The sequence below is a fragment of the Rhinolophus sinicus genome, linkage group LG09 (assembly GCF_036562045.2).
Source record: "Rhinolophus sinicus isolate RSC01 linkage group LG09, ASM3656204v1, whole genome shotgun sequence".
Lineage (NCBI taxonomy): Eukaryota > Metazoa > Chordata > Mammalia > Chiroptera > Rhinolophidae > Rhinolophus > Rhinolophus sinicus.
The window spans coordinates 13540456-13828813 of record NC_133758.1 but is presented as its reverse complement, the minus strand read 5'-3'; the positions used below and the strand labels follow the sequence as shown (position 1 = coordinate 13828813).

The window sequence follows — 288358 nt, the reverse complement described above, 5'->3', positions numbered from 1 at the left end:
CTGAAGAAACACAGTTTGAAAAAGGATTTTGCCCCATCAAGTAATGTGTTTTTTTGCATAAAACTTAAAATCCTCTCCAAAAGAAACACCTCGGTCAAAAACTTGTAGTAAATACCCAGAAATGACATAACTCTGAAGCAATTCAGGTCTCACCAATCACATTAAATCATGACAGTTTCTGATCTTCTCTCATTGTCCTCTGTTCCTTCTGCCTTGCTTGGTATGAAAATTAATTACAGATAGGACCCCAAAACTCAGAATGCAATTTAAAACTTAAAGCAACAAATCCATTCACTGAATCAGATCATTTGGAATTAGATTTAAACAAAAGAAAATTCATGTTTTAAAAAGAGAATGCGGAAAGCTTTTTGGAATACGAAGTCAGTCATTACAAATGTATCCCATCAGACATAGTTTTTTAAAGCTGTAAGCCCCATACCTACTTGGATTCGGATTTAGGATCGCTAAAAAAGAGCCCTCGGGAAATTAACCCAATAATGATTAACGCCATTTTGATAAAAGGGGATCCGTATCAAATCAGACTTGAAGCATGGAAAGGACCTTGGAGAGCATCTACGGGGGAGGAAGCTCAAAGGCACACAGCTAGACAACAGTAGGAGTGCAGGGCTCTGCCTCCAGATCTAGAGCTTGTTTCCACCACACCCTTGACCTTGAGATTAAAGGTGGTGGACTAGACACAGCGTCTCCTAAATTAGTAATTTCTAACTTCCCCTGACCAACATCCAACCTTCCCCAAAAGAGAACAAGGGGTAAAAATAAGGTGAAACTTGGCTCATTACTTTGAGATGAGATCTGAATAATTCTTTGCTGTTTTTTTCCCCCTTTTTATACAAAAAATGTACAATCATCATCATCATTCCACTAAAATATAAGATTCATGAGAGCAGGAACCACATCTAATCTGTTCATTGTTCTATCCCCAACAACTATGTGGTAATGTATTTCTGGGTGCTTTTTGTTTGTTTTCTGTTTTTTGCTGTCTACTATTCACTCTTATTTGAAGTGACTCCCTAAAGTGGGCAGTACAAATAGAATGCAGTACCCCTCCTTCTCACCCTCTGGCAGCTAGGATCCTGGTATATGGCATAGGAAAGGCCACCCCCACTGGCTCTTGCAGAGGCAACATGAAAACCCAGGGGTAGCCTAGAAGTTACTCTTGGCAGCAGCAAGGGAGGCAACAGTGCCCACAGAAGCCTCCTAACCAGGCTCTTCCACGCTGTGACCCTGACTCTGCTTCTGGTCCTATTCTCCCTCCGTTGCTGCTTGCTTTCCAAGCTTGAATTTCTTGCATTCCCATCGCTTCTGTGAGCTACCTGATTTCCTCCATGGAAGTTCTTTTCTACTCAAGTTAAAGGCAATTCCTCTTACTTTTGACCCACAACTCTTAATAGGCACCTAGGAAGTATTCCATAAACAGTCCTTAAATGAAAAAGTAAATGAATGAAGCAACTGGCCATCATCATAATTTTCTGTACAACACTTTACAGTTTCCAAGAACTCTCCCATATTCTGATTATTGCACCTGGTTGCTGCCTCATTTATGTTCCAATATTTAAGTTACAATATTTAACATAAGAGCTGGGGAATAATGTTAAAATAAGAGCATAAAAGGAAGTAAAAACAAAAATTTCCAAAGGAAATTGAATATGCAAATAGCTTCAAAAAAGAAGTCTATAAATGAGAATTAAAACTTCAGATATGAACTGAGATTCCAGTTACACTGTGGGTTCACTATCTAGGGCACTGAGGGAACAGCATCTGTAAAGGCAAAAACTATGTCCCTTCAAAACAGAACTTTTGTTTTAATCATATGACTGTATCTCACCTTTGGTTTGTAAATTTTTTTTTAATGTTTCCACTCATCCCACCTTTACTGTAAGTGAAATCAACCATAACTCACTCCCCACCCCCACCCGGCAAAATCTCCTGCTTAGAGTATTACTGGAAAAGGGGAAGAACAAATTAATACTAATTTACATCCCAATCAAATATCATAGTTTCATAGCAGACATATAGAGAATATCATGTAAGGGATTTTCAGAAATCTTTCACAAGCCCTGATGGAACACTTTAAGGACTTTCCACATTTATTACAAGCCATGTTCGAAACATGGTGTTTCAAAGCGTGATGTTTCAGAACTACCCTAAGAAATTCCACTCTTGTTACCAATTTACGTGGATAAGGTAAAGAACTTCACATAGTGCTTTGCATTTATGTGAACACAAAGCCCCAACGCCACGTTTCCCCAATCTGATGATAGTTGGAAAGCCATTGCAAAAATCTATTAAACCATCTCAGTGCGCAGGACAGGAAAGGCCATTTTGTGTGCAGTGACCTATACGCAGCTCCACAGACTACGAAGCAAGCGATGAGTTACCAAGGTCCCTTTTGACTCCGTAGCTGATCCCTGGAGCCAGTGCTCAACTCTTTCCAGGATAAAGTCTGAAGCACACATTTCACCAACAAAGGAAGATAGTAAATGCTTAAAAGTAGTTTTGGGAAGAGAGAAAGAAAAATGAAACACTGGGGATGAGGAGCTTGAAACCTTTAATCTTTTTGTTCTACGTAGCCTACAAATTTCCTGTATCACTTGTGACTCCTATCAAACGTAGTATAAAAATAATTTCAAATTATAATGGAAAGCCACATGGATTTAATCCAACCAAAGAAAAGGACATTAAATGTATATAGCAAAGGACTACCGACACCCTGACTTCCACTGCTTTTCTGATATAGATGCAAAAATACAGCTTTCTGCACTGACCATATCAAATCCTTCTACATTCTTGTGCCAAGATGACCACAACAGCTAGCTTCTCTAGCATGTATCCTCCATGCAATGGCGTCAGCTCCTCGTCCTCAGGGCGCACAGACAGTCCCCCTCAGGACAAACACGCCTAACTCAGTTCCGGGGCAAAGAGGGGGGAAGTGGAAGCCACTGCCCTGGGGGCTCCTGGCTCCTGCCTCGAGGTCACCAGGAAGTGTCACTGCGGAGGCGGGAACTCACCGTTCGTCACAGAACACGGCTAGTCCTGCCCACGAGGAGGGTGACACGTGCGGGATGTCGGTGTCCCGGGGCCCGGTCATCCGTCGCGCAGCTGAGGGCGCTGGATAGCGTGGCCCTACGAGCCTTTGACCTTCGCCCCCGGGAGGGCTGGGAGCGGTGCGCGGCCGTTGTAAACCCAGCGCCCCGGTGCGCGGGGCCGGAAGCGCCCGCTGTCCGCCATTCAGTCTCGGGATAGCGGGTGCCAGGCCTGGGGCTCCCCCAGGGGCCGTCCCGCTGAAAGTCCCGGAAGGCCCCTCTCTCCCCACCCCTGCCCTTTGTCTTCAGTTCCCTTCATCCCTCCCCAGGAGGCGACCGCAGGCCCGAAACCGGAACCAGGCCCTTCGGCCACACGCGAGCCCTCCCGGCGCCGCGGGGCCTAGTGAGAAGACAGGAGCCTGAGTCTTGGTGGCCCGACCGCGCCGCGTGCTCGGCCGGGGCCGGGCCCAGGCGAGGGTCGAGGGCAGCCGAGGTCCGGGGCCGACTTCCCTCTCTCCTTCCGCGCCCCGCGGCCTCCCCGCCCCCTGCTCGTTCCCAGAATCAATAGTGGCCACTGATTTTTCACGACAGTTGCAGCTGTCTAATTCTTCAGTGAATAATTAAATCAGGAGCAGGCAGGCCTGCCTGAGCAGGGCCCGCGTTGGCGTCGGAGACACGGGGCTCCCCCTTCCAGATCCCATCCACCCGGGGGCCCCGCTGGCGCGAGAAGGGCGGACGGGCGCAGGCCTCGCGGTGCCGGGGCTGGGGCCGCGGCGCGAGCCCGGGCGCCACTGGGGGGTGTGCGGGAAGCGGGACCCAGGTGGAGGGAACGAGCGGGGGCTGCCCGGGGGGAAGGCGGCTGAGGGGGCCCAGCGGGGCGCTCCGCCGCTGCGCGGCTCCCAGGTCAGCACTTTCCCTCCATTTTGGTGCTGATTGCAGATCCACCCCGCTGCCCCTCAGCGCCTCGCGTGGGGCTGCGGTTTCGGTTTCGTGCGGACACCCTCCTCACACTGACTTTGCGAAGGGAGAGGAAATCCACCCTCGGGAGGCGATTTGCCTTTGAGGAAGACGGAGAGGAGCCGAGAGAAGCGCCTAGAAACGGCATTGATTTAGACATCAATCCTGGCTGGCTCTCTCCGCCTCCCGAGCCGCGGGGCCGCACAGCCCCCTCCCCGGGAAGCGGCTCGGCGCGAGCCCCGGGGCCGCCGGACTCCCCGGGGCAGGGAGGGCCGGACCAGGGCGGCACGAGGGCGCGGCCCGGCCCGGGAGCGGCTCGCAGCCTCCCGCGCGGCCACCTCGCGCCCGCGGCCTCGACGCCGGCGGGTCGGCGCACGCACCGCTTCGTCCGGGCCAACAGGTCTCCCTCCCAGGGCAGGGCGGCCGCCCGCTCGGCTCTCCCAGCCCCGGCGTAGGGCGCCCTTCTTTAGAAGCAGCCAAACCACCTGTGTCCGGCCAGGCCTGGCTCCGGAGCTGGTTCGACTGGCCCTCGGGGACCATGTCCTACTCACAAACCACGGCCCGCGTGGTTAGCAAACGGTCGCCTCTGAACCCTGCAGTCGGCCGGAGTGGCTTTTTCTTACACATTTGGAAGCAAAAAATAAAATAAAATAAAAAATCCTAAAATGTGGCATCGAAGCGATTTTCCAGAGATAAAATGCTCCCAAAATAATCTGAATATGTTCTATTACTTTTGATCGTGTTACCTTGAAAGCTCAGCTCAGATTCCCTTGGTTATTTAATATGTTTGAGAACCGATACGAGGAATCTAAAATACATCATGTGATTTTAAAAAAAAAAAAACGAAATGGTCTGATTCGCATAAATATTTAAACCCCTCGATTGGTTTTCTTGGTTTCAAATAGAAATATTATCTTTTGAAATCGGAAGTAATATTTCTCTCGTTTAAAATCTGACCAACTCTTTAAAAATACATGCTTTTTAGAAATTCCATGGTAGCTAGACAATTGAAATTCTACAAAAAGATTTTTAAACTCTCCTATTTTCCTAGAGAGGGGAAGTCATGGGTATTTGTATTAACGCCTAAACAACATTGAATCCTCAATCAAAAATGGTTGTGTCCAGAGCAAATAAATGATCATATTAAGAAGGTGATAAATAAAAAAGCGACGCCGTGCTTACTGTCTCAGAGCAACTTGAAAACAGCTCCACTTTCAGAGTTAAATTTGTCCTTTTTACTGCAACTTTTGCCTTCCCTTTGAAAGAACAACAAAAAAGATTTCACGCACAACTTGACCTGAACAAAAGGACCTCACGCCAGTTTTTCTTTTGTGGGGTGACAACTGGAGGAGAGGAAAACTTTATTTTAAGCATGCTTGCATTGTACTTTTGGAAATCCACTGTGAAATGAAAGTGCGACCACAGACCCCCACCTCTTAAAACAGAATGTACAGGGCTTTGGGGGAGAGAAGTTCTAGAACAGGAACTGAAAGCCAAGGAGAGAAAATTCACCATCGTTCTCGGGCTAACAAGTTGCTTTCTTAAAGTGCCACGTGATTTTAGAGAAAAAGCTGTTAGGAGAGCTGTGCTGCCGGCTCCCTGACCCCACCCAAAAGAAGCCCTGGAACGTTCGCAGGTTCGAATCTTCAAATTCCCCCTTCATTTTTTGAATTTCACTTTCCCGGAACGAGTCAAATTATGTCTCCCACCTGATTCCGCAGTGACAGCAGACTCGAAAATAGAACCGGAAGAGGGGGGCGCAGAGAAGATTCTGTGGTGGGCCCCAAATGAGCGGCTGCAGTCCCGACACCCAGCCTCCGCGACAGTTACCTCCCGTCGGGATCATAGGCCTGGGCACCCACTCCCGCCCAAACTCCTCCCGCACGGGGGCCGGGGATCCCAGAGAGGACAGGGGGGGGAGAAGGACAGAGGGCTGTGTGTGTGTGTGTGTGTGTGTGTGTGTGTGTGTCCCTGAGGACACAAAACTCTAACAGTCGCGTATCTATAGGAGTGGAAGTGGGTGCTCCAGGTCGGCCTTCCGTAGTCCCCGGCTTTCTTTAAAACTAGGCGGGTGGGCCCGCCGGCAGGTTGGCTCCGCGGTGCTCAGTGTTCCGGCCGCCGCTGCTGTCCAGACTCGCCGTCCCAGGAGCAGGTGCCAACGCTCTTTGGGATGGAGACTCCTCCTTCCCCCCAACCCGCCCCCCCAAAACGGACTACTGAGGCTGTGATAGGTTTTGCCCCAGCGCAGCCACCCCGCTGGGGTCGCCCCGCAGCCCTACTTCCCACTTTCGAATCCAAGAACTGGGCTTGGGGCACCGAGAGTGCGCTCCCCCAGCCGGCAAGGTTTCCGTACCTTCATTTTTCTTTCCTTAAGAGGCCAGCTGAGGGTGGGAAGAACACTAATAAACTCCAACTCTCCCTCCTCCCACCCCGACCCCGGCGCAAAGTGTCCTTTGTCAACCAAAAAGTTAAGGGCAGCCAGTCCCCTGCCAGCTCTGCCAACTAACCTGTCATTTTCGATTTTAACAACATCCACACGTTGGACGAAAAGGACCTTTTTGGCCTCAGCACCTGGAAAAGTTTTTTAACTTTCCTAGATTCAACTGGAATCTTAAAAGTGTCATTGAATTTCTGAGCTGAGAGGCCGAAAGGAGTTCGTGGGACCTGGCTTCGGTTTTAGTTTTCTTCTTCCTGTGCTCGACCAGCCCGAGCTTTCAGGCCGAGGAAAATTGAAGCTAATGGAGATATCAAACAGAGACAATTCCAGGGGCTCCTTTTCCGCCACAAGCACCCACCGTTCATCTACAAGTGTAATCACAGAGACTTACGGTGTCATCACCACCAAGAGCTCGGAGACAAGGGAAAGAAAATTCTGCACGGTTAAAAGGAACCCTCTATTATTACTTGTGTGCAGCAACATAAGAATTCCCCCCCCCTTCAAATTCCCCCACAATATTAAAACAGCATTTGTTGTCCAATTCATACAAACGCTTGAGGCCTTTCTGGAAAACCATTACCATTCAATGGCTAGAAAATTGCTCTCCTTCCTTGAAAAAAAAAAAAAAAAAAAAAAAGGCAGCCACAGCAGCAGCTACAACAGACAACAAAAACTTTCTCCTGCATAATCCTCGCTCATGGAATGACAAAGAAATGATATTGACTTACCCCTGAACGGATGATGTGTTTGATAAGGGGGGCACTTTTTTGAAGATTTCTGTTCGGGAGCTGCACAGACAGCTGCAATTCATGGGCGACGCTGATTGCCAGAAACGCTATAGATTGGCATGGGGTCTGCAGCTCACGGATCCTGATCAATACCCCTACACTCACACGCCAGATGGTTTGGGGAAGGACAAAAATAAAATAGTCCAAATCAACCCACCATTATGTCTTTTTGTATTGCTCTGATAAACCTAGTTGTAGCACAAATGTGTTCGGCCCAACACAAAACGTTCTTCAGGTTTTGAACCTTTGGGTGGAAATAAGCAACCCTCCTCTTCCTGGGATTTGGGCTGTGGTTATTGTTGTTTGGTTAAAAAAAAAAAAAAAAAAAGCTATTGGGCCCCTTATCCCAACAGGCTGGGTTTACTTGTGGTCTGTTTATTTTTTGCGTGTGAATAATTTATAGGGTCTCTGTTTTAATTGAATGTCCGCATCTCTCTCCCGCTCAGAGCCTAAAAAACAACTTAATGTGAAAACACATCTGAAAAGCTCTGACACTAAAAATTTTCCAATCTTTTCCTGCAATTCCTAACTCAAGTTCAGATTTTTTTCCTTTACAGTACAATAGCTTACATTTATCGTCTAAGCTGCATTTTATTTACAAGCTTCTTTTGACTCACTTAAGTGTCTGATCTTAAAGAAAATCAGACCTGTGGATGTGGCATGCTAAGAAATGGATATCTTGCTCCTGATATAATGGCTGGTGTAACTGTTTGTCCACATTCTAATAGCCATGAACTAGCACTCCTGAATACCACATTTCTAAACAGTCTACTTATGAATCAAATGCTGAGGGGAGGGGAGAACAGGAGTGAAACTTCAAATTAAAAGAAAAAATTCTGAGTCGCAGAGCTTGTGAAGGTTAGATTATGTGTGCTAAACAAGGGGCAGTTAGAAAGCAACTCTTCCTTTTTATTTTCTTAAAGAACTAGAGACATAAACATCAAAGAGATTTCAAAACACATGTGAAAATCATATTAGTAATGACATTCTTAAAATTATCTTCAACTAGAAAATATTTTTTTCTCTTTAGAAAGAAAGCGAAAGCACATGCAAACCTAATTCAGTAAAAATTGGGATGCTGACAAAACAAGCATATTAATTTTCCTTTTAAGAGGGTTTTGGGTTGAAATATATAACCTCAAACCACCATCAGAAAAAGTGTGAAAAATCTGCTTTAATCTAGCCCAATAAAATTATACACAAAGAAGCCAATACTATTTCATGATTTCCCTGAGATCGCCAATATTGATCGAGGGAAAAGGGGAGGGAGGGTGGGAGAGAGGGGGGAGGGAGGGAGGGAGCTAGGCAGCGAGAATATGCAACTCACCTTTCAACTCCCCAGCACGTGACTGCTCCCAGGCACACCGAAATGCAATTCCCAGAAGCAGATTTATATCAGTAGCCTGGTAAATAAGTTTATCATTTTGAAGAATTATTTAAATGGCAATTTATGTATTTAGGTTTCTGTATAGAGGCAATGCCTGTCCATGTCCCAGCCTTGGGTCACTGGCCATTCCTCAAGCCTGAAGCCAGGGCAGAATGGGCTGCCTTCAGCACTGGGGCACACCAGACAAACTCCCTCCTTAGCTCTGCCTTCTGCTGCCCTATTTCAGTCTCTGAGTACTCCTGGACCAACAGAAGGTTGCACTCTTGTTAACTTTTGTTCAATTTGGTGTTTATTTCAAACATTAACTGTTTCAAATTATCCCAAGTGCCTAGCCGCCATATATAAGGTGGGGAGTGGAAAGAGAGACAGTCGGAGAGGGTGAAGGGGAGAAGAAAAGCAGAGAAACAGAAAACTGAATTATTTTGACTGTCTAGTGTTGTAACATTAAAATGTGAGCATCCAGAAAAGTATGTCTAGCAATGCAGGGGATCGTCCACTTTCTTACCCAGGCTTTGATATCACAGAGAAGCAGCTATTTGAAAGAATAATCAGCAAGGAATTCTTCAGAGCTCCATAGTTGACCTATGAATAACCTCACTGTACATACACTTCATGTGACAGGATGGTGTGGGAGGGGGTGATTTTTTGGGTGGGAGGGGGCTCTGTAGCTAGAAGAGAGCTGGGCAGCCATTAAAAGGTCAGAGACTAAGAACTATTTTCCAAACCTTTCTCCAGCACCATGAAGGCACATACAGTATTACAGGCTGTGTCCTTGTTTTCTTATCAAGTTTTCTCTAACAGCTGGAAGTGGTTGGAGGGGCTGTCTTAAGGAGACCCCCCGCTCTTCTTCTGACAGCTGATCAAAAGAAAATAGGTCACGCTTCTCAAACTTATGTCCACCCTGTCCTTAATTACTGTCTCTTTAAACAAAGGCAACATCTGCGCAACCTCAGCTCGCTTGAATCTTCGGAGGCAAACAGAGCGCAACCTGCTTTGAAAGAATCTGTTACTTTGAAGGCTTTCAACGTCGGGTGACTATCTATCTTGAGCCACCTCTCCTGGCCGTAGAAATGCCCACTTCACTGTACCCTGCTCCACTCCCAGTCCCTGACCCGGGCTTACTAAACAACGGAAATTCTAGGTAAAAGGTGTACTTTTCACAGTTGCGGTTTGTGAGCGTTCTAGAACTCGCCAGGGCTTTGGTCTTTTCAGAAATAAGGTTAGTGTATACAGATATTGGCCAAGGCTTCCTGGCATCTACTCAGAGCCGTAACCGGGGCTTTCCTCTCCTGGGAGTCGAGAGAAGCGCGGTGTGTGTGTGTGTGTGTGTGTGTGTGTGTGTGTGTGTGTGTGTAAAGATACGCGGGTGTCGTCCCAGACGGTTTACATACTCCTTGCCCCAGTTTGCTCCCTATAAGTAACGGCAACAATCCTGCCGCACCTCTCCCACCGCCCCCCCCCCCAATACCACCACCGCCACTTCTTTCCAAATCTCTAATGTGGCAAGCATTTGGTCACCTTGAAACCGCAGCTTCTAGAGTTCTAGGTTTGTTTTGCAATCTAGTAGGGTCCTTCTGAAGCCTCATAACTGGGAGATTTATGGGCTCGCCGGGTAATTAAATGATGTTATTGTGTTAACTTTGCAAGCATTACCGCGGCCCGCGCCTCCCGTGGGCTTGCGTCCGCTGGCCGCAGCTCGCAAGCGGCGAGGGCGCTGGAGTTCCTCTCGCCCGGTAGGTTACGCACGCCACCGTCTCCGAAATTTACCCTGTATTAGAATACATTAGCGCCTGCATTTTAAAAGGCTAAGCACTGGCTCCCAGCTAGGGACGCTTAGGAAGTGGCTTACTAGGAGACGTGTGTTTTTTACACCAGCTCAAAGCGGAGTCTCTTCCTCCCGGCTTCCTAGCCTGGAGAAAAGCTTTGGGGTGAGGCGAAGTGAACTGAAGCAATGCCATTTTCCTCAGAACGCAGCTTCTCAAAAGGGACACAGCGCATCTTTAACATAATTTCTGTCCCTCACTCACAGTCTCGTCTCTCTCACCCACTACCCCTTCTTCCCCTCCCTCCCTCCCTCTCCTTGACGTTTGATTCCAGTGCCAGAGGAAAAAAAAGACACAGAGCCGTCAGCCAAACATGAAACGGGCAGCCCCGCCCCCTCCTAAGCCATTGGCAGTTCCGTGAAGGAGGCCCGCCTCCCGGGCCTGCCGCGTCCTCGGAGTGGCTGTTTGCGGCGCTCATCGGGCGCTGCCCCGCCCCGGGTCCGGGAGGGTAGGTTGGCTGCCCCGGCCAGCGGCAGAGCCCTTCTGGACAGCTCCCGCTCACCCAAACAGAAGACGTCGGCGCCGGAGCGGGCTGGGACATGGCGAGGCAGCGCGCCGGCCCGAGCGGCGGGGCTCGGTGATTCCCTCCCTCCCTCCCCTCCCACTCTCCTCTCCCGCACGCACGCCCCGTTCGCCCCCACCCCGCCCCCACCCCGGGCGCGCCCGCCCGCCCGCAGCCCGGGGCGCACACCCGCACGCACGCTCCCCCTCCACACACTCACGCACTCCCGCGCCCTCCCAGATCCCGCGTCCGAGCTCCGCCACGCGCGCCTTGCCAGCCCGCCGGCCGCCCCCGCCGCCCCCGCCACCCCCGTGCCCCGATGGACTGAATGAAGGCTGCCTACACCGCCTATCGATGCCTCACCAAAGAACTAGAAGGCTGCGCCATGAACCCGGAGCTGACAATGGAAAGTCTGGGCACTTTGCACGGGCCGGCCGGCGGCGGCAGCGGCGGGGGCGGCGGCGGGGGCGGTGGGGGCGGCGGCGCGGGCCCGGGCCATGAGCAGGAGCTGCTGGCCAGCCCCAGCCCCCACCACGCGGGCCGCAGTGCTGCTGGCTCGCTGCGGGGCCCGCCGCCGCCACCGCCAGCAGCGCACCAGGAGCTGGGCACGGCGGCAGCGGCAGCAGCGGCGGCGTCGCGCTCGGCCATGGTCACTAGCATGGCCTCGATCCTGGACGGCGGCGACTACCGGCCGGAGCTCTCCATCCCGCTCCATCACGCTATGAGCATGTCCTGCGACTCGTCCCCGCCTGGCATGGGCATGAGCAACACCTACACTACGCTGACGCCTCTCCAGCCGCTGCCGCCCATCTCCACCGTATCGGACAAGTTCCACCATCCGCATCCGCACCACCACCCGCACCACCACCACCACCACCACCACCAGCGCCTGTCGGGCAACGTCAGCGGCAGCTTCACCCTCATGCGCGACGAGCGCGGGCTCCCGGCCATGAACAACCTCTACAGCCCCTACAAGGAGATGCCTGGCATGAGCCAGAGCCTGTCCCCGCTGGCTGCCACGCCGCTGGGCAACGGGCTGGGCGGCCTCCACAACGCGCAGCAGAGCCTGCCCAACTACGGGCCGCCGGGCCACGACAAAATGCTCAGCCCGAACTTCGACGCGCACCACACTGCCATGCTGACCCGCGGTGAGCAGCACCTGTCCCGCGGCCTGGGCACCCCGCCCGCGGCCATGATGTCGCACCTCAACGGCCTGCACCACCCGGGCCACGCTCAGTCCCACGGGCCGGTGCTGGCGCCCAGCCGCGAGCGGCCACCCTCATCCTCGTCGGGCTCGCAGGTGGCCACATCCGGCCAGCTGGAGGAGATCAACACCAAAGAGGTGGCCCAGCGCATCACCGCGGAGCTGAAGCGCTATAGCATCCCGCAGGCGATCTTCGCGCAGAGGGTGCTGTGCCGGTCTCAGGGGACTCTCTCCGACCTGCTCCGGAATCCAAAACCGTGGAGTAAACTCAAATCTGGCAGGGAGACCTTCCGCAGGATGTGGAAGTGGTTGCAGGAGCCGGAGTTCCAGCGCATGTCCGCCTTACGCCTGGCAGGTAAGCCCAGGGGGTTGCCTGGAGCCAGGCAGGTGGGGAGAGGTTTCCCGCATGCTTGTGGCCCCAGGTCAGCGCGCCTAGCACTTCTTTCGGTTCCCTCCTGCTTTCCCCTGCACACTTCCCATTTCCTCGCGACTGTATTTCTCCTTGCATTTCATTTCTCTCCTCCTCCTCGCCCTTTTCCTTACTTCTCTCTCTCCTTGTCTACCCGCTTTCATTGACCTACATACACCCTTCTCCAACACACACACATATGTCATGCGCCCACCCCTCAATGTGCCAAGTTTGCCCTCTCTTTCCCAAGCGGGATAGGGGTGCCCGGTGTCCGCTAGGAGCCCTCTTTTTCCAGAACTCACAGAGACCAGGAATTGCGCTTATTCAAAATCCTGTGCGCTTGAACTCTTGCTTAGACAATACATTTCAGTTTTCCAGGCTGCCTAGTCTCTCTATGTGGAGGCAGTTGAGGAGCTTTCCTCTTCTTAAGGGGGTGGGGGGAATCTCTGTTCTCCGTCTACCCACCATATCAGGCAAACTTCTTTGGTCACTGGCAAGAGTCACAGCCCTGCCCGCGCCGGGAACGGTGGCCAGATGATAGCAGCGCTTCCAAGCCCTTCTCCGGCCTTGGCGTTGGCGGGGGGTACTTTCTGACCATAAGAGCCGGGTTAGGCCGGCTCCCGTGTCACTGCCCACCGCGAGGGGAGGGTGTAAGGACGAAGGTTGGGACTGCCACATTTACCTCTGGGAGAATGGGGGGAAAGAAACTAAGAATGCAGAGTACCGTTCCTCACTCGCCAGCCACCCTTGCTCCTCTCCGAGCGTTTGCTGATATTTGCCGAGGACTGGCTGGGCTCAGAGAGAAGCTAGGAGCTCGCGGGAAGAAACGCTGAGAAATTAAGATGCAGGTTTGTTAATGCATCTTGGCCGCGGGCTACAGGCTCCGCCTTTGCATTAAGCGGACGTTGATTGTGCGCGTAGCGCGGCAGCGGGGAGGGCTGGCAGCCTGCGGGAGGGGACGAGTGGACGCGCCGCGCCGGGTACATTGTTCTGGAGCCGGCTTGGCTCTTTGTGCCTCCTCTAGCGGCCAAGCCGCGAGGTACAGCCCTCTATTGTTCTAGAAGTACAGACACCTCCTGTGTGGGCGGCGGGAGCGATAGAGAAAAACGCAGCAGTGGCTGTGACTGGTACGTAGCTGCGCGCTTTTGTGCGCACAGACCCAGCGTGGTGCGCGTGGTAATTGCGCTGCCCCGAGGACCGAGCCGCTGGCCCAGAGAGGCAAAGTGTTCAGGTACTCCACTGGGGAGGACACACAGTACCCTACTGCATACGGGGTTGGGCAGCTTCTCTAGGACTGGAGCCATCTCTCGGGATCCGCGGGACATCTGGGAGACAAGTCGTGGTGGCAGTGATTTACTTAGGCACGGGTAGTGGGACGCGCGCGATTCGGAGGCGGCTGCACACAACGCGCTTCCGGAGCGGGGAGCTCAGGCTTCCTCTCACGCGCCCCGGGGCTTTCCTCGTACCGCTGAGCCAGGCTTATGGTGTGCACTCAGCCGACGCCGGACAGGTCTGGGATGTGTGACAAGCCGCGTGTTCACCTAGGCTCCAAGAGGGCGCGTTTCCGCTCTGACCACCTCAGCCTTTGCCCTCTATTGCAGTGTTGATCTGAGAAGGTAAAGAAAACTAGCTTTCCCCCAAAGAGCTTCTCAACATCGGTGGACTCCAAGTACTTTTGCTTGGATTTAGAAATCTACTTTATGTTTCTCCTTTAGCTTACTCTTAATCCTCGCCTACATTTTTCTCTGATTTACTGTTGGTTCCTAGAAAAGATTAAACCGTGAATAGAGAGAGCAGCGGTGAGCAATAGCTGGAGGCGTACTGGCAGTTCTGAACAGTGTGGTACCCCTTTGTCTTAGCTCCCTCCACCCCACTTCCCTCTCCGCCAGCGCTAGCGTAGCGTGTGCTGGCTTCCTGGGCACAGGCGGCCAGAAGGCACTTGGCAGCTGGTCTTTGGGGGGTACAGTTAAAAGCAGGATGACAGCTATTCTACTCCAGCCCATCTCAGAGCGCTGCCGCCCCCTCACGCCTGTCGCGCAAAGGACAGAGATTTAAAAAAAAAAGAAAACTGCCTTGCTGTCTGTGTAACTGAAAGTGGTGTTAGTGTGTCTCAGCTTTTACAACGGCCCCAAGCATCGCTCGGGTGAGGGATTGTATGGCATCCCCGGGGGTCCCCAGTCCCACCCTCCACCCCGGGAGGGTCCTGGACAGACTCCTCCCTGAGGGTCGGGCCTGGGGGAGTGGGTGGGTGGGGGGACTTTCGGAGGAAGAGCTCTGAAACCACCTCCTCAGAAGACTGAAAGCCTCCTTTAGCGCATGGGAAATTCCTGCTGAGGACCTCGCTTTGCTCAAGCATTCAAACGTGTGTCTGTTTTATTACCCCAAGTTGAAAAGGGACAAGAGCTTTAGCCTTTTTATCTGGCCATTTTATCAGCAACTACAAGTGTGTGGAGTGGTTATTATTACATAGAAGGCTTTTCAGTGTGGGGTCAGTAGATCAGTCTCTTCAGACACTGCCGCGGAAGCTGGGACTGGTAAGTAGGTATTATGTGCTCAGGAGCACTAGGGAACAGGAGCAAGTGGAGAAGAAAAGCGGAGGCCTTCTCTGCCAGGAGTATCGATCGGAATCCCCGCCGGGACGCCGCCGAGGGCCCACACCGTTTGGCTCCCGGGGTTAAACAAGCCCAGTGGCTCCACAGGGCAGCTGCACACCTCGGGTCAGACGGTACACACACACCTCGCCCAGATCAGGCCTCTTTCTATCCTGTCTATCTATCTGTCTCTCTTCAGTTTCTTTTTCTTTCTCATTTTGGACTCCTCTGGGTCTTGCCAGAGGCCCAAACAGACAGGGGTTTGAATGACCTGAGAATTAAGATGTCTGATTTGGGCCAGTGCCGGCACACGTCACCCTTAAGTGAAGTACACCCCTTCGCAACAGAACCAGGTCCTTCTTCCCCCACCTTGCCCTCCTCCTCGGTGTATCCACAGCCTAAGGGAGAAGGCGTTGGAGAAACCCGGATTGCCCAGCACTGGAATTCAGAAAAATGGACTCCAAGTACACGGTTTCGTTCGGAAAGGGTGGTGAGGGCAGCAAGTGGCTGCAACCGCGCCCATTCGGGCGTCTTCAGCCGTTTCCAAAGGCGCGCTCCCGCGGGGCAGTTTTTAGTAACTGGGCAAGGGGCTGCGAGGACAAACTCCCGCGGGTTCGAGAACCAACACTCTCGGGCTTCGAGCCCAAGAAGCCTCTGAACCAAACTGAACCAAACACAAACACTAACAAAAAAGGGAGAGAACCCAGGCAAGAACTTGGATTGGCGCCCCTCAGAGGAAAATCAAAGCCTCAGTGACGGGCGTGTTCTCCTCCACCGCCCAGAAGACAGAGCCGAGCCCCCGACGACATGCCCTGTAACCCGGGCTCCTGGGGTCGTCTGCTCCGCGGAACTTGCCTTCAGTCCCTGCGGCGGACAGACGCAAGGCCTTCTTCAGGCACCAACTCCCAGCGGTCAATCTGAAGCCAACTGAGTGCAGGCAGCGGAGGGCCCTTAACCAACCCGCCAAGATGACACCAGGGCCACCTGACACCCGCAACGGTGGAGCAGGGCAGGGCAGTGCTTAGCGGCTCCTGCCGGGGGCTCCACTGTGTGCGTGTCTCCTTAGGGCGCGGCGACGTATTAAGCTACGCAGGCCGACCCGCACCTCCTAAACCAAGGGCGGGGGCACCTCCTTCGCAGAGCACCCCCACTTCACCGTCCCTCCCGCTAGTCCGCCTCCCAGCCCAGCTCAGCCCGGCTACCCCGGAAGTTTAGTTCCGAATCCGAGCCTGAGAGGCCGCACGCGACCCACGTTGATACGGAACACACGGTATTTTCGGCTGCTGGCTGGTCAGATTAATAATTGAAAAGCTCGCTTCTGTCCTTGCTTGGTCAAGCCCCTGGTGCCTCGAGAACACCTTCCTCATGCTCATTAGGGTGGACGCGAGGCCGGACGCGAGCGAAGGTAGTGAAGCCCCGCGCTAGAAGTAGCCCCGGTCTCATCGCGCCCTCGACACAAGAGGCTGCGCATTTATTTTTGTTGCAGCCTTTCCACTGTGTGGTTATGTCACTTTCTCAGACAAATGTGTATATGGAGGGAGATCGATGCTGATAATGTTTAGAAGATTAAAAGAGCATTAATGCTGGCAACAATAACGTAAACCTGTGGACCCAGATTTCATTGATCTGGAACCTGATCCGGCGCGTTTCCAGTAAGCCCGACGGTGCGCTCTTCCCAGCAGAGCGCTCGCCAGCGCCCCGGCTCCCTCGCGCTCCGCGGAGCCGCTCCCCAGCCGCGGGCGGGTCCTCGCATCTGGCCGCAGCTCCTCCCCCGCGCGGGCCCCAGCCCTCCCCCTTCCTCACCGAGGCTTTCTCTCACCGTTGAGGGGTTGCCTGCCATCTTCCCGAGCCCCCCAGCGCACACACACCGTTTTCTGCGCTCCTGGCCGCGGGCTCTGCGGGTGAGAAGACGTTGCGCGGGCCGGGTACCCGCATCCTCCCAGCTTTCTTGTCCTTGAGGAACCGTCGCCCCCGGGCCCTCACGGCCCACAGCTGGTCCAGCAGAGTCCGGGGCAACTTCTTTCCTCCCTCGAAACCAGGAAATTGAGTCGTCCTCTCGATATGCGGGGACGACCAAGCCCAACTTTGGAAATGACGTCTCTAAAGCTGCCTGCTAACCGCGCAGTTTCTTGAGGGCTTCCTGAGCCTTGGATCCCCTCCTATCCCTCCATGTTCTCATTAAAAGAGAAGTATCATCCGCATTAAATGTTCCCATTCGCAAACTTTCGGCAAAGTTGCATTAGTTGGGCAATTAAATGCGGCCCCAATGACAAAATCCTGGGCTTCCTCCCTGAGAATTGCCTGCTGTGTTCCGGGATAATTGGGCCAACCAGGGAAAAAGCTTGTTTCCTACCCCGGCTGGAAGTAAGAAACCAGACTGGGGAACCCACCACCACCACCTCCCCTCCCACCAGCTGAAGAGAACCCCCCCCTCCGAAAACGGCGTGTCAGACCTAGCAGGGTAGGGAGGTTTTCCCTGAGTCACCTGCACTGACTGGAAAAGAAAGAACTTTTAAGCATTTCCTGTCTGTCCGTGGGAAAGACCTCCAACATCCTGCCAATCGCTCCCCTTGACAAATGGTGGCTTATTCTTCCAGAAGGAACACTAAGGTGAATGTGACCAGAAAGAAAGAGCTGGGACGGTAGTGAAGGTGAGATAAGAGCTGCATTGTTCTGTTTTTCCTGTCTTTAATTATAACTCCTCCAATTGGAGAAGTTAAGCTTTTCCTTCCAGAGAAGTTCTCAATCTGGAAGGAAAGGAATATTTTCCTTGCTTCTCCAAGAACGACATGAGAAAAAGGAAGAAGGAAAGAGTGGGTGTGTGTGTGGGGGGGGATTTTGTATCGTTCTGCTTTGAGGTGTAAAGGGTTATCTGGTTTTGTTTTTTTTCTGTCCTCCCTAGATTGGGGTCATCTTCCCACCTTAAAGAAGGGAGCTTCGATATAGCTCCTTGGTTCCTAGTTGGAACTGCCCTTACCCCACTCCTGAAAACTGCAGTGAACTAGGTCAGGTGACCAGTGGTTACATGTAGGAACTAAGGAGGGTGAGGGCTGCGGGTGGTTTCCTTCTGGTTAGGAAGACAACTGGCGCCTCTCCACATGCCCCACACGAAGTGCCTCAGCGTTCTGGGGGGGGAGGGGTGAGTGGACTTTTGGAGGGTAGGGTCTTTGATTCCCCTTTATCTCCGTCTTAGAATCCCAAAACGGTGGGATTCCTGGTGAATGGTGAGGGTAGACCAGAAGGGAAAGTGATTCCCCCAGATTCTCTGTTGTCTCCAAGAGGAAAGTTGCCCCACTGCCCTCTTGAGTCAGGCCTTCCCAGAGACAACAGGACGCTGGGTGGCTTCACCTTCCAGAGCTCCAGGCCTGAACCCGGAGAGAGCAAGTCTCCTTCCCCTGCTGTCTTCAACCCAAAACTTCATTTTTTGGGCCACCACTTGGTTTTCTAGCAGTTAGAACCTTTTTCTAAAAGAAGGTCAGAGGAAGGGTGTTGAAGAATCCCCAAGAAGAAAGTGGTAGGCCCCACCATGCTGTGGCTGGTGACTGGCGTTGGCAGACAGTGTCTTTAGGAAAAGTGGTATCACTAGTGGGATCCCTGGAGAAATGGAAGCCTCAAAGGAGAAGCAGAGAGATTTCGTTTCTGGGCTCCTGCCAAAGGAAGGGAAATGAGGAGAGAATAAATAGAAATATTTGCCTGGATAAAGGGCCCTGGGGAAAAGGGTGACTATTGAGGCCTCCTGATTACACTTCATCAGAGACCCTCTGGATCATGTTCTCCCCGACCTCTCAGAGACCCTTGTATTTCCTGACCTGGGGAAAGTCGCTTCATCCAGGGGGATGCTTCTCTTGGTGGGGAGAGACCATTATGAGGAAGCCCAATGGCGGCATTTAAACTATCAGATGCAGAGCCTGCTCAAGATGGGCTAGGGACTCATCAGCACCCCTTACCACCCAGTCTGTCCCCCTAACCCACTTCAGTGCCTTTGGGAAAGGCTTTTTCATTTCCATGTCTCACTCAAGACAAACAGTCTGAAAAATATGCATAGGTTTCTGTAGGGCCAGGGAGGGAGGGAAGTCGATTGGGTAACTCAGCCCATCTGATGCCTGGCAAGGTGCAGACAGGCAAGGCAAAGAGGCAGGCTGCAGCTGTGCAGACAAAGGTAGTCTCACTTGAGCAGGATTCTTAGAAGCTGTGGACATTTGTTGTGAAAAACTGTCCCACACAAATTGTCCCAGAGGGAAGGGAGGCTCTGCATTCCACCTTGGCGCCTCTCTCGCCATTTGAAGATCCATTACTCTTCTGTAGAAAGCAGACTTTGTTTGGGTTGGAAGCACACCTCCAACGTAATTTAATCAGCATTGGACTTTGGCTCGTGTAATCAAATATACATATACTTTCTCCTGCAGGAAGAAAAATAATTTCTCTGTAACTGGTATTGACTTGAAGTCATGTAATCTCTGGAAAGCATCACATTTTTAAAGGGAAAGGTAAAATTAAGGGGGGGAAATCCATAGTTTTAGTGGTTTGCTTTATCATTGCTAAGAGAGCCAGTTACCGCCTAAGAAAGGGCATTCTAGATCGCAAATACTCGTGCCGCTCCAATTGAAGATATTTCACTTCAGCTTCCTCTGTGTCGTCAGCCTCCCAAATCTATTTTGGCAGGAAACAAGGTTGGCTAGCTCACCAGATCCCAGGAATTTGGACTTTATATTTACACTGGGTGGAGACGTCCTTGGAGGAACCTGTTTCTTCCATTTTTCTACCCTCTTTGGAGAGGCTACAGGCGCAGCATCAGAATCCCCATGGGCAGCAAGCCCCTTCATTAAGGGTGATTGGTAGCCATTGCCAGCTCACTCGGCACTCCATCCCCAGGGCTTTCAGGATGGAGCTCTGCCCTAAGGTATCCTCTTGGAGAAAGCTTGGACTCCCCACTCCCAGGGCGAGGCTCTGGGCTTTACCCAAGTTGAGTCTGTTAGGGAATCTGTTGTAAACACAGATCCATTGATTTGCATTTGTCAGAGAGTAAAGTTAAACCAGTGAAAAGAGAAGCCCTTACCCTTTTATGCAGGGCCAGGGAAACCTTTCATATTGATCCTATTGATCCAACCTTTCCCTTTAAGGAAACCACATAGTTAAAGACCCTCGTTCAATAGATTTACCCTTCGCGCTTGTGATATTCCTTTAAGTGTTCTCATCTAGGATAGCTGGGCATTAAGCCCACACTCCAAACCAAACAAAAATGAAAAGGGGGTAGGAGGGGAGGGGTCAGGAGGCACAATTGTGGGAAGTGAAATTGAATCAAACTGAAATGTGTAATGACTAGATTGGGGATGTTTTTCTCATTCTTCTAAGGTGACATGCAGGGATAAGAACAAAATGGATGCATTTAGTCTCTCTCTCTCTCTCTCTCTCTCTCTCTCTCTCTCTCTCTCCCCCCCCCCATTCTCTTCCTCTCTCTCTTTTTTCCACCAAAGAAAATCTCTTTATATGCTAGAGTAGCAACATCTCAGGAATATCATTTTCTACTGCAAAATTATTTCAATCAAGCCACTAGCTTGGTTCATTTAAGCTGATTCACTTCAAAGCAGTAATACTTCCATAAACATTATTTTGATTCATTTGTTGCAAATAAGGAACAGAATTGTCCTCTCAAAATCCAATATTTTGGCCTCTGTGTATGAACATGGACACTGAGGTCACTTCAGAAAAGATGGGGTTTGGAGTTGTGTGTTCTGATGGAAGTAGGTAGAAACTAGACCAAGTGTAAGTTACAACTTTGCTCACAGAGCAGCGTAGATGGAATAGGAATTGCTAAATATTGCTCAGTAACTCTCATGTGTGCAGATATGAAAATGAAAGTCCCCTTTGTTTCCAAAACCGTTGGCATGATCAATTTCGTTTCTTCCTTGATCCTTTTTGTTCTGTAAATAATACCCATTTGTGATTTTTTTTTTCAGCATGGTACATGTGCTATTTCTAATTGGCTATCTCTTGGGTTGTGTTGAGACTTTCATGTTTGTTTTATGTGATTGAAAAATATTAATGATTCCTTAGGTGAGCTAATGTATTTATCTGCTGAGTGAGTTCAAAGGGCAGAGTTCAGCTATGGTTCAGGTTAATTGAACAGGAAGCAGTGAGTTCTCCAGGCTGTGTTGAACAGGGGACCAGTCCCTTCAAATATCACACTCAGCAAACACACAATTTCACTGTCCTCATCCCGGAGTCTGATGTAAGAGGCTCAGATCAACTTGGATTGCCTGTTTAAAAATCCAAAGCAAAGCACAGCAACTGCAACAAAACCCTCGAGTTCCCCTCGGGGAAGAAGAGTTTTCTCATTGGCTAATTGCTTTATTGGTAGCGCTGACCTACAGAGCAGCTGCAGGGGCTTGGATGACGGCTTAGGCCTCAGAATAATGCGCTCCATTAGAACAGGGCAAGGCATTTTTGTTTACTCAATTGGAGCTCCCTGCAAAGTGCCATTAACCCCTGTCCAACCGCGTGTGTGCTGCAAAAGCCAAAGGTCATGCCAGTCAGGCTGTAGGCACAGCTAGCTCTGCCCTGGTGGGAGGGAGGGGGCCTCCTGCTGGCATTGCCTTCCCCAAACTTGACCCAACTCCCTTGACCAAAGCAAGCAGTTGCACAACTTGTTTACATTTCCCAGTTGCTGAATCATGTTATTGATGATTAAACAGTTTTGATCTGAGCACCATCAATCACACCAGAAAAAAATCTTCCCATTAACCCTCTCTTTTCTATTTATGTTCTTTCCATCCCTGTGCATTACGGTAAATAGAATTGTGCAAACGGTGCTTTTTAGCAGGAATATAGTCGGGATAAGTGCTTGGATCAAGAGCAAGACAGACCTCCAAACATGGCTGAGGGGTTATTTAGCAGAAAGAAGGTTTGAGGTGGAGCCAGCAGTTAAGGTTTCCACCAAGAGCACCTTGAGCTAGAGCGCCACCTGCCGGGAGTCGCCTCACTGCAATGAATCCTGCACTTCCCACAAGGCCCAGGCCCCTTCCTTCACTTTGTTCCTAGTATCTGGGTCCCCGTTCCTCATCCTCTTGACCACTATATTTTCCAAGAAACTTCTTTAGGGACTTTTCCTGGTCTTTTGGGACTCTAACCTCTTGCCTCTTCTCATTCATTACCAAGGAGAAATCAGCCGTTCTGCTGTGGTGGGTCAGGTGATTCGCCCACCCTACACATTGAGGTAATAGTCTCCTGCTTAGATGGAAAGAGCTTGGGGGAGGAAGGGCAGAGAAAGCAAAAATATCGGTGGGAGAGAAGGAGAATGGTTATGCGTATAAGAGAAATGGTTCAGTTGATTGTGCCAGTGAGGGCTGTGCCAACCGTAAGGTGCTCTGCAAAGGTAAAAATATTGTACAAAAGTGAGAGGGTGGAAGAGAATTAGTATCGGCAGGGAGGATATCAAGAAAGAGATATGCCAAAACAGCGAGCCAGAGGTGGGCTCTCTGAAGTCCCCAGGGAAGATAAAACGTGAACCAGCCATTTTGCAATTGCAAAGAAGGGAGCCAGTGAGCTAGACTTGGAGCCAAACTGTGGAGCTGGCTGTAGCTCTGTGGGCGACAACGGTTTCCAAATTCGCCTCACCTCGATCTGGCCCGCAGCCCCTGCAGCGGAGCGCCTGTGGGTGGGTTGCTGCCTCAGCGAGGACTTCAGCACCACGAACAGCGCCCCGAGAGCCATGCGCCTGGGCTGCAGTCTGAGCGAGTTTCCACCTCAACCAGAGAAGGCATTTAGGCGGTCTGCCCGGGTTAAAGCCGAACAGCATCCTGATCTTTATCTCCAGCTCTCTAGATCTCAGCGCTTCCCAGACGGAACTGGGCCTCAGTTTTCCCATGTGGCTTCGGTTCTCCATGTGAGGTCAGCAATAACAAAGGGAGAGGAGGCAATGGCGGTGAGAGGACAAAAGATGCTAAACGCCCCCGGTTTCCTTCCGAAGAGGAAGAACGTTACCTCTGTTGGGAGGCGGAGGGACTGAACTGTTTTTCTCCATGTTACTGCCTTCTGCAGGCACCAATTGCAGTTCTAAACACGTTTCAGATTTAGCATTTCCTCTCAAGGTTTAGAGTCTGGTTGCCCTTCACACAGGTACACACATGGATGCTTCCCCCCACACACACACACACCTCTGTGCTCCTGGTTTTTGAAAACATGGCTTCCATTATACTAATAAAATATTCTCACTTTACATCAGCAGAATGTTGATATCAACAGAATGTTGCAGGCAGAGCCAACTATGGAACATCACTACCTCAAATAAATCTAAAACCTGGGTTTGATTGCTTGGGAGTCATCCTTGTTGGGGTTCCCTTTAAGAAGGACCTCTCCACTGCTTCTTTGGGCCAAGGGCTACGTCATTTCCCCCAGGCCACACAATGGAGTCCTCTGGCCCTGGCCAAGGTGAGAACTGACATTAGGCGCTGGCCCCTGACTCTGGCCATTTTCAATCAGATGCTCTGCTTTATTTGTGTTTTCATTCCAGAGAAAAGACGCAGGTGGGTTCTTTTGATCTATGATTGGACACAACACACATCTCTTTGGGTTTCTAGTAAAATGGTCCTTGACTTCCCAAAGCTAATTAAAATGTAAAACTTTTGCTTTATTTCAAGGAACTTTAGTTCAAGCCAAATTTGTTGCTAAAGTGGTTCTCAGGGAGGTAGAACATTGAAACAGACAAGTGTGTCCCCTTTAAAAGAAAATCAGGGGTATGATAAATGAGATTTTTCTTCCCTGTGACAATCAATCTTTAAATTACAAGTTGCTGTTGGATGAAAAGGAGGAAAATCCACCCCAAAACAAAACAAATATGACAGAGCATTGATTCTCAATGTGAAAAATAATTTTCTGTCTAAATACCTAAAATTTGGCTCTAACAATGAACAGGAACATATGTGAATCAGATCTAAGAACTGGTTTCAAATCTATTTGAGAAACACTGATTAAAGCAGTTTCCTCAGGCTGTATGATCTTGAATTTACAGACATGCATATCATAATAGTTTTGGGGTTATATTATCAAAATCTTTTCCAATAAAACATGGATTTGACAGCCAGCAAAGTCCTTTTTTACTGTCTATTTTATATGCATCACTACATTTATTAAAATAAGGCAGTTCACTCTGCAAGGGCTTGTACTAAAGACATATCCTTTCTAGTGAACTCAATGTGGTTTTTAAGAGATATTCTGACAAGACTGCCATGTAAGTAGGACCTTTCCTATAGTCTTCTTTGACTCAAAATACTGAAAAATGTGTGGAGTAAAAGAATTTTTTGCTTTTCTGAAACAGTGTGATACATACATTTCCAAATCTAAAAGATTTTTTAAAAATCTTAGATTCAGTTGCCTATGCAGTATATCTAATGAACTCGGTGAACTGAGTTCACTTCGCTTTATATTTAAGGCACAAGAGAGAATTCTCTGTTCACTCTCAATATCTAACCTTTCTCATCATTTTAAAAAAAAAGTCTTCTGAAAAGGAAAAGACAGTCTTCCTGGAGAAGGCCGATTCCTAGACCTGACTCTGGGCTCCTGCCTCCCCTATCTTTTCAGGACCCCAACATTTCCTGTGCTTTTATAACATCTTCATTAGCTTCTTCCCATCAGCATTTTTTGTGCTCCAGTCTGTCTTATCTTTTTAAAAAATGCTCCCCCAACAGCTGTTGTAGCTTTATCTCTTCCCTCCCTTCACTGCTAGAAAGAGGAGTTGTAACTCATTGAATGTTTCTTACCTCTTCCTTCAGCCTCAGCCCTTTGCAGTCTGGTTCCAAGCACTCCTTTTTACTAGACCTGCTCTTATCAATATAACTAATGAGGTCTTTGTAGCCAAATCCAGTGGACACGTCTCAGTTCTGAATTTGGCCTGTCTGCAGCATTTGACACACTGCCGACCACCCTTTCCTCTCCCTGCCTTCCCCTGTGTTCTGAAATACTATAGGCTCTTATTTTTCTTTTTAGCATTCTGGTCACTCTTTCTCAGTCTCCTTTCTGGGCTCCTCTTGCTCTGTCCATCTATTCAGTGTACTCATCCTGGAAGATCTCATCCATTTGGTTATCATCTCTTTATGCTGAGGACTTCTAGGTCTGTCTCTAGCCCTGGTGTCGCTCCCGAGCTCCAGGTCCCTATTTCCTTCTGTATCTGGACATCTTTATCTGAAAGTCTTCAAACTCTGTTTATCTAAAAGGGAACTCAGTTTTTTGCCCCTGCAGCAACCCCTCATCACCACCACCAAATAGGAATCTCTTCTCATCACCTTGTACATGGCCTCTCAAACCAGACCAGGAAATCAACGCGTACCCTTTCTTTTGCCTTTTCCTCGTCATCAATGACACTAGCCATGGGGATTATTACTCTTAAATACCTGTCTACATCCCTCCATCTCCTCTGTGCTGCCCTAGTTGGGTCCATCACCAACATCAACAGCCTCCTGACGCGTCTCCCATTCTCCGTTCTTGCCTCCTCCCATCCAGTTTCCAACCTTGCCAGAGTGACTTTTTTGGAACCCAAATCTGACCACATGACACCTTGTTTAAAACTCTTTGTTAGCTCCCTGTGACCACTGGTGGGAGGTCCAGATACCTGAGCAGAGTGTACCAGCTCCTGTGGACTGACTCCTGCTCACCTCCAGCCTCCTCTCCCATCACTGCACCCATTCACTCTGTGCTCCTTCCATCTCCTCAAACACATCAGGCCATTCCTTTGGTCAAGAATACTTTTTCCCTACTCAATTGCCTTGAGCTTAATTTCAGATCTTGGCTTAGATGTCCTTGCCTCTAGGAAGTCTTCTCTGGTCTCCTAAGTCAGGATCCCCAGGGACTAGCCCGCCCCCCCGCATTGCACACAGAATATAGGTATCGCCTGCTAACTTGTCAGTGACCCCCCCCCATTAGACTGTAAGTTCCATGAGAGCAGAGGGTGCATACAACAGGCAGCCAACAAATATCTGTGAATAACTTAATATGACACTGTTTCTGCCCATTGTACCCACCCCCAAGTTAGTAGATGGCATTTGAAAACAAATCATCAGTTACTAGCTTTTTCACCTTTGACTTTACTAGATATTAAAGGTTTGAGTAGATAAGTCCTCATTTACCTTCACAATATCCGTAAGGTCATTTGATGGACTCTTGCCTATCTTTATAAATCTCCTAATTTCAGTCACTGAGGGGAATGGGCTGTGTATGTGTACTTATACCTGGCATTCTTTTCTAGCTTCTCCTTTTGAAAAGGGGTATTTTCTGTAAATATTTTGATCATTGATAGATATATTTGCTTACATAACCCAAAATAGATTCTTGTGTTAAGCAGAAATGAGACATACACTTAATATGCAGAAAACAGTCCTCACCATGGCTTGGTTAATAATGGAAGTTTGTCTGCTTCCACCCAAGCCAAAAATGTTATTCATTTCCGAACAATTGAGCCTGCAAACACGTTAGCAAATTAGAGGGACTGGTTTCCCCTTTTAAGTCCTTTTAATTATCAGTAAACTAAATTTGCATTTAAATGGCTGTTACTTGATATATTGCAAATTCTTAGATTGTTATTGACTTAACTTTACCTCTAAAGCAAAAAGCCAGTGTCAACATCTTAAATTTATACGTTCACCCTGTTCCTTTCTCATTCCCTTATCTTTTGGAAAATGAGTACATAAATATAGTTGCTTGAGATCCTTGAGACCCAGTAGTTGAGAAATTTTCAGGGATGTTAGACACAGTTTTGCATACACAGTCCTGAACTAAGTAGTAAGAAAAACAGGAAAAAGTTAACTAGCTTTTTCACCTTTGATTTGCTTGATATTAAAGATTTGAGTAGATAAGTCCTCATTTACCTTCACAATATCCGTATAGGATTGAGAGAAAACAGATTGTATTATTATTTCAATTTTAGTAAGAAACTGAAACTAAAGTAATTTGCTCTATGTCTTATGTGGAAATTATATCTTTTTTACAGTTCTGTTTTGACATTCACATTACATGAGTAACAAACTGGGAAGACCAAGCATATGTGAACAAAATGCAGTGTTAAAACAGTTTAGACTTTTTTTTCCTGATGCCTTTAATTGAATGCATTGCTGGCTGCATGATAATTGGGCATGTTCAGTAAGCAGTTGATTGAAGGGGTTGTCATTTGTGTGCCTTGCATAGCCACACTAAGTTTCCTTTGACAAGGAGGCAGAGACAGGCAGTACTGCTGAGCTCACCCCTCCCTGACCAGTTCTCCTCCAGGAGCCTCAGATTTGGGCTTCCATAGGCAGATTCTGGAAAGTCAATTAAAAGGCAAGGTGGGAGCAGGTAAATGATTGGACTGGAGGAGAAAGGGAGGAAAATCCACAGAAACGTGGGCTTTTCTACCAGAAGCCACACCAGCTCAGGAGCCCGTGTTCTGCCTCCTTAGAGCTCTGGAAGTCCCTGGGATGTGAACATCCCTACCTGAGATGGGTGAGGAGCCTCAAGCTAACGAGAGGAAGTCTAGGGCAAGTCCTGGCAACAGTGTCTATACGACACTGGGAAGGGATTGGAGGCATCCAGCACTCCTTGCTCCCCTCTTCTCTCAGAGCTCATCTTGCAGAGGTAGCCGCAGGGTAGCTCAGTGAAATGAATGGCCTTTGGCTTTGGAGTGAGACAGGCTTGGCAATTAATTCTAACTGCCACTTACTAGCTCTAACTTAAGCTCTCTGAGTCTCAGTTTCCTCCTTTATAAAATAGGAATAATATGTCCACATTGGAGAGCCGATATAAGTAGTAGAGATGATTTGTATAAAGTAGTTGTCGGGTAACAGGCTGACCTGTCTTCATGACTTCCCCACAGAATTCCTTACCTGGAGTGGTGACCCGAGGGACAAGATGGCTTTGGGTGTTGGGGAGGGAGAGAGAAAGGAAATAAAGTCCAGATTTTATTGAACTTCTATTATGTGCTTTGTATCAGTTAGCCATTGCCACAACAGTGCTGAGTAACAAACCACCCCAAAACTCATGGCATTCAACAGTAAGCATTTTTTTTTTCTGACCTATCTGCAAGATTCAGCTGATCTAGGCTGGTTCCAGCTGGGATTGCCCGTGCATCCGTGGTTCGGCTGGCTCAGTCATGTGTGTGGGTGGCTCTACTCCACATGTTTCCCATCCTCTCCTGGGACCATTTGGGGGATCCGGGCATGCCTTTCTCATAGCAATGGCCAAGGGGAAAGCACAAGCAATAACGTACTCTGTAACATTCCATTGGTGAAAGCAAGTCACATGGCTGAGGCCAGAGACAGGGCAGGAGGGCACCACAAGGTCACATGGCCAGGAGCATGGGTCCAGGAAAGAGTAGATTGGAGCTTTTTTTTTTGCATTCTACCTCATCCCATATATTTTGGCTCACTTTTATTGTTGCAGGAAGCCATTTCTATGGTAAGGATAGGATGGGAAAACAAATTTGGCAACAAATATAAAATCAATGTGGAAGTATTTCAAAATACTTTAGTATTTTATGCTATATACAAGTAACACACCTATGCCCAATTTGACAGGAACCATGTTGCTTTGTACTATGACTATTTGGGGACATGCCTAACCTCTTCTAGATCATGGCAGGCAGCGACCCCGAGCTTTGCCCTCCTTCACCTTTTTTCTTTTTTTTTTTTATAAATTTTTATTTTATTGGAGAATATTGGGGAACAGTATGTTTCTCCAGAGCCCATCGGCAATTGAACTGGCAACCTTGTTGTTGAGAGCTCACACTCTAATCAACTGAACCATCAGGACGCCCCCTCCAGAAGCTCAGTGGCAGCTCGTTGTCTTCAATCTAGTTGTGGAGGGCACAGCTCACTGGCGCCCATGTGGGAATCAAACCAGCAACCCTGTTGTTTAGAGCTCACGTTCTAACCTACTGAGCCATCTGGCCGCCCTCACCTTCTTTTTAGCACTAGCACAGTGCCTCACCCATACCTGGCACTCAGTAACTACGGAACGCCTTTGATCACCAGTCACATTACTCTAGTGTCCTACTAGGAGGTTGCCTCCAGCCCCACCAGATGACTATACCGGTATATAGTTCTACATGTATATTAAAATAGTGCTTCATTTTAAACTTTTCTATTTTTTTCCCCTGAAATAATCATCAAACATCAGAGGAACAAAAGTCCAAGTTTGTTGCCTACAAAAGTTAAGCTACCCAAAAATTAAAAAAAAAAAAAAAAAAAGAAAAAGGAAAAAATTTTTTTAATTTAAAGAAAAAAGCAAAACACAAAACTTAAGCTACCCCATTCAGATCTCGGTTATTCTGTGCTGATAAAATCCAAACAGTGTGCACAATTGGCTTAGGGTTTGCCTATGAATATAGAAGCAATTGGAAGGTGATATCAAAAAGATCAAAAGATTTACTCATGACTCTAACAGTGGCTAAGGTTTGTTGTTATTTTTATCCTTAGGTTCCACATGTTGGGCATATTTTTAAAATTCATAAGCAGCGTTACAAATATTTGACAATTTTGTCTTGATTCTTAATGCAGGTGTTTAGAGATGCCTCCATTAGTGTATATGCCCTCAGACAATGTGTTTATTTGCATCGTCCTTCTTCTCTGCCTGTCCCCTAATGGTCTGGTACACAGAGGGCTACTTGAGCTGATTTATATGGATCTCAGTTGCTCTCATTTGTGCATACTTAATTCAAAGACGTGATCGCATTGATTTCCTCACCTCACTTTTCAAGACATTGTACTAACATAGATATCTCAGCTGCTCTAACTACATTGTCTGAAAAGGAAAACATTTTAAACCTTTGGAAGCAATTTTGACGGACATTTCATTGTGTTCTATATTACTTACCTAATTAAATTTCCTTCACATCGAGGTCTGTTTAAAATTAAATTGAGAAATATTTTTGAGTTCCACTGAGCAGATAACTTTGTTTAGCTGGATTTGTTCTGCGTACATGTGAAATGGCATCCTATGAATCAATATGCAGTGCTTACACTTCCCCTGGATGTGAAGAAATGACACCCTTAGTAGGCAGATGTAGTCTCCAGTTAGTCATAACAAGCTGTCGCTGGTTACTGAACTTGCTTAGCCTTCCAAGAAGTCCTCCCGTTTTTGTGCCCATGGTTTGGCAGGCTGATTTACTCAGATGCTGAGCACTGTGAACAAAATTCATAATTCTTTCATGGATTAACTGGAGTCCTGGGACTCCTATTTACCAGCTCACAGTCTAGTTCAAGGCAGCTAACTTCCTTTGGGGCACACAAAAGTCTTATTTGCATAGCCAACGGGGTAGAATTCCAGACTGGGTTTGAAAGCAAATAGGGTGAATTGTCTGAGGATTCATCCTGGTGAAGAGGTGGGATTCCCAAAGTCTCTTATCTTTGGAAACAAACCATAGGAGGAGAAAGGCCTTATCTTTCAGTTCCACCCACCCTTGTTACTAAAGACGAGCAAAACAGACCCTCTCAGTTTTATCCCCATTCCACTCCATTCTACTGGGAACTGACAGTGATAGAGCTATAATTGGAGAGTTGGCATTCCATAAATACTGCTTTAATATTTTAGAAAATAGTCCTACAGAACTGCTCTTTGTTGCATTGTTAATTAGCCTATAAACATTTCAGAATTCGTTAGAATCTTCAAGGTTTATCTTTGTCTCTTAGTCCATTCGGACTGCTATAAGAAAATACTACAGAGTGAGTGGCTCATAAACAACAGAAATTTATTGCTCACAGTTCTAGCGGCTGGAGGTCCAAGATCAGGGTCCCAGCATGGTCGAATAAGGGCCCTCTTCTGTGTTGCAGACTTTTCATTATATCCTCACATGGTGGAAGAGGGCAGGGAGCACTCTGGGGCCTCTTTTATAAGGTACTAATTCTGTTCATAAAGTTTCTGTCTTTGTAACTTAAGCACCTCCCAAAGGCCTCACCTACCAGTACCATCACCTTTGGGGGTTAGGATGTCAGCATATGAATTTTGGGGTCATAAACATTTAGCCCATAGTAATCTCTGTGCCTCAGACAATAGGTTTATCATAAGGTGTACCTTAAATGAGCTAATGTATATACGAGGTGTGATCACAAAATACAGTGAATGTTTAAATTTTTTAAAAAATTATTATCGTAAAAGGCACATTGCCATGAATCCCCCTCAAAACACTCCCCCTAGTTTCTCACACACTTGTGCAATTGTTCTTGCCACTTTCTAAGGCAGTTCTGGAAGTCCTCTTTTGTGAATGTCTTTAGTTACGCTGTCGTGGCTGCCTTGATGTCCTGAATCGATTCAAAATGTTTTTCTTTCATGGTCACTTTGACGTTGGGGAAGAGCCAGAAGTTGCACGGTGCCAGATCCGGTGAATAAGGTGGATGAGGACACACCGTAATGTTTTTATTTGACAGAAATTGTCGTACCAGAAGCAATGTGTGACATGGAGTGTTGTCATGATGGAGGATGAAACCATTTGCCCATTTCATGTTAATGTGTTGTCCATGACCCATGATTTATGCACACTTTGAAACATGCAGTCTCACAACCATAGCTCACACCCGACTGACTGCACCAAACAAGTTGAAACTTGTCACACACTGTTACTACATTTCCACACGCTGCTTCCCACATTGAAGATCCCTGCCTTTCCGTTGGATGGCACTCGGCAGCAGCATTCACCATAGTTTTTGATCACATCTCACTGATGCTTAAAATAAACAACTGGCACGTCATGAATGCTTGCTAATTTAGCTGTTGTTGTTGTTGTTATCTTTTGTAACATCTCCATATAGAAGCAGGAGATTTGGTCTAAATCACTAACTCTCCCATAGTTTTTATGTTAAAAGTATTGCTTGGCATTGTCCTTGAGAGAATGAGCTCTGGTGTTAGATCCAAAATGTGTCCCAGCTACGCCACTTACTAGCTAGCTAAGTGACCTCAGGCAAGTGATCAACTTCAGTGAGCCTCAGTTACCCTGTCTGTAGAATGGGGGGATTAGGTTGACATCCAACATCATCTCGTTGGTGTGCACATTAAATGAGATACCACAAGTGCTTAGCACTGCACCTGGCACATTTACCTCTCTTTTCCTCCACACTACAGGTGATACCCTATTGTGCTTAGATGCATGTATTTTTCAGCTTCAGCATAATTTACACATCACTGGTGGAATTTGTGATGAGAGAGATTGCCAGACTTCACATTGGTCCCGGGATGTAATCCTTGCAAACTGGTGAAACACACAGCAGTACTATTTACTTCCACCACCACCCTTAGTCCCCTACCCCATGTCCTTTTAAGACTCTCTTAACAATTATGGGCATGTTGCTAAGCTCATGCTTAGAACAGGGAGGGAGGGAGGGAGGGAGGGAGGGAGGGAGGGAGGGAGGGAGGGAGGGAGGGAGGAAAGGAGAAAGGGAGGGGAAGGCAGGGGAAGCAGGGGAGGAGGCCACCGACTCAGCCCTGTTGCTTTTTCTGAAGTAGGAACTTATTTGCTAATACAAGATTTTGAAGCCATGGGCCTCTGAATTCTCAACAGGCAAGTCTATTGAAACAGTCTCTAGAATCCTTTCCTGACCCCAAATTACTCCCAAGGATTAATTGTCCTAGTGGTTTCATGGCCACATTATTTCATATTCATTAATGTTTTCATGAAAAATTATAACACTAATTAGCGCGGTTTCCAGTTAATTCCCTTGGTGATTCATTACTCTCTCCCCTCTTGGTGTTCTACGTGTGGTCATCGTGGAGAAAGCATCCAAGGGGTAATTGCAGCTCTGTTCCCTGAGTGATCGCCTAATGCCATTAATTCTGAGCTACAGGTGCATCTCAGGTGGCTCTGTGGGGTCTGGTTACAGTTGCACCCTGTCCTGGCCCTTTGGATGCAGGGAAAGGCATGCCTGGCCGGCCGTGAAGACTGGTCCTCTGAAGAGGGTCCAGGGCAGCAGAGGGGAGGGAGCATTTTAAAGAGAAAGAAGTGGGGGCGGAGCTTCTTGGTGGCAGGTTAGCATCACTTGAACCTCTTCTGGAACCTGAGGTGAGGACATGATTGGGTCTAGAGAAACCTGCCCTGAGAACTTGTACCTGGAAGAGAACAAGGCAAGCAAATTCTCTTCAGTTTTGGCAAATGTGTGGCCAGGTGCTGCCCAGACTCTGGAAGCCTGGTTCTCTCTCAGAGCTCTAATGCCAGTTCTTTACGTTAAAAATTTATTTGACCTCACACCCATTGAGATGACAGCTATCAAAAAACAGAAAATAGCAAGTGTTGGATGAGGAGAAACTGGAAACCTCGTGCACTTTTGGTGGGAATGTAAAATGGTGCAGCCTCTGTGAGAAGAATATGGCAGTTCCTCAAAAAAATTAAAAATACAATTACCATATGATCCAATAATACCACTACTGAGTATCCCAAATAATTGAAAGCAGGATCTCGAAGAGGTATTTGTACATCCATGTCCATAGCAGTATTATTCTTAATAGTCAAAAGGTGGAAGCAAACTAAGTGTCAATCGATAGATGAATAAACAAAATGTGGTATATAAATAAAATGGGATATCATTCAGCCTTTGAGGAGGGGAATTCTGACGTGCTACAATATGAATGAACCTTGAGGATGTTATGCTAAGTGAAATAAGCCAGATACATACACACACACACACACACACACACACACACGTATGGTGTGATTTTACTTATATGAGATAACTAGAGTGGTCAAATTCAGAAAGTAGACTGGTGGTTGACGGGCTGGGGAGAGGGGGAATAGAGGGTTGTTGTTTAATGTGTATAGAGTTACCTGTTTTACAAGATGAAAAAGTTCTGGAGATTGTTTACACAACAATGTGAATATATTTGACACTGCTGAACTGTACACTTAAAAATGGTTAAGATGGTAAATTTTTTTATGTGTATTTTACCACAATTTTTAAAAAAAGATTATTTGTCATTAATATTGTAATGCTTGCTTCATTAAAAATATTGGAAAATAGAAAAAATATTTATATCCTCAGTAAGGAAATAAAAGTCAAAGTTTTGCTCCTTCCATTTTTTTGAATTATTCCTAGATACGTGTTTTACTGTGATTTTTTTTTCTGTTGCGTTTACTAATAGGTTATTTTTGGTGTGGAGGAAAGCTATAGATGTTTTAAATGTATTATTGTAAAGTAAAATGCTAATGGGGAGTGCATTAAACATAAATGCATTGCTTAATTAATTCTTGTAAAGCAAATTAAATGCTACCAGCACCCAGAAGTCTTCCATATGCCCCTCATCAAAACCCCTCCCTCAACCAAAGAGATAAACAATAACCTGCTCTTACCATGTTTCCCCAAAAATAAGACCCAGCCGGACAATCAGCTCTACTGCGTCTTTTGGAGCAAAAATTAATATAAGACCGGGTCTAATATAAGATAAGACCAGGTATAATATAGTATAATATAACATAATATATATAATATAATACTGGGTCTTATATTAATTTTTGCTCCAAAAGATGCGTTAGAGCTGATTGTCTGGCTGCATCTTATCTTCATGGAAACGCGGTACGATAATCACCTCTTGGCTTTGTTTCATTGTCCTTACCTCTCAAGTACATATTAATACTCCTGACCACTGGTTTAGTTTGGTCGATTTTTTTAACTGCATACACTCACTCAGTGTGTATGTCTTTGTGTCTGGCTTTTTGTTTTCAACATTCACATGTTGTTGCATGTAGTAGTAGTTCCCTCTTTTTCGTAGCTGTACAGTATTTCGTTAAATTTATATGACACTGTTTACTGGTGCCCCTGTTGATAGGCATTTGGGTTGTTTCCAGTTTTGTTACAACGAAAGCTGCTCTGAACATTATTGCACATACGTTCTAATGTACATAAAGCATCTATTTCTTTAGGGTTTTCTTAGATTGGGTTCCCCCAGAAGCAAAACTTCAAATAAACCAAAAAGTGTATTTGAAAGGTGATCCCAGAAAGCGCTGGTCGGGGAGTGGAGAAATAAGACAGAGAAGGGAAGCAACCCAGTAGTTATTGCTTCATCAAGCACATTTCTGCTGTGGGCGAACTGGGGCTTAATACTACCAAGTAAATAACTCTGTGTGTCCATAGAAAATGTGTCAGAGTTCTTCCACTTGGAAAACAAGGGTGTGGGGGTATTTATCTGACAGCTGTCATCATTCACTGATTGGGGGAAGCTCCTGGGAGGGGGCACGAATTCCCCAGCCCTTCTGGCCTGCCCTGCACATGGACAGAGCAGGGTCTGGCAGCCAGAGAAAGCCCTTAGGCAAAGAGATGAAGGTTCTGGCGGTTGGAAACGGGGCTGGCATGCAGTCCAGTGGTGAAGGCAAAGGCATGTGCCAGCACATGGCAGCGATCTGCACCAAGGCATTCTGTTCTACCTGGGACAGAATTTCTGGGTCATAGGGCATGCATGTATTCAGCCGTATCGGGTACGGCCGAACAGTTTTCTAACCTGCTGTACCAGTTTACACTCCCACCGGCAGCCTAGAGGACTTCTCATTTCTTTGCCAGCACTTGGTATCGAGACTTACACATTTGCACCATTTTGGTGGGTGTGTAATGTTGTCTTAGATCCATAATTCCTGTATTACTAATAATTTTGAGCATCTCTTTATATAATTATTGGAAATTTGGATTTCTTCTGTGACGTGCCTGTGCAAATCTGCTTGTTTTCATATTAAGATGTCTGGCTTTTCCTTATTGACTTCCAAGAGATTTTATGTATTCTGGATTCGTGCCCTTTGCCAGTCATATGTGTTGTAAATATCCATGGCTCTCCTTTGACTCTTCTTTTGTTTTTTCTTTCCTCTCTTATTCATGTCTTTTGATATCTAGAAGTGCTTAGTTTCCATGTGATCTAGGATCTCAATCTCTCGCCTTTGGGTTAGTACTTTTTCAGTCTTGTTTAAGAAATCTTTCCCAAGATGGTGAAGGTAGTACCCGATATGATTTTCTAAAAGCTTTGTTTTGCCATTCACACTGAAGTCTGTGAGCCACGCAGAACTCGTTTTTGGGGTGTGACATGAAGTAGGGTCAAGAATTGAGCCCCACCCCAAAGCCTCGCCCGGTATCCCAGCTCCATCATTGGAAATAACGCCCTCTCCTCTTGGTCTGCAGTGCCAATCTTCGCTAAATCAAGTGTCCACGTGTGCATAGATCTGTTTGTGGGCGTCCTGTTCTGTTCCACTGGTTTCGTTGTATAATCTTACCCCAGTGCTGCACCATTGTAGTCTTAAAGGTCTCGGTGGTTGATAACAAGTCCTTCCATCTTGTTCTTCTTCACCAAGAATAGCTTGACTATTCTTTGATTTTTTGCATTCTCATATAGATTTTAGAATCACCTTGTCAAATCCCAAAAGCTGAAAGGAAAGAAAGAAGAAAGGGAGGGACAGAGAGAAATCTGCTGGGATTTTGATTAGGGATTTGATTAGATCTATAGATCAATACAGAGAGAAATAAACTCCGTAATGTTGAATCTTCCAATCTTTTGATTTAGGTATTCATTAATTCCTCTAACAAAGCTTACAGTTTTCTTTGTCTATGTCTTGAATACGTGTTGTTAGATTTATTTCTACGTACTTGATTTTTTGATCTGATTATAAATAGCATCTTTTTTATTTTCTGTTTGTTGTGTTCTATAGAAACATGATTGATTTTTGTCTACTGAGTGTAGGAACCTTGCTAAATTCTTATATTAATTCTAATAGTTTATCTGTGTGTTATCTTGGATTTCTATGTATACAAAATCAATATTGATTTTTGTATGTTCATCTTGTAACTGACCACCTTACTGAACTTTCATTTTAGTTCTAACAATTTGAGTATTGAGCCTCTTGGGTTTCCTAGGTAAAAAATCATATTAGCTTATAATTATGAGGGTTGTGCCTGCCTGGTGAAGCAGTATAGGGTAGTTGTTAGGTACAAGGAGTCTGGAAACAGACTACCTGAGTTGGAATCCCAGCTTCCTTCCTTATTATGTAACCTTAAGTAATTTTCTTAATTGACTGTAAACCACTTCATAGGTTGATTGTAAAAATTAAATGAGTTAATACACTTAAAACAGTTCCTATCAAATAATGAGCATTTGTTTTTTCTTATTTTATTTCACTGACGCCTTTTCCAGCATGATATTGAATAGTAGTGGTCCTTTCAAGCCTCACCTGGAACTGAACACTTTGAAATATTTCCTTCTATGTGTTGGTAGACACCATTGTTTTGTTTTGTTTTTCATCTCTTTGACTGGACTTGTGAGTCTGGTGTTAAACTCTGCAAGAGGGAGCTACTTTTCCAGAAGAATTTCTTTTTGTCAAACAATGTTGTTCACATAATGAAGAAACATGAATAATGGAATTCTTTGTATTTAAACATCACTGAGCTTCTGTTTCAGAAGGAGGCACTGACCCTTGTACTTTCCTGCAGATTCACTGGTGTGGCCTTTCCAAGGAGGCACTGCTAGTGCCGTGACACGCCTTTGGATGTTTGGGATGCGTTTAGCCACCTAGGGCTGTGGGCCAATCCTTTTTTCAGACAATATCACATTCTAGAGCTTTTAATTTTAATTGTATTACAGGTGAACTGGAGCGTGTCTTCAGTTATTTTTCTTTTCATAGAGAGTATATAGATATACTTTTTGAATCATTATATAACTGAGAATGCCTTCCTACAGGAAAGACCATCTGAACTGCATAAATTCTAGCATGACAACTGCAGTGTTATGTTTTGCGCTTAATTTCCTCCAATGTTATTTAGTTCTCATTTTCCTGCAAGTTTTTTCATCTTTCTCTTATCTTACTGTGTTTTTTGTTTGTTTGTTTGTTTGTTTGTTTTATTACTTATTACTATTACTTATAGAATTCTATTTTCTTCTTGGGGAGTTTTTTGCTGTTGTTTTGTTTTACTTTTGACAAGTTTATTTAATCTAGTGTGATATAAAAGGCACAACTATAATTCTTCATTTTCTGTTCCTGTTTCATAGACGTCATCTCTTTTTGCGTCATGTAGAGATACCAAATGATTCTCTAAAGTGTTCTTTAAGTTTTTGTAAGATAGTTTCAGATGCATTTCCTCTGGTGTCAGATGATGGTCTTTCTTGTTTTCCTTTATTTTTCATGTTTCCTTTTGTCCTGTTTATCCATTCTCAAATGAGAAAGACTAACTTAAGTCTGATGTGTTCCATAGAAAGGTTGTGTTTTCCTCATGACCTTCATTCTGGATGTTAGTGCACCCATCCTCTCAGCCCTGCACTAAATTGCCAATTGATACACCTAACCCAGCTCCTAACGTCTCACCAGCTTTCTTGTAACTTGGCCCTGCTGGACCTACATGGACTCACCTCGTGTGTCCACTCCCAGGTTGCCGACAGGCTGCTTAAATGGAGCATGTGCACCGATCCCCAATATGCCGCACCCCAAAGCCGCCTCTTGTCCCTACGCTCACCCCGCGCACTCTTGAGAAACTCCGTCTCCCAGGGTGTGACTTTCCACTGCTGGTGTCCCTCTTCCACACACCCCCCCTCTGCCTTTTTGTCCAGTTGTTTTCTGGGAGTTCCGGTAGGTGGAGAAGAAGAGTGGACAGCACTCTGGCTATTTCCAAAGGCATCACCTATCAAGTTAAGAGATGGCTGCTTAATTTGAATTTCTGAACAGCTTGGAGGACTCAGGTGATTTTTTTTTTCAATCCAGATGTTATTTTTCAATCCAGTTCCGTTGGCCTTGTGTTTAGGTGGAAATTCCTCAAAAGGGCAGCCGTACAGGTTGACTGTAGTCCTAGTTTTCAGTTTGGTGAGCTTTGTCTTTTATTCTAGGTCTTTGAGATGATTTCAGTGGAAAGTTAGAAGCTGCACTAGGTTCTCTTAGCCATTTTAAGCCAGCTGTTTCTATCCAGAGTTAAGTATTTGTTTTATCATCTCACGACTTCCTCAATAGCTTGCAGGAAGGCAGCTGTATAACAACTAAAGGTCTGTCTTTGCCACCCCTTCTCCATAGGCAGAACAGATGACCAGGAACTGTGATTTCAAAGGCCGAAAGCCCCAAAAGATTTATTCTAATAGCCAAGTGGGAAATAAAAGCCCCACTGGATTAGAAGTGAGGGAATCTGGGTTCTCAGGGCTGTGTCACTGACTAGCTGCACTCAGTGTTGGGCAAATTGTATTACTTATGGGAGCCTCAGTCTCCTTCTATCTAAAATAAAGGATTGGACCAAATGGTCTCTAAAGTCCTGCCATTCTAGGACTCAGTTTTACCAGCTGGCCTGAAACATCTGCTCTTAGACACCTGCCCTTGGGGCTCCCCTTTTGCTCTTAGAGTTTCTGCTGAAAGGGAGGCAGAGGTAGAAGCCCCATCTGCTCAAGGACAGAACCTGCCAGGGAGGGAGAGTTGGTGGAGGGCCGGGCAATGAGATACCGAGGTCTGGCACTGTCCTCTGGCAGATGTGCCCTCTGGGGCCACCCTTGGCCTTTTCCAGTCCCTTTTTCTGCATAAACAAATTGGAAGACCTGCAAGGACCCTCCCCCCCATTTCCTAAGTAACCTCCAGTGACTTTCTATTGAAGGTAAAAATAGGACAAGACATAAAACTTGTTTTCTTCAGAGAACGTCTTCGGGGCACCGCAACTAAGAATGGTAGCTGGGTGTCTTTCATTTGGTATTAATGGACATCGGGGAGTTGCTGTAACACTTGCCATGACCAAACTGCTTAACCCTTCCAACACCCAAGGGAAGGCAGGGGCAGGGGAAGAGCAAAGGTTTATCATTTATCATTCGTGTTTTCCAAATGAGAGGAAGAGGGTCCTGCAGGGAACCCCAGATGGGCAGAAGTTTGCCCCATGTCAGAAGTGAGGCCCGAGGCGTGACTCAGGCATTCGAGGGAGTTGAGGGGGGTGTTATAAACCAAGCCGTCTGGGCTTCTGCACCTCTGCACTTCGCACATGAACCCCTTCCAGAGTCTCCAGAATGAAGGGTCTGTGCATCTGCTCTCATGTGCGTGGCCCCTGCTCTCTCGTTCCTTCTACCTCCTTTCCCTCTCTCCTTTCTCCCTCCTGCCCCACAGCCCCCACCCAGAAGCATTGGCTCTAATCAGCCGTACAGCAGCTCTCTCACTGGCACGTAGGTTGTTCCACCTGAGTGCCTTCCAGGGGGCTGTCCAGGATACTTTGCCAAATGGCTTAGCGGTTTGTCTCGCCAGGGCTTTGCCTGCACTCACAGTTAGAAGGGAGTGAAAGGAGAAGTGAAACCCCAACAACCAAGAATGGCTCCAAGTCCATTTGCACGGTGCCTCTTCTCTGTCTCTGTTCTTGGCCTCCCAAATGGACGTTGATCTGGAAGTCTCTGGCTCCACTGCCTGAGTGGATTGGCATCTGTTCTGTGAGGACAGCCAGCTCCCAACTTGGAGACAAAGCCATTAAGTTTCCTATCTGACTCAGCCATTTGGAGAAACAAGAGTGAAGTTAGAGTTTAGTTCTCAGGGGCCAAGTTCACGGCACTGGCTCCGTGGTTGTCTGGATCGAGGTGGCCTTCAGTAATAAAGTCAGGAATCACAGAGAAGCAGGGAAAACTGCAAAGCATCTAACAGACCTCTTTATAGTTCCCAAATTTTAGAGAGCACAAGATAATCAAATAACAATTAGAAAAGATTCTGTCCCTTGCAGCCCCTCCCCCTTCACCAAGAATTCCGCCTCCCAGGGGGGTGAGCAGTATCCCTGGCACCCGCTGGCCCTCAGTGGCCAATGGACATGCTTAGAGCCTGCGCGCGAGTCTCGTGTCAGAACCCTCCTCTCCATGTCCCCTGTCACAGTGTGCCAGCACCCAGCCCTTTGCTAGCCTGAGAAGCCTGCATTGCTAAGATTTACCGGCATTGATGGCTTCCTGAAAATTATATACTATCAGAATATGTAACTCTTCCATTCTTGCCTCCCTATTTGAATGCAAGGGATTCTGCTTTTCTTTTAAAAGCTCTTGAATGTGCCAATTTGTTCCAGAGGAAGGGGGTGCCCTCCTGGACCCCATCACTCCTCCCGTGGGCTTGTTATTCTGTCAGTACCAAGAGCCACCTCTGCAGAGCAGGGAAGTAAAGGGGATGCATTTCTCTTCTTACCTGGAAACCCCATAGGTTTCTTAGAACAAGGCTGGAGGTACTCATAGGAACCTACTTTTGTAATCGCTTTTCCAACACAATTCCAGCCGCTGTGTGTATGCCCTCTTTCTGGAGAGGGTCACTCTCTCCCTTCACACAAGCCCTTGGAAGAGGGCAGCTTCAGGCCCTCTGGCTGAACGATGGGAATGATTCTCCTAAGGTACAGTTTCCAAACCCATATACTCGGAGGTCGAGTGTCAGGGCTGACAAACACACACCCCACTGACCTCCTTCCCCACCCCCCACCCTGTACCCTGGCAAGATCACACTGAACTATTCAGGGAAAGTATTTACTGAATGCAAGGAGAATAGAACACGTGTGCATTATTTATTAGGGGCTAACAATACCCATCATCTGTAGAATGTATTTAGACATAAATTAGTGATGTTGGGAAACACCGGTGGTCCAAAGCCTATGAGGATCTCTGACAAGTATGTAAAAATGCATTACCGTCTTACCTCTCTGTGAGGCAGGGAATCAGCTAGGAGACAACTTCACAACAAAAACAAAAATCTTTAACCTTTTGCCTGCCATTAGAACTCTGGGAAATTCAGGTACCATTGAGGAAGTATTGGAAAATCATTTCAAATGATGAATTCTTAACCTCATCTTTTTCCTTCTCTCTCAGTGAAAGAAGAACAGATATTTGCATTTACTGAGCACCTACTGTGTGCCAAGCATTACAGCTAGCCTCTTGATGTCCACAGTGGTGGACATTAGTATCCCCATTTTATAGAAGAGGAAACTGAGGCTCAAGGTCATACAGCTGATAAGTAGCCAACATGAAATTGGAAACCAGGCCTCGATGTCAAGCTGAGGCTTCTTACCCTGCGTTGACTCATCCCCTGAGTAGAAAGCAAAGGCTGGCTTCTATATCAGTTATCTATTGCTGCAATAATGCCTCAGAACACAGAACCACAAAACCGGTGGCATAAAACCACGAACATTTATTTTTGCTCAGGAGTCTGTGGTTCAGCGAGGTGACTGCCAATCCAGGTCACGGCTCAGGTGGTCTCAGCTGGGCTCACTCCTGCACCTGCAGTGGTGGCCAGGCAGAGTTCCAGAGTGTGAAAGCACACGGCTTCTTGAGTTCTGGACTCGGACCTCGAGAACTGCCACACTGTCACTTGTGCCACATTGGGTTGGCCAAAGAGACTCACCAGGCCAGACCCAGATCCACCGGAGAGACGAACAAACTCCACCTTGTGCTGGGAGGAGCTGCGGAGTCACGTTGCAGGGGTATAGACATTGGGAGGGGGAGAATTGGGGCGTTTTGCAATTAGTCTGCCTGGGTTCCCTCTGGGGGACTGCTTTGCCCCCTTGGGGGCACCTGCTTCCTGAAAGCCTGTTCCCTCTGCTCCCTTCTCGCCAAGCCTCTGCTTATTCACCCTGACCGGCAGAAGCAAAGGAGCGCTAACCTGGGCTACACAGGAAATGATGTGTGACGTGTGGGGGAAGGGCAGAGTGGGAGGCTGGGGGAAGGGAAGGGGAGGGAACGGAGTGTCTGGCAGAGATGGAAAGGGCTGCTGGATTCCTGGAGGACTGGGATGGGCCAGAACGCTCATGAGAAAGAAACAAGTTGAGAGGAAACAGGAGAGGCAGGAGCTTAAAAATCAAATCTAAAAGATGAGAGGTGAGAGGACAAGCCAAAGAATGACCCTGGAGACCAACTCAGACCACGCTTGCCCTGCTGCTGATGCGCTGGGTGCCTGCTCACACCACCTTTCAGCCGCACATAATCTACTCTGCCCACTAGGACCCCTGCCACGTGTTCCCTGAGGTTCACAGCGCAATTCCCCTGACCCAGAAGCTTGTCCTTTGGGAGGGAAGAGAAACTCCCAATTCCATGCTCCACTAGGTAGGTGGAAAAGTATCTCTGAAAGTGGCACCTGCCCAATATGGGGCTTCAGAGGCAGAACGGATTGCGTATAGTAACAGTTTGCAGGTAACTGCCTATGATTCCCATAATTCTTCTGACCACTGGAGGACAGATGAGAGAGGGTGTCACCGAGAAAAACATGTTTGCGTTGGTTTGGGAAAATAAGTCAAGAAGGAGAGAACTACGGAAGGCATATCTGTCACAAAGGTGGAAAGGACCTGGGAGATAATTTCCGGTCCAGTCACCACTGGGCAAAGGAAGGCACAGGGAGGCACAGAGAGGCACAGCAATCATACCCAGGTCACACAGCAAGTGGCTAACAGAGCTGGGCTTTGAACGGAGGTCGGATGGGAACTGCCCTGCCCTCGTCCATTGTAGTCTTCTTCATTAGTTATCTCAAGAAAAACAAAACGACATCTTCTGCTTCAAACCTTAGGATTATAATTCACTTCCATGAGACATTTTTCTTTTCTGTCAGTTGAGGCTGATGTGTGGGAGCCTGAAGGACCCTTCCAATACTAATAATTCTATAGCATATCATTGGGCTGAACTCCCCCAAAACGAATGGGAATGTTCCAGCCCAATCCTGACAAGGTTGTTCCACAGGGACCTGAATTCATGGGGCAAAATCCCAGTGCTGTGGGGAATTTCAGCTCTAGAGCATGGAGGACCAAGGAGTCTGACCCAGGGTTGGGTCCCTCTTACTTCACGGGTTCCCCAGGACCGAGGAGGGCTGGGAAGGGGTTTCCAGGCCTATGTCCCAGCTCCAATGCTAGTCATGTCACCCTAAACAAGTCACTGAACATTCACCCTGTAAAGGGGGAATCTCCATCTCTGCCCCACCGGCTTCTCAAAGATGTAGTAGCAAGTTCTGATGGGGATCTAGACCTTGACGTCAGCTCCCCACGTGAAAACCGACAGCCCCAGAGCCCTAAGGTTCTATGACTCAGTAATGACGATCCAGTTATGGGAGGTAAAAGATACACAGGTGCCTTGAAAAGCTGAAGCCACAACACAGCACCCATGGGACCAGGTGTCAAGATGAGGTGTGGTTTCAGCATGACCCCCAGCCTGTATCTGCCTCACTAGATACTGTCCCCCTTTCCCTGCATACACATACACAGCACTGAGGTCACTCCATCTGTATCGAGGCACAGCCCGCCCCCCAGGGAAGACCAAAGGGGAAAACAAGGCAGGCAGCAGACAGGTGGTGGCCCCATGCCTGCCCCCCCACTTTGCTTCTCCCTGCCACTCTGCCCTCCTTTCCCCTCCCCACCATCTGGCTTCCAACCCTTAGCATGCAAATACCAAAAAACCTTTGTCACAGGAAGGAAACTGAGTGGTTCCTGAAAGCCAGCCTTTTGTCAGGGAGGCTACATGGTCACTGACCTTTGTGGTGGGCACCAGGGCCTCTCCCCACCCATGAGTGAAAGGAAAGCAAAGGATGATGCATCACTTTGTGTGGCTTCCTTAATATTTTGCTCCATTTTCTGAAGCTGTCCTTCATCTTGTCTCCCCTGCCTTTGAATCAATCCCTTCTGAGGTGAATCACCCGGCTTTATAACCTTGCCACGTACCTGACCACAGGCCCTCATGCTGCCTGCATGTGGGTTACTTGACAGCTGTGGCCAGTTGCTCTGGGTACCTGAGGACACCTGGGTTTCCGGGGGTGCCCAGGAGCAACCTGACTGTGCAGGGAACTGGGGTTGGAGGCAGGGAGAAAGGGTCAGCTGTGGAGAGAAGTTGTTCTCTCTGTCCTGGTGCGGAAAGATCAGCTACAGGGAGTGGCACGTCCTTTCTTTGTCCTGTTTCTGACCCTCTGAGGGAGAAAAACATGGTGGCTGCCAGGGTGAGTTGGCATCTCAAGATTTCAGGGAGGGCTTGTGCCTTGACAGCTTCCCTTGAATTCTTTTACCCTGGTAACCCAGCGGTTTGAAAAACTTGCTTGCCAAGGTAGTGACTGACCCCTTGCTATTAATCACAGATGCCTGTGTCTGTGTGTACCTGCCAGTCTCAGGTGCTGGTCCACAGGAGACGCCAACGTCCCCAATCCGAGTTGAGGTTGCTCTTGCCTTAAAAAGGAGGGAAAAGGCACTGTAGCCTGGGCACGTAGCCTCATCGTATCTCTCCCAGTCTTTAAAATACAAATGACCCCCCCATCCCCATGGGTCACACAGGGACATTTGTCTGGGAGAGGAGCGGAGGTCTGGAGTAGCCGAGGGCTTCTTGCATCTGCATCCTTACCTCACCATCACACAATACACACGACAACCCATACAGGGTGCCCTCCTGTTTTTCTCCTCCAAGAGGGAGGAGACAAAGCAGAGCCAAGTGACCTCACACTTTCCAGTGGCAGAATCTACCTGAAAGAGCTGGAACCTGGCAGAGACTCCACTGATAAACACCCGTCGTCTGCTGGGTTTCTAACACACACTCCTGGGTTGTAGGGAACTACTGGGCATTTTCCTAGCAACTTAGACCTGGGTATTTGTAGAGTGTGATCTTTAAATACCCAAACCATTTACACTCTGATTATGCATGTGGGGGTGGACAGCTGGCCTCACACCTTGGATCTGAGAAACTCTGAGGTTCACAACCTCATCTGAGCTTCCAGACGTCATTTGATCAGTCTCACACTTTCAAAGCAGGTGTTCTCCCTCTTGCTTTGAATGTGCTTGAACTCCTGACCAAGTGCTGTTGTAAGATTTGTGGGGTGAATGCTGTTAGTGTTGTTATTTCTGTAATGGTCGAGTGCACACCTGACTTTTTGAACCGTGTGAAGAAATAAGCGCCTTATAGCACACAGGAAAAAGAAAAAAGAAAGCAAAGAGCCATGGGGTGGCACCGCCAGCGGTAAGGGCAGGGCAGTTTCAGGACCTACTGCATCATTGCTTGGGGCTCTTGGACTTGCGTATTTGCAGACCATAGGCTACAGCTTGGCATTTGCTGGTATGGAACCTGGTGGCTGTGGGCGGCTGTCGGGAAGGTAGACACAGGATCTGCTAATGTGTTCTTTCTCTGCAGTTTGCTGAACGTTAAGCCTTTCACAGTTTTCTCTTAAATCTGTATACGTGTGTATACGTATGTGTATCTGCGTCTATGCCTATATAATCTCCATACACTCCACTGTCATCTCCAAGTGGAGTCTGACAGGCCAGGGTGGACCTGCTCCAACACTGTCTACACACCTTAGTAAAAGCATAAGTGACGCACTTCCTGGAAAATAATCAGCACTGGTGTGAAAACGAAGGGCTGTACGGTCAACCCGGACATTAAGCCGAAGGAGCACGAACTGACAGAGGACCTTAGCTAATGCCTACAGGCGAGACCTGCCCAGATTCTGTTGTCAGGAGACTACTATACACCACTGTCTATTCAGAATCCTCCCGGTGAGGCCTTGGTACCAGGTGTCCCACGAGGTTAGGGCAGGGATAATAGTCTGGGGACCTGGAGTGGCATGCTGTCAAGCGTACTGGCTCCCGTGTCTCAAAGGGCTTGGGGAGGTTTGTGAAAGCACAGGTTCTGGGACCCTGTCCCACACGGTGAAAATCAGGGTCCCTCGCAGTGGCGCTCCAGACTGCCCTGCACACAGATCCCCTCAAATGTGCCCAGCACGTGGGCGCCATTTCTGTGGAGAAAGATGGAGAGACCAAAGGACTGGATTCTTGCCCGTTGGAAAGTGAGTTCAAGTCGATCCCTTGTCCCTCTGAGGCTCCATTTATTTTGTTTTAAAATGAAAATCCTGCCTGCTTTTCTACCTCAGGATGCTCTAATGAGAGGGAGGAGGGAAGGGAGCATTCCCCGGACATTACCTCATTTAGGCCTCCGCAGAGGTGAGCAGCATTATTTCCTTTATTCGGTGAGGAAGACAGCCACTGAGAGGTTAAGTAATTTGTGGAGGTTCCACGGTGAAGGAGCTGGATTTGAATTCTGGCGAGTCTGGGCTCCAGAGCTTTCCGTTTGACGAAAAGCTCAGCTCCCCTGAGATTTCAGAACTCAGGTAGATGCTTGAAGCATGTGGACCAGCTGCATCACCTGGGAGCGTGTGAGAAATGCAGGTTCTCAGGCCCCGGCCCAGGCTGACTGCATCAGACTCTGCATTTGAACCGTCTCACCAGGGGACCCCTGTGCACCTTAAAGATGAGAAGCACTGTTGTGAAAGACTTGAGATAGGATGAGAGAGAATACGTCTGAGAGGAAGGTTATGGTTTATATGCATCAGCCAACAAAACCTACGGTCCTTGCATGGATGAACAAAGAAGGAATCATCAGTGGGGAACACCTGTGAGAGAAGGGTACCTGTCGGCTGTTTCAGCCCTTCCTGAGTTCCCACTGCAGGGGGAACATGTCTTATCTGAGAAGTCCACACCTCCCAGGAGAACAGGTTTTAAGGGGGGAAAAATTGTGTGTGTGTGTGTGTGTTTAAAATTCAAAGGTAGTAGGATTCCTTTTATTTTTCAAAATGAAAGAAGGAAAAGTCAGGAAGAGTTTAGCAAAGTGTTGTCCCTTTTCATTTATCTCAGGAGGAATTCCTTTATGGCAGACAGCACCCACCTGAGAGGATGGCCAGTTAGGTGTGTGTGTGGCACACGGGGTGGGGGTGGGGTAGTTCAGAGTTCAGTTTCCAGAGTATCTTTTCTATGACCGTTGGTCCCCATGTTAAAACCCTAAAACCCATCAGAGTGAAGGCTGTTCCCCTGATCCTCAAACTGGAGGAGAGAGCGGACTGACTGCCACACAATACTCCCTTAGAAAACAACGAGCAGGAAACAACCCTGACCCAGGGCTCAGAAGCGACACTTGCAAACCAGTACTTTGAGAAGTACAGAAAAGCATCCAGGCATCTCAAACTGCTAGCCTTGGGGGAACGACAGTCCAGTACGAAGACATTCTTAATTTGGGGCCAAAATGTCCAGTAGGATCTGCTTTGGGGGGAGAGTACTCGATGCCGGGCCTCAGCTCCCTGCCTTTCCCGGATTAGCTCTGCTGGGGCTGCATGACACCCCCGGGTGAGCTGGGATTTCTTTCCAGTAATTCTTAACACGTGTTCTCAGGCTGAAATTTGTGATTTGTATGTGCTGTGTTATTTAACCCTCACAAGTCACTTTGCTGAGACCAAATCTGTCTGCGAAGTGTCCATTCCTGAAACCGTCAAGACAACACTTGTCGTCAGCGTTTCAGGCATTCATTTATGTTCCTTCCCCTGAAAGAGCGAGGCGGGAGTAGTACACAGACCTGATCCCTGCCTTCTAGAACTTGTCCGGTAAGGCAGCGGTAGTGACACATAAATTAATGTCCTGGCTGCATACGCCATTCCAGATGTGGAGCCACATCTGCTAAATCAGACTCTGCATGTACTAATTGCTGTATCTTGGACCCTAAGGTCCTGTCATTATAACTTTGGGTTGTTCCACCACGCTCAGCCCTGGTCTTCTTGTTCTGGCTTCACTTCAGACTGGCCAAATTAGAATTGGCTAAACCAATATTATAACAGTCTTTCCCTGCCTGGTTTGTTTGGGTTTTTTTGTTTCGTTTTTGTTTTTGTTTTTTGGGTTTTTTTGCCTTAATTTTCCAAAAGTCTGGAAGAAGGGGATTTGGGTCAGGATGATACCATCATTCTGTCACTTCTAATTTCATTCTGTTAACAATTTTTGAGTCACATGGGTAGAAGCTTTGATTTTGAAAAATTACACACTTTTAAGTTTGACTCCAGAAAGTAATTTCAGCTCAGCTGTAAACAATTCTAGATGGTGACTATGAAAGAGGAACTGCCTAACTAGGCTTCCCCTGGGGACCTGGAGTCATCACTCCCTTCACAGCACCTGATTTCAGAGATAAAGAATTTTCAGCGTGCTGGGGTGTGGGGAGTGGGGTGAAAGAGAAAGCAATTGATTCCAAACCAGACTGTCAAACAGCCACGCTATTTTCTCCTTCCTCCCTTCCCGCACTAACTGATGCCTTCCATCACCTGGAGATGAACTGGGAAGGCTGGTTATTGACAGCTGGGCAATTTGCACAATAAAGTTTAACGGTTTACATCCCCTTGTATGACTTTGTCGATGTTTTCAATGGATCACCTTCTCAGGTGCAAATACTGACTCTCTCCTCCTCTTTCCCTTCCAGCGTGCAAGCGCAAAGAGCAAGAACCAAACAAAGACAGGAACAATTCCCAGAAGAAATCCCGCCTGGTGTTCACCGACCTCCAACGCCGAACACTCTTTGCCATTTTCAAGGAGAACAAACGCCCATCTAAAGAGATGCAGATCACCATTTCCCAGCAGCTGGGCCTGGAGCTCACGACCGTCAGCAACTTCTTCATGAACGCCCGACGCCGCAGCCTGGAGAAGTGGCAGGACGACCTGAGCACAGCGGGCTCTTCATCCACCTCCAGCACTTGTACCAAAGCATGATGGGAGGACTCTCAGCTGGGCACAAGTCACCTCCAATGAGGACAACCGATACCAAAAGAAAACACAAAGGAAAAAGACACCGGATTCTTAGCCGGGGCCCTTCACTGGTGATTTGAAAGCACAATTCTCTTGAAAAGAAACTTCTATTCTAGCTGTAATCATAGGCCAGGTGTTCTTGTTTTGTTTTGTTTTGTTTTTAATGGCTATGGAGTCCAAGTGCAAGCTGAAAATGAATCGCTCTGAACCGGACATTGTCCTCTGAGCACGCTAAGCATCCCATAAACTCAAATGGGGCCTTCCTGGAGCAAGTTCATTTCAGGGTGGCGTCAGCCAAGCTCAGGATTGCTTAAAACGCCAACAGTCCCAATTCAAATCCTGTCAACCTCTTGCAGTCAGAGTCCCCACGGATAACAGTGGGCATTTGGCCTGAGTTTGGGCTCCGAAAAGACTACAATGAGATGAGAATCCAGCAACCAGAATGACCTCATTTGCGTTCCAAATGCTTAGCCACATCACACCACAGCACACCAAAGTTCACAGTGACAACATAAAAAAATAAAATCAGATTGATAATTACTGAGCACAAGTTTTAAATATGGAAGTTTAAAAATAAAAAAAAAATCCAAGGACCTGTTTTTTCAACTCAGGCATCTTTTCATTGAATGGTTTAAAACGCTTTAAGTTGATCCAGTTTACAGTTTTCTTTTCCTTACCTCCTGGAAATCTCACTTGGTCTTGGATCCATCACAACAACAAATCAGTTCACTTGAGCTCAAAGTATCAAGCACAACGAAGATAAGCAGAGAAGGAAGGAAGGTTCTGGATTCACTGCATCTGGATATTCAAGATGCCGATTGTGAAGTCATTAGGGAATCGTTGGGAGTATGGCTTCAAGCACATTTTGCAGTTTGCTACAAATTCTGTTTGTACATAATGCAGACGCACACTCAGGAGGCCAATTTAACTGTTACGGTACATGGAGCAAATGCCGCATTTTAAAAGATCTAGATTTTTTTAGATCATTGATGTATCCTTCTTGGTTGTTAGTCACCTGGTTCCTCCTATTGTGCATTCTGACCACCAGGTCATTCATTCTCACTCTTTCAAATTTGGGTTGTTCTCTCGTCCATCCCATTGGTAGGGACATTTTCAGTGTTTTCTAGCAAGAAAAAAGTAATTCAAACCGCCGTACATGTTATCACGACTGTCATCTAGTCCTAAATCTCTTCCATTGTTGAGTCATCCTAGCAAAACAGCTGAATAAAACTGGAGAAAACACAGCACACCAAAGAAGCAGAATACTGCAAACCAAAGACATTTATTACTTGCCATTTTCTAGCCTAAAAATACTGTGATTACTTTTAGAAATCAGAGAACCTCTGCAACTCCGAATGGCATTCAGCTCTTGCATTTGGCCCACCAACAGGCTGAGCGGACTGGCTACGCCAAGGACGTTAGCCACGCCACCCAGGGAGTGGCTTTGCCATGCCAGCTCTGGTTCCTGGCTGTCACCTTCCCACAGCAAGCGGGAGAGCGCCCACAGAACTCGGGGAGATTGCGACGGTCACTATGTGCATATTTACCAGTGAATGGCCCCAGGTGGGCATCATGGGGGTGTTCAAAGCAAGGCAAACGCTGCAATGATTCTTGACAGACCTTTGAGACTGACTTTTTTATGAATTACTTAATCGAAACCAAAGAAACTTTTTCTGCACCTACTTCTGCAACAAACAGAACTGTCCCATTAAGATGAATAAATAGGTAAACACGTAAATCAGTGAAAATCACCAACAACAAGAAGGAAGCACGCCAGAAAAAAACAAAAACAAAACCAAAAAAAAGAAAAAAACAAACATCGAGACACACTGTGTTCTAATAGACCTCTTGGGACATTTTTTGGAAGCAGATTTTAAAGAAAGGGTTGAGACAAGAATTGAAATAAAGAAAAGCCTCCGTGGGTGCTGCTTCATTTGACAACTCACACGGTAATCTTAAAGTTGAAGATTGTCTTTAATTTGTGCCTATGCAGTTTTTCAAAAGAACACGGAACAGAGCAACAGAAACCTCAACAGCTACAATACCAAAGATGAGGATTTCTCACACCTTTTGTTTCAGTTCATTATCTCCTCTTGCCTGGCTAAAATACTAATAGCACCATTGATCTGTGTAAAGGTAATCAATTTTGTTTCTGAGCAACAGAAGGAAAGGGTCATTTATTTGATTTGATTGTTTCCCTTTAATTTTGTTTTATGGCTTTCTACCCCCACATGGAATCTCTCAAAAGATCCCATGGACTCCAAGTTTAAGATGTTGGGATACTGAACGATTCTCTTCTCTCTGCGCCGGAGTGTGGGAATAATGTTATCACTTGAATGTTCTTTGCTTATCCCTTAGACTTGGTTCCTTCTATGTTCAGTCTCATCATCAAGGGAGGGAAGGGGAGTGAGGGTCAGGGTTAGGGGTCTCGGTGACACATCCTTGCCCGAGCCACAAAACCAAAGAGTTTATAGAGGAATTGACAGCCTCGCCTTCATAGGATCGCTACATCCTAACAGGGCTTCTTTTGGGGGTGGGGAGGCGACATGTGAAAATAATTGCCAGTTTCTACTTTTCTATTAGCTTTTTAAAAATCAGCTGCAAAGTTGCATTTCTAAAGAAAGATATATATATATATATATATGATAATATGAACACATATATAGATTCAACTTGACATTGGTGATAACCCAGAATTACTGCTGTCCAAATACATGCCTTGTTTTTTTATCACGAGCTTCGTTTATTAAGTATTCAGTTCAGGATTTTGCTCATTTCTCATGCCATCCCAAAGTTCATTTGCCCCTGTGGATGATTTGGAGTATTCAGATTTCTATGAAAATTCCTGGAAAAGGTTAAAAGTCAAGTTCAAGTATTTCAACATTTAAGCTGTTGATAAATGGATCCATGGTGCAAATGAGTTTTATTTGTCTTTGAGTCATCTGTAATCTATGCCTCAACCATGATCAGTGTGGTGAGTTGAGGTCCATCCACCAGACCTGGCCAGTGGGGTGCTCATCTTCTAGAACTGTTGGAAAGGCTCAGTGGTCCCTTCCACCAGTTCTGGAGATGAGGCCAGCCCAGAAATCTTCTCCAGGAGCTTCCCTGTCCTATCAGGGTGTTTCAGATCCTCCTCAGTGAGTAGATCCACCAAAGAGACTTCTCACGGGGCAAGTCCAAGTCCTGTTACAATGGGTTGATCAGGTTTCCTCAGGGTGGTAATTACCAGTGCACAAAGACAAGCCTGTGTGCAACACAACTGGCCCTGGGTTGAGGCAGTGGTGTTAGTTGGGGGAAGATGGGGTCCTTGGTCCTAAAGAGAAAACACAAAGCAGGGTTTGGGGAGGATCCCAGAGTCCTGTCCGAAGAACCCCATTGTCCTTTGTCCCGCCTCCTTGCTCCCACCATATGGGTCTCCCTTTGCAGAGCCAGTAGCCAAGGAACTATGAAAGAATGTGACTCTCCATGGCTTTTGTAATTCATCCTACCTGGGGATGTTCAATGACTTCCCTGTGTCTCTTTCTCATATTCCATGTCTCCTTTGTCAAATGACCCAAAAAAAAAAAAAAAAAAAAAGCATATTTCAGCAAGGGAATGCTCCGTATGGGTTGATAAAGATGAATTTCAACTTGTGTATTTCCAAATGAATCCCTGTGATTTGTGACTTGTGGAAATGGTTGTTCTTATCAAGAGCAGGCTGAGGAACCAAGGCTGATTGGTTTGATTAGTGATGCTTTGGCATGCTGATCTCAGCATTTGGGTCTCTGGCATCCTCTGAAGATGTCTAAACCAAGAAGAGCCTGCCTTTGTGGCCTGAGATTTCAACACCGGTCAAACCAAGTGTAGTCACATATACCCTCGGTCTCCTGGTGACCTGAGGAAGATGTCCTAATGTAAAAAAGGCAAGAGCTTCTTTCTAGGGACTTTTGACAAATGTCTCATTCCAGATAATGTCATACCAGAGAGAAATGCTTGCTTTTAAAAAATTATATACATACATAAATACATGTGTGTATCTCTATAATTTATGTATCAAAATGTAAAGCCCTACAGAATGTCGATTTATCAAAAATCTGAAAGAAAAAAAACCCTGCAAATTGAAAGGTGATGGAACTTGACCCATGAGTTTCCTCACGCATTTTTAAAACTTAATTTAATAATTTCAGAGAAAATAACCGTTTGGTCTTGGTGTAGGGTCCATTTCTTCAATCCAAGAAAAACTCCAGGCTGCCTCAGCCATCGGCAACGTAAGGGTTAGTGTGAAGGCACAGTTCTGAACCCAAATTCACATTCTTGAAGCAACAGAAATCCAAAGCCTATTGAGTGGAAAAATACTTTTCTTTTTCCTTTAGGTAAATAAGTTTGCTTTACGTTTGTTTTTAATGTGATTTTGGTACTGGGGATATAATTCTTTCATTCCAGGAATTATTTTTTTTTAAAGAGTCAATATATTTCTTTTTTAAAGGAAAACAGCAACAACAATAAAAACTCAGCCCCCATATTAGAGGCTTTTCCAAAATGTAAAGTAGTGTGTCGGGTGTACCACTTGAAGATACAGGCAAGAATGAGTAGTGAAGGACCCAGCCTGATGTTCTTTCTGGAGAGATTAAAGCATTGCCTCTGCAGCATCTCTTTTCCTGCAGGCTCTTGGCCATTGTGGGTTTAGGAAATTCCAGTTAATTTTCAATTCTAGCTAAAATAAAATAAAAATTAGGAAGGTAAATCTGAGACACACACACACACACACACACACACACACATATGTATGCATTTTTGTAAGCCAAATATAAATACCTTTTATATGATCAACCATTTTACCTTATCTATGCTCAGTGTCCATCTATTAGTGCCAATAAAAAAGTTGAACAGATTTATAAAAAAGTTACCACCCCCTGGATACAGGGGGGACCCTCCCTCACTTTTGAAAATGCTGGTAGAATTATAAAAGTGTCTGTACAGTTACTGTTAACCATAGTGTGATGACAATATTACCTTTGAACTCTAATTTTCAGGAAGTTGCATAGTAGGAGTTTTTAAAAATGTAAAAAGAATAGGCTGGGTTATAATGGTGTTGACGCTATGAAAAAGGACAGAAAAAGAGATGATGCCTGTGGTCCAGGTTAATCCCAAGGCCCCGACACGAGTACTGTGAAAATAATTGTCGCGATTCCTAAAAGATCAGAGCTGATTTTTTGTTGTTGTTGCTGCTGCTGCTGTGTGACTCAGACTTGCGAGCCTCACCAGGAAGAGTGAGTGAGAAATGGTAGATGGAGAAGCTGGTGCCTATAACTTTCTGATATTTACCTGCACGACTGGATAGATGAATAGTTTTGTACCTTTCAGACCAAGCCACCTCTAAAACAGCAGGAGGTTCTAGTTATCAAATAAGACTACAAAATCCTTGCTAAAGGCAGAAGGGGCACCTGAATTTGTTGTATAAATCTCATAAGTTAATGACATTGGCTTTAAATATGGATGTCCCAGCGCCTACTTTCTATTCATGATTTGTTTCTTTCCAAGGGCAGGGGGCAGGGAGGGTTTATTTGTTTTAAAAAGTCTCAGCAGGCGTTATAAAATACAAAAAATAATTATTAAAATAATGTAGGGCTTCACATAGGTAGATACAAAGCTTATCATTGAGGCTGATGGACTATTGTTGCACGCATCTCACAGGGACCGGAAATGCTCATTGTTCTCAGATACCAAAATGACGCTGACAGTCTGAGGCAAGTTAAAACTAGAGCCCAAGCTTTCCTTACAGGGTTTTGATTTTGGTTGACTGGAATTAACCAGCTGATCGCTTTTTAGTAGAGAAAATGTGTAGAGGACAAAAACGCATTGCTACAGGTTTGTTCATCCACGGAAGTCTCCCCCTCGGCTCCATCTTTAGCAGCAGGCATTTCAGATCGCATAAACCGAGGTAGATAAGTTTGCCTAAAGCTTATACAGTCTGTCAGCTTGGATGTATACAGATTTAGATACAACGTGTATTCTCATAGATGTCCTTATAACAACACACATTACCCACGCGTGTCTAGCCTGTGCACAGACAGATGAGCACAGACATCTCCATACATATATACTGTCATCTGTTACAATAAATAAATTTTAAATGATCATTTCACATGTATGTGGTACTTCTGCAATGTACAATGTTTTCATTATTTATTGTAACATTGAAAACTAAAGTGCAGGAAAACAAAAATAGTATCCCAGCATCTTCTTTGTGTGCACTTAGAATTACTTTCATTTGGGCACATCCAAGATAAATTCAACTTTCAAGAAACCTTGGATATTATTTAATCATCTGTGTACAAATGATACATATGCTTGATGACTTCGGTTGAATAGCTTTATTCTGGATCTCTCATAACTGAAGCTAAACCCAAAGACCTGAAAAGGGACAAAAAAAAAAAAAGAAAAAAACAAAGAAAAAGAAGGAAAAAAATAGCAAACAAAGTGCAAACTAATAGGGAAAAAATGGGCTCTGGATTCCAGGGTTGAGACAATGGAGACATGGTATTGTGGGGCCTACCTAGCTAGAGAGAGGAAGGGGTGATTTTGTTTTCATGCTTGTCACTTAAATGGTCTTTCTGAACAGAGAAAGTGTTAGAGGTTATTATTTCCTGCTCTACCTTAATTTAGACTATTGAGAGAGGTTGTACATTTTATCCATCAAAAAATGAAGACAGTAAAAAAAAAACTTTTTTTTTCTTGTCTCTTTGGGTTATGACCCAACAAGCTAAGTACCATGAAAGTAATTAATTTATTTAGTTTCTAGCACAGAAATGTATAGGATTTTGATAATTATTTAATCATCCTTCCTTAGTTCGATTTTACTCCTTGTGCTTATTTATCAAAATCTAGACCAATGGTGCATCAGAGATGCAAAATCACTTTTAGAATTCTCTTGAAAATTAGTTTGCTTTATAAAGCAGTGAAATTCTGTTACAGACAGGGAAGAAATACAAGTTACAGAAAAAAAAATTGAGGTATGTTTCCTTCTTGAATTAACTTTGAAAGTAGTTTAAATAACAATTATTAAATTATTTAAGTTCGCACCCCCACCTGGTACCTGGCGAACTTCACCTTTTAATTATTGGGGCCCACAGAGCCTTCATAATGTAACTTATTTATTTAACTTATTCCGCACCTGCGAAAGGTGCACTGTATAGTTTATATTTTTTATTTAAAACAACAGAGAGCACTGCAGTTTGTTTGCTGTCAGAACAACAGAGCAATGTTTGTGGACGAGCAATGACTATTCAACTTGAACCTGTGCATTCAGAAATTATAAGCCGAGACCCTGCTTCACCAGCCTGGATTTCGGGGCTTCTATACAGAAACTGGAAAAATACATTTAAAAAAAAAGCATAACAGCAAAAAGAGAGAAACCCTTACACTAGCTGCTTCCAAGAATGAACTCTGTGTGTGTAAAACAACAAAACAAAAAAGGAAGAAAAAAAAGCAGAAAAAAAAGAAAAAAAAAAAGGAAAAACTTTCTATTTCTAGTGAGAACCAAAGAAGGCTACCTCACTGACTTTTTCCATTTGTAATTTTAATCGTGTTGATGACACCAAAGATACCAAAGATTTCTTTCTCTGTGCGGTCTGCATCTTGCTTATGCTCTTTTATAATTTTAACTATTCTCTCTGACATATGGTATGTACAGCCACAGCTCAGATACCCCAAAGAAAGAATGATCTATGCGACGGCGGCTGCTAATTTGGAAAGGGATATTTTCTGTGTTTCTCTCATTTATGCGCTGTCCCCACATGTTCAGGATGCAAGTTCATATGCTGCTGTAATTGGATTCCTTACGTTCCAATTCCCAATGGGTGAAGAAGACTGGTTGGAAGTGGCCTTCTGTTCTAGCCATGACCTTGTCCCCGCTTTGGAGATATCACAGTAAATAGTTCCAATTACCGGACCATAGAAAATCTGATCACTGAAAATCTAATCACAGAGCTGGAAGGGCCCTTAGAAATCATTGAGTCCATCCCGCAGAGGTGTGGAGGAGTGAAACAGTTGTCTGAGATGAATAGCTACATAGAGGCAAAGCCCAGACAGGCCTGCTGTCTCCTGTTCCAATGCTATACCCATTGCTCAGCACTCCCTCTGCATGAGAGGGGCCGTGGGTTGGCAAAGAGGAAGGTGGCACCCCTTTAGCAATGATTAGGGCCTGGGGCTTATCACTTAACATTTTCAGTCGGTAAAAATAGTCACAGGCATTTCAGTGACAAGTTAGAACCTCAACAGAAAGCCACATATGGCCAGTTACTTGTAAAGGTGGCCAGCCTTGAGGTACATGAAGGCTCACAGAGAGGATTTTGCCCTGGAAGTACACATTGGTGCAGTGTGGTCACTGTTGACACTTGCCATTACAAAGTGTAGTTGTGTGTGTGTGTGTGAGTGTGAGTGACTGTTTGTGTGTGTGTGTGTGTGTGTGTGTGTGTGTGTACACACACACTTTCCATTCAGTGAGAAGAGAAAGTTCTTTCTTGGTCTGTTGAGTTTAATTATTATGGATATTTTTAGGTCGGTATTTATCAGAGAAAGGGAATTTGATCACTGCACATGTGACATTTAAGCTGTTCAGCTTTTTCCTTTTCCTCTTGACTTGTAGGTGTTTATATTTTGTTTCTAGGCCTAGTCTGTATTTATGAAAGAAGATTAAACCTTACATCATTGGGTGCCAAAGGATTGTTCACTGTAAACAAAAGATGACCCCCAAATTTTGGAGGAATAGATAAGCCAGTTTAAGAAATGATTACTGAAAGTTGCTTCTCTCTTCCCTTCTTAGTCATGAAATTAGTTGGTCTTCTTTTGATTTCATTAAATGATTAAATCACTATTAAGATCCATTCATCAGAGTGATTTGTGTGTTAGCTAATGAATCATCCTCAGCTTTTAACCAAATGGGTTTTAGACACATGCAAAGATCCAACCTCTAGTCTGTATAGCTCTTCAGTCAAGTGCTAGTATTTTGCTTTTCACATGATGTAGTTATCTTGGAGCTTTTAAAGAGACCATATTCAAACAAAGGAGCTAGGAAAGGAGAAGACCAGTCAACGCATCTGCTCCATGCCTCAACAGAGTGTAGCTGGCAGAGGAATTTAGAAGAGAGACTGAGAGACTTTAGGGAACACTCACTTATCCCCTTTCTGCAGTGTCCAAGCACTGTACTGACATATGTGAAAGTTCTCTCCTGTCCAAACAAGCTCAAAGCTCCGTCTTCCCCCTACACATGGCGAGCTTGTAAGGCCTTCCTTCCAAACAGCAAGTTGTGTTAGTTTTCTTCCCCATTCCTACTGGAAATAGAATTCTCAGACTACCTGGGAGACACCAAAGATCTGATCACTGAGAGCAGAGTGCTCTCCTATAAGCAAATACCACCTTCCCCCGCCTTCCTACCACCAGGCCCCTACAAGAGGGAACCTAAAAAGAGCAATGGCAGCCTGAACACAGAAAACATCCCCAATTGGCAGACGCCTCCTCAGCAATCCCCCCTCAGCCTCATGCTTCACTTGCAAAGTGTGACATAACCACGGGACGAGTGCCTTGCTTGAACCAAAGCAACGATTTAGCCAGTCTGGACCTCTCTGTGCTTTTTTTAATCCTTCCTGTGAATACCTCAGCTTCAACTGGGCCTCCATACAGTAAATTGGTGGGCTTATTGTACTGTGGTGCTTTGCAATGCAACCCTGCAAAGAACAAGATTTGTACTAATACCAAAGGTTCTTTCTCTGTGTCTCTTCTTCTGCTCCCCCGTCCTTCTCCCTTTTCTAGTTCTTCACGGTTCCAAAGCTTTAATATGAACCTGGGCATGTTGGCAATGCAGACCGCGCAATTCCTTACCGAATTTTCTCAGATATACCTCATAGATAATAGTGTTTAGAGTAATGTTATTATAGCGTATGTAATAAATTATTCACTGTTTCTTTTGGTAACTGTGATTTAAAAAAAGAAAAAAGAAAAAAATAGCTTTATACGTTTTAGGTTGTGCTTTTGTAATAGACGAAAAGGTGCGCTTAAAAAAATGTATGTTCTTTTTTTCCCCTTTGGATCTTTATTTATTCTGGATTGGGGAAAGTTGCAGAATGAGCCCAAAGTTTACAGTTTCATATTTTGCTGAAGAAACAATCTGTGTTCATTTGCTCTGTTGAAAAAAATTATTTTCTACATTTGTGCTACTTGGTCTGAACAATTAATTGTTCTGTGTTAACAGTGTAGTATTATAATTAGCAACTGCCAATCAGTGCTATAATTTTATGCATGAGGCTAAAAAATTAGCAGTGTGATGCATTGTGGTCTTAATAGCAACGTTTCATTTTGAACTAGATCTTCCCCTTTGGTTCAATGGACTTTATTTATGCATGGGCGCCAATTGTTTGTTAGCAGTTGTGAACAGTTGTGTATACATTAAACTGTGAAAATGTACACAGTTCAGCCTCAGACAGTGGTAATATTGGTTTTATTGGGAGATGTCTCACCTCGAAAATACCTTTCCATCTGTTGGGATTTCAAAATGAGTCAGAGTGAATCGAGTTCAAATTTTATGAAAAAGGTCATTAGCCAACTTGCAGTCCACAATTGGGAGCCTCATAACCCAATTGTCTCACTCTATGTGAGAGGGGTTTGGAAACAAGCATTGAAAAACAACTCAACTCTGCATTTTTAATTTCCACTAAAAGGAGTCCTTTTGGCTTTATGTTCATGCCCTCGGACCTAACTGTCCCTGTAGATGGACATGTGAATTCATCCAGCTCTAGCTTTCCCTGGGTCTCTGCTTGGGAATGGCCACTTGGACTGTGCTTGGTTCTTCTAGTATTTTGTTGTCAGGTGATTCCCAGTAGAAACTCAAATGGCATCAATAATTTATTCTCTGGCTTTTTTGTCCATTCTCCTGGAAAGCTGCACCAACTATTCCAGTGATTTGGGCAAAAAGAGATGGCCATTCCCCAAAATATCACCTGTGCAGCCCTAGAATCAGAGATGACGCTAACTTACTCTCTCCTGCCCAACAATGTCAGATCTATACTAAAAGGGATAAAAGAACTATTAAAACCTAGTTTAGGAAAACCATCTTCATTTTAAGTCCCAGGTAGCTAAGGCCTCCGAATCTCAAAAAGTATTTTTCAGTTGCATTGGATTGGGCAAACGTTCTTATATTTTGGTTCTGAGACCCATTCTCAAGTTTCATACCTGTTTTCCAAAGCAATATGCTTGACATAAAGCCAAATCAACTGCCAAGCACACTTCGCAGTGTAGGACCCAGTGATGGGAACGCAGCAGTTTGCTGTGCAAAATATCAGAAACCACCGACAATAGAGCGTTCATATTACCTGTCGATGAGAATATATTGGGAGTACGCTTTCCTTAATACAAAGAAACATTTTTATTTGGCCTTATAAAGTAGATTGTGATAATGAAAGCTTTGTAATATATAGTTGTTTTTCTTAATTTTTCCCGTTATTAATCTGCCAAAGATGGGAATGGATACAAGACTTTTAAGTCGGCTTTTGTAAGACAGTTAATGATTGTAATAGTGTTTAATCTTCCAGAAAGGTTTATGTGTTCTCCGCAATAAACCAAATCGATATTTGTTTCAGTCAAGTTCTCCTCTCACTCACAAACCCACTTACTATTCCCCCTGATGCAGATACTGTAGTATCTACAAGGTTCAAATGCATTTTCCATCCAAAGGAATGTCTGAGATGTGAGCGTGCCCAGCCCTTTTTATTACAAGTAATGCCTGGGTCTGGTTCACTAGGATTTGCCAAGAAGACTTGTCTTATGAAACTCAAGGTATATTTTGTTATGCCATTTTATGTCTTTTTTTTTTTTTTAACTTTGTGGAAAGTGATATGTTGAATCAAGTGTAAGCTGAGTTCTCCAGACAACTGAAGTAGCTACATCGTGAATGTTATTTTGTTATTAAAGGGTTTTTACTCAATGCTTTGTGCCAGTGGATGTCCTTTTCTCGGAGACACAGAACTATGGAATTACCTCAGCTTGGCCTGGGTTTCCCTCTTGCTCTCATGGGGGAATGTGGACCTGGCCGGGGAAATGCAAGATCATGAACTAGAAGGTAGATTTTGGCACTAGAACAGATCTCCTCAACATCAGCTTTAAAGAGAGCTGGGCTCAAACTTTCTCACCTCACTCTCTCTTGACCCCAACATTTTTCTGAGATCCCTTGGCCTTGAGCACATGCCAGCATGATGGCAGGCCCCAATTCTTACAGGAAAGGCAAGAGGAGAAAAGAGCAATCCTGAATCTTCTGTAGCGCACCAGGCACTCACCTCTCCCCCAGCTGGTTTCCACCAGCCAGGGCTGTGGGTGGTGCATCTGGGTGGCTTTACTTGCGCCATCACTCCATCTTGACTACAAAGGGTCCAGGTCTCTACAATGCAGTGGGCTCCTCCAAATCAAAACCCCCCTTTACCCCTCTTCCTCTGCATCCCACTCAGCAATTCCATCTATAAATTTTACAGATGATTATTTGGAAAACAGAAAGGTATGGATGGTTTCTCTGTCATTTTGTTTCTCATTTATATTTTGCCTGCTCCCAGTTCTTTGATCTGGGAAAATACAAGAAAAGGCGACCCCACTGCCTCTCTGTGCCTTGTCCCTCTCCCAGGTGGGCATGCACATTGCCCATGCCATAGATCTTGCTTAGGGGACAGGCTGAACCACAGCAATTGAGCCAAGAAAATGGCCCATCAATGCATACTTTATCTCTGCTTGAAAGTCCTATCCAAAAAGCTGTAGAATTTAGGGTTTTCCCCCATTTTCCTTGCTTTGTTTCAATTTGGCATTTAGCTTAAGCGTCCGTTAACTGTCTAGGAAAGTATTTTTCAGATTATGACAGGGAACCTGCTACCTGGTAAGAAAGGTTAAATACTCAAAGACTATTAGACAGGTAACTATACCAGTAGCAGATACTTCCTTGAAGCTAGAATATTATTTCCTTTGTTTACTAAGTTGTTTTGTGTTACACAAGTCGAAATGGTACCAGCAAACGTCTTAACCATGACAGGTTGTAAGACACCTGGCAAATTGGAATTCCTGAAACAGGAAGACAACTTTCACACAAAATGATAGCATCAAAGTTTGGGAAGCAGGGACTGAGATGATACAGGCATAAAATCTTGGTGCTGGTTTCTCTTCCAATCCACATCTCCCATCACTAAGTCATTAGAAGTTCAGTCTCTTCTCCCCCAGTCTAGGATGCCAAAGAATTTCATGGGCAAAGACAATTAGGGATTGACCAAGCTTTCAGTTGGTTCTTTTCTTCATCCTTTGCTTTTCTCCAAGAAGGTGTTTTTCTGGACTGCAGAGAAAGAGCCTGGCCAATTTTTTTTCATCCTTCCTGGGTAAATTTCTACCCAGATTTACATTTTATTAGTACAGGTACTATAGCTTAATTCTTGGTCAATGAATTCTTCCTAGAGAAACTATCCTCCCACCAAAGTGAATGACAACACATTTCAGTATCTTTGTTTTTCATTGGTTTTTGTTCTCAGGATTGAGTCAGTCCTGGCTATTTTCTCACTTCCGGCCCTGACTTCAGATGTGTTGATTTGGGGTATTAAGAACACCTTTTAATTTCACATGCTGGCCTGTGGGGCTTGAATCCTTTCTTTCAATCTGTTGGTTACTTGACGGTTTTAAAGTTTACTAAAATGAGGGAAGGGAGGAAGAGGGACAGAGAGAAGAAGTTGCTCCAGCTCTATTTAAAGTTTTTAAAATGGAAAGAATACTCTTTAAGCCATGGTAAAATGGCTATAGAGTGGTCAACTCTCCCTGTAAGAACCTATGCTCTGCCACTTGGCTTCTAAGTCAGCTCTTCCAGAAACCCAGCCCCTGCGTAGAAATCCAGCTGCCTTGCGTAGGTCTCTATCCATATTCCAAGGTGACAAGAGAGCAAAGACTTACGTGCATACTTCTTGTTCTATTTCCTTGCTTTTTCAGATATTATCTCCAAGACAAATCATAGGGGAAAACTTTAAACTTTTATTTTTAGTCAATCCTTTTGACATCACCTCTCATATTTAAAATCAGGAAAACACACCCCTAAATGTATACTCTCTTCTGTTGTAAAAAAGAAAACCTACATACTAATTAATCCATACTCTTTTTTTCTTTTCACCCTGAGCTATATTTCCAAAGCATATTATAATCCAGATTTTGCCCCATCTCAGACATGTTGTCAGAATTTGTGGAAATATTTTCCAGGGATGGTCAACAGGGTATATGTACAGTGGCTGCCCTGAAATCCTGGTGGGGATAAGGCTCATACACCATTAGCAAGGGGCTGCTCACCCCTTGATAGGCTCCCAGTCCTTTGGAAGATTTCTTTGAATGTTAATTGCATTTTCAATTTTGCTCATTTCCCACCCTGATGTTTTGTCTGCAACGTTGCTTACACTGGATTCTTTCTATTTTTATTCCTATCATTAAATGGTAGTGCTGTAAATTCTGCAATTAATGTCAAATAAACTGCTTTCATTCATTGACCATGGCTCAGTGGGCTTCTTTCTCTCTTCACAGAAAGGCTTAAGCAGAGGGTAAGGGGGTGGGGGGTGGGAGATGAGGGTAAGGGGGATCAAATATATGGTGATGGAAGGAGAACTGACTCTGGGTGGTGAACACACAATGGGATTTATAGATGATGTATTACAGAATTGTACACCTGAAATCTATGTAATTTTACTAACAATTGTCACCCCAATAAATTAAAAAAAGAGAAAGGCTTAAGCATCCTTCCCCCCTATTGCACCCCACTATGGTTCCCAAAAGAACAGTAAAGTGATTCTGCTTAGTAAGACTGCAACTTCTTACCTCTGACAGGATGCAAGGCACATTTTATAATCAACAAATCTGTCACTCATGCTATCAATCACAAAAGGTTAAGGATACCCCTATAAAGATTGCCTTGTTCTGAACCCATTCAAACTTTAGAGATAACCTACCCTAAACTATCCTTGTACTGATTCCATATGAGGTCATACGTGGTAAGTTAAAATGAGGATTACGTTATTGTTACCATATAGAACAATCAAGAAAAACAAACAAGTTTGGCGCCAGGAGACCACATATGAAATCGAGGCTCTGCCACCAATGAGTTATGTGGGTTAAAGCAAGTCATTTCACATTCCGGGCTTCAGTTTCTCCAACAAGGTGAGGTTGGGACACGTTACATCCAACGTCTCTTTCATCTTTTGTCAAAAGATTTTGAAGATATTTATATTTTTGGTATAGGTCACATCTTAGCTTATTATTTTCTATAAGTTAATGTATTAAAGAGTTCTTTTAAACTTAAATACCATTCATTTTAAACTTAAATATCCCCATGCTTCACAGGAGCTCCATTAGACAAACTTTTGTCTAAGTGGAAGACCCACCTATTGCCAAGTGGAAACCCAAGTGGCATGCTCTTACTTAGGCCCCTGGACAGAGAGGAGCATCTTAGAAAACAATTGCATAAAATGATCATACCAAGTCTAAACCAGATGATTACCAAAACCTCTTCCACCTCTGCTACCTTCTGCCTCAATGATCCATCATTGTTATTCAGAAAGTGAAACAGGGCCGGCCTGGTGGCTCAGGCGGTTAGAGCTCCATGCTCCTAACTCCGAAGGCTGCCGGTTCGATTCCCATGTGGGCCAGTGGTCTCTCAACCACAAGGTTGCTTGTTCAACTAGTCCAGTCCCGCAAGGGATGGTGGGCTCCGCCCCCTGCAACTAACATTGAACACAGCATCTTGAGCTGAGCTGCCTCCCGGATGGCTCAGTTGGTTGGAACACGGGCTCTCAAGAGACCACAAAGTTGCCAGTTCAATTCCTCGAGTCCCGCAAGGGATGGATGGTGGGCAGCACCCCCTGCAACCAGAAAATGGCAACTGGACCTGGAGCTGAGCTGCACCTTCCACAACTAAGACTGAAAGGACAACACCTTGAAGCTGAACGGCACCCTCCACAACTAAGATTGAAAGGACAACAACTTGACTTGGAAAAATAAAAATAAAAGGCCTGGAAGTGCACACTGTTCCCCAATAAAATCCTGTTCCCTTTCCCCAATAAAATCTTCAAAAAAAAAAAAAAAAAAAGAAAGAGTGAAAACAGTGGCTAGAGCTGGCAAATTTCAAGGCTAAGAGATCTCTGGTCTCAGTTTAGCCCCCATCAGGACAGCAGAAACAAGAGGAATTTCATAGTCTAGGTGGGCCCCTTTGAATGAGCCTTTGAATTGGGCTCCCTGGAGGAAAATACTTTCTTGTTTGGGAAACTTGTTGACATGAGGCCATTTGTATAGCCTTTGGTTAAAGCCGTTTGATGGTATGGAGTATCCTTTAGTCAAAATACCCAAAATTATTAGGCTCAGCCTTTGCAAATCCCTTCTTTTATTTTAATCTGCTCCCTGGATGCTCCCATCCTTAAATTGGGCTACTGCAAGAGGGGGAAGCACTTGCAAAAGGAAACTAAAAAGCAGGAATAAAATCCCTGTATCCTCATCAGACACGAGGAAACACTGGTCAGTCTGTTCACTGAGCACAATTATTTCTGGAAGCAATAACGGTGGTAGCCAATATTGGAGACGCACACTATAGTGTCACCTTCATAATCCTCTCCTTATACTGCACAACCACCCTGTGCAGTAAGCTGGGGCAGGGATCACTGTGCCCTTCTCCCCAGGGAGACAATGGTATGTAACAATCTGAGGACTAAGTAGCAGAACCAGCATTCAGACCCAGACGTTAGACTCGATCCCCTGTACCTGGGCGATCAGTGTGCCCCACGGGAACCCAAGGTTAGCATGGCACACTTCCTCTGGTTGGAGAGAGAAAACATATACCACGAAATCACTCCTGCTGTGGAGTCATCTCTGCTAGATTCAAAATAAGTGACACAAACAAAAAATGCCAAGAGTTCAGAAGAAATGGAGATCATGCCAAACTGGTCTGGTCAAAAAAGGCTTCTCTGATCTCATTTAGATTTCCAAGCCCTACACCTTATTAACAAGCCCAACTGAGCACAGCTCAATGCATGGGCAAGTAATCTAAGTTTGAGGAGTAGATGACACCCCTCTCCAGCATAACTAACTTCAAATGTACAGGCTGTCCTTCAGATTAGTAACATTTAGGTGTCTGAATCATGATTCCATTTATACTCCCAGCTCTGATTTGGGAGAGAAACCAGGGCTTTGAGTCAGAAGACGTGAGGTCATGCCCTTGGTCCACCTCTTACTAATATGTGCAAGACACTTATATTCTCTGAACTTCAGTTTTCTTATAAATTGGGGAAGAAATATAACAATGTGTTACCGTCCTGCCTACCGTAGTTCATGAAGTTTGTATCAAGCAATGTGCTATATATGGACACGAGCTATTAAAGAGAGCTACCATTTTATAAGAAGTCTGAGAATGGTGATCACCAGAGGGAAAGGGGAGTAGCTCAAGGGAAGACAAAGAGGGTAAATGGGGTTAAGTATGCAGTAATGGAAGGAGACTAGACTTTGGGTAGGCAGCACCCACTCACGTATACAGGTGTTGTATTATGAAGTCGTACACCTGAAAGTTATACAATGTTATCAATGTTACCGCAATACTTTTAATAAAATATTTTTAAAAGAAGTCTGAGGCACAGAGAGGTTCGCTAACTTGCCCTGGGTAAGGCAGTAGCAGAGCCAGAATTTGAACCCAGAACCATCAGCTTCAAAGCCCACCTGAAAGTACATGAAAGTGCCGATTAAACATGGATTTCCCCAAGTGAAAGGAGAGATCCATGTCATGGTACCTGTGAATACCAAGTCATACAGTATTACTCAACAATTAGCCTAGATGTGTAACTAGTGGTAAAATAATCTTGCTCATTCTGCCCTGAAAGGACTATTCAAAAAAATTGTCATGAACTGACTAAGCCACTTTGGCCGTGCACAAGTTTAGGTTTTTCTGATAGCTGATAATAGCTACCCAATGGCTTTGCCGTGGGCAAAATTACCTACTTCCCCCAAACTCTCTGCCAGATTTTAAAGAAAGTAAGTCCAAAATCAAATACTGCCACATACAGACTTTTAACAAATTCTATTCAGCAACTCAGGCACCACCTCTGCATACTGCCTGCTGTGTAAGCTCCATGCAGTATGCAGCCAGCTCTGTGTCCTACTGGAAGCTCTGACCGCCCTCCAGAGAGACCCAGAGACATTCCAGAGGCAGGCTTTTGTCAGCCCTTGAGGAGCATCAGACAACGGGCAACCTCCTAAATCAAGACAGAATACAGGATCTTTTCGGGCTCAGACCTCCCTCCTGTGCACTCCCCAAAGGTGTTGACTAAAGATCGCACTGGATTCTTACACCCTGTGGTGCAGGGGAGGACGGGAGGGGTACTCCAACCCCTCAACTTAAATACATTTAATCTAACCCATCAGCAGAGTCCATTTGTCACATTTCTCATAATTGATAGGCTACTATTTTCACCATTAAAACTCCACTTCCAGCATTCAGTATGTTAATTAATCAGCAGAGCATGGTGATGACGGAGATGATAGCTGACGCCCAGACTTGAATGGTGGCTGCCCTGGAGACCCTTCAGAAAAGATGTTCACTGACCACCCAGGGCACACACTCCTGATTAGGACAACTTCCCGCCCCCCCAGATTGAAGCTTGAACAAACTGACACACCTATTACACGAAACTGTCTGTGCCTAAGGCCTGTTCAAATAAGTCAGTCATGACAACAAAAGTTCATGTTTTATCTACATCCTGTTAGGAAAGATTGGAGAGCATATGTGCATTGTAATATAAATAACAACACTTCACATTTGCATTTTTAAAAGTACTTTTCTACTCATTCTTTTTTTTCATCTCATTTTTCCCCCGCGACCTACACTGCAGGTATCACGCATTGACTAATTAAACGCTATGAGTTTAAATCATTTTTTCATACTCATCTCATAATAACAGCTTACACGGATGACTATTTACAGTGTGCCAGACATTGGGCTGAATACTTGAACACGGTTTATCTCATCTTGTTCTCCCAACTACCTTATGAGGCAAGTACGACAATTATCTCCACATTACAGATAAAGGAACTGTTTAGGGAGATCAAGTAACTGGCTGCAGGTCCCACACTGGGCAGCCTGACTCCAGGGCTAAGCCCTTATTTGTGCAGTGTTTCCTTCCTGTTAATGGCAGAGCTTAGACTAGTTCTCCCAGCGTGGGGCGGCTACTCCTGTGTTCTTACAACGGGAGGTCCTGATTGCTGAGCAGCAGAGACGGGCAGAAGTGAAGGTTAAACAGTTCCAATGCCCTCCCAACAGCTCCACAAAACGTGTTCACAGCTGTGATGTGGAGAACTTGCTCGCATTTCCAGAGAACTCCATGCAGGCCATGTGCATGGGGCTTCCCAAACCACACAGAAGCATACAGAAGTGCAGGTAAGACTTCCCTGTTGGCTGTGTGTACTCAAAGTGCCCACAAAAATGAATTTTTAAAGGATACTAAGTTGCAAAATTGAAACCGCAAAGGAAGTACCTGGTGTTGGTGTGAACCAGTGGCTAGCAACACATTTCCTGACAGAATTATTCTTGAGTAACCTCCTTGGAGCTTTAAATGGCCCTCAATGTCATCATTATCATTCCCTTCACCATGCTCGCTGGATGTTCAGGAGACTCATAAATAACCCTCCCACCTCCTGGCTGGGCCACGGGTCCAACAGCGGGAAAGGCGGTGGGGCGCGCTGGTCCTGGTGCTTCTGCTCAGCGGGGTTCGAGCGGCCCGCCTGAACCCACAGGGCAGCACAGAAGGCAAGAAGTCCTGGGAACTCGTCCTCAAGGCCTGAGCAAGGACAGTTCATGGCTCACTGTACAAAGGCGCACCTGGTCTCCCCTCAGGGAGGTAGCCGCGTTTTCCAGACCAAATCTAGCCCCGGAGACCTCAGGGTTAAGCCACACATAGAGATTTCTTTCTGGGACAGAAGACTGCGGCCCTTCCCGAGTGGTGCACAGTGGAAGAAGACCTTACGCACGCAGGCAATGGGCCGTAGCCTTGATGGCCTGTCATAGGAACCAGCTGACTGCCCTGACAGTGGTGGCCGAAACCCCACCATGTACAATGTACTCTTTTGGGTTCAATATTGCCCTCTTTGGGTATTCATTTTTGTTTATTTACTTTTCCCTTAAGGCCCATCTCTGTATATTTGTTTGTTTATTTACTTATATTTTCATTCATTTCCTTTTATCCTTGACTTCTATACCAGTGATTCTCAGCCAGGGGTGATTTTCCCTCAGGAGGCACCTGGCAATGTCCGGAGATATTGCTGAGTCTCACAATGAGGGGGGGGCGGCACGGGAGGGGCGACTGGCATCAAGTGGGCAGAGGCTAGGGATGCTGCTAGACATGGTAAAAGGCACAAGCTAGCCCTGCACAGCATAGACTCGGCCAGCCCCAAACGTCAGCAGTACCAAGAATGAGACACTGTGCTCTGTCCCCATTCCCTCCCCTCAGAGCAAAATATAACATTTTGTTTGTATGTGTCCATATAGAATGTCTATTGTTGGGTGCATGTTATTTTCAGTTGATGTAATTATTCTATTCAGTTTGTGCAAAAGTAACTGCTTAAAAGTTAAAAATAATTGCAAAAACCGCATTTACTTTTGTGCCAACCTAATATTAACGATCTCATTCTGTTTCTTATAGTTTTCACTCATCACCCCACTTTTAAGGTCCATTTATATTGTGTGTATACTCTGACATATTGCTTCTAAGTGCTGCAGATAAATCCATGGAGCATATCACTACCTTTTACCCGTGTACCACCCCAGAGAGGGACCCCGGATTGCCTCCAGCTCCCTGCCACAATAAGCAGTCCTGCAGTGGACACCCTTGTGCACGGCCCCATATGGCTCCGTGTGACAAAGTCTGTGGGGAACTACCAGGAATGTCATCGTTGGCTGTCAGGTACGCGGACAGTTCATTTGACCAAGGATGGACGAACAGCTCTCTAGAAAGGCTGCCCCAGCCCACACTCACACCAGCAGCGAGTGAGGCTTCCTGGAGCCTTCATTTAAAAGGTATTCTCTTTGAAAATGTGCTTAATTTGTGCTAAAGTTAGTAAATAAAATCACCATTACATGGAGAATGAGGTCACTTCGGCAGCCCGTCTCCCTTCTAGGAAGTAACTTAACTGGCCCGGTGGCCTCGGATGGAAAGGCTTCAAGTAGGGGAAGCAAACAGGAGGGGGCAGTGAGACGACCCAGAGACAGACTCCCACCCCAAGAGACTTTCCATCGCTCATGAACTTCTACTGCCCATTTCGGTGGGTTGTTTGGTATCTTATTTTATTAAACATTTTTTCTTAACTTTTGAGATAATTTCAACTTGAAGAGTGTTTTCTTTTTCCACAAACAGCTTCAAGCATAAATCAAGAAGAGCGACCTAGAAAGACAGAAGCCCACGGGAGCCCAGACTCTTGTGAAGTGTGGGTGTGGATGCTCCCCCACAATTCCATCCATGCTTCCTTAGTCGTTCAGTGGGCCCGCGGGACACAGGGATCAATAAAGCGATAGAACCACAAATAACAGATGTCTATCAGCAATACATTAGCAAAGAGTGTTTAAAAGCAACTTTTAAAGAAGATTCAATGGCATTCCACACTGAAGTTGGTCATCGCCAATGTCCCGAAGTTAGTCCATTCCAAGAGGGCTAGCAAGTGGTAGACAATGAGCCATGACAGGCAGGCAGATGGGACTAAGCCGGCCATGCAGGGATGTCAGAGAGGCTCCCATCCAGCAGAGGGCTCCCAGGAGGGCATGATGCTCCCAATGGCAACGCTGTAGAGGGTCAAATGTCCTCAGAGGTGGGTAGGGACCAAAGCTTCTTTAGAATAAACAGCCCCTTCAGGTAAGAAAAGGATTCTGCAAGAATTCCAAGTTACTTTCTAGTGAGATTTTCCCCTCAAAACAAGGGGTAGCTGCTAGGTTATTCCTTCTCATCCACTCCCATGTGCCTTTAGGCCACTGAGCTGGGCCCGGGGATACCAATGGGCCACCCCCAGGAGTCCAGGTCCGAGGAAGAGCACCTTCTCATGATTAGACTAAGATTAGAGTATTGAGAGAAGAAGACCACAGAAGTAAAGTACCATTCTCATCACATTAAATCAAAGGTTTATACTCTCGACTCACCAGGTGATGCTGAACTTGAGCACCTGGCTGAGGTAGTGTTTGTCAGTTTTTGCCACTGTGAAGTTAGTCTTTCCCCCTCTTTCCATTCCATACGCTTTGGAAGGAAGTCACTATATGTAGCCCCTATGTAAGGAGTGGGGTCCCTTTCTCGTTACCCACTCCCTGCTCCCGGTTTCCCATCTTTCCAGCATCTCCAGTTCAGCACAATTCTAGACGAAGGGCTAAGCCCATCTGCAGTGACACAGCTGCAACCTCATTCTCTCCCCTGTCCGGCCTTTCCAAGCTTAGACTCAGGAGGAGCAGCCTTAGCTCTGGGAAAGCGACCTGTGTCTGTCTATTCACTTCCCACTACAACATGGACAACAGTCCCCGAGTTCCCAGGAAAGTTCCAACCTCAGCTGTTTGATACAGCAATACAGCGTCCCCTAAATATGCTTTCATCCTCAACGCAGGAGATAAACACACCAACAGAAATCAGTCATCAATTCCATAACACACACATGCACACGCTCTTACATACACAGTGTAGATGCAGGACAGGCCTTTAGCAAAATCCTGAAACAGATGGAACTTATCTTTGACAGCCTTTCTCTTGCAGTTTCAGGCTCTCCCCAGAGATCCCCCATGCCCTCCTGGCCTGCTCCCAATTAGCCCTCTCCATTAGATCCCTTGCCTCTCCTCCCTCCTCAGACTGGATACCATCACAAGCTAAACAGCCACTGGCCTTGCAAAACTGTATCCATTACAGGAAAGGTGGGATGGAGACACCAAAGTCTCTCCTGGGGAGGGAAGAGACCATGGAGGATGGATTGGCAAGAACAATGATTTCTAATCTGTTTACCTGTCATTTCCTGAGAACTTTGAAAGTTACCTACCTCTGTGCTTTCAACCTATAGAAAATGCAGTCATCATCTAACCGTGAAAAATTGATTCTGCCTCTAGGTGTTTCTACCTAGCCAGGGGAGGCAGAGGCAGACTTACATTTGCACTTCTATCACTTCCTCTCCAAGCCTGATTAAGGTAACCTGTGCTTCCCCATTGCCCCATTATTTTTCACAGCTTCTCACATTGCTAATCAAACTCCATTTTGAAAATACTAGTCGCTTCTCAGAAATTTGGGAAACTTTGCTTTCTCCCTGTGTGAAGTTTTAGAAAAAAACATTTATTTTCCCCTCTAGGCTTCTTTTTACTTAGCTGAAGTCATTGGAGACAGCATACACTTTGCATTTTTATCAGACTGCTTTCGAATATGCTGGCACTGTGCTTGAATTGCAATGACTGCGTTCAATGATTTGCAGTAGGAAGTATCAAAAATGCCCCCTCTCAGGGCTTCTCTGTTGGTAAGAGTCCAGACAGCACAGCATTTACTGTCTTTTTACTCTCAAGTACATCGTCTTTTTATTCCTTGTGCACATAATTAGGAGCATTCTCATTTGGGCCCAGCATCTACGTTAGCAACCAAAAGCATACAAAAAGGCAAGTCACTTTCCTTCAGAAGCTCACAATCCAGTTGGTAGTCAAGGTACAAAATATGGTTAAATAACATTAGCAAGTAATACGAATGTGTTTTAAACAAATGCTCTAAGCTGTACTCATGGGGCTCTACACCCAAATTCCAACGTTCGTGTGTGGAGGGGTGTTCCCCACACATCCAATGACAATTAAGCAATTCTCCTACACCAACTGGATGTCTTACAATTTAACTCAATTCGGAGATAACATCAGATTCCACAGGTTAAGGGTTCAGTCCTAGAAGACTGCCCCAACCCCACTTGAGACTCCACTTGTAAGACAAAGTTACCACCTATGCTTCTGATTGACCAGCTATGATTGGAGGTTCCCACGAACCCCTCCTTGGGTTCAATTAATTTGCTCGAGTGGCTCACAGAATTCAGAAAAAAACAATATTTTACTTACTGGACTCAGGAACAGCCAGATGGAAGAGGTGCATGAGGCAAAGCCTGGGGAAGGGTGCAGAGCGCCTGTGCTCTCTCCTGGTGCATCACTCTCTCCCAAACTCCGGTGTTCACCAGCCCAGAAGCTCTCAGAACCCTCTCCTTTTGGGTTTTAATGGAGGCTTCTTCACTTAGGCATAATTGAGTAAATCACTAGCCATTGGTGATTGAACTCAAACTCTAGCCCTTCTCTCCTCCCAGGGGGTGGGACTGAAAGTTCTAATCCTCTGATCACCTGGTTGGTTCTCCTGGCAACCAATCCCCATCCTTAGGTGCTTTCCAAAAATCACCTCATTAACATAACATAAGAGACACCTTGAAGCTCTCACCACTTAGGAAATTGCGAGGGATTTAGGAGCTCTGTGCCAGAAACCTGGAAGAAGACCAAATACATAAATCACAATATCACCTATACATATCTAGAGTAATCAACCTGAGTGATAAAACACTCACTCCAACCGTACTGCTGTGGTCCAAATGTGTTCCGATAGTTTGGAGGGCTCATTCCAGTGCTAGTTCAACAATCACAAAAGAAAACCGACTTCTCTGCTTCAACATGAGAGCTTGGTTTTTGTGGTTGTTTTCAATTTTATAGCTTCCGATTTGATCACCCACCACCTGTAGCAGATTTGACTAGGAGGGACTTTAAACTACAATAAAAAATAATATCTATTCTCAAAGAAGTTTTTTCAACCTATTTTGTTCTTTTAATCTATTAGCCTCCTACCATCTTGATTTCCTTTCCTATCCAGTCTACAGCACTGAACTCTAGTGAAACTCTTGCCAAGGTCTTAACTCCTTTGCCTCTGCTGGCTTCCATTCCACATACCTTCACACACCCCAGCCTGGAATTCATGTTACTCTCTGCCTCTGCTCCACACCTGGGTCCTCAGGCTCAAGACGAAAACCACAGAGCCGAGCACTGGGTGCCACCACACATATGGGCAAAAACATTTCTCCAATGTTTTAGGATAAAGTCCAAAGTCTTTAGCATGTATTTCAAGGCTTTCTTTTTTTTTTTTTTGTCTTTTCAAAATTTTTTTAATGCTTTTTGGATTTAAGTCATTATTTTAAAAGGCTTTGCCATGACAACATTAGAAAAAATTTTCTAATGTTTTCTTCAAGGACTTATAGTTTCATGATCTGCAATGTGTCCACCTCTTCCACCTACCCTCTTATCCAGCCCCCACCCTACAGCCCAGTCTTACAGAGCCTCTCACAGGTGCCTAGAGACTCTACCCAGTTTTTTGCCCTTAGCCCTTTACACACTTTCTTCCTTCTTTCTGAAATACCTTTCTTTGGCTGATGAACTCCCGCTAACCTTTTAAGACACATGTCTACATTGGGTCTCTGCTATGTACTTCCATGTTGCACTGTGCTCCTACCAGCCTGACACCTACCCCACAACTTTCTATTTTCCTCACTGCCTATGAGCTGCTTGGAAGCAAGGATTGAATCTTATTCATTTTTGTGTCACCAGCATCTTATCTTCGACACAGTGGGACATGAGATTTAGAGGCAAGTAGGAAACAATGAGAATGAGAAGCGTCAGGCCCAGGAGAAAGGGGAGCCAGAGCCACCCAACAAAGCAAGAGAAGTGAGGTCTGGGACTAGCTAAGTGTTAGCAGCACACTCTCTGGCAGAGGACTAACGGGAGCAGAGGGCAGGCGTGACCAGTGTTCTGTTGGGAAGTGAGGCCCTGAGCTTTAGGTTTGAACCAGGGAAAACTGGGTTCTGGTGGAACACACCATTTCATGCACAGGGCAAGTCCCAAAGCCAGCTAGAGTGGAAAGGTGGGGACTTTACTTCCTGTGAGAAAGACCCTGAGAAGTGTCCAGACACACTGGCCTCAGAATGACCATGATGCTGAGAGCAGTCACAGGCTACAAAACAAATGGAAGAGACAGATTAAGGCAGATTTATTTGGAGGAAGGAGCATAAGATCTGGGCAACCCAAAGAACCCTTGATTTTTCTCCCATTCCCAAGGAAATGTATAAGGATGCTGTAAGTTCCGCTGTTGAGTTTTCCAAAGTCTCTGTGAAAATTTGCTTCCTCCCTACATCCATCTCTTTGACAACTCGTACACAATGGCCTTGACAAGAGAAGTCCCTCTCTCATGAGTTCTCATCTCTCTGCATACCATCCCCCGCAAATGTTGATACAATATTTATTAAGGCTTAAATAGCACTGTTAAGTGCACACATTCATTTAGAATGATGGAGAGTGTCAACGCAAAGAACAGGAACTCAGCCGCAGAGTAGGGACCCCCAAAGGACAAGTAGATACATCATTAGCTAAAGACCCAAGCTAGCAAATGTCACCAGCAGGGAAAACAATTCTTTAATGAGGGCTTTCTTTATACCTATTGTTAACACCGATTTTTTAATACAATTTTTTTATTTTCAAAAATATTATAAAATAATATATGCATATAGTTAAAAAATTCACAGTATACACTGGCATTAAATGAAAAATGAAGCTCTTCATGTTACCTTCCCCACCCAAGTCCCACATTTCAGAGGAAACCCCTTTTAACCTTTAGTTTTTTTTCTTCCGATAAATTACTGCTATAAATTCTAAAAAATATGCTTAGATCTCAATGTCTTGATTTACCAGCAGTACATAATATCAAGTCATTTCCATTCTCTTTGACAGAGGCAGAATTTAGCTTACAACATTTCCAACTATCTCTTCTGAGTTTTGTTACAGCCTCTTCCCAGTGACATCCAGGGTCATTCCAGCTCTGAGCCTCCACCTGGCAGAAGCACGCATGCCACACTTTGCACCAAAGCCCCAAAGTGTCTGGCACATTCGAGGCTCACACTGCCTCCAAGGCCCCCCCTAGGGCCTACCAGAGAAGGGTAACGGCAGGAAGCCATAATATATTAAACCAGTATATTAAAACAAACAAGAGCATTTTGGATCAGGTTACACATCATTTTCCTCATGTCTGACAACAGAAAAAAATCAGAGGCGGTAAAAGACAACCATAGACCATTATGGTCTAATAACTTGGTGATAAAAGTGCTTGTGGGAGCAGCGTGGGAGTAGGCTGCTCCTGGAGCAGGAGTCAAAGCTCTCTCCCAAATCCACAGTGGTACGCTCAGAGGCATTGCCGCTTAAGTGCTCGGTTAAGACTTCCTCCAAAATGCAGCACACTCGCCGGAGGATCATAATTAGGCCTCAGTTGTGGGCCATAGTCACACATTGTGCATCATCCTTAAAGATGACAGAAAAAAAAAACAATTACCCGGGGCCACGTGGAGTGGATATTAGATATGTCACCATTGTCCTCCTTAAAAAAAATTTTTTTTAAATCCCACTTAATAATCTCCTGTCTAGACTCACAGTTGAGTACTGAACAATGTGGCTTTGTTTTGTCTGAAATGGAAGGACAACATTCAGGAGAGCAGGAAGGCAGGGAGTACTAGAACCCTGAGGCTGACCTTATGGGGACAGACATTGTCAAATCCATAGGAAAGGAAGAGTGTAAGTCATTTTCCATTCATGGGACGCTGTCAAATACCAGGTGTGACAAAAATTCCAGAAAAATCACAGATCAAGTTCATCAGGTGTACACCAGCCCAGAGATGATTAAACATTGGAAGCATGTAATCTTTTGAAAACCACTTTCATCTAATAGTGTGAATGATGAAATAAAACGCCACCAAAATGTTGAGCCATTTCCCCATTACTCCTCCTTCTCTCCTTCCCAATCATCTCCCCCCAAACCCATTCCCACCCCCAAGGTTCTGCTCTTGGGAAATAGCTTTCTAGGAATGACAAACAAATCTGCCAATTTCTCACCCTCTCCACGCCTGTATAAGTCCCTAGCTTGTTGTTGCCTTCCCTCCCAAGTACCTATTCTCCATCCAAAGAACTCCATTTGGTTGGCTCCCCAGGAGAACAGACCTAAACTTGATTTCAGGTCATCCTTGTTTGTATTCTGAACCTGCCTACTGCTGTCATTTCTTCATCTTCTTTTCTAAACTGTTCACACACCAAAAAAAAAAAAAAAAAAAAAAAGTGATGTGTATTTATTGGTCTTTTGTTTTTCTAACTCCCATCATCAGGAGCACTCATGATTCCCATCAGCTCTTCTGTGACCCCATGTGGCACATTAGCCATATATTGCCTCAAGTCACTTGGCTTTTGCATGGGTTACAGACATTTTTCCTTGAACACAAAACAGTCTGTTCCATTTCAGTGTTTCTCTCACCAAGACCTAGTGCAATGCTCATGGCAGAACCTCGATAAATGCTTAGTCGGATTTCCAGTCAAGATGACAGAGTAGGTAAACACTGTGCTTGCATCCTCTCACAACCACATCAAAATTACAACAAAACCACAGAACAACCATCATTGAGAATTGCTGAAGTCTAGTTGAGCTGAAGTCCTACAATTAAGAACATAGAGAAGAAGACTGGTAGGAAAGGCAGAGATGAAGAAGGGGCAGATCCCACGTGTGGCAGTTAAAATTCAGGAGGAAAAACTCAGCTGTGGAGGTCCCCCCTGAGGAGTAATGGGTCCCAGCCCCATACAAGTCTTCCCAGCCCAGGGTTCCAGTGCTGGGGAGAGAAGTCCCCATGATTCCAGGCTGTGAAAACCAGTGGAGATTGTGGCTGAGTATAATGGAGCGTTACTTGAGTGCCAGGCACTCCTCTTAAAGAGACTGAACACAGACTTACTCCCTGATGAACTTGCTCGCTCTGAGCTCCAGTGCTGGGGCAGTAGCTCAAAAGTCGCCAGGGATATATGGGGAGGAAACTGAATTGTCTGGCTATAGAACGAAGGCTGGAGGGGCGACATTTTCCCAGACAGAAGTTCTGACAGAAGCCATAGTTTCTTTGTTGAAACCTCTCCCCTCCCAATGTGCAGACACAGGCAGCCACCATATCTCCACCAACGTGGCTAATACCATTCATTCCACCCTGGTGATTCCCTGAGATCCTGCCTCACCCAACATTCGGGCCCACCCAGGCCTCTTCTAGTGGTTTTTCCATACAAATGGCCTGTCTTGGCTTATGCTGTGGACTTTCCTAAAATCTCTCAAAGATTCACAATCCCCAAACAAGGAGCATCTTGCCTCCCTATGCCCTGTACCTCTTGCTGAGCAACCCCAAGCCTGGCATTAGCAGCAGCTGGCTTTGGTTCACAGCTTAGCCTCTCCTAGGCAGCTCCAAACCCACTGTGGGTGACAATCATCTGCAGATTTATTTGTGGCTCATTCCAGGAGGCCCCAGGGACTAATGGCTGGCTTCTGACCGAGCTGGAGCACCACCTGGCTGCCTCAGCAGATGACACACCCAAAGAGCAGATGGAGCAGGCATAGGAGCCCTGCTAAATTGAATCCTGCTCTGTAGGGTCAGGCCCTAGACAACAGCTCCTCCACTATAGTCAGGGCCAGTCCTCACAACCAACCAGCCTGAGGGTCAGTCCCTCCCATTGACATGCAAACAGCAACCAAGGCTCAACTACAACATAAGGGTGCATACTACTTCCACAAGGAACACATTTGGAGCACCTGGCTCAAGTGACCATGGAGACTGCGCCACTGGGCCCAATAGGACACCTACTACATAAGGTCACTCTACTAAAACCGGCAGACATAGCAGCTCTAACAGATAGAAACAAACACAGGGAGGCAGCCAAAATGGGGAGACAAAAAATATGTCCAAAGTGAAAGAACAGAACAAAGGTCCAGAAAAAGAACTAAACAAAATGGAGACAAGCAATCTACCAGACACAGAATTCAAAACACTGGTTATAAGGATGCTCAATGATCTCAGGGAGAACTTCAACAAAGAGATAAGAAACACACAAATGGAGAGAGAAAAAATATAAAAGAACCAGTCAGAAATGAAGAATACAGTAACTGAAATAAAGACTACATGAGAGGGAATCAACAGTAGATTAGATGAAGCAGAGAATTGAATCAGAGATTTAGAACACAAGGTAGCAGAAAACACCCAATCACAACAGCAGAGAAAAAAGAATCCAAAAAAATGAGGATAGTTTAAGGGGCTTCTGGGACAATATCAAGCATACCAACATTCACATCATAGGGGTACCAGAGAAGAAGAGAGAGGGGAAGGAATGAAAACCTATTTGAAGAAATAGTGATGGAAAACTCCTCTAACCTGGCAAAGGAAATAGATATACAAGCCAGGAAGTGCAAAAAGTCCCAAACAAGATGAATTAAAGAGGCCCACACCAAGAAACATCATAATTAAAATGCCAAAGGTTAAAGACAATGAAAGAATCTTAAAAGCAGCAAGAGAAAAGCAGTTAGTTACCTACAAGGGACCTCCTGTAAGATTGTCAGCTGATTTCTCAACAGAAACTTTGTAGGCCAGAAGGGACTGGCATGAAATATTCAAAGTGATGAAAAGGACCTACAACCAAGATTACTCTACCCAGCAAAGCTATCATTTAAAATCAAAGGACAGATAAAGAGCATCCCAGACAAAGAGCTAAAAGAGTTCATTACCACCAAACCAGTATTACAAGAAATGTTAAAGGGACTTCTTTAAAAAGAAGAAGGAAAAAAAGATAAACAATACAAGTAATAAAATGGCAATAATTACATATCTATCAACAATTGTTTTAAATGTAAATGGATTAAATGCTTCAATCAAAAGACATAGGGTAGGGCGGCTGGTTAGCTCAGTAGGTTAGAGTGCAGTGCTCTTAACACCAAGGTTCCTGGTTCAATCCCCACATGGGCCACTGTGAGTTGCACCTTCCACAACTAGATTGAAACAACTACTTGACGTGCAGCTGATGGGTCCTAGAAAAACACACTTAAATTTAAAAAAAAAAAAGTTTAAAAAAAAGACATAGGGTGGCTGAATGGATAAGAAAAGAAGACCATTACATATGCTGCCTAAAAGAGACCCACTTCAGATGAAAATACACACACAGACTGAAAGTAAAGGGATGGAAAAAGACATTTCATGAAAATGGAAATTAAAGATAGAGTAACAATACTTATACCAGACAGAGTAGACTTTACAACAAAGGCTATAACAAGAGACAAAGAACCCAATAATTCCACTTCTGGGGATTTATCTGGAGGAACCCAAAGTACTACTTCAAAGGGACACGTGCATCCATATGCCCATTGAAGCAGCATTTACAATAGCCAAGATATGAAGTTAAACTGGGTGTCCATCAATGGATGAATGGATAAAGAAGACGTGGTACTTATATACCCTGTTTCCCCCAAAATAAGACCTAGCCGGACAATCAGCTCTAATGTGTCTTTTGGAGCAAAAATTAATATAAGACCTGGTATTATATTATATTATATTATATTATATTATATTACTTATTATTATATAAGACCCGGTCTCATATTATAGTAAAATAAGACCGGGTCTTATATTAATTTTTGCTCCAAAGATGCATTAGAGCTGATTGTCCGGCTAGGTCTTATTTTCAGGAAAACGCGGTACAATGCAATATTACTCCACCATAAAAAAAAGAATGAAATCTTGCCATCGGCAACAACATGAATGGACCTAGAAGGTATGCTAAGTGGAGTAAGTCAGACAGAGAAAGACAAATGCCATGTGATTTCACTTATATGTGGAATCTAAAGAAGGAAGTAAACAAACAAAACAGAAACAAAGTCACAGATACAGAGAACATTTTGAGGGTTGACAGATGGGAGGGGCGTTAGGAGCATGGGCAAAAAAGGGGAAGGAATTAAGAAGTACAAATGATAGTTACAAAATAGTCATAAGGATGTAAAGTATAGCATAAGGAATGTAGTCAATAATATTGTAATAACTATGTGTGGTGTCACATGGGGACTAGGTTTATTGGGGTGATCACCTCGTAAGTTATATAAATGTCAAATTATTATGTTGTACACCTGAAACTAATATAATATTGTATACCAACAGTGATTGAAAAATTTAAAAATTATTTTAAAAATCAATCAATCAATCAACCCTTGGTCAGTTGACTAAACTGTTGAGTCTAGCCAGCTCTCACTTGAAGATGTGGGGGTCAAGGAAACGAAAGAGAATTGAAATTTCTAGACAATGCCAAATGTAATTTCTGTTTAATTTTTTTCTTGTACTGCAACCTCTCACCCCCGCACCCCCTACTCCCTCCCCCCCACACACACAAAACCATTCCCTCCCCATTTTTATAAGACTTTGGTTAAAAAAAAAAAAGTTTGTCTTTTCTTCTACCTTTGGCAAGATAGGAATACAAACAGAGACACCGTTATGAAAGAGGAAAATATAAAGAGTCTTATAACCCTCCTGGTGTCTGAACCCCAGGTAATCAGTAGTTGACTGCACGTCATCATGTCCATTTACTTTAGGAAAATTGTAAGCACTTTGGTGTATATGTCCTCAATCTCTTTCTTAAGTTTTATTCATCACCAGAGCATTCGTAGAATGTTTCAGAATTTGAGAAACTACTTCCCATAGATTTATCTCATTCAATTTTCACGACAACTCTGGGTACTGAGTAAAAAATTATTATTTCCACTTTACAGATTCTAAAATCTGCACTTTAATAAGAGCCCCATGGCTAATAAAAGAGATATTACAAGTCAGTGAGAAAGAAATGAATTATTCAAATATGATTTTAGAAAAATTGGCATTCTTTGTGGTGGGAAACATTAAATTCCCATTTCATATCATAAAATAAAATAAATTCCAGACATGTTAAAATTATAATACCCCAAAATTATAAGAAAATGTAGGTGAATATTTATTTACCTGATCCCCACAATGAAAGAACTCTCCAAGCATAAAAATTACAGGCAGTCACAAAGTAAAAGACCAACAGATTATATCACACAAAGTTTTTCAATGTCTAGATATAAAAAAACAATAAACTGGAAAAATATTAGCCACATGCATGACAGGCAAAAGGTTAATAGTCTTACTATATAGGGCATCCATAGAAATCAATAAGAAAAAGAAATAGTAAAATGGTAAAGTTATGAACAGACAATTTACAAAAGAGAAAACATGAATGCCTGCCCAATGCACACAAGAAAAACTATTCAGCTACAAAATGTAATCAAAGAAATTAAAAACATCACCAGATACAGCTTCTTGCTTATCAAATTAGTAATAAATGGAAAGATTGATAGTACCAGATGCTACAGAGGTGAAGTGAGAGAAAAATATAAATCATATGACCTTTCTGGAAGGCAGTCTGGCAATGAGTATCAAGAAACTTGAAAATAGTCATATTCTCTGACCTGGTTATCACTTTTAAAGGACTCTATCCTAAAAATATAATCAGAAATGTGGTCTGAGATATATGTAAAAGATATTCCTTAGAGAGTAATTTATACCAGTAAAATACTGGAAACAATGTCCCCCAGTAGGAGAGTGGTTTAAGTTATGGCACATCTATAGAATGGAATATTATAAAGACATTAACATTTGAATAATTTTGGTGGCAAGGTAAAATATTTATGATATAGTGTTAAGTGAAAAATGCTGGCTGCAAAATGGTATTCAGTATAAGATCCCAAATATATAAATACAGCCTAGAAAAAAAAAAGACTGGAAAGCAACGTCAACAGTGCTTACCGGTGAGTTGAAAAGAGATCAAGTACTTTAAAAAATATATTTCTAATTTTCTACAATGAAAGGGTTTTATTTCATAGCCAGAAAAGCATAATTGAGAAAAGCCTCTGTGTTTTTAATGAAAAAGTTTCAAAAAGGTAAACAACGTAATAGAACTCAACCTCCAGTTACTTGATTCCATAGCCACTGTTCTTTCCACCATATCACACTTTTTCATTTCACAAGAGGAAGAAAGACTCCATACAACCACAAAGCCCAGAGTACTTTAAAATCACTTCTGAGTTGATGAATATACATGGTGGCAATTACATGGTTAGTAGTAATTAGTCTTAAGTAGTGCTTCTGTGTTCTGTTTTTCCCATTTAACATTATTTAATATTTAAATTCCCAATATTTAAATATTAAATGTTATTTAATATTTAAATTCTCAGCACAGTCCCCATGCATATTACTTTAATGATGTGGCAGTAATTGATTTCTGTGTGTTCACCAAACCTTGTTGCCCTTTCAACCTGGGCCTGTATTGAGACTTCATTTCCCAGCCAGCCTCCCTTGCAGTCAGGTGTGACCCAATGACTGAGTTCTGGCCACTAGAATGTGGGTCGATGTAATGTTGCCTCCAGACCTCCTGTTCAGGTTCCTGAAATCCCTCCTGGTGTCCTCTGTTATCCCTGTTTCTGTATCTACCTATCAGACACGGAGAGGAAATGGTAGAGCCACAAATGGCAGGAGCCTGGGTCTCTCTGTGACTCTACGGAGTAGAGAAACTCCTTTCCCCGACTCACCCACATTAGATTGTGATGTGGGCAAGAAATAAACATTTTTTTGTGATAATCCACCCAGGCTTGGTGTTGTTTGTTAAAGCCGTTATCCTACCCTGACTCCGAAGACTTAGCTACTATTCCCTCATCTTAACAGATCACACTCTGCTTAACCACTTTCCTGTTTTGAGCATTTTCATTGTTGCTAAAGAATGCCACAATTATCTTTGAACAAATTATTGTTTTTTCACTTGCTCCTTCAGGTTTATATATATTCCCCAGAGGGGATTGCCAGGGGCATTACCAATGTATTACCAGGGGATTAGCTATTTCATAGCTCTTGTTACACTGGTGCCAGACTGTTCTCTGCAAATACTGGAGCAAATGAGTGTAGCATCAGCAATGCATCATTTTTCCCCACATCCCAGCAACACTGCGTTTTATTACTTTTACGTATGTTTGTTAATTTCTTGGTACCAATTAGAAAGTTTTTAAAGAGATTTTACTGAGGTCATTTACATTTGCAATACTTAGTGGGGGTTCCTTTACTGTACAGTATGTGGCAGAGAATATTTTGCTCTACCAACTTCACCCTACTCCTCACCCCTTGGCCTGCCCTCTGATACAGGCAGCCACAAAAGTGATGACATTGCAAACTGCAGTAAAAGGAATCAAGCTTTCACTTCTACATTACAAAATAGGCTTTTGGAAACTCACAGCAGAGACTATAGTTTTAAAGGGGGGGAAAAAGCTTTATGTGTTTCAAAGCCTGACTTCTGAGTGTAAGAAGCCTCAGGCCTGAAGGACTCAGGGCACAGGGTTGAGGCATAAATAATAGATTTGGGAGAATACATGATCAGTCAGAGCCAGACAGCTCTGCCCCAGGCTAGATAAAGTTTCTCTGGGCTGCGGGAATGGAGAAGTAGAGAAGGAACAGAGGGCTTAAATGGCAGGTTGCGAAGGCAGAGGTGTGTGACAGAAGCCCTGAGGGGCAGATTGAAGCTAAGTCCCCTGCGTTCTACACAAGCCCAGGAAGGAGAATAGAGAGCGCTGTGTGGATTCGCCCATTCATTCCAGAAGTGTTGGTGCACAAGCACTGTGGATACAAAATGACCGAGTCCTCGCTCTGGGGAAGCCGACATCCCGATTGGGGGAGACAGAAAACAGACAAATATATATTAGATACATGTGGGGGCATCTACATATATAATGTCAGTGGTGATAAGTACTCTGAAGACAAATAAAACAGGACAGAGTAAGGGATGGTGGTGTTGTTTTAAATAAGGTGTCTGGGAAGCCTCTCTGAACACATGCCATTTAAACAGTGACCTGGGAAGGGAACCATGAGCATATTTGGGCTTAGAGCATTCGGGGAAGTGAGAACAGCAAGTGCAAAAGCCCTGACACAGGAGTGTTTCTTGGCATAGACAGAGCTACAAGGAGGCCAGTGTGGCTAAGGAAAGAGAGAGAGAGAGAGAGAGAGAGAGAGAGAGAGAGAGAGAATGGTGGGAGAGATGAAGTCAGAGACTTAGGCTGGAGGCAGCCCCCAGTGGAGCAGACAGGACGGAGGCAGCCTGACTTAATCCAGGGCCTCTCTCCTCCTTCCCCATGCTAGTGTCTAAGGTCCAGGCTATAAAGGACCAAGCAATGAGGGTAGGGTGTCACAAGGGGGAGTATCTGGGCTACAGTCACATGAGAAGTAACTGATGGTCCCCAAAATCGCCATAGCATCTTCCTGGCTTCCCCCTGCCAGGCCACTTTGCCCACTGTCCTCTCCCTACCTCTGAGTGCCTCAAAAGCACCCAGGAGACAGCTAGCCTCCCGTGGGCCTTGTGAGGGGTGCTTGCAGGACGCTAAGCAATGTCCAAAGGAGAAGCTGGTCTTTGGACCCGGGTACCCGCTTCTCCACTGCTCTGCACCCTCGTAAGCTGCTTACACACAGGCTGCCTAAGGCCTGGCCTCCCACGAATATGCATCGGGCTTTTACATCCCCACTTCTTCCTTAAGTTCAGGAGTTCAGACGAAAGCAATGTGATTACTGAAAATACCATGTGCATCAAAACATGAAGTAAACGTCCATGGAAATTAGTTACTAATTAACGTAAATAAGTCTCTAATTAGTTGAATGTGGAAGAGAAGTTTTTTGGGTTTTTCTTTTTTAGGTGTTTTTTTTTTTTAAGAAGTTTCTTACCTATTTTTCCATGTGGGCAGGTGAACACACACACACACACCCATCCACACATACACACCTGCGTGCTCTAGAGGAACAGGGATCAGGAACCTGGCACCAGCTATTGACAGATTGCCGGTCTGTTTCTAAATGAACTGCCGGCCTGGGTCTCCTTTTCTTCTCAAAGGCCATTTGACACAACCCCATTCATCTACACAGACTGTCACAGTCTCTCTTCTGGACTTCTCCTGTGACCTTCATTTTATTCTCTGCTCGTGCCTGAGTGTGGTGACTGAACAGGATTGATTAAAGTTTTAGCCCTGTCTTGTTTGAATTCAAGAGCAAAATGGAGCATTTAAATGAACTCGTAGCAGGACGGACTCTCAGGATTCTGAAATCTGGTTAACATTAGTCCCTCAGCAACCCCACCCCCCATTATCACCACTCTGTCTCCAGGTTGGCTTCTGGGTGATGTTCATGGTTGGTTAAAAATGACATCATCGCAGAGAGTGAGAGTAGATTAATGTTCATTTCCATCCATCCATCACTGGAGTTCCTGGGTTCATTAAGTGTGCTCCAGTCATGATTTCCCTCTGTTTCCCATAATTCATTGAGCATCTAATGAATCAGGATTGAGTTCATCACTTTCCCCCAGTTTTGACTAGAAGGGACAAGAGTTTTTCACTTCCAGGTGTCTTTTATCCTGGAGAGAGAATGTGAGGAGAAGGGGAGAGAAAGTCCTGGCATGGTGACATAAATGTCCGCGCACACTCATTCATCATTTCTATTTACAGGTACTATTCTATGAAGGGCTCCCACAAGATCAGGGATGCTGAACTTACACCTTTTCTTCTGCCCTGGGTCTTCAGTCTGATTGCTACTTTTTAGTCAGTCATCTGGTCCCTCCGTTCTGTTATTCCCCTGTAATTGCCTGTGGTTCTTCTTTTGACAGAGGGAGGAGCATGGGAGAAATGGCCCAGGCATCCATCACCCAGCGCTAAATCAGGCATAGAAACGTCACCACCAGGCCCCCACTAAATTCTCAAGGGTCTGCGCATCCGTCCATCCATCCATCCATTTATTCAATTCAGCAAATATGTGTCACTTGTCTTCTATGCGACAGGCACTATGCCAGGTGCTGGGGTATTTTTAAATGCACCAGAGATTTTGGTTTTATTCAGGTATGTTGAGGGCGACAGATTGGGAGATGATTGCCACTGAAAAGACAGTTTGCTATACCCTATCTGCAGGTCCTAAAATGTCCATCTTGATGTGACAGAATAGTACACAGCAAAAAAAAACACCAAAAAAACAAGGTATAAATAAACGCAGCAACATGAATGAATCTCAGAGAGATACAGATGAGTGCAAGAAACCAGATGCAAAAGAGCCCCGTTTATATGAAGTTCAAGAACATCTAAGAGTTACAGAGATCAGAATAGTGGTTATCTCTGAGTAGGTAGGCATTGACTTAGAAGTACAAGGGAAACTTCTGGGGTGTTAAAAATGCTACATAACGTGCTCTGCGTGGTTGTTATATAAGTGATTCAAATGAAAAAAAAAAAGTAGAAAGAAAGAAAGAAAGAAAGAAAGAAAGAAAGAAAGAAAGAAAGAAAGAAAGAGAAGATAGTTTGTTGTCGTTCCCAAGAGGAAGGGCACACACCACACAGGTGGAGCCGCACATGGAGAGACCATGATCATTCAGAGACAAAGGGAGTGAGGGGAAAGCCTGGACAAAAGGCTTTATTGTGGTTTTCATTGGAAGGAATGGGAGAGGCAGGGGAAGCAGCTGAGGAAGCTTGGAGTGGATGGGTGGAAACCCCAGCAGGCCCTGGGCTAGAGGGATGGTCCCCAGCTGTCCAGAACATGGGCCGATCTGGGGCAGGAGGATACTGGCCTGGAATGCCAAGCCTGATGAAAGAAGGTGGATGGGTTGTGTGGATGTTGGGTTGGTTTGCATATCAAAGGCAGGGCTTGCAGACAAGTTGTGTGTGATCCCTAGGAATGAGCTAACCCTGAGAGGGGCAGTCTCTCCCTGGGTCTGCAAGGTCCCAAGATGTCAAAGCATCATAAAATATAGAAAATTTAAAATATGATTAATATGTAGGGTCTTGAAAAATGACAGTCTCTGCTCTTAAATAGCTCACAGACCTTGAAACAAACAACTGCAGTAGAGTTTGATACTCTAATGGCACAAGAAGTTGTACCAATCACCTTTGGAGATGTCTGCCCAGCTCACAATCTCACACTCTTGGGAAATACACCCCAAATCTAAAGGAGTAACAGTAAGGCAGGTTTGTAGTTCATGACTTCACCTCCCCCTTCCTTCCTCAGCCATGGCTAATCGGACCTAACTGGACACATGGTCCCAAACCCAGCCAATCAAATGTCCTCTCCCACTAATTTGGAATTGGGATTCAGAGACTGCAGACCTGTGTGGGTGGAATTATAACGGGTAAACCCAGGAGCCAGGAGACAGTCTTACTTCACCATATAGACCAGACCCTTATCCCTGGCTACACAGTAGAGCCACCTGGGGAGATTGTGAGAAATACTTATGCCGATGTAGCACTTGGAATCACTTACATCAGAATCTCTCAGGGTGGGGCCCAGGTACCAGAGCCCCTGTTCCCAGCCTGACTCACCCTAACACCCACCAAAACTGAACTCCTGTGCCCTAAGCCCTCTGAGAGCACCACTGTGTGGAAGTGACATGGGCCTGTGCTGTCATTCGTGTGGCTATTCCACACATCATGCGCTCGTGGGACACTGCAATAGGGGGTATTTTGAATCACTGTTCTCCCGCTGAGCTTCTGATAAAACTAATGTCCATCAAAGGAAGAGGTGTGGTGCACCCAAGAAGTCAATACACCAATTAACCAAGAAATGGTTTTCAAAAAGGGGGGATGAATGAGAGGAAAGACGAAGTTTCGGCTCCACAGGAGTCTTGAGTCGAGCTGCAGAAGGGGTCCAGATGTCAACGTAGATATACACACATAAAAATCCATATATACATGTGCGGTCTGTTTGACTGACAGGAGGAAACCAAGCATAATACACGCTGCACAAATGCTGCTCTGTGTGATCAGAAAGGGAAGATCACTGTGGGCCGGACCAGGAAGCCTTCCTGAAGCGGGGGTATTTAACCTAGTCTTTTGAGGGAAGGTGGGATTCAAACAGGTGGAAAAGGCAGGCAGCCCACCGCAGGCCCATGGACCAGGGTACCCAGCAGTGTGGGGGCTTGAAGGAGCATCGTCCCCACCCCACTGTCAAAACTGCCCCCCCAGGTGTTCTCAGGCCTCCCCCCAACCCGCTCCCAGCATCTCTCCTCAATCTACATTGCCCTCAGATCATTACTTTCCTACAGCTTTGGGATGTGTCCCCTTCCCCAACAAGGTGACTTGCTTTTCCATCAAGCAAACCAGAGAAACTCAGGAGCTTAAACTGTCCCTGGTTCAAATCTTAGAAAGCACAAGGACCCAGGTGGGGCCACCTGACCTCTCTGACAACAGGTATGGGGAGACGAAATGGCTGATCAGCGAAGACAGGAGACCTGGTCTCACCACCAGGCAGATGCCACCTTTCAAAGACACCGACGCATCAAGCACTTGAACTTACCAGTCAGTTCCCAGTTGAACTGTGCCCCACCTTCAAAATAGCTACTCTCACAGGTAGAGACACACAAGAGTTTTGCTCCAGCTGTTCAGCTCTTCCTAGGAACTAATCCCTCAATGCCCTGGAGAAAGTATAAAACCTAGTGATTCCCATGGAAATGTCCTTCCTCCATCCTATCTCCACATTTGCAAATCCCTCCCCAGCTTGAGAAGAACCAGCCATCCTAGTGAGAGCTGTCTTCCCTCTGAGGCTCTTTCCCTGTCTTCTGACTGCCTTCACCAAGTCCCCCCATTTTCCCTCTCCCCATCTCTAGCTGGACCCCTTACATGTTAGCTGCAGTCCACTCTCAAGTTTTTAGCCTAAAATTCTCAAATATCTGCCTGGCCCTCTAAGGCCTTCAAACCCAGAGCCTCCAGTTGGAGTTTCAGGTCAGGGGTGTCCCCTTTCCTTGCCCTTGGGGGGGAGCTCAGATTTCTACATGTCCATTTCTTTAAAAACATTTCTCCCCTCCTCTCAGTTTGGGCCTGAGAATAACATCCGGGGACAGATGTCTCTGGGTGCCCCTTGTCATGGGACTGGGTTTCCGCCTCTGTGCACTCCAGGGTGGACCCTGACCTCTGGACAAGGGCGACCCCTCCCCCTCTTCCTGATCCTGTTTATGGGCTTTTATTCATGATGGCAGCTTATTTGCAGCCATAGGCTTTCAGCCACGCTCAGCTCTGCTCCTTTCTGCTGCTGTGGAACATTTTCCATGCCACTGGGGAGTGTAAATGCTCCTCACATGCATTTTTGAAAGACCTTGGAAGCCTCTGCATAAATCAGTATAAGTTCATTTATGGTTTTAGAATATTCTGGATAATTTATTTGGTGTCAAACATCCTGAGCCTGAACTGAGCCTTCACTTTTCAACCTGAGCCCTTGCAGGGCTCCACTGCATTTCCCTTGCATGTTTGTTTTGGTTTGCCCTGAAATGCTAGCCAGCCACAAGGAGACCTTTATCATTATTCCAAATAGATTTTTCCCCTTTCTAATGACATAATCTTTGGAGGTTTGACACTGAGCCAGTGCTTCTTCCCCTTTTAAAAAACCAACAGCTAATCGAGAGCTCTTCCTTCCAAGCCATGCAAGCTGCTGCTCTCAGATTTCATCTCACTCTGCTGTCCTTCCTGAGCGTTGGAACACCGCATGCCAGCATACAGACCTCCTCCCCATAACTTCCTGCTTCTTGCATGCCTGCCAGGGCAGGCAGCATATGGAAAAATGAACCTGATTAGGGTGACACAGTAAAAAAATAACATCTTTCAATTTTATATCTCACATGTGAGTTAATTCATGTGGTTCTCGACTTTTTCTGTCTGACTTATTTAGTTTAGCATGATACTCTCAAGATCCATCCATGTTGTCGCAAATGGCAGCATTTCATCTTTTCATATTGCCGAGTCATATTCCATTGTATGTATATATGTACCTCTTCTTTATCCAATCATCTATCGAAGGACACTTTGGTTGTTTCCATGTCTTGGCCACCATGAATAATGCTGTAATGAATATCAGGGTACATATATCTTTACGGATAAATGTTTTTAGATTTTTGGGGTCGATACCCAGAAGAGAGATTGCTGGGTCATATGGTAATTCTATTTCTTAATTTTTTGAGGAACCTCCATACTGTTTTCTGTAGTGGCTGTGCCAATTTACATTCTTACCAGCAGTGTATGAGGGTTCCTTTTTCTTCACCTCCTCACCAACACTTATTACTTGTCTTGTTGATAATAGCCATTCTAACAGGTCTGAGGTGGTATCTCATTGTGGTTTTGATTTGCATTTCCCTAATAGCTAGTGAAGTTGAGCATTTTGTCATGTATCTGTTGGCTGTTTGTACGTCTTCCTGGGAGAAGTGTCTGTTCAGGTCCTCTGCCCATTTGTTAACTGGATAGTTTGTTTTAAACAAACAAAAACTCACAGACACAACAGTATTGTGATTACCAGAGGGTGAGGGGGTTGCGGGAGGTAGATACGGTGACGGAAGGAGAACTGACTCTGGGTGGTGAACACACAGTACAATACAACATGCAGATGATGTGTTATAGAACTGCGCCCTTGAAACCTATATAAATTTATTAACCAACGTCACCCCAATAAACTTAATTAAAAATTAAAAAATAATAATAACGTCTTCCACCTAACGGTCTGCAGATGTGGCATGCTTGGCATTCTCAGGGCCGTCCTACCAGAAACGGCTAGAGAAAGACACAGCTGACATTTTCAGCAATTTGCATAAAGTCAATCCCCTGAGGCTTTTTTATATCCTTCTTGGCTATGGATTGAGATTCAGATGCGTGGTGTTCCCTGCATTTTGCTCTCTCAGTATTTCCTCTACCCTGAATCACATGACCAGGCCCTAAACTCCTGTCCGCAGAGGACAATCAGAATGACACCTTTAGTGTTTGTGCCTGATTTTATGGCCTCATGATCTTGTGCCCTTTGGCGTTCAAAGGTCACATCAGGCAGCAGGCAGGGAGGTTTTTGATGTCACCTCTGAACCCTAGAAAACAAAAGGACAGAGGCCCACAGAGACAATCCATCTAAAAGTGGTCATATAAAGAATGCAACTCAATCAGCTCAGAGCATGCAAATCACCGAACATTTTTATGGAGCGCCCTGCTAAATCCAAACTTATAGCCAGAAGAAGGGACACAAACCCCATGATCCCACATACATAAATCAGAGCTTGAGAACAGCAAAGCAATGAGTTTACAACCGGCTCAGAATGGGAGGATTTGCAAGATGTGATTTATACATTGGTTTCCTCCCTCCTCCCGCCCCACCCACCCACAAGCACACATGCTCGCACACACGCTGGGTACCACACCACCCTTTGCAAATCAAGCATTTTCCTTTCCGAAGGTTTGCCCAGAGGCCAAGCCTGCCATGGACAGATGTGAGGACCATCAAAGGCCACTTGCTTTCTCTGTGGCCACTAGAACCATCCTCAGAGACAGGCTGAAAGTCAGAGGAGCAGGCAGCTGCAAGAAAGACGAGAACTTGTGAAATAGGTGAAAAGGTTGGCCCCACAAAGCAGGTCACATTCTGCAGAACAGATGTCACCTCTCAGACTGCACAGATTGTCCCTCAACAGGCGCTTAATACCTGGCACACACGCCTCCACGCAAAGGTCAGCCTAATTTCTGCATTGATGAGAAATACTATTCAAATAGTCAGGGAGCTGAGCAGGAGATGCTCCTGTTTTTCATGACCACTGAAGTTTTATTTCTTTAAAGAAAAATACCTAAGTGTGTGTATCTAGCTTACCTAGATAAGATGCTGACACTGGGAAAGAGGTCTTGAGAACTTTGCCAAATAAGTCTGTATGAGCGAAAGCTCTGTTCAGAGACCAGACCATGGGGAGAGAACAAAAGTAGATATGCCTTACCCTTTTAAACAACGATTCGGCTTGCAAATAAAATATGTGTCCTCTTCTACAGGGAAACTGAAAAATTGTGTAGGAGTATCCAGACCCTTATCACAGACCTTCTGTTTGGAAGAATTTCTCTCTGCTCTGTCTCCTCCAGGTGACTGTTTCCTTTTAACTTTGCATCAAATTATAATTTCACTGGCAGGAGTGAAAATATTGGTTCATATATCCGAACAGCAGCACAAATATGTTTAATAAAAATGTGCCCTGAACAGTGGGACCCCCCCAAAGCAATCTCAGATGAAATAAGAATCCCAGAAAGAAAGAATCCTGGTCTTAGAGTTGGAAAACCAACGCTGTGCGATGCTGGACAGCTCACCTGACCTTTCTGACCTTCCATTTCTTCATCTGTAAATTCAAATCGCACTTGTGTTTTCTGACGGCCTGGTCTGCATAGGCTCTGCCCAGGTGCAGGGACAATCTCTGACCTGTCCTGCTGCCTCTGTTCCTGGACAATCTTACCTAGACACAGGAGAAAGGATTCAATAGCTGGTTCTCTATCTCTATTCTTTAACTCAGGGATTCCACAACCTGTATCCTTCTCAGGAGGAGTGAAATACAACCCACTGAAACCATTTTCCAAATGATCCCTGAGCAGCAAACATTACTTTTAAATGTGCTACAAAATTCTTCATGTTACTTTGGAAGCCCAGTCTAAGAAATATATATGGTCTATAGTACAGCTGGTCAAAAACGGGAGCTGCAGGAGCCTTAGAGTGTTTCTGGACTGCTTCTGCCCTACTGAAAGCACAAGGCCGCCATGATTAGAAAGGTTAGGAGTCACTCGGTCGGATCAGTGCCTCTTTATACATCCCAGAGATGCTCAGAGAGGTGGCTACTTGGGACCAGACAGGACTGAGGCCCAGGTTTCTCCATTCCTGGACCATAATAATGGCTACAGAGGGAGCGTTTTCTCTGGTCCAGCACATCTGCATTTTACAGGTCATCTCGGTTCATCTTCGCAATAAACTGCTGGTAGATGCTACTCTCATGTTAGAGACGCGGAGCCAGAGTCCTGAGAGGTGCGACTACTTGCTCAGGTCTCACAGCTGGTACGTGGGGAGCCAGGATTGGGTTCCAGGTTCTGTTGAATTCCAGGCCTGTGCTTGTAACCACCCACCTCAGCCCTGAGATCCCATTTCTATGCGCTGACCACACAAGTCTGCCTCATAAACAGGGGATGTGAGCCTACCAGACCCTGGGGAGTATGGGGGTGGTTTCTAGGAAAGGCAAGAAGGGGGTGAGTGAATGGTGTCTCCCCGAAAATATGTCCACATCCTTCCTAACCCCCAAAACCTGGGGATGTGACCCATTTTGGAAAAACGGTCTTTGCAGATATAACTAAGAATCTCTAGGTGAGATCATACTGGATTATCTGGGTGGGTCCTAAATCCAACGATAAGTGTCCTTATAAGAGACAGAAGAGGAGACACAGAAATGGCCGTGTGACGATGGAGGCAAAGATGGGCGTGATGCTGCCACAAGCCAAGGAACACCTGGAAGAAGCAAGAAAGGACTGTCCCTTAGAGCCTTCGGAGGGAGCACGGCCAACACCTTGATTTCTGGCCTGCAGAAGTAAGAGAACAAATGTCTCTTTTTTAAAGCCACACAGTGTGCGGTACTTTGTTACAACAGCCCTAGGAAACTAAAACAGGGTGGAAAAAGGGTTTTCTTTCAGAAGAGTAGTGTTCCTTTTTAGGGGTGTGGGTGCAGAGGGCGCCTACCCCTCTACCTGCTCCATCATAGCTCTCCTCATCGGGTCTGGGTGGCTGCTGTGAAGCTGAAATCTCCACCTTCTGGAAAGGGAAAGAGCTGAATGAAAAGCCACCTGGTAAGTTGGCACCAACCCCCAGCCTAGACCCCAATCTGCCATCCTCATACTCTTTACCATCATAAAGCTTCCAATAATGGGGTGTTTTTGTTATTATTCCATCTGCCTTTTCCCTAATGGAACCTGTTTCTTTCTCTTTGTAAGACTTGACCATTGAACCCAAAACATTCTAGCTTGAGTCAAAAAAAATCTAGATTTACAAATTAGCCAAGGTGAGAGCATGTTCGAGAAAGGTTCTTTACTTCAGTGACCCTTTCCTTTAGAACCCTATCCCTCCTAAATATTTGTGAAATGCAATTAGATTGACAAAACTCTGTTTCCATGGAAATTTTTAGGAACACAATTCTTATGTAAAGCATCGTCCATGGTTCCCATTTCCTGTTTGTTCACGATGATCTCTGGACCCCTCCAACCCTCTGGTTGTGAGATAAAGGGCAGAGGAGCTGGCCTCTCCTACAAGACCTTGACTCTGTGACAGAACACACAGCTGACGCAACTAAATGCGCCCCCTTGCCTCACCACTGGTGGATTGAATCACCCTTCCCTGTGCCTATTCTCTTCATCTGTAAATCGAAGGACCACCTACTCCACATGAAGGCAGGTTACAAAAGGAACAACAAAATTGACTTCTTACGCTGTGTGCTGTGGACACAGGTGTTCATTGAATTGTCGTTTTGGACACTGTATGCCGGCATTTCCCACCCTTTTTTAGGTAGAACCCAGGTCAGATCCTGCTTTGCTCATGCTGCTCCAAGGAGCCCAGCAGAGCACCACTCTGGGTGGCCAGATGTGAACTGCCCAGGAGGTCAGGCCACCTCAGGCCACCCCAGACCAGGCCGAGGGCTGAGGGACCAACAAGCAACCAGAACACCGAGAAACCTGCCCTAGCATACGTGTCAGGAGGCTCTGCCTTACATATTTTCTTTTTGTATCTATTCAATATTTAATACATCCAATTAAAAAAGAATAATGGAATCCCAATCCTCAGAAGTAAATTTTGGAAATATTTGAAGATACCTTCAAAGCAGAGAAAAGGAGAGTAGAGTTTTTTTAAAGATAGAAGCTTATGGTAAGATTTCCGATAAATTGAAATCACCATAATGAAAGTTCTCTGGGACTATCTGCTTTGACCTGTGAATCATGCTGAGAAATAACCATCTCTCCTTGGACACTGGGGAATCCGTGTGGACATGCAGTTTCGAGAATACATATATAAAAGCCCAACTTTCCTCCACTTCCAGAATGAAGACTCCTTTTCTCCAGCCTCCAACTGTCCCAACCTGCAGGGGCACACGTGCACACACAATGAACCAAGAAAGGAAGGAAAAGAGATCAGTAATGAGAGAACCCACTAATGGATTGGCTTAAGTATAGAACAACATCCCATCACTGTTCTAGAAAATAATCAATCAAGCACTTAATTTTAAACATAAAAGTAAGCTGCCAGGAGACTGTTAATAGATAAGCAAATAAATTAACAGTTGTAGGTGGGATTTGAAACCGGGTCAGATTTCCCTCTCCACCAAGCTCTGAGCCCCATGCATAGAAAGGGTCTCCCCAGCGTGGCACTTGATCTCACACTGTTTCAAAGTGGGAAATCTCCTCTTAGCCAATATCCCCTCTCAGTGGGCTCGTCACTTCAGGGACTTGTCCTTTGTGCGTCTTCCATGAATTTTGTAACACCGCTACTTTAAAATATTGACGGGCAACTTGGCTTTGGCCCAGGGCCGCAGTGGGTTAATGTGGACATGAAAACCTTTAGGAGCGCAGAAGCAGGAAAAAACACATTCCCTGCTGACCTTTTTAAAGGGACAATTGTGCAAATGCAGTGGTCACCTGAGCTGAAGGCCTGCCCCACTTTGATGGACAGCTCTGCCCTCGGGGAGCTGGCTCAGAGTCCTGTGGGGACACACTCAGGTACCTGAAGACTAGTAAAGGATGAGTGAACTCCACACATAATCCCCCAAGTTGTTTTAACCTGAAACTCAACTTTCTCCCAACATTCAAACTCTTTGCAAAGTTATTGATGAATAAGGATTGATGGCTTTATAGTTTTTCTCTTTCCCTCTACCCGTGACCCACTCAGGGCAAGTGACCAAAAGTAAACAGCAACAATGAACATAAAAGGCTGGACTAGAGAATTGATCCCTGACTCCTGGAGGCTCTGTGAGTGCTCTGAACTTCTAACATCCATTCTGCCATCATACTGTCTTCATAATACCCTCCTGAAAAAACAACAGTAAAATTCCACTTCCTAAAATAAAGAGAACAATACAGCACTGGTCTGCAAATCAGGTGAATAACACAAATTAATTATCGCTACCATCTATTGTACCTTTAACACACACGCACGTGCACACATACGTACTGCACTGTCCTAAATGCATTATGCATGTGATCTCATTTAATCCTCGTTTTAAAATCTGCAAAAATATCCTTTGATCCAGAAAATCCACTTCCAAAAATTTTTCCTATAGAAATATTCGAGGATACATCCAAAGATTTCATCTACAAGAATGTCTGCCAAATACAAGCAAAAAATGAAAATAAGTTCCAAAAATTGAGAGGGGTAAACAAATTACAATATATGCATAAAATATAATATTGTGTAGCCATTTAAAACTAAGTTGTAAAAGAATATATGACAAATAAAATATGTCCATGAGCTATTTATTCAGCAAGCAATACAGAGTATAGAAAAACAGGAACAACATGAATATTTTTATAAATGCCAAGTATGTTATACATTTGCATGTAAAATATGTGAGATGAGATTCATCAAAGTGTCCTAAGACTATGGGTAATTTATTTTATCCCTTCTTTTAAATCTGTCTTACTTTCTAATTTTTTATAATTTGTAATAGGAAAAATATTTTTTTTTTTAATTTGACCTAGGCATTATGTCCAAATAGCCCTAGATGCTAATTAACTTAATAATAGCCCATTTCACATACAAAGCCCTTACCGACTGCAACGTGGGGTTACACACTCAGCTGAGCCCCACAGGGACCTTTTCAGGTAGACAGAACCGGTGTTTTAGAATCCTGGAGATCTTCAAATATACAAAAACTATCAGAGAGAATAGTACAAAGAACGAGGAGCCTCCCCCTGTCTCTTGGGCAGGCAGCACACAGACCTGTCTGCAGAGGGGCTGCCCCCAGCTGCTGGCCCCAGGGCGTCTGCTCTGAGTTCTCTCTGTCCACTGGGGATTGCCGCTCCAACCGCTACATCTGAGGCTCTGAAGGCAATATACCTCGCTCTTCCTTTGGCTTCCCCCCCACCCCACCCCCCATGAGTGCTTAGGGTCTACAGGATTCTGCTCTACTCAGGACAGGGACTGGGGTGAGGGAATATTACAGAATATACGGTAAACAAAGTCTCCGACAGAGTCTGGAGTCAGCAGTGTGATGGAGCTGGCTCATGCTGGCTCAGGAAAGGCAATTATTGGCTTCTTTTCCCAACTCTGCCATCAGTGACACCACAAAGGTTAGCTTGGAATTGGCTGTGGAGGAAATATTTAGCTCTTGGAAATCAGCAAACACTATAAACCAGGGCCTTTTCCCCCACGCCAGAGAGCAGGTTGTTAAACAGTTACCCGCATACCACCATATAGTCTCAGAAACAGAAATCCATATATTGAAATGAGGGTCAGCCTATCCAGACCCTTCATTTACACCAGACTATGCCTGCATCAACTAAGGCAGGATGTGAACGTTGTTTGGAAATAACATATTATTCAGAAAACTCTTTCAATAGTTACAAACCTTGACAATTTGCCTACTCTTCATCCTTCTTGTGGCCACTTAAATTTGTCTCCTCTTGCTGTGTCCTCTTCACGTCAAAGAAAGACCATCTAGTGCACTTCCTTCTAAACTTAACAGGCCCAAACGGGAACAAGAAGCGTGCCCTGCTCCCTCAGGGTCCCTGGGCGAGGCGACTTGTTGCCTCTGCTCTGGCTCCCAGCCCTTGAGCCACCTCCACTGAGGCTTCTTGAACAATTTCTGCTCTTTCTTCACTCGGGGACAACTCAGCTGGGAGTGAAACTTGATCAGGAGATAATTTGGCCCAGATGGAGCTAATGCAGACAGAAATAACAAGCAGAAGCAGTCAGCAGCCCATATCCTTAGTCTGGGGGGATCCATTTAAACTTTTTTTGAGAGGTGACTGTACCCAAGCGGCTACTTACCTTCAGAATGCTACCTCATGTTGCACAGCTGCAATCAAACGTGTGAAGAGAGACATTCAGCTCTCAGGAAGGTAATGCCAGGCTAACCTTTCCTATTGGATAGCACAGGCTCAGCTGGGTACTTGGCCTTGAGGGTACACACAAGGGCTCAGCATAAAATCCTGAAGATAGCCCTCGCTCCTGAGGATCAAAGGATTGTAGTAAAGGATAACATGAGGCTGGAAACGAGTGAGAGCATCGCAGAAGCGCAGATGCAGGAGAGTGGAGTGGAGGTGGAAAGAGGTCTGAGGGACACAGAAAGGGGAACAGGCTGGATGGAGTTCGTCTCCATCTGGTCAAGTTCTGAGGCAGAGGAAGAGGTTGGCATGCACTGCTTGACACAGTCGTTTTTCTTTTTTTTTTCTTTTCTGTCAAGGACCTGACAGGAGAAAGACACAAATCAAAGAAATTGCTTGTCTGCAGAGCCCAGCCCTGCGCAAAGATCGCTTTGCTTCAGGAAAACCAGGAAGCGTGAAAACAGAGGTAGGCAGGCTATGAGGACCAGCCTGTGGTGAGAGGGTCGCTCAGGTGTCAGGAAGGACTTGGGCGCCATTCCGAAACCGGCTCCGGACACGGAGCTCGACTTCATTCCCTCCGGCTGTCACAGATGTCATAAGGTTTGGCCCACTGGAGAAACGGCCGGGAAGAAACCATCCTTGTAACAGAGAGGAGGCACTCAGAGGACCACTGCTAAGCTTAAGAATAGTGAATCATGTCCGCTGAACAAGTGCCAACTGCTGTGTGTGGCCCTCATTTGAGACAATTCTCCAGGGCCCAGTGAGATGAGAAGTGGAACAAAGCCCCACTCTTTAGCCCTTTGCTGTTGGAAAGTTCTCCTCCATCCATCCCTCTGGCTGGAATTGATTGGGAGAGTCACACCTTCACTTTTCAGGGATTCTGTTAGTACAACAGGCCTGTGGGATTTTGTTGGAGACAACTGGAATCTTCTAAAAAGATTAAAATACCTAGTCACCATGGGGTAGCTTCCACTCTAACTAGACAATGATAGATAGAAAGAGCTGCCTCTCTGTAGATAATGAATCTGGAGAACAATACAAGTATGCATTCCACATATATCATTTCTATCCTCCCAGAAAAGTTCCCTTTTCGGCAGTGTGCTGGTTAAATGGTCGCCAACCAGCACTCTGAAATAACAACCTATGCATATATATCTGTGAATGTATGTTTATTATAAATTTTACCAGTATAAAAGATGTAGGAAACACAATTCACAAATAATAATAAAATACACAGAATTCTTTACTATAAATTCCACATAGCTGATTGGTTCTCAAAGAATCCTTTTGTTGATTTTTCCCAAGCTCTGGTATCTGTAGCCAACCTACGGTTGCAACATGGTACTTCTGACATGATGTTGGTGTTTTTGCTTACATTAATGAGTAATGCAAACAGAAGGGGACATTTTCATATGTGGAAGCTTCACTTGGATAAATCAGATAATAGTTTTCATATGTGGAAGAGTATTTCCTCGAGACACAACTTTTAATCTGCATTATTAACAATTTTTCCATCCCTCTCATAAGTCTAAATAATCAACAAAACAATTAATCAAGTCCTAATTTGTAGCATTGCTGATTTCCACAGCGTAGAACGTCCTACTGCAGCCCATTTCAGCCTACCATCGTGATGTCACTGAACGAACCTGGAAAGAGACACAGTGGCCTATTATATCGAATTGCCACCAGATAGGTCCAATAGACAGAAATAACCTCTAGGACAAAGATAATAAAATATAGTAAAATAATTGGGAAGTGGCCAAGTTTGAGTACTTGTTACCTTTGTTTTTAATGCAATTTAATTGTAAATTATAGAATTTTTAAGGATTGCTGTGTTTAGCAACCTGAAAATTTAACAGTTGGCTCTTGAGAACCCGCACACCCCTGCTTGCACACCTGTGTAGCCTGCTCCATCCCCTACATATAAACTTTTTTAAATAAGGAAAAAGTGAAAATACAAAATACTTCATGAATTCTCAGGGTGAAAACCTATTATTTCTTAACATGTCAGGAAAGTAAAGCTTTAACCCAGAGAGGAGACTGGCAGGAGAAAAATTGGCCTATGTGTTCCCATTTCAGGAGCAGGCTGCTGCTAAGAGTGCGTAGAATGTCAGTGACAGCCATCAAGCAACCGGAAACAGGACCCAATTGCTGCCCAGGGGCTTCTAACAAAGGCCCAAACCAGGCTTTTTTCCAAAACTGTTTTTAATTCCAACATCCCTCTTAATGGCTTACTATAGGCTAATTTAGCCAGTAGTTGTTATACTAAAAATAGAAGCTAATGATTTCAGCTAAAAACAACTAAGCCGGTACTATCAAAGTATACTTATTAGAAGAAACTGATTATAACAGGGCACATTTGTTTTCCACTTCCTTTTCCCTGAAGAAAGGCTTAGTAAGATTCCCACATCGAAAGCAAAAGCATTTCTTCCTGTCCTGGCATCCTAGACTATTAGGAATGTGTTCTCTAGAGGGTACCCACTTCCCAGAGCTCGGCTGAGATTCAGCTCACGCAGGCAGGGGTGATCCCACAAAGGGGACTGGCCGCTATTGTTCACCACATCAGTGCCATTTGACAAATAATGACAGCATCACCTGATTTCTCTTGAGCACCCACGGGTACCCACCACACAGCTCGCTGCCATAGACCTTAGAGCTCGGCATGCTTTATACTTTCCAAAGTAAGTGCATTTTGAAAAAAAGCATGACGTTTAAGGCAAAGATCAGATCAGAGCCATACCACACAACGGTCCAGCTGAAAGAAATCTAGCAAAGAAAAAAGAAAAAAATCAAGTTTTTGGGTGCCACTGTTTGAATTAACCAGGAATGCTAGAACGTAAGCACATGAAACTTCAATATACTGATGACATGATTAAATATTTTAACTGGCAACAATTCAAGCAGAATTCAGGTTTCTTGAGCCATCTGACATTCAGATTTAATCCATTTGATGTATGGTCCCTGAAACCTTAAGATACTTGTTTCTATAAAATGAATGCTGAGTGTCACAAAAAGCCACCTGGACTGGAGAAGTTAATGAAGAGGCTTCTTACGAAGGAATCCCAATTATTAGGCAATGAGAACAAAACTCCTAGGAATGATATTTACAAAGCCATTCTGGGGCATGACCTTGATTAAATGCTTTTAATTTTACAACTTTTAGAAATAATGAAAGCAACGATTAGCTTTTTGTCCTCTGAGGACTGCCCGTGCTGCTATGATTTTAATGTAGGGTACTAGTTTTAGTGGTAACTAGTTTAGTGGTAACTCAGAATTTTCTTTCCTAGCATATGACATCTCATTGGATTTCCCATTTCCACTTACTGTTGGGAAGCCTGTTCCTAATGCCATCTTCAGGACTCTGACAGAGGTGAAGGGCTTATGTTGAGGTACTCAAGATGCGGTCAGAGGCTCCTGGCTTATGCACCTGTGCGTGCGTAGGTGTCCGTTCTTTCTTAGGACCGCCAGCTCTAAATTCTGCCCTCCAGCTATAGCTACACAAGCTGGCCCCTTACCCCAACCCCGCCGGCCCCAAAGTGGAGGCGCAAACACAGCAGAGCTCCGAGGACTGCACACCCGCGTCGCTACCTGCACTCGGTGAGTGCGCGTTTCCTGTTGCCCCCACTCAGTGGTGCCGGCTCACCTTCGTGGTGTAACATGTTTTGGATAAACACAATGGCATCAGTTTGAGCAAACGCTCTCTTGGATGCCTAAATTAGGGTTTCATGAATGAAATACCCATTTATGTAAATGGATTAGCTGAGGGGAAAGAAATGTAGCTACTTTATTCGGCGACTCATCCCACCAAATCAGTGTACTTTCCCCCAAGAAAAAGAAGAAAACCTATTCTAAGAGAGCCGCTGAACACATAAATGATGTAAATTTAGGACTGTTGTTATAATATAATGTACCTTCTGGCAGGCTGAGTTTGGGCAACTTGGAGCAGAAAACCCACATAACCATTGTCTAAATAATTTCAGCCATAAGGGGAAAATTAACGGAATCCTAGCAAACTGTTATGTTCTGCGCATGGATTACTTGACCAAGGATATATATACTCCGAGGAAAAGGCATGGATTTTTACTTTTCAGTCAGCACCAACACACTTCTGATATACTGTTCAAGGGCTTTTAACAAGTTTAATTTCTCCTAATATGAAGCAAATTTTCTTTGAGTGCAAACATTTCTTTTTATTTTAGAAAGGCAAGTAGTTCCAGAATGCATTGTCAAGAATTCCTTGTACAGGCACCTGGGCCTTAGGTAACCCTGGCAAGCTAAACGGCCTCTTCATCGCAGCTCCTGCAAGTTTTCGGTAGAAGTTGATTCATCAATTAAAGCAAGGTCTGCAAATAAGTGCAGCTTGAAGAAACTGCTAGCAATGTATCACTAATGACCAGGGCAAACATTTGTATTTCAAAGTTGACAAACAGGATAACAATTCTCAAAGACTATTAGCCCTAGAAAGAGCAATTGCTGATTTTGTCCTACCAAATGCTACCCTTGCTTATGACGAAAGTCATAACCATCTATGGTTAATAAGTCAAAGGTTAACACTTCTTAGAACAACAAATGCCATGGGCAGTGATCCCAATATACCCCATTTGCCTCTCATTACAAAGGCCAGTCTGGTCCCAACTCAGAATCAAGGATATCCAGACAGCTCAGTCATACTGTTAATTTGGATGTATCCTTAGCAAATGAGGGGCTTCAGATACCCTAGCAAGAGCTCCTAAATTGGAGTTTTCTGCAACGTGTCCATAATAATATATATTCGACTCTAAAGCAGTGGAAGTAAGGCAGGCCCTCAGGAAATTTCCTGAAGGAGGGAGAATGGCCACAAGCAGAACCTGACTTCCAGCGTCATGGCACTAACCCAGAGTATTCACTTCATGTGGGACAGTCACTCGAAGTCTGCCTTGAACCGAATCTTCAAAAAGCTGATGGAAACAAATGAGGAAAATTCTAAAGAACTACCTATGCCTTGTACCTTTCTCTGGAAACACCATCTAATAGGAAAACCAATTTGAAAAAATATATATAGATACTACTCAGATTTCAGAGTCATTACCAGTGTGGGCAAACTATTAACTAAAGTGGATGGCATGTTTCTTTTCTCGTATTACAAAGTAAATTCTTATTTAATAATTTTGATTATTAACTAATTTGGATTAGTTTTAACAGAGAACATAAATCAAACTGGCTAAAACGTGACCGATGTCATAATATGTATTAATATAGTAAGTCCTGAATATAGAAGATCTATGATTCTTCTAATACTTCCACTTTATAAACTGGCTTTTAAAAAAACATCAAAGAAATGCTCTTTTGAAGAACAAAGTTTTAGGGCAACGAGGAAAGACAAAGTAATCATTACAAATTCATTATGGATCCATCAGTGATTTTTTTAATCCATTTAAATCCAAGTATAGAAAATCAAACTCCGATCCTACATTATTTCTACATTTTTTAGAACAAGTTTTCACTCACAAATTCAAGGTTACAACGGCCTTAAAAATATCCACAGGAAAAGACTGACATGAAATACAATATGATGAATAGTTGTTGCATTAGGGTGGTTATTTTTCTTTTCTCTATTTTTCAAATTTCCTATAGTGTGTTATATAATTTCTGAAATAAAACATTGTAAGTTAAGAAAGAATTCAAGGTTATAAAACATGGTTGACTTTACAAAATAATTCTTCAAACAAACAGGAGGAAAGGAGACGTTCAACCAAGATAAAGAAGATGCCTGATGGAAAGGTTGACGGGGTCCTGGGAGATGCAGCTGATCATTAGCGTTTCCCAGCAGCGCTGTCCTTGGAGACAGGAAGCAGCAGGAGCCCCCTTTCCTGGGGCACACAGATTCCCACCAAGGCGTGGATGACAGGCGCTGCATTTCTACACATTTATTAGCCTTGTGCCTGGGGAATCGCAGAGCACTTTTGGAATCTGCCCTTGATTTGCTTTTATGGTGAGGAACAGTGAGGTTCACACTCAAGTACTGAAACAACCAGTAACAGTAACAGCACTGGCAAAGCAGCCATTGCAGGCTACCACGCGGTCTCCCAGCATTCTGTAACCCACAGGCTTAGGAAAGATTAGGTACACCTCTTTTTCAAATTATATTTCATTTACTCAATTATGTTCTCAAAAAAAAACACTCTATGCACAAGACTGTAAACAGATGCCCTTCACACTGACAGCCCCCAGAGGGGACTCATAATACCCTTGCAGGTGGTTTTTTGGGGCAATAAAACTAAAATCTGTATTTAAAATATGTGTGCGTTTTGAAAGATAAATTTTTAAAACTCATTCTTCAAAGAGCCTAGTGGCCATTCCCAACTAGTAACTTTACCCACAGAGAGGGAATATAAATGCTCACTGTGTCTGTATATAAAAATAGAAAACCCTCAATACGCATTTCAGAGTCTGTTCCTCAAGGAATCACATGATATGCCAGAGGCTGTACGTGTACTCATGTAACTCCCTTCTTTGATCTCCAAGTACATCCTCCTCCACGGCCTCAGTGTCTGGAGGTCGGGCATTTGCCTAATCCCGCGGGGTCCTCTGGCAGGTGTCACAGCTGCTGGTTGGTGAAGAAGGATTTGGTCTCCCTGCAGACGGGATTGACACAGAGCGGACAGCTCAGAGTCAACTGCTTGGAGCACAGCTCGTTTGACTGGATGTGTGAGCGTACCAAGTCAGCCAGGGCCTGGAAGGCGGACAAGAAGCAAAGATCCATCAGAAGCAAAAAGTCCGCTGTCTCCCCATGCATTTCCCCCTCCCATCTGCCCAGATAGTCATTATGGCTTGGGGTTTCTTTTAATCTGAATTATGAATCCTTTGAACCAAATTCTTTAATATTCTCCTTTCCCAAGAAGCTCCGCTTAGAGAAAACTTAAAATAGAGATTTGAGAAAATGAAATCCTCTTACCCCACCTGCTAACCCTTATCTCTGAAAGGTGGGTTTGAAATTAGACATAGTTATAGGTGGGTAGAAATCAGAAAATTGGGGCTATCGAGAGGAAAAAAGGAGTGAGATAAGAGTATAAGGAATTCGATTTTATTTTTGTAATTAATTGGAACTCAAAATGTTCTAATATGTGAGAAAACCAATATTCTGTAAGAGTTTCTCAGAGGATTACTCTCCGATATGTTCTACTAAAATGGTTGTAATACTATAGATACCTTCGAGAACAATGGATTTCCATTAAGAGACTCTGCTCTTCTGATGTTTTCAACTCCACACTGAATCAAATGAGAAACGGGAGGAAAAACACGTACACATTTTATTTTCCTTTTTTTAAAAAAAAAAAAAAAGAAACTGACTGCTACCAAAAAAAAGCAAATAAACAAACACATACAGACATACACATATACAACTCAAAGTCTTACTTCAAAAGAGTTCCTGGACTGCTCGGAAATGAAAAGTAGTCGCAGGGCCAAGCACACATGCTGCTTTTCACCTCTGTTATCATAAAATTGCTCTTCAATTTCTATTCTTTCCCGCACCCCATTGCCTTCCCAGGTGCTTTGTTTCCAAACCATTTTTGAAGTTGTATTTGATAGGATCCCCAAGTAATTTAAATCTGCTTACCCTTCTTTTTTTATTGTACCTCTATAACGCATACCTGTATAGACTCTACCTAAGCACAATGTTGCTTTAATTAAGTAAATTTTTATATCTGTTTTGATTCCAAGTGCTAAAAGAGGTAATTAATTTAATGTACATGTAACCTAGATTGGATACAATTCAGTTTGGGATTTTAAATATACTCTTACAGTTAGAAATCTAAAATAAAAATCTGAGGATTGTTTCACTACCATTCCTGCTCCCCTCTCCAAAAATATTCAGTTAATTACCCCCCAAGTAAGTGAGAAATATCTCATTATTATTTACTCAGGTAGTTAGGATCTTCTCTTTCCCTTTCTAAAATGCTGATGCTTTTCAGTTGTTTTATATTTTATGTTAGCATTAACATCAGGAGACTGGCATGGGGAAAACGCTGAGATTCAGCCAACATATAGTTCTCAACTTAAAAAGAGACTGTAGGGGCGGCAGGATGGCTCAGATGGTTAGAGCGCAGCTTCTCAACAACAAGGTTGCCCGTTCAATTCCCACATGGGATGGTGGGCTGTGCCCCCTGCAACTAAAGACTGAAAACGGCAACTGGACTTGGAGCTGAGCTGTGCCCTCCACAACTAGATTGAAGGACAACAACTTGGAGTTGAAGGGCCCTGGAGAAGCACACTGTTCCCCAATAAAAGACAAAAAAGAAAGACTGTATTCTCAAACTTCCTGGAGAATTCAGTAGCAGCATAGTAACCAGTGTTGGCAAACTGTGTTCTCAAACACTGCTGATGGGAGAGTTAAAGGATACATTTCTGGAGGGCAATCCAGTAAAATACACACATCAACATTTCAATTCCTAGGAATTTATGCTAACAAAACAGTGGGAAAAATAAAAAAGAAAACGATGTTTATTACAGAGCAGTTTATGACAACAAAAAGTTAGAAACATCTTTAATGTATACTAATCAAGAATTTGTTAAAAATAATTACATAGATCTAATTATATTTATTGATTTGTGTCCATAATATATTTTTAAGAAAAAATATAAAATACCATTTTTGTTAAACGTGTGGAAGAATACCATTTTAATTAAAATACACACACATTTAGAGGAGAAGGGGCCTTATTTTTATAAACTAGTAACATATTATGTCTGAGGGGTAAGATTCTGAGTGACTTCTACTCTCTATGTTATACTTCTCTCAACTGTCCGAACTCTTTATTATTTTTATTATCAAAAAAGCAATAAATTATTTCTATTTGAGGAAAACATTCAAAACACTTTTAAAAGAAAGTCAGTTATTTTAAACGCTGCATATTCTACCATCAAAATAATGAAATAAATTGTAGCTAGGTGGTTTTCTTTATTCTCTATATGGATGAATTTATTACTCACGAATAATCCATTTGATTACTTAGGAATGACCTCAGTTTAGTAATATGAATGAATGTGAATTATCGTTCAATACAAACAAAAACTTGTTTTCTATATGCACTGTATTTGCACTGAAGTCTTTTTAGCAAGCTCACAATTAGTCAAGGTCAAAGTGAGATAACAGAAGGCATTTTTAAATGAAATCCATAGATAACCCTGCAAACCCATTGTAGCCAATTACAACTTTCCCTTAAATTCTTTATCAGAACTATAGACAAGTAATGGAGGCCCCCTCTAACTTCCTCAGTGCTTGCATGATGACCAGCAAGTATACACGAGAATCTGTGGGGTTGGGTACTGGCTCAAGTTCTCCCCTGGCCCACTCTCCACCCTGCCCTGCACCTGCCACCCAGTCCCAGGGACAATGAAGTATCCTTTGAGGCCAGGCCTCCATCAATCACACATGGGATGAGCAGGACCAGGAGTTCTGGCAGAAGATGACAGGGGAAGGGCTTCTTGGGTCCCACAAGGGCTTCCAAAATTCCCATAGAAATAATGCTATAAATTGAACTCAAGTTTCAGGCTGGTTCTCGGAAGCTATGAGATGGGCGAACAATTGTTTTTCTCTACTCTGAATGACAACTCACATCCATCTTACATTATTTGTTATTTCAATAATCAGATTGATCACAACACAGTAGCAAACAGCTAATTGAGTGCATAAAAGGGTAGCCAAGAAAATTATCACACATACTGCTTCAGTATTCATTCCATGCTCTTCTCTTAAATGACCATGAAACCCAATGAGAAGCAGGGTAATAGCCCCAAGTAAAGGGCACTGTTAAGGAATGACAGAAAATTTTTTCTTCCAAATTGGTGAGACGTACAATTATTTTTTCTTAAGGAAATACAGTTATTACTTTCAGGTTGTACAGGAAGTCAAACTGAAAAACCATGCTGCCACTCACAGTGGGCCACCTGGTTTCAGAAAGGCACAGAGGTATTTCCCCTGACAAGAAATTGACTGGGTATGTTCAGATTATTACTCTGATTAAGTATTCAGAACGAGGGGGATGCAGTACATGCAAACATATACACCAAACAATATTTCTGAATGATATAATTAGACCACTACAGAGAACAAATCACAGTGGGATTAGGAAGCCAGACGGTGGCACTTACCTCGTTAGCCAGAACCTGAGAGTACTCGATGTCCAGTTCATAGAGGGTTTCAATGTGATCGCTGGTAAACGCTATCGGCACCAGAAGGATGTTCTTCCAGCCCCTCTCACAAAGCCCTTTGATAGTCTCGTCTGTTTGAGGCCCCAGCCAGGGCATCGGACCAACCTGCGAGCAAGGAGGATGAATGCAGACAGGGACCACTCCTCCCGTGTGTCCACGGCACGCCACAGCCCACTGCCACCTCCCTTCACAGCGAGGGCCTTATAGGTGTGAATGGCTTACACCTGCTTTCATGGGTTTTGGTATTTCCACACTAAAGCTTGAATCCTTCTAGAAGTTGGCAGAATGCAAAAAATTTCTGTCATTACAACTGAAAACAGTATGCTAAGTCCATGGAACTCAGCTAGTCACTTGATTTCCCCTTCCATCTTGCTTGCAGAGTTCTGACAGTGGTGAGTAATCAGGTTACACAACATTCTGTCTATATGAAAGAGCCAAATGTCATCGTTTTATACCTAGTCCTAAAACACACGTCCACAAAAGAGCTGACTGCTGGCAAACGTGTGGAAGCCACCTACCTTGGACTGCCAGACAAGTCGGTAGGGATTGGAGTAACCCAGCTTCTCCATGACTCTCTGGACAGTGGCGCCCACCTCCTGAGGATAGGGGTCCCCTCTGTTGACCACCTGCAGCAGAGACACACAGGTGTACAGACGCCAACACTGTGGAGGGTTCTGAGAACCTCCAACAGCACAGGGAGATGGCGTGAGCCCTGCAGACTCCTCCCCTTCTGTCTTCTGCACCAATGGCAACGACAGGAACTCAATCCCCGAAGTTCCTTGAATCCATTTCTTCATTGGCTGAAGGAGGACACTACACTTGATCATCTCTGAAGCCCTACGAATACGTCAGATTCTGTGTTCCATATTATTCACGGGATACTGACAATGTACACGCCAGTAAGTAGATGCTAATGTGGAAGGAATAAGGGAAATACAAAGTCGTCATCAGAACAGCACAGAAACAACTGCCACAGGCAAGCTCCACGGATGGGTGCTAAAATCAGTGGGCAAAAGCCGGAGAAAGAACAAGACATTTGCATAGTCTGGAAGAATCCCCCCGGAGATATTTTCAATTACAAAGAGAAAAAGAGTAACTATACAATGGACAAATCCAGCAGACATCACCTTCGACAAATGACCACAGATCAACGCCAGCAGTAAGTCATACGGCCATCATGTACCTCGGCCATGATGCACTGAGAAGGACGGATCCCCTGGGGGGCTCTTCCCTGTGACACAGAACCTCAGTCTAATCGTGAGAACACACCAGCTACCTCCACACGGAGGAGCACACGAAGAAATAACTGACATTCTACAAAATCACTCTTCAAAAATACCCACGTCATGAAAACAAAGACAGTGTGAGGTTCTTGGCTCTGACCCCTCGACTGTGGTTATGTGCAACGTCCACATTGGGCAAAGCTATGCAGAGGAGATGGGGCGACTCTCTGTTCTTGCAAATTTTCGGTGAAGTCTAAAATTATTTCACATACGTTTTTAAAAAGTCGTGAAGAGGACGGAAAGTCACTAGAGGCAAGTGCAGCGGAAAAGAAGAGCTTGCTCGGTCAGTTTTCTTCCTCAGCAGTCCCACACTGTCCTGTCCCCAACCCCTTTCTTATTCTCATGACTTCTTGGCATTCCTCAGTCCCACACAGAGCCCTTGGGCAGCGGAAAAAAAAAAGAAAAATCACAAACAAACCTGGAAGCAGCATGCTCAGTCCTGGAGGGAAAAAAGGGAAGCGAGGCCGAGGGTGAGAGAAGAGAAGGCAGCACCTGGAAACGTTCATGGATAAAAATGTGTTTCCTCCTTTCCCAGTTCAAGAGCTTCCCTTCTGGCACTTCAGACATGGCCTCATCACACATAGGACAGTTATAAATAGGATGAGGGAGGAGAAGGAAGATGGCCATGTGAAGAGGATTTGCATAACACAAGAAAAGAGAATGTGAACCTGTTCAAAGAAAACAGGCAGGCTTCCAGAAGCCAGAAATCTATCTCCAGAGCCACATACTGCTGAAATGGCAACGGCTTAGTTGAGATGGAGGAGTGGAAAAGCTGCAAAGGGCTCAACCCTGGTGACCACCAGGTGGCAGTAAAGACCAATTAGAAGAGTGCCCCAGACACAAGTTGACTCCATTAATCCTGGAGTTAAAACCTTAACAACACCTTATGAAAATGTAATTCCCCACCTCTCCAGCTTTGAAAGCAGTGTCTGTAGGACACGATGCTACTTCTGAGATCACAAAGCTGGCTGCTCATTCCAGACACTTCTATATATCACAGCACACAAGCTTGATCATTCTCATTTCTAAAATTATAATAGCTATGGCACGATGCAGTATTTTGATGAACAGCCAGTGTAATATGATAAACTAAAGAGCAATCAATCACAACTTGATACACTCTATTGTCACTTGCCAAAGTGTGGTCCTTAGTCTGAGGGAGTTAAAAATGGCCATCGCTTCCTGGAATTCAAACTGCCCCATCAAGTCTGGAGGACACAATAGTGGGATTGAACGTGCTTGGTCTGAAGGAGGTCCTATGATTCCAGTTCATGGAAATCCATATTCTTTTAACTGTCCCACTTATTTAAAATTTTTAGATATGAATATATCTTCAAGTTATAATCTTTATATTATAAATTATAAATATTATAATTTGAATGAGTTATTAGGTTTCAAGAAGTAAGTCGAGTTACATGAGCACCACGTTAAGTCAGATTTCAGAATTCATCCTTGCACTGGGCTTCGGACGTTCTGGAAGCTGGGTCCAGGTGGCACATTTAGAAATGTCTTACCACAAGGTCATCTGACAAAGTGTTCTTACTTACGGACATTGGCAGTGAGTGAGCAGAAAAAAGGATGACCACCTCGCTTCTCTTCTCCAGTGGAAAATGGTCCAGTTCTTTCAGAATGTGGTCTGCAAAGCACTGCGGGAATAACCACAAAGGGGGATCGGGAGAACATGGGAAGCAAGAAATGGAAGGAAAAGAGAGTATTTTTTACATGAGAGCTACACCAAATATCTCAGAGTAACCCTCAACAATCGGAACCCTCTTTTTTTTTAAAAAAAACTGCAAACAGTACAGTCTCTCCTGCTTTGGTTCCTCATCAAAATGGCTCATAACAGTTTCAGGGGCCGAGGGAATTTGATGGGAAACTTCTGACGCTTGCTAATGGCTCACTGAAAATGAACGCGCTGGAGCTGCTTCCCCTCGGGAGGAACAGGGCACACTTCCAGATGGAAAGAAAACACAGATGGGAAGGAGAAGTTGTTTTAAGACCTCCGATTTGCTCGGTTAGCAGGAAAACAGCTTACAGGGTCTTTCTAAATCTCCTTAGTTTGGCTTTCAGGCATATTGCATTAAAATACATTAGACAGAAATAGTAGAGGAATAAAAAAATATCTATTTTTATGACCATTTCCTTCTGAGCCCAGTATCCTCACTGAGTCAATCTTCATAAAACAGATGAGAGGTTGTACAACCCTCATTAAATTCACAGAGGGGGGAAAGATGCGGCCGACTTGGGGGCCCATTCAGTCCCATCTGTGGAACTTGGGCTAGAACGCAGGCTCCACCTCCTCCCCCAAATCTCTGTCCACCAGACCAGTTAATTCCCTTCGTCTAGTTGGCACTTTCTGATTCACATCAATAGGTGCTGAAATACCAGCTCTGAAGAGGCTTGCTTTCATCTTACACTTTAATCATTCTTTGTCATTTCACTTATAAAGCAAATGCTACAGAGGACATTAACGGGTCAATGGACACAATTCTAATATGAACATAGATTAGATAAATTAATCAATGTTAAATGTACTGAAGTTGAATATTGTACCATGGTTATGGAAGAAAATATCACTGCTATTTAGGTGTAAAGGGTGATATCTGTCATATATACATGAAACTTATTCAGGAGAGTTACGTATATGTAACACATATACATACACACAGAGATAAATAATAATACGTGAATCTAGGCAAAGAACAGAGATCAGAGTTCTGTATACTATTCTTCGTCTTGTAACTTTTCTGCATATTGGAAATGATTTCCAAATAAAAAGGTTTTTAAAACATTATACAGGACAATTTACCAGAACCATGTAAATTTGTACTTGTTGGTATTTGGATATATCAGTAGTTAATAGTATAGGATGAGCAAATTATTCCCCAGTAAAGATTGAGATGGTATTAATCTTTCCAGAGCCTTCAAAATGGGGTAAACAAATGCCTAAGAAGGCAAAACAGGTGCCGAGAGAGTTAGTTCCCTTTTCAAAATGCATAATTTACTTACAGAGTAAACGTGATAGGATTAGACACCAACAAAAACAGTATTTTCTGGTGGTCTTTGCAGTGTTTGGAAACTAAGGATGCTCAGAGAGGATTATTTTTGCACAAAAGCCTAGATAAGGAGGCCCCTGCAAAGTTTACCTAACAGCCTGGAACATCCATTTACTCCAATTATTCCAACAGCGAGACAACAGTCGTACAATGACTATTTTTAATAATTGCTACCTACAATAAGTAGAAATGTAAGATTTAAAATATTCACAGTTTTAGTTTTTAACTCTATTTTTAGTTTTAGTTTAGTTTGGGTCTTTTTCTATTTCTGCTAGATATCCAATCACCTCATGTAATCTACATAATATTAAGAATAAAATCTATACATTTTTGTTTCCGAAACATTTTAGTATTTTTCTTTTTCACGTCTTGCAAAACTACAAGTACAAACACAATTTGCTATGGCTGACAACAGAGGCTAAGCCATCGCCAAAAGTGAGGAGCGGTGGGCAAGCAGAGGTGCTACTCATAGCATCTAAAATCCATCTGTAGAATTTTCTACGCGCAATCCCCGAGCAGAATGAAAGAGGCAGGCGGCTCTCAGAGCCTTCAATCACACCATCTAGGAGGGCAGATAAATGCCTCTACAATTCCCTTTCATTTTATGAACGAGACTTCGTCAGTTAAGAGACCTTTCTATCTTTCAGCTTCCCCCCTTTTCAAAGGGCTGAATTTTAATGCAAATCTAATTACTCACTGGATCGCGGCCGGCAGATGCTGTGCAGATCCTCGGTTCCCTGCAACCACATGTCAGGGCTGACCTGAAACACCCCTCGTTTCCAACCAGCGGCCTCCAAGAGCAAAACAGGGCACGCCGGGGCTTCCGGCGGTCCTGACGGGACCCAGCAGCACAGCAAACGAGGGTGGGGGGGACACTGAGGCCCAAACTACACCCATCCCTAAGGGAGGACGCCGGCTTTTCACTTGAAACGGGTTTCAACCTAAGGGTTAACCCTTGACATCACCTAAGCGCCTAAGAACCTAGTCAGCGCTGGGGAGAGCGGCCTGCTTTTAACGTCTAGCACCATCTAGTGGTTGCAGATTTTAAGTGATCCCAAGCTTTTAAAAAAAGGAGTTAAGGTATTTTAAAGAAAAGGGTGTTAAGGTATTTTGCCAGAGAATGTCCAACGAATGAAACATAAACTGGATGAAATCTAAATCACTTAATATTTCTCCTACCTAAACTAACTCTAACTTTCACCGACAGAACAAAATTATATTTACATGATTTAGAGTAATTACCATTAGCACTCTCATATTCAAAGGGCAAAAAAAAGAAAAACACCAATTCAAAGCTATTGGCTTTAGAACTGTAGTTTTAACTCATTCTCCTAAAAGCAAGCATCTGTTAATATAAATACTATAAATATAAATTACATAGGAGAAATTTCAAATTTCTAATATATGAAATTTTCTCAATTGAAATGTTAAACTGATTTTCATGTCTCAGAACATGTAGCTATGTTACCTTTACATTTTTTAAGCCTTTTGGCATTTTAAAGGATTTAGAAAATAAAGGATTTATTTGTCAGTCATTCTGTCTATGAATGTAACTTAGCAGACACATCCTGCATAATCTTTAACCTTCTGGTCATTGGGAAACACAAAACTCAAATTATAATTCTGCTACAGTTGTGACTAACAGTATTAATCTGAAGAAAGAAAAGGGTCTAACCTTTAATCTTTAAATTTATTTTCTCTTGTCATAGTAAATCAAGACTATAAAACTTTTTGTAAATCCCCAGCACACAATTTAAGCAAGAGAACTGGGCGGCTCAGAGGCACGGCTGGAAACCAGGTAAGGCCAGAAGCTGGGGTGACAGTGGTGCTGGTAGTCGCTGGCTTACCTGAATGAGGAGGGGGTGTGTGGGCCACCTGTCAATGGTACTCCACTTCATCACAGGCTTCTTTCCCACCTCATTGTAATATCTGTAAATGGCATTTAAGCTGCTGCCTGAAATATGCAGAGGGCCACTTAGTAGATGCATGTTGATTATGGTGAAAATAGAAAACAGACTAGTAAAGGCAGTAATTATAAGTTCAAAACAGACAACTGCTTCTATACCGAATCGGTCTGATTACAATCATTTCAATACTCCAAAATGCATACAGCTTTACCCTGCAAATAAAGACCACTAAAAAGCAATCAATTTCAACAGCCTTTCAAAGACTACTGAGGTCATTTCTGGTGAGAAACATGATGGTGGTGGATTTATGAAACATAAGCAGTTGTTATTTGCAGGGACCAAGTCTTACAATTGAAAGCATGTTAAAAAAAATTTTCCATTATGCAGGTACGCAACCCCATTACAGAAAATATAGGGGTGGGAAAGAAAGGAAAAAGAAACCAGTTATTATTCCAGCATGCTAATACAGTCATTGTTTTGTTCTAGCATAGTTCTTTCCAATTATTTTTCTTTATAGCTGCTTTGTTTTACAAAGTTGTAATTTTAGTATATATGCAATTTTGTTTCCTCAGTGTTTGGGGCATTTTTACTTAGTATTATGAGGTGAATGTTTCCCACCTTACAATAAAAGCTTTATAGCCATCCTTTCAAATGGCTTGTTGGTAAAATGCGTAGCTTATTGAGGTTTCTATGAGCACTCTATTTTTATCTGCTTCTACAAAATTATCATCATTCCCTAGAATAAGTTAGATGGGTATCAAAACCTTATATATAGGTAACCTAACAAAACTTGTACTTCTCAGCAAGAGATGAAAAGTCAAAGCCTAAAGGAAGGTAAATGGTACCAACTCAATGCAACTTTACCGTGACCCAGAGGAGCTGCCACTGGGGTGAAGCCTTAATTCTAAAAAACTAATCCTAACACAGGGCCTCTTCCTCAATCTTATCATAGGGCAAAAGTTCCAAAACGTCTCCGTGCTTCCCACCACCAATCCCCTGGTTTCTATGAGAACTATTCATCAGATAGGTTTCCAAATTAAAATCTAATCTGGACAGAGCATATTTAAATCAAAGGTAGGACTCTTAGGCTAAGACTCAACTTTCAAAAAAATATATGAGTTCCACTTTGTGAGTAGAATACAATGAATCAGATGAATCCAAATTGAGTCCATTCCAGGTTCAAAAACAATCTCTCCAGAAATCGCAAAGTAGTCACCACCATATTCACGTCACAAACCACATTTTGCAGGTCAGTATCATTTTCAGATGTACAAAAGGATTTCTGGAAGCCACATTAGTTCCCCTGGGTCACTCAGAAACATTCCATGAACTATCACAAGTAGTAATTAAGAGGAAAATATAACTAAAAAATTTACTTGTGATTGATATACTACTGGCTCTGCCACAACAATGCAATAGATAAATGACATTCTAGTGTCCTCAAACAATGAGTGTGCCTCCCCAACATTTTCACATTTCTGAAGTGAAGGTGTGCCTATACTGGAGAAAAACTGCACAGACGTTGACGTTTTAAACACACTGATAGAGCCAGCTGTGAAATGAAACCAGTAGTCAGTCCTTTGTCATATCAATAACCACCTTGTTAACTTGTCTGATTTTGAGAGCAGCCTTTTATAGGTTGAGGTAAGTTTTCAAAGCAAGACAAAAGTATAGCTTAGAAATTTGTGAAATCGGATTCCTGCTCCAATAAGGTATTATTAGGCATTTTGAAGTTGTACAGGTACATTTCCAAAAGAAATCACAATTCAAACTTTTGAGGGTATCTGAGAACATAGGCATTTTCAGAGGTGCTCTGACAAATATTTAAAGCGCACAACAGGCTTTGAATATGTCTTCCAGTAGCCTTTTGATTATTTTTATAGTTACAGAAATAATATGCATTAATAGCCAAAAGCAATTTAGGAGTAAAAATGTGCTGGCCCCAATCCTTGAAATGGAATACAAACGAATGCATCTGTGCGTGACAGCAGAAGCACTACCTACAATTAATGAGACAGCGACTGGCAAATGCAGATTATTTTCCTGCTCCAGTCAGATATATAGGAAATAACACGCAGTATTATTTTTTTGCAAAGGGAACCTAAAACTGGACTTTGGTTTAACCAGTAACCAACCGATAACTGAAGTCTAACAACAAAAACATATACCAATATTTCCAACGTTATACAGGCACCTCTGTTTTTGAAACAGCGATCACCTTTGCTACATGAATAAGAATATTTGGGTAGCCATAAAAATAAGGTTTATTACACAGACGTAGAAAGTGGCTTAAGGTTCACTGTTGATCATCATACAACTGCATCAAAGTACTGAGCACTAGCAGCTACTGCCTTCCACTCACCATCTGTAACTCTCAGCTGACTAGCCAATAACTCAAAGTGCAGGTGAACCATGAGATTTCAAATGGACTGACCTGAACTCTCGTGTTTAAAGCAGACAGACTGTATTTGCCATTCAAATCACAAATGATTTATCCTTTCCTTCCGCACTCAGGTTCCCTGGTTATGTTTGCCAGGGGCACGTCCACCCTCCCATCGTCAAAGAGAAGCCCTTACCTGTGGTGGAACAGCTGTACTGCGGGTACTGTGTGAAAGCAATAGCCCTTTCAAGCCCATCTCTCTCCATCTCTTCAATTGCTTCTTCTGTTAAAGGATGGACATACCGGAATCCAATATAGTATTTGTGAGGGGCTATTAGAAAGCATGTGTGGAAAGGAGAAAGTATTAATCTTTATATAGATTCCTCAGAGCTGCCCAACATGACGCAATGTCCAGAACAAAGAACAGTTAACCTCATTTCCTACGGTGCTGATAATGTGGGGAAGTTTAGAATATTCCTTGGCTCTGATCCAGCCTTTGGCTAGCACATGGACTTTTAATCACTATTTTCTGGACCGACTGGCCCTCTCACACACACACATCTTTATTTAGCACAATGGTGTTTTAAAACTCAAGCATCTGTGCCTAATTCTCTGCTCTTTCCTGAGATGAGAGACTCCAGAGGAGGGAAGAACTAGCACTAATTCTCTCACGCACCAGACACCGTGGTAAATGCTCCATTTTCTTCCCCCTCGTTTCAACCCTACTTTTCAGATGGGGAAACAGAGACTCTCAAAGGTTAATGAACCTGTTCGAAATCAGACCTAGCAGATAGCTGAGCTGAAATTAAAATGTGGGTCTCCCCACCCCACAGCCCATGCTCCTTCCAGGCCCCCCGCTGCTTCCACCACTGCGTTCTTTCCTTCTGACCCCTCAGACCCCAGGCCACCTAGTTTATGGGAAAGCTCTGGGATACTCGATACAAGTTCATTGATAACAAATGATTGAAATGATTCTCCTCATTTAATATATGAAATGAAAAAACTGACAACGATGCTTAAATTGGAGGCACCGAGTGGGATGTAGAATACTTGTCTTTGGCTCCCGTTTGGCCCACACCAGCTGCGTATCCCTGTGACCCTTCCCCTTTGTTTGTCAATTCCCTCTTCTATCTCCCCGTTTGTCCTCCTGCATCATTTTTTCTCCTGTATGTTAAAAGCATCCACAACCACACCATTTTTTAGGCGTGTATAAAATCATAAAACTGAGTTTCCTAAAGTCTCCCAGTCTAATTTCCTTATCTTGTCATAGGATTACCCCCCAGTTTATACTCAGGGAGGGAGGATACTGTGAGGACACCACATAAACAGGAGGTAACAGGAAGCCCACGATGATGTTTCTGTCCGACCATTAGGGGCTGCCACTGCGAATGTGACACTAAACTGCCACATAAAAGATATGTAGGTCAAAGCGAAGGGAAAGATGAATGCACTTATTGTTTGTATATATAACACATTCCTCAATAATTTGACCCAGGAAACCATGAATCGACGGAGCATGTTACCAAGGACAGAAGCAGAATTATTGAAAGGAGAAAGAAGCACATGTGGGCCTGGGAAGGTTGGTCTGATTCGATATTCTCTGGTTGGGGACTGCAAAAAAGGGGAAGGAAAGGGTATAAACGGAATCATTTTCAGCTGTCTATCCCTTCAGAGTCACCAGTCTTATGTTCTCTTGCATAAAATACGGTGAACTGCAGTTCAAACACACCAGAGGGCGTGACCCTGTAAGCAAACTCCAAATCACTGACTGTTCAACGATGATGTGGTTCATCCTAAAACTGCCAACTCCCGTGGTGTCATCAAGTCCATTTTTTAAAAAAAACTTTAATTTAAGTGTTTTTCCAGGACCCATCAGCTCCAAGTCAAGTAGTTGTTTCAATCTAGTTGTGGAGGGCACAGTGGCCCATATGGGGATCGAACCAGCAACCTTGTTGTTAAGAGCATCGGGCTCTAACCAACTGAGCTAACCAGCCGCCAATCAAGTCCACATTTAAGGAGTGAGCTCTTGGCGACCTAAGGTGCGGATGAAGTGGAATTTGTTTTCTAATCTATTCTGAGACAATACTATGATCGGCTTAGCACAGTAAGATCCCCCAATGCTGCAGGTCAACTAGCTCCTCACATGTTCTTTTCACCTTTGAAAAGTTGCAGCCTAAATGCCTGGGGTCTGGGAGTTCCTCGATATTGCAGACTAAGAGAGGTGGAGAGGCTGCCCTCACAGATAAAGGCAGGGTGGCAACTGCATTGCCAAGTCAGAGAGTAAAATACTCCGGACAGAACAGACAAGCCTTGCTAAACTGATTAAAGGTGGCCTGCAAAGACACATTTAGAAAAAATGACAATGTGCTCTCTGGCTGGGGAATAACAAGTGTTCGCGAAGGTTCTGTGCGTGTCAGACAGCTGGCTGTGTGCAGGGAGGGGGAAGAGCCTCCTGGACAGTAACCAGCGCCACACCTGCCAGGGTGCGCCCAAAACGCAGGACTCGTGGCCTGGCCTCATCTACCCTTGGAGCAGCTGCCCAGTGAACACTGCTTGGCGAGGACGAGGAAATGGAAAAAAAGGAACAGAGAAATTGGATTTTGAAACAGTGAAACTTCATTAATTTCCAGCTCATGAATTTAGCATGGACAATAGTTCAAATGTGTGATTTGTACATGACTCTTTGAGAGAAAGGTGTGAAAGATAGAGCACAATGCTTTGTAATTTGTATCACATCATGAATGCTATGCCAAAGATGAATGATAATACAAGCTCACAGTTATGGAAGTTTTGTCATGTACCAGGCACCACGCTGACAATGCCTTTTGGGATTATTGTGTTTAATATTCACAATTATCCTACGAGTTGGGTTCTGCTAATGTCCCCATTTTCAAGATGAGGCTTAGTGGGTAAGTAATCTGCCTGAAATCATGCAACAGCAGTGGGGAAGCCAGTCCGACTGTAACAACCCTTGCTCCTCCCCGCTGTGCAGCCAAGAAAGAACAACGGAATTATTTTACTGAGTAGCGTTTACTTAGAGCTTCCTTAAAAGCAGTCACAGTTTCCATACCTAAACTGTAACTTCTAAAATGTATTTCAGATTTAGAATTTTCATGAAATGATTGTACTTCTCATCGATTTCCTTCCCTAAATTCCTGCAATGTGGTCTAATGTGATGAAACCAATTCCCTCATATAACTCACCCTGTTAGTTAATAGTCAATTCTATGCAAAAACAGTGTGAGTCTCAAAATTTCTATACGGGCCACCAAGCAACAACTACTTCCCTAAAAAATGAGAGCGAGAAACACTTTCATCTGTTTGTAATCATCACACTGTTTTGCCTAAAGAGAATTTTTCCAAATAGAAATGCACAAATAGACATAGTTCAAAAGCAAACTTTATGATTTTGTAGGAAAGAAAGTATAAGAAGGAAAGAGGAATGAAAAAGGGATGAAGAGAGGGAGAAACAAAGAAACTGGAAAGCAGGAAGAAAAAGCGGCCTGAAGTGAGGGAGCGAGGAAACTGTCTGCTGTTCCCTCCCACGGACACGTGTCTTCACTGCTGAGCTCCAGGTCCACTCAGCGAAGCATGAGTAAGACAAGAGCTTCTTTCCAGGCGGTGGGCGAGCCCCTGAGGGAGGCAGACAGGCACGCCTGGCGGTCTTCAATGCAAAGTTCCCCCAACGAAGTTTCCAGACCTTGAGACTATTTCATCCCACACTCTGTGACCATCCAGCCCTCATGCACGTTTTAGAGAGTATGACTCCAATGTCGTCGAAAGATTTTCTCTCTACTCCTTAAGCAGGCTAGCCTGCAGCAGCAAGGTTCCACTAGACTGGAAGCTTCTTATAAGCAGAAACCATGTTTTTCAACATTGAATAGCAGCATGGAACAGTGCAGCACATCAATGGGCCACTGAGGAATGAATGAGCGGGTGGTCTTGGGTCTTATTAAATACCTCTCCCATATCCCCCCACCCAGGCCTGATGAAAGGATTAGGTGTCATCTATCATGCCGGAGAAAGCAATAATTGTGCTTCCCTGCCTCACAGGGTACCAACTGTGGGCCACAGAAGATGAACATATGCCAAAGGGTCAGCAGTACCAAAGCCCTCCCAGCCCCAGGCCCTGGACAAGCTTCGAAGATCCAGAAAAACCCACAGTAGCACCCAAGAGAATTCACTCCCTGCCTCAGTGAAAACTACCAGGAAACTCGTCTCCATGGAGGTAAGGGTGTAACTTACTACTTTCTCCCTCATCACAATACCTGATAGGTGAGCAGAGCTCATAAATGTCTGGGGGCTGGTTGGATGGAAGAAGAATGGATGGATGTGGGAATTAGTGGCTGGAAGAGGGGATGAGTGATCAAACGGATGAGTGAATGGAACAGGAAAGGAAGAAAGATGATTTCCTGTCACACAAGTAATGATTTAGTGATTGGACAGGCAAGCCACTGAGCTGATTTGTGCTTCACCCTAAACTTATTCCCTAAGTTAAAATGAAGAATAACATGATTTCTTCTTTTTTTAAAAAAAATGTAAGTCTCCATGAGATAGAAGGCTTAATAACTGACTTTTTTAAGTGACTCTTACAACAATTTTGACTATGGAAATAAGACGTGAATATTATTATCCTTTGGTCCCTACCAACGCAGGGAATAATTAATCCCAGAATCTAGATGCTTGTAACTTCCTCTCTTTGTACTAAATGGCCACATAGTAAAATGATCAGACGTCTGACAGTAAGTGAAACACTGAGTTAAATCCAGGTCATTCCACGGGAGTCTTTCCAGGCCCACCTGGGAGGCTGAGGCCGTCGCTGGCTTGTCTGGTCTGGACAACCCAGCAGCCTCGCCATGGAGAGAGGAGAAGGTGAGAAGGACGCCCTCCATCTGTATTCCTGTTTCAAGCCTGATAACTCTTCTGGGCCCTGTATGATCGTGGGTACTATACTAACACGTCAACAGAAAAAAAAACGGCATCTTCGATCTCCTTTTTCCACTGAAGACTGCACAGCAATTGCAGGTCTGATTCATGCTGAACCTTTTAACGCAACAAAACTGTTAATGACTAGAGTTTGTTCTCTACCAGGTAGGTGTGAGTAGAGGGCAGCTAAGTTTCCCTCACCCAACACGTTAAGATACATTGTGGCATGTGTGGCTGAACTGTATAAGAAATGCCCATGAGCCACAAGCCAAGGCAGGAAGCAAGCCTAATATTCAAAAGTACAACTGAGCCATTTTCCAAGTGAGATGATCTGCTGGGGGCTGAGGCCTTTGTCCCTATTTGTGTGCGATGGGAAGCTGGCTCCTGAGAGCACTTGGAGTTGACGCTCAGTGACATCTTCTCAGAGAAGAGTGAAATGCCGGTGGCCGTGCCTTGCAGGCTGCTCTCGTTAGAGTCCCCACTATGTCACACTCTGGTCCTGACCAGGAAGCCCTAAAATGTATCTGCCATTAATATATTTCATGTGTCCTAAGATGCACATTTTTCGTTTTCACATTTCTCATATTGGTCTGCACCTACAACAGACCCTGTCTTAAAATTCACTGACAGGGTGTGTGTGTGTGTGTGTGTGTGTGTGTGTGTGTGTGTGTGTCTTAGTATTACATAAAAACAATGGTGTGTCCTGTACTCAGTGGTATCTTGCACGTGATTAAATAGGGCACGACAGTTTATTCACATAGTCAGTTGCATTCTGCACATCTTCATTAGAGATTTTGAGAGGACAGTCACCAGATGTGCGCGAGCTTCTTTTTAGTGCCACGTCTGACGAGGCACTTGCATGCCTCACAATGGTGGCATTGCCAAGAGCTGAAAAGCAGTTGCTGAACATTGCTTAAGAGTGCCATGGCTGCAGCCACAACCAGCTAATTCCGCTCTAAATGTTGATCTAATTAGCTATCCACACAGAAAGGCAAGGCAAGAGCAGCAGCCGCAATTCATTCCCCGCCCAAATTTCTTTCCAGAGCAACTTCTACTCATGGTACATGGTCTCTTCCTTCTAACGTAGCTCAACACACACCTCTAACTTCCTTTGGAAACTAATGTTCCAAATCCTTAGCTTTTTCCGTTTGCAACACAAGGAAGTAAAACAAAAGGTTCTGAGTTAAGTGACCGTGCACCACGTAGGAGCCCGCACAAACCAAGAGCTGTCGGGACACAGAACTACATTTGGCATCCGAGAGCGTTCTGAATTTCCTACCTACTTTGGAAGGCACACCTAGTGAGCTGTCAGGTAAGAGACACCGTACCTGTGTGCGGGGACAACTCGTCCAGCAGCTTCACCATGCCTTCTCCTTGCCTGGAAGTCCACATCTTGATGGGGGATCCGCCTCCAATCCTGCGGTACTGCTCCTGGATTTTGGGGGTTCGGCGTTTGGCGATGATTGGTGCCAGCTGACTAAATCATTGAACATGAGGTAAATGAATTTTATTCCACCCTCACAACCTCAGAAACATTTTCTACTCAATATAAAAAGAAGATGAGCAAAATTTTCAGAAGAGCCTACCAAGATCAAGCCTGTTGGGAAGCTTGAGGTCACTGATGGCGACCAGCTCTTCTGGCCAAAATGAGAGAAAGAAAACTAGACGCTCCACAGCCTGTTCCAGCAGCACACCCTGGAGAATTGGCAAACAAACACCCGGGCAGAGACCCTGGATGTGTGCTAGCTGCCATCCTAACACCTCCTTCTCCTGCATCTAGCAGGAACTGGGACATGTAAGACATTAGGAAGCATATATTCCTCTCAATTTAAGAAAATGCCTATTGATCCTATAGATATACTTGCATATGTGAGCAAAGGTGTATGACAAGAATATTCATTGTAACTGTGTAAACAGCCTAAATGTCCATCAGCGAGGCGCTGGTTAAATAAATTAAGGTCCAACCATACAATGCAACTCTTTACAATCATGAAATAAAATGAGCCAAATCTATGTAATCTGTTATGGAACAATCGCCAAGATACACTGTGAAGTTTAAAAAAAAAAAACAGTAGCAAAGTGCCTAATAATGTACATAAGTACATTCACATTTGTGTAAAAAGTGGGGATATACATATGTATTCATATAGCGGCGTAGACTGTATGCATAGACTGTTTCTGGATGTAACAGTGCTTGCTCGTGACTCTCCGGGGAGGGTAGCTGAGAGGCTGGAGTCTGAGGTAAAAGGGACACTTGCTTTTTACTATAAACACTCTTATACCATTTGTATTTTTATCATATACATGTATGAATTTTTCGTTACAAAAACAGCATTTTTTTTTTAAAAAGAGAGAAGGAAGGAGCGAAAGAAGGATGCAAAGAAGAGGACAGCAACAACCCATATCCACGGTACAGATGAATAGTAGCCACTGTTTCCCTGAGGGTTCATCAGCTGTTAAGCGCCAAGAACAACTATATCTCTGAAGATCTTTAAAGGTACTTCAGCTGTGTCTGTGTTGAGACAACTGTAATTTCCAGAGCTCTGGGGAGGAAAGGGCTCAAGGAAAACGCTCACTGACTAGCTTTCCCTCTCCCCTGAAATTCTTCCAATACCAAATCTTCTTATATCTAACAGAAAATCATCATGCTCCTCTAGTCACTACCAAATATGCACTGAACCATTCATGTTTTTGAAACTATAGAATTGAGAAACATGTGAGGCAAAAAGCATTGCACACGTTATGAATAAGTACAGGTGTTCATAGTCTCTTACTTTTGAATAGGAAGCGTCATGAGGTCTCGGTCCAGGAAGAGCCTCAGGAGGAAGTCGTGAACGTCTCCAAGAGTTTCAGGGCCGCCCATGTTTAGCATTAATATTCCAGTTTTCGGCTTCCTACATGACATAAAACGCAATGGTTGATTTGGAACACTTTTTATTTTCTAGGGTGGAATCGGTTTGGCTAGCAAACCCTCATCTAATCTGTCCGATGCAAAGGTGAAAACCCACAGACCTGCTCACCGACTTCCCATGGCTGTCCATCTGGGACGGCACGAGGCCTCCAGTTCTGCGCAGACCCAGCTCAGGCTGTGACCTCCACCCACGGCACTGGTCTTCACGTGGCTCAAAACGTTTCTCTATTAAACTGTTAAACTGTCAGCCCCGAACAAAGACCCAAGGTATAAACCTAAAGTTGTCAGGGCTGAAGCAGCTCTTCATGTGACTGCCTTATGAATACACAGGTTACTTGATCTCTCCAAACGTTAGTTTCCTCATCTGTAAAATAGAGAGGCTGTCTCCTGCCTCAAAAGGTTATTTGGAGAATTAATGGATAACGAACTTAGTCACCTGCACACAGGAAGTTCTATTATACAGAGAAGCCTTGGGTTTCCCTCTCATTTTAAAGCTTCAGAGCACAGTACCAGCCCATAGCTCACTCTGATCCCTTCTCTTTAGACGATTATTAAATTAAATTATTACTGACAAATTGTTTCTTGATACTCTTCCTTCTCCAGCTTCTGCCTTTACTCCTTCTTCTCCTGCTATGAAACACTACGTTTCTCATTTTACTCTCAACTCTGCATCCTTCCTCTAAATCCAATGCTTAGGTAATTCCTGTAAGAAATTGCTCTAACTTACTCAAATTAGTCTCATGCTAAAGAACCAAGTGCCCAATGAGCAAAAAGAAGCTAAAAGGAAAACAAAACTCCATGACAAAAGTTGTAAGTCAAGCAGCTTCTGAGAAATTGAAAAAAAGACTATGTAAAAATGTACAACTCATAAAACGCAGAGCGCTCTGGAGCCTACAAAGAGCAAAGAGAGCCAGGCCAGCACTGTTCTCTATTCCTAAACCTGCCTGGGGGCAACGTGGAGCCAGAGCAGAACCAAGTGCATCCCACAGGCCTCGGGGAGCTGCCAGAAGGCCAAGACCAGAGACCCTAAATGAAGAGGTTAGAGCCTGAGATGGGACCATGAGCTGGAGGTCTGTGTGTTCCCGTGAGTGGGTAGCCATGGGATGGCAGTGAAAGAGTCTGCAGGTGGAGAAACTAAAGAAAACACAGAAATGTTTCTTCCATTCTTTTTTTTTTTTTCATTTTTAAAAAATTTAGATATAATTCATACTATAAATTTGCCATCTTAAACTGTATAATTCAGTGGTTTTTAATACATTCACAGGGTTATGAGGCCATCACAAGTATCTAATCCCTGAACATTTTCATCCCCCCAAAAAGAAAGCTCGCACCCATGAGAGCCACTCCCCATTCTCCTACCCCCTCCCCCTTGGCAACCACTAATCTACTTTCTCAGTCTATGGATTTGCCCATTTAGGACATTTCATAGAAAGAGAATCATATAGTATGTGGACTTTTGTGTCTGGCTTCTTTCCCTCAGCATAAAATTTTCAAGATTCATCCATGTTACAGCACGAATCAATCAGTACTTCCTTCTTTTTTGTGGCTAAATAATAGTCCACTGTATGGATATACTCTCCAGTCACTCTTGATAAAGCAGCTGAGAAATAACCAGTCTGTTTACCCAAAACACCATTGTTAAGAATGCACTTTCTAAATCTCCTGCATCAAGACCACCTCTAGCTACCGCAGTGACTAAACCAATCCTGCTGAGATAGGTCTCGTTGGGAGACTGCTCTTAATGTGTCCTTAAGCTAATGATATTATGGTGACATTTTAATTGCAGTTTTCACAATTGTTAATAACGTTTGGCAATGTTAGACAGCAGAGTGTGTCAAATTTATACAGGTGGAAACTGTTTTCTTGACCATACATACTGTAGGTGAATGAGGTAGAAATCTGAATTCTCAGCCTCAATTTTCAAAATCAGAATCAATTCCTGGGGCAAGGGAAATACTGCATTACGATGAAGTCTAAACTTTCTCACTTAGGCCCCACTGTAGAGACTAACTAAGTTTACTTCTCACATCACTGTCTCAGCACCACTGACATTTTGGCTGGAGAATCCCTGGATGTGGATGGCTGCCTGGTCTAGCAGCATCCCTGGCTTCTACTTACTGGATGGCAATGGCACTCACCCGGCCCCAGCTGTGACAACCAAAAATATCTCCGGACATTGTCATGTATGTCCTAAGGGGGTAAAATGCCCCCACCCTCTGTTGAGACTACTGTAATAGAGGAAAGGGGTTTAATCTCCTTTTTATGAAACTGTACAACTACAATAAAGATGTCATTTTTCTATAACTTTTCCACCCCCACTGACCAGAAGTCCTATCAATGAATTAACAAACGTGTTTAGCTTTCTTTTCTTGATAGCTGAAAATTCCAGATTCATTATATTGTGAAACTGTAATAGTCCCTTAATCTTTCTACTTAGACACCAGTGTTCTCCCGGGAACCTGTCTTTGACTCTCAAAAATCTGTGACTCACAATAAATTAAGTGCATTTTTCCATGGACTGTTGCCAGTTAATAGATGAGTGGTTAGGAAACCCCAGGCTAAGAGACTTACCTAAGCCACAGAGGGTATCAAAGTGCAAACGGGATTTAGAACTGTTTTTCATCTACACCTGAGCTAAAAACAAGAGTGGTTTTAACTGGGACATTACCCTGCCCTGCAAATCCATGCTTTGCAAACCATGTTGATTTGATCTTATACATGAAAGAGATGCACACGATTTGAAAATACCTAAATATCCATGCACTTAATTCAGAACTGTGTTGTACATGACAAATGGTGCATTAGAAAGCCTTAGTCTGACACCCTTCTTCTCCAGAATGTGAAGTACAAAGCTTTAGTCAAGATTCTCTGTCTCTTCACTTCTCCAGACAGAGCACATCTGAGACCAAGGACTGAATGGCCAAGTTCCCTTTGTGTAAATGTAAAAGTGTATATAGCAAAACATATTTAAAACTTCTCACTTGAAAAGGTTTCAACATTTTGTCATTTTTATATCATGGGATTCTCAAAATATGAGGTTTTTCCTTTGAACTATTAATGGTACATAACAGAAACTTAGCTCATCAGTTAATAAATAGAATCCTATTCTATTGTACTGGGGGTGCCAACAAAATGTATATATATGACTTGTACCGTGTTTCTCCGAAAATAAGACCTAGCCAGACCATTAGCTCTAATGCGTCTTTTGGAGCAAAAATTAATATAAGACCTGGTATTAAATTATATATATTTTATTATATTATATTATAGTGTATTGTGTATTATATTATATATTATATTAAAATAAGACCGGGTCTCATATGAATTTTTGCTCCAAAAGATGATTAGAACTGATGGTCCAGCTAGGTCTTATTTTCGGGGAAATACAGTATTCATCTTTTGTTATTGGTATCTATTGAGTATTACAATTTTAATACAGTTTTTCTCCTTTCTTAAAATGTGTGTACATATTTTTGGCACCCTCTGTAGATAGTAAGTATCAGGATTCAAAAAACAAACAAATCCAGCTTTTCATTAAACCTAAAAGATGTAATTGGCCTGAGGATCTATGATGTCTCTAGAACAGGGTTTGGCAAACTACAATCCATGGACCAAATCTGTACCTTGCCCCCCACTGTTTGTTTTGTAAATAAAGCTTTATTGCCACACAGCTTATTTGTTTACATGTTATCTATGGCTGCTCTCATACTATAACAACAAAGTTGATTACCAGCAAGAGACCAAATGGCTCATGAAGCCTAAAAAATTAACTGTCTAGCCCTTTATAGACAAGTTTGCTAAGCCCTGTTCTAACACAGTGTTAGTCTAATATTGTCTAGACTAGTCTGGTCCAGGCACTAAGCAACACAATGACTTCAGAATGTCTGACATCAGAGTGATTCACAAAGACTCGCATCACTTCATCATTTCTAATTCTAAAAACTATAAATAATCTATGGGCCCCATAAGGTGGGACCAGATTAATAAATTATGATTTAAAAAAATAGTCTTAAATTATTAAAATAATGTTTATAATGAATATTTATATTTAAATGGTGGCATTATTAAATAAAAAGAGGAAGTTATAAAAATATATACAGTATTGTCGTATTTTGGTCAATATATACTGAATGAATATTAATAGATATAAATATAGAGACAAAATACTGGATGGTGAGATTATCAGTGACTTTTTTTTCCTAATCTTTTTTTTGGGGGCTTGTCTGTATTTTCTAAAATGAACCCATTTCTTTTGTGTAAATATGATATAAAGTTATTTGAGAATTTCTATTTTTTCAGATTTTTATTAAATTTCAATAATTTAATAGTAAGGCTATTTATATTACTGACTTTCGCCACGAGGATAATATAATAACGAAATAATTTTTTTCCAGGGTTCCACATCGAATCAGTTCTTCAGGTTACACTAAGTATGCTATACACTTAAAGCACTTTCTACTATGGCTGAGGTGAGACAAGAGGGGCTCCGGGGGGGCGAGGGGAATGGTGCCCTGCTCAGTCCGCCACACCTGAGACAGCGTCCGTGTGCTATCTTCCTCACCAGACTCAATGTTTTCGGAGGCCAGAGTTGAAAGGAGATGCTTTGGGGCCCCATCCCTAATGCCCTATTCCCTACAAACCTCACTTTAATTAGTGTTCAATCAATGGACCCCTGGTCACACCATGAAACATCACAAACACAAACTAAGACTACTTTATTTTCCTAGCTGTGCAGCTTTCATAGAACATCTGGTCTACTGGAAAGATCCAGGGGTTCAACAGTTCCTAGCTACTTTCTTTCTTTCCCTCTGCTTAGTGTTAAAGTGCGCTATTTCTATGTAGGTTCTCATGTAAACAATTGGCCTTCCGAGTCTTCTGTCGCCTCTGCACTGGAGGAAGACTTGGGAACAGCTGTGGCTTCTGTGACAACAGAGGACAGCCAGCAACATTGCCAGGCCTGCTGCCGTCCACCCGCAAACAGCCGAGGTGAGGTATGAAACACGTACTTCATTTCTTTAATAAACCACATGTCATTTACAATTATGTTCACTGTGTGAACAGATGAAAAACAATGATAGCGTCTACCGCAGAAAATCTTGGTAGGTTAGTTATTCTCGATCCTGTACAGGACATACATTTCAAAGGCATAATTATGTTAAGTTCATAAATACATTTCCAGCATACATAGAATTTGTTATGTGACATATTCCAGAACTAAATTCCTACATGATTTGCACACTGTTTATGCTCAACTCTGTGTCCTTTAACAAAAGCTCTGTGGGATTTTTATATTTGTCAACTGTTTTGCAATAAAGCTGGAAAGAAAATAAATAAATAAATAAATAAATAAATAAATAAATAAATAAATGATTTTAAAATCTGTAAAAATTAAAAAAAAAAAAAAAAATTGAAAGCCCTAAAGGGAAGGTGGGGGATGTAATCTGTTTAACAGTTTAAGAGCTTCTGAAAGGAAGCCAAGAAAATAACATACCGCTTCTTACACACTGAGTTTCCCCGCACCTTTCCATAAATAAGGCAAAGCCCTTATTAGTACCTAAAATTAGACGCATACCTCTTCCCTGGTTGGACTTGAGGTTTTGGGTTTCTGGCGCGTTGGGCCGTTTCTGTGACGGCGGCGGCTGCTGTGGCTGCTTCTGATTGGCACCTCCATGGCTGACCGGCCCTTGAGCTGCCAGGCACCACTGTGACAAAATGAAAGTGCTAGCATGAAATCTAGCTGGAAAGTCATTTATTTTGAAGAGGTCCTCAGAGCACAACTCCTGGATTTAAATTTTAAAGAGATGCTATAGCAGAGGTGATTTTCCCAGCATGTCTGTTTCCCAGCATTCAGGCGGGGGAAGGCACTTCAGGCCTCTCCCAGGGGACAGGGTGGCGCCCCCTAGGATGGCTTATCACGCCCTACACAGAGCCCATTTAGAAACAAGCACCTCTTCTCCCTGCCTTGGCTGCAGATTTGGATAGGATCCCTCACGAGAATCACTGCACCTTAGGAAAGTTACTGATGGCAGCACGCTGTTCATATGAAAGGTGAGGAGCCTGCAGAAAGGGTAAGAGCCACTGGCTTAAGGAGTGGACACGGGCCAGTTTCCCACCAGTTGCACAGATCTCGTATCTGCCTACGTGCCTTCCCCAATAAAGCACCAGGACTGAGGACCCCAGTATTGCTTTTAGACCCTGACAAGCAGCACCTCTGCTTTAGAGGGCCAACTCTGGCATACCTCCTGCTGCACCCCACCCCACGGGTGTGCACTCTGCACAGTCAAGGATTCATGGACTCCCAGAGGCCACACCCCACATTCCTGACCAGGGTCCGAGCACCTAGGGGCCCAGGATTCCCTGCCCCCCGAAACCCCACGCCCACTTCCTGGGTCTGCACAGGCCTCTTTCCTGGGTCCATCCTTCTGAGGGCTGATCACGCCATCAGTGCAAGCAATTCTTGACCTGAAAGGTAGCCAACAGGTGGTTGTTTGGAGCTTGAACACACAGACTGGAGCATCCACATGTGTATGCACAAGACTTCACAATGCAGGACAGAGCGGCAGTGGGAAGAGAAGCAGGGAAGCCTGCGGGCCAGAGGCAAGTCTCCCAAAGCTCCACATTTCTGCAGGAACTCTGAAGAGTTCAAGAGTTCACCCTCCCAGGTTGTGATGAAGGTCTATTTGTCAGTGTAGAACAGAATATATGTCACAGTTTGTCAGCTTGCTATCCCACATATGATATATGGTTCTTCATTTGTACTCTTGCCCTGGGCCCCACAAGAGTCCGTGGTGGGCCTGGAGAACCCACCTGAACTGAGCAGCCCATGGGTCATACGCACACTGTCCACGGGACTCCCTTCCCTAATCTCAAACCAGTAGGTTTGCAACCTGCTGAAGATCAGTCTCCTTCTTCCCTCCTCCTACCTATGAGTCATAGGTGTCCTCAGAGGTGTCCTGGTGAGGGACTCGGGCTGGGTACTCGCAGTTCTGACTCTGAATCCAGCTCTGTCCCCTATTAGCAATGTGTCTGGGGTTGGGTTACAGTATTTCTGAGCCTTAGTTTCCCCAGCTGTAAAATGATGACACCTTACTATCCTTGTGAGGATTACAGCAGATAAACCCAGTGAAGCATTCTGTACAGACTCTGCCACCTATGATTAGTGCTGGCACTAGTTTCATTTGTAAGTGTCTAGAGCGCAGGGACTATACCTGCTCTGATTTTTTATCATCTAGCATGTCTATAAAATATAGGAGAATGGTGTCTCCAGGCCACTTAGATTTCCAGCTGTCCAGATTGTGCCCATTCCCTACAGAGCCAATTACACGAGCTTTGCTGGATAATCCTTACTAACTCAAAGTGGAAGTGCAAAGACTGACATAAAGAAGTTCGATTCTGCTCACGTGAAGTCTCAAACCAGCCCACGTCTCCTTGTTTTAGACATGTTCGATGCTGAACTGCATGAGGAGATTGAACCAGGTTCTCCATCACGCCACAATGCCGGCAACTCCTTATGTGAATGAGATTCAATCAGACTCCCAGGGGCATGAAAACAGAATTTTGGCATCCCACAGTATGACTGCTGGTGATAAAATAAGATTCCTCCTGTGAACCTTAAAAAGGAGTTGGGGGAGAGGGGTGAGATGAGAGCCTCCAGCTAGTACATGAGTATTTCCCAGTACGATTTGGGAGCTGGTAGCTTTCTGAGCTGCTGAACTATTGTCATGCCCTCTGCTTACAGAATTCGCTTCCCTGTGGTTGAACAAATTCTCAGTGGAGGGTGCTGCTGCTAACCATGGATCCCGTCTGCTCAGAACTTAGAGTTAGTATATCTACCTCTCAAGGACTTCTCTAAAATGCACCTCTCCCTAATGATCTGAGGTTCTAGAGAAACAAAGAGTGTCTCCTGTCAAAAGATTAGTGTTCGTCTAGCTAAAGGAGTTTAAAGTCATCATTCAAAGGACCAAGTAAGACTCGTGAATGTACTCAGCTCACAGCTGAAGAGAAATCCAAAGGCATAGGCAGCATAGAACACAGTATGTGCTCTGGAGCCAGAGACATCAGAGCAGAAATCCCTCACAGGACCAACAAGCTGAGTGGCAGTGTTTGGGCAACTCGCCGAGCTACTCCAAGCTTCACTTTTCTCATCTGTAAAACAGTGCTGAGGCCAAACTTGCAGGGCTGTTGTGAAGAATAGAAAAATAAAACAAAACAAAACAAAAACTACGTCCAGCCCCAAGAACAGTGCCTGGCACATTGCATGTGGTTAAGCAAGAGGTAAGACTACTATCATCTCACTTAACGTCATCAATAGGTTCTGTGATTTCAGGCAAACTAATGAATAATGAAACCAGTTTTACCACAGGCTAATTGATATAAACTAGAGTTAACTTCCTACAGCATCTCATCAACGTTATAATGAAATGACTTTAAACAAAACAATGTTATTTGAGGACCTGCTGTACTCAACAGGAAGGCCTTGCCCACTTACGAACTAAGATTAGGTAATTCTACTCTTGACATGGACAACTGGTCTACCTTTGGAAGACTTACAAACAGTAAAAGCTGTAAAACTGAGGGTTATGCAGGAGAAGATGATATAAGAGAACACAACTTTGTAACTCCTGGACAAACTCAACAGGTGAATCACTCAAAGCAGACTTGTGAAAGAACAGAACAAAGATCCATAAAAAGAACTACACAAAATGGAGACAAGCAATCTACCAGACGCAGAGTTCAAAACACTGCTTATAAAGATATTCAGTGATCTTAATGAGACCTTCAACAGATAGGAAACATAAAAATGGAGATAGAAAACATAAAAAAGAACCAGTCAGAAATGAAGAATACAGTAACTGAAATAAAGAATATATTAGAGGGAATCAACAGTAGATTAGATGAAACAGAGGATCGAATCAGCTTTGGAAGCTAAGGTAGCAGAAAACACCCAATCAGACAGCAAAAAGAAAGAAGAATCCAAAAAAATGAGGATAGTTTAAGGGGCCTCTGGGACAATATCACGCGTACCAACGTTCGTATCATAGGCGTACTAGAAGGAGAAGAGAGACAGCAAGGAATTGAAAACCTATTTGGAGAAATAATGATAGAAAATTTCCCTAACCTGGCGAAGGAAATAGATATACAAGCCAGGAAGCACAGAGAGTCCCAAACAAGATGAATCCAAAGAGACATGCACCAAGATGCATCATAATTAAAATGCCAAAGGTTAAAGACAAAGAAAAACTCTTGAAAGCAGCAAGAGAAAAGCAGTTAGTTACCTACACAGGAGGTCCTATAAGATTGTCAGCTGATTTCTTAACAGAAACTTTCCAGGCTAGAAGGGATTAGCATGCAATATTCAAAGTGATAAAAAGCAAAGACCTACAACCAAGATTACTCTATCCAGCAAAGCTATCATTTAGAATCGAAGGACAGATAAATAGCTTCCCAGACAAGAAAAAGTTGAAGTTCATCACCACCAAACAAAATAAGACTTTGAAACAAAGTCTATAACAAGAGACAAAGGACCCAGTAATCCTATTTCTGGGTATTTATCCAAAAAAAACCAAAACAATACTTCGAAAAGGTGCATCCGTATGTTCACTGCAGCATTATTTATAATAGCCAAGATATGGAGGCAGCCTGGGTGCCCATCAATGGATGAATGGATAAAGAAGTGGTACATATATACAAAGGAATATTACTCTGCTATAGAAAAGGATGAAATCTTGTCATTTGCAACCACATGAATGGACCTAGAGAATACTATGCTAAGTGAAATAAGTCAGACTGAGAAAGACAAATACCATATGATGTCACTTATATGTGGAATCTAAAAAACAAAATAAACAAACAAAACAGAAACAAACTCATAAATACAGAGAACATTTTGAGTGTTACCAAATGGGAGGGGGCAGGGGGTGCTAAGTGAAAAAGAGGAAGGAATTAAGTACAATTGGTAGTTACAAAGTAGTCACAGGGATGTAAAATATAACATAAGGAATATAGTCAATATTATCGTAATCACTGCTTATAGTGTCAGATGGGGACTAGATTTATCAGGGTGATTACTTCATAAGTTATATAAATGTCTAATCACTGTGTTGTACAGTTGAACTAATATTGTATGTCAACTGAAAATACAAAATTTTTTAAAAGATAAACCTGTCACTTAAGAAGTTTATGGGTATCAACTGGTTCTCCAAAACCAAATTATTTAATATTTTGGATGCTTGGGGTGGGGCAGGAGAGGGTAGAAAGTATGGTACACAAGTACTTAAATATGTAACAGAGCCCTTTTCTATCACATAGGAAGTGAGGATTATTTCAAAAGGTACTTATAAAAATATGTACCATTTTTCAGGGCAGCCGGATGGCTCAGTTGGTTAGAGCACGAGCTCTCAACAACAAGGTTGTCGGTTCAATTCCCGCATGGGATGGTGGGCTGTGCCCCTGTAACTAACGCTTGAAAACAGCAACAGGACTTGGAGCTGAGCTGCACCCTCCACAACTAGATTGAAGGACAATGACTTGGAGCTGATGGGCCCTGGAGAAACACACTGTTCCTCAATATTCCCCAATAAAAAAATTAATATATATATATAATATCATTTTAAAAATTAAGAGAAATAAGGTTCTACATTGTGACTATTAATAAACACTTGGGGAGGGAAGCCTTCAAAAAAATAACTGTTGGGGCCGGCCCGGTGGCTCAGGTGGTTGGAGCTCCATGCTCCTAACTTCAAAGGCTGCCGGTTCAATTCCCACATGGGCCAGTGGGCTCTCAACCACAAGGTTGCCAGTTCAATTCCTCGAGTCCCGCAAGGGATGGTGGGCAGCGCCCCCTGCAACTAAGATTGAACACGGCACCTTGAGCTGAGCTGCCTCCCGGATGGCTCAGTTGGTTGGAGCGCATCCTCTCAACCAAAAGGTTGCCAGTTTGATTCCTCGACTCCCGCAAGGATGGTGGGCTGTGTCCCCTGCAACTAGCAATGGCAACTGGACCTGGAGCTGAGCTGCGCCCTCCACAACTAAGACTGAAAGGACAACTTGAAGCTGAACGGCACTCTCCATAACTAAGATTGAAAGGAAAACAACTTGGCTTGGAAAAAAAGTCCTGGAAGTACACACTGTTCCCCAATAAAGTCCTGATCCCCTACCCCAATAAAATAAAATAAAATAGTTATTTTTCTGGTATGGAGCCAAAATGTTCTAATTTGATGTACACATTGATACTCTATGATTCTAAAAAACTTTTCCTAATTATGAAAGACATACATGCTTAATGTGGAAAACTTGGAAAGAAAAAGTCACAAAGAAAAATAATTCATTATTCTACCAACTTTCTAATAAATATATATTTTTATATAAAATATATATTTTATCATATATGTATATAATATGGTATATAGTCCACCACAAGGAAGCTTATTAATTCTGTAATATGCCAAAAACATAAGAGGTTAAAACTTTCTTTTCCAGTCTTTCAGAATTTGTTTTTAGAAATATGAGGTTGGTGCAAAAGTAACCATGGTTTTTGCAATTATTTTTAAACTGTTAAACCGCAATGACTTTTGCACCAACCTAATACTATTCAATTTTTCCTAACCCAGATAATGTTAATTCCTTCATATCAAACAAGATGATTAAAATATTATAATCATAACTACATCTTAAAATCATAGTTCATAATACAACTGGATGTCAAATCAACTTTATGGTTTCTGAATCCTTCCACTTAGTTACTTATAACCTGGACAACAAATCATTTAAAGTTTCTCATATTGTTCCATGACCTCAAATCTAGATCCTGTCATACTTTATTTGTCACAGGAAGGGTCAATGAAACCAAAGATTAATTTGATGCTTCTTTCAGCCCCATTACTGCTTCCTTTTCTTAAGAGATAACGTCTTTTGTCTTCCAGAGCCCTGATCCTCATTGTACACTGCGTCCTTATTATTTTCCTAACAAAGGTACCTGCAATAAGACATGGAGGTTCAGAGTGGATTCTCTCTACTCCCTCTCAGTAGGTGCCAGACTGATGAATTAGGGAACTTCTTAGAAAAATAAGTCAGCTCTGTGTCCAGTCACCATTCAGATGCACTAGTTAAGCATCTTGGTATGTGGCAATCTTTTACATAATAGTAACTGAACATTTTGAGAGTCTCGATTATCTACTGCATGCCAGAGACGCTGTGCTACAGACTTGGCCTGTCTCTAGCTAATCTTTATGCCAAGCCTATGAGGTACTACCTGACTCCTTTTACAATTACTGAAGCTCAAGCCAGGATGAGTGCCTTGCTCAGGGGGTCACAGGAATGCTGCAGAGCTACGTGGTGTCCCAACCAGGAGTGTCTAGTCCAGAGTCCCATCAGCTCATCCTGTAGACACAACCTATATTCAGGGTTTGTATCAAAAATGTGTGCGGTTGTCAATGGGTCTTATTTGTTCTCCAAATATCTCTAGAAAACACTAGCCCAGGCTGCCTCATGATGGGTCCTGCTGCCAAGGACAACTGAGCACTGGATGATGCGAGGGGCTAGGGCAGAGCAGCAATGGGCCCACTGTGACCTCCATCACCAGGGAGGGAAGCCAGGTTGTGGTGATGATGATGATGATGATGATGAGTAGAATGAAGAAATAAAGTGGAGTCACTGTGGTTAAGCTGCCATATTATTAAAAGAAAGTAGGCTGAGGAATAGGAAACAATTCTATTCTTGCCTTGACTAGCCTGGGAACTTAAATTTCTGAAGTTCCAGTCCTGCGTCAATACCTGGATGCACTTCAGTCCGTTTTGTATCAATGCCTGGCACACATCAAAGCTTCAGTTAAGCATCTGAATGTCCCCAAGAAGAAAACGTTCCATTACTCACCGGACAGCTGGAAGATTACAACCTGGGGCCAATCCGCAGGCTAAGAATGCAGGGCTAACTTTTTTCCCAATGTGAGCTTTTTACCATAAAACTCTCAAACTGTTCTTTCTCCTTCGGAACACTCTGGGTATTGCCGAGTTGTTGCCCCTTTGCAAACCCTTAAGGCCCCTCACTAAATCTTTGTCCTTTATTTCTGGCCAAAGTCTCCTGACACTTTTGAGCTCTGGTGGACTGATGCCTTCATTACAGTCCTCCCTGTGGCAGGCTCTTAACACTGCGTCTCTCCCGTAATCCTCACGACAGTCCTTGCCTGTCATTATTCTGATTTTACAAATAAGCACTAAAGCTCTGAGAAATTCAGCCATTGCGTTCAGCCACCCAGGTGACTGGTAGAACTCCAGATCCCCTCCCCGCGGCATCCCAGGGCCCTCAGGTGACCCACGTAACCCTCTCGACCCTCCCAGGGGAGGGTCCCTTTCCAGTCCTTCCTCCGCCCCTCTACCCACCCCGCGCGGCTTCCTGCGCAGTCGGCCGCTGCTCCCGGAAGCCCCCAGGCTGGGGATGGGGAGACCGGCGGGAGGTGCCTGCTGTCCCCGCCGTCGCTGGGACCTCGGTGTCGGCGGCTGCCGCGACAACCCCACTTACTTCGATCGCGAAGCAGGGCGCCCGCAGCTCGCAGGGCCGCAGCCATGTTTGTGCCGAGTGCAAGCTTTCTCGGGACAGCCGCGGCCCGGGACCTGGATTCCTCCCGCGACGACGCGCTCAGGGGCCGGCCCCACCAGCGCCCAGCCGCAGCGCGCCCCCGCCGGCACCCCCCGAGCCCTTATCTCCCTCGCGGTCTCCCTCTGCGCCCCCGTGGCGCGCCCACTCATTCGCTGCGGAGCCCGGGCAGGGCCGCGGGGGCGGGGCCAGGCGAAGACACGCCCCTCGCAGGGAGCCGGCCCAGGCCCAGTGCGGCCCCAAGTGTAAGAAAGGGCGCCGGGCTCAGCTAGCGGCTCCCTCCGCGCCACCACCACTGAAGCCATGCTAGACCCCGGGTCACCGTGGACGGATTCCCTGATTGCAGTGTGCCAACCTGACCAAGTCAGAAATAACAGCCACAGCTCAGCAAAGAACTTTCTGTACATTTCCATCACTGTTACTTAGCTATAAGGATGCTTCAGTTCTCCAGTTTGCATACCTAATTACAACACAACTCTGCCAACTCTGTTTTGTTTTGCTTTGTTTTCAGAATGGCAGAAGACACTCATGACATTCAGTTTCTCCGTAGTATCTCTATGAAGCAGAGTTTGACAGATGGGATAGAAAACAAACATTGCACTAACAGGACAGCTTTAGGAAAAGTGAAGGCCAGTCTGGTGAATGCATTTCTTAAAGGGATGGTATAGTGAGGTTTGTTAGAATCAGGTCTGCGCACCTTCACCTGGTGAGCGCCTGGCCCCAGTCCGGGACGGAGCAGGCCCCTCCCGCCTTTCTAGTCAGTCCTACATTCCCGCATTTGCATCCGCCAACCCTGCCCCGATGTTCAGTGTGTCATGGAGAACAAGACCACCCCTTGGAACACAAAGGTCTCAGGCATCATTCGTTCATTGAATAATTACTGAGCACCTACTGTGTGCACCGGGAAAACAGGAGTGAACGGAGTAGACAAGGGCCTTACACGGGAGTTAAGGGAGAGTTAGAAAACAATCATGTACTAATTTGGGTGATGATGACCATTAGAAAGAAGAATGAAGCAACATAGCGAGATGGTGGGGAGGCTAACATAATTTGAAATAGATGGGTCAGAGAACTCCTCACTGACATCTGGGCAACGGCCTTAAGACAGTCAAGGGGGCAAGCCATGTGGAACATTCCTGCAAGATGAAGTCTAGACTGGATTGAAGCTAAACTATGTGCTCTTGATTGCATTAGTTTATTGTTAATGTTAGTTCTCCTTAGGGTTATAAGCCCAATGTAAAATGTCAAATTAAACGGGTTGCCTTTCATATCACCGATATGATCTTCAAATTCAAGCAGATGTTCCCTGAGAAACGGACAGTGACACTTGCTCCAAGTATCAAACTGCTTTCCTACACATTTTGCTAACTTTCTACTCTCCTTACGAAAATGGTATCAGTTTCATTTGCCCTTTAAAGAAGTGATCTTCATAGATTATATATTTCTCTACCTAAAGCCTAAATCTATTTCTTTTCAATAAATTATACCAAAAGATTCTACATTTTGAAATACTGTGCTGGGAAAAGCGTAGACCAGGCCAGAGAACTAGAAAAGGTCAAGGGTGTCAGATGTCTCAGCCGCCTCTGGGAGGTCTGGATAAGTCACCCCCCCAGCTGGGTGCTGTGCCCCTCCTGCTAGGTGGAGATAACAGGGCTCTTCTGGCCCTTCCCAGGCTAATGGGGATGATTAGTGACGAGGCATAAAGGTGCCACATCTCACATCATCAACAGATGGGAGGGGTTAAATTTGTATCTGACCAGAAAGGAGAAAGGAGCTAGAAAAACATGCTTTATTAAAGTTATCAACATATTTTTTTAATGAATTAACACCATTTCGTACATTTTACTCATAGCCTGTGTTTTGATTTTTACTGACTTTTAAAAAACTCAGTCAGCATTCCTCATGTTAAAACCTCCTGGTGCACATATAAGGCGGGTTATAAATGGAAACAGAACCTCATTATTTTTCCCCAACAGAGTATCATAACAATTGTTATTTCTAATCCATGGCTTAGTTCTTACAAACATCAAATATAACAGCTTTCCAATGCGTGAATTTTTATGTTCCTATGAAATGAAAGCAGATAAAATGTGCTTTATATCGGTCCTTTTCAAAACTGATTAGAAAACAGCCCATAACCCAGAAATTGTGAATTCTAAATCTGGGTTTACTAAGAAAACCAGAAAGGCCCTTGAAAGGCCAAAGAAATTTATAAAACAATATGGGATTTATATACATACATACATACATTTTTATTTCTATAAATGTATTTTGATTTATATATTTATATTATATGAATGCATTTTTCTAGCTCACATATACGTATTTAAAATAAAATGATATCTGCTTCCTTTAACAATCAGAAGGCCAAATCCCTGGGCCAACTCAGAGAAGTGGCACCCCCCCACCTCGAAGGAGAGGGTTTGTCTGAGCCAGGGTGACTTAATTAGTGAAGAAAGCACTCTCCTGTCACAGAAAGCACTCCGAGTTCAGCCTCTGGTCCTAAATAAAATGAATTTGTCGGTTTCAGCTCAATGCTTCAGGGAAGGGAGGATTGCCTAATTCATTATTTGCCATGATTGGCACCTCTGAGCTACACAAACTAAATTTAGATTACTCAATTCTGTTTCCTTAATCAGAAAAACAACAGGGCAAGTGGGGGTGGTGGTCAATTTTCGAGAAACAGTGGCTGTGTGAGGCAAACAAATGATTACTCAGAGAAATCTGATCGATTGTCCCCACAATTGTTTTACGGCAAAGAGGCTACCAAACCCAGGCCAATCTGACGTGCATTTTGACTTCCCCTCTTAACGCCACAGAGCCGTAAGCCCACCAGTGGTGAGAGTCTACTATGAGCAAAGCAACGTGAAGGCTAAAAACGTAAAGACTGAATCAGATTCTCAACTAGCTCATTCATTTATGAAGTAAATACAGTATGTATGGAGAGCCTCCCTATGTCAGGTAGGTGGTGGGCACTGGGCACACAGCCAGTGCCATCTCTAGTGTCATGGCACTTACATTGTAGAAGGCAAGGCAGACAATAAATAAAAGATATACAGTAAAATGTCAGATATGGCTAGGGACCACGAAGAACCATAAAAGAGGCAAAGGAATGTGGAGAGGCAGAACTGCTGGTTTTGGTGCTGCCCCTGGACATGGCCTCTGCAAAGCTGGCATTTGAGTAGGAACCCGAGGGGAGTGAGGGAGGCTGTCTGCAGGGCTTTGCAAGCAGAATGGTCCAGAGCAGAAAGGCTGCAACACATTTGAGGCTTGTATTAGTTTCCTAGGACTGCTGGAACAACATACCACAAACCAGGTGGCTTAAAACAACAGAAATGTATCATCCTCCAGTTCTGAAGGCTGGAAGTCCCAAATCAAGGTGTCCGGAGGGCCGTGCTCCCTCTGAAATATGGAGGCAAGGATCCTTCCGTCTCTTCCTTGCTTCTCCTTGGCATTCCGTGGCTTGCAGCTGCATCACTCATCTCCTCCTTCATCGTCACACGGCCTTCTCCTTGTGTGTCTGTCTTCACAGGACAATCGTCCCCTCTTATAAGGACACCAGTCATGGTGGATTAAAGGCCCATCCTATTAACCTCACCTTAACTCAATTACATCTGCAAAGACCCTGTTTCCAAGAAGGTGATGTCTACAAGGACCACAGGTGAGGATTTCCACATATCTTTGGGGGCACACAATTCAACCCATAGTAAGGCTTTGGAGGAACAGCAAGGAGACCCTGTCTCAAGAGCGTGTAGGTTCAGTGGGAAGAAATGTCAGCCAATGGATGCAGGACTTTGTGGGCGATGAAAGACTGTCTTACCGGGTGATGTCCCACCAGCAGTGATCTGTGCTTACGTTTCAGAAGGCTCAGTTTGTCTGCGGTGTGGAGAACAACCTGGCGCCCCCGCTCCAGTGTGAAGACATGTGCTGCGTAACTAAATGCGTTCATTTTCTCCTAGGGGGTGTGGTTTTTTTTGTGGTTTTTTTTGAGCACATATGGGTCAAGAACATTTTTTTCTGGCGCTCCTGCTCCCTGGATGGTGGAAGGGTCTTCACAGAGCCTTTCCAGGTGCCTCTGCCAAGATCCAGGGATTTCATCAGTCTTGGACGGGGTTTGTGTTAATTTCTTGGCTCCATAGTCCTGCTCCTTGCAGGTGTGTGTGTACATTGAAACCAGGAGAGTTGATTCTTCCCAGGAAGCTTTCATTCCCTCTCCTGAGCCCTGGGCAAATAGCAAGCTTCCTGGTCCTCCGGCCTACAGGGCGTTTCCTAGATTTCTTTTCAAAGAAGGGCCAGCCGTCCGAGGTGTCCGAGATCCGGCTTCATGTAGGCCCTTACTTCCCCTTCCTGTGGAGGCGCTGGGGACATGATGTGTTCATTTTGTGAAAATGCATGGAGTCACACGTTTATGATGTATGCCCTTTTCTGTATGAATGTTATACTTTAATAAAAGGTTCTTTGAAAGGCCCCCCAGTGCCTTTATCTGGGTTCAATTCTCCCTGTAATCCCCCATCCCTAACCTAATAGTTCTGGCTTTGAGACCCTCTCTACTGCCTCCCCTCCAGTTCTGATGCCTAGAGATTTTCCTTTCGTACTCAGCAAAGGTTTGGGGGGTGGAGGGAATTATATTTATCCAGGAAATCAACCTGTTTAGGGTCGGGAAGCAAGAGGGGAGCATAAGATTCCCTGTGATGATTTTAAGCCAAGAGGATGAAGGAATGCTTTTTCATCACGGTGGTTTTAGAATTTACAAGAAGGGTAGGCTTGAATATACTGAGGCGTACGACCGAGGCAGAAGAGCACATGATACCCAGAGCAAGCAAGGCATCCACACTGGATATGGGGAGAGTTCAGAGAGGAGGCTGGGGAGAGAAGGCCGAGGGCCAAGCCTGAATATGCCGAGGACCCGGACCTTGTAGGCTAATGGGAGTCACTGATAGTCCTGACAGTGAGAGGAGGCCTGTTCCCGGCTCTGCTCAGAGGAAACTAATTAAGCAAGCAGTGTAAGCTCTAGTATGCAAGGGAGGCGAGGCAGGGTGAACAAATAGGAGACAGTGGCCACCATTCACAGAGGTGTTGAGGGGAGTGGCCATGGGAAGCAGTGTACTTAATGGCACATTGGAGATCACAGGCAAGTCGAAATCAGGCAACTCCAAGGTTTCCAGGCCTGGTGAGGCCAAAACAGAGACACACTGGTCAGCAGCACAGCTGGTTAGAGACAGAGATCAGTGTGCTTTTTTTATTGTTTGTTTCCATATTGCTTTGTTTCCACTTGGATGTTTTACGTAGCAGGAAGGACAAACAGGTACAGCTATCCGACAGGAAGTTTTGGTGGCCATCAATATAGAAATAAGGATTGAAACTAACCATTCATTCATTCACTCATTTTTTTTTATGAAACAATCTCCAGAGAATTCATCACTTTCCTTGCTAATTTGTCCTTCCTAATAGCTAATAATTGAACTTTTTTTTTTTCCCTTTTCACTGATGTCCATTCCCTTTTGATCTGTCTTCAAATAAAGAGTAAAGACCTTTGGGTACAGACAGGGACTCTTAAGACATGGATGTTATTTCACTCCTTCTCCAAAATCCCACTAGACAGAGATTTTGCTGTAGGTGGTGGTGTTTTGTTTGTTTTCAAGCACAAATCGAAAAGGATGGGAAAAAAAGTAAAGGGAACCACAGCAATGTAATTTTGGAAGCTGGAAGGGAGATGGATAAATGGTTAATGATTTAGCAGACCCAAGAAAGCTGAATTGTAAGCCAAGAACCATCCAGGTTTACATGACAGAATCCCTAATCGGTTCAGGATGGGAAGCACCAGGTATGTCTGGAAGTGGGGATGAAAGAGAAGAAGTGCTAGAATGAGATTGAGTGCAAGTCTGATAAAGATGTAGTCAGATTGCCTAGACTCCCCCCACTGCAGCGGGCAACTGCCCCCACCCACCCAGCAGCCAACGGGAGGTTTGGTTCCTGGAGAGGCGACAGAGGGCTCTGGACCGAAGATACCAGAGACTGTTGAGAGCAGAGAACCACTGCCAAGAATGGCGTTTGGGGAACTAGCCTTACTAGGGGTGCAGAGACCCAGCCCTCCTCTCCTTTTTCCCCCACAGGAGATGGAAACAGTCTGGAATCCGGCCAGTCCAAGAAAAAAGAGCTAAGGATGCTGACATGGAGGCCTCCCTCACTAAACGGCCTAGGCAGCTCGGCTGACATGAGGAGGACATCTTCTACCCACACACTCTGAGCACTTTAATCTCCTCTGGGGAATCCTCAGCAGATAAGGAATCCACCCCAAGCTAAGTCTCTAGCAGGAAAGAGAGAGACCCAAACAAACAGAAAAAAACAACATGGAGGAAACTGGGATGATGCACCAGGAATGGCTGCTGGGCATTGAACAGGGAAAGTTAATACGTAAGTCATTCGATATTGCGACAGCGTTAGCCTCTCATCTGTCTCTAAAATTTGAGCAGGTCTGCTGCACAAGTACCAAAGATCAAGGGGGTTTTTGGTGTGAGCCACACCTGTATCAGGTTTCAAGAAGGAAAGAGTTGCGGAATAAAAGCCCGGTGAGAGAGTGCCACGAGACCAGAACTCAGACCCAGGGTGTGTCTGTGAGCTGGACCCTCGGCAGGGACGTGGGGTGAGGTTGTGACGCCTGGATTACAGCAACCACCACGGGAACGAAAACCCAGTGTTTCCCCCAAAATAAGACCGGGTCTTCTATGAAATTGTGCTCCAAAAGACGCATTAGGGCTTATGTTCAGGGGATGTCATCCTGAAAAATCTGCTAGGGCTTATCTTCCAGGTAGGTCTTATATTCGGGGAAACATGGTACGTGTGTGAGGTTTGCTGCTCACTGTGCAGTTTCTCGGGCTGATGTCACCTTGACCTTGATGCCCTGATCCTCATCTAATTCCACTGCTCTCCCTCAGTATTAAAACTCTCAACTCATTTACACAATTAAAACTTAGGCTAATAGAGTCTAACCTCTTCACCTAAATTCTGATCTTATGAACTGCGTACCTGAATCCAATTAGAGCCCTTTCACGTTCTTACAAGTATTGTTGAAAGATACAGGCCAAATTCCCATCTGTCATTTCACTCACTTGCAAAACAGGATATAATCTAATGTGTGCAAAAATAACACAAAAATGATTACAAAAAGATGTAACTAGGACCCACATCTAATTTTTAAAAATCATTCTTTTTCATTGCTGTGTAATTTTAGTAATTCCTACTAAATTTAATTAATATCTAATTTCACACCATGAAAATAAAAAGATAAAAAAAGTGCAAGAGGCACAAACTAATATGAGACAGAGATGTTCAGTTTAAAAAAAAAAATTAAGCCTGAAAAGGGTTTTCATGTGCGCCCATTTATTGATTGCTGGGAATACAGCCTATTGAGTATACATGACATGCATTTTTGGGGAGAAATTAACCAAATCTGAAATGAAGCCATTCAATAACCTGCTGAGAGTTAATAAGGTAGCACAGATTAGATCTGAGGACACAGTGGGGACAACTCAGTCACTTACAGTTGTCATTAAGATTCTAGCTGTAAATTCTTTTGGAACTTGTTTATTCTTAATTATTTAGGAAAGAGTGAAGATCAGTCTGCCTCTTTAGCTTAAATTGCTAGTAAGGGTGCTCTCCAACTGAAGTACTAAAAACAAATTGTTTAAGGCAATTCCGTTTTTACAAATTCTTCCATATTAATTCGTATGCCTCAGAATTATAAGCAGCTACACAGATTTAGAAAAGATTAATAATTAATGCAAGAGACAATTCATTTAATTCCAATATCTACTGTTGAATTATACTGTTCTAGTACTAGATTTTTATAACGTATTGTCAATTTCCCCCCAAGATGTTTGTTTTAACTCATTGATACAATAAAATGATACAAATTAAAGAATTTCAGTTTACTTAAAAGGACAGAAAGATTAAGTAACTGGAATGTGTTAGACCATAATTAAAAACTGCTAAATTATATATGGTATGTATGGCGCAAAGATATAAACTGTAATTAGATAAAATGCTGAAATGTATTCGTAACTGCAGAATTACATATCACACATTTATCCCAAATTTTGTAGTGGATATTTTTTCTTAAAATGACATCAATGTCACTTATGTTCACGTGATTTGGATTGGTTTCTGTGGGAGCAGGAATAGAAAACAAAAAGAGAAAACAGAACCAGCTATACCCCAGTGGAATAAAAAACGGGAAGATCTTGGCTTTTTGTTCTTTTCAAAGAGGCAGTCTGTTGCTCTCACAAACCGTATTCTTTCCTTCCATCTTCAGGAGGAACCGGTTATGGCTTGCAGCGCTGGACAAAGCGAGGGTATAGGCATACATCTCGGATGTGATACCTATTCAGAATCCAGGTTAAGAATCGTTCCAGGCCCAACCCATATCCTCCATGAGGACAAGTGCCATATTTTCTCTGTTTAAAAATGAGAGAGAAGAATAATGTTTAGTTTACAATTTTGTCTAAAATAGTTAAAATGTTCTACTGGGAAATGAGTTAACTTATTATGGTTAAGAATTCAACCCTTAATCTATACATCTTTGTGGACCACATGTGAAGAAATAATTTGGTATGAAAAATAAACTAGGGATTAAGTGCCATCCTGGAAAGAAGAGATTTCAAATTTTTAAACCAAGTCAATGTCTCTGTTTATCAGGGGAAAATGAAACCTAGCATTAGATGTTGGTAGCACCTAATGATAAATTTTTAAAAACTCAGCAGCAATGAGCAAGCAAGGCAGCAGTTAAACAGCTTTTCAAATGACATTAACGTATTAGCAAAAAAAAAAAAAGGCAATACTCACATACCACATTATTATAACCACAAAACTGAATACAGCTCTTCAAATGCCAAAGTTCTAGCCTCTCTTAAAAATTCTCTCCTCTTAAAAATTTCAATTTATACAGAACTATTACAATGAAAATATTTTAAAGAGTATTTGAAAAACTGTTTACCTGATCTGTGTACCAGTAATAGGGCGTGGGGTCAATTCCTTCCCTTTTATAACCTGCCAGCATCTCTTCACCATCCCAGATACGCATTGAGCCTCCCACAATCTCACCAACATTAGGCATCAACACATCAACCTTTAAAAACAAGCGAATAAAATGCAGTTACTACCAGGCTATCAGACATGGCATTGCTCCAGAGTTTAAATGAAAACCACAATTAAGTTCTTATAGCTAACGGAACTCTATGATCATGCAAAATTCAAATATTGTTTAAATTCTGTAATTTAACAAGATATTTTAAACCCAATCAGAGGGCCAAAAAAAGCCACTTCTTAAAATAATGGTCATTCTAGATTTATAATGAGATATTTGCCATGAACTGTTATCTTATTCCAATGACAGTCCCTACCCCCTTTAAAATCAAAATTACTAATACGATTTGAATCACAAACTGACAGATTCAGTAAGGCGGGAATCCTCAGGACATCGCTGCATATAGAAGGACTTGATCTCTACAGGAAATCGACACAGCAAGATTGGCTCATTAATGGTGTCTGTCATCAGTCTCTCAGGAGCTTCTGGGATATCCTGAGGTTAAACAAGACTTCATTAACATTTACAGCTCGAAATGCAACAAGACAGAAGCAGCTCTTTCACCCAGTAGCTGCCCTTCATCTGCTTAATGCAACATGGAAGAGGATACACAGCCACCCATAACCCATACACATAGGTGTAAGGGACAATTTCTCTCAAAACAAATAAATATAATACAAATCCCTCCCCCAAAACAAAACAAAAAACACCCGAGCCATATCACTGTGACTAGATACTGGTCAGTTAGTTCCTTTTCTCCAGTGGCCAGTTTTATTTAGCTCTGAAGCAAACGTGGTCCACTTAGTCCCACGAGGCACGAGGAAATCAGTGAACGCTCCAGAACATCACTGATCTACACCGTGCATGTTGTTAATACCACCAATCTTTAAACTCTCCTGTTATCTATACTTCTTTCCTATGATAATAAACCTCTAGGCCTTCGCTGGTAGTCAGACACAGTCGTAAGACAAATAACCAGTGTCAAATTTTAAGTGTAATCACACCTGGAATAGTTAGCCAAGAAATGTCAGATAATGATTAATCAAGTTAATCTGTTTCTCTCTCAAAACGCCCTTCAGTAAACCACATACAAATTCCAGTGAAAACTGAAAACTCTTGTCCTAGTAAAAACTGACCGAGAGAACTGGACAAGACTCACTTATTTGTTGAATATAAGAACTGAAATGGAGCCGAACAAACACCTGGCACAGCTGTTTTCAAGCTCTAGTCCTTGGAGTCCTGAACCCTCTAAAGGGGAAGTGGGAAGTGAGTGGGACCGCGCTGGTCTCAGCTTTTACCTACTTTTCATACTAGAGTTCTGCATAAAATTTAATGGGGAAAAATCTTACTGCACATTCCAAAAAGCCTGAAGACTGTTTATCTCCTCTAGTGCCCTCATATGTCTGGGTGTAAAGGCTGACATGCATTAAGGGCTTCCTGCGCCCAGACCCTGCTAGGCATTTAACTCATTGAGCGCTCACAACTTTGCAAGGTGGATGTTACCTGCAAGGCAGAGATAAGGAACCAGAGCAGGGTCACTGGCCTTCAGTAAGACAGCAGTAAGGACAGAGGTGGGAGCTAAGCCCATCTTACTCCAAAGCTTGTGTTCTTTCCACTCAGTCAAACCACTTTGCTAAGTATTAACAGTTCTCACGTTTTCAGTATAAAATTTTGTTATGTATCATCAACTGAATTCATGAAACAAAAGAATAATTTATATATGCCTAGTATATTGTTTGTCCTTCTATACAGTCCTTAAAACAGAACAAAACTCTGTCTAGCAGTAGTTACATTTCATAGGTAAAGCAGTTAGATTTGAAAATACCACGTAAGAAATGGTTAACCACACAGGGCTTAGGATAGTGTGAACAATCCATACCCCCAGTTCATGCCAGGATGGTGGTCCCAAGCCAAACAGACACATACTCAGTTCACCTGGCGCACCAGGCCACCTTCCCCATCAAGCCTTTCTCCATTAGTTTTGCATTTTAACCAATGGCTATTTTCTTCTTTGAATCTCCTCCACACACAGGAGTTTTAATTCACTATTTTGGTGGGCGGAAACCTTTTTGAGAGAGACAGACGCTTTCTCCAAACAAACAAAACAAACACATACACACACCAAGATTTTGCATGTAATTTTAGTTCACAACTTTCTAAAGCATTCTGCCAGCCTAGAGAATTACAACAGAGCTTGTGACGACTGATCACGGAAGAAAAGGAAAGAGGCAAAGGATCAGACGTGAAGGCTAAAAACTTGCTGCTATTTACTGACTGCTACAGAAACGCTTACTCCAGCTCTATTAACTCAATGAATGCTCAGCAGACGCCTCCTACTTCACTGGTTAATTAAGCAGAAGCAGCAATCCACTTAAGCACCAGGCCACTTTTGAAACAATGATTAGAAAGGAATACATACCTCTCCAAATTCATAGAAAGTTCCATCTTCTTTCTTAATATTGTGTTCTTTTAGCCACACAATTGCATCTGAATAGTTCATCCGTTTGAAAGGCCGTTTGGGAGGCTTAAAGTTCTACAGTCAAAAGAAAAAGATAGTGTCTATAAAAAAAACCATGAACACTAAAATTTCCACTTTAACAAAAAATATTTAGCATCTTTGTAAAATATTATTTCAGATGAAAACCAATGTAGACACTCCTAAAAATGGAAAATATATGACATAACTTCCTCCTATGTAAGTTAAAATACTATATAATTATTGGCAATGAGTGGTATCAAATTTTAATCTTCAAAATATTAGTCCAGAAATAGGTGACGGTGGTCAAAAGGTACAAACTCCCAGTTATAAAATACGTAAGTCCTGGGGATGTAACGCAGTTAATAATACTGTGTTGTAAATTTGAAAATTGCTAAGAGAGTAGATCTTGAAAGGTCACAACATAAGGGGAAAAAAATTGTAACTGTGTGGTGATGGATGTTAACTATATTATTGTGGTGATCATTTCACAAATACACATATATCAATCATTATGTTGTACACCTGAAACTAACATAACATTATATATTAATTATACCTCAAAAATATATATATGCTAGACACTGAAATTGCAAAACTCAACAAGCCATCAAATCTACAAAAATTGAGGGTGAAGACTTCATTACCTTCTAAAAAACAGAATCGTAATTTTGCTTTTCCATAAAACACTATACCTACCGGGTTCAGGTCATACACGATACTTGCTGCGGGTGATTTCAAGACTCTGTCTACCACGTCACAAACCAAGTCCTCCAATCGGTTCAGGAGGTCCTCAAAGGTCAGAAAAGGGCACTCCGCTTCCACGTGAGTGTATCTGAAGAACGAGACACCAGCTCAGAGCTGCTCTTCGTTTCTACTAAGTTTCCCTCAAGCAAAAATTTTAACACGGGGAAACTGTCTAGAAAGGGAAAATGCCAACCTTGCTAACCACCTCTCAACTCTGCAAATTAGTTTTAGACCACCCACCCACCGTTCCTCCTTGAAGAGTAAATTCTTGTTTATTCCTTAGCACATAAAGGATCAAGGCAAAGTGAAAGAACAGACCACAACTAGTTATGGCCTAAGAGGCAAAACTTCTTACATGATTTCCAGTAATTTATTCAACTGCCCATCATATATCTTCTTAATATACCGTGTTTCCCCGAAAATAAGACCTAGCCAGACAATCAGCTGTAATGCGTCTTTTGGAGCAAAAATTAATATAACACCTGGTAGTATATATTGTATCATATCATATCACATCACACTACACTACACTACATTATATTATTATGTTATGTTATGTTATATTATACCCGGTTTTATATTATAGTAAAATAAGACCAGGTCTTATATTAATTTTTGCTCCAAAAGACGCATTAGAGCTGATGCTCCGGCTAGGTCTTATTTTCGGGGAAACACGGTAACATTTTTACATAGACGTCCTCTGCCTACATAAAGATTGCTTTTCTAAACATATTTTCTTAAAAAATTTTTTTGAATAAAAGACAATTCCATACTCAGCCAGGTGCCTTCGGGTCCTGGATTGTTCTGCCCGGTATGACTGTGCGATACAAAACACATCTCCCAGAGCTGGAATGCAGGTCTCCAAGTACAACTGAGAGGACTGAGTCAAAAATGCCTCTTCCCCAAAATAGTCGAGCTTGAAGAGTGTAGCACCACCTTCCACTTGTGTTTGCACTAATGTTGGAGGAGTAACCTGTTCAAATGGAAAGGAGGAATAAAGAAACGCCTATTGTGAGCACCTCCATTCCAGTTTAAAAATGGCAAAAGGTATCATATGCACGATGACGAATGCATACTTACTTCACAGTACCCCCTGTCAAAGAAGTGATCTCTAAAGCACCTGGTGACCACAGAACGTGCTTTCATGATTTTGGACATGTTTTCTCCTCGGATCATCATGTGCCTGTTGTTGAGCTGGACGTCAACGTCCGACTCTTCGTTGATCAAGTTATCAGCTCCTCCGGCAGGGGCCAACCCGATCAGTTCCCAGAAGTCACAGTTCAGCTCATGGCCTCCTGGGGCCTACATTTTTTAAAAGGGGGTGGGGAGAAAGACAGGCAGGGAGAAGGAAACAAAAATTTTACAGTGTTAAAAAAGATTTTAATTTATGTCAAAATACTGAGTTAATTAAAAAAAAAATACTGGGTTAAGCTGATATACCTAAGAACCTCATCATTAGCCTACCCTTCTAAGATAAAGACGCAATAATTCAATTTTATATTGATACTTAATATTTCTTTTAGAGTAAACACACACACATACACACAGATTTTTTTAAAAATAGAAAAGCACTAACTAGAAAATAAAATAAACTATCACCCCATAACCTGGAGTAACTACTAACTACTGCTAACATTTTGCTATCTTTCCAGCCTTGGCCCAATAATTTTAAATAACATAGTACCCACGTTGAAAAATTCCTTAGATGCAAAGGTTTTACTCAAAGCTGTTTGTCTTTGGAATACATATATAGTAAAAATTCAAATTCTCCCTAATAATTCCATTCAAAGCAATTCATTTTAGAAGCCACATATCATGAAATACATAATTATTTGGTGCCAAACACTGGACAGCAAGTAACATCACGACAACTGCTCCATTTATAATCACATTACTTACAAGGAAAATTTAGGGAACTTGAATCAGATATCATTCTTCACATAGGTTCTTTTACATGATCTGTGGGAGACTCATATTTCTAGTCTATCTGGTAGACTCTTGGGGCTCCCCCTGGTGGTTAATATGTCACATTTATTTTATTTCCCAGACAACAAATATAACCACAGTAATAGTTACTTGAATAATAATTACCAACAAGTAACTGTAACTGGTGTAGGTTATATGCCTGTTGGCTGGGGAACAAACATCTCTCTGAATATCAGTTATATGTAACTTTTTTAAAAGAGGCTTTCAAATTCTATTCAGAAAGTTTCAGATTTTAGATTACTACTCTTTCCTGAAATTTTTTGGGTAGATCATTAAGTTTTTCTACCTAGCTGAAAAAGTATTCACACACCCGCTACATTATGGTCCATGAGGATAATTCAGGAATTCTCTAAGGTTGGAAATGCCTGAGCTTGTTATATCTTATGTGCTGTACAGTGCTATTTCACTGGAAAAGGAAAAGGCATATTAAATTTAGTAAGTGTATCATATTAGTGTATTTATATGCCACATACCAAAAGTACAAACAAAGACATTGAAAAACAAACAAACAAACAAACACCTAGTCACCCAGTGAGGGATCAATCCACTCACCTGCTTGCCCTTTGGGGTCAGAGTTAGCGTTCCATACACTGCAACACTACTTTCAGTGGACAAGACTACTCCATTGTAACACTGACACTATAGAAAGATCAAGTTCAAATTTAGTTATTCACATTTTACATTAAAATATTCTAACATATAGAAAGCAAAGGAGATTATTTACAAACAAGTTATCTGGTCCAAAACTAGTAAAATAAGATGGCCATCAATTTTTATTATTAATAAAGAATAGCTATTTTTTTTTAAATTTATTGGGGTGACAATTGTTAGTAAAATTACATAGATTTCAGGTGTACAATTCTGTATTACATCATCTATAAATCCCATTGTGTGTTCATCACCCAGAGTCAGTTCTTCCATCACCATATATTCGATCCCCCTTACCCTCATCTCCCACCCCCCACCCCCCGCCCAAGAATAGCTATTTTTACAAAAGATTTATCTATATATAGATATACACACATACATAGGCATAATTGACACTAGTCTACATTTCTTAAAAGTATCCGAAAAGTTCATTTTTATCTTTCTTTAAAATTCAGACTGTTAAAATAATACAGGGTCCCTCTAAGCTATGATCAACGTTTGATAAAATCATTAGGAGAAAAGTGATGGGGAATTTTATGATGGAGGGATCAGGCTATCAACACCCGAACCCACCATTCATACAAAAATTCAAGTGGACATTATGTGTTTCACAATGATACAACTGGAAGAACACAGCTTTGCCCATGAAAACACTGTGCCACCCCACCACCTAAAGAACCTGAATCTGATCAAACCCAACTTCCAGCTTACAGGAAATACAGAGAGTGGAGGAACATGATAAATGATGTAATCAACCCAAATCAGAATGTGAGGAGTTCCACAGGACAAACAACCCGATTTTTTCTAATAAATAAATGTTTTCCACAAGTTGAAAATATGTATACAGATCCTAAAATCCCCAAAACTAACAATAAAAGGACCTACTGAAAAACATCTAATGCTTAGTCACCAATAAGAGAAAATATTTACCAAATCATCTGACAAGACACACTGAAGATACCCAGTACCGTCCCGCAACACCAGAAACATTAAATTCTTTCCTAAAACCGAGAAAGAGAAAATTAGCCAGACTGTTCTCAAGGCACTTAAAAGTACTTTCTCATAATTCAACCTCCTGTAAAGGAAAGTCCAAAGTTTAAACACGGGAAGTTCAAACCTCCCACATGGCCCCCTTCCTCTGAAGTGTCCACTGGTAAAATCACCGCTCAGAACTTGTGAAGCATTTTCTCTTCTTCATTGTACTTGCAGCTCTGATGCGACCCTCATGACCCACATGATCACGGGAAAGCAAGACAGTAGCAATACGAGGTGAGGGCTTATGTCTTATTAACCACTGACTCCCCTGCGGTGCTTAGCATGTGTACTCAGCGGGAGGGTCATAAATATTGTTGTACAGAATCACTCGTTTTCTTATTTATGTCCCATTTCTTTTCATGAAGGATTTGATAACCACTTCCAATAAAACACGTATAATAAAATAATAAAGAGCAAGAAAAAGCAAAATATCAGGACCCACGGAGAAGTAGAAATGAAAATATACTAATTATAAATGTCAACACTACTGCCATAAGTAAGTTTCAGGTTTGGCGCTTCACTTTCTGTAACACGTCCCCTACTTTTCATTAAATAATTAAATTCAATTATACAAATATTTACTGGATACCCCGATTGCTTATACTTACATAGCATTTAAATAATTTTAAAAGTTTTAATAGTGATATTAAGAATACATTTGGGATATAAATCACTATCTCCTTGAAAAAGCTAGCAGCCAAAAACCAAAATTCCTCCAAGAAAATGAAGTTGTTTTTCATCTAGGGCCAGGGATATTTAAAAATAAAACAGAGAAGAGGAAAGCTGTGCCATTTACCTTGCCTACGCAGCCTGTGGACCCAGCCAAACACCTTTACTCTTTGGCCTCTGTATCCTTCTAATGCGTGAATCTTCGCCTGTCAAGTTAAAATAAACAACATTTGACCAATCATGTCATTTATCACATAGCAACTTTTTCACTAATATTAGATGGATGGCAGTGAAGTATAAAAAGTGACAAATGGTGCAAAACTGCAGATAGTTACGCTACTGCAGGTCAGAGCCAAAAAAATTTCACCATACTGGAGTGGTTAAAAAAATAACCCAGGTCTTCTTTCTCTCTTAGTGCAAAATCGACAATGAGAAACAACTAGCATTCCAGATAATCAGTATAAAAAAATCAGTGAATAAATGAATTCACAACAGCAACAGCCGGAGTCTACACAGTCCTTTCCTTGACCTCATTCCCACCTGACCCTCTGGGAGGTGGACGTTAACAAAGGTAGCTAGCTTTTTGCTTAGAGGATGAAAGAGACAGGAGATGAGGAGAGGAAGGGCGTGGTGAGTACAGCCAAGGAAACAGCTTCCTCACTAAGGAAACAAGAAAAACAGGACAATTCACCAGCAATAAGAACTATCTGAAATCTAAGCATGCCCACTCAGTCCTGCATTCTGTTCTAGAAAAGAATATAGAAGGAATCCAATTTCATAAAATCACAAAACTTTGTATGTTAAAAAATCATGAAAATCATGGATTTCCACCTCTTCATCTTATCGTGAGGAAACGAGTAATTCAGGAGCGTACAATCACTTGACCAACACCACACAGCACAGCCAGGCTGGATCCCAGGTCTGCCAGTTTTTAATGAGGACAGAATCCATCCAACACACAATTACTAAACTTTAGAATAAAATAAACCCCAAAAGAACTACCAGCCTCAAAATTCTGAAATGTTATTTCTCTTGATCCCTTCTAACAGGAAAGGAAAGACAGGTAATGCAAAGGAACAAACCACGTGGCAGGCACCCTAGACACAGAAATAACAGACGTCCATCGCAAGTCCACAATATTTGCAACAATACATGTCACACTTACACATTTTGGCTCTGGAAGACTTGAATCATTTTTAATGGTAATCTTCTTTGCTTCTTCCAGGTTCTTTTCTCTTCTCAAATTGTCTTCTGCCTAATTTTAACGATAAAGCAATTTGTTAACATGGTTTCCAGTGTTCTAACTTTTATTTTTTTTATTTTAAAACTTTTATTTATTTTAAGTGTGTTTTTCCAGGACCCATCAGCTCCAAGTCAAGTAGTTGTTCCAATCTAGCTGTGGAGGGCGCAGCTCACAGTGGCCGGTGTGTGGGGATCGAACCGGCAACCTTATTGTCAAGAGCACCGCGCTCTAACCAATTGAGCTAACCGGCTGTCCCCAGTGTTCTAACTTTTAAAATGTTCACAGTGGCAAATTCATTGCTCACCTCTTTCTTTTCCCGAGAGTCACTCTTCATTTGTTCCCGATGCCACATCTTTTTAATGTTCTTCATCTGTGATTTAGAAATAACATCCCACCTCTAGAAAGAAAAACAGATATTTAATTTTTTAAAGATATCTATGTTCAAACGAAAGTTTATTTAGAAAATATAATTCTGTAAAGTTTTTGGTTCACCCTACCTCATTTTCTTTTTGTGAATCTACGTAAATGGTAGGAAACGGTTCTTTTCCTACTGTCATCAAAGCCTTGGGTGGGGAGGGAGGAAAAGAAAATTTCTTTAATATTCTACAGTATTTGAAATCAACATAACACCTTAATTATAAGGCAACTTCAACTATCTAGGACATAATCAAGAGCCAAAAAGAGAGCATAAAAGACGCCAACAGTCAAAAGTCAAAGTTGATAGAATGGCTGGTTGAAACACTAAGAACATTTTCTTAAAAGTAGAAGCCCACAGGTCCTTTTGCAATAATTCTAGCAAGTTCAGTTACACAGTATACAGTTTCCCAGTACAAGCAGACTAGAAGCACCCAATTTCAAGTGGCCATAGGGACCAGAGGAAGGTAAGCTGAAAACAACACAGAAGAGCTAAGAGCAAAAGCTAATTGTAGGTTCCATCTAAATGCTTAATCCTAGCTAAGAAACAGGGACGTCGTTTCTAAAAATCTTTCAACAAAATAATGGTTAAGGACACAAAAGATTAAGCTTCATTTAATTTGAAAAATGACCATATATAGAATACCTTTCTTCACTAATACTGGGACATGTCAGGTATTGCTGTCATTTAATATTTTATAGTTTATTGTTGTTTTTTTAAATAGTTGAAAGTATGTAAAAGATAGATGTTTTATTACGTGTTTCCAATATGCCATCAAATTTTCTCCCAAGTTTATCAAGTCAACCAAGAAATGTAAGGAATTACTCTCTCCAGTCTCAAGATCTGAAGATTGCAAAAATGACCTTTTCTAAAGGTCTAGTTTCCAAACCTGAAAAATACTTTTCATCTTGTTTTAACAATAGTTTCAACTCAATGACTGGTACAGAGGAAGGAACCTGGATCTTTTAAAAACATCCAAGAGAGTTCATCTTTCTAACAATTAGAATTTGTAGAGATCTTTGCAAATTATTAGGAACTCATTTAATACCTGATACTCTCTACTGATCCCTCCTTTTATATCACTGAAATTGAAGGAGCCAAACTATAATTCCCCAAATCAGCATGGCACACTTTTGTTAACAGCAACATTCTGCAAACATTTACCTAAACAGTCTTGTCAGTTTGGGGAGGCCCAAGTCACCCCAACAACCCAGACATGAGAGAAAGATTTCCCTCTAAGAGTTAAAAAGTTAAGACTTATGTATGACACACCAAAGCACAGCCACAGAGTACGACCTACAAGAGGAGAGAATGCTCCCAAGACACTTGACAGTAACCTAAATACCCTTCTGATCTGTAGTTGGCTTTCCATATAAGTCTGCTTAGAAAATAAATATGCTAAACAGGTTAGTTCGAGGAGTCTAGGCCCTGAGAAATAATAGTACATTAATAAATTAGTATTCGGCTTCCAGGTCCAGACTCATGAGTTACTGAGCATCTGTTCTGAGAAATGGGTCCATTCTTGGTATGCTGGTATAAATTAGGTCTTTGAGTCTCAGGGCTCACGTCTGGGTTTTAGTGGTAACTTCGCTAAGAGGCCTCAGGAGTCAGTTTCAAAGAAACTTGGGTTTGAGCTCAGTGGGTCTGAGGAGAGCTGTTTATTTCTACAAGAATTGCAAAACTGGCCTTCTGACTCACTGGAGAGAAAAATTCCATGATGTAACGCTGCCTGATAAGGGGAAAAAAAGACACCTTTTAAATATGTTCAAGTAAGTTTAGACTTAACTTATCTAATACACTTAAAGCTACATAACTGTACACAATCCTTACATTCCCTTTCCTGAAAATTCTCTTCGAAACCTATTGCTTGAAATAAAATTATTCACAAGTCACACAATAACTGACATAAACCATTAATAAACGCAGAGTCGTCTGCGTGTGAGAAGAGACACTACCTTTAGACCTGTTTTAAAAGGTTTCTCCTTGGTTCCATCACCCGTGGCATCATTTCCCTCTCGATCCGAGACATACAGCTCTGCTGTTTTACAAAATGAGAATAAGTTACTCATTTGGACAACAATAATTACCAGTTACCTCATACTGCTAACTACTTTACCCATTCTTTATCTTTGTAAAGAGAACAGCCATCTGATTAGTAAAAATGACCACACTCCAAAAGGAATTATACCATAATTATTTTCCCATGCCCCTCTTTCAATGACATCCATATCATAAAAACATAGTACAGATTCAGCTTTTCAAAATGAACTTTGATCACTTTAATTTGTGATACTGCTTCCCTCTACTTGAGTCTCCGGTACTAAAGTCGGGCTTTGAAGTTGGCCAGACCAGACTGGAATCTTGGGATATTGCATCTTAAAAGCCAGGGTGATCTTGGAAAATTCACTGACCCTCTTTGGGCTTATTTCTTTGTCTAAAAAAAATGTGGAAAACAATACCTATATTGAAGCGCTGCACTGAGGATGAAATAAAATTACACATACAAATCACACATCCCAGGGCCAGTGCACGGATGGCAAATAAACACCACTACTCTCTGATCTTTAAAGGAAACCGAAGCTCTAAGGTGAAACAAACTGCAGAAGGCCTCACAGCTAAGTCCGAACAGTGACAGCAGTAAGACCTCCATTTTCCTTTTCCTATGCGCCCTATGGTATCCCTGGAAATCTCAATATAAATGAGGTGTGAAAGAGAATTAGAATTCTAAAGTCCTTCCCTGACTATCACTTTGAAGAGTGACATATATTGGACTCCCCTGACGTCCGACAGTGCCCAAGTGTCAGACGAGTCACGGGATTTTTCGCAATTGGGCAGGGCCACGCGCGGCCGCCATACCAGCCCCGGGGGCACACAGGGCTCGAGGGAAGTCGCGGCCGGCCCCGCGCGTCCGGGCCCGCGGGGGCCCAGCGGAGCCCACCCGCGTCCCTCCGATCATTCACACAGAAACAGGGTGGCGCGCCCACCCTGTGCCAGGCAGCAGTAAGTGTCAGGAATCGGCCGGAACGAGGTTCCTGCCCCAGGCGTGGGCACCGAGCCATTCATTATACACAACGGTGTCCCCGAGCCGCACTCACCTAGTACCATGCCTGCGGTCGCCCCGGTCACCTCCAAGGACATAGCAGTCTCCCAACACGCCCCCGCCTTGTCACTGCAACGTGCGCCGGTGGCTTCCTGGACTCCAACGTTGCATCATAGAACGTCGTGCACAAGCAGCCCCAGTGAGTCACCCGAGCGTCGCGGCGCTATTGGTTACGGGTGGTCAGGGAACCTGGGCGAGTGACGCTGCAGCCGCCATCTTTGGGCGGGGCAGCGGCAACTTCCGGTCCTGCGCCGCCGGCCGGTCTAGCTCCAGCTTCTTGTGGCGCCACTGCCTGGGCACGTCCTGATCTTGGAGACTCGGTGGGGGCTGCTCTCCGCTCCCTTCCGTGTCCACCTCCCTACTCTCTGTGCTGAGTCTTACAGTTCTGCCCCCAGCTGTAGATTCCAGGGCCCTCTTGGTAACCAGACGAAGGATTTCTTTCCATATCCCCAGAATTGGAAAGATGCAAAGAAATGCACGAGCAGGAGTTTGCAGTATAGAAAGAATAGTTTAATATTGAATTGGCCAGTACAGAGGTAGGAAGCTAATACTCAAAACCAGGCTCCCTGATGGCATGTAGGTTACAGATTATAAAGGGCAGAGTCATAAGACACCCTGTGTTAGGGGATGCGGGGTCCGTTCTGGGAGCTGATTGGTCTGAGATAAGGGTAATCAAGTATTCCTTCACATCTTGAGGACAGTTCCAAGGTCTCTTCCAAGTTTCTTCAGGTCTTCAGGACAGTTCTGAGGTCTTTTCCAGCAGGGAGTCATTCCACATCAGGCCTCAGGAGCTGAAACATAACTTAGGTCAAGATGTTATCTTTAGCTGCCAGAGGTCCTGGATCTTGTGACCATTAGACATGTCCAGACAACTGTCTTCTGCTGCCTGGGGGTTGCTGATTATCCAGGGGAAAGGTTAGGTATCTGAGTTGGGGAACGGGGCAGGGGGAATGATCTCTAGAGCTAGGATTTAAAGCTGAATTTAATCTAAGGTCATAGGAACCCTCAGTTTCATCATCATAAAATATATTGAGTGCCAGAAACGAGGTGGGGTGAGGGTGGAGGTGAGGAACATACCAGGGTTTGTCCTTGAGTCAAAGGAAAACGTATTTTTGTTATGAAAGAAACTCTAAAAGTAACTTCATACGTAGGTTCAGAGTCTATCAGGAAAATGAACCAAATACTTTTCTTCAATAATATTTCACCCAATTTCATGGACTTTCTCTTTCTCTCTTTGGTGAATGTTTTTTGTTTGCTCATATATTAGTTATCCATTGCTGCAAAGCATATTACCCCAAACCTTGGGAGCTTAAAACAACGAACATTTATTACCTCACAGTTTCTTAGAGTCAGGGATTTGGGAGTGGCTTAGCTGGGATTCTGGCTCAGGGTCTCTCATGCATCAGGTTTGGACAAGGGCTGCAGACATGAAGGCTTAGCTAGGTGAGGCCTTGGTTTTCTGCCAGGTGGGTCCTTCATAGGGCTGCTAATGACAGGGCAACTGACTTCCCCCAAAGGAAGTGATCAGAGAGAGAGAAATAGAGAGAGAGAGAGAGAGAGAGAGAGAGAGAGAGAGAGACTGAAACTGTATTAGTTACCTATTGCTGTATAATAAATTATCTCCAAACTTCAAGGAACATTGATCTCACATTGTCTGTGGACCAGGAATCTGGGCAAGGCTTAGCTGGGGCCTCTGGCTCTGGGTTTTTCAAAAGGCTGCCATCAAGGTGTCAGCTGGCATTGCAGTCATTGAAATTTAAGATTCTTAAGTCTCACCTAGGGTAGATCCTTTTCCATGTTCACTCAAGTGGGTGTTGACAGGATCCAATTCCTTGTGGGCAGTTAGCCACAGGTCTCCCTCGATTACTTGCTACGAGGGACTCTCTACAAGGCAGCTTGCTTCTTCAGAGCAAGTAAGAGGGCAAGAAAGGGTGCAATCAAGGTGGAAGTATAGTCTTTGGTAGCCAACTCTTAGAAGTGATAACCCATCACTTTACCACATTCTACTCGTTAGAATCAACTCACTTGGTCCAGCCAACACTCCAGGAAAGGGTTTTAAACCAGGGCATGCATATTAGGAGGCAGAGGTCATAGGGGCCATCTTAGCTGCCTACCACAGTGACGAAGGCCTAAGCTGCAGTGCTTTTTATAACCGAATAAGTGAATTGGCATTTCATTATTTCTGCTATGTTCCACTGGCCACACAGACCAACCCTAGTGCAACATGGCAAAGGACTACACAGGGGGTCAATACCACCAAGGTGGAGCTCGGTGGGAACCATTTTAGGGGCTGTCTACCACAGCCCATCCAGATGAATGTCTCCTCTTCATCCTGCTCTGAGCTCCTAGAGGTTGACTTACATGAACCACATCAATTGGTTCTCTGGCTTCTGGCCAGATACAGCCAATGGGGAGCATTGGCGGAAGAGAGGGAGGTGGGTTACTTATTCTCCCAGGTCCCTCCTTACAGGCTGGCTGCATCCACAACTAAAGACCACACAGCTCCTATCAGGTGGCACTAAGAGACTGGCATCCAAACCGCTTTTCATAAATTTAGTTTTATCCGATCCATAGAATTGGATGTATTGTCCCATGTAAATGTCCATTAGAAGGCATTCAATAAGGAGATCTCTGTAATCGATGGACATTGGCCTTTTCCCCAAAACACCCCAGTGCTTGCTCAAAGAAGCCATATACAAAGTGGCCATAGTAACAGGATGGAGGCTGTGCATATGTCAGACCTCATGGGCTGCCCTTCATCAGGGCTGATCTGGCTGGCGACTGCCTCTCAGAGCACCCAACCCGCCAATAGCAGAAGCCAACGTAGAGAACCTGATAGGACACAAATCTCTGAGGGAACCAGCTGGCCACGTGGTGGCAGGTGGATTACATTAGACCCCTAAAGGAGGCAGTAATGTGCCTCTCAACTATAGCATCATAGTGATGTAGATGATGTTGGATCTGCCGGCAGTTTCTGGGTGTGGGGCAGGATCATGTCTCGTGAAGCCGAAGAATGGACACACGGACCAGGGAGAGGCAAAAAGTTGTAAAGGAAGATAGTTTATTAGAGGCAGGAGAAGAGGTTGCAGCTCCCGAGCGGGAGGGGGTGCCAACTGGGGGGTGCCCACTGGCTAGGGCAAAAGGCTTTTACTTTTATACTTTCCCCTTCCTGCTTGGGGAAGGGGGCTGGAGCCTTCTAATAGAACTCATCTATTAGGTTTTCTGCTGTTTGCTCATCCTGAAGGGATTAATGAACCAACCCATTCCTATCTATGAGATCTGCTCCTTTATCCAGCCAGAAGGGATTTGAGATTATCTATTAACCTTAAGGCATATTCTTATGTCTCTGTCCTGGAGTGAAGGAGACATTCCAGGTCTTGGAGTTTCAGGATATGGCTGCTTTTTTGTTTATTCCACCAGGGCACCGCCCCCCCAACCCCCCGTCTACCTAGCAACCATACTTACTAACCTGTCTGAATAGTCCACATAGAAATGTGCCCTCCCCGCTTGCAGCACCAACACCTGTGAATTTACAGAATGCTGTATCCATCTCTATGGCGCATAACATCTTTTCTAACCAGGGAACACATTTTTAGTGAGGATGGGCTCAAATTTGTGGAGTTCACTGGTCTAACCATGAGCTTTATTTTAATGATTGTTTAAAATACTCACACATGCTCCCCTCCCCCTTCCTACATGGGAGAAATATACTTCCCTGCTTCATTTATGTTGGTTTTGGCCATGTGGATTTTCTTTGACCGTGGGATATGTGATACAAGCCAAGATTTCACCTACGCTGGTACAGTTGAGCTTGTTTTCTTCCTTCTGCCATCATCACAAGAAGAACATGGCCCAGCTGGCCCACTCGTCCAAGGAAAGTGAGAATCTGCAGCTTGGAGCAAAGCCAGCTGAACTCAGCCCAGATTATCTGACCCCTAGATGCATGAGTGAGAATAAATGATTGCTGTGTTGCCTCTACGTTTTGGAACATTTTGTTACACACCTCTATTGTGGCAATAGTAGACTGATACATGCCCCATTACCCAAAAGCAGCTGGTGTAAAAATAGCTGAGTGGCCTCATAGGGGTCAGTTATGACACTCTGCAAGGGTGCCACATATGCCTTAAAACAGTAGCCAATGTAGGGTGCAATTTCCCCCATAGTGGAATGCATATTATTATTTTGGGGGTATGTTTGTTGGTTTCAAAGAAGTCTCCAGGTATTTTCATTTCCATGAAATAACTGAGATGTCAACAACCTATGCTGAAGCTACTAGGCAAGAATCTTTACTGTTCATCACACAAAGGAAAGACTACACGTCTCCTAATACCAGTGGAGACCACAGGAAATGGGTAGGGGGAGAAGGGAACACAGCTTCTGCAGACCCACCCCCTCTACCCACTACCCTCAGTCTCTACCCTAGTAATAAAAATAAAGTGGTCAGGTCGCACCTCCCCTTTCCCAGGGGCATTCTCTTATCTGCCCACAGTAGCACTGTATTTGCCAGTGTTCATTGTGTCTGGTCGGTGGCCCTTACTTGTCACCACTAGATTGTAGTGTCAATGAAAAAACATCCAGCCTAAGAGAAAGCTTCTAAAAGTTTATCTGACCCAAACTGAATGACAATTGCAGGGAAGCAAAATCTCAACAGATTGAGAAAATGCTCTGGAAGATGGCAGTTTTGTAACTTATTTTATACATTAGAATCAGAGGAGGAGGGTTACATGAAATCCATTGGTGGTAGATTAAGTGGGTGGGAGAAAGCAAAGCGGGAAAACTCTGGGATTACACAAAAAGTAAATTGGAGCAACAGGTACTTCTTTTACACTGGTGGGTACAGGATAGTTAGTAGCATTTTACAGCACAGAGATGGTAATCAAAGGACAAGAACAACAAGGAGGGGTCCTGTAGTTTCCTTCTCTGACGTGATGGGTTGTACCCTGGGCGTCCGGGAAGAGGGATTACTCTGACATTCCAAGGGCATGTTATCTTAGATGCAAAAAGATAACAGACAGGCTCACGTAAGGTAAAGATTGACCTTTGCCAAGGAAGCTACAGGCCAAGGATGTGACTACCGGCCATGGCCTACTTTTAGTTAGGAATTTTTATGTTCAGGCCATTCTGTGTGGTTAATTTTGGTCCCTGAGTTTATAGGGCCTGCCATGCAGGCCTCCCCTGATCTCGTCAGGTTTAGTATCTGGGCCCTTTTTCTTCCACAGTAGGTAAGATGCTTTCCTGGCATCCTTCCAGGGCATTTAGCACAGACCCTGGCACTCAGCAAGGGGTTGGTAACTATCTTAGGCAGACCTCCCTCCCGAAGCATAACTTTACTCACAGTGTCGCCAAAGGGTCACTTCCAAGAACAAACTGAAGTTTGTTGGTGCTCATGAATGAATGATAAATGGAATGAATTGAATGCGTGGCACTGCTCTTCTTTCTCCTCCTCTGGCTCTGACCAACTCCAGGCTGCCTTTTCTCGCCGTCCTGGATGTTGCGCCTCTGCGCCCACTCCGCGTTGTCCCAACCTCCCGGGTGACGACCCTTTCTCGCCTTCAGGCGCCAGACGCGAATCGCCGGCCTAATATTGTATTGACCTCTACGGGCCACCTTAGCAGCAGCCGGCTGGAGCTCAGGGTACTTGATGCCAGCGCCGCCACGTTGTCTCCGGGCAACTTGCTTCCCCTAGTTCTGCTTTCGCCGCTCCGCGGTCCCCTTGCAGGTGTGGAGGGAAATCCTGGGCTCGTGCTTGTCACTGGAGCACTGTTTCCGGGCACTATCTCCGAGCAAATCCACAGACGTCTTTAGAGCTTTCTCATGCACTCAATGATTTGCTCCTCAAAACAATCTCTGTAAGTGGCTCTAGGGCTCCTTTCCTCATCCCAGGGCCGGGAATGGGGGCCCGCTTGGGGGAGGCCCATTTTCTCTAATCTCTTAATTGGTGAATCCGTCCAGCAATTCGGAAATGTCAGTAATATTTAAACCCAGCTTGAAACTGCAAAGAGAAAGTTGGACTCATAGTTACTATGTAACTATTAATTTAAGAAACTGGAAACGTAACTTTCTTTTTTGTTGTCGAGTTAAATCTAAGCGCTTAGGTTTGATCGTTAATTTATTTCAGTGATTCCCAGGCTCCTTTATGTTTGTGAACTGCTTACCTGTAAGCACTTTATCAGGAATCTCTCCCTAAAAAAAATAAAAATGGCTGTAAGAAAAGATGAAATAGGACCATTTTTGACAACTTGGATGGATCTTGAGAGTATAATGCTAAGTGAAGTAAGTCAGACAGGAAAAGCAGAGAACCATATGATTTCACTGATATGTGATATATACACCAAAAACAACAAAAGAACAAGACAAACAAATGAGAAACAAAAACTCACAGACACAGACAATAGTTTAGTGGTTGCCAGAGGGTAGGGGGGAGGGGGGTGGGAGATGAGGGTAAGGGGGATCGAATATATGGTGATGGAAGGAGAACTGACTGGGTGGTGAACACACAATGGGAGTCATAGATGATGTATTACAGAGTTGTACACCTGAAATCTATGTAACTTTACTAACAATTGTCACCCCAATAAACTTTAATTAAAAAAAAAAAAATGAATGCCATGTTCAAGTTCCGCTAGATGCTCCCCCTTTAAGAAGAGTGAATAATGCTAACTGTGCAGCCTGGGGCTGCGCTTAGATTAATTGTGCTCCACAGATGATGCGTTGTTTTTTTTTAACAAATTGAAGGCAAGACCCTCTGCCCACAAAAAGATTACGACTGGCTGTATTGTGGTCTTCACTGTATTGCAGTGGCCTGGAACCGAACCCACAATGTCTCCAAGGTATGCCTGTATATTACCATAGGACACACAGGGCTCTTACTGCCTGCCTGGGTGGCCTGGCCAGGTTCCTTAACCTCTCTGAGCCACAGAGTTTCCTACTGTAAAATGATAATCCGTCTCTGGAAAGGTTGCTGTGAGGTTGATATGAAATAAAATATACAAAATGCCTAGTGTGTGTTTGGCTTCTAGTGAGCTTTTCTGAATTAGGATATAATGGTATTAATAGTTAACCACTGTTATTCTTTTGTTCCATGATCCTACATGAATGAAAGCTTCAAAGCTTTAAGCCTTCAACCAAAGTGCTGTGGGCTGCTGGTGGACCCCACTCCCCAACCCCCAGTCTCAACCCAACCCCTTCACTCCCTCCCCACCCCGAAATCTGGAGGTCATAAACAGGTTATCTGGAGTGAGTAACCCATATCCTGAATTTGGCAGGAGCGTCCTAGGTTTTTAAGCACCATACTTGGTCGGCTGGCTTGGATTTCTCTCCATGTTGGAATTTCCCTTCCTCTTACATTTATTGTAAGCAGCTACATTGTGATTTTATTCAAGTTTTTGAGGATAAATTATTGATAATTGAAAAACAGTGATTTCTTCCCATGCATTCTGCTACAGAGGTCATCTTAGCTGATAATTGATTGGACAGCGTAGAGGCAAATCTGTACTGGTCTTTGAATCTGGAACATTCTCTCAAATTCTATTGGAACTTCCCCTTCTTTGACATGACCTTAAGATGTTACCTAGACTCTTTTTAGGGCAAAGAAAAAGTGTTTGCATATGGATGGCCCAACAAAACACACTGCTCTCAGTCTATAACCATGAACAGGAAGCAGAGATGGTAGCCTTTTACTAAAGAAGTTATGTGCCTGGGACATAACTACCGACCATGATCTGCCCTGTTAGGAACATATGATCAGATTGTTACTGAAGACTCAAGGGGTCTGCTTGCCGGGTGGGCATACAAGCCAAACAAGATACGGCAGGACTGCAGCAAAGCAAGTAAAAGTGTATTTAAGGAATTGGCACCAAGCCGGGAGACACAGGCGAGCTAGTACTCTCCGAAGCCTGGCTCCCTGGTGGCCTCTAGTGGCTGGGTTACATAAGGGGAACATCATTAATCGTGGTCGCTATGGGAGCTGGGGCAGTGGGCTCTACTGATTGGTTGGGGCTAAGGCAGGGGGCAGTTGATCCTGTTATCAGGTATCCAGGGGATGCAGTCCTTGGGGCAGTTCCGCTTTCATGAGTCCGGAGCTGAAACATAACTGGGACCAAGGTTTTATCTTTGACCAAAACTTTACCCTAGTTTGAGGTTTGGTTATTGTATCTTGTCCATGGTTGATAAGCCTGAAGCTTGATTCTTAAGTGAGTTTGACCCTGACCACAACCTAGTGTCCTAAGAGCTTAATGATGAAAAAGAATGGACATAAAGAATGGACATACAATATATGTATAGACAGGAGGATCTGGTGGAAAGAATGTGAGCTAGTCATAGTTCTATCAGGCTAAACAAAGCTCGCTTGGATTAAAGCAGAATGCATGCTAAAGAAATGAATTATGCAGTTACAAGCTCAGCCTGTGAGGTTCCTTTCCATAGAACTCTTTTTTGTTCACAGTCTAGCTAAAAGTTTGTTATAATTTTATTTATCTTTCCAGAGAATCAACTCTTTCTTTGTTTTGTTAATTTCTATTTATTTTTCCTGTTCTCTATTTCATTTATTTCTCCTCTAATCCTTCTTATTTCCTTTTCCTCACTTGGGGCTTGGCTTGTTCCTCTTTTTCTAGTTCCTTGAGGCTTAGAGCTGTTGAGATCTTTCCTGATAATGATTGTAGGCATTTATTGCTGTGAACTTCCCTCTTAGAAGTACGTTTGCTGCATCCCATAAGTTTTGATATGTTATGTTTCCATTTTCATTTGTCTCAAGATACTCCTCCTTCTCTTTAATTTCTTCTTCAATCCGTTGATTGTTGAGGGTTGTGTTTAATTTCCATGTATTCGTGAATTTTCCAGTTTTCCTCCTGTTACTGATTTCTAGTTTTATACCACTATGGTCAGAAAAAATAGAGGGTATGACTTCAGTCTCCTTGAATTTGCTAAGACTTGGTTTGTGGCCTAACATATGATCTATTCCAGAAAAATGTTCCATGTGTGTTTGAAAAGCTTGTGTGCTCTGCTGTTGAATAGAATGTTCTCTATGTATCTGTGGGTCCATTTGGTTCATATTGTTCAAATCTGCTGTTTCCTTATTGATTCTATGTCTGGATGATCTGTCCATTGTTGAGAGTGGGGTATTAAAGTCTCCAACTATTGTATAGCTGTTTATTTCTCCTTTTAGCTCTGTTACTTTTTGCTTTATATATTTAGGTACTCCAATAATTGAGTGCTTAAATATGTAGTTGTCATATCGTCTTGATGGATTGAACCCTTTGTCATTATATAATGATGTTATTTGTTACTTATTACAGTTACGTGGTGTGGTACAGAAGAATTCTGAAGAAGCCCACTTAGGACCACCCTGTGGACCCGGTACCAGTAGGGGCCCACTGTGCTCCAGTGGCTCCCCACTTGGGATCACGTGAATTTGGGTGAGTCGTCTCTCGGAATTCCAGGTCTCCTTGCTTTAAGTAGCAGGCCTTGACATTATTTGAGCTGTTGTTAGAAAATCTTCAAAGTGGAGAAGTGTTGAGATAACCCAGGGAAAGGAAAAAAAAAAGAATGTTTTGCTGCTTTTGATTTGGGCTTTTTAATTAGATTGCTTACTGAGAGTCTGAACAAAATCTTTGCTGGTTAAATGAGAGACTGAACTCTCTTTAGCTCTGAAAGAGAAAGTATACTTGCTTCCCCAATACGAATAGCCAATGGGGAGATGACAGTTGTTTCAGATTCTGGAGTGGTGGAGACTGGTGCCGTGACATGTCCAGTGTGGTAACACAGCTGATTCTGTAAAAGCTAGTGGGAGCCCCGGGGAGAAGGGCAGTGCATCCTGGAATGGGTTCACCCCGAGACAGGGGCCCATGCCTTGGAAAGGGTCATGGTTCCGGTGATATCTGGTAATCTCTTGCTGGCTCTTGCTTGGATATTGTTAGGTGACTAAGAATCGTTGTGGAGTTGCTAGAGGAAAATTTCCGAAGGTGCAAAGCAGTCTTATAGGGATATTTACTACATTTGGATGGTCTGAAGATGTGCACATACAGGCTGGTTTTCCCTAGAAGTTTGTTCAGACTCTACAAATCTCAAAAGAAAAGCTAATTGAACAGGGGAAATCATGCCCCCGAGGCCAACAAGCCGCAGGACAGCCTCCCATAGATACTAAGATAGCTAAGGTGAGGATCTTTTGATACTTGTAAACTAAGTTTTGCACACACAGTTTGACAAAGCTAGTTATAAAATTGGGCAGAATGAGTGGAAATCATATTTAATTGGTCTCTTGAAGCTTCAAAAAGAGGATTTAGATAAATAGATTAACCTATGATGTCGTTTAGTTGTCAGCCCAATTCTTTGAGATATTAAAAATGGCTGCCCTTATGTTATAAGGGGGAAGGTCATTTAGAACTTGACTTGTCAAGGACAGATATAAATTGTAACTGCCTCCAGCGCAAAATTTTATCCAACTGTTCTTTCATAAAGTTTTTCTCATGGCTAAAAGGTCTCTGTTTCTGTCTGTCTGTGTCTATATATGTATGTTGTAAATGTGAGATAATTCTGTAACTCCAGATGGTATTGTTAAAATTCAAAGGCAAGCACTTGTAAGAACTGGGTATTCTAAAATTCTCAGAAATATAGATACTAACTCAAATGCTTTTCAAGTTCATATGATTATTCTTTAGTAATAGAAGCTAGCTTAACATTTTTGGTTTAAGTAGAACAGACATGTCTCTATTTTGCCTGGGTTTTACAAAAATAGGTCCATGTTAATAATTGACTTTGATGTCTATGAAATATATTTTTAGAGGTTAGGTCTTCATAAATCTGCCAAGCTAATGAATACTAATTGCTTACTTCTTAGTTTTCATTAGAAATTGAAATTTTCAGGGTTAAAATGTCAATATATGTAAGAATAACTTTTTAGTGTTACATATGCGTCCCTTTTCTATTTGTAGCTGTAGATTTGGTGTGTCAATGGGAGGAGGTGAGTTCAGGATCTTCCTAAATTGTCATCTTGAACTGGCTTCCTTTTTATGGCTAAGTAATATTCCATTATAGGTACACACCACATTTTATCCATTCATTTGTTGGTGGACATTTGGGTTCCACCTTTTGGCTCTTGTGAATAGTGCTGCTATAAATATTTGTGTACAAGTATGTGTCTGAGTACATGTTTTCAATTTGGATATATCCGATTTTACTGGGTCATATGGTCATTGTTTAACTGTCAAACTGTTTTCCACAGTGGCTATACCATTTTACATTCCCAATAGCAATGTTTAAGGGTTCCAATTTCTTCACATCCTTGCCAACACTTGTTACTTTAAAAAAAAAAAAAATCTACTAGGTTGGTGCAAAAGTAATTGTGATTTAAAAAGTTAAAAATAATTGCAAAAACCACAATTACTTTTGCACCAACCTAATATATAGTCATCCTAGTGGGTGTGAAGTGGAATCTCATTGTGGTTGTTGCATTTCCCTAATGACTAGTGATGGTGAGCATGTTTTCATGTGCTTATTGGCCATTTATCTCTTTAGCAAAATCTCTATTCCAGTCAAGAAGGTCATTTTTACAGTGTTTATGGTTAAAGGTCCCAACTTCCCCTTTTCCCTGATATTCTTTGTTTCCCTTTCAGTGTTTTAACAGGCCTTTTTGTATTTATGGCAGCCATAACTTCCTAACAGATCCTGACAGGACTCTTTGGAGCTGTCTTTCAATTTTCCTAAGCTTTATTCACATCACAGAAAGGCACCAACTGTTAGAATGTATTTAGATTCCATTAGAGTATGTTTTGCTGTCACATTGGAATCTCTTAGGAACCATTTTATCCCCCTGGAGATCGTTACTGAACAGACTGTTTTGGGTACTGAATCTCAGTAAGAACCGTTAGGTGGTGCTCTTTGGTTAAAAACATTTACTTCTCACACAATTTACATATATTAGTACCTCCCAGGAAAAAAAAAAAAGTGGCCTTTAATGTTTTTTCTATACACTATCTCCCAGGTCTGCTGAGAAGTTTTTCTCATACCACTTCTAATCTGTCCTCCCCCAGTTTGAAGGGATTGCCCCGATGTAGACATGAAATTCTCCAGAAGCAGGCTGTCAACTGTGGAATAGCAAGGGAAGGCGTTACTGTTTCCCACCCAGACTGATACTGTCTCATCACCAGCTGCTAATTGTGGTGACGAAGACCCCTGTTGCAGTCTTCCTACAGAGAATGACCTTCTCTGTGGCATAGTCTCATCTCCCTTACTCTCCAGGAGCTGACAGTCTGTCTTGCCTACAAGTCAGCAGACTCGGCTCTCCCCCAACCTGAAGCCTCGGATCTGTCTGTCACCTCCTCCTCACCTGCTTTCTTGCCCTTCCCTTTCCTTGCCAATTCCCTTTTGTCCCTTTTCCTGCTAGTTCTCACCATGTACTTCTAGACTTATGTGCTCACTTCCCAGCCCCTACTGTTGGTCAAGGGTTACCTTTGTTCTTAGTCTTGTTCCAAAAAATTGAGGTCATTTGGAAAAATTGTCCCTTATCTATGTAAGTACCCTAAGATGCACTCTTCCTGGACACAATCGATCTTACCAACTATAAATCCATATCACCGGCCTTTGAAGTCTGACCACCTTTTCCCAGTCATTTCTCCCCTGACACAGAGTACCCTGCCCCTAACTTTATTTCTCACCACCAGAGGACTCCTAAATTCCTTTAGAAACCCTGCAGGCCTAGATTCCTATGTCATATATACAACTCTAAAATAAAAGAATAAATAACCCAACTTATATTTTAAAAGATTATACTTTCCAAAGATTTTACTAAAGCATTTATTTTTTAAACAAAAATATACATTAAATCTCAGATTTATAGAATGTAGAAATAATTTATCGAAAGCAATTTGCATTTTAAAATTATTAATATTGCACCCAGCAATGTAAGTCTTTGACACATTTGCATTGTCGACCTTTCCCACAATTCGCAAAACGGGAGAGAAATCTGAAACTGACAGAATTACACAAGCTAAATTTTCTTTACACACAAAAACAACTTACAATTCTTCTTATTTACAAGATAAAGTTGTAAACTTTCAGAAATTTGTGTCCATAAAGAGCCATACATTCTTTTATCATACCTAGAAAATGAACTATGTACATGCTGAGATTTCCTCATAGGAATTCAATAGGACAGATATTGTGAACGTTCACAGCCTAATGGTAAAGAAAAGAGTTACTGAAAACACTTCTATATCTTCACTGAAATATGGAAACTGTGTGAAAGACACAGAATGAGAAAAGCCTCTGGAAAAATAACTTCTGCCTCAGTCTTAGAAATGTGGCTGCCAACAAACAGTTTTTCCGCAAGGCATAGCACAAGTGAGGAAAAGTGAGGTCTCTGTTCGAGTCCCTTATAAAATACTTTACACATAGGCAGGCACAAAGTTTGCTTTTCAAAAGAAAGCTTTGCAAAATATTCTGCAATTTATCACTGATATCCTCAGTTTTTAAAAACTTTTTTTAAAAAGCCCATAAATACTTAAATGCATTTTTAATGAAAGTAGGGAATAAACTCACCTGCAGCTACAGGGAAGTGGCTAAAATAATATTCGAGAGTTAGAGTAAACGTATGTAATGTGCTATTTTAACCTCATAGTAAACCGAAACAGACTGAAACCTTGTACTTAGGAAATCTGAAGTAATAGTCCTTGATTGAACTGAATTATTAAAGCAATATGGGAATGTGAATCACGTAGCCCACTGTCAACTCTGAAAAAACCATGGGACTACATAGCTTCCAGGTGATAAATGTTCACGAATCTTTTCTCATTACCATCATAAACAAAAGATCTTTGTTAAAAGGTGGCCTACAGGGGAAAAAGCAGCTTCTGGGAAATTTGCATTGCAGATCCCAGACTGGAAAATCTAATTGTGATTTTATAATGTACTACCATTTGAATTGAAATATAAGACATTTTCTAATCCTGTTGTCCTAGATGGAGACTAGGTTAAAATGTTCCCTTTGAATCATCATGAACATTGAACAGTTGAATAACAGGACTTTTAAAAAGGTATTCTTGGCTTTGCTATTGCTTAATAGTCCAACCCAAGGAGTAACTTTGTTAATCAAGGTTATGTCTTCAACATCCTGTGACAAATTCAATTTTTTAAAAAAATAGACCTGAGAGTTTCATTAAAAAAATAGACATTTCCTTTGTGTGATTGTTTCGCTGCAGGCCCGTTTGAGGCCAGGGTATCAGCTCTCCACAGTTCGCCTGTATTCCGCAGTCCCATCGGCTATGATTGCATCCAGGGGAGCGCGCTTCTTGCGGATGCTGCGTCCGGTGGAGATGAGGTCCGCATAGCCCCGCTGGTGGGAGAACGCGTAGGCCGAGCGCCGCGAGGACACGCCACGACGGAACACGTTCTGCCTTCGCTTCCACTGCTCTTCTGCTTTTAACCGCTTGCGATGCTTCTGAATCTACAGAAGGGAGAGAGATGGGACAGAGCTAAAAACTGGCTGAGGGAATGGAAATGAAGGTCTGTGACGGCAGAGGAGCAAACATTCATGGGGCACGTATACCAGGCTTTCCCACACCATTTGGAGGCGGGCATCACCGGCCTCACTTTATAGAGGAGGAAATGGAGATAGACAGGATACGTGAGGGTCTCGGAGCTAGAAAGTGGGGAAGCTTGTGTTCTTTCCAATTCCTAAATCAGAATGGTTCAAGTTCAGGAGAAAAATGTCCCTTGTTGCTATTGCATACACTTATCAGTGGAAAAGGGAGATCTCGGGTATACTGCACGATGCCCCTGTAGCATCTACGCTCCTTTCTGATGGATGGAACCTGAGTGTATTCAGGTAACTCCTCCTCCGTACTGCCACATTCCCCCAAGGATGTGGACACACTCCCAGGCCTGGAACTGACAGATTTCCCTTGCCTGGTACTAGGCCAGGAATGTGCATGCGACCTAATTCTGGCTTTTGAGACCGGATGGAAGTGTGTTGGGCCCTTCCATGAAAAGTTCTGAGGCTCATGAGGGAAAGCGATAGAATCAGGGAAAGCGATGGAATCAGTCTTTTATCTTCCCATGGATATTGACATGTCAGGATGCGATGCCCGGAACGGCCATAGAGCTCTTGCTGGGCACCAAGATGAAGCTGATAATGAAGATAGCAGAGGGGAGAGATGGAAAGAACCCCATCCCTTTTTGATGACATTAAGTTGCTCATCAACAGAGCCTGCTAATTATTGTGTGAGTTTAGGTGATTGATACATTAGTATGGAACCATTTTGAGCCACAGCTTTCTGTTATTTGTATCTCAAAGGATCCTGCTACAAGAAGTGACATAAATGAAGGGAAAAAAACCCCAAACTATTTGCATGGCAAAATGTTAATAGTGTAATTGTTAAATTGAGAGGCTAGATATATGGGGGTTCTATACTATTCTCCCTCTTTACGTTTGATCATTTTTGTCATAACCAGCAAGCAAACAAAAATGACAATCCCCAAGGACTTATTTGCAAGATGGAATTAAAGAAAGTAGTAGTCATAAAAGTTCATACCAAATTTCCCCAGAGCCTAGAATTTTGCAGGAAAGCTGCTTTTGGGAAATGCTTTTTTTTATTTTTGTGAGGGGCTCCCAGTTAGGAGAGGAACTGTTTTTTCTATACCTTATCACTTTCTGATGGCCAAATGGTCATTGACAAGAAACGGATGGCAACCACGGGCAGTAAGCACACTGCAACAGTCAAAATGATGGTCAACCAAATGTATGGCTGTCTTAGAGCATTTGAAGCTGTGCCTGAAAGAAACATGGAGAATGAATCATAGGGGTCCTTTCATCCCAGGGGCATATTCCTATTCCATAAATGGATTATCTGTGGTAAAGTTTTACAACTAGATTGTCTTCCCAAAACATCCCATTCACTGCTCAAGAAATGAACATTTTAAAATCGGATTAAGCAAAGCAAAATTTCGAAGGTAAATTCTTTAGAACAAGGCAAATATACACAAGCAAACAAGTAAGGATAAAAGTGCATTGGTTAACATTGCATTGATTAAAAATGCAAAATGAGGCAATCTGTACTTCTGAATTTTATCAGGAACTTATAAAAGCATTTTCCAATTTATAGTTTTGGTTTGAAACTCCAAATATTAACAACTGGCACTGCCATTTGTGTGATAGGCTTTGTACTAAGTGTTTAATACAGATCGTGCCATGTTATCAGTTCTGAGCGAAGAGTATTACCCTCTTGACCATGTAAGGAAATTGAGTCATGAAGAAGTTATTGGCACAAGGTAAGAGAACTAGCTATGGTAACTCCTGAATTTTAAGACCCACATCCATCTGACAAGAACCAGGCGTTTTCCACTGCAATTCAGCTTCTAGTTTACGTCAGAGGAAGTAATAATTCAGTCTATAATGCAATCAGGTAATCATATATACTACTTAATTTTAAAACTAGAGCCAAATTTGTCACAATATTTTCTGTACTTATAAGTTTCTAAAAATGGTCTTTATTTTTTAAATGTTGTTTTTACACTGCTAAATGTGTATGGGTTTAAACACCATGCCCAATGTGAATAGTCTAAGTCACTGACTACCAAAATTTTAAAACAGACTCAGTAAAGAAAAACACAATCATAAAAAAAATGAGCTCAACCCCAAGAAGAAAAGGGTTACCATAGCAACTGTCTTTTACAACCCAACAATTGGTCGTAAAAAACAAAACAAAAACTAATCTTTTATAGGGAAACAAGTTTATGGGGATTTATTTTTCCCATTGTGAATCCAAGCTACTCTATTCAAAATAAGTTCATAAATTCCAATTCATGATATTTATTTATAATATGATATTTATCAGCTCAAATTCATTCTAGCATTTGTCAATTTGTCATATATTTTGTTTTTTATAAGTTTACTTACTGCTCTGCATACATATCTTCAATGATGTAGCCCACTTTTGAGTTCTAGAATTCTATCATATAGGATTCATAATTTGATTAGCTAATTGGATATTCTTTGATTAGCTAATCGTATATTCATAGATTGATTAGCTAATTGGGTCTTTGGGTTATTTCCATTTTTAAAAAACAATTAGAAATGTTGTGGTGCAATCTTTGTATAGATTACCTTTCCAAAATTTGGTGTGTTATCTTAGAGTATTTTCCCCAAGTGGAAATAATTTACAGAAAATTTTATAGTTATGTATTTCCAGAGAGTGTTTTAGAACAACTAAACTATATTATAATGCTCCCAGCAAACATGTGTTCTAAATTTACCAATAACCTACCAATATTCGGTTTTATGGTGTGTGTGTGTGGGGGGTGGATGGGAGCAGCTTTTATCTAACTTAACAGATGCACAATTATATCTTAAGTTTGTTTCAATTTGCTTTCCTCCCATAATGGTACCACCATTCCAACCCACCACCACCATTCATTTTCCACTCAGGATATTAACATTCACTAGCAATCATTTACAGTTTGTGTTTTTATTTACCCAGAAGTTATATCAGATTCGAATATTTTTCTGTACATTAATTTTTGGAATTTAGAATATACCAACCTGTAAATTGAAATGCAGATGGAAAGAGAACATGTATTCCAGCACTGTGAAAGTCAAACATGATGCCAAAATATAGTGCAATGCTTCCAAAAATTGAAAAAGCATTCACAAAAGTCCAATAAGAAGTATCCAAGCCAATCTGTTGGGAAACCAGAGAAAAACAGAGCACTCACTTTGGGCAGTTAACAAGAAATAAAAAGATTCAAGGATTCTGAAAATAGAATTCAGCAATTTAGGCATGATTTGGCTTGAATACTGAACAATCAGAAACTATCCTTGGCTCAGGCAAGAAATAGGAAATATGTTTGCTTTTAAGGGGTAAAAAGAGCATTCATATTTTGTAAAGTGGTAGAGGCTCAGTTAGAGGGAGAGGGGGTACCAGGTGGATGTGCACGCTGGCCTATGTACAGAAACACAGGTACCAACAGATACCGAAAACAGGTGACTAAACTACATACCTGGAAATTGACTGTTATCACGAGAGCAGAGGCAATTGTGACAGCAAAAGATTGGTAGTCTGACGGCGCCTCTCCATCCTGTCCCATGGTTTGTAGGTAAGCTCCAAGAGGTATGAAGAAGAGAATCATCGATGTTAAGATCCCATGCAGCAAGCTTATGAAGAATTTCTTATAGTTGAACAGTAAGTCTCTTTGTCCCACTACGTATAACCCAGGGAACCGCAGACTCAGTTTGTCACTCACATCCTGAAGGGGAAAACACAATTAGAGCTGTGTACCATCCATCAGGAATCAAAGAACTCTGAGAAATGTTATAACTTTTATGTCACAAAGAGTTTCGACTTGTTAAGTTGTAGGAAGGCAAAGGCCAAACAAGATAAGTCCTGAACAGTCTCAGTGGACGGAGGGCAACCTCATTACTTTAGTCCACCGTTATTTAGTATTTCATCAGAGAGGGACTAGGGAGAAGTGTATTATTTTGCTATTTATGGAGAGAAAGCAAGTAAGTTATGTCAAAAAATGTAGGGAGGCTATCTTTACCTAATTCTTTACCTAATTCTTTACTTAATTCTTTACCTAATTCTTTGGGAAAGTGTGTTCACATACAAGGTGATGCGTTAGTTCCAAGTTATTCTTTTTATGCATGAAAGCACCTTCTCAGAAGTACTGCTAGATAGAAGGTGGACTAATTTGGGAATTAAACACCTAAGTTTTGGAAAGGGTTAAGATACTTTACTTTTAAAATGAGTGAGTTATAATTACTGTCAAGTGTCTTATCAAGAGTCTTAGTGTCGAGAAGGAAGATGATAAACTTTTGTCAATGCATTCAACCCAGGCACAGAAATCCTGTTACTACAAAACAAGAAGCACAGCACTTACTGTTGTTGCTAGACAACAGACCTATAATGAGACTCACTCAGACGAAACGAAAAGCAAAGGAATGCATTTAAATATTTGCTTTGAACTCCACGAGACGCTCAGTCTGTCCGGAGTGTCCCTGTCAGCACAGGCCTCCTACCTGGTCGAGCAGCCCCATGAGCAGCACGGGCAAGCTGGAATACAGCACGTTGTAGAGGGTGATGAACCAGTCTTCATATGCAATCTGTGAGGAGATGACAGAGTGGCTGCGTCACCAAGCAAGAAACATCGTTGGCATGCATTCATCTGCTCTCAAAGCAGGGATGTCCCCCAGGCTGAGCAGGGCCTTCTCCTGCCAGAGTAAACACCCCTCCTGTACGCTTACAGAAGGCACGAGTTTGTTTCTGTGTAATGGGCAGAATCAAACACCATTCTGCAGAAATGAAATTTCCCCTTATGTAAGTGGGGGATGTACCCCAGAAAGTTTTTGGAAAAAGTCTTCTATTGGAATAAAGCTGGAAATTGAGTCGGTGTTCATCCTTTTTATGTCCCTTAATTAATGAATTTGAATACATGCAACTGGCCCAAAAGCGCATAGATACCATTAAATTTTCTTTCATCTTGCAAGTCTAGCATTTTCATTCAAACATTTTGTAAGACAGAATTGGACCAGAGGTAAGACCTGTGCTTCTGAAAGGAGTAACTAAGGCTGTGCACACACCTGTCCTCAGGGTGGGCTGGAGGAAATGGGCTTACTCAGCACCAGCACTTATATACAGCCCAGCATGGAAATAGGAAAAAGGCCCCCGGCCCTGCTCAAGGTCACTCATGGCCCTGTTTCTGAGGCCCCTCTGATAACTATTTGTCTGTGGCATAGCATCAGAGAGGTTTGGCCAACCACAGACATTGACTTAGGTTCATTTTTTCTAATGATAATTTTCTGCTGTGTCAAGATTTTAACATATCACATATGTCCACCATGCCTGTTTCAGCAAAAACTAAAACCCCAGAACAAATGGAGACATGATAATTGATTATCTAAAATTTATATTATGCCTTTAGCCTTGGTCACGGTATAATTTTATGCCTTCAAAGTTGAACAATTTCTTATCACTATTCTTCATGGCAAGGTGACTCAGAAGAAAATCTAAGGTGAAGGCAGAGACACAAACAAAAACCCGAGAGACCAGGGAAAAACGCCAGCTTATAAAACATCAGAAACATTTTAGAAAAGTAATCCATAATCTTAATCTGTGCCTCAGCAATCAAGAGAACACCAAAACTGCAAATCCAATAAATAATGATGGTGATGTGACATTACCTGTGCAGAGTACCCATTGAAGAAGGAGTACCAGAAATGAACCAGAGTGAATGCAAAGTTTTTATAAAAGAAGTATCGTAGGAATTTGCACATCCTTATGTAAGACCACCGGCCATGCACCAACAGCAATCTCTGCAGGTATCTGAACTGAGCAAAGGAATAGTCACTTGACATGACGGCTTGCATGCCTTCTTGTCCACTTATTCCAACACCAATGTGGGCAGCTATGGGGCAGAGGGAGAAGATACTGTGAATCATAGGCCGATTACAAGGTAGAACATTGAGATGACAACGTCTTTCCATAGCAAAACAAAAAACAGACATTCATAGAGCAATAAATAATGAAAACTCTTGCTCACCATCCCCCACTGCAGCTTCTGAACTCAACTCAAAATCAGAGGTAAAGTTGCTAAACATGTGGTTGGGCCACCATAAATATTTGTGAAAGGATCTCAGGTGGGTGAGGATTCTATTTGGATTATCTGGCCAGCTCATAAGCCATCCTTCCCACCCACAGGGTGAGCCCCAGGCACACAGGTATACTAATCTGCCCATGCCCATCTGGCCACACTGAGTCAGCCATGGGCAGATACGTAATCAATGGTAGATACTAAGAACGGGTTCTCAACTTTCATTCCACCCTGTTCTAATTGGAGACATGGGACCGCAAATAAAAACCCTGCATTGCCCATACTCTCTTGCAGCTAGGTTCTCTTTGTGAGTTAAGTTCCACTGTTGTGATCCACTTGATGCTTGGAAGCAGAAGTGAATTAAAGCCCAGCATCACTTCCCTTTTTGGCATTTCTACAACAGAAATGCCATTTTCTAGCTGCCAGATGTTGGCAGACACCTGCAAAGGCTTCTCAAGTGAAAAGCTCTTCCGAAGACCCTCAAAGCTAGAATCTCTGCTAGTGAGTGATCGAGATGTTAGACACTCAGCCCAGATTCTGCTTCTGCAGTCCAGCCGAGCGTGTATGAGTATCCAGTCCCCTGTATTAATCACTTCCTGCTTAAAAGTACTGCAGGGTGTCTGATTCCTGTCCTGCGCCCTGATTGGTAGAAAACTCAACCTGGGCCAATCAGTGTCTGTCTTGGCATTTGGAATTAGGATTTGGGTATGTTTGTGCTTGAAACTTTAACATATAAATTCCTGAGGTGTGGGATGGATAGATTTCTTTCTGAGGGGTTATAAAGTGCAGAGAAATAATCTAGAGAGAGGGAGAGACAGACAGACAGACACTGGGTTTCTGTTGAAGCTCTAGGTCCTGGTTCCAGTATCCTCTGAGGCCTCGCTTTTTGGGCAGCCTGAGACATCTATGTATCCTTTAAAATAAATTTCTTTTTGTCTTAAGCTAACTTTAGTTCTTCAACACATATAATCAAAAGAGTTCTGGGCGGCTGGGTGGCTCAGTAGGTTAGAACGTGAGCTCTGAACAACAGGGTTGCCGGTTGATTCCCGCATGGGCCAGTGAGCTGCGCCCTCCACAACTAGATTGAAGACAATGAGCTGCCACTGAGCTTCCAGAAAGGCGGCCGGATGGCTCAGTTGGTTAGAGTGCAAGCTCTCAACAACAAGGTTGCAGGTTCAATTCCTGCATGGGATGGTAGGCTGCGATCCCTGCAACTAAGATTGAAAACGGCGACTGGACTTGGAGTTGAGCTGTGCCCTCCACAACTAGATCGAAGGACAATGACTTGGAGCTGATGGGCCCTGGAAAAACATACTGTTCCCCAATATTTCCACCACCCCCCAAAAAAAGAAAAAAGTTTTAACTAAGACACTATTAAAATTTCAAAGGCTTATTCAAGGCCTACCATGACCTCAAGACACATTTTTTTTTTCTTGGGGGAAGGTTTCTAGAATGGATAAAAATGAAAGTCACAATCTTTTCCATTCTCCCAAAAGTCAAATCACATTCAGCTTAGAGAATTGCAAATTTTATCTCGGTCTTAGAAGTTATGAAAGTGAAGACAGATAATGAGATCATTTAGAGAACATATGTTTGGAGAACACGTCCTATGACTCAAACCCTGAGAAGTGACTGCCAATTCAGCAGAGCTTCCAACTAAAAGCAGCTCCAAAAATCCCACCCCATTTGCGAAACACAAGGTCTGGCAAATTCAAAATGTAGTGACTTGTCCAAACCTAAGCGTTCAGTAACACTTTGTAATTCTAAAAAATAGACTTGCATCTCGTTCAATATTTATGACCTCTTTGAAAACACACAAATACTTCTGATGATCTCCAAACTGCTCCTTCCTACCATGCCTGCCACAGGCCCTGGAATACAAGCCAGCCTTTCTGCTGAGCAGACCCAGGACACTATGGGAAATTATTCATGGTGATTCCAGGCAACGAACAGATGTGCTTCATAAGGCCACACTGGTTTTTTCCCTAAAATCTAAATATAGGCACCTGGTTTTCCTGAAATTCCAAATGTGGTTTCAAATGCCTCACCAGCGAGCTCCTTCATAATTCCTTAACAAACTAATCATTTCCTCAAGGCGGTCTGCCTCTACCTCATTTCCCTCATGCTGCTTGTTCATTCTCAGGGCCTCAGGCCAAGAAAAAACAACAACCATCAGCCAGTAGACATCTTTAGGCACAAAAGAGGGAGAGGGCAGCCTGTGAGAGTCCTTGGATCCTTGCTAGGGGCAAAACCGTGGTGGGTTGCAATTCCCTCCACTTCTACTGGACTGCACTGCTGACCATGACACTTGTTAGCAAATGGTCAGATTTTTCTTGACATTTACATTTCACTCTACTTCTTTATAAACAAGTTTTTGTGTGTTTTTTTTGGTGTGTGTTTTTTTATGTATGTAGTTCTTGATGCAGTTGAAAGAGATAAAATTTTTTCAAAGTACAAAAAGGCACTAACAATACTTGCGTAAGGCTACTGACTTCCAAGAAGACCTCAGAGTTTCCTTGATTTTTGTCCCAAATGGATGCTCCATAGATTATATATAAAAGCACCTGCCTATGACAGAGCTTAATAAAATTCTTAAGACAACTTAAGAAAAACAAGTCTCTGTAAGGTTATCTTTGTTGACTTTTTGTGAGTCCTTTCACTATAAATTGGCGAACTCAGAGGAAAAAAACATTTTCAAGTGTAAGTCATATAACCAGATGGTAAATTTGCAAGGTAATCCCCCCAGACTTCCAGAAGTCTACATTATAACAATAAAAATAATGTCTGAGTTCCTTGCCCTTTTGGCACCGCTACTGTTCAGGGTATATAATGGAAACTAAGCTAAAGCTGGCCACAAAGAAATCTAATTCAGAGCAAGAAATGACATTTGCATGGTAGGACAAGCGCATGCAAAACACAGTGGAGAGGAATTAAACTGCCAGTGGCGACAGACACACATGATAAAAAAGCAAGGAGACGTACATCATCATACAGCGGACTCCTGTTGAGGAAGATAAAGTTGGAATATTCTTAGTATATACCAAGAAGGAGGAGAAGAGACTCTAAGAAAAGAAAGATAGATATGTGAGTTACAAAATAGGCTGAACTAGTTATACATTCTGCCTTAAGTTACCCAGCACAACAGGACGTGCGTATACATGTGTAGTCATGAAACAGTTCATCTTAATATCACAAAACTGGAGGTGATATTGTAGAGAATTTCCTGTTCTGAGATGAGCATAGCCCAGGTTGACATGGCATATTGGCAGCAGGATGAGGACAAGTATTCAGGTCTCCTGGTTTGGGAATTTTCATTAGATGTTCCTTATATAAGGCATAAAAAAGGACCAGGATTGAGACGTGTTAAGAGGGTTTGGTTCCACTTGCTTTGACACCAGGTACAACTGTATTTCTGCATGCTGGGACTGAATCCTGTCATTTGTGGGGACCTAGTGTCCTCCAACCAGCAAAAGGAACTTTGGAAGTCTCTAGGGAGGTTAGGAGGATGGTGAGACTCTGTTGGAACTTGGCTTCAATGCCAAATGTGTGACTCTGAGCTCACTCCAGGTCTCCCGGTGGTGACGTTCTAATAGATTTACCAAAGGCAATAAGGAAGCCCCAGAAAAAGGTGCTTAGGGGAGGGAGAACAATAGTCTCAAAACAAATACCCAAGTTCAACAGTGTATACCGAACTCAGCAGAATTTTTAACAGAACTTATTCAAGAAATATAGAAGCAGAAGAAGAGGAAAAAACTCCCCCAAACTAAACACATGTAAAAGAAGGAAACAAGATAAATTCATCCATATGGAACTCGTCTTCCATGTGGCATTCTGTGAGTAGCGCTGTAATGCCTTCTCTCTACTGAGGTGACTGTAAATTTTTTGAGGGCTGGGTCACAGCTGTAGTCATGGTGGAGTGCCTTTATTAAACAGCTGCTTTATGAAAGCCTAAGCAATGAAATCTGAAACAACTACCCTCAGAAATGTTCCTGCCATTTCTTCTCGAGCCATTCAAGTTGCATTGGCTGTCTGCACAAGACTCACTTTTGATCATGTTTACGTCGTTGGCCCCGTCTCCAATCGCCAGCGTGATGGCTTTCTTATACCTCTTCACCAGGTCTACCACCATGGCCTTCTGCTTGGGGGTGACCCGGCAGCAGATGACAGCGCTGCACTCGCAGGCCAGATCAACAAAGTTCTTCTGCCGCTGTTCTTTTCTAGCTTCCAGCCTCCTTTTGCTTTGCGTCCGAATTCGTCTTTCTTCTTCTGTCCTTGGGAACTTCAGCTTTAGAATGTTACCTGTCTTGGTCTTTTTCTCGAGAAGAATTTCATTCTGTGAAATCAGAGAGGGAAAGAATTACACGCATTTTCGTTTTTGTATCAAGGGTACCATTCTCAACATTTTGCTGATGCGAAGGGTCATTCTTGGGTTATATCATTGAGTGTAAAACATATTTACTATAAAAATTTAGAAAATACAAAAATATACAAAAAAGAAAATTTAAAATATCCATTCACCGATCAACCAGGTGTAATCACTGTTACCAGTCGGGCATAATTCCTTTCATATATCATATAATGTTAAGTCTTAAAACTTGGGAAACTGAACTTTCATTTATAGGCTAAGAGATTTTTAGATTGGCAGTTAATATGGGAAACCATCTCAAATGGGTCCATAATGAACTGCTTTAGTTTGAGACAAAGGCACAGATACACTGATGATACGTACCAACCAAGAACCAGTGATGATTAAGGCCCGGTTTCCGCCGGAAGGGAAAAAGGGTTCGTGCACAGGGGGTGCAAATTTTGCATAGACTCCACCTCTATTCCTCTGGTTTTCCATCCTCGTGTTAAGAAGAGCACTGGGAGAAAAGAAATTGAACTGTTTAAAGTACAAGGCCATGAATAGGCCCTGGACTGTGAGAAAATTTTGACATTTAATCTCTTTTTTAAATTGTGGTAAAAACACAACCTAAAAATTTTCATCTTTATTTCTAAGTGTACAGTTCAGTACTATTGAGTATATTCACATTGTTGTATAACCAGCCTCCAGAATTTTTTCATCTTTCAAAACTGAAACTCTGTGAAATAACTCCTCATTTCCCCCTCTCTCCAGTCCCTGGTACCCAATACTCTACTTTCTGTTTGTATGAATTTGACCACTCTAGATATATAGATGGAATCAGACAGTACTTGTCTTTTTGTGACTGGCTTACTTCTCTTAGCATAATGTCCTCAAGATTCATCCCTGCTGTGTAGCGTGGGTCACAATTTACTTCCTTTTGAAGGGTGGACAATATTCTATTGTATGGATGTAACACATTTCGTTTATCCCTTCACCCATCGGTGGACACTGGGCTTGCTTCCACCTCTTGGCAATTGTGAATAATGCTGCTATGAACATGGGTGTGCAAATATTCTCTTCAAGTCCCTGCTTTCAGTTTTTTGGGATTATACCCAGAAGGGGGATTGCTGGATCATATGGTAACTCATTTTTTTGAGGAACCACCATACTGTTTTCCATCGTGGCCGCACCACTTTACACTCCCCCAGCAGGGCACAAGGTTCCCAATTACTTCATTTCATTGTCCACACTTGTTACATTCTGGTGTTTTTTTTTGTTTTTTTTTTTGAGAGTAGCCATCCTAAAGGGTGTGAGGTGGTATCTATTGTGGTTTTAATTTGTATTTCCCTAATTATTAGTGATGTTGAGCATCATTTCATATGCTTTTTGGTCATTTCTATATCCTCCTTGGAGAAATGTCTACTCAAATCCTTTGCCCATTTTTTAATGGGTAACATATAATCTTACTAAGTCTTAATTTCTCCACCATGGGGGCACCATGTACTTGATGCTTCATTATTTGCCAAAAACACTAAAGGAAGGTGTGGTGGAAAATGTGTTCACAAGCAACGGAAGAAAGACAACCTTAATCTGAATTATACTGGGGTGCACCCTACTGTATTATAGGCTACTGTTTGGCAGAAAGAAGCTTATTTCCACATAAAGTTATGTCTGCTTGAGAAATGCTCAATGCTTTATATCAACACATTATTGAGAAGACCACATATAACATATTCATGTGATAGAAAAATGAGTCATGGGAATCTGGAGTGGAAGGGACTGTAAATATCTTAGCCAATCCCTTCACATTACAAATAAGGGAATCAAGGCCCTCAGAAATGATGGGAAAACTGGAATGAAGACTTGGGTCTCCAGACTCTCAGCCCAAGGCTTTCTTCATTACACGCTCACAGCCATTATTTTTCACCCTCAAGAACAAGTTTCTCAACCTTGACCCTATTGACGTCTTGGGCCAGGTAATTATTTGTTGTCTGTGTCTGTCCATTGGACTGTAGGATGTTTAGAGGCATCCCTGGCCTTTACCCACTAAAAGCCAATAGCACCTCTCCTACCGCATTGTGACAACCAAAGAAGACTCCAGACATTGCCAGATGTTTCACAGAAGGCAAAATTGCCTCCGATTGAGAACTTCTGCCCTAGAAGATTAGGTGTCTACTATCCTTTACCCACATTAATTTAATTTGCATTTTCAAGTTGAAAATAAAGAGTCATCAAGACAAATCAATACAAGGCTGGAAGAGAAAAAATATGAAGTTACCCATTCAAACCCTTCTACAGGAATCTTCCTTTCAGGAATCATCTAGAAAGATGATTCATCTCTCTATAAAGGTAAACTGAGATAAGAGCATAATAAAATTTTCTACTTGTATACATTTTATCTTCTAATCCAGCTCAGGGCTCAATTTTCAACACTTTCAAAAGACAGACAAGGAATTTGAGTCCCCCATCTATAAGAAATAAAACCGTATGGTAATTAACTAAATTACTTAAAACCAAGAAACAAGTAAACATATTAGTATGTATTGATCCATTGCTATTTTTCAAAACCTAAAAGCACAAAGAGGCATGGTTTATGTATCTCTATTCTAACAGATTTGATCTATTTAGATTATAAGGCTATTGATTTTGTCTAATTTAGCAGAGTGCCTAATACACGGGAAGGACTTGCAAAAGTTCTATCATCATCATTAGAAAGAAGGCTAATAACAATCATTAACTCCATCATCTCACCAGCAGAGGCAAGTGTATCTGTTAACAGCTTCATTTGGCCCTGTGACCGCCAGGGGGCGGTGTCAGAGGAAACCTCTTGAGGGATAAAAGGAATGGTCAAACCAGCAGCAAACATCCAGGTAACAGTGTAGCAGCACATTTTTGCTTCATAACAAGACAGGCGTTTTGCCTACACATTTCCAGATCTGCTGCAACTCTGACTTAGGGCAAACAAGTGTTTCAGCACAAGCTAAGCGTGGAAATATCCAGCCTGCCCAATCTAGACAAGACTACAGATGTCACCCACCCAAACATTTCCTTCCAGGCAGGATTGTGTGTGTGTGTGTGGGGGGGGGGGGTTTCTTCCATTTTTCCTTTCAAAAGGTAAAATTTCTAGAAAAGACAATACATGAATATAATTCACATTAATTTTGAGTGATGTCACAGGCCCACTTCCTTTATCAGCAGACAAGCACTGAGGACTTCTAAGGAACAGAGAAAAATGGCACGAGGAAGGGCAAATAAAGTCCCCAAGTTTTCAGACAACATAAGGCCATGATACAACCATGATAACTCACAGCTGCCTGTTCTCTTGCTTCACTTAAACGTGAGGAAACCGAAGTGACACTCTAGCTCTAATTTCTCCAGATTTGCTGTGTTTACTGCACCTAGTCTTTATAAAAATGAGGTCCTAAATATTCTCATCCTGCAGGCCCTTTACTTACTTTATGTCTTCCCCATAGCAGATAGTGGTGTCTTCAGTTAGCAGTTCACAAGCAAATCCTATATTTTCAGCAGTTTCTGTAACAGAAAAAAAATTAAGTCAAATGTCATTCCTACTGATGAATTTAATAATTGACTTTATCTGGTGTGATATTTTTCAATTAACAAAATAACCAGATTCAATCAAATATGCCGTTCTTCTAAACAATGTACAGAAATCACATAAAGAAAAAAATCCCTTTCTCTGCAATAAAATAAGCCTAAGTCAAAGTCTGGTTCGAGATGTTTTCAATAATAAAATGGGCTATATTATCAAATATGTTAACTGGTTATTTAATAAATCAATGCTCATTGAAATACTAAACACATTAAGTTCATGTGGTTTTAATCATTGTTACGGGGGCGAAAGGGTAACCATTTCCATCAACCCACACATGGGGCTCCTACTGGCGATTTTTTTCCATTTTCCCATCACCACCCACTGGTATTTGTTTACAGTCAGGGCTGTGCTTCCCTTAGCTTATCAGAGTGTGTAACCCACTGATGCTGTCAGAGCAAGAGAAACTATCTGGTTTCCCAGGGGCTGCTTGTGGAGCAAAATATCAACACCAGACAACACTGTTGAGCTCTGAAAATCTTCCCTTGGGTCTAAAACTTTAATTATAATTTTCAAGGAATAAAATGGGCAAGAAAACAAAAGTTGCTATTCCATGTTTCGTAGAATTCTAACCTATGCCCAACAAGTGGCAAAGCGCTGGGAAGGACAGAAGGGATGAGAAGGATGGCCTTGCAGGACAGCAGCCTATGTCTGTTGGAGAGATGACTAATCACAAGCAGCAAGACTTGACCAGGAGTCCAATTATATGGAATAATCGGAGTTTCGGGAAGGGTGCAGTCAGGGTGGGCTGGAGTAAGAGAAAGGTTTCTTAGGGAAAGCGTCTATTCTCAAAGAAATGGATAGAGTTTGTGCAGGATGGGAAGCCTAAGAAGGTCTTCTTGGGCAAGGGAAACAGGAGCTGTGAATATCTCTCAGTGAACAGATACACTTCCCTACACAATGAGTTACCTTTTTTGTCTCCAGTAAGCACCCAGATCTTAATGTCAGCTTTTGCAAGTTTTGAGATAGTTTCTGGGACTCCATCCTGTAGCTTGTCTTCAATAGCTGTAGCTCCCAATAGCTGAAATGTACATTAAAAAAAAAAAAAGAATGAGCAAATAAGCCAAAAATGTTCTGTAATAGCTGTTTGCCTACCTGCAAACAGAAGGCTTACACCCCCGTTGGTGCTCCACTGGGGATCATGGCCAGTGTTAACACAGAAGGTTGCCATGCTTCGCACCGCAAACCAAAACAGCCAAAACCTGTTTTCTTCAAGTAATTTACCAAGACAAAAAAATGCAAGTACAACATCAAGGACATTAAAAATACACTTTCATTGTGCATATGTTACTTTACGCAGACATAAGCTAATTCTTGCTAAAGCTCAATACTATTTGTTGAATATTTCCCATTAATCTATACTCTATAGACAGTAAGTATCAAACTGAAAATTTTCATTTACAAATGGTAAATTTTTCTTGTTTCAAGATTTTGCAAAATATAAAACGTTTCAATAATTCTCACAAAATACTAAGTATATACTGACTTGTTATTGTGTAAAAATCATAATGAATTTTAATAAATAACAAAAATAATAAAATCAGAATAAAACATTTTTTAACGTTTTCTGTTTTTTGGTATCTCATATAGCAATTTCTATGTTGCTTATGGAACAAAAGAAATTCGTACGACCTAGTTCCATTGTATCAGTTTCAAATGCTGAGGTTAAAATGATCTTTTAGGGTCGGCCCGGTGGCTCAGGCAGTTGGAACTCCGTGCTCCTAACTCCAAAGGCTGCCGGTTCAATTCCCACATGGGCCAGTGGGCTCTCAACCACAAGGTTGCCAGTTCAATTCCTCGAGTCCCACAAGGGATGGTGGGCTCTGCCCCCTGCAACTAAGATTGAACATGGCACCTTGAACTGAGCTGCTGCTGAGCTCCCGGATGGCTCAGTTGGTTGGAGCGCATCCTCTCAACCACAAAGGTTGCCAGTTCGATTCCTCAACTCCCGCAAGGGATGGTGGGCTGCGCCCCCTGCAACTAGCAACGGCAACTGGACCTGGAGCTGAGCTGCGCCCTCCACAACTAAGACTGAAAGGATAACAACTTGAAGCGGAATGGCACCCTCCATAGCTAAGATTGAAAGGACAACAACTTGACTTGGAAAAAAGTCCTGGAAGTACACACTGTTCCCCAATAAAGTCCTCTTCCCCTTCCCCAATAAAATCTTTAAAAAAAAAAAAGGTCTTTTAAGCATGATATCAAAATTAAGAAACTGAAATTTCTAATTCTGTTTAGAATATCAGTGAAAATGTTATGAAGGTGAAAACTCACAATTAAGTCTTTTTCAATCTCCTCATATACTTTATCAAGGGCTTCGTCCCGGTTGGTTGAAGCCACACTGGCAGCCATAAACTTTTTATTCCATTCTTCATAGTCTTTTTCTTCAATTTCCTTGTAGCAAAGGCACAGGGTCCTAAGAGTCTCATTTGCAAAGATCTGTTTTATTTAAAAGACAATCCATCCACACAAAAGATAGTTAACTATGTGTAATTCAAGATCAAGTTTGAAATCTTACTTGAAATAATAAAATAGGAGAGTTTAAAAAGAGACCACGAAAAAGCTCGGATTCGTACAAATATATTTTATAGAGATTAAACAAATGCTTTGTTTTTTAAGTCTCCTTGGGATCCTAGGACTGTATTTCTAAGTTCCCAAATTAGTTAAAAAGAGATGTCTATCTTTCTTCTAAATCAAGTCACTAGAGTGAAGAAGACCTTTTTCTCTTAATGATTAAGAAAAGAACGGAGGATGGGAGCTGCTTTGGGGTGCTACTGATGTAAACACAGAACTGACAACTTTATAATTTGTTCCCACAAACTGTTACAAGTCCAATCAACTATGAACTCTCAACTGAGCATTGTTTCCTCAAACCAATTCTGAAATACATGAGCCACTGTTAAAGCTGAGATGAAACATTTTAATGCAAAAGAGTGTCTGGAAATTTTAATCATGGTGAACGGATTTAAACTATTTTAAATAGTTTAAATATGAACCACTAAAAACATTTCATTACTTCACTGTCACATTTGTCTAGCCATGATGGCAGAACTGGTTCACCTAGCTAAGTGTTTGCTTTCAAAGATTCTTTGGAAGGTTCTGCATTTGTTTGATTAAATTGCCATTGTTCATATCCTCATGGAAAATTACCCGTTGCAACTGCTTCAACAGCATATCTAAGCTTAAAATGTGACCCCAATTAGCAAACAGCATATTCCTCAGGCTTCTTTCTGAAGGAGCACTGGCTGGCTCCAAAGCTCAAGCAGACCCTTGAGGTAAAGGAAAGAGACTACCCTTTATTAAGCACTTACTAAGTGCTGGGAACTGTGCAAGATGCTTTCCCTTGCAACAACCCTCCAGGGTATGAATTATCCTCTTCCTATTTCATATAGGCAATTGATTAATCTGAGACATCAAGCAATTTCCCAAGGGACACAAAGCAAGCAAAGAGGCAGAACTGGGACACCAACCAGGTCTGCCGGATAGCCTCCACACTTCTTTGCCATCTTTATATAGCACCAAAACAACATGAGGATTGGTAGGCAGTCCCACAAGAGACATTCCCAGAAGCATTCTGAATAATTGCAGTATCACGGGATTAAGTACATAGTCCTCTCAGAATATAAGTTGGAAGTAGCGAAGACCAAACTGATTCACTCTCCAAAGTATCAGAACTCAATTATCTAACATACTGCTTTGTCATGCCCCATCACATACGGATGCTTTCTTTCCTTCGATATACACCAGGAGGTTGGTGGAGTTCTGGGGGTCCACACAGATATTAAGACTACAGCTCAGTATGGTTATGTAGCTTGCGCAAGGTCACTGGAAGAGAGACCAGTCATTCCCCGGGCCCATCCACAGAGTCTGCCAACCTAGATGCTGGGAAAGGGCACCCTGATAAACTTCCAGGAAGTCAGGAGCAGGGACAGAAGAGGAACCAGCCTGCCATATTGCTACTGTGGTGCCCTTTCCACTCAACCACACCAGGACAAAGGATTGGCAAGTAACATACAGCTTTGTCTCGAGCCTAAGAAACACTACCAGAAAGTAAGTTTGGAATTTGTAGCATAAAGTGTGAAAGTGAGACTTACATCCAGGGCATCCTGCGTCTCTTGTTTTATCGGACTCATTTGATGTAACCGTTCATAAATGACAGTGTCAGCACCTTTACAATAAAGCCTGATGTTGCCTTCCGGGGTTCTTACTAGTAGCAAGGGAAGGAAAAACAAATCACAAAGTTAGGTTTGATTTCTTAACAGAAAACTACATTGATAAAGTTAATTTGAAGTGTTGTTGTGCACATAATTCACCATTAATTTAAAATCATCAGTGCACCTACAAAAATGTTGCTCTCAACAACGCTGGTAAACCACTCTCTGTATAGAATAGTGAAAAAAAATAAGAAAAAATTCCTTCCGTTTTCTGTATCCTTACTTATTCTTTCAAGCCAATACTTATTGACTCTCTGGTACATTCCATGTCCTGTGCCAGCTAAATGTCTTCCATAGAGCCTTCTCTGTCCATGCCAACTTCTTACCTATAAAACCATAACACTACTGCCTTTAATTCTCAGGCCATCATGACCATTTTCTTGGATTTTTTTGATCTGTGAGTAATTTAACTGTAAGTCTGTGCCTCATAGCTAAGTCGAGTTTAAGTTCTCCAAGGTAGATGCCAGGCATGTTAATAAGCCTAGATCAGTGCTAGGCACACAGAAACCACTCAGCAAAATAGGCTAGTCAGAATTCAGTAGACAGTTAACCCTTTATTTGTTACTGGTTAAAAATGCAATCTCATAGTAGAGAAATCTTCTGGACACCACCCAAATGAATGATCAAAAGCTAACATCTCTGATAATCATATGCCTTCTGATGTGATACCCTGTTTCCCCGAAAATAAGACCTAGCTGGACAATCAGTTCTAATGCGTCTTTTGGAGCAAAAATTAATATAAGACTCAGTCTTATATTATACTATATTATATTACATTATATCATATAAGACCCGGTATCATATCATATCATATCATATCATATCATATCATATCATATCATATCATATCATATCATATCATATCAGACTCGGTCTTCTATTATACTAGTAAAATAAGGGTCTTACATTAATGTTTGCTCTAAAAGGTGCATTACAGCTGATATTCTGGCTAGGTCTTAGTTTCGGGGAAACAGGGTATGCTGGACAGCACACAGCACCAATCTATGTAACATGACCTGAAATGCATTACCTGAATATAATCATGAGGGAATATCAGGTTTTCTACAAAATAACAAGCCTGCGCCTTTCAAAAATGTCAGTATATGAAAGATTTTAAAAGGGCTGAGGAACTTTTTTAGATTAAAGGAGACCAAAGTAACAATCACCTAATGCAATGTATGATCGTGGGTTAGATTCTGAATAGAAAAGACAGAAAAACAAAGGAAGGAATGGAGTGAGACGGGTAATGGGGGTGAGGGGGTGAGGAAGGAAATTCCTGGTAAAATTTGAAAACATTTCATAGATTAGATAATACTATTGTATTACATTAAAATTTCTGATTCTGATCACTGTTCTATACATATATATACATACATACATATATATATATATATATATATATATATATATATACATACATATATATATGTGACTGTTTCTGTTCTTAGGAAATACTTACTTAATTATTTAGGGGGAAAAGGCATTAGAGCTGTTTACTCTCAAATGGTTCAGACAAGAACCTCTGTATAATGAACCTGACAAAAGACTAGGTGGCCAGTGCTAACAGCTGGTGAACATGGAAGAGAGTACAGTTCTCCAAACCAGTCTGCAATTTCCCCGTAAGATTTCAATCATTTCACATTATGAACTTAAAAACTTTCAATGTTAGGAAGTAATCATCTTCCCCACGTGATGGCCTGTTGTGATGTGCCTGGCCTGGAGGGATGATTTGGGTTCAGAAGCACATCCTTGCTTCTCTCAGAACTCCCCCCCTACTGTGTTCTCCCATCCCGGACATCAGGTATAGAGTGGAGGTGTGTGGAGGGGCTCACAAGGTAAGAGCTCATGAGGGCAGTGCTGCAAGCTGTCCAGCTGCCGCTTGGAGCATGTGACATCTGCCACCCCAGATTCAACAGCTGACAGCCCATATCGTTGAATGTTAACATTTGCAGGATTCAGATACACGGCAATTGTCCCTGTGGATAATGGGCCACGGGCAGAAGAAAGGAAAAAACACTTATTTCAGTAAGTCTGTGGAAATCTCCTAGGAGCCAAGAAGTTCATTCATAGGCAGCTTTGTCCTGGTGTCGCTAAAGAAAATGTGCAACAGGCAGCCTCGAAGTGAGTGATTCACAGACACCCTCTTCAGAGAGACCTACCAATGATAGACATTCGCTTGCGGTCACTGTTGAAGTCCAAAATGGCAAGAACGTTGTAGGTCCTCTCAGTGCCCAACTCACTGATGGTGATCGTGTTCTGGGTCCGGGCGAGGAAGGCAAAGCCAAAGTTCCTGGCGGCGCTTACCAGAGCGCCTTCATCCGGAGAGGCTGCCTGGTAGTTGAGCTGACCTAACAATGGGGGCAGAAGACAAAAGCACACAAGCTGTAACGCCACCAAGAGTCCAGGTGGGGAGTGAGGATGTGCTGATTGCACGGCCCAAACAGCCCCAAGATGAGTCATTGACTCCTAAAGGGTGTGCCGACATGAATACCTTTTAAACTTTAAAGATTTCTACTTATAAACATAAACTAGAAGTTAAAAAGAATTGACCAAGAATAGGAGAAATATTCCCATAATCCCACCATTCAGAGGAAATAACACTGCTGACATTTTGTTATAATTCCTTGCAGTCCTTTTGAAAAGGCCTATTTTTGCAATAGTTTCCATCATACTGAATCTACATTTATATCCTGATTATTTTAACATTATATTTCAGCATGCTGCTATAGCTTTAAAAATGCTTTCTAAACCTTATTTTAATGAAAGGAAACATGGCACCGTTTCACTGTTACCGGCCTTTAATTCATTTCCAAAATTTTTGCTCTCAAAAATAACACTGTAATAATGTCCTTTTCATGTGTGTATAAAGGTTTTTCTGACTTTATTGTCTAAGGACAGCATCCAAGTAGTGAAAATACTGAGCTAGAGAATCCTGACAATTTTTAAGCCTGTTGGTATATATTACTCATTTGTTTTCCAAAAGGGTTATACCAGTTTATCTTCCCTCTAGAAGAGTGTGATAACCTCACCTTAACTATATTCTCATATTAAAGAAAAAAAGCAACTCACAATTTGTTCATCTGTTCAGTATCTTGATGTTTTAAAAGTTAAATAATGGGGGCGGCCGGTTAACTCAGTTGGTTAGAGTGCGGTGCTCTTAACAACAAGGTTGCCAGTTCGATTCCCACATGGGCCACTGTGAGCTGCACCCTCCACAACTAGATTGAAACAACTACTTGACTTGGAGCTGATGGGTCTTGGAAAAACACACTTAAAATAAATAAACAGTTTTAAAAAATTTTTAAAAAAGTTAAATAATGGAAAACTGCCTTCTAGTCGTAACTACATTTTGACAACAGGAACAGAACTCACCATGTTGAGTGAAAAATAGTCAGACATACAAGCATACATATGTGATCCCATTACGTTAGGGCCAACGCTGACAAAGCTAACCAGCGCTATTCCAAGTCAGGACAGTAGTTACCCTCGGAGGGGCAGTGGCTGGAAGGGAACACAAAAGGGACTGCTAGGGGACTGACAACGTTGTGTTTTTCAAAATCTAGTGCTCACGACAAGGGAGTAGAATTCAGTTTGTGAAAATTCACTGAGCCATATGCTTGTCTCCATACACATGTTCACTTCAGTGAACAGCTTGAAAAGTACTTTGCCTATCGAAGATTTTCTATTTTGCTACTCTAGTTCTTCTGCCTCAAAGCAGAGAAAAAAAAAAAAAAAGCATTTCTATGGGCAGATGAATTTGACAAGAAAAGCCATTTAGTTTTGCAACAAGGTTTGACCAGGATGCAGGCCAGGGATGGATGGGCAGCTTTTCCCACCCTCAGTCCCTGTGGAAGGGGAGACGACTCCGGGGTGAAGGGCTGCAGGTAAAGCTGAACACCCCTTCCCTCCCCCCTTCCTTCACATACCTGCGCAGATGGTTCATTCTAATGAAGTCTACATTAATCACTTCCCAATGAGTGATTAAAGATGATACTTTAGGTTCTCTCCCTCTCTATTTGTTCACCCAGAAAGTCACACAGCAGAAGTTACGAATGTACTTGCTAAAATAGCCATTCTACAAACATACGCACACACCAGAGGGCAAAATATTTAACCAGAGCTAAACAAGCAGCAGTGAGAACACAGCACCCCCACCCACCAAGCTTAGCTGGCACAGAGATACGTATATTGCATCATACTGATGGCAAACTTATTTCCAACACAAGAAACAAAATGATAAAAGGTGACCAAGTTCCCATGAGTAAGACAATCATATCTGGAGCAAACACTGATATTTTTATCATTAAAAAACACCAAACCTTCCATTTTGTTCTACGAATGGAACCACAGGACTCGAGGCTAATAGAGTTGGGAGGAGGAGCCTCGGAGACCTGGCCCAAATCCCAACTTTATGTTTGCAGGAGAAAACCTGGACTGAAAAAGAGCCCTCTGAAACCATTTCTGAAAAAAAACTACTGCACACTCAGAGACAACCAGAGAGAACGTCTTTTCTTTTATGGACTAATTCACGGATCATGAAACTGACGCTCAACCTACGCACCCCATTTCTCATCAGTCCGATTCCAAAGCTCCCTGTGGTTGGTAACAGCACTTCTAGTCTCCTAGTCCCCAGCTTTGAAACAAGTTAGCTTTCAGACAATTCTTTCCCCTCAGTCATCTCTCCCCCCTTCAAATCACTTGCCGAATGTCCCCCACATTCATGGCTTCCTCAGCCTTCCCAAAGACCCCCCAATCTAGGCGCTCAGCTTCTGCACCGAGCTTCCATGTCTCCCCGTTCCAACCTCCTACAAAATACAGCTCTCTAATCATGGCACATCCCAACTTAAAGACCTGTAGATAAAGAAAAGACCTCCAACTCTTTCACACTCTGTTCTCACATGGACTCTGAGGGAGGCAGGAGTCTAAGGTGGCCCCAAGGTTCCCACTCCCCTGGTGTACACACACCTTCTTCCAGTTATTCAAACAAACACTAATCTAGGTACTAACAGGACGGGATTTTGCAGGAGTAATCAAGATCCAAATCAGTTGACCTTCAGAATGCCTCTGGGTATTCCCAACTAATTAGGTCAATCATTAAAAGGGACATTTCCTAGTGAGAGAAATTTGATGCATGAAAGGGGTTTGATGGAAGGGAGAGTCTCCACTGCTGGCTTTGAAGATGGAGGGAACCATGTGACAAGGAGGGGCAGAGAGCAGCCCCAGCTGACAGCCAGCAAGGAAATAGAGACCTCAGTCCTACAACCACAGAGAACTGAATTTGGCCACAACCACACCTCTTTTAACCTCCTGCATCTGGAAATCTAACTTGTCTCCATTCTCAGTGACTAGAGCAATTGCCTGTCATATACAGCTTGGAAGAGGATGCTGAGCTCCAGATGAGAACATGGGCTGGCCTTGATTTTAATGAGATCCTGAGCAGAGAATCCACTCATGCCATGGCCAGATTTATGGTCGAAAGAACTGTGAGCTAATGAACGTGTGTTTTCAGCCACTGAGTTGTAACTGGTAACAGAGCATAGAAAACCAACGTAGCCTCTCCACACTTCACCCACTTTGTGCCCGGTGTGTAGTCAACACTCAGGCCACACAAACCGTCTGTTGAACTAGTCAGATGTGTTGGCAACATATGAGTTTCCCCTCTCTCTTATCAATGTTTTACATCGTAAAAGGCTAACCCATTCTCCATTGTTCTTTAAAAAGGGAGACAGTGAGAGCAGAAGAGCAAAGGCACACCATCATGGTAGAAGGCTGAGTTTTAACCACTTAGGCGGCTCCTTGTGCTTCCTGGGTCTAAATTTCAACACCTATAAAACTTGGAGGAGTGGTCTCAAAGGTCCCTTCCAAGGGAAACTTTCAATGTACGTTTTGTATCAAAGCCAAACCAATTTCTATTTTCACCTTCTGCACCTGGAAATCCAACTTGTCTCCATTCTCAATGGCTAGAACATTTGCCTAGAGTTTGCCTATCATATGCTGTGTGAGGAAGGATCCCTCAGGATGGTAAACTCTGCCTCAGCGGACAGTGGGACAAAGAGCTGCCCAATGTCAGGTGGGAAGAGACTTTGAACTCCAACCTTCTTCCTGCATCACAGAGGAAGCTGGTGCTCAGACAGGTACCCTGGTCTGTACTGTGCGTTATGAGAGGAATCCAAACTGGGACGGCCCATCTCCAGCACACAGTCCAGAGCTCTTCCCATTAATATCCCAGAGGAGAAAGAAGAAAATAGAGACCATAAGATTAATGAACATTTGCCTAAGTTGGCTGGTTAGCTCTAAAAATGACACTACCAGATGTTCAAAAAAGGGGAAAAAAATGTAGAATCATTTACTAGTAATGACTCAAAACCTAAGAGGACCAAGTTGCTTAAACAAATCATCCTTGCTCCTTATTGCATGAGTAAAATGTGCTTAGCGAGTCAGAGAGACTTTGACCTCTGCTTTGGTCATTGGTGACATAGTATGATCCCTTTCTATCTTCCCCACTTTGCCAGCTATCAGCCCTTTCCATGAATCTACCCCAATTTGAATTCTGCTGTTATCTTCCTTTATTGCACTATTAGATTCACCCTTGGAGAATGGGTTCCTTTGAAACATGCTGCAAGATATCACCTACAGCTTTTACACACTTAGTGTTTATGCATATCCCTTCTCTAGAGTTTAATATGTATTACATATGAAACTTCAGGATCAGAAACAGAGGGACCTTCATATACAGAAACATGCCAACAGAATTGCTTTTGCTCTTTCCACAATGTATATGTCTATTTATATAATTTGTCATTATGTTCACATTTGAGGAAATGACTAGCTTTCACTGACACTGGACAAACTGCACAAACTGCATTTAAGAATTCTGCAAAGGAGTGCACAAGTCATGTTTGCTTGTTCCCATGCAAAGGTACATTAATTCTGCTTCTGCAAATGAGAAAGGCACGCGAAGGAGGCCTCAGCTTTGGCTGGTATTATTTCAAACACTAGACAGATCTGAATCCAGGAAATAAAAGTTTATCTCAGAAAGTATCTTGTAGAAAAGATGGCCCAAGTTTAAACTCCACTTACGATCCAGATAAGGTTTGACTCTTCACTATCAATAAACGTCAAGTAACAATACAGTGGGAAGATTTTGATTCTTCTATGATAATTCAAGAGGTAACCATTTCTTTCAGTGATAAGATTTCATTTACAGAGTGATAAACACAGCTGGAGCTATAGCTATGGAGATGATGTAAATTTTCAGAGGCCAAGACCTTGTTTCATGCTTTCCTACCCCATCTACTTAGTGGCAGGTACTCACAAGGATTCATTGCTTGAGTGAAAATGAGACAAATCTGTCCTGCATATACCTTGATATGCATTTGAATCTCAAGCACAAGTTACCTGTACACTAAAAAAATGGTCTCGTGTCTGAGGTGCGAGAAGAGCACTCACCATCAATTCTGTCCACCATGACCGTGTGACAAGCTGCAAGCAGGAAGAAGAACTGTCGCACTTCCGGCTCTTTCCCTGACTGGATTTGCTCAATGAGATAATGGTCATGAAACTCAAACTTTCCATCAGCATATATATTCCAGCTAAAATCAACTTCCTAAAGAAGTGGAAAAGGAAAAGAAAACATAGTTTAAAAAAAACACCAACTTGGGCTTAGCAAATGATATGAACTTTTCTTCGAAACCAAGACTTTATGCAAAAATCACTGTAGGATTTTAACACATTCTTAACTGTCAAAAGACTCACACATGTCTTAAGACAAAAAGACACCCTGTCGTGGGTTGAATTGTGTTCCCCTCCCCCACCTCTTCACCCCCCAAAAAAAGATATGCTGAAGTCCTAACCCCTGGTACCTGGGAATGACCTTATTTGGAAACAAGGTCTCTGCAGATGTAATCAAGTTAAGATGAGGTTATACTGGATTGGGGTGGGTCCTAATCTAATGACCTTTATAAGAGTAGAGAAATTTGGACACACACACACAAGGAGAACACCATATGACAACAGAGGCAGACATTTGAGTGTTGCATCTATAAGCCAAGGAACACCAAGGACTGCACGCAACCACCAGAAGCTGGAAGAGGCAAGGAAGAATTCTTCCCTAGAGCCTTCAGAGGGAGCATGGCCCTGCTGACAACTTTGATTTCAGCCTTCTGGCCTCTAGGGCTATGAGAGAATAATTTCTGTTGTTTTAAGCCACCCAATTTGTGGTAATTCGTTATAGCAGCCCTAGGAATCTAAAACACAGCCCCAACAATTCCTTACATTAAAGGACTCACCTCTATTTTGCTATGAGTGTGCTGAGAAGCATCCCGATTGTCTCCTGAGAAAGAAACAGGACAAAACAAGTTGAGTCTCCACCTGTGTCCAGAGGTCTCTCCTCATCTCGCTTTGGGTCTATGGTGGTGGTTGTACAGAATTGTTTCTGGACAGCCCTCGAGTTAAGAATGGTTTTTACACTTTCCAAAAATTATAAAATAACAAGCAAAAATACAACTATGAAGACTATTTGATACAGTCCCCACATGGCCTGTAAAGGCTAAGCTATTTGCTGTCTGGCTCTTTACAGAAGTTTCCTGACTCCTGGTCTAGAGTTTCAGATATACGTTCCTGTATACTTGGGGCCAGAATCATGTCCATTGAAGTGTTTTAGCTACCCCAGCTCAGAAGGCACAGCCACTGGAGAACCATTTCCTCAACTCCCCAGCGTCCCACCTTCCTCACACATGCTTCTGATGTGAAAACAGTTTAAGGTTTTCGACAAGTGGAAGGCATATGGTGTTCTCATGGTTTTAAAAAATTACATTAAGTCTTTATTTAAAAATTAGAGCACTCTAATTGAACACAGCATTAGCCTTAATATTTTTATAAATATACAGCACATTACAGAATATTAGAATGGAAATCAACTTAAAAAATAATTGTGGCAAAATATACATGACATAAAATTGACCATCTTAACCATTTTTAAGTGGACAGTTAGTTCATTGGCATTAAGTGGCAATTACTGTTGTGCAGCCATCACCACCATCCATCCGCATAGCTGTTCATCTGGTAAAACTGAAACTCAGTTCTCATTAAACAGTAACTCCCCACTGCCCCCTCCCCTGAGCCCCCGGCAACCATCATTCTCCTTTCTGCCTCCACAAATTTGACTGTTCTAGATACCTCACATAAGTGGAATCGAGTATTTGTGCTTTTGTGGCTAGCTTGTTTCACTTAGCATAATGTCCTCAAGGTTCTTCCATGTTACAGAATTTCCAGAATTTCCATCCATCCCAGAATTTCCTTCCAAGACTGAATAATCTTCCATTGTGTATATATAGCACATTTTCTTTATCCTTCCATCCATCGATGGACACTTGGGCTGCCCCCACCCTTTAGCTACTGTAAATAATGTACCTGTGAACACGGGGGTGCAGATATCTCTTTGAGTCCCCACTTTCAGTTCTTTTGGGTATACACCCAGAAGCGGGATTGCTGGATCACATGGTCGTGTTAAGTTTAATTTTTCGAGGACCGTGTGCCTATGTCTGACTGCTAACCTCTCCCATCATGTGTTTCCACTGCCACCAGTGACACTGCTTCAGAACTCAGCCCACGGTGACCACACGGCTCAGTACTGGGAGTGGTACTAGCAGTCCTGGGAAGGCAGGCTCTGGGCACACATGCCCAGGGATCGAATAATGGCTTCCGCTCACCGTATACTTGTCCGTTGATGCAGCACTTTTTAAAGGTCATGATATTTTGTGTGAGTGTTCCCGTCTTATCAGAGAAAATGTAATGGATCTGCCCCAGCTGCTCATTCAGCGTGGTGGTTCTCGCCTTTGCGGGCGTGTCCTTCTCAGGGTAGTACATCTGCAGGTCCCAGTTGATGAAGTAACTCTGTCCAAGACGGATCACTTCCACACTAGGAAGACAAAAGATTACGCTCAGTGAAGTTCTCAGACATAAGTGGCAGGTAGTGGATTTTATCCTCATTTATGCTTAGAGGAGCAAATTGCTTATCTACAAAGACACAAGCCAGGTGCTCAGCCTCTATGTTTTCCTAACTAAACACATTTTACTCCAGCTTTAGGGCCAAAGCACCCTGTTCAATGTAATTTCCCACTCACCCCTGAGCACATCCAGCCATGGCCATGGTGCCCCAGTATAAACACAGCCCAGTGGGACAGGTGGCGTGGCAGCACTGCAGGTACTACGCGTGATGTGGCAATCCCTACTCTCTCTTCTCTCATTCTCCATCACACCCGGGGACAACTGGAATGGCCATGTTCACCTTTGCCCCGATCGTAGTGTAAAAAGAGTGAGGGTCCACTAGGTTACAGACCCCTTGTGCTCTTGAGTAGGGAAGGGTTTTCGGCAAATAACCCTTAAATCATGATTCCACATTGTAAAACATCATTTAGTATTTTTCTAAATTCTTATAAGGTTATATAATTCCAAAATAAGATATTCTAAGAGGATCACCTCATTTTAAAACTATAAGTGATTAAATATATCTCAGTTATAAGGAAACTGTCTACATATCCAATAACTATTAAGTGGGCAAAGGATGACTTATAACAAGTTAAACAGATGGGGAAATAACTCCTTCCTTCCCTCCTCCCATAAATACTTCCTGAGTGCCTACTATGTGCCAGGCACCATTTTTAGGTAAAGGGAGCACATCAGTAAATAAAACAGGCAAAATCCCTACTCTCAGGCAGGTTACCTTCTACTAGAATCAGACCAATAAATAAACCAGTAAATTATATATATGTATATATTATATATATATATGTATATTATATATATATATAATATATACACACACACACACATATGTATGTAAATTATATATATATATACACACACACACACATATGTATGTAAATTATATATATATATATATACACACACACACACACATATATGTATATATGTATGTATGTATCAGGTAGTGAGAATTCTCTGCAGAAAATCAAAGCAGGGTAAGGGGACATGGAGACCAACCAGGAATGGAAGTGATATTTAAGATAGAGTGGGTCAGGAAAGGCCAAGGTTGTAAGGTGGTGCTTGAGCAGAGCCCTGAAGGAAATAAAAGAGCAGCTATGTAGATATGGAGGGAAGAATGTTCCAGGCAGAGATAACAGCAGGTCCAAAGGTTCTGCGGCAGGAACTGGCACCACTGAAAGTATCGAGGAGGCTAGAGAGGCAGGAGCCCAGGGAGGTGCTGGAGGTTTTGGTCAGGGGTGGAGGAGGGCAGAGCCCCAGATCACACTGGGCCTCGTGGGTCATAGTGTGGCCTCAATGAGTTTATTCTGAATGAGACGGAAAGCTACTGTAGGATTGAAAACAAAGCACAGATGCTATCTGGAATGACCTGATCTGACTTATTCTTTAAAAGGACCTTTATTTTCCAAGAGAAATAAAGTAATCACATTAGTCACATGAGTTTTTTCAAACCCCAAACTACATATACAGTTTATTTTATAAAATATATTTGCAGTTTTAGAAAAAAATAATCTATGTGCAAGGTCCCTTGACAAAGGTAAAACTCATCTTCAGTTTTTCTTCAAGTACCTGCAAACAGATGGCTCCCCAGGCCTTTACTTCATGTTAAAAAAGAACAATAGTAACTACATGTAATAAAATTAAAAAGAAAATAAATGCACAGGTAATAAAATTAAAATAAAATGAATGCTTCTAATTACAAGCATGTATGTGACCTTGTATGCTTCTGGGCTATTACTTACTGAAACTAAGAGCAGACTCTAGCTGTTGAATATACTTCAAGGCGCAATCCCTCTCCCAAAGTTCTAAAATCCAATTGAACAGTGACAGTGAACTTGGTATTAAAGGGAAAAAAAGTGAACAAAGGAAGAAATATTACAAAACAAGGAGAATACCATTTGTCAGAGACATGACTCTTGACTCTCTTATTGTGGTTGTGACTGAGATTGAGATGAGCGACAGAACCTTTTGAGAGGTGGAAGGGGGGCCCAGAGAGTGACATCCCCATTGGGAGGTAGTAGCCAGGAAGCCCAGTGAGTTTTACAAGGAATGGGTGTGAGAGATGGTAATAAGTTAGAGGCAGACAAGAGGTTAGGAAAGCTCTTGAAAAGCAAACATCTAAATCTTCACCTTCTCCCAGGCTCTTTCTGAAGCTTGGGTTTTGGAGCTCACAGAGAAGGAATCTTACCAAGCGAGTGACTACAGGGGTAGCGTTTGACCTCTGAACTCCAATAGTCTTATCTGTAAAGAAGTTGAGATAGAAGATACTGTGCCTGGCACCAAGCAGACACTCAATATTAACTTCTCTCCCCTCTATGACCCCCAATTCTAAAATGAAAGTTATTTTCTGACTTCTTCCTTATGACCTTTGAAACAATTACTCCTAGAAAAGAAGGCGCTTGGTTATAAAAATGTACTGCAATCTTCCCTTAAAGCAAAAGGCCAAAGTGTAGCCAGCCTTACCTGACATAGAGAGAGATGGGCACCATGGTGTTTAGAACAATTATGTAGCCCCAGAAATTTAGGAATCCACGGTAGGAGGGGGTAAAGTCTTCTCCATCATAGAGGTACCAAGAATAATTGCCAACTTGAGCTTCCCAGTAAGCATGGCCAATGGCGAGACCAGCAGAAAGCAGGCTAAGAACCACAAAGATCTAGAAGACATACAACATGTAAGTGTATTCTGAAGAAGGATGTCCCCCCTACGCATCTCACAGATGCTAACTGACCTTACTCAATGCTTTACATGTTTATAATTTAGTAGTTATAAAACAACACATTTCAAAGAAAAACAATGCCATAAGAATGCTTTGAAAGTCTATTTGATGTCTATGATGGACTGACTGATTTATCCTACATTCCACATATGAGGTGAGATTTTATTCCAAAGTTATCTCTCAGAAGAGAAGGCAGTGTTTTATATTCAAATCCTTAAACACCCTCATAACACATGGCAGTCTCTCAATTACTTATACTTTGAACAACAACATGCTGTCTGGTAGAGATACCTGAGTATAAGACAATTTCAAACAATGTTTAATGGGATGCTTCTAGATAATGTTTGATGGAAATGATTTCAAGAAGGCGACAAAATTTCACCTAGATATGGGTAATTATGCCTGAAGATTGAATGATCGCTTAAGGTTTAAGATCATTTAAGAAGCAATATAGTAAGTTGTTGTAGAAATTATGATTATATACTTAAGGGATGAATAAAAAAGTAGTCAACTATCTTAGTAGCATTTGGGTATTTGGGGGTAGTCATAAAATTTCCAGGGGCAGATTTAAATTTCTGGACACAGATTCCAAAAGTGCCGTATCTCAAAACAAATGGGCACAGAAGGAGAGACGATGGACTTGTGAGGGCTCTGGCCATAGCCATGACAATGACACTGAAGATGCACATGAAAAATTCAAATAAAGTTTTCATGAAATGTGAGAGCAGGGAAAAAAAAGAATTGTTTCTTAAATTACTACTCTCATATGATTTTAAACATGTATATGTAGTTATAGTACCGTATTATATATTTCCTAAAAGTTTATATATTCAAATTAAACTAAATACTTGGAAAAAAATTAATTCTCTTTGGGAAATTGAAAAATGGCTTAATATTTGGGACCACCCTATGTGCACAAGAGTTAACATAGCAGGCCTGCTATCCTTAGAAGGCCTGCTTGCAAGATTCGGGTCACCTGGGAACTTAAGGTTTTGGGACAGTTTCCTGATTCCTTATTTCTTATTCTCTGATAAGAATGGCTCACTATATCTGTTTGTGTGAAACTATCTGGGTTTTGCTGATCACCCACATTCCTTTGGGGAGGATCTGGAATTTTGGTCATGCCAGGCAGATGGTGCCCACATGACCAGACCCCAGTAAAACCCCAGGCATTAGATGAGTGAGGCAGCATGAAAAAGGTGAAGGGATTAAGTACAAATTGGCAGCTCAAAACAGTCATGGGGATGTAAAGTACAGCATAGGGAATACAGTCAATAATATTGTAATAACTATATATGGTGTCAAGTGGGTACTAGACTTATCGGGAGGATCACGTCATAAATTATATAAATGTCTAACTGCCATGCTGTACACCTATAACCAATATAATAATGAATGTCAACTGTAATTGAAAAATGAAAAACAGAAACACCAGGCATTGAGTCTCTAATGAGCTTCTCTTGTAGAGCAAACATCTCACATGCGCTGTCACAAATTGTTGCTTGGGGAATTCAGTGTGTCTTGTGTGTGTATGACTCAACTGGGAGAGGACTCTTGGAAGCTTGTGTCTGGTTTCCTCCAGACTTTGTCCCATGAGCCTTTTGTCTTTGCTGATCTTGCTTTGTAATAAATTATATGTCATAACTATGAGTACAACTAGATGCTGAATTCTGGCAATTCTCCTAGTGAGTCATCAAATCTGGGGGTGGTCTTGGGGACCCCTCAACACAACTTCAATTTAGGCTTGCCTTATATTTGGACTTATACAGTATAGGTTGGGGGGAAAAGTTAGATTTTTTTTAAATTAAAGTTTATTGGGGTGACAATTATTAGTAAAGTTACATAGATTTCAGGTGTACAATTCTGTATTACATCATCTATAAATCCCATTGTGTGTTCACCACCCAGAGTCAGTTCTCCTTCGATCACCATATATTTGAAAAGGTAGCTTTTAAGAGCACTACCCCTATGGGAAACTAAGAGCAGTAAAATCAACCCTACCTCGACTTCAGGAGCCCAGCCCCACTAATTTATCTAGGGCTCCCTGGTTTCCCAAATGGCCACTGCAGTCATCAAAATAATCACCTAGGGCACCCTACAACTGGAATTTCTATTCCCAAGGGAATTCTCCTATTAGAAGTGTGGCAATTCTGAGAAAAAGTGAGGGAATCCTCTTCCCCCCATCCAACCTTGAAGTGCCTCATGTATTTTTGTACCTGGCCTACAAAACTAAGGTTTCTTTGCATTAGAAAAACACACAATAAAAGTAGACCAAGAGACAGCAATCTAGCCTCTCATCAATGGAAAAAGAAAATAAATACCGTATAAACCATGTAGTTCATCAAGTAATCAATTTTAGTTCTTTTAAATCTGGTTTTCCCACTATTCCTCATTATTTTAGAGTCAGCACCTAAAAGTGGAAAATTCAATGCAATCAACAATTGGGAAAATCAATTCACTGGCATATCAGTCAAATTACTCTTCGTTTGGTTTTGATGGAGAAAGAACAGGAAAGGAATCCCCGCCTTTAAATCTTGAAAGCGCCTATCAGATCGATTTCCCAAGAAACTCTGAAAGTACCTGCAAAAATGACTAATCCATGGCAGAACTCGGTGTTCCTAATTACACAGCCACGTAACAAAATTTTATCAGCATCCAAAGAAAAACTTGTGCTTCTCCAAAAGAGTGTTCCTGTAAACTTATCTAGGCGGTTATTGGGCTCTTCACATTCAACAAAACCTTTAAAAAAAAAAAAAAATGATTCACATAAGTACTCACATAGAAAAGATTTTCTGTTTTTAATTAACAGGGACTGAACTGAGCAACTAAAATTTAAAACAAAGTAAGATGTGTTTCCACAAACCATCGAAGGTTGCCAGTGAATTTTCTTTTTGGAGATATTGGTGTGTGATTTCAAGTGCCATTTTGAACTTTAAATTGGTTTCTCTAAAGAGAGAGAGAGAAAAAAAAAGAATGAATACACTTTGGAGTTTGAAAGGGAATATAAAGAAAATTGTACAAAATAACATTGAGCCTCCTAAATAATTAGCTTTTTCTATTTTCAAACTTTCTGCTCACCTTTAAACTTCAGGTTTGGAGGAGGTTATCCCCTGAACTAGAGAAAAACTCCCAACTTGGGGCATGTTGGGCCGCTCTGCTGTTTGTTATTCTGGGCCATTCCTGCTGGTCAGAGGCGCCCAGAAACTTCTCTTCCTCCTCTTACCTTAACTCTTAACCACCAGCTTAGACGATCAAAGCTGCTGTTTAAAAACTCAGCTTTAATATTTAGTCAACCTAAGATGATTCCACAAAACATATTTGTTACAGAAAATATCTAAACCCTATCAACTTACTGTTTTTTGGAATGAATAACTGGATCCCATATCTTTGAAAAGATAATTCTGAGAAAGGAGGTGGTAAACCTTACCCCCAATATTTGGCATGTCCCACCCACTCATTATTCTCACACATGGGAATAATAGCTGTTTTATAGTTAAGACCGAACAATCAACCGATTGACTTCTAGAACAAAGGAAGACCTGGGTATTACACAGATGATTCAGCTCTCCATAAAGAAGCTTATGCATAGCTAAGGTGTGAGAGAAGGTGTTTATGTCAGAGTGGAAAATACAGCACTAGCCTTGAGAGGAGCACAGGGGAGTGGTGTCCCAACTCTGCCACTTACTCTGTGACCTTGGGCAGGCTACGTCACCTCCTGTGCCTCAGTCTCCTGACGGGTAATGTTGAGGTAATAATACTTGTCATATACAGTTGTCAAAGACATTAAATGAGGTAATACATAAAGCTAATGTAACTAAGTAGGCACTCAATAAACGTATTGAAAACTGGTCAAAAACCAGAACTTCACTCTCTTTCAAAAGGGAGCATAATAATCAAAGGGAGAGTTCAAAACTGTCTGTTGGCAAAGACTTTAAAAATCTTTCCCTGTTTTTCTAAAGATTATGTTACTAGTCATTGATATGTGTCTGGACACTGCTCAGAAGTTTACAGAGGATTCAGACATACATTCTGCCACCAATCCTTTTACCTTCCCTGAAAGGTGGGAGAAAGGCAGGTTTGAGAGCACCACTTGACAGATGGAACAGAGAGGTTGGTGGATTAAGGCACAGCTGGACCGAAAGCAAGTAGTAGAGGAAAGGCCGGCTCATAGGTCTTCTTGTCCAGAGAGCACAGCTTTCAATGCAATGAACATGCCTTCCAAGGTCAGCTTTAAGACAGGTCCAGCTAACACCCACTCACCCATCCAGTTCAGCCGTTTCGACATAGCAGAGGCTGTTAGGTTCAGAGCTGGACAGAAGCAGGATGTCAGCCTGTTGGAAACAAAAAACACCAATGACACACAGATCCCACCCCCAAGGCAAAACTGAGCTTCAGATCAGATGGGGGGAAAAAGGAACGAGAGAGGCAGAGTGTGTTCACTTACCGGAACAAAATCATTTTTCTTCAGACGAATAACATCTCCAACTTGAATCTCCTTCCACTTGGCAATTTTGAATCTAAACATTAAAAATAAAGACAGTTTATTGGATTTTAAAAAGTGACTGGCAAGAGATTTGGGATTATTCTTTCAGGAAGCCCAAGATGCTGGGAAAACATGTAAATCACACATAAACTTGAGGGAAAAGTTTCACTAAAAGCTCAGCCATTTGATGATGTAACCACATTAAGTGGTTATGAGAATCATATCATCCTCTGATGGAAGCAGTGATATGGTGACAACTTTGATGTGTTCTTACCATCCTACATCATGTAATGAACGGTTAATGGGAGCTACTTAAATGTGTGGCAAGGGGATACATGCCACTCCCTTTTGTTTTTGCTCATGTCCTGTGCTCCTGCCTCTTCTGTTCTCTTTCACCTCCGTTATCCATCACCTCCTCGGCTGCAGGTCCCAGGTGGTCCCAGGACAGGAACACATGGCTCCCACAGGGACCACTTGGAAACCTCATGGAACTTTAAAGTCTAAATTATCTTTTTAATGAGTGTGTGTCACTTTTATAAGTCTAATAAGGATTCTGATAAAATGTAAAATAAATAAAAAGGTGACTATCTTCGATATTAAATTGCATAGGAATATCTAACTAAATTTCTAGCAAATCAACTTTAACAAGTTTTCAGATATAGTCTGTTTTAAAGGTTTTCACATACAGAAAAGTTATCTCCAACAGACATTATGAACCTACAACAACTAAAAAGCTTAAGTTTTTTGGAGGCAGAAATCCAATTACTATGTTTGTCTTCCATGAATTTATGGATTAAAAAAGACCTGGAGATTTAAAATACATTTTAAATATAGGCTTACATCCCAGTTTCCCCAATTTTATAAGAATTTAATACACAATTCTTCATCCCAGGATTTAAAAAAATTTTTGCTTCTCTTTCCAAAACTGAAATCGTTGTTACTTTACATCTTGATATCTCTAAAATTGTAAATGAGTAATTTGCATGTGTGTCGCAAATGGTAAGTGAATAGTTAACTCCTTCTTGCCATGGCTCTTTGTGGGTGTCAGAGGCCATTCCGTTGGACTCTTCCACTGTGATGTGCCCATTCCCCTTAGGAGGCCCCTGCCACCCTGCCCCATTGACACTCAAGTCCTGACTTGGCTTTGACCCCACTCCACAGCCCTGCCTGATATGCACCCAAGACCCCCAAATTCAAGGCAACTCAGAGCTACTCTTCCCCAGGCTGAAGGCTAGTTAGCCAGAGTGGTGTGGGTGACCTGTGATTCTCATCACCCTTCAGAACAGTGATTCTAAGGGACTTGAAAGGCAACCTTGGAACAGAATCCATTATTTGTGAGGAGAAATAAAGCCATCTAAACATAGTCATAGATTGACGTCATCTACATTCAAATTAGACACAGTGAAAGTGTGGCTTTAAATCAGGTTATGTTCCTCAGTGTTGACACATAGAAAGTCTTTGAATTGGGCCTGAGTCACTATTTTTAGCACTTGACTTTGTAGTTCTCCCTCAAGACCCGTGCTAAACAACTTATTACTGGTCTGTGAGTTGGCACTTGGGTCACAGTTGACTGTAGTAATTGAAGCATTTCTTGAGCATTTTGTATGTGTTGGAGGCTCTAGTGGACACAAAAACAAACACCCAGGGCATTCTCCTCAAGAAACTTACAGTTCGGTGGAGAAGGTGAGATGAATAATTCTAATAACATTCAGATCATAATGAGAAGGATGAGAACAAACACTCTGCAAGTGCAGTGAAGGAGAAATCACTTTAACTGGAGAATGAGGGCAGAGTCAAGAGTCAAGACATTTGAGCCGAGCCCTGAACTAGTAGTTTGGGACTAGCAGAGATGGGAGCAGCACATTTGGGCTGAAGGAGTTGTGTAAACACAAGAAAGCTGATGACACAGCCCAAACAGCAACCTCCCGTAATCCAATTTGGGGACGGCCTCCAGACCACAAAGGGAGTACAACGTCTTAGTAAGTTAAGAAAGGCCTTACAATGAATGGGTACATGCAGTTGATAGACTTCTAAGTTCAAATGGTTATCTCTAAGTATGCTTTCATGTTACATATTTACCCATGACAGCCTTGTAACTAGGGTACCAATTAAAAGGCACAGTACCTGCCATCCTTAATGACTTCACACGACCTGTTGTTGATTTCGTTATCCATCTTATGGCGAGCCTTTAGAAGAGAGATGGGGAAATGTTATTTGAGTAATCTCAAACGGTAAGGTATGAATGCCAAACTAAAAAAAAGGAGATTGTAGCCGTGGGAGAGGAAGGTGTGTGGGAAATCCTTACCACGTCGTCCACCAGATCTTTGATGGCTGTGATGCCCAGCACCAAAAGTAAGGGCACCAGGGTGGTATACCATGCCAGGGTTGTGATCTGAGGGATTGCCTGGAAGAAATAAAAAGGCATACGTGTGTGTCCATGAAGGTAGAGCTGATCTACGGGTGACTAACTGCTAATTCTAAACTTGCTGATTTGAAGTCCAGTCGCCATCACCACTGAAGTCTATATCCTGCAGAGCATGCAGAAAAGGCATCTAAGCACCCAGCCAACCCTCTTCTCACAATCTCTCTAGTTTCTGGCCTCCTGGAACATAGCACAGAGGACAGTAGCTTCTGGAACTGTCTCATTGTGACCTTAACTGGACACCAAGGAGGCTTTGTAGCATGGCATCTAAAAAAGAGAACTTGCTCCAAAAACAGAGAACTGCTCCAATTTTTGTGTGAAATCATAATTAACAGGGAGGGGGCAGTGAGGAGTGTGTGGGAAATCCTTACCACGTCATGCACCAGGTGCTAATGTAAAGCAGCAGCCTTTACATTACTGGTTGCTTAGCCTGGGGTCTCTGATGGAGGCAAAGATGGCAGGAGGTAGTGGTTGCCTCAGAAAGCTAGTGGTTGGGTGGGCATCTTTGGGGGCACTAGAAGAAAGTACTTCCTTCATAGTCATTGCTATTGGTCCAGCCAAGAAAGAGGCTGGCCTTACAGGAAGCCCCGCCTCCACCAAGTTGGAACAAAAGACTGGGAAGCAAGTTTAGTGAAGATCTCTCGTAACTGGCCTATTGATCATTGGGGCATATAATGTACTGGTTAAAATGACAAGCTTTCGAGTCAAATTCCTGGATTCAAGTCCTCCGCATTTCTATCACTTATGGATATGGGACTTTGAGCAAGTTTCTTCGCCTCACCAAACCTCAGCTCTTCTCTGCAAAATGGAAGTTATGATAATACTCAACTCAGAGCATAAGTGAAGTAACAATGCAAGTAAAGGGCTGTCCAAGGCTATTACTATTACCCTAATGTGGATTGCTATACTTTGAGATAATTGGAGCGGTTGGAAGAGAGAAAGAGCATTCCCCACATTGCCGTCATTATGTGCAGCTCCCCTTTTCCCTACTAGACGTGAGGAGAAAACAGCCTACTTATCACATAGCTACGTTTTATGGTTTGTAGTGTTTATCTCAACACAAGCCTATCTCAAAGGTCTCTCTTGATAACAGGACCAGCCTGTACTATCAAGTCATCAGGTTTTATATTCTACAAAATCTGTGGAGTATCCATTTCTCCCTCTCTCCCCCACACACATACACACATGCTACCATCTTCACAAAACCTTACTGGGTGAACCCCAGCAGATAAGAAAGACCTTCTTCCAAGTCCAATGCTTGATATAAAGAATCGGATAAAACCCAAGTAGATATGCTAGGCTTTGTAATCTGCACGTGAGATGCTAAAGGCTGATACGCCAAGTGGTAACTAGAGGGTGTAGAGTTCCCTTGATTATAAAAATAGTTCCTAAACGGATCAAATGAATGCTCTGCAGATAAGTGAATTTTTTGCCACAATTAAAGAAAAAGCATAGGCCTTTTCTAATGTAAATCCAGTTCATAAAAATAGTTTCAAATTTATGACCAAAATATTAATAAAAAATCAATAATATTCTTGGGGAAATTAGTCATCTAAATAAATAAAGGGCAAGCATAAACAATAGATTTAATTTTAAGGTACAAATAATTTTACAAAATTAAAATGTTAACTTTATTCGCTTCAGGGAAACCAGTTTTAACATTCACATCAGTATAAAATTGAACTTAAAAAAAAAAAAAAGACTTCAAATAAGATTTCTGTTTGCTCCCTTTCCCTATTCATTTAACACCGAATGAGCTGGTTCTGTGTATGAGGCATGTTCCCTTATGTGTAGAACTCTGATGTTAATAGGAAAATTTTCAAGATTATTCACATTATATGCACCCATGACTGAAGTGTTATTGACTCACCATAATTCAAAATAGATTTAAGATATCAAAGGGCATTACCTGTAGGATAAGAAGGACCAGGAAATAGAAATTGGCTGCTCTCTTAAACTGCTCAAACAAATTCATTGGTAGAAAGGTAAACGCATTATACTTGTACGTTTTAATTGCATTATTCTGTTGGAAAAAATAAGAAAGTTATTCTAAGTCACACCATGCATTTATCACAATGTACACACATCTGCAAAAGTCACTGAGTCCTATGGCCTTCAGTGACACAAAGACATCATTTCTTGGTCAGAAAGATACTGAGATTTCCTTTAAGCTTTCATTCTAACCAGACCTCAAAAAGACTCCTTGGAGGCTTATGTCAGAGACAGTATCAAGATGCAGACATTTCACCTCCAAAGACTCTGGCAAATCCAACTGGGACCAAATGGGCCCTGCCGTCAGAACCTTGAACCCTTAGAACCTCTTAGAAAACCGGGACAAAAGGAGACATCAATATGGGGGACAAAGCAGGAACCTCACTTTTATTTAAGGCGGAGGGATGGAGGCTACCGTGTAAGAAAGAAGAAAAGACACCGTCGTGGGTTGAACTGTGTGCCCCAAGAGATATGTTCCAGTCCTAACCCCAATCCTGTGAATATCATCATATTTGGAAATAGGATCTTTGCAGATGTAATCAAGTTACAATGAGAGAGTCCTGGATTAAGGTGAGCCCTACTCCATGGACTGCTGTTCTTAGAAGGAGAAAATTGGACACAGAGAGAAGGCCAAGTGAAGACAGAGGGAGAGATGAGAGTGATGCTTCTGGAAGACAAGGAATGTTCAAAATTGTTGACCACCACCAGAAGCTAGGGCAGGTGCATGACAGCCACTGAAAAAAAACTGGCTTTTAGTAAAGATTACTTAGGCAGTTAAAATCAACTTACTGCGTATTTGCTCTCCTTAATACAAAAGAACTTTGTGGTCATAAAATGAGGCTGTTCGTGGAAGCTTCGATCATTTGCTTTGACTTGCCATGTACAATCTTAAAAAAAGAAAGGAAAAAAAGTCCATCAAGTACAAAATTAGCATGCTGTTATGGTAACTGTGTCCTCAGATTCATACAAAATCCTAACCCCCACCCTTTACCTCAAAGTATGACCTTATTTGGAAATAGGGTCATAACAGATGCAATCGCATTAAAGTGAGGTCATTAGGGTGGGCCCTAATCCAATATGACTAACATTCTTATAAAAAGAATAAATTTGGACACAGAGATACACACACAGAGAAAATGATGTGAAGTCACAGGGATAAGACCTACAAACCAAGGAGAGAGGCCTTGAATAGATCCTTCCCTCCCAGCCCTCAGAAGGAATAAACTGTCAACACCTTGATCTCAGACTTCTAGCCGGCAGAATGGTGAGACAAGACATTTTAAGACAGTTTGTGGCGCTTTGTTATTGTTCTAGCAAACTAATGAACATGTTGTAACTTGGACCAACTGTTCATAGAACATTAGACTCTAAAAGAAGTCTCATTAAACATGGCCCAAACAAAAGTCCCAGAGCCCCAGAAGGTCACAGCTAAATTAAATTATTTTTTTCCAACTCATTGACTTGGTTTGTAAAATGTATAACCCATTAAATATTTAGCGAATGAATAAATCAAAGAAAGGGGGCATCACCAACGAAGTCAGCATTTGCGAGTCCTGATCACAGATCAGCGGGATGCAGTACTTTATCCTGATCTCCAATGCCTGTCGTCTTTGTAAGTTCATTTCATGTACTTAATGTCGCATCCCACCATTCAATCACCATGTCTAAATTCCAGCGAACTTGAGAAAATCCACAGCTTCTGCCTAACCCCCACCCCCCATAGTTATCAGATGTTGTCTCCTGGTTTATCAGAACAATTCTCAATGCTGTGGAGGCCTCTAGATGGTGACTTTCCTCTTTTGGTTGCCCACAAATCTTGATGTACCCTCCTCACTCTCTTGAATGTCACCTTAAGTGATATGAGTCCAGTCATCATTCAAGGGCCGTTGTGGGGGTGGGAAAGAAGGAAGAATAGGAGAGGGAGGGGATGGTGTGTGGCTTTCAGCTACAGTTTTGGGGAACCAAAGCCAGGAAGGGCTGAGGCGAGGCAGTGCCCTCATACCAGCTCTGACTAGCATGAGCGCGAGGTGGGGTCGCCTGGCTGGAGACGGGACTCAGGCCGCAGCACAGTGACATCACACAGTTCCCTGGCCATCCTGTCATCTCCATCGTGTCCTGCATCTTCCTCTCCGCCATGGCTTTATGCACAACATCCACGTCTCTACCTCAAGGGGACCACTGTTTTGTGGTAGGGCTGGCTTTGCAATTCCTCCAGGAAGAGCCACCCAGTGGGTGTCTTACTTCCAGAACCTGAATTAGCAGGAGATGGGCGCCTCCCTGCTTTGTGGGATGTCCTAGAATTCTTTGTGGTGGGGCTGTGGCTGCTGCCCCCGGGGCTGCTCCAGACTTGTTTCTTTTTGTCATCTCTAGCCGGGCCACAGCTACCTGTCACCCCCCAGCTACCCACCTGTTTTGTCTTCACCTATCTGCTCTTGACTTCTACTGTCCCATGATATATAGCTCTATAGCTACCATTTCTTCTGTGTTTACTATGTGCCAGGCACCATGCTGAGTAGTTAATATTTCAATTTTACAGCTGAGGAAACTGAGGCAAGACAGGATCAGTGACTTGACCTGTGAGAGAATCAAAGTCTGGCAGGGGCTGCTCCATATACCTCCCTGTACTGACTGGGCCTTTTTCTTTTGGTGACTTATATTCCAAGCCACCCCGAGAACTGCTCTGCCAATGAGCTGACTTGGGAGGGTCACTTATGAGTAGAGGGTCAACCTTTCCACTGTTACCCGAGAATCAGGCTGTGCTTGGTCTTCCAACAGGAAGTCATAAAAGCTGTGAAAGCTCAGGACGAGGATGTTATAAATTAGGAAGAAACGCTGAGGAAGCATCTCTCTCTGGCATTAGGTTCCCCACTGATTTGTGTCCGAATGTGTATGCCCGATGAACTTCCCTTGTGACACCCATGCAAGTGGGTGACCCAGGTTTAGATGAACCTCTCTTCCCCTACAAACCCTCCACCCCTCCTCAGAGACCATAAAAAAAGTGAAAACAGTGTTCTGTGGTCAAATACATTTGTGAAAGCAGCATGCTGCATCCCTTTCTCGGATATTCAGTGAACCCACTGGTATGTTAAAGGTTCTGAGAAGTCCTGCAGTAAAGAAACTTACTTAACTCAGTTTTTTTCCAAAATTAATGTGACCACAGGCACTTTTTTTTTTTTTTTTTAAATCATATAAATAATATGGTTTGAGAACTGCTGTGCTAAAGCACAGGCCATTATGAAGGGCAGCAAAATGGAACTTGGAGATATTTGTCTTTTTGATCCAATATTTACTAAGTACCCAACAGGAACAGAGAACGCTACTGGATGCTTGGACCACAAGGCTAATTTATAGAAAAAGTAGGAATCTTGCCCCATTTTCTAGAATGGAAATATTGACTAAGAAGAACTAATATTTACCAGCAAAAAATACACCTTCACCGTACGGCCCTTTAGTTAAAAGCTAGAAAGACACCAACTACCCAAGGGTAGTGCCTAGCAAAACCATCAATGCATTTGTCCCCACAGATGCGTTTAACAGCAGACTGTGGTTCAAGATCATGGCCGAGCCTGGTAATGTGCACTTAAAACATGTAACTATTGCTACATGATGTTCAGTTTTCCCACGGTCACCAAGTGCTTTGATCATCACCGTCTGGAAAAGGAAGTAAGCTGGGCCTGGCCTCTCAGCCTGTCGTTGCTGGTTCTGAGTTCTTGCTTACAGATACACCACCAACCAAAACACTGCGTTGGTTGGTACAAACTACAGCAAACCAGTAGAATGGAAAGATCAAAAGTTTAACATCAAAGAGGAAAAAAAACCCAAACAACCAAAGAGAGAACTGGGTTAAAGACATAAATAGACAGTGCGTGCACAGGGAGATTCAAATAGTTCATAAATATGTGCAAGATACTCATAAAAAAAGAAGTGCAGTTCTTCAGTGAGGTACCAGTTTTCATCTTACAGGGGCAACATATCAGCAAAGGGTAAAGCATTTGTGACACACTGAGTTGAAAAGAGGGTGGCGAAACAGGCCCTCTTAGCTGGTCTCTGCAGAGAACCATTTGGCCAGATTTATCACACTTTAACACACACATACCAACTGAACAATCCCACTTCTAGACATTTATCCCCATGTGTGTACTCATGCACGGGAGAAATGATATATCTCGGGGCTATTCAATGCAGCCCTGTTTATCCGGAGGATTAGAAATAACCTAAATGCCACCATGAGCACCTGGTTAAATAGCCACACAATGAAAGCCTGTGCAATCTTCCAAAAAGGAGGAGGCAGTTTTAGGTGTCCTGATAGGAAACGTCTCCAAATTACATTAAGTGACAACAGCAGAGGGTGTCTCCCACACTGTGCTTTCAGCTGTGTGACACACGGAATTAATGCACAGTGGGAATGCATGCGTGGGCACACACTTGCACATGTGTCTGTGTATCTGTGGCTATAGATGGGCACATGTTTGTAAGCATTCTTTGCACATACACATGAGTGTATATCTCTGCAAAGATATTTGAGAAACTGGTAACAGCCGTCAAACATGTCTTCGCTTAATAACTATTTGTGAAACTATTAATATATGCTTGTGTTTTATGCACTTTTTAGTACTTAAAAATATAGGAAAACAAATCAAAAAAGGGGCAAGAATGAGCTAAAAAGAAAGGTAGTGATAGAAGGGAAAGAGCCCAGATGCTGATGACAGCAAAAAGAATTCAGCATAGGTAAATGAGAGAAACCGTGACCTAACAATGGGTTGAGCCAAGCATTCTTTAGGGGCTCGGGATGATGTGACATGGGAGGCATGGTTAGGGGCAGAGGTATTAAGAAGAGTAGTGTGCCATGTCTGCTCATCCCTCCTGCTGTCAGCAGGGGTTCTACGTCTCTTGAGTCACTGCTACATATCAGTCACTGAGCCGTACACTCTAACCTGGGCACAGAACAGCCAACAGGCCACAAGGGGTAGGACCAAAGGTGAGACTTAACAAATAATAAAATGAACCCCGCCCAGGGAAAACTAATGGAGTTCATCCCCGTCGGAAGAGTACATTCTTAGATTAGTCTTCCTAGATTAAGCTCAACTTCTATGCACACTCACAGTCTCCTAAATATGGACAAAATGCAGGTCGGCAGCAATAATGTTATTGGCAGCAGTGGTCCTCCAAGTGAGGGTTCCAAATCAGCTGCGTCAACTGAGAACTTGTCAGAAATGCAATTCTCGGGTACCACCCCGGAACCAGCATATCAGGAACGCTGGGAGTGGGCGGGCAATGTGTGTTCTCAAGCCCTCCAAGTGATTCTCACACACACTCAAGTTTGAGAACCACTAATTTGGAACAAGGTAGAACTAGAACCCATTTCCAAGAAAAACCATCTATCGATCAGACACAGTCCTTACCTCAAGGAGCCTGTTGTCTTGCCAGGTTGGGGGAGACAGATACCTAAGCACATACATCAGTGGAAGACAATGTATAACGTATAAGACAATGTCAGGATAAAGATAAGCACTTGGCAATATTAAAATTCTAAGGAACAGCAGGGGATGGTGAAGTCTGGAAACACTTGTTGGAAGAGGTGCCCATTGAGTGGGCTCTTAAAAACTGTCCCAATATTATACCTGTACAGGGAGAGGAGAGAGGTCAAAGTGCATTCTAGGCATAGATACAACATCACCAAAAGCACAAAGGCAGGAAAGCCTGGCCTGGGTTCAAATGCAAAGAGCTGAGTGTCAGGGGACCACAGAGTGGTGCCCAGGAGAGGACCTGCAAGCTAGGCCGATGGATGGTACACCATGCCAAGTGCAGGGGAGACGTAATGGGGCTTCAGCTGGGGAGTGGCACGGTGAGATGGTGTTTGACCCGGTCACACTAGCATCAGCGAGCCGGATGTGTTTGAAAGGAACAGTCTAGAGGCAGAGACTACTACAGTCATTGAAGGCAGCACTGATGACAGCGTAATCCAGAACTAAGGGATTGGAAATAGAGATAAGACAGATTCAAGAACTACAGAAGGACGGCTGATTGAATGTGGGAAAGAAAACAATGAGGAAAAAAAAAAGAAACAAACAAAGTGACCCCAGGATGTTCCTTTGGGTGGCTGGACGGACAGAGGCACCACAGATGAGTTAGAGAATGGAGGGATGTCTAGTGGGGAGGACCGTGCCTCTTGATGTGGTGAACTGAAGATGCCTACAGGATGCCTGGGTGGAAACATCCATCCAGGGGCTGTAAAATCAAATCTGGAACTCCAGACGGAGGTTCAGGCCAGAGATACAGATCTGAAGGTATCCGACATTCAGACGTTAGCTGAAAGCATGAGCAGGAATGGATCACATCAGAAGCGAGGGAGGAGGCAGAGCAGCGAGCCAAGAGTGGACGGAGATGTTTCAGCAGTGGGTGGAGGAGGAGGAATCCATGAAAGTCTACGAGCCTCAGGGAGAAGCCAGGGGAACCGGTGTTACGGAGTGAGAGGGCGTGAACAAGGGTGTAGCTGTGCCCAGCAAGAAAGGACAAAGGTACCCAGCGATTTGGTGATCAGATAATCACATCAGCGACCTTATCGAGGGGAGTTTCTTCTAAATAAGGGGGAAGGGAGCTCATTAGAAGGTGTTTTTAGAATGAGGAGACTGAAAAAGCCAGGAGGGGGCTTGGTTAATGAGCTAGGAAGAGAGGCAATGGCTGGGGGTGGGGGACTGTAGAGAGGTGGGATGGGTGGTTTCCTCCTCCTTCCCGGAGTGAGTGGCTGAGAAAGATGCGTGAGTTTTTTGAGTCATGAAGCATAAGGTGGCTCAAAGTGGGACCTTTAGGACAGTAGGAACGGTAGGGATGGTTTTTTGAGAAAAATGGAAAAAGAGTTAACGATGGGCAGGTAAGAGGTCAGGGTCAAGACTCAGTCATGTCAACCTGCTTGATGGTGTGGTGTTCGCTAGCATTCGGTTCTGGTGCCAAAAAAAACAATGCTCATTAATAGTAGTGGGTGGAGGAGTGATAGATTGAAAGGCAAGCAAAAGGCCAAATGCTGCATTTGGCTGTGAAAAGAAAAGAAAAACCACACAACTTCACTCCTTGTTCCTGGCTCTTGCGACACAAAGCGGGGACCAGCTGTATCACCAGAGATCTGGTTAGAAATGCAGATTCTCAGGCCACACCCCAGACCTCCAGCACCAGAAGCAGCATTTTCACGAGATCCCAGATTGATTCCTATGTACCTGGACTGCTCTCGATCCTAGTAGAATTCCCAGGGTGGTTTTATTTTTTAACCATACCCCAATGCCCTGGGCTCTACCCTCAGGGGTTTCTGCTTTAGTCTGGGGCGAGCACAGCAAAGGTCCCAGGCGACCCTAATTTGCAGGCAAGGTTGTGATCCACTGTTCAAGACAGGTGTTTCTCAGTCTTTCTCCTGCCTCCATCACACCTGAGGGTGACAAACCCTCCCAACAATATGCTTCGTCACTGAAGCAGTACACTGTAGGGTTTGAGCAATGCAGCACTTTGGATTTTCAACTGTCTTTTGAAATAAATGCCCCTCACTCCCATTGAGAATCCTGGGGACCTCATTAACAGATTCTGATTGGCTGGTCTGGGAGGAGTGGGAGGTTCTGCATTTAATGAGCACCCTAGGGATGGTACCGTGTTTCCCTGAAAATAAGACCTAACTGAAAAATAAGCCCTAGCATGATTTTTCAGGATGACATCCCCTGAACATAAGCCCTAATGCATCTTTTGGAGCAAAAATTAATATAAGACCCAGTCTTATTTTCAGGGAAACACAGTAGCTAGTGGACCACCATGTGTTGAGGAGCAGGTGTGCTAGGTAAGCCATGAGATGGACTTTTCTACTGATGTGAAGTTGAAACGGGTGGAATTCATTTTGAAACATGGATTCTCCCATTGTCTCACTTCAGACATACTCTATTGGCATCTCCAGGAACTGGGCTTGGGCACCTTTGGAGTTTTAAAAGCCCCACATGTAATTTCGATACACCAGCAGGATTGAGCAGCCCCAGTGATTCCAAGAAGAATGTCCTCCTACGGTGCCTCTATCATTAAAAACCTACTTTAGAGGTTCCAAGCTCACAGTAAGAAAAACAACAGCCGCATTAGGTCTCCATGAGCAAGAGTTTCCCGCTCGACATTTGGTCATAAATGACATTACTCAAAAGCAAGTTCTATAGTATAACGAGATGGCACAGTGCCACCACCTCTCCCCCATTACAAATCACCCGGGAATCCCCCACCCTCACCCCGACACATACACACCCACCCTTTATTTTACAAGCTTCCAGTTACTGTGCTATTCTCCAGGCTGAAGTGATGGAAGGCAGTCTAGGGCTAATTAGAGAAAGAAAGTAAGTAGTCAGAGTGGAATTTCCACATTAGGTATGGTCAAAAATGCAAAATGCATTCAATTGAGTGGAAAACAGCACCTCAGCACGTTTCAAGGATTTCCTAACATCTATATATTTCAATTGACTAGCTTAATCTATGTTTTGATTTCAGATAAAAATTAATTCTCACCTGAAACTAATATAAAATAATATTGAATGTCAACTGTAATTGAAAAATAAAAAAATAATAAAAAATTTAGGATAAAAAAATTAATTCATAGATGCTCTAGAGAGCCACATCCTTAATTCCAGATTCTTCTCTGAGAGAGCACTTTCACTTGGTTTACGGCTACACCTGCATTGCTGATGCCACATCTGGTCTGAAGTGACACTGAGAGACAGAATTTCCTCTCTCTGTCCTGATGCTCATGTAGCGATGCCGATTTCAACCTTAATGATCGAACATTCCATCTGAAATTCTGTCAGCCAAACTGATCACTTCGCCCCTGAAAAAAATTCTGAGTTGGAAAACACTTAAAGAAAGTCAGTTTTATATTTTCAAGCACAGAGAGCAACCCAACCCAGTCAAGAAGAAAGCTCTTTGGGGGACGGCCTCTAATGAACAGACAGAGGTGACTGCAGAGCCCACCCCCTGCTCACAGGCGCACACACATGCTTCCTACAAAGTGCTCCACCAGTGGCTTAGCGTTCTCCACATGACCTTGTTCACAGCATTATTTAGCTTGAAAAATAAAGATAAGGGATGCTGAAGCCTCTGTCTGAATCATCTCCAGGTCCAAGATGAGGAATCAGAACCTGTCAGATCTAATATGCAGGAGTCACATGTCTTTGCTAAGCCCACAAGCACGGGGACGTATGCAGACGGAGCCTGTGTATACCCCAGGAAGCCCAGGTGCTGACGACAGCTGTGTGGCGCTGCGTGTGTGGGTGCGGGGTGCACGGGAGCTTATGGTGGGCGTGGGGGCAGGCACTCCTCTCCCAAAGCCTTTACCTGAACTCCCCCTCTCCCTAATATGCCCCTTACATGGGTCCAGGAAAACCCAAAAGTTGATCAACTACTCTCACTAAGGATTGCAGTCTGGGCAATGAGACCTCAGTGCTATTACCTTGTGGTTAAGAATTTAAAATTCTGTCGCTTCCCAGGGACCAGGCTGCACCATTCTTGGTAATTTCTTACCACTGCATCCCATATTTCTAATTGCCAGCCAGCAGCACAAGCAGATGTCCCATTAATACCCACAACTGATCAGGTTCAAAACAAGCACCCTCCCCTTGACTTACAAAGGGGCTTCCCCTCCCACCCCTGCCATTACTCATCCCCACAAACATCTGTTAACCACTGAGGCAGAAAACACTTTCCAAAGGTGGCTGAAACAGTATCCTCCATCCTGCAATGCGACCTTGTTACTCCCTCATCAAGACGTGGCATCTGATTTCCCTTCCCTTGAATCAGGGCTGGCCTCAGTGACCCTCCTGTAACCAAGACAAATAGCACGAGTGCTGCTGCCTGAATTCCCCCACTGGCTTCTGTTTTGATCTCTTGGGGCACTAGTTCTCCAGGTGGTCCCTCGTAGGACACTCCCACCATTGCAGCCCAGCGCCATGCTGGGAGAAACCCCAGCCACGCGAGGGTGCTCCCGTCGGAAGACAGTTGAACCTTTGAGTTATCCAGCTCAGGTGCCAGAAAAAGGAGTGGAAAAGCTTCCATATGATTCCAGGCCCCAACCATTCAAAACACCTCCGTTGTTCAAGCCTTCTCAGCTGAGGTCCCAGACATCCTAGAGCAGGAAGAAGCCATCCCCACCATGCTCTGTCTGAATTCCTGACTCAGAATCTGTGAACATCATGAAATAGTCATTTTCTGCCAGTAAGTTTGGAGTGGTTTTTTGTGTTTTTGTTTTGTGTGTGTGTGTGTGTGTGTGTGTGTGTGTGTGTGTTAATGCAGCAATACTTAACTAGAATACCCACTGGGGTGTCTAAATCAGAAATTACTCCTCAGGCCTCCTTTGCCCTTGACCCTCAGATCGAATGGGACTTGCGAATGTCAAATCCTTAACATATATCATGATTCTCTCCGTCCTGGCCATCTTGGTTTAGGTCCTCACCACTTTTTACTTGAATTATTGTTTACTCCCTTCTCCCCACTTCTGACAACATGGGATTTCTAAAATAAATTCATGTACCCAATAAATATTTATTGAGTGCCTGTTATGCGCTCTGCATGGGATAGACGTGGCCTCACTTCTCATGAAGCCAACAGTCTGGTGGGGGAAAGCTTCATTAGTCACAGAGTCATTCAAGGACATAATCATAAATGACCTCAGGGCAATGAAGGGAGGTGCAAGGGGCTCTGGGATCATACAAGGGGCGTCCTCCAGGCTGGGGGTGGGGTCCGAGAAGGCTTCTGTAAGGAGGTGACCCTTACGTTGAGACCTGAAGGAGCTGGTCACAGGGGAGGGACTGCCCTAGGGAGTGGGAAGAGTGAATGGAAAGTCGTGAAGGAGAGAAAGGCTTGCATGAATCAAGAACTGAAGATCGGAGATGGTGGATGGCGCATGGTGAGTAAGGCCGCAAGCTGCAGTCAACCAGCTCAGTTGGGATAGGAGGACAGGGCCAAATCACATGGGCCAGAGCAGCCAAGGGAGGGAGCTGCAATCAGATTCCAAGTACAATGCAGTGTCTTTCCATGATGAAGGCTGGATTGAGAGGAGCAAACACGGCTGTGCAGAGGCCGTAGTGGGAGGAGGCCACTGCACACCTTAGCATGTTGTTTTCAGCCTAAAGTGCTTTAATGGCTTCCTGGAGCCTTCAGGAAGTATCCAAACTCTTCAGCATGGCCACCATCCTACCTCATCACCTAGGCTCCAAGAATGACTTGCAAGTCCCTGAACTCTCAGCTCCTTGGAGCCTTCCTTTACACTGCCTAAGCCTGGAGTGTCCTACTCCTGAGACCACTGGGGTCAATTTACCTCTCACACTTATTCAAGAGTCAGCCTGGGGATCCGCACCTTCAGGAAGCCTTCCCTGCTCACCTGGTTCCCCACTCATACTTCTGATGAAGCACGCCAACACATTCAATCACAAATGCCCACCAAGCATCTCCAACATGCCAGGCCCAGAACCTCATGTCCTGACACCAGCTCAGAGTAAGACAGATTGGACTCTGGGCCCTTGTAGCACTAGCTGAATAGCTGTTAGATGGGCAACATACAACCAGTCACTCAGTTTTTCAAGTGCTGACAAGGAGGTGAGTGAGCACACACGAATCCTCCCTTCTCGTAATATTCTCATTTCCCCAAGCTTAATATCAGTTCCTCCACATGCCACCTTTCCTCCTGCCACATAACCTCTGTATGCGGTCCCCTATTCCGGACCCTCTTGCCTCTCACTTCCCCTAATTAACTCCTCCTTATCTTTCACTTGGCAGCTGAGGCAGGACTTTGTTTACAAGGAAGTTGTCCCTGACCCTCATCCAGGGCAGATTCCTTTGTCACAGCTCTTGCAGGGAACCACAGGTCAATCCATTAAAAGACTAAGTCATTGCATGAGTGAGGCTCTCTTTGCGAGCTTTTGCTTTGTCCCCATAGTTTTATATTTGTATGGGTGGACTTTTCCACAAATATAGTTTTCTGCCTTTAAAGAGACTTTCATATTGACTGCCTGCAGGTGTGCTGAACTATCTGCGACTCAGTCAAAGGTTTTATCTGAAAAAAAACCACTGGGGCAGAGGACAGCATGAGGGTGGGGTTAGCGTGTGTCCACAGGTTGGCAAACAAAGAGAAGGCTGTATTAAAGGGAAAGGTCATCCCAGGAGCAGGGGTGACACTAAATCACCAAAATTTTCCTCAATATGTGGGCAAATTCATTTCTGGTAAAATTAACTGTTCTTCATTCCATCCACCTCTCCATCCATTCATTGTACTTGAATTTGTGGACAGAAGGATCTGTTAAAAAGAATGACTCTGGGGGCGGCTGGTTGGCTCAGTTGGTTAGAGCACAGTGCTCACAACACCAGCATTGCTGGTTCGATGCCCTCATGGGCCAGTGAGTTGCGTCCTCCACAACTAGAGTGAAAACAATGACTGGATTTGGAGCTGCGCTGTGCTCTCCATAATTAGATTGAAAAAAATGATGACTTGACTTGGAGCTGATGAGTCCTGGAAAAACACACTGTTCCCCAATATTCCCCAATTAAAAACAACAAAAAAGAATGACTCTGCACTTTTAGCCTGAAGGGTCCAGGAGAATCTGAGTATCCCAAAGGGAAGCAGACGGATCAAGAAGAAGATTTGATGATGAAAAGATGGGAGAGTAGATGATGAGTGGGGGGTAGAAAACTTAGGTTTGATACGAAAGACATTAAGGAAGGAATTGGGGTGTGTGTATGTGTATGGGTGATAATATCTAATATTTATTGAATGCTTACTGCATGCTTAAAACTGTTTTAAGTCCTTTACAGTTACTTTCTGATTTAATCCTCACAACCCTGCAGTGAAATAGATGCTAATATTATGCCCATATTACAGATGAGGACACTGAGGCACAGAGAGAAGTCCTCTCCTCAAGGTCACACAACTAGAAAGCGGGGCAGCCAAAGCTGAAACCCACAGTCTGCATCCAGTCTCCTCCCCCATTCCCACCACGTACGTTATGTCTCAGAGTCACTCAGAGAGATGTGGTGCATGAAGCCGATTAAAGGGACTTCGCCTGCCTAAGGAAGGCCTAGAGAGAGAGAACAGAGTCCGAACGGAAATGCGAACATTTTAAGGGTGGGAGAAAGAGTAGCCAGAAGGAAGGAGACACGGCAGTGCTGGGACAAGAGGGTGTCATGACCTGCCAAGGAGGTCAGCATTTCCTGAAGGAGAAAAGGGCAAGCACCTCAGAGAAAAACAGAGACTGGGAGAAGATGACTGACAAAAAGCTCACTGGACCTGGCACCAGGGTTCTCGGCAACCTTTAATAAGGTGGCGGGTGGCCCACGGAGGGGAGGAACCCAAGGGACCAGGAGGATGTGGTGGGGAGAGAAACTGGTTTCTAGAAGCTTGGCCGTGAGACCAGGGGACAGACAGCAGCCAGAGGCAGCAAGCAGGATTCGGGTAAGATGCAGCTGTGAGTGTATTTGTAAGCCAGCCAGAGTGGGAAGATGGGAGAGTTCATTAATAAAGCAACGTGGCCAAGGAGGCAGGAGACAGCTTTCTCATTCCGTCCCAAGGCTCAGAAGAAAGAGCCAGTTTGCACTGATCCAGGAACCCTCTCCGGAGCTCGTGTTTCTTCCCAACGACTTCACCTCTAACCTGGCTCCTGACTGTCACAGAATTACCCAAGGAGTTGACCTCAGTGACACCAAGACAGTGGGATCATAAGCAAAATACACAAGCAAACGAAAAAACCCCCAGCATTCTAAAGTCAAGGAATTTAAGGAAACTATGGCTGAATAAAATTCTACTGGTTTCTTTAAAGCCCAAACTTCTTGGATCCTTTTATGCTAATGGATGATCTTAAACTCAAGACCAGGATAAAGAATTCTGAGTTTCTCGTTGCAGGGGCTCACACAGTCTCCGTGTCCTGGAGCATCTGGCAGAACTACTGTTTCCCAGAACACACTCAAGGAAATACTGTCCTCGTGTGTCCATCAGGAAAGGAGGATGTTCATCCCGTAGCATGGAAAACATTCCCACTGGTTTTTGTCAGTCTTTGTTCAAAGTGAACTAACGGTAAAATTCCTTTAGCATAACCTGTGGGCTTCTCTCTTCCTCCACGGCATATTTCACCTGTACGGTTTCCCTTGTTCTTGATCTTCACAGCACACAGTAAATGTCCTTCACCTGAGAAGCACTTGTGACGGACGGTTTCTCTCGTGAACATTAAAGCTCAGCTGGTCTAGGGCATCTTTAAAAAAAAGAAAACCAACTTTCTGCACTAAGGTGCTATTGTTAGAGAAACAAATGTGGGCCACGCATTTTTAGGCCCTGTTCTGCTGCAATGGATACTGGCCCCTGGTGTGACTCGGCCCAATGGCACTTCACACTGATTCACGCTCTAAAGAACTGCCTTCTTTGAAGAAAATTGTCCTTCATGTAAAATGTCAAGACAGACAGATGATGGTTAACGAGAGCAACAATGACCATAATTGAGAATACGCCCAAGTGAGACTATGAAAAAAAAGTTAAGAAAGGGGGAAAAGGGGATGCAGAGGAAGAAGGGAGGGAAGGAGAGAGGAGAGGAAGCAGACTGGTTGGGGGCTGGGGGGTGCCAGGCAGAAGTAGGAAGTGGGTGGGGGTGGAGAGGTCTAGTCTAGCACTGAATATCCTCTGTGTGTTGGGAAGCGCAGAAATTAGGTGTTTTTGAAAAGTCACAGCCAAAGTCCTTTGACAGGGGTTTTGAGAGATGAGCAACACCAAATTCTTTTAGAAATAGAAGCCACTGCTGGAAAAGATGAAGGGCCAAGACCAAGCCTGAGTTCCTTCAACGCCTGTGTTTTGACCTCTAACTGAATGGTCAGGAAAGAGCCCTGAGCGCCAGAATGTGAAGGCGTAGTTGGAAAAAACCAGAGCTGAGAGCTTCCACCCACTACGTGCTTGCCTGACGTTTCTCCAGCCACCCAACCCCAGTCAGTCCCTCTGCTGCGTCCTCACCCACAGAGCTGATACCGTGGCACCAAGCACCGACAACAAAGTTCACCCTTCACCCCTCTGAGTCAACTCTCTGCCAATTCATCAGATACTCACATAGGGCAGAGATTCCAAGATTGTGATATGAAACTTAGGACAGTGGGGGAAGGAATGAGGAAGAAACGTGTTATTCACTATTTGGGTAATCAACTAGAACTCCCTTGCTAACCTGTTGGGCTACTTCAGCTCTATCCCCATTCGACCAATATCCAGTCCGGACCTGTTATGACAGAGGCCACATTCCTGTTCAGATTGGCAGTGATTCCATTTTAATATAGTTCAATTATCATGATTTCAGTACTTTCTACTTAGAAGCAGAAAGCATTTAAGCTTAACACTCAATAGCTTAACATTATAGCCAGAAACCCACAGTAAGGTCTAAAAAGTCTACATGCTTGATGGGGAAAGCTGAGGAGAGGCAAATGATATACACTAATTAATGGCCTCCACAGGTTTCAGAGACTGTGGTGGGAGGGGGCCCATGTGGACACGTGGACTCACCAACATCCAGAACCTCCCCACAGAAGAGCTGAAGAGAGAGGCATCATTTGACCAGACCAGGAGTAATCACTACCTAAATCAGATTCCATGCCTTAGCACTTTTTCTACAGGTGAAAACTGTTTGGAAACCTCCCTCACCACTCCCCCCGCCCCCAAAAAACACAAAACAAACCCAGCTTAACCAGGAAGCAGAACCCTGGAAGGAATGGTGAGTGGGCAAGGAGCGACATGAGGAAAAACAGACTTCTGGGAGACCTAGGGGGGCAGACCAGCTACGATGGAGACTTTGAGGAAACTGGATAAAACCAGAGGTTATACTGATAGAGGCTGTGGAGAGGTGTGTCTGGAGAGTCTGAAACAGATCAATTTCACGGAGAAATCTGTGAATGGGAAACTGAGGTTATTCAGCTGGAATTCAAGGGATCTTAAGGAAACATTTTCAACTTGGAACGAATCTGGAATCCAAAGAGAAAAGGATCAGCTTCCTCATGGAGTAGAAAAGCTACATTTATTTGTCAGGATAAGAGAACCAGCAGGAAATGAAACAGAAGAGCCACAGGGGAAAAAGCATAATCATAAAAGTAAGGTACGTTCTGTTATCCTAAAAGGCGGACTGTCTGTGGTCATTTTCAAGAAACAGCAGTAGAGCTGAGTAATTGCAACAGAGACCGTATGGCCCACAGGGCCTGAAATATTTACTCTCTGGCTCCTAAGAGAAAACCACTGGTCTATTCCCTACCTTGAAAGTGCCCTGATTCTGGGCAGGTAGCACAGTTTGCTGTATAACAGGCCCCACATGGCAAGCAGAGACCTATAAAAAAATTTCCTAGAGAAACAGAGAGCCAAAACCATTTGATATTCACAAATGACTGAACAAAAGGTATGGGAACTCCGAGGCTCCTGGGTGCAGTAACAAGTACATTCTCCCATCTACAACTCCCCCCGAAACACAGAGACACTAACTTCTATTTCTTGGCAGACCTGGTCAGATACGGTCGACCAGCCCCACATACTGAAGACGATATGTACTTGTCCTAGCCCATCAACAGTCTCCCAACTGCCTCCTAAGAGAAGAGCAGGAAAAAGCCCCCTGCATGATGTAAAATGGGCCATCTGTCCTTTGCAGCCATTGCCACTGCTCACGTGAGGATGGTCGAGGACAGTGCCTAGTCTCCTGGTCCCAGCTCAGTTAGTTACCTTTTCTGAATGTCTCCCGTCTTTCCTCTGCTTCTCTGTTGACTCGATTCTGTACGGGTTCAACCTCAGGTTCCTGGTCTTCAAGTTCATCTTCTGTTTCATCGTCACTGTAGGGAACCACTTCGTCATTAGGTTGAGAATCCTCCTCAAATGTCGTGTCTGAGCCTCTTTTTGTACTCATTCTGCTGGCAGATTGGAACTACCTGGTTTAAAAGAAAGGGAAACCGGAGTGAATTCTGACCCAAGCCCAGTTTGGGTTGACGCATACACACATTTATATGCATTGTGGGCCTAATGAAATTGAATTTCTCACTGTGGGTTGCTAGCAGAATTTGAAAACCACTTCCCTAAATTATCTGGTTTCTGCTAACGTTAATATTCTGAGCCTTTCTTCTGACACCTTTTCTAGGCAAGCTTAGGTCCTCAAATTTTGCTAATGACTTCCTGGAGTAGTCCCTAGCCAATTTTCCTGCCACCATCCATATTTTGCATCTAGAATTTGTGTTTGTGTATATACCACTGTATGAAGTGACTCTACACAAGTGACAAGGACAACTTTAGCTATATTTATATCAGGAAAATATGCACACAAATATCTCAGGACAGACCTACAGCCTGGCGTTATTTACATAAACATCACAGTGCCACGTACTCAGTATTGTTAAAAATAGCTGCTCATATTTATTTAGCGTTGCCTGCATGCCAGGCTCTGCCTGAAATGCTTTACAGACAGCAGCTCCCTGAAACTTCCCACACCACCGTGGTAATGGTAGTATTATTGTTATTCCTACTACAGAGGAGAACAAGAAAACTCTGCAATGTTGAATAACCAGCATGATAATCATTAATATTTTGCATCAAAAACAACTGCTTTCCAAGGAGAAATTTTCTATATTCTACTATTATGTTAATTGGTTACATATTTGAATCGAGTGTGAGTAGCCTTGAGTGGGACTACTGAGCTGATTGTACGCTTTGTACCAAATCTAGCCTCTTGGACATCTAAATTTTTATAGCCATAAGTCTACATCTAGGGAATGTTCAAATAGTTATATGAGGATTTTGTCCAGCGTTATTTAAAATGCTGAAACCCAGAAGCAACCTGGATGCCCAATGATTGGCAAGTGTGTACGTAAATTGTGGCTTCCTCACGTGATGGGACAGTGGACCACAATTTAGATCATGAAGAGAAGGGGTTTTAATGACATTGCAAACGTCCAGACATATTAGGTTGAAAGGTGAATTAATGATCCATATGTACAGCACAGTCCCAGATCCATATGTATTCCACACACATTTATTCATTTTCCAAAATTCCAACAATTGCCATGTATGCTTTTAAGTGAGATTATGCATGTAAAGTGCTCGAGTCAATATTTAGCCGACAGTAAGTACTCAAATGTTACTCATTGCTATTAACATTTCCCTAATTAGAAAACTGTTAGTTATAATGACAAATGGAACTGTATGGGGATTTATCCGTTGGGGCTTTTCCATGTCCAAAAATCACTTCTAAAACACACCTGCCCCTCATGGGGAGGCAAAATATTCGACTAGTATAAAATATGAGCATAGTTAAGCACAAGCATATTCAGTATAAAACCTGTTAATTGCTATTAACCCTTGTAAATGGCTATTTCTTAGGATTTCACAAGTGTCTAATCGGCCTTATTTGTGGTTTTGTAATATAGTGACTTCTATGCTAATATTTAAATTTAATACACTCTTAAGAATCCCCAGTCTCTCAAAGGCAAAACTTCCACCAGAAATCTTTCCGAACAAAAATAATAAAGTGGTTACTACTTATTGAGCACTTATTATGTGTGGAGCAGGACAACCCTATGAGGTAAATATTAATATTATCATCCCATCTTACAGATAAGTAGACTGAGGCTCAGCTGGTGGGTGGCAGGGTCAGGACGTAATCTCTCCATTACAGGGGCATATAAAATGTTGAAAAGTCTGAAAGTACCGTATAGAAACATTTTGATTGTAGTAAGACATACATAAGATTTACCATTGAAACCATTTTTAAGTGTACAGGTCAGTGTGGCATTAAGCACATTGCATAGAAACACTTTTAAGCGATCACTTCCTCATCATTACTGCCACGCATCTCCATGCTTATTTCCCATGTTAAGCCTGGATCCAGTCCTTCAAGGTTAAAGAGGAGACAAGCAAAAAGAAGTGGACTTGATAAACACAAGTATGTGATCCAAAGTAAGCAAGGCATTGCGTAACCAACCACCTCACCACCTGAACGTCCACCATAGGCCAGATCTACGCAGGCCAACCTAGAAAGCACGGACAGAGAGCAAGCACCAAGCCAAGTGGGCAGCTCCCTGCTGTATGTACATATGTGTGTGTAATGTAGACACACATAGGACTAGTTTAGCTCTGTCATTTTAGGATTACTGAAGGAAAATTTAAAAGAACTCATTTCTGCAAAGCCCTAGCTGATATAAAGCAGTTTCCAGGTCTGAGCCATGATCCCGGTGAGGCCAGCACTCTAGATAATATGGGCTTGGAAACTTTGTAATGTCTCTTACCACCACTCCAGCACATTGCACACATGCGTGCATTTACTCAACCTCCGTTAAGCAAGGTGTAGGCCACTACACTAGGCCCTGGGAACAGACCACTTAGAGACTTCCGGGTTATTGAGGGATACAGATAAGTAAACTATGCAGGACAGCCATAGTCACTTCTACCCAAACACACACCTCCAAACCATTCCCTCCTCTCCATCTCCATGGCCACCACCCTAATTCAGACTACCGTCATCTTTCCTCTGAGATGCCGCACGTGCAAGCTAACTGGACTTCCTGCAATGAACCTCCATATGGCCACCAGACTCATGCCATTCTCCCGCACGTTAGTTTCCATTCCTTCCTTCTCGGTGCTCATGAAAGACAACAATTTTCAAGACAAAGACTCAAAAACAATATCCCCCATAGAGGAACGAAACTCCTCAGCCCCCTCTCCTCCACCCCCCGGACCTGCTCCTCCCTAAGGAAGGGCCCTTGATAAATACATTGGTCAGAGCCTGAAGCACTAGGTAGGAGGGGTCATGTTACTGTATCACCTGACTTTAGGGCTCAGGATATTGCATGGGTTGTTCCCCACCTCACCATCTCCATGTGGTCAACACCCCAGGATGGGGTCTGCCGTCCGGCAGCTCCCCTCTCTGTTCTGTCCCCCAGCAGGCAATTGTCTGGCTAGTGGACTCTAGGCTTTTCTGCAGGCCTGCCTAAAAATAACCTGGGGAGGCTGGGGTAAGAGGAAGAGGGGGGAAGAGTAGGAACTAAGAGGCATCATTTGCCCCAGAGCTTAGTTTGGGGCTTTTCCAGCTTTTAATCAAGTGGTACCTCTTTTCCCATCCTGCCTTCTGTAGTATTCAGCTCTCTTGGTCATAAACCCCAGAAGACAAGAGGGGCAAATGGCAGGATTTCCAAACTTGAACCCCTAACATCCATTACTTGTCATCTTTGGATGGTTGGCTATGAAATACTGTGACGTGAATGCATACATGAAATCCTCTGAGCCCTTTGTGTGGAGGAGGCCCTGAAGGAGAGAGCGAAAGGGAACCCAGGCGAAAAGAATCAGCTTTCTGCCTTTGCAATAAAACTCTGAAGTCAGAAGGAATGAAAGCACAAACTTTTGTTGCTATCACAAGATTTCCAGATTCAAATGAAGGGAAAGTGGGGACCAAGAAAGTTGAGTTTTGCCACTGCTAGGGTATAATCTGTATGCAAACACAGCAACGGGAACTCAGAGGCTGAGAAAGGCCAAGAGTCACTGATCAATGATATCTTTGTTGTATAACTTAATTCATGTCCAGAGCGACCCAAGCTTAGACAGGAAGTAAGATTCACAATATTCATTTTTGTTATCTTTTTTTTTTTTTTTTTTTTACAGCTTTTAAAGTCCTCAACAAGAAAGGGTATTTCTGAAATGTGTTTTTTTGCTCATTTCATTTACTTATGATTATTAAAGAAAATATAAAATCTGTAACATAACATATCATGATATAGTAAATTTGGATATTATATTTCTGTATGTTCTATACTATGTATGTTTATATTATACGCTCGATATTATATAACCAATGACAACTCTGGCCAGCAAAATCTAAGATGCCTCCAATGAGCCCACCATCTTTTGTATAATCCCCGCCACCCCATAAGAGCGGGTTGGACATAGCCTTGTTTTTAACCAACAGAATACAGCACAGGTAATGGGATGTCTCGCCCACGATTAGGTTACAAGAGACTGTAACTTCCTTCTTGCCAGCCAGCTCTCCCCTCTTCCTGGCTTTGATAAAGCCGCTGCCCTACAGAGAGGCTCATATGGCAAGAAACTGAGTGAGCATCCAGCCAATAGGCAGAAAGGAACTGGGGTCTTCAGTCCCACACCCCTCAAGGAAATGAATTTTGTACACGTATGGCATGGTAACTATAGCTAACCATACAGTGTTGGACATTTGAAAGCCACTAAGAGAGTTGATCTTAAAAATTCTCATCACAAGAAAAAAACTAACTCTGTGAGGTCAATCTATATAATTGACATATGAATTTGTGTTAGTGTAAGGTGTACAGCATAATGATTTGACTTATGTATATATGATCACTATGACTAAACTTACAGTGACCATTTTGCAATATTGTACACCTTAACCTAATGCAAATTTTATGTCAATTATGGCTCAATAAAACTGGAAAAAAAATTTTTTTTTGAAAAATGAAACAACCCCATGAATTTGGAAGTAGGTCTTTCTTCAGTCCATCCTTCAGATGAGACTGTAGCTTGGGCTGAGGCCTTAATTGCAGCCTTGAGAGAGACGCTGACGCAGAGGACGCAGTTAAGCTGTGCTCAGATTCCTGTTCCATAGAAACTGGGAGATACCAAATGTGTGTAGTTTTTGCTGCTAAGTTTTAAAGTAATTTGTTATGTGAGCAATAGATAATTAATACACATATCATTAATCACAAATAATAATAATAATTCTATGGTAAGGTACCTAATATGGCCACTAATGTTTCCACCTTATTCTAAAGCCAGCCCCACCTAAGAGGCGGCTCAAATCCCTGTTATCCTAGTTAGTCCAGACACACGCCGCACCCTGTTTGGAATCTGCCCAATACGCTTGAGAGTAAAATCTGACAAGCCTGATGACAGTTGTAATTAGATGGAGGATCTGATGAAGCAATAGTAGTAAAACATATCTAGGATCTAGATTAAATTTAAACTTTATACCGTTATCGAGACATAATTACTGTCCCCAGGACAAACGGGGTTATATTTTTCATTTCCTCCCAAACTGAAGCCTAGAAAACCTAGAAGCATGGGATAACTGACGTAAAACTAAGGGACCATTTTAATATCACTGTTGTGGGGACAAGTCAGCCTGGACCTTTACTTATGATAGAAAAGGCTTCTCTGGGTCCATAGCTTCATCTGTTCTGCAAAAGTCCACCCCTGTGCCCTCTGCCACACAAAAAAGCAACAAACATTTCACATTACATAACTTCGATGGCTACCAGTGAAAAAGATGCAGGGCAACTCAATACTTGGACCCTTCAGAGATGGTATTTTTCGTGTGTGTTTTTTTTCCTGTTAAAACTTAAAGGATTTCTTGGTGATAGGTCCAACTCTGCCATGGGCCCCGCAACATCTAATAATAATGATTATTTCTCATTAATATTAGGCAGGCCCTAGCAGTTCCCTATGTATTTTTCACACACATCATCTCACACAATTGTCATGGAATTATTCTGAGATGTGTGGCCAATATCATTGCCATTTTATCGATGAGAAAACAGGTGGTTAAGGAACTCGCCCAAGGTTATTTCAGTGGTAACCCTGCGATAACGTCATTAAGTGTAACGTCAGAAGTAGTAACGTCAGACTGGATTCAGCCCCCCTCTCTGCATAGGCAAATCGGTGCTTGGTGTGGTGCAGTGAACACACCTGGATTCAGACTGGAATTCAAGCTCTGTGGGGGTGGGGCGCATCAGAGCCTGCTCCCCAATTGCAAGTGTCAACTGCTTTCCCCTTCCACTTACCAACTTCGAGCCTCACTAGTCACAAGAAAAACCTAGGCAAAGGCAATGGAGAAACTGACCAGCAGAATAGAGCAAACCCTGCGGTCTGCAGACAGGCCTCTCTTACACCAACAAGTGATGGTAAAATTTTAACTGCTTCTCAATTTATTTCACATTAGGGAGTACGTAAGTGAATAATTATTTGTGAAGTGTTTTGAGCTGGGCAGTAAGGGAGTCGCAGAGGGGAACAACAGCTCGGATGAATGGGAGGGCGCTGTCCAGGCATGAGGAATAGCTGGGACGGAGATGCGGTAGCAGGAAGTACGAGGCACACGCGCAGCTGAGAGATTTAGGGGTGCAAGAGCTCGTGAAAGGCTGGCCAGAGTCACCTTCCCCAGCCCAGGAGGCCTTGACAAGGCTTTGTTACTGGGAGCAGAAGAAACCATTGAAAATGTCTGCAAGGAAAGGAATCTGATCTGCACTGCTCTTCAGGAAAATTAATCTGACAGAGGAGGGAGTGTGTGTGTGTGTGTGTGTGTGTGTGCGGGGGTGACCAGGAAGGTGAGAGCCAGGCAGGGAGACCATCCAGAGGTCACAGTGGACCCTAAGAATATCCCCGTCACCATTTTGTCGTCTGTAAAACCAAGCAGTTTGGTCATATTCCCTCTGCAGCCACAACCGGCAACCCTCATGGTGAGGGCAGCTGGCGTAAGAAGGAATCCAGGCTTCACGAATACAGGAATTAGGGTGGTGGCAAGCAGAAAAAAAAACAACGTGTTTAAAATTAAAACAGGGTGGGGTTGTCATTCTTTTGTCTGGAAAACTAAGGAAAGAAGTAAACAAAAGACTAGAACTGGTTCCCGAAGGATAATAATGCCAGAATTCCCCCAAACGTTTATTTTGGAGACTCACTCTCAATCCACAATTGTTTTTATAAAAAACACTGAAAGTAACCAGGAGAAAAGCATTGTTATTTTTACATTCAAGTTTCATGCTTACTTGTTAGGGACAATGGCCCCATTTTACTTCGTCAGTATTGTCTCTACGATTAGGTTTTTAAAAATTATATTCATGCTTAAATAATATAAAATCATAGAGGCTTGAAAGTGACGGCTGCCTGGAAGCAAAACCTCCAAGGTAAAATTTTAAAACATAAATCTTTCAAGTTTAATTAATTTTAATGTTTGAAAAGTCATCAACCTATCGATAGATGGCTGCATGTAACAAAGGTTACACTTTGTTAAAGGAAGATCAAAGAATCAGCATAGTTTGCCAGAACTAAACATAAACCTTAAAATTTTCACTCTATCAAGAGACCATTTATATCCTCCATTCAGATCCAATAGGAACTGCTGGTTTGAATAAAAGGGTACAGAAGGGGCAGGTGTGAGAAGTAAATGGAAATCATAAACACACAGGGAAATGATTACTCTTACTAGCAATTCAAAGGCAAACTGATGGAAACATATGATACGTTTTATGCCCATTAATATTCAATGAGTACATTGAATGCTGGCTGTGGTAAAGCTGAATGAATGCACTCACACTCACGTCCCTGCTGCTGCTGGCACTGAAACTGGTACATTCCTTATGGCAATAGAGCAAAACTTTATGTACCAAGAACAATATAAAGATATTTATAACATGTGACCCAGTAATCTCATTTATACTAATGATCCCAGTAGAAATAATTAAATGAGTAAAATAAGTATTCAAATGAAATTTTTTATTGTCATTGTTAGCTAAAAAAGCAGGAATCAAAACCACCTGAAAGTCCTACAGGATAATGATTTTATAAATTATGATTTTAGCGTAGCAATTAAACACAACAGCCATGGAAATAATATTAGTATTGATATTAATATTATTAATACGAAAAGGGGGGAAGACAGAAATCAGAATTGTTTCCTATTACTGCAGCATTGTAAATAACACATATGTATACTTTAGAAAAGAAATTTTGCTCTGAAAGAAAAGATCCACTGTGTGTGTTTCTCTTTCCAAAATAATCGGCGATTGAGAACGCCTACCCTCCCCTTGTTGAAGACTACTGAACAGTTACTTATGTGCTGGGATCATTTCATTAAATCCTTACATCACACCCAAAAGGAAGGATTGTCCTCATTTTGCAGGCTCTATAGAGGTTAGGTGACTTCTCCAGGGTCATGCAGTGAGGGATCAACCAGGTCTGTTTGCGCCCAAATCTCTTAAGATTTGTCACAGAGCTGTTCAAAGGGGAAGAAAAGTTATATCAGGGTGTTACTTTCTTTACTGTCATGCTCACCCACACTTAATTTACTACCATCCTATCCCTGCCAATGACTACAAAACCAAAAACAGGAGCATGAAAGCTGGTTGGTTTCATCCAGAGGCTGTCTCTGAGCTCAGAGAAGAGATGATTTGCATGTCAGGGAGGGAGACATGAAACCTATTAATTTTTGTCTTTTGTGTAATTGCATCTCAATAAACCTAAGACCTCAATAAACCTAAGACTCCAATTGTTTCCTAAATATCATGAGATGCCAGGAAATCTACTCTGTGTCCATCGTTTCCTCTAAGAAGCCCTGCTGACCGACCTACACTATGGGCAGGTGGAACCCAAACCACTGACCTTCACCAAACTTACTCTGTGCTAAGGACACAGGCTTCAAGGTCCCTGGGCAGAGGTCCAGTGACAAAGTGATTTATAAAGTTAGTGGTTCCTTATGCCAAAGGTCTGTGACTTGGACTGAACACACAAACTCCTTTACGGTACGTTTTTACATGTAAATGTTCCAAATTTTGCATATAGTCATATGTAAATACGTTTCATATGCACTATGTGTGATTGGCACATCAAGTACGCTTAGGACACCTTCTTGGTACCTTTTCTAGACATTGCCATGGTTTCATGCCTTGGATTGGTCACAGAGCCTGACTTCTCATTCCATTGGAAAGTTAACACCTTCACAAATTCTGGGTCCCAGAAGTCTAAGGGGAGAAGGCCACATCTGGCGTTTAATCACTGTTTCCTCTGTGGCACTTAAAGTCAGCTTACAGGACTCAACTTAGATTACAAACTCTTCCCAGACAGCTGAATTCACACCTGAGGTTTGGGACCAAGAACATAGTGCAAACACGTGGTTAATATTTTATGTCCTTGGAAACACATCTGGCTTGAATGATCTCCAGAGTCTCCTACAGACAGTCAACAATTCTATCCGTTCTGGCTTGTAGATTTTGAACAAGTCAATGAACAGGAGTGTCTGAGTCTCTGCATATCTGATAGGTTTAACGACCATGTTTTCCTGGGATGATGGTGTTAAGCGTTTACAAGAGAGCTGACTCCATATTCTATGTATCAGGCATTGAGCTAAGGGCTTGACAGGCATTATCTTATTTGTTGAGTCAAATTATCATCCCCATTTTACAGATGGGGAAACTGACACTAAGAGACATTAAGTTCCTGGCCCCAGGATGTATAGGTGGTAACTGGCATAAAATTCCTTGTCAAGTCTATGCTCTTAGTCACAACACTCAGTGCCTTAATTTTACCTAACATCCATATGGGGTAAGCTGGAGAAGAGATAATCCATCCACTTTATAGCTGAGGAGACAGATAACTAAGGGACATGCAGTTAAATCTGCGTTGGAGCTAGAATGGGGGGGTGTCCAGTCATCTTGAGATCTTCTGCTCTCTCTGCTCAGGACTTGACCGCTGTGGAAACTGAGGAAGGGGGAGAGGCAGGAAGTGGAGGTCACTGCTGGCAAGCATGTTTCCATCCTTGCAAGAGAATTTCTCCACTATCCCCTAGAATCTAGGTCTCTAATCGTATATGAAATGTCTTTTGCCCTCTTAGGGGGAGGCAGTGCTTAGAGCTGCCTGGTTTCCTGCTCTGCTTTCTCCTGCCCTCTGCCCTACCCATCCCCCACACTGACTGGTCAGACGGCTTCCCAAAGGTGTCCCTTGGCAGAGCCCTTAGGGCAGTGGGACCCAGCAGTTCAGCTGCTATCTCTTTCAAATCTGACTAGGGAGTACCACTGCATTTTTATTTTAAGAACTATGGCTTGAAAAAAAATAAGATACAAAAACCCCTGTCTTAGCCCATGCTCCCAGGGAACTAAGAATGAGAGATCCTGTGTGTGATATTGGGATTTATACTTTGAAATATATATTTGGTCTTCATCCTGTTCCTGGCACCGAGCTCCTAAAATCTTTGGAATTTCCTAAGTGATGAGAGTAGTAAAGGTGATTTTTGGAGAGCAGCGAGGTAACCTAAAGATGGGGGCTGGTTGGCAGGAGAACTAACCATGTGATTGGAGGGTTGGAATATTCACTCCCACCCCCTGACCTCAGGGGAGGGGAGGGGACCAGAGATTGAGTTCAGTTGCCGATGGCAAATGATTTAATCAATCCTGCCTTTGTAATGAAGTCTCCCTGAAAACCCAAAAAGATGGGGTTCAGAAAGCTTCTGGGTTGGTGAACATGTGGGTATTTGGGAAGAGTGGCATGGAATCTCCATGCCCTTTCCCCATACCTTGCCCTGTGCATCTCTTCCATCTGGCTGTTCCTGAGTTACATCCTTTTACAGTAAACCAATCATCTAATACGTAAAATGTTACTCTGAATTCTGTGAACCACTTTAGCAAATTAATTGAACACAAAAAGGGGCTTGTTGGAACCTCCAATCTATAGCTGGTCAGGAGCACAGGTGACAACCTGAACTTGCAGTAGGTGTTGGGGGGTGGGGAGGTTTCTAGGACTGAGCTTTTAACCTGTGGAATCTGATGCTATCTCCAGGTAGATAGTGTCAGAATTGTGTTGAATTGGGGGATATCCAGCTGGTGTTGGAGAAGAGCCTGGTGGTGTGGGAAAAGCATACACACTTTGGAATTGGGTGTAGAATCATTCATGTGACTCATCTAAACGCCCGCAGCTAGTCAAGGAAAGGCTGTTAGGCCAACAGGGACCTACAAAGGGGCGGGGGCATTGGTTGGCCCAGCTTGCAGGTAGTAAGGAAGTACAGCCCCTGTAGAGGATTGAAAAAACTAACAAAACTGACTAAAAAGATGTATAATTTGTTTTGCTTTATGATTACCATGAATGGGTAATGTCAGTGATAAAATACTCCTCCCCTTAAAAATCTCTTTGCTATAGTTACTGCTCAGTTTTAATAATACATAAGCTTCAAATAAGCGCCTTAAAAAAGTGACATCCTGTGATAAACATTGGATTCTCTGGAAGCTGACTCTGAGCACCCCTGGTTACACAGCCTACCTGTCATATGCCGGTTCAGCGGCACGTGTTGCAAAAGGTAAGTTTGTGGGGTTTGTTGATGCTCGCTTAGGCAGTCAGTGTTTCCCACCGCGTGCTATTTTATATTCCCGAGCTTATACAGCAGAGTTGAAAAAAAAAACAATTATGAAGACGAAACAGAAGAAATTAAATTTAAAACAACCGATCAGAAAACAGAACGCTTCCTTCTATTCTGTCACCCTCTGTGACCACCTGGAGTTTTAATGTGTACCCAGAAATTTAAAAGAGTGAAAGATACAGTGAGTTCTGACTTATCTCCAAAACTTCAACATGAATGCAAAAGAGAATGTCACTGCCTGGGTTTCTTTTCCAGCCATTATTCTGATTCATTGCATTTCAGGATTGTTACCTGAAAATAATTTTGTCTTATAGCGGAAGGGTGTGAAAAAATCTCTGCGCTATGTGTCAAAGACTCAGGGTACACCACTGCTGGCCAGGCTCCAACTCGTGGGCTTTCGCTCTGTTCCTGGTGTCACAATGCCTGCTATGGGTGGAACTGTGTGGTTTCCCCCCCGCCCCCTTCATATGTTCAAATCTTAACCCTCAGGACCTCAGAATGTGACCTGATTCGGAAATAGGGTCATTGCAGACGGAATTGGTTAAGATGAGGTCATCAGGATGAGTCCAAACTCAGTGTGATTGGTGTCCTTATGAATGTGGACATTTGGACACCGCGATAGTCATATGCACAGGGACAATGCCATGCAAAGACTGGAGCTGTGCTGCCACAAGCCAAGGAACGACCAGCAGCTGGAGAAAGGGCTGTACCTGATCCTTCCCTGGCACCTTCCAAGGGAGCATGGCCTTGATCGCTCACTTCGAGCCTCTAGAGCTGTGGGACAACACATGTCTGTCGTTTAAGCCACCTAGTTTTAAGGCATTTTATCACAGCAGTCCCAGCAAACAAATAACACCATTTCAATGTGTAGTTTTAAAAATTTAAGTTTCTAATTCCTACCAACAGAGGGTATTACAGTCAGATACTGCTTACTTTATGTCTACAAATTCAGATTTCACCTCGCCAGATGACTTGTGTACCTAAAAGGAAAAGCTGTGGCTAGCTTTTGTAACAAATTATATAATCAAGACATAGATGACCCCATTTTCTTTTCTCTCCCAAAGATGAAATGTGCTATTTTTTTTTGCCACTGAACTATGGTATAAGAGTTATTTGCAGGGCATACCCGGAAGAAACAACTAGTATTTCATGCAAATAAGGACCGGCTGCTCAAATAGAGATAACTAATTCAGGCCCCATACAAACATGTACTCTGATCTGCATTTTAAGAGAACACAGAAACCCACAGAAATCTCCAACATTTATTAAAACATCCTCAAAATGTTTTGAGGTTTCAAAGTGGTGCCAATTAAGTAAGCTTTCTACGGCATCTCTTAAAAAACATGGCTCTGGGGGGAAATGCCAATTCATTCCAGACCTTTTTTTCTGCGCTGACATTTTCTCCTCTCAATCAATATTTGCTTCCCTTTAAAATTTCTCAGAGTACTTTTTGGGGAGCAGTAGAACCCAGTGATGAGGGTGTGGGTTTGATTTAGCCACACCTACCCATTCCCAGCCCCCGTACACATAAGGTAATGCAGAGAGAACATTTTTTAAAAACTCTGAAGTGAAATAAAATGTAAAACAACCAACCAAAATACATTTGAGTATTATTTATTCTTCACATCCCCTCTTCTCCATAGACCCAGACATCAACCCTTACCCCCTGCAAGGCCTTTCTTGAATGCAACTGGACTCTAATGACGGAAAAATTACTTCTTCAACCCTCTTGTTACCATACTATTTATAACTTTTATCATATATTACTGACTATTAATGATAATAAACTTTTCTAATATTTAACATAACTTCATCCGGTTTGGCGGCGGAGCTCACTGTAGAACTCTCTTAGGTTAGTCAGCAAGATCCTTCTTCTATTGAAGAAACAGGGCTCACTGTTGTCCTCTGTAGGTCTGGGTGAGTTGTCCAGAAGACTCCCCTCACGCCCAATCCCTCTACCTCCTACTTCACCTCTACTCTGAAGAGCAAACTTTCAATTGTCCACCATACACCAGTGCCAGGGATACATTCCCAACAAGCAGCAAGTCTAACTGGCCTGAACTTGATATTTCAACACAATAATCCCCCTGACTTCCCAGAGCTCTTGAAACAAGAAAAAAGTGTAAGAATAAAGAGAAGAACATGAACAATAAATGAGGGGTTTAAATAATCCATAAATCTTCACAGCCAAGTCAGGAACAAACCAAAAGCATTTGCATAGCGCACAACCCAAGACAAAAAGCTACTTAACAGCCTTTAACTACCACTGGATTGAAACTTTACTGTAGGGCAGCCAGGTAGCTCAGTTGGTTAGAGTTCAAGCTCTGAACAACAGGGTTGCTGGTTCGATTCCCGCATGGGCCAGTGAGCTGTGCCCTCCACAACTAGATTGAAGGACAACGACCTGGAACTGATGGGCCCTGGAGAAGCACACTGTTCCCCAATATTCCCCAATAAAATTAAAAAAAAAAAAAGAAACTTTACTGTAGCTATCTGGAACTAATTAAAATCTTTTCAAAGCATGTTTTAAAAGCACTCTGAAAAGACTGTGCTCTAGATTTAATCTAGATTTACCTAAGGCTATCCCTCGACATTTCAGTTGTGACACATATTTCAGTTGTAAGTTTGAGAACTCACCCTAGAAAAAGTGCTACATACTTCATTGCTGAATATCACTATAGTCACCTTCCAAGTTCTCCCTTTGGGAAGCTATGCACCAACGCCAGCGCTTAGTCCACCCTTCAAAGCAATATTTGGAACTCTTTTTCTGGAATGGCCATCAGAGCTGTCATCGTATTACCCTTGATGTCCTGAATGTCATCAAAATGTCTTCCTTTCAGTATTTCCTTTCTCTTCGGGTAAAGAAAGAAGTCATGGGGGGCCAGATCAGGTGAGTAGGGAGGGTGTTCCAATACAGTTATTTGTTTACTGTCTAAAAACTGCCTCACAGACAGTGCCGTGTGAGCTGGTACATTGTCATGATGCAAGAGCCGTGAATTGTTGGAGAAAAGTTCAGGTCGTCTAAGTTTTTCACGCAGCCTTTTCAGCACTTCCAAATAGTAAACTTGGTAACTGTTTGTCCAGTTGGTACAAATCCATAATGAATAATCCCTCTGATATCAAAAAAGGTTAGCACCATCATTGCAACAAGTTCACGAACTTAATTGTCAGACCTTGTATGCTCTGTCATCATACAGTCAATGAAAAGCCAAACTACACTTCAGTCCCAAGTTATTAGTTCAGCCACACAACGGGCCACCTGGAAGCACTCCTGGGCCAGACCTGCCCCAGCAGGTTGGTCCCTGGGCTCATCACTGGCTGCCACCCAACCCACACTCAGAGGCCACACTTTGCTTTTCCTCCTTCACCTTAAGAGATCTAGGTATGGTGAATTTATACCTTAGCTTTCCAAAGTCTAAATCCTATGCACAGAAAACAATGCTGCCCTAACTCTGAGGCCTGCTAGCACTGTGGATGTTTGTATATATCACATGAGGATTTACATACTAAGAACGCTTGTCATGCTTTAAACACTCAGGCTATCAACAAGAATCATTCGAATGAGATTTAAAGGTTGCTGTCTAGACCAAATACAAACTACAATTATTTCAACATATTCTGAAATCTTAATCAGTGACTCTCAAAAAATGGCTGTCATAGGTCAGATGGGGAATCTGTGAGATTATTCAGGTCATCTTCCAAAGCTATAGACAGATGGTTTCTGTCATGCTCCATTCTGGAAATTATTAGAGTTCTCCATCTGCATTAGAAATCAGAGAGGCTGTGTCTACCTGTTCCGGCCCCGCCCTTCGCAGGCTGCCCCCCGCGCCAGCCTCGTCCTGATGGCACACAGAGACACACACAAAGGAACAAGGCACTTTCATTCCTTTTCCAGATCCTCAAATCCCCATGTAATGGTGTTTTCATTTGTACTCGAACAAGTTACTGTCTGCCCGGCCCATTCTTTGTATTCTGCCCTGTATTGTGGTTGTTTTTGTCTCCAATAAAGTGTAAATTCCAAAGACTCTGGACCAAGCCCTAGTTCTCTTATTTCCGAAGTGGGGCAGACTCAAGAAATGGGTAAGGGCTCCTGTCTGAAGACAGACAAAGAGACAGACAGAGCTAAAATCTCATCTCAACCACTTACAGACTAGAGGACCTTGGGAAAAATATCCTCCCTAAGCCTCCTCATTTATAAAATGAAGATAATGCCTGCCTTATAGGGTCCTTGTGAAGCTCGGTCTTGATGTCACGTAAAATGCTCAGCAGTGTGCACAGTACCTGGGACAAGTGTCCACTGAGTGAGCAATTTCAGTGAGCCACTTCATCAGAAATGCAGCAAAATAGCATAGTAATATTTTTCTCAACAAAACTTTAGTTGATTATTAGGTTGGTGCGAGAGTAATTGCAGTTTTTGCATTTATTTTTAACCTTTTAAACCACGATTACTTTTGCACCAACCTAATATAAACTCATAAGCCTAGAATACTTGGGAACTGAAGTTTTCCAGTGAAAAGCAGAATTAGAAAATAAATATATTAGTAACCTTTATATTTTACTTCAGAGTTTGCAAAAGGTTTTCACATACCATTAATGTACTTGATCTATACAACGTCATTGAAAAGTAGATTATTTTTGTTTTATTCTCTGTGATGTCTCCAAGGCCCAGAACAGTGTCTGACACACAGTGGACCTTTACTAAAGAATTACTCCGTGAGTGCACATTACAAATGAAGAATCAACCTCAGAGTTGAACACTGTATCCAGGCTTCAGAGCCCATAATAGGCAGAGGACCAAAACTGGGTCTTACCAACTACATCCAAATCCTAACCCCCACCTCCATCACCCTGTCTCTTGCCACCGAGATAAGATCCCAGGGAACTATATATTTTCTAGATGATAATAGCTCAAAGACCACTTAAAAGTGGACCCTAATTAAACAAAGAAACAAAACTATCACTCTTGTGTCCTTTAGGGAAGAGTTATACTTGGTAATCTAGCTACTTAAATTTAAATGCAGAACTTTGCTTTCCTCAGTCTGCATAGCAAACAATCTTTATCACAGTATGAACAAGTGAAACAAACTTAAATTGCAAAACCAGGTTTAATGAAAAGACGTAGTGGCTGTGTTTGCTTTGAAATAATATGGGGGAGGGAGATAAAAGTGCAGATAGAAAACCATGGGCCATGACCGTGAACAAGGGGGGGTTCATTATATGACTGTTTCTATTTTGATATGTTCTATTTCTATGTTTGAAATCTTTCTATGTTTTTATTTTGATATGTTCTATTTCTATGTTCTATTTCTATGTTTGAAATCTTTTTCAATTAAAAAAAGAGAAACAAAAAACTAGCCTTAAAATAAACTAATATATTAACATTAGGTCACCAATGTATGAGACATATGTCTTAATTCTTAACCAGTTCAGAGGGGACCCCAAGTTTTGTGCAGCCATCGGCTCATCTTGAGAACTCAAGATATTAAATAAGTGTTTTCAAAGTTAAAAGGAGAATATTTATAAATAACATTAAATATTTCATAGTTGGTAAAGTGCAAGTGTCCCAGAGAACTACATTTTACAAGTTAGAGCATCCCTAATTTCAGGTACCATCTGTATGGTATCTGAGGAGGCATGTTTGTTCTTTGGATCACTAAGAACATTTAGCATTTACTTTGTTTGTGTGCATTACAACATTTTAAGAATCACTTTTCGCTCAAATACTGTTCCCAATCTTTATCACATTTTTTTCCTCCCTCAGTATGTGAGTAAAATATTATTATCCCCATTTCACGGATGAGCAAACTGAGGCTGAGAAAGGTCTCATGGAGTGCTCAAAGGCACACATAGCTAGCTGGTTGCATTAGGGCTGAAATTGGAACCAAGTCTAAATTCTCCTGTTGTCAAGGTCTTTTCACCGAGCATGATACAGCATCCCCAGCATGCCCACAGTTCATTCTAGTGCGGTGGCAAAGAGTGGGGGCTCTGGAATCACTCTTCCTGCCAGCTGTGAGACCTCAGAAAAGCTCATTAAATAGCATTGCTGGTCCTCAGTTTGCTCATCTATAAAATGGGTAAAAATAATAGTCCCTGCCTCTTCAGGCTGCTGTGAGGATGAAATGAGCCGATCAATATAAAAAAAGCTCCTGGAACAGAGCCAGGCCCAAAGAGAGGGTACAATAAATATTAGCCATTGCTATTCTTATGTGAAAGGATTAAACACTAGGAGAAGAACTGTGTAACCAAATTGACACTTAAGGAACAGCTGAGAAGTTACTACGGCCCACACTGAAGCTCAAATTTACCTCCATGTGTTGAATCATTGATGGCCAGGGGAATGCCTAGCTCGTAACCTGCTATGCTCAGGCCGCAGGAAAATGTCACCCTAGTAGTGAGAGAGACATTAAATATTTTACTCTCCCAGCTGCTCACAACAAAGCAGCCTGGCTGTATCCATTACCTCCTTTTTCAGATCGCCTGAGCAAAGGGGAAACCTGTCACAAAATCCACACTCTAGAATTTAAAATATACAAACAAAATAACTTATAGTCCGTATCTGCATTGTGAATAAAAGTGGGATGTTTTTTCAGAAAGGGGGGAGGGGTTATTTTCAGAAACAGAAACTGTCTTTACATCTGACACCTCTGCCACAATATACGGTGTATATCTTGCCAAAAGAGACATGCTATACCAGCCAGCCAAAAATAGTCTCAGGTTGTTTATCAACAATGTGTAAATTGTACATTGGAGAACCCTGAGCTGAATGTATTCTTATGTTCACATCTTACACTCCCATCGGAATTGCTTTATTCAACTCTTCCTATGACAGCATCCTACTTAAAAAGTAAAACTCATGCAGTATGCAGCCATGTCAACATTGGGGATGGGAAAGACTTTAACAGACTGAATCTTCTCATTTTTTTCCGACCAAGATAAACATCCTTGATAAAATTTCCTATGGTTTTGGCAATCTCATCTCGATGGCTTAATCAAATTAACCGATGGTTCTCTGCATGTTTAATGATTGATTTCTTCTCTATCCCTGGCTCCCAGGCTGAACTACCATCCTGGTCTCACCTGTTTACACAGGCAAGCTCCCAGAGGCAGTTTTTAACTTTCAACTGTTTAAAGAATGGGCAGAGGTGGTCAATATCCTAATCACTTCCGGGCCTTCAATACAGAGAATCCTATATTCTCTCCCATCCTCTAGAGTCCCGACAGCGCTCTTCCAATGCCACCAACCTCCGACTATAGCACAGGAACAGCACTTCTGGGAGCAGACATGGGCCTCCAGGAGTTGGAACAGCTGGTGGCTGAGTGCAGCTTGCAGCAGTGGATTGTTTGGCTTACAGGGTTTCTTGTTTAAATTTTAGTTTGCTTATTTAAAAAAATCTGTTGATTTCACATAAAATCCAGATTTCCAGATTTTCTTACCTTGGAAAATCTGGCAGCCCTTGGACAAGGCAACCATCAGTGGGGGCTGGGTAGTAACTGCCCCTTTTGAGTGCTGTGTTCTCCCCAGTTGCCACAGTCCTCACCCAGCCGGCGTGTACCCTCCTCAGCCCTTGTAGGAATTGAATTGGGGGCCCGTCGGTCAAATATCTTTACTATTCCCGTTTTATAGACAAGGAAACCGAGGCGGGGAGGAGGTGAAGTGATTTCTTCAATGTCACACAATTAGTAAGTGATAAGCTGGAACTGCATTCAAGGTCTGTTTCACTCCAAACTGGTGTCTTTAACTCCCTCACTCTGTTGCTCACATATCCCCCTTTAGCAAGGGAAGTAGAACATTAAAGGGCAGGATAGACACATCTGGGTAATTTTCAAATTCTCTATCTGCAAAAGAGAAGGCACCCTCTAAAGTTAATCAATATACACTGATCTGAATTAGAATATAGAAGATAGCAACAATCTGCCACAACCATCTTAGGAAGGGAAAAGAAAGGAAATGCCATCTGTAGAGCCATCGATCATTTCTAATTAGCAATCTTTTCTGTTGTTGACCCAGGCTCATCTGTCGTTACCACTTTCCCCCATTTGCTTTACTCTTAGCTCACTCTCGGGTGTACTTGTGTATTTCCCTCTGAACCATTTAAGGTAAGTCACATCATACTCCTAACCCCTAAATACTTCAGGCGTAGTCTCTCACATTCTCTTACATAACCATAAAATAGTCATGAGAATTTAGCATCAATAGATTATCTAATATTCTTATTTTATCATTGACCCAATAATGTCTTTTACAGTATTAGTTTTCCTCCAGGACAGAATCCAGTCTAGAATCAGGAATAACTTTAAGTGGCCAAGTCCTTTAATCTGGAACACTCTCACAACCTGTTTTTTTGGTCATTGATGACACTGACATTTTTAAAGAATACAGCCCCCACCCCACCCCTTTTTTCAAAACAACGTTCTTCATTTGGGCTTTGATGCTTCCTCGTGATTGAATCCAGCTTATGCATCCTTGCTAGAATACTCCACCGGTGAGGCTGTGTCCTTCTCAGGACATCACCTCTGGAGGCACACGTCCTCCACCCCTCACTGGTGATTTAATTTCCATCACTCGGTCGAGGTGTTGTCTCATTTCTCTACTGTATTTTTTTTGTAACTTGCAATCTGTGGGGTGACATTTGAAGACAATGCAAACATCCTACTCCTTCCCTAAATTTCCTCCGACATGTGGCATCCTTGACGATTCTTGCCTGATCGGGTCTTTACAAGATCTACAACAGGATGATTTCCCAGCTCCAGCGTTCCCTCCACATTTATCAGTCAGCCTGGGCCTTTCCCTGTAAGCAGGGTCTCCCTTAGTTACACTTATTTGTCTACTTATTGATTGGTTGTCAGTGTGAATGCATACATTCTATTTTTCCAAATGGTTTATAATTCCTTATTGCTCATAATTACTTTAGTGTTCAACTTGCCCCAGGTTAGGCCACAGGGAGTCCCTTCAAGCTGGCACATACGTCCTTGTGACAGACCCCCGTTATTCTTTGAGCGTTTCCATACTTTGTAGCAGAAACAAGATGTTCTGGGCTCATTGCACATATCCTGCCCCAGACCTGTGCCTTCTAGTGATATTAGAGACCAAGGTCTGGGCACTAGAGGTGTTCATTGCTACTGGGGTGTCCTGGCTTCATGGCCCTTTGTTGGACAGTGTTAAGCAATACGTCCATGTACATACAGATACACATACAAACACATACATGCATACATGTTACATGAGAATGCTTCTGCATGCACATATTTCAGAAATGCATTCATACCAAAACATCCAATTCCAATTAGTCTCCACAATTTCTCCCGTTCCATGTTACCTGTAGGTCCCTTCTTCCTCAGTGAGAAACCTGGCTCCCCAAAACATTTACTCATTTGCTCAATGCTAATATACATCTAGAATTTTTTCAGAATTGCTTTGCCAATATCACTATAAATTGTTTAGGATTTTTTTTTTTTTTTTTTTGCCTTTCTCCCTCACCTTGTCTAAGACCACGCATTCGTAGTAAAATACTGTGTTCATTGTTCCTTGGATTCTTTCTCTTCCCCCCCCACTCTTCACTATGGTTGCGGTACTCATTTGAAATACAGTTGGGCTTGTTCATTTCATTTGACTTTTAGTTTTATGGTTTTTCCCTCCTTCACATTTTATTAATTTAAATTTATTTTTCGAATACGTAGAACGTTAACATGCTCCCCAAGGTTAAAACATGGCTAAAAGGCACACTTAGCCAAGTGGCCCTCCCTCATATATCTCCTTCTTGTTCCCACCCACCCCTTGTTGGTAATTGACTTTATTGTTTTGTTTATTCTTCGTGTGTTTCTTTTTGTAAAAATAAGCAGCTAGATGTATTTCTAAATTTTTGTCTTTCGTATACAGACGTAGAATACATATGCTCCTTTGTTCTTTGCTTCTGGAAATCACTAGAAGTCATTTTTCAGGCACTGTTTACAAACACAGAAACATTTATGTATGTATATAAATCATTTCCTTGGAAAACTTTTTAAAGAAATCCTTAAATCCCAGCATGCATTTCTCTCTTTCTGCTCTCTGGTCTCCAAGACAGAAGCCATCACCCACCACTCCATGTCCTAAGGTTTGACTTTCCTTCAGGGACTCGACTTCACCAGGGCTACCATGAATGTGTTAACATCCAGGTAAGATACTTATGACTTCCAGGGACGTTTCCCAGATAAAATTTCAACCTAAAGTGGTGGTCCCAATGGTAGCAACTAAGTAAATATTCACTCATAGGGAATAAAAAAGAAAGATCACTTTGTGAACCTTTAATCCCTGATAGGTATCTGGCAACTCATGTCAAATGGCTATAAAAAGAACCAGGAAAGAAAAAAAAAAAACAGGTATTAGGATGACTCAACACAAATCAAGCCACTGTTGGGAAACCCACTCCTAGCCCTGCCCTTGGCAAGTCAACTGCAGTTCAAGGCTAATTTTCTCTGACTGGTGTTGCTCACACCCTCCCATCCTTCCCATCAGGGAGGAGAGCTGCCAGGAGTTCCTCACACTTTGTCACCCACACCCAAATTCAAAGGCACTGGAGAGAACTTGCACTCCAAACTCTCGACACAGGGACAGGAAGGGGGTGAGTGTGGTGGTACTAGGCTTTTTCAACTTGGCCAAGCTCTCCAATATACAAGGGTCAGGGGACAAAATAATGATCAGAAGTGATTCCCACCATAGTGATTTTAATGAGCATATGGAAATACAAATGGAAGAAAGGTGCAGAGGAATTCAGTATAGTAACATCATAATTAATAGTCCTGGGGGTTGATATTACACAAACGCAATCACTGTCGGGTAAGGTCTGGGTAGATGAGACATCTGAGGGGCTCGGCCTCAGCCCCTGTCCTATCTAGCTGAGTGAAAGTCCCGTCCACAGGATGCCGCTGCCTGGGAACATGGCAGGCTGAGCACAGCGAGCTCCAACAGGCCTGAGGCCCCCCTCCCGTGGCCAGCCCATCTCCTCCTTCACCTTCTCTCTCTCACCTTCCCCAAACTGGAGGGCAAGAGAAGCTAGTGGCTTCCATAAGACACAGCTCATGGGGAATATACATCTTGGAATTTAATCCTGGACCTCCTGCAAAATCCTTTCCCCTTCATGAAACTTCTGACAAGGAAATAAGATCAGACTCTATCCTTCCCTTTGCTCACCGCAATGTTCTCTATTTTAAAAACAAGATTTTAAAGCCCCCAAATTGTTCCTAAAAAAGAGAACTATACCTAACAGAAACAGATATAATTCATGCACCTCAAATTTGTACTCAGTGGATTCTAATTTAATTTTTTGTCTACAATTTAAAAACTGCTTCCGTTCTAGAGAAAGCATTTAAAAGGACCAGAACATCTAACTGGAATAACCTGTCCGAGAATCAGTAATCACTGAGCACTTTTATTACTAAAAGTGGAAGAAGTCATGAAAATATCTTCACCTTCCCAGATGGGTGATTCGCTGAAAAGGATTTGCTTGAAATAAGAGAAAACAGGACTAGTCCAGCTGGCTGAATCATCTGCTTTAAAGAGGGAGAGGGAGAAAGCGAAAGCGCAAGAGAGAAACCAGGAAAACGGTGCTATCTATGCTTCAAGCAATTTTTAGGTTAAAATGCAACGGCTTCTCTGAGGTTCCTGAGATAACACAGAGTAATGGAGCGAGGCCTGCACTCTGGTCCAGCAGGGCCAGCACGGGATCTGTGGCCCTAGGCAGGTCATATCCCCACCTGGGCTCAGACTATCATCTGTAGGTGACGGGTCTCAACCAGATCACTGGTCCTAAAGTGGGATCACACACATCAGAATCCCATGGAATGCTTTTAACAATAACAGATGGCCGAGCCTGAACCCAGACCTGAAACTGGACTGGGCAATGGGAGATGACCATCCTGGGGCTTCTCTAGAAGATATCTGAGATCCTGTCTGGCACTAAATTTCCATCAGATTTAAAAAAAATTTTTTTTCTTATTTAGACTTAAAAAAAAAAAAGCTTTAGGTTTACAGAAAATTTAGTGGAAAGTACATAGAATTTCTCCTTACATATTGCTCCCCAGCTCTCTCCCTTGTAGCCATTATTACCATCTTGCATTAGTGTGGTACATTCTTATTAATTGAAGTCCACAGCTTACATCACGGTTCACGCTTTGTGTTGTACATGCTATGGGGTTTGACAAATGTACAATGACATATATGTTTTCTAATTTAAACACTACCCTCTTGAATACTTGTCTTACTCTCAAGAGAGGGATACACACAAAAAAAAGTGAAAAGGATTAAGAAGTACAAATTTCCAGTTATAAAAATAGTCACAGGGATGTAAAGTGTGGCATAGGGAATATAGTCAATAATATTGTAATAACTATGTGTGGGGTCAGTTAGGTGTCAGACTTATCAGGGTGATTATTTCATAAGGTATACAAATATCTAATCAGATATACATACTGTATTCCAGAAACTAATATAATATTGAATGTCAACTGAAAAGTAATTGAAAAAATAAATTTTAAATATTATAAATAAATAAAAAAAGAGTGGACGCACAGGAAAAGGCTGTAGGAGAGAGGGAAATTCTGTTTTATGTCCACTGACCCTAAAATTAGGACAAATCAAAGATAGTTAGATTGAACAAAGGTCTATGTAGCCAAATACCATAAACTTTTCCCTTTTCCCTTTCAGCACTTAGGACTTTGCCTACAATATATCTGTTACTTAAACTACCAAACCCATAAGTGTTCCATGATAAGGTAATGTGCTCCCCAAATATAAGCCACAGGTTCTGTGACTTTATAACCTTAGACAATTTTTAAGAAATCTAAGAAATGGCAACCAGACATTGATAGAGATTTCTTCTCCTGATTCAAAGACAACTGGTACTTGAAGGTCTATGGAATTCATGAGTTAAAATAAAGAGAATCTTATAAGCGAAAATGAAGCTCCTTGAACATACATTTTTGTGCAGTAATCCAATTATTTTCTTAGCATAAATTCTAAGGATAGACTAGCTGTCAAAACACTGTTCTCTAAAAATGAAGTTCTCTTTCCACAAATTGTATCAGGAACTAGTAGTAACATTTCAACATTTAAGTTTCCACATGCATTTTTTTCCCCAAATTCTAACATTTATTTCAACTGAAATAAATTCTACTGATTTTATTTCTTTTAATATAACAACTTATTTTATAACAGGTATGGTTTTAATTAACCAAAGAAATGCATTTAAGAAAGTTAGGAGCTCTTTCTCTGACATTATCCTTAAATTAACTTTTCTCTTTCAAGTACTGTACTCAGTTGTCAAAAAAAGAAAAAAAGAAAAAAAAGAAAACACCCAGAAAATAAGTGTTGGTTGAGGATGTGGAAAAGTTGAAACCACTGTGCATTGCTGGTAGGAATATTTCCACAGCCACTGTGGAAAACAGTATGGTTGGTGGCTCCTCAAAAAATTAAAGCGAGAACTATCACATAGTCCAGCAATTCCATTTCTGGGTATGTACCCAAAAGGACTGAAGCAGGGATTCAAACAGAAATATGTACACCCATGTCCACAGCAGCATTACTCACAGTAGCCAAGAGGTAAAAACAACCCAAGTATCCATCAATGGATGAATGGATAAACAAACTGTGTATATATACACAGTGTATACATACACACAAAATGGACCATTATTTTGCCTTAAAAAGGAAATTCTAACACAGGCTACAACACAGATGAACCTCAAGGACATTATGCGAAGTGAAATAAGCCAGTCACAAAAGAACAAATACTCTATAATTCCACTTATATGAGGTATCTAGAGTAGTCAAGTTCATAGAGACAGAAAGTAGAACAGTGGTTGTCAGGGACTGGGGGAGGGGAGAATGGGAGATACTGTTTAATGGGGACGGAGTTTCAGTTTGGGAAGATGGAGAAGTTCTAGAGATGGATGGATGGTGGTGATGGTCACACAACACTATAAATGTATTTAATGCCACTGAACTGTACACTTAAAATGGTAAATTTTATGTTATGTATATTATACCTCAATTTTTAAAAAATGTACTCAGTTGTTCTTTATCTCCTCTGGAGAAAGAAGGAGAGATATAAATTGATCTCAGCTAAAATTTTCCTGACTGGAGAAGCTGCCCAAAGAATAAGTGGAATATGCTGCCTGGAGGTGTTCTTGAGCTTCCACTACTTGGAGCCAGGTAGTATGCCAAAGGCTAGGGATACCATGACAAGTAAAGTCATGCATCCCTGCCTTCATGGGGCTTATGTGGTTCTTAAATTTTAGGTGGCAACAGACTCCCTTAGGGAGCTTGTGAAACACAGATTTCTGGACCCAACCTTCAGACTTTCTGCTTCAGGAGGTCTAGGCTAGGGCCTGAGAACCTGCATTTCTAGCAGGCTCCCAGGTGATGCTGAGGGTCAACCCTGCCAGTCAGGGACCACACTTTGAGAAGCTCTAGTGTAAGAGGAGAGACTTGTAGGTAAATCAGTGATTTTCAATCAAGTGGTGTAGGTACTATGATGGGGGTACATCTAGGGGCACCTATCTGTCCTAAGGAGGATCAAGGAAGCTTTTCCCAGAGGAAGTGCTACAGGGATTGACATCTAATCTGAGACTGACAGGACATGTGGGTAAAGGGAAAGGCAAGGGCGTTCCAGGTAGGAGTCACAATATTTGCAAAGGTCTCGAGGTAAGAACACACACAGCCTGTTCTTGGAATGCAAGCCTGTCCATGTGATGGGAAGACAGAGAGTGACAGGGAAAGTGATGAGCAAGCGAGACGTGAACAGATAATCAAGGGCATAAGGAGCCTAGATCTTACCTGCAGGGCAACAGGAAGCCAAACTGTTTTCAGCATGAAAGGGTTTATGATCTAAGGTTGGGTCAGCACATCCCAGGGAGAGCTTACATCGAGCAGAGACACTGCCTGAGGAGCTGGGGAGGAGGCAGTGGCACATATCCCATCCCCTCTGACTCTAACCATCCCACCCAATCTCCTACAGAAGCTCTAGCTCCTCAGAAAGCCAAATGCTGCCTGAGGTCCAGGCTCTTTCAGGTCAGAATAGTCCAGGTCTCGTACAAGTAGGCACTAGCCAAGTGAGGCTATTTCAATTTAATTCACTAAAATTAAATTAAAAGCCAGTTCCTTAGTTGCACCAGGCACATTTCAAGTGCTCACGTGGCTAGATATAGAACACTTTTATCACATCACAGAAAGTTCTACTGGACAGCACTGGTCGGGGAGATATAAGCAGGATTGGATCTAAGGCCCGCCGGACATTTTGGTTTTACTGCATTAAACCTGCACGAAACTAGTTTGGGCCTTCATTCATGAACACACACACACACACACACACACACACACACACACACAGAGCTCAAAATCAACTTTTTTAAATTACAGAGTAGAAACCTAGACAACTGGCAGTTCCTTACAATATATATTCAAGCAACAAATACCCTAGATATCACTTTATAAGAAGATAGAAGGAATATTTTTTTTCCAGGCCACTAAGAAGAATCCTAGAATCACACTTATTCTAAATACTCAAAATAACTGGCCAAGGGAATTGAGGGAGGATAATACATCCTAGATTAAAATTCTAAAAGGCCACTGTGACTGCTTATGTTCCGAAAAAGCTAACCTTTTAAGGCTTTTTCTCTATTGTGATTCAGTTCACAGGATTCATACTATTACATTGCTAATACTCACTCTAAGTTCTAAAAATAAAAGGCAAGACATATTGCATGCCAAATGGGTAACAAACCCCAAGCCAAAGACAGAACTGGAAATTGATGTAGGGAGGAAATGAGTTATGCTGTGAAATGAAACACACGCCCAGGAGAAAGGTTTAACCCGTGAGCGGACCGTAACAGCAATTGTTGTTAGCTAGCTAACAAACCCAAGAAGCCAGCGGTGGATGATTTCTGCAAATAAAAATCCAGAGCTGTTTTTATTTTCCCAGCTGCTCAGGAAGTAATTGACCCGACTGAGTAGAGAGGCAACACCCAAGACCCACCCGCAACTCCCGTTGAAGTATCTGGTAGGAGTTCCCAGTGACTAGAAGGTCCTCCCAGGCTGCCTGCTCTTCTGGTCCTAATGCTAAGGCACAGGTGGCTTTGATACCAAGACAGACCACACATACTTCTTTGTTCAACATTCTCGGAGCCCAAGCATGTTAAAGGGAGGGGCACCTCAGAACGAACAGCCAATGGGGTGGCTTGTTCATGAGGGCAAACATGGAAAGAACAGGAACATAGAGGCCTGCCGATGGCTGCATGTTTCAAGTTCATGGCAATATACCTATAGGTGAAAACATCTGGACATGACCTCATGTTAAAGAGAGAAAGACAGGAAAGGGGACAGTCAGACATGGGCTGGAGTCTCCTCTCTACTAGGGATATGGACTTTAATTTTTTACCAGGAGGCAATTGGGACTTAGCGCTGGTACAACTGATGGGAGAATTAAGATGGTAATTCTTTTTTCACAACTACCTCAAAAAATCAAAATAGAGCTATTTCTGTTGGAGAGAAACTGCCTACTTTCGAGGATATGGTAGTAGTCCTTCGCCCATACAGATGGTTTTATCGCTCACGATATAGTCTACTCCTCGGCACTGGGCTTTACACATCTCATATTTGGAGATAATTCCCTCCTCTGCTTTACTTCTGATCCCTTCGATGCACCTTCTTTATAATTCCTGAATGATCGGAGACTACCAGGTTTCCCTTACTTAAGCTTCCAAAAATCAGGCTGAGGAGTCATTTTTAGGCATCGTCACTTTAAACGTTGATTGCAGCATTTCCTTTCTGATAAGCAATGGGCCTTATGATTCACTCTGGCAACCCACAGAGGCCACGTGCTCTCGGTCCAGCTGGCTCAAGTCTGAATTGAACGGGAATCCCCAATCATGAAAAACTAATGAGCTGATCAGAACACATCCAGTCTCTAACAATCTGAATAGTATCAGACAAGTTAGTTTTCCAGTCCCATCAAGGGGCAAGCTCCGCATTTTTCTTGAAACAACCCGAAAAACCACATTCAGAAGGCAACGCAGCCCAAGGCCCGGAAACTCATGATAAAATACCTGGGAGGAAACATGTAGGCTCTGTCTTTAGTTTTGAGACAAATAAACCAGATGAAAAGCCCCAGGTTCCCCCCACAAAAAAACATGCTTCTCTAAGGTCAAACCTGTAATCTTGTTAGTTACATGAGTGCTTTACAAAAGCGTTAAGATTCTTCCGAAGGAACAAGCCTCCTAAAGTGTAAAATTCCATTTATTCTATTAGTCTGAAAACCAATGCAATTAACAAGTTATTAGTTACATATAAAGTATATAAGATAGAGACATACATCTCAATACTCACAAAAATATGTAAGCATAGAGATATATAATGATATAAAGCATATGAAGCATATTAAAGTATATAAAGTGTATAGCAATATATGAAATATGGAACTGTGCAGCAACAGTAGCAAATACACACCCACTATAACTCGGTGTGACAGGTGCTAGGAGAATCCATAGGAGAGAGCAGTCAATTATACCTGATGAGCAGGGACTTTAGAGAAGACCTTTAGAAAGAGGAGGGATGTTATTTGAGTTGGGCCTTGAAGGTCAAGTTGGGCCATCAGCAGGTTGGGAGATGGGAAGTGAGAGGAGAAAGGCATTTCAAGAGAGGAAACACTGGGGATGAAAGTTCCAAAGCACGAAAGTACACGGGGTTAGCTGAGTGACTGAAGTGCAGGCAGGTGCAGGAAGAAGATGATTGGAAGAGGAGGTTGGCGAGGTGAGGACTGAAGCACGGCTGTGAGAGCCTGGCAGTTTAGAGGCATTTGGAATTCATGCGCTAAGTAAGCAGAGGCCGTTAGAGGCTTCTCATGCTTTGAAAATAAATGTCTCTGGGCTATGGGACAGGTACTCAGTTAGCTGCTGGTGGGCAAGACAGGCTCCTGTCCTGTGGAAGCTTAAATCTGGGGGGAGACAGACAGGAATGTGGCCCACAGAAGTATATACACCGTGATGGGGTAGAGAAGACATCTCAGAAAAATGAGGTCAGCCCTGGGATAGGAAGCATAAGCACCATGGCAGAAGAGAGGGAACACTGTTCTAAGAGCAGTCAGTGCAAAGAGCCTGGGGCCCATTCAACAGGAACTGGTCTAATCAGATCTGCATTTTAGAAAGGATAACCCTGACCGGGTACTTTAAAGAGAGATGGTATTAATTTGTGGCCAAGATAAGATTGCAGGATGTTCCTATGGTCCTCTGGCCTGTGGATGATAGAGACAGAGGTGAAGGCAGTGGAGGTGGAAGACCGAAACTTTCTGAGGGAGCAGCAACAGCACTTCCCAACGCGTTTGGTTGGGGTAAGGGGTCAGAGAACATCAGGGAAGATACCAGGCTTCCAGCTTGGGTAACTGTTGCTCTTACCCGAGCAGCTAAACACAGGGAATATTCTTAGTTTTACCTTCTCATTGAGAGACAAGTTAGGAACATTTTATGTGGGCGTAGCATTTTGTTAGAGGAAGGTGGCTCCCCTGAGTGTTTCCACATTACCAAAAGAAAGCTAAATTTAGATCTTCAGGTCTACTCAAACTTAACGAATACGGAACCCCTCATTTTCCCTCTTAAACCCGGTCTTCCTCGTTTCAGTAAAAAGCGACTCCATTCTTCCAGGTGCTCAGGGCGAACACGTGGAGTTGTGCTTGACTCTGGGCTTTCCTCACACACTGTACCTAAGTCATCAGAAACCCTACTGGCTCTGCCTTCCAGAAGTTTCCAGGATTTAAAACTTCTCACCAGCTCCATGCTAGCCACCTGACTGAGCCACTGTCTTTTCTCTTTTCTCACCTGGATTACAGGTAGCCTCCAGACTGCTCTCCTGCTTCTGTCTTTGCTCCCCTTCAACCTAATTTCAGTGTAGAAGGCAGATGGATTCTTTCCAAAGGTAATTCAGACTGCGTGACTTCTCTGCTTAGAACCCTGCTATAGATTCCTATTTCTCTCAGAACAAAAACCCTGCATCTTCTGCTATTTTACCTCTCAGCCTCACCTCCACCACCCTCACTCCCTCTGCTCCAGCCATACTGCTCCCTCCTGGTCCCAGAATGTCTGGGAGCCAAGCAGCGTCTGTTTTCTGTGCCTGGAACACTGTTCCACAGTATCCACAAAGCTCAGCCCCTCTCTCATCCTTGTCAGAGCTCAAATGTCAACTTCTGGGAGGACCTACACAACCACGAGCACATTTAAACTGTGCAGCCCCACCTTCCTGATGCTTCTAATCCTCCCTTACAGTGTCCCATACCACTCACCACCTAACAGACTAAAAAGTGCTCACGTACCATCTGTCTCTTCCCACCAACACATACACTCCCTAAAGAAAGGGACTTTTCTTTCTTTTGTGCAGATATACCTCCCAGCACCTAGAACAGAGCCTGACACACAGTAGGTATGTTAGAGATATTTGTGGGTTGGATGAAAGGTCACCTTGTTAACGAGGCCTCCCCTAGTCACCCTAGTCACCCATATAAAACAGTATGCCCTCTTTCACCCTTACTCTTTACACCCTTTGTCCCGATTTATTTTTTCCATTGTGTTTATCACCAACCGACATATGACTTGTTAGAGTGCTTATTTTCTGTCTCTTCACATGAGCATGTAATCTCCTTGAAGGCAGGGATTTTGTCTCGTGGGAGTTCAGAACAAGCCACTCCAAAATGTGCCTCTGTGGTTTGCAGATTACTTTGAGCTAAAGGCAGTTTTAGCTTCAGGCTCAAGAGAAACTTCTGCCCCTCCCTTTAACTGCCTAGAAGAATTTGAATTAGGGGCCTTGCCCATAAGGGATTATCAGCAATCACCTTTTTGATCCACTGCATAGCAGGGCAAACTTCTATTTACTAAACCTCTGCTCTTCTCATCATCCTGCAACGACCCTTCGAAGCCCCTGAGGCACCTTACCTCATCCCTAGCTCAGACTGTCTCACATACCCACTTTCCCTTTCTAGCTCTCAACCTCTCAGAGGTAGGGTTACCAGGCAGGAATTCCCACCCGTTCTCAAGAATTTATTTTGCTTTCCCGTTCCCGAATCCCAAGATATTAACTGTTTTCTGTTCTCCACGATGAATCGTTTCCACAAAGTGACTGCTGATACTACCAACCACCTGGGTTCAAGGAGCCGATTTTCCCAATTTCCCGACCAACTTTTCTCGGGATTCAGAAACAGAAAGAGAAGAAAATTCCCGAGAACGGGAGGGAATTCCTGCCCAGAAAATCTAGCGATAAATAGGAAAAATGTCTAAGAGATACATTGTGAGTAGTATGTTTATTTCCCATTGTGGGTATTACTGGGTTCAAGGAGCCAATTTTCCTGATTTCCTGACCAACTTTTCTCGGGATTCGGGAACAGGAAAGTAGAAAAAATTCCTGAGAACAGGTGGGAATTCCCTCCTGGAAACCGTACATGTGGGGTTCCTGACTCTCTCATGTATGCAGGCTTCCTATACAAGTGTATGTATTAAATTTGGTTATTTTCTCTTGCTGATCCGTCTATGTCTCTTTGTTAGATCAGCCAGAAGAACCTTGAGGGTGGAGTAAAGTTTGTTCCTCCCTCACAGTCTCTTGCTCTGCTGTATCCAGATCATCTAGAACTAGGTGGTTGGTGGGTAGTGAGAAGTTTTAGATTCTCACTAAATGTGAGAATAGAATCTAAATGTTTGGTAAGTGAGTAGAGGGAAGGAAGGAAGGCAGAGGGGACGGAAGGGAGGGAAGGAGAGGGAAAGGGGGAGGGAAAGAGAAAGTAAGGAATCTTCACTCCATATCATCAGGGTCACTGATGAGTGGCCTGAAACAATTGGTTCTTCTACATATGGAAAGAGATTCTTTCAGGGAGCAGTGAAATAAATAAACATTCATTTAAAACCTATCCATTCATATGATCCTTTAGTCAAAATAAAAGGGACTATCTAGTAATGATGCCAAGACAAGAAACAAACAATGCACTGGATTCTAATCAAAGGAATCATGAGTCACTGAATAACAATTATCATCATTATTTGTAGGCTGCTTTCTTCTGTGGTTCTCTGAATAATAAATTCAAAGGATTGGCCAACCTTGTGATTTGGCATAACAAATTGGGTGAGTATACTTTATGACTCAGTTCAATTTAAAGTAAATACTACACATTAAGGAAACAAAACTAACATCTGTGTTCAGCTGAATTCTGCCCAATTACTCTTTCACCTCCATTGCGATTTGTTTGGCACGCCACCTGTAATTGTAAAGGCAATGACTGTAAAAATAATATCACTTTAAATTCATAAGGTGCCTTTCTTCTGCATTTATTAGTCTTCATATACCATGGTAATTAGGCTTCCGCCACTGTTGAAATTTATGGTTTCATCACCCGGTCTAATCACCTTCACCTTGCATAAAGGAAATGGAACAGGTTAAGATGTGTGGCCAAGAACACAGGGCCAGCTGGGAAAGGAGTTAAGTCCTGTTCTGCAGGCCTGGGTCACCACCCACACAGTTAACAACAGTTACCCAGTCTCCACCACTGGGGGAATAGAAAGAAGTAGAAAGGCAGCAAGAGCAAGCCCTCAGTTCCCTCTTCCTTTCTGTTCTCAGGGCTCATTCCATATCTAATCCATGGTCCTCTTAGTTCCCTAAAGTGACCAGAAGCAAATCACACACACACACACACACACACACCCCTAATTTTTCACAGTATGAAGGGTTCTTAAGGAGAATTTGGTTGGAAAATAAGGGGAGAAAAAACTGGAACAAATGTCTAGGGCATTTTCTGATATGGAGAGTTACTTTCACCCCCTTCTCCCCCAAAAGATCAACAAGATACTTCACTGAAAAAAAGCTCATCTGGATGTTTAAATACTATCTTGCCTGAAGGCAAGTGGACAAACCAGACAGTTTCTCTAGGTCCCGCTCCAGCCCTAATATGGTATTTTCCTTTCTCTCAAAGGTTTTCCAATGTTTTCTTCAAGTTAATTTCTTATCTATTAAGTTGCGAGTAGAATCCATTGGCAGAAATTAACGTAAGATTTCAATTTGTTGTGTATCGACCATACTCCTAATTTCAAGTCTAAGTTAAAAGTCAAATTCCACTGCCATTTGGATTTTTTTGGGGGTTGGGGTGGGGAGGAATATGTACGGACATATTTGTAAATGCAAAGATTTTCTGTACTAGGTTAACCTATAAACTGGTAATAGCTGTTGTCTCTGGGAGGAGGTACTGGGGGCAGTTAGATTTACTTTATACTTTACATCCTTCCGTACCTTTTAAACATCATATAACTTGCATGTATTACTTATTCATAAAATTAAACTGAAAAACAAACAAAAACTATGTGGAACAAACTGAAGCTTGGAAACCATTTTTGTTGGAGCTCTTCATCCAAAAATAACATTGATGAGTTCACATCTTGGTTTACCAGCGGTGCTTTACCAACTGTAGAGCTTACGAGATCAGTAGTGAGTTCCCGGAATCAGGGAACACTTTAAATTGTACCTTACATTCTCTGTCCTTGCGTTAGTTATCTATTGCTGCATAACAAATTACTCCCAAATGTAGCAGTTTAAAACAGAAGTATGACCTCAGTTTTGGTGGCTCAGGTTCTTGGGCAGGGCTCAGTCAAGGTGTCAGCCAGGGCTGCCGTCATCTGAAGGTTCACCTGTGAAGGAGCCACTTCCAAGTTCCCTCACAGGACTGTTGGCAGGATTCGGTTGCTCATGGGCAACTGGCTGGAGGTCACCCTGAGTTCTTTGCCACATCCGTCTCTCCACGGGGCAGCTCACAACATGGCAGCTGCCTTCTCTCAGAGCAAGTCAAAGGAGGGTCTTTTTTTACAAGCTAGTCTTGGAAATAACATCCCACCCCTTTTGCCCTATTCTATTCATTAGAATCACATCACCAAGTCCAGCCCGCACTCAAGAAGAGAGGATACCCAGAAACAAAAGAAGCCACAAATTATACTTAATGAGAATCCTGGGACATTTTAGACCCAAATTTGGTCAAGTCATTTGAGACAACCCTTACAGAACAAGCATGAGAGGTCTAGCGGTAATATGAAAACCAGAGAGACATGACTTCACTCTATACAGTACCAGGAAATGGAAAGCATTATAAGCACTGACAGACAGAGCTGGAAGGCTGCCAGAAGAGGCAAAAATGAAATTCAAAATTAACTTAAAATCAAAGTTGGTATCAGCTATGGTCTGATACGCACTCTTTTTTATTTTAGCAACACAAAACATGGTGTTTCTATCTTATTTTTTTGGAATGATTAATTATCAATTCTCGTGTTATGCAATAAAACAGAAATGAAACACTCAGGTATAATATTAAAAGTTCCTTTTACTCTAATACAAGTCTTAGAGTTCAAAAGCTGAATAAATCAATTGACGTTGAAGTCCACATTTCTGATCCTCATCTTTGATCGCTATGAATTTCAAATTCACAAGTTTGTCTGCATATTCACAACTTGTCTTGGAGATGTGAATAAATATAGAGAATTTTATTTTTATGTTTAATCTGTAGTTGGAGAAGGTAAAGCAAACAAGATCTTTTTTATCTTTTACTCATGTAAATCCTTAAAAGGATTAAAAAAATATCCAACTTGTCAATTTATTTTAAAAATCCCTTTAAAATGAAAATGTGTAAGTTCACAATTACTCTGACGGTTACTGAAAGTTTTACAGGATTCACTCTGTAAATGTCTCCCTCTGGCCTGGCTCCCAAGTCATGTGTGCGGCTGTAAGGAACATCCTGTTTTATGTTTACATATATTAACAGCTTTGGGAACTTAACTATTAAAAGCCTCAGATCTTATCATCCTGCTAAACTATGATAGGCTGGTTTCCTTTCAGCTGGGTTGGTGGGAGACCAAGAAAAAGAAACCTTCTCAAAAAATGGGGGTGGGGGATCACAATTACATCTGAATATGGATTTTCCATAGTTTGCCAGTCCTACTCAAGGCCAGCGAAATTATGTCATTGAAATTCTCAGATATACTCACCTAATCCTTATAGTTTGGAACCCTTAAAAATCTCTTAATTGGCTTTAGCCGAAGGGGTTGCCTGAAATAGAGTGTACACAGTATTTGAAAACAACTCTTCTGTGAATGGTTTTACCCTAAAAGAAGGAAGATGTGGTTTCACATTTCCTTTTCCCTTCCATTTTCTAGCACACCCACCCTAGCTGATTGGGAAACGGTATCTAAGTGGTCAAAAGTCCAGTCTCTGTAGCCACATCCCTGATTCCATCCTGATTGGAACGGAAGACAACTCTTGTCTCAGGAATGCGTGTATGATGTATGCGGTTGACCAATGCTGGATGCTCAAATGGGGCTCTGTTTGTGTAAGCCAGCTGTTTAAAATTCATAAAAACAGACTGAAAGACCATTCCCAGAACAACTGATGGTCAGAGATAAGCAATCTCCAGAACATCAGAAAATGAGACTCAAATGGTCTATTCAAAACCACTTGGGACTACAGAGAAAGAAAAGGGACAGACATGAGTTTCCACTTTCTCAATCTCTTGAGGTGCATTCGAAGCATAGTAGTAACTGGGTTACTGGTCTAGGCTAAAGTGTAAATAGGAATTTCTGGTCTTGCCAGTAAATGGGTTACTTTGATCATATTCTTCACTCTTTATTCTTGAGACTGTTCCATACGTGTCTGAAGAGCTTTGTTGAGTTTTGATAACACTACCATGTAGAAGAGAACTACCTATGTTAGAGCTGTAAGGGTTGTTAGAGAAAATTTCCAGCTCGTCATTTTTACAAGAACCTGGAGCTAAGAAAGGTTAGGGGAGGTGAGCGCTGGGCCTGTATTTAGTCTGCCTGTGCCTCAGTGCCCCCATCTATAAAGTGGTGATTAATGTATTCATTAAATCATCAAAGTTATTGAATGCCTGCTAGGTTATGGGTGTTCGGGACGAATAAAATATGATGACCCTCCCCTTAAGGGGAGAGAAACTGTAACAGACTATCACAGTGCCAAGCAGAGGATGGCAGGCCCCAGGTGAGGTGAAGTGCAGGGAAGCAGTGACTAAACCCAGTCTGGGAGAGGGGCTCCCGGCCAGAATGACTCTGCAGCTGAATCCAAACAATGAAGAACTGTGTTCCCTGGAAAAAGGGCAGAAGGGGCAAAGGTGCCCTGCCCTCTCTTTAGAATTCTTGTGAAAATAAGATACTGCATGTGAAGGTGCTTTGTAATCGGCAAACCACGGCCCAGATGTGAGCTACGAGGTTATTAAGTGACGGGATCAAGGCCCCCCATGGCTGATGCCTGATAGAATCCAGTCTGATGTCTTTGAGTTACTCATTCACTTCCATTGCTTACCCCATATGTTTATATCTGGACATGTCCATGAACCCGAGTGAATTTTGATACACCAAAAGACATCCCATGAAGGGCAGACTCCTGCAGCATCTCCCTTGCAAGCAGTAGCTCTGTGCCTTGACTACGCATTAGAATCACCCCAGATGTGCCCTGGTTGGACACAGAATCTCCAGGTGGGGGCTCAGGCATCAGTATGTTTGATGCTTCCCAGGTATTTCTAACGAGCAGCCAAGTTTGAGAACCCTATTTATTGCAAAGCCAAGAATGGACGGCACACTCCCACATATGGAAAGTTCCTCAGTCACTTCTGGTTTATACATCTTAGAGAAGACTCCAGATAATGTGAGATCCATCTGTAATGTGGTTCTTTTAGGAAAACAGATTTACCCTCTGAATGGTGGCTGGCCTGGATTAATATGAATCTGTCTTTCTGATGATACACAGGCTGATAGGGGGAGTGGGGGGTACCCAGAAGTATGACGGGTGGCAGAGAACAGACTGTCCAGACAAAAAATGCTCCACAGAGAAACCATAAAATAGATAATGTGCAGATTACAGGGGAGAGAGTACACCTGGAGGAATGCAGGCATGGATAAGCCATTTAGGTGGATTTCTGTTTAACAAAAGTACAAATGCGCTTCTTGCAATCCTTTGAAACTGATGACAGACATGTAACAGGGTAGGCTCAAAACAACTCTTCTTTATGTTTCTAGTTCATTTAATAATATAGGAAGGCTTACGTAAAACAAGAACTTTAAAGATATCCAATATACCTGGTAGATGCTGCCTAAAATGAAGCCATAAAACACTTCTTTATGTGTTGCTCAAGAAAAAGTCCAAAAGAAAATGAAGAATTGGAGAAAAGACAAAAGCCATCTCCTCTACCACAGATCAAAGGGCATGTGATGACAGAGCTGTCGTCCCTTCAACAATATAGCTGCTCTTCCCCCTCCTCTGTGTCCTTGCTTCTCAAAGTGAGGTGTACAAACGAGCAGCCTTGAGCGTTTGTGAGAACAGCGAAACATCACCACCCACCAGACCCGGAATCTACATATTAACAAGATCCCCCAGGAGACTCGCCTGCACATTAATGTTTGAGAAGCCACTGGTCAACACCGTGGAAGTAGCCACGCTCTGGACCGCCCATCGCATCCATGTGGGAGCACGATCGGAGACCAGGTTTTCTTTAGGGTCCATTTAATTTCAAGTATTTCCCCCACCCCAGTTGGAACGTCTTATTATTTCCCAGATCTGAGGAACCCCAAATCATCCTTCAAGCTTGCCCTCCAAAGTAACCCCTTCTTGGGAAGCTTCCCAAACACCCCTAAACTGAGTTAGTAATTCCAGTAATTCCCTTCTCTGTGCTCCCACACCCTCATTACTTCAGGTTTGTCTCCATTCATTCACTTGCCCACCCAGGGAGCAACTACTTCCACTTAGATTCCACTAATAGTAATCAGACAATAAGCTTCAGCTCTTCTGTCAGCTCTGGAGCAGTGGTGAGCAGGATAGGCACGGTCCCTCCTCAGGGAGCTTCCAGGCTCACGGAGCAGTACAACCATCTGACAAATAAATGAAGGGTTACACTATCTATAATGAGCACAAGAAAAAGGGCCCAGGGCATACCCCGGGACAGACCTATTTTAATTAGGGTGGTCAGAGAATGCTCTGAGGAAATGACACGTGAGCTGAAAAGCAAAAGATCAGGGGAAGAGCTTTTCAGGCGAGAAAGCAACTGATGTGTAGTCCTAGGACAGGAAATGGCGTGTCACGCTCCAGACACTGAAGCAGGACAAGAATGGAGCTGCAGGGAGGAAGCAGAGGTCAGAGCAGGCTGGGCCTGAAAGGAGGGAAATGTTATAACTGCAATGATGACAGAGTTTGCAGCTGGGTGTGGATGCACTCCAAGATCAGATCGGCTGCTGTGGGTGGAAATGGAGACATCAGTTAGGAGAATCCTGGGGGGGTCCAGGAGAGGGAGGGTGGTGGCCTGAACTAAGGGGACGGCAGGGGAGATGATCAGGTAGATTCAAGATCTTCTGAGGTAGAAGCAACAACAGATCTGGAGATAGACTGGAAATGGAGGGCAAGGTAGTAAAGTTTGGGAGAAAAGGGGATCGCAGTTCAAGGCCAAGTGTCTGGCTTAAGCACCAGCTAGAGAGGAGTCATCTTCTAAACTGGTTGGGGGTTCACTGCTGGATGTGCTGTGTCTGGGGTGCTCTGGAGATACACAAGTGGAGATAACAGGCTGGTAGAAAGAAAAAGCTGGCTACAGTGTGCATTCAGCAGGAATTAGCACGTTGATAGTATTGAAAGCCACAGAGATGGAGGAGATAACCTCAGAAAGTAAGAAGTGGCCTGGGAGTCAGTCCTGAAGAACCGCAGCATTTAAGATGATGCCTGTCTGTAGTTTAGAGCAGCCATTTCTCAGCCTGGGTGCTGCTGACATCTTGGGTGCTGGGGGCGGGGGAGGGCTGTCCTGTGCATTATAGGACGTTTCACAGCATCCCTGGCTTCTACCATCAAACGCTAGCAGCATAGCAGCACCTCCTGAGTTGTGACAACCTAAAATGTCCCCTGGAGGCCAAAATCGTCTCTGGTGGATTAGGTTAGAAATACTTTTGCAAAATCTTTAATAAACGTGGTACCTGTCTTCTGTCTCAAAAAATTTCATAGCCAACCCAGGATAAGAGTCCCACAAATCATTTCAATTTTCTCATGTTCTGGTTTTGTGGACAAGCACCTAAAATTGATTGAATAAAACCAGTCCTAATTCGAAGCTTGACTTTGCTCCATCTAAGAGGAAACCATTATTCTAACCCCAAAATACCCTCAAGATCTTGAAAGGTCTTTATCTTTATTGTCCGTTGACAATAACATAAACCCAAACCGGAACAGTGCGTAAATATAGGCATTGGTTGTTTTTCCCTTGTGTACAAATATTTTATACTTCAGAGTTATAGAATGGTCTGGAAGTTTTCAAGAAAAAGAAAGATCTGTAACCTGGGCTAAGGTATCACAAGAGTCTGCTTTTCCCAAGTACGAGCTAACTAAAAATTATCCCTGGTATTTATTTTGTGGTATTTGCAAAGCACAGCAATATGCACCAAAAGTTGGCGCAAAAATCTTGAAATATCGATTTTCATTTGTGACTATTTTACTAAGTATTAAGTTCCAAGAACTAGGTTATTCTCCTCTGGCATCTTACTGAAGGAATGAAAGCCATAAAGCTTACTTGATCAGGCCATGGTGGGTTCTTTTTATCAGATACAACCAACTTCATGCCTTCTCTCATAGAATATCTTTCAACAATGGCAGTTCAAGCCAGTGACTATATGTGTGAAAAAGGAATGCTTCTGACTCCACTGCTTAATACGTGATTGTAGAACAGCTGCTACAATTTAAGCCCTGTGCTGGAGACCGGGCTACATTAGTGAACCCTAAAAAGGCGCTCTTCTCACCAAGGTGCAGCCTAGTCCAGACTGACAAACACAGTTCAGGAATGGTACACTCCTGGGCCCACAACTGTCCTGCTTCTCACCTGCTTAAGGTGAGGTCACTAAGGAATCCTGAAGCACCCTTCCCCGGGGTGGCTGGACACTATGTTGCAATCCTACTCATCAAAAACCTCTAGGCCAGTGGTTCTCAACCTGGAATGGGCATCAGAGTCGCCTGAAGCTGTGTTCGGACTCAGACTGCTGGGCCCAATCCCTGAGTGTCTGATTCAGTAAGTCTCGGGGGGGGGGGGGGGGCAAGATGCTGCTGGTCCAGAGACCATACTTTGAAAACCAGTGTCTAGGCCACCACTAGTAAATGAACCAAGTTAGCTCAAGAAATAGCAGCTAGCTACCATCTCTGAGCTGGCACGATCCAAGCTGGCACAGAGAGCCACCTGAACAAGGGAGTGGCCCCCTCGCTCTGACCTAGGACGGAGGGAGGAAGGGTGGTAAGGGTGGAGGATCAGAGCATCTCCCAGGAGGAAGTAGCACCTGGTCGGCAGGTACAGGGGGGAGGGCAAAGAGCCAATGCAGAGACCCTGAGACAGAGGGAGCGTGCTCTGTCCCAACAGAACTCTAGGTAACAAGGGAAGTGACATTTGATATCAGGCAAAGTTAGCAGAAGCAACTGCACCATTAACCTCAGGAATGAAAACATTCCTTCTACTGAAAGCATTTTAATGATCAAATACGGTCGGCCCTCCATAGCCCTAGGTTTCACACCCGTGAATTCAATAACCAGTGATCAAAAATATTTTTTTTAAACCTCAGAAAGTTCCAAAAAGCAAAACTTGAATTTGCCACATGCCAAGCACTAACGCTGAATCTACCTGAATGAAGTGAATGAAGTGACACCCTGCTGTAGCCTATTTGCAAATACTACACCATTTTATACAGGGGACTTGAGCATCTACAAATGTTGGCATCCACAGGGGGTCCTGGAGCCAATCCCATGTAGATTCCGAAGGTCCACTCTATTTCACTGTCATCCTTTTTCTTTTTGCACTGAATGCTTTCCTCCTCAAACAACAGCCCACACTTTAAAAGAGTGTAGCACAATGCCAGGATTACGAAATAGCAATAACCCTGACATTTTAATATCACTAAGGATATGTGCACACGTTAAAGGTAGTGCCTGCCACAGTCCAGGAAATGAGCCAAGAAAAAAAAAAAAATCTCAGGCTCACCTTTTAAGTGGAAACTGGCTGGGACAGAGGTAGGGAAGGGATGGATCCAGTACATTAAACATAAACAAGGATGTTAGAGCTGGGAATTTTGCTGGTTATCTCCTAAACTAAGCCCCTTCATTTCAATAGTGAAATGTGGCCTTCTAAAGGTTCAGTGAAAACTAGGAATTCCAAAACAGGTTAAAGGAAGTTTTTCAAAAAATCAAGATTTGCTTGAGTACAAAGGACAGGTACTATCATCGTTGTCTAGTAAGAGGGGTTAAAATACAGCCAGATATGGAAGATAACACTGACTTTGAGTATATTGCGACAGAAAAATGATCTGTAACAACGTACGGCTTAGTCAAATTCTGAAGACTCCCAGCACTGCCAACCGGATGTTAAAAGAGAAATATTATTCAAAAGATTTGAAGTATTCAAATATAAAAATTTGAAGACAATAAACGTGATATTAATATTAAGTTCTAAGGGTACTCTGGACTGGAAATCATTGCGCAATGCCTAAGACAACACAGTAAAACAAAATTTTACTAGCAAGTAAAATGTACTTTAGTTCTTGCAACAGTCAGCAGCCTTAGTCCCGTGCCAAGTGCAATTAAAGCCATATTACACTTACTGATTTCCTTACGATACATGCAAAGGAACCTATATAAGAAGACATAACTTCATCTGAGAAAAAGTGAGCATAAAATCCCATCTAGAACACTGAAGCTGGGTAGCACAGGGTACACCATGGATTTCCTCTTGTCATTCTGGCTTGGTCCTTGCCATGAGTTGCTTTTTCAATACTGGCTTTTAGTGCCTTAGTGACTACACAGCTTTATGGATTTTCAACTAAAAAAAAAAAAGAGTCTTGTCATTTAAAAATGCTCTAAATTTCGTCAAACCTCAGTGATCAGTGAAATTATACACAAATGTTGGTATAATTTTATTTTCTAAAGATTTATAATCTCTCAAAATAGAGGGAAGAAAACCTTTAAAGTAAAAAGGCCTCATTTGAAATTTTATAAACTTTCTCAAGGGACATGTAGTATTCATTGTGTAGATGTAAACACACTTTATAAAAGTGAATATGGAATGACCAAAACAGAACCAACTGTACTTATCTGCCCTCAGAAAAGCGTATGTTTCATTGACTTCTTAACCTCTAATGCTTGAAATTATGGATACCAGGTACATTTGAAAGTTGGAATTTTATGGCCAATGAGACCACAGAAAGTCACAGATTGACAGTGGAGAGATAACCTATAAAACATCGGGGCCATGATTGGAAGCATAAGGAAATGGGAACTTGGAAAATGAACCGAAGATCTCTGAACTTAGTTGGGAAGAGTGTCTTAGCCCAGTTCCAGCCATTGATTATGCACCTAAACCCTCGGGTTTCTCATCTGTTCCACGGGGATCATATCTGTCCTAACAACCCTCAAATGAGATTTGAAATGTATGAAGTGGTCTCAAAACATCAAGCATTGTTATACTAACCAAGGTCAAAGAATGGGTGAGTGACTTGGCCAGATCCGACATTGTCTGAACCCAGGACCTGGGTGCCAATACCAGACTGCTGTTTATTACAAATTATGAATATTCCTTAAAGACCAGGAGAATTAACACAATGGCCATTTTGAGCAACTAGAAAATAAATCAATCCTTTCACTCTCATGCCCCAGTTTTTAAAAATGCATAGACAATCCAGGAGTTGTCAAATGGAACTTAAATATACAGATAGTCCTCAAACTGCAAACAGGTGTATATTCCAAAAGTTCATTTCTGGGTAGTACTACCAAATAAAATATAGGACTCACAGGTAAATCTGAAGTTTAGATAAATAATAAATAATTTAGTATAAGTATGTCCCAAATATTGCACGGGACATGCTTATGTTAAAAAAAATTATTTGTTGTTTATCTGAGATTCAGATTTCACTCTGTGCCCTGTATTTTTATTTGCTAACCTATTTATGGATCATTTGTACTGTTTTTCCAAATATCAGCTGCGAGGTCCGGGAAAAGAACGCTCATTATGGGAGTCTGGAAACCTGAGTTCAAGTTCTGGTTTTGTCCATTACTAGTTCTGAGACCTCAGCCAAGTTATAGTTCCTTTACTTGCAAAAAGAGGCCAGTAAATACATACACCACATGACTGAGTGGATAAATACTACATGTGGAAAGCACAGGATTTTGCCAGCAAAGGCAGCACCATTTTGTCATATTACCCCTATACGCACTGTTAGAGTGATTTGTTTTTTAGGTGAGGCCACACAAGCCAATTCAAATACCCTATTTTCCATGAGAAATTGCCTGACTTTAGTGAGTTCCTATTACATACAAACTGGCCACTTCCTGCATCTGATAAACATTCTCAGCTGTGTATGGTGGTCCAGTCTATTAGACAATACTAAGTCAGCTTTCCACTGTCCTCCTCCCCCAGAAGGCAGGGCGTATGCATTTGCACAAGTGCTTTTTTTTTGGGGGGGGGGTCTCAAATTTAAATGCTTTATTGCTCAACAAAGAATTAAATGTATGATTCCACAAAATCTGTCAAAATTTAAAGGTTGACCCTAAGGATAGGAAGCACTTGTTTCCTAAGTGTCCCCCGTGTCCCCGTGGAGCTCTTCAAACCCAAGTTCATACTGCCAGTTCTCAAGGTTTCACTTCCAGTTCTGAAGGTTTCGTGTCTCCAGCCAGGAGTCCTGAATCTGTCAAAGCCTGACCTCTAGCCACTCCTGGGTGTCCCAGAAACTGCAACTTAACATGACCAAAGCTAAATTCTTAATCCTCCAGCCTGGTCCTCTGTCTCTGACACCATGACCTTCGGCCGCTTATGTTAAGAAAGTTGAAAATCACTTGGCACTTAGGAGGTCCTCAAATCCAATGTCTCACCAAGACCAAGATTCCACTTCCAAGTCTAAAATGCAGCTCCTACCCTCCATTTCTTACTCCCACTCATGTCATCCTGGCCAAGCCCCCAGCATCGCTTGCAGCAGCCTCCTGACTGGTCTCCCCAGCATCCCATTCTCCACATCATAGCCTGACTTATCAACTGCAACCAGAAATCAAACCTGGTCACTCCACTGCTTAAAAACACATTAATGCCCTCCTATCAGCTTGGTCTCTGCCTACACCTCATTCCGTACTTCTTGGAGCCACCATCATTCCCTTCTCAGTTTCCGAGACACAGCACTAAGCTCTCAGCACAGAGCCTCTGCAGATGCTGTTCCCATTGGCTCCAAGGGCAGGCCTGATGGGTCACCTCTTATCCGGTCCTTCAGGTCACAAGTTAAGTATAACTGCCTCCAAGAGACCCTCTTGAGCTCATTTTTATTGTGGTAAAATATGCACAACATAAAATTGACCATTTTAGCCAATTTTAAGTGGACAGCTCAGTGGTATTAAGAACATTCACGTTGTTGTACAACCATCACCACCATCCATTTCCAGAAGTTTTTCATCATCCCAATCTGAAACTCTGTACTCATTAAGCAATAACTCCCCATTCCCCCTCCCCTTGGCCCTGGTAACCCCTGTCCTACTTCGTCTCTATGATTTTGTCTATTTATTCTAAGTACTCATATAAGCGGAATCGTACAACATTTGTCCTTTTGTATCTCGCTTTCATCAGGAAGCATAAGGTCCTTGAGGTTCATCCGCGTTGTAGCATGTGTCAGTCTTCCTTTTTAAGACTGAATAACACTCCATGTAGGAATACACCACATTTTGTTTATCCAGTCTTCCCTCAAAGGCCATGTGGGTTCCTCTAGGGCCATTTTAAAGTAAGCTCTCGTTATTCTCTTAGTAACGTCTTATTATCCTTTAAGTGCTTATCATAGATTGTAATTCTAATGTCAGCTTGTTTCACATCTCTTTTGTCCAATATTCTGTTTAATATCTACTCCTGCCACCCCAGCCCCACCCAGCAACCCTGTATACTCCACATGAGGGGGAGGACCATGTCTGTTTTATTCATTCCTGTATTAATCACCAGTACCTGGCACAGGGCCTGCAGTGTAATACTGTAATTTATTAAATAACTGTTTCATAATTTCATAAATAATTGTTGAATCCCTGAATGAAAGAAAATCATTCGGCCACCAGAAAGCCACCCGTCTTTAGATTCACTGGCAATTTCCATGGACTTTGTACTCAACTGTGAAAAAGAAAACAAATTATGCGCGCGCGTGTACACACACACATTTCGCTTTCTGGGCACAACCAATTCCCTTTATAATGTGCCAGTCTATTTGTGACTAGCACACCTTTCCATTTCCTGTGTTCTTTTAAAAAATGCATCATGTGTTGGGTGAAAAAGGTGAAGGGATTAAGAAGTACAAATTGGTAGTAACAAAATAGTGACAGGGCTATAAAGTACAGTACAGGGAATATAGACAATAATATTGTAATAACTATGTATACTGGGTATTGAACTGATCAGAGGGAATCATTCTGTAAATTGTAGAGATGTCTAGCCACTATGCCGTACACCTGAAACTAATATAAAATATTGAATGTCAACTGTAATTGAAAAAAAAAGAACACAACATGTGCAAAAATAACGTCAGTATTCGGCAATATAGAGAAATTAAGTAGGTATTGATAAATGCTATCACATGGTTGGTAGAGTGCAGTGCTCTGAACAACAGTGTTGCCGGTTCAATCCCCACATGGGCCACTGTGAGCTGCGCCCTCCACAACTAGATTGAAACAACTACTTGAGCTGGAACTGATGGGGCCTGGAAAAACACACTTAAAATAAATAAAATTTAAAAAATAAAAATAAATGCTACCACATGGATGAACCTGAAAAACATTATGCTAAGTAAGTCAATCACAGAAGACCACACATTGTATGATTCCACTTATATAAACTGTCTAGAATAGGCAAATCCAGAGTCAGAACGTAGATTAGAGGTTTCCAGGAGCTGAGGACAGAAGAGAATACGAGCAACAACTAAAGGCTACAGGATATCTTTTTTGGGGTGCTGAAAAGTTTCGCAAATAGACTGTGGTGATGGCTGTACAACTCTAAATATACTAAAAGCCATGGAATTGTACACTTTAAAGGGATGAATTATATGGTATATGAATTACATCTCAATACAGCTGTTTGTAAAAGACAGCATATGTGTATTGAGATGGGGGTGGCCGGCCTGTGTATTGGAGGGTTGGGAAGAGCTTGCCTTCCCAATTAGATACTGCACCGCACAGGGGAGGAAGGGAGCAGAGCCTTGCCAGCACCTTTGGCAGCAGACCTGGAGGGACAGTGTTTTCTCTTGCAGGGGAGGCCTCCTTGCCCCAAGTACCCTGTGAGTTACAGACCATCTTCCTTCCAATACCTGTAAAGGCTTCTGCTTCATGCAGATCCCCTCCTCTTTCTAACACCACCCGTCTCCTCCACCAAAGGAGGAAGACATGATCTGCTGATAAACACAGTCAAAGTTCTCTGAACCAAAACTTATACAAATACACATATTTCTGAAGGGCCTCTTTATAACCTCTTACGAGTGATCTGAACACAGCCCCACTGAATTTACAGCATTTGGAAACTCAGATTTTTGTCAGCCACCCAGGCTCTGCCAAGAAAGTTATCTTTGGCTTTTCTTTCTCTCACACCTCATATCCAAGCTGTCCGGAAATCCTGTTGGCTCTACCTTTAAGATATATCCACAACCTTCTCTCTCTCTCTCAGACATCTCACCTGGGTCCAGGCCTCCTAACTGGTCTCCACACAGCAATCAGAAGAATCCTTTGAAAACTCAAGTCAGATCACAGATCTCGCATCTCCAATGCTCAACGTCCTGCACCGACATCATCCCCTGGCCATTTTGCACAAAGTCAAAGAGCCAAAGTCCTTCCCAGCCTCAGGAAGCCCCGCACAAGGAGGCTGCCCTACCTCTCTGCTCTCGTCTTCTCCTGCCGCCCCAGCCCAGGTATGATGAACCCTACTACCTGTTCATCAGACTTCAGAGGAGCCAGGCATGCCCACGTTAGGGCCTCTGCACCAAGACGTCTGTCCTCTGCCTGGACACTCTTCCCTCATCAGTCTTTTCTTCAGTGTCATCTCCTCCACTCTACAACTGCATCCTGATGCCTGGGCCCCCAATCCCTTTACCCTGCTCAGATTTCTCTTTTTATACCATGTAGCACTTATCTTCAAACATACCATAGAATCTGTTTATTATCTTCATTCTCTACCGTCTCTCTTCCCTCCTAGAATGTGAGCTCCTTGAGGGCAGGCTCTTTACCTCCTTGATTCACTGACAGGTGTCAAGTGCCTGGCACACAGGATATGCTTCATAAGCATCTGTTGACTGTCAGACGGGCTAAGTGAGGCCTCTGTTTGTTTCAGACATTGTAAAGCTAAAGAGGGGGGTATACTCTGTGGAATGACAGGAGACAGGAAGTTTTCGAGGAGTTTACTTCTTTGACCATTCAAGCTAGAACTCAGGAAATGAGACCAATAGTTAACTAAGAGTTCAGGGCCCGAGCAAACTTTCTTCGGTTTGAAAAACACTGTTGGTCCAAGCAATCGCAAAGACACGTTGGATGTGACTTATGTCACCACTCACACAGTCTGAGGTTCTCAAACTGGCTCTAAGAATTTTCACCATGTTTCTCTATGTAAGAGGGAAAGCCTAAGACTGATTAAACAAAAAAATTCTAAATGGTCTCAATCAAGTTGAGCTAGAGGAAGTATCAAACCTCTGAGAGATTAGCCATGGTACAGTCCCCTTTTTCTGGCTGTGACTAGCATTGTGTAGGAAGGTGGAATGATACCCAAGGATGGTGACATTTGGGGCTGGTTTGGAGATTTTTTTTTTTCTTACTTAAAAACAAAACAAACAAACAAAAAACCCTGCTAAAAGTAAACATGCAAATCTTTATTTGGGCTAATTTTCAGGGCACAGTATGAACAGCCACTCATATGGGACTATATTGTTGTCTAGAAAATATAGATTAAGATGTCTGTAACATAGACTGACATCAATATAGAAAGTCTTCTGGTTTTTATCCTGCTCCACATACAAACCCACTATTATGACACAGATGCAACATTGGAGTGTTCTGCCACTTTATAGTCTGTAACTTGCCTTAAAGCTCATGTTGAAAACCTTGGTTTCTACCCTAAGGTAAAAAACAATCTGACTTTTAAGTATTCAATTTTTTAAACATTTGAAAATCAGTTTTTCTCACATTTAACCCTTTCTCCATCAAAAACAAAAAAAGTATTTATTCTTATCCAAGTCAATTCTGGAGGAAAGTTAAGGATTTTTTTCTCCACTACAGAAGGTCCTTTCCAGAAGGCAGCTTTGGTCTGCAGAGGTCTCCAGGTCGTGGAGCCAGGTCTCCTGGGTTTTTATGCCGGCCATGGCACAGAGCAGCGTCAGTCACACCACAGGCTGGTTGGGTGATGGAATGCCAAAGGACTACCAGCTTTGTAAGAGCAGCTGCAGGTGAAAAGGAGAAGTGTGTGGCTGCTCTTCACGTGTCTTCACCACAACCATCCTCCCGACAGTGCCCCGAGTTCTTACCTCCAAATTGTTTTGGAGGAAAGTGTGGTTATTAAATACTACATGTCTCTGCCCATCTTAACCACTTTCTATGAAACAGAAATCTCACAAAACTGAATAAGATCTCAAAAACCACAGTGAACAGGTGCTCGTATGCCCATGTTCATAGTAGCACAATTCACAATAGCCAAAGGTGGACACAACCCAAGTGCGCATCGACAGATAAATGGGTAAAGAAAATGTAGTTTATACCTACCCATGGAATATTATTCAGCCTTGCAAAGGAAGTGGAAGGAAATTCTGACACAGGCTATGACATGGATGAATCTGGAGGACATTATGCTGAATAAAATAAGCCAGTCACAAAAGGACAAATATTGTATGATTCCACTTATGTAAGGTACCTTAGAATAGCCAAATTCATAGAGACAAATAGAACAGAGGTTCTCAGAGGGGAAGGAGAAATAGGGAGTGTTGAATGGGTACAGAGTTTCCGTTTGGAATGATTAAAAAGTTCTGGAGATGGATAGTGGTGATAGTTGTACGATATTGTGAATGTGCTTAATGTCACTGAAGTCACACTTTAAAATAGCTAAAATGGTAAATTTCCTAAACATTTTATCACAATTAAGAAACCCCCATGAAATAAACTTCCGCACTAAGGTGAGATCATGGAGACCCTCCTCTCCTCCCAAAGTTGTTCTGGTGCCAAAACCAAGAGTATACTTTCACTTAATTCTCACAATCTCTGTAGACTGATAAACCCCACACTTAGTTTCACTGTTTTATCAAAAATTCTGGAGACTTAGAGGCCCACAAAAATTCTTAGTGCCTGGTTCTGAGGCTCTCACATTTATTTCCCATATGGTGGTTGGGCCAATATTTTCCAGCATGAAATGTACAAAACCTGACCCATTCATCTCCCCACATGAGTGAATATTTAAATCATTCAAGTCAAATGGTTATCTATTTTCTTATAAAGAATATGAAATGTTTTTTTCTGGGTCCACAGATCACATATAGGTTTCAGAGAATGGTCTCAGTAGTTCACTGTGTCCCAAGAAGACAGAGTAAGGATTTGGGTACAAGTCTTCTCACACTTTATAAAATCAGTAACACATCCAACCATGGACGCTTTCCCAAACAGCAAGGATGGACAGCTAGAGGCTGTGTGTAAGGAGAGTGGATAGTGCTTGGTGCCTGAGGCGTTCCAATGAGGATATTTCAGCTCAACTCAATTTGAGTAAAGGTTAAAAAACTGATTTCAAACACTGCCTGCACAAAAGCAAACAAACCTCAACCCTGGTGGAACAAAAGCCACTCAGTAAAGAAACAAAGCCATAAACGACAGCCCTGTAAATACAGACCAAAGCTACCAGCCAAAGGTCAGGCTACACATGTACTCCATGCAGAAGTGCCAGGTTTCTCAGTCATGCTGTGGGGTGGTGGTTGTCACCACGGAAGGACTGCTCCAGAACAAGAGTGACTTCCATCTCCCCAGGAGTCAGTGGGCTTCCCACCCTGACCCTCCACAGCGTCCAGGCTCAGCGCTCCCTTATTAAATGCAAAGTCACTCGACTTGGAGACAGACTGATAATGAAACACACAGCTTCAGGGCTGGAAGTGGCCTGGGCCATCCTCCAGGGTCTAACGCAACAAACTCTCCTCGCAGAGAGGGACAATGTCCAGGGCAGGGAGAGAGAGAGAACACTTGATCTACTTTCTTACCCAAGAAGAAGAAAAACAAAACAAAAACCCACAACTCAGGCCCTCTGAAAACCTCAGAAGCCTCCATGAAGCAGGGAGGTAATCCCCAGCAAAGCACCTGGGAAGAAGATGCTCAAGCCATTTTAGAAATCAATGACTCTCGACTTGGAAAAAAGGCCTGGAAATACACACTATTCCCCAATAAAGTCCTGCTTCCCTCCCCCAATAAAATCTTTAAAAAAAAAAATTAAAAAATCAATGACTGAATGAATGAATGGGATTGTACCAAGGGTCTGTCATTAGCGACACTTACCAGGTGCCACCGCTAAGAAACCACATGGAGAGCACAGATTCTTTAAAGAAGGCTCAAGGTTCAGAAACATCTGAATTTTGAACAGGAAAGAGTAATTTAAAAAAACAAAACAAAACCAAAAAAATAAATCGGGAGTATGGAGGCTGAGGGCGAGGGCAGACAGACAGGAAGTGGGGGTGAAAGGAGACATAGCAGCACTCAGTGTGTCTCAAGGGCTTCCACTGTGCAGCAGGAGAGCACCCAGGTGAGTGCAGCCAGGGACCCACATGGCTGTGACTGAGTGGGCATGTCCCTAGGTCACTAGCACCCCAGTTCTTTGTGCCACCCCAGACGCCCATGCTCCAGAATTCAAACCCTGGGTCTAGAGGTTCAGAACCTCACCCCTACCTAGGGGACTTTCTTGCCAGTGCCTGATGCAAATAGGCACCTATGTTTGCTAAATAAATGCTAACATACAAGAGATCCCTGCTTCCTACACAGTCTAGGACACAGGCAATGAATTGCGAGAGGAGTGACAAATATTTACTGAGCGATATCAACAACAACACAACAGTAATGACTACTGTTTGTGGAACTCTGTGCTAAGCCCTTTTAGCTAAATTCTTTCATTTGGAACTCAACAAACAACCCTATGAGGCACTGCTGGTGTTATTCCATTTTACAGTAAGAAAACTGAAGCTATAGGGATTCAGTAACTTCCTCTAGGTTTTACAGCTAGGAAGTGGTGAGGCCTGGATTCCAAGGTAGGCCAAAGCAACCCAAAGAGTACGACTAACCTCTTCTTACTGCCACCTCTGGGCTCAGTCTGCGCAGGGACCAGTTAGCAAACATACTAGTTCCCATTGGGCATGGTTTTCGCAACGATTTATTTTAAAAGGCAATGCATTTAGAAATGTTAGAAACAGTATTTATGTGTTCCAAAATGACCAGATAATAAAAATTTGTTTTCTGAGAATAACAGTGAGAAACAAGACTGTTGTGTTTCTGTGTGTGTGTGTGTGTGTGTGTGTGTGTATGCGATCTCGACTCTTCCTCCATAATGCCAGGTCTTCAGTGACATAGAACTTCAAAAGATCTTAGACTGGGCATTATTTTTATCTGGGCACAGGGATGGCTATTCAGGAGTAACTTGGTTAACAGAAGAAAGAAGAATAAGCCATCTTTTTGTGTGTTATTAAAATTCTTCTTGCAGCAAATTAATTTTTCTTACCTTAATAAGGTAACAAAACACCTACAGACATGAATACAATTAATTTAATTGAATGATGCCAACAACCAGACCTGAAAACTCACAAGATACCTAAAGACATCACAAAGAAAAACTTCCTAAGAAATTAATCTAGATGCAAATATAGAAGCAAATTCTAAAATTAAGTCCTAAGAAACTTCAACATCACTTTTCTTTAGAGATATGGGTCATGAATGGACCCCATAAAACTCATTCTGGTACCTAAAAAGCAAATTCATCTGCATGCATAAGAGCATAGGCTCAGGCCGCGGGGTGGCTCAGTTGGTTAAAGCGCAAGTTCTGAACAACAGGGTTGCTAGTTTGATTCCCACATGGGCCAGTGAGCCCTCCACAACTAGATTGAAGGACAACGACTTGGAGCTGATGGGCCCTGGAGAAACACACTGTTCCCCAATAAAATAAAATAAAGTCTTTAATCCTTAAAAAAAAAAAAAAAAAAAAAAAAAAAAAGAGCATAGGCTTCTTTTACAATGATTGAAACTAAAGAGCAAAGGTAACTAGTAGATTAAAATCTCTCTGGAATGGGTTATAAGGGTCACCAGGATTCCATGAGTGCTGTTTATGATAAACAAAATGGAATTGAGATTAGTAAGGTAATACACTATTTAAAATATACCAACTACCTAGGCATCATACTAATTTTAAAAATGTCAGTTTAATAAAGAAAACATATGGATCAGGCACCTGTTCTCTCATTTAATTCTCTCAACCCAAGCAAGCTAATAATTATATTTTTTCCCCAGCAAATGAGTAAACTGAGGTTCAGAAATTTTAGGAATTCATTTGAGGTTATACAATTTAAAAAGTAAATGAATATAATAAAAATAAATTGTAAAAATGAAATACAATTTAAGTAAAAGAAATGAAATCTGTGGGAATCTAAATCCATGTTCTCCACTGCTCCTTGCTTTCAAAGGAAGACAGAGAAGGAAGGAAAAAAGGAAGGAAGGAAGGAAGGAAGGAAGGAAGGAAGGAAGGAAGGAAAGAAGGAAGGAAGAAGGGAATACAGACAGACAGGGAAAGAAACATTTTACAGTCAGATCTGGTCAGTGTCATTAGTGCTAAGATCACAGAAGCTGAAATCCAGATGAAACACGGAACTAGTCCTGAACTTGACTTACACCTGCAGCTTCTTTTGGTTAAGCCATTTGCTTTACCAATTCATTATTTTTAAAGCGTCAGTTATAAAAACTAAAAACAAAACACCTCCCAGTTCTATCATTAACAAGTAGTAAGTAAACACTTGCATGCATTTTCCTTAAAATAAAAACCAGAAGGAAAGCTTGAAGTAGCCAGAGCTGCTCTCACACAGATGGTATTTGTGTTCATTAGCATTAAGCCATATGGGTCTTGTTTGGTCCTCAATAACAGACATGAAAAATCACTAAAAGTTACCAGAGTACCAGCCACTAGAAAATGGCAAGTGAAAAAAGCTGTTAAGGTTTCTTACCTATTATAAAATTAGGAGGCCTTCACTACATAATGAAAACCATTAAGAGAATTCAGAGGGGTAATTGCAGGCAGACTGACTTCTCCCCAGACAGTAATCAGCTAATAACTATTAATCATCTTTTGCACAGTACATGCATTTATAATAGTTTTTCTTTTGTTTTTGTTTGTTTGTTTTAAGGCTTGCAACAATAGGCCCAGAATTAATCAATGGCGTTTTAGGTCTAACACAAAAGTACTCCTGAGACGATGAAAATCAGAACTTCTATTTTCCGTTTTGTGTTGTTTCCTCTTTTTATATGCACTTGTATTTACTAGCACTGCACACTTTTTATCACACATCATTTTTCAGTTTCTGTTCCTAGAAGCAGTTAACCTCGGTCCCTAACCTACTGTTTGGCGGGTAAAGTTCAAGCACTTCGCCTACGTTGTCTCCTTTAATTCTCAAGGAGTGGAGAAAGACATTTGAAGGCAATGCAACGTGGAAGATGGGACGGAATCTCTTCTCAAGCCAACAGGGCGGACGGGTTTCCGGGAGGGGAACTCCGCGGCGTCCGGAGCTACCCAAGCAGGACTTGGAGCCCGCCAGAGGCTGCTCCGGCAGGCCGAAAGGGTCGGGTGAGGTTGAGGGGGAGTCACTGGGCGGAAATGTGGCCCGAGTCCCCCTTACTTGCGCATGTCAACCCCGCTTTCCTGTTCTGCATCCTCGTCCTACCTCTACAGCTGTCACGAATCTATGTTCCGAGGCTCCCCCCGTGGGGACCAGGCGCGCACACCTCCTGGGAGAAGCTGCGCGGACAGTTCTAGCTTTTCTTTCACTTGGGGAGGGATGGGGACGTGAGAGGTTAAAACACTTGCCATTCTCTGCAACACCACCCACGCCCTCCAAGTCGCGATTCCGCACGCATAAACCGAGGTGACAGCCCTGGTCATCAAACCGGGAAGGGACGGAGTTGGGCTGTAGCAGTCAGTACGATGGGAGCTGGCAGATACGACCCTACAATCACCAAAGTAACCCTTTTCCCCACCACCTCCCAACCTGCGTAAAAGCGCACAGATGTCCAGTGGTGCCTGGTCCCGGTGGAGGCGGTCTCACCCTCCATCCTTACCCGCAGGTGCGGTCAGGTACACTTGGCCCTAAGGTCTTTTTCGGACGCGTTGGCATGGGCTCCCAAAGGGGGTTCCGGCAGAGCCTGGCCACGGGAGACTTCCAGAGGGGCAGCAGACACTTTATGGGAGGCCAACGGCCCTTCCCGAGGACCCGCAAGCCCCGCCAGGCTTGACCCTCGGAGCTTAACCCTGGTCAGGTGTGTAAGCAAACGAGCGAAGAACCCAAACACCTCCCTCGAGTTCCGTCTCCTCCCGGCAGGTGGTAAAACCCCATGGACCGCTCCACAGTGCTGCCTGCCGGGTCAGCTGTGCTTCCCCATCCCCGAGGCCGCGAAGGCTCCAGGCACCCCCACCCAAATCCCACCCGTGCGGACTCAGGAGCCCGAGGGCGCGGACAGCTGCTGCCACCGCATCCCAGATCCCCAGAGTTCGCTAACCCAGGGGCAGTCAGAGGACCCTCCGGGCCGATGAGGAGGGGAAGGTCGGGGGACACTGGCGCCGCGCCCCTGCTTACCTGGCGCTCTCTGGGCCCCGGCTGGGGCATCCGCCGGGTGCGCGCCTCTCCGCGCGCTCGCTGCGCACCTGGCCGCCGCCGCCGCCGCCCGCCAGCCAGCCCGCCCGGCCCCAGCTCTGGCCGCGGCGCTAGCGCTTCATGGCTCACGGGGGCTGGCCCCGGGCTCCGGGAAGCTAGTCCAGTTGGCGGCGGCTCCTCGGGTTCTCACAACTCGCCAATGGCTCCTCGCCTTTCCCCGCCCCGCGTCCGCGCGCCCTTCCTCTGCGTCCGCCCTTTTCCCTCCGCTCCTCGGGACCGGCCAAACTGGTTTCTCCGCTCCGGGATCGTGCCTCCAGTTTCCCTTCGGCAGCCGCGGCGCGCAGCAGGGGCTAGGGGCGGGCCCAGCCGTCCGCTCTCCTTTTGTCCCTCCTGGGGGCGGAGAGGGGCTGGACCGCGAGTCACTGGGCGGACAACGCGGCCCAGATCCAGCCTCGTACCCTCTGTGCGCTCCGGCGGCTGCTGGGCCCCCGGCCGTGGCCTCCGCCTCGTCCGTTCCGCGACCTGGCAGCTGTGGCCGCTTTCAGCTCCCCGGGTGCTCCCGCCTCCCAGGGGGCCGCGCTCGCCACCCCGCCCCACCAGACTCGCGTCACTTTCCCGCAGCCCTCGGCCGTCCTGGCCACCACCCGGGGTCGGTGACCGCGCCAGCCCGGAAAGCTGGCGGGCCACGGCTCGCCCGGGACCTGAGCTCCCTCGGTAAGGGGAGCTGTACCCTCTCGATGCCAAGTCACGTTCCCGGATAGGTCACCAAATGCGCGTCGCGGTTCGACGCGCGGAGGGTGGGGAAAGAGACACTGCCAAAAGACTTCGAGAAACTTATCCTGTAATTGCAGCAGCAGGCTTTCTGCTGAGACCGAACTCCCTCACCTTTACAGGTCAATAGGAGTCAGGGTATGGCATGTGAATGGCACGATGTGGTTGGAAAATTTGGACT

General features: G+C 43.1%; 4 protein-coding genes and 2 long non-coding RNA genes across 10 annotated transcripts; 3 read left to right on the top strand and 3 right to left on the bottom strand.

The window, feature by feature from the left end:
- The first annotated feature begins 10718 nt into the window (after nucleotides 1-10718).
- Nucleotides 10719-64100, top strand: ONECUT2 (one cut homeobox 2). 3 transcript variants are annotated; one of them, XR_012498741.1, is made up of 3 exons: nucleotides 10719-12497; nucleotides 15540-17793; nucleotides 49256-49339. XR_012498741.1 is itself a non-coding variant. In XM_074339913.1 (2 exons), the coding sequence occupies exons 1-2, from the start codon at nucleotides 11267-11269 to the stop codon at nucleotides 31480-31482; spliced, it is 1257 nt and encodes a 418-aa protein (XP_074196014.1). In that variant the 5' UTR covers nucleotides 10719-11266; the 3' UTR covers nucleotides 31483-32391. The 3 variants fall into 3 exon arrangements, 2 of the variants coding, with proteins under 2 accessions (XP_074196014.1, XP_019610878.2); XM_074339913.1 differs by lacking the exons at nucleotides 15540-17793; nucleotides 49256-49339 and adding an exon at nucleotides 31457-32391; XM_019755319.2 differs by lacking the exon at nucleotides 15540-17793 and having other exon boundaries at nucleotides 10726-12497; nucleotides 49256-64100.
- A 40661-nt stretch (nucleotides 64101-104761) lies between these two features.
- On the bottom strand, nucleotides 104762-139823 carry FECH (ferrochelatase). The gene is made up of 11 exons (XM_019755318.2): nucleotides 139549-139823; nucleotides 131606-131735; nucleotides 125897-126016; nucleotides 124451-124599; nucleotides 118394-118528; nucleotides 115758-115864; nucleotides 112402-112500; nucleotides 110090-110197; nucleotides 109512-109676; nucleotides 106569-106628; nucleotides 104762-106092 (listed from the first exon to the last, which is right to left on the bottom strand). The coding sequence occupies exons 1-11, from the start codon at nucleotides 139592-139594 to the stop codon at nucleotides 105958-105960; spliced, it is 1254 nt and encodes a 417-aa protein (XP_019610877.2). The 5' UTR covers nucleotides 139595-139823; the 3' UTR covers nucleotides 104762-105957.
- A 2577-nt stretch (nucleotides 139824-142400) lies between these two features.
- LOC141573135 (uncharacterized) lies at nucleotides 142401-144028 on the top strand. The gene is made up of 3 exons (XR_012498738.1): nucleotides 142401-142584; nucleotides 143156-143284; nucleotides 143486-144028. It is a non-coding gene; the product is annotated as an uncharacterized LOC141573135 (long non-coding RNA).
- A 2953-nt stretch (nucleotides 144029-146981) lies between these two features.
- On the bottom strand, nucleotides 146982-161224 carry NARS1 (asparaginyl-tRNA synthetase 1). Of its 2 annotated transcripts, none has more exons than XM_019755315.2 (15): nucleotides 161020-161224; nucleotides 159880-159959; nucleotides 158007-158072; nucleotides 157814-157906; nucleotides 157432-157521; nucleotides 156394-156472; nucleotides 155493-155563; nucleotides 154467-154553; nucleotides 153009-153230; nucleotides 152702-152901; nucleotides 151881-152016; nucleotides 151125-151238; nucleotides 149069-149200; nucleotides 148616-148747; nucleotides 146982-148076 (listed from the first exon to the last, which is right to left on the bottom strand). In XM_019755315.2, exons 1-15 carry the CDS (start codon nucleotides 161060-161062, stop codon nucleotides 147945-147947), a joined length of 1677 nt encoding a protein of 558 aa, XP_019610874.1. In that variant the 5' UTR covers nucleotides 161063-161224; the 3' UTR covers nucleotides 146982-147944. The 2 variants fall into 2 exon arrangements, with proteins under 2 accessions (XP_019610874.1, XP_019610875.1); XM_019755316.2 differs by having other exon boundaries at nucleotides 159880-159962; nucleotides 161020-161222.
- A 5429-nt stretch (nucleotides 161225-166653) lies between these two features.
- LOC141573134 (uncharacterized) lies at nucleotides 166654-175355 on the top strand. Its single transcript, XR_012498737.1, has 4 exons — nucleotides 166654-166873; nucleotides 167760-167854; nucleotides 170318-170437; nucleotides 175217-175355. It is a non-coding gene; the product is annotated as an uncharacterized LOC141573134 (long non-coding RNA).
- On the bottom strand, nucleotides 173796-288109 carry ATP8B1 (ATPase phospholipid transporting 8B1). Of its 2 annotated transcripts, none has more exons than XM_074339910.1 (28): nucleotides 287389-288109; nucleotides 232110-232312; nucleotides 216179-216276; nucleotides 215307-215420; nucleotides 213281-213379; nucleotides 213100-213161; nucleotides 210937-211009; nucleotides 210753-210823; nucleotides 209356-209438; nucleotides 209073-209231; nucleotides 208814-208902; nucleotides 206239-206429; nucleotides 203481-203689; nucleotides 202059-202102; nucleotides 201220-201376; nucleotides 195930-196118; nucleotides 193651-193763; nucleotides 191831-191995; nucleotides 190466-190577; nucleotides 189402-189477; nucleotides 186331-186463; nucleotides 185646-185934; nucleotides 181192-181415; nucleotides 180031-180114; nucleotides 179013-179258; nucleotides 178555-178693; nucleotides 176657-176787; nucleotides 173796-175461 (listed from the first exon to the last, which is right to left on the bottom strand). In XM_074339910.1, the coding sequence occupies exons 2-28, from the start codon at nucleotides 232288-232290 to the stop codon at nucleotides 175237-175239; spliced, it is 3756 nt and encodes a 1251-aa protein (XP_074196011.1). In that variant the 5' UTR covers nucleotides 232291-232312; nucleotides 287389-288109; the 3' UTR covers nucleotides 173796-175236. The 2 variants fall into 2 exon arrangements, with proteins under 2 accessions (XP_074196011.1, XP_074196012.1); XM_074339911.1 differs by lacking the exon at nucleotides 287389-288109 and adding an exon at nucleotides 246166-246353.
- Nucleotides 288110-288358: the final 249 nt, after the last annotated feature.

Bases quoted from the DNA above. Each gene is read 5' to 3' on its own strand.
- FECH (XM_019755318.2), bottom strand. From the start codon at position 139,594: ATGGCTGCGGCCCTGCGAGCTGCGGGCGCCCTGCTTCGCGATCGAA. The intron at 126,017-131,605 runs GTATGCGTCTAA...TATGTCATGTAG, and splicing joins CAAGTCCAACCAGGGAAGAG to GAAGCCGAAAACTGGAATAT. The intron at 112,501-115,757 runs GTAAGCCAGCGA...TTATTCCCGCAG, and splicing joins CACACCCCCTCCTCATTCAG to TGCTTTGCAGACCACATTCT.
- NARS1 (XM_019755316.2), bottom strand. From the start codon at position 161,062: ATGTCCTTGGAGGTGACCGGGGCGACCGCAGGCATGGTACTAG. The intron at 158,073-159,879 runs GTAGTGTCTCTT...TCCCCACCCAAG, and splicing joins CTTTTAAAACAGGTCTAAAG to GCTTTGATGACAGTAGGAAA. The intron at 157,522-157,813 runs GTGAGCAATGAA...CGTTAAAATTAG, and splicing joins ACTCTCGGGAAAAGAAAGAG to GCAGAAGACAATTTGAGAAG.
- ATP8B1 (XM_074339910.1), bottom strand. From the start codon at position 232,290: ATGAGTACAAAAAGAGGCTCAGACACGACATTTGAGGAGGATTCTCAA. The intron at 210,824-210,936 runs GTAAGTGAACAC...TGTTTCCAACAG, and splicing joins AGAAAAATGATTTTGTTCCG to GCTGACATCCTGCTTCTGTC. The intron at 196,119-201,219 runs GTGAGTGCTCTT...CCCCATTGTTAG, and splicing joins CATGGTGGACAGAATTGATG to GTCAGCTCAACTACCAGGCA.
- ONECUT2 (XM_019755319.2), top strand. From the start codon at position 11,267: ATGAAGGCTGCCTACACCGCCTATCGATGCCTCACCAAAGAACTAGAA. The intron at 12,498-49,255 runs GTAAGCCCAGGG...TTTCCCTTCCAG, and splicing joins GTCCGCCTTACGCCTGGCAG to CGTGCAAGCGCAAAGAGCAA.